At 41.8% G+C, this 288,358-nt stretch overlaps 2 protein-coding genes and 1 long non-coding RNA gene across 4 annotated transcripts; 2 read left to right on the top strand and 1 right to left on the bottom strand.

The window, feature by feature from the left end:
* The first annotated feature begins 112,272 nt into the window (after positions 1-112,272).
* Positions 112,273-131,039, top strand: Btg3 (BTG anti-proliferation factor 3). Of its 2 annotated transcripts, none has more exons than XM_028882128.2 (5): positions 112,273-112,287; positions 116,521-116,699; positions 121,182-121,319; positions 125,507-125,714; positions 130,367-131,039. In XM_028882128.2, the coding sequence occupies exons 2-5, from the start codon at positions 116,527-116,529 to the stop codon at positions 130,604-130,606; spliced, it is 759 nt and encodes a 252-aa protein (XP_028737961.2). In that variant the 5' UTR covers positions 112,273-112,287; positions 116,521-116,526; the 3' UTR covers positions 130,607-131,039. The 2 variants fall into 2 exon arrangements, with proteins under 2 accessions (XP_028737961.2, XP_028737963.1); XM_028882130.2 differs by lacking the exon at positions 112,273-112,287 and adding an exon at positions 113,090-113,170.
* Positions 130,877-187,903, bottom strand: Cxadr (CXADR Ig-like cell adhesion molecule). Its single transcript, XM_028882126.2, is given in 9 exon segments — positions 130,877-131,668; positions 148,978-149,090; positions 149,093-149,160; positions 150,181-150,319; positions 150,812-150,934; positions 151,606-151,761; positions 155,929-156,133; positions 160,272-160,438; positions 187,391-187,903. Coding segments are annotated over 9 exon segments (1,056 nt in total). The 5' UTR covers positions 187,434-187,903; the 3' UTR covers positions 130,877-131,626.
* Positions 187,904-199,532: 11,629 nt separating this feature from the next.
* LOC114701916 lies at positions 199,533-236,316 on the top strand. The gene is made up of 3 exons (XR_003735896.2): positions 199,533-199,619; positions 233,877-233,961; positions 236,131-236,316. It is a non-coding gene; the product is annotated as an uncharacterized LOC114701916 (long non-coding RNA).
* The last annotated feature ends 52,042 nt before the right edge of the window (positions 236,317-288,358 follow it).

Below are 288,358 nucleotides of genomic sequence, written 5' to 3' on the forward strand. Positions count from 1 at the left end.
AAGAAAGAAGAGAGAGAGAAGGGAGGAGGTAGGGAGGTGGGGAAATGAAGGAAAAGGAGAAAGGAGGGATACAGAAAAATGGATTCTTTGCTCCCTGATTGACAGTTTCAATACTGAGGATGAAGTCAGCCACCTGTGTTTTAAGAAGGCTCTCAGGGAATTCTGTTGCTACTGGGAGCCAATGGCTCATGACATCTGAAGCAATTGCTTCTAGTTGTAAATATAGTTCACTAAAAATCATGGTAAGTTTCTCCATCACCCAACCTGTTGATGGGATTACATTCATTTATTTAATCACTCAGAATTACTTTATTATCATTATAATTATTATAAATATTGCTGGGTGAGGCATGAATGCACATGTAGAAGTCAGAGAACAACTTTGTGGAGTCAGTTCTCTCCTTCTACCTTATGGTAGTTTGAATGAGATGCTCCCCCCCCCCCATAGTCTTGGGCATTTGAACACTTGGTTGGTAGTGCTTTCTTTTTTTTTTTTTTAAAGATTTATTTATTTATTATGTATACAGTGTTCTGTTTGTATGTATGTCTGCACACCAGAAGAGGGCACCAGATCTCATTATAGATGGTTGTGAGCCTCCATGTGGTTGCTGGGAATTGAACTCAGGACCTCTGGAAGGGCAGTCAGTGCTCTTAACCTCTAAGCCATCTCTCCTGCCCAGTTTGTAGTGCTTTAAGGGGTGGCTTAGAAGGCATGCCCTTGTTGGAGGAGTATGTCACTGGGGGTGGACTTTAAAATTTCAGATCCACTCGTGAGTCTGTCTGCTCCCTCTGCTTCCAGTTTGTGGTTCAAGACACAGCTCTCAGGCTCCAGCTCTGGCTGCCATGCCTCTGATTCTGCCAGCATGGACTCTTCTCTCTTTGGAACTGTAAACCCAAATAAACTCTTCTATACATGGACTTGGCTGTGGTGTTTTATCACAGCAGTGTAAAAGTAGCCAATGCACACCTTTATGTGGGTCCTAGGAATCAAACTCAGGTCTTCAGGTTTGTGTAGCAGATGGATGCTTTACCCACCGAGTCACATTGATGGCTCTCATTCATAATGACTTTATCCACATGTCAACTGTTTCTACTTCATATGCATCATAGATGAGACAGATGTCAACACGAATACAAAGGTGTGTGTGTGTGTGTGTGTGTGTGTGTGTGTGTGTGTGTGTGTGATATAAAACAAAAGGGTAGAAGAGAAGGAAGAGGTAAACTCATAGACCATGAAGAACTCTGCCAAGAAATCCAAATAAGCACCAGAAAGTATAGTATGGGTATGGCTCAGAGGAAGAATAATATAGCACTCACAAAAGCAGGGTTAGGGAAACAGTGAACACACCCCACAGCTGGAATGTGGGCACATAATAAGAGAAAAAAGGACCTTCTAGACACAGGAAAACTGTAAGAGCCTGAGTCGAAGGAGGGTGTCTATTTCCAAAATAAGCACGGTTGTATTGGGATTTGGATTCTGAGGGTAAGGTTACCCGGAAAATAAATAAAAATAGTATTCTGGAGCTCACTGTGCAAGCAAGAGCCTTAAGTGCAAAACAGAAAGTTCAGGCTTCTCAAAGTGAGCGTGAGAACAGCATTCTGCCCCCTCTAATGAGGGCCCTCCGTCCCCGGCTCTTCAACCCCAGTTCTGCCTTGGATCACAGTTTTACTGTGAGGTTCCAGTGAACAACACTAAGGAATCTGTCATGCTGTCTCCCAAGGAGGAAAACAATAGTCATCCTTCCGTTTCACAGGTCAAGTCACATGGGCAGAAATGAGGGTACAGCCACAAGGACACAGCCACACTGGCCGTTCTTTCTGTGACATAAGATACTTCTTTAAAAATGTATCTCTCTCTCTCTCTCTCTCTCTCTCTCTCTCTCTCTCTCTCTCTCTCTCTCTCTCTCTCTCTCTCTCTCTCTCTCTCCCCATGGTACATGTGGAAGCCAGGGGTTCACTCTGAATGTCTTTCTCCATTACCCTCCACCTTGGTTTGTTTCGTTTAGATGGAATCTCACGAATGACACAGGGGCTGGCCTCGAACTGGCTGTGTATTCTAGAATGACCTGGGCCTTCTGCTCCTGCTGCTTCTGCCACTCAGTACTAAGATTACAGGCAGGTGCCACCACAGTCAGTTTATACCGTGTTGGCGGATGGACTCAAGTCTGCATGCCAGGCAAGTGCTCTACCGTCTGAGCTATATCCACAGCCTTCCAGTTTATGTTCTGAGAAAGGTGATCGCACCTGAATCTGACCTGGAAGTCCATGGGGAGTGTCTCTACTGTCCTGTGGAGTCACAAATGGGTGTGGCACTGTCACGTAGGTGCTGGAACATCTGAACTGCGGTCCTCATGCTGTGCGGCAAGCCCACTACTCACTTCGCCATCTTCCCAACAGCTCCTGCCAAACAACACGGATGCTGCTGCTCGTGCATTGCCTCCTTAGTCCTTCACATCAGGGTCTCTCATGAGTAGGTTTGACGGTATTTTTTCCAGGTTTTTTTTTTTTTTTTTAAGTCAAGAGTAATTTGTAGTTTGGAGAGTTTTTTTTCCGAGCAAGGTGTGTTTAAGTTTCTACTTTTAGACACCAGACTTCCAGCTCCCTTTCTCTCCCTGCCCTCCTCCACTGTGTGTGCCATAGATGGATACTAGGCAGCCTCCCTGAGACATCTACAACAACGTGATGGGTCCTGAGGCAAGAGGAGAGCATCATCTGTTAACTACCTTTCTGACTGCCTCTGCCAGATTCACTACATTCACACTCCTGACTTTCCTAAGGCTGGGCAAAGAAATGTGAACAACGGACCACAGTGAGCAAATTTTTAACAGGCCATTTTAAAAAAAAAAAAAAAATGCATGTGCTCCTGTCATAATCTACCTCTTTTGTTCCTGAGGGCAAAGCCCACCATCTCTGGTTAATTCTGAATTAGCATTTAAGTGACACAAAGTACATTGATGCTTTCAAGGCCTCACTTATAAAAAGCATCACGGAAACATAGCTAGAGAAATGGAAATGAGTGCTACTCCTGTGCACAATGAGTTGACAATGCCCATTCAAACCTAAAGGGCAGTAACATCTAGGCCAAAGGTTACACTTTATCCTCCTAAAATACTCAAATAGGCTAATTGACCCTGTGCCACATTGGTCAATAAAGCATAGTTTGAAATAACATTTTGGAAAATAGAAGCACTTAGGAGAACTTACGGCTCTTGCAGAGGACCACTTGGTGGCTTACAGCCATCTGTCACTCCAGTTCCAGGGGATCTGATGCTTACTTCTGACCCCCATGGGCACCAGCCATGCAAGTGGTACACATACATACATGTTGGCAAAGTACTCACATATAAAATAAAATGAATAAATTTAATAAAAAAATTAAAGAAATAATTAAAACAACTGTGAATGAAGAAACCGGTTAAGCGGGGCTGGAGAAATGACTCAGCAGTTAAGAGTGGATATGGCTCTTGCAGAAGACCCTAGTTCAATTTCCAGCACCCACACTGGGTGACTCAACCACCTGTACCTCCAATTGCACATGGAATAGTATGCCTCTAACCTCTTCCGGCACCTACACTCATGTGCACATTCACACATATACACACATAACTAACTTTTAAAATATTTTTTTAAGGTAATGGGAATTGGTTAAATCAAGAATAGCCACGGAGGACAAAGGAAGAAGTACCTGTGGACTGTTTTGGAAAACTATCATATTCAGTTGGTGACAAACAGAAAGGTACAGGGTGATCGGGTTATTTATTTTGATTTCTCTTCTTTCAAGGAAAATGGCATGGCATTTATAAATAAAAAACAAAAATATAAAAAATATAAAACAAAAATGCAGCATCCATGAAAATGAACCAAGTTGCTCAATAAAAATTCACCAGTCACTCAATAGATGCACAATATTTTTGTAATCAAACCAGTGAAAGTCACTGCACTTGCAAATATGTATGTGTATGTATGTATGTGTATATATATATGTATGTATAATGAATTTATCCAAAGACATCTTCACAGAGTTATTACAAGTTCATAGAGAGGTTCCTTATAAAGTCTTTAAATGTAGGCAGATGTTACAATAGGATGTTTTTACTAAGTTATAGCTGTAGTTGAGTAAAATCCATTGCACACAAATCAAACCAACAGAACCTGAATGAAGAGTCCTGTGGTAATATATGTAAGTTAAAACACAGAGTTGGATTGCCTCACAAAAGCAAAGTTGCATATTCTTTCAATATATTCTTTCATAAATACTACTTGTCTCAGTGAGCTGTGGATTCCTACTGAGCATCTTAGAAGTTGACATTACAGTTGCTAATGGGTGCCTAAAGATAGCCACTGGTCCTCACGGCTGTAGAGCAGAATTATGGGTCTTTATCAGCAACAAAACTAGTCTTGAATGAAAAATCCTGTACAAGAGACATTTGTCCTATGTGGAAATAGAAGATGTAGCTACTTTTGCAGGAAAATGAGCTAATAAGAAGAACTTAAAAACTTGAGTCATTGTCATCAAAATTTAACAATCTGTCCTGAAAAAAAGGTAACACCCAGTGTCACCAAAGTCCATCTTAGTCTTTTTTTTTTTTTTTTTAAGTCAGAAGAACACCCAGAGAACATGTAAGTGTGAGCAAATGACTGCTTGAGAAAAGCTACAATAAACTGGTTGCAGATTTTCTGCCTGCATGCCGGTTGAGTACTATTCATGTAGCAGAAGGCAGGCGTGCTTAAGTAAGAAAGCAGATCTGCCTGCTTCTAGCCACACAGATTCTTCCTGCCAGAGCGTATCAGTCAGAAAAAGGGTTGGCCTTATTTCACAGGAACACCAAAATAACAGTGGCTGAAACAAAAGGACTTTTTTCACTTATAGAAGAGAAATCTAAAGTTAGGTAGCTCAGCTTGACACAATGGTTCCATTGTTCTTTCTAACTAGGAGAAAGGCCCCAAGTGTGGTCCCTGCCCTCCAGGAACACAAACTGAAAACCTGTAAGGAAAGCCAAAAATAAGTGATGTTAACAGGGAAATTTGAAATTTACATTGTAAACAAGTGTCTCTCAAATACACAGCATGTTTCAGTAAATAAGAAAAACATAATGAATGATAAAAATATAAACGGACAGGTCTCAAACAGGAAATGTGAATGGGTCTTGGGTCTTAAATATGTTAACACTGTAAATTGTTCCTTGTAACCCTGTCTTTAATTTTTTTTCTCTTTTCCTGGCATTCAAAATTCAAAAGACAAAGCCACCTAAGTGATTAAGATGTTGACTGGAAAATCATCTACTTCAGGAAATAGAAACAAGGAAAACATTGGCCTAAGGCCTCCTAATCTGCAATCCGGAGTACAGAACACAGAACGTCTTGTGACTCTATCAGGTAACATAAGAATATTTATCAAGAGATGTACACTGTAGGACTACTTGGTTACACTGGTACCCGCTCATCTAAGACTAGAAATATACTTCTCTAAAATTTCTATTATTTGAAGCATTATTTGTGGATGAATAAAATTGAAAACTTTCTAACAAACTTTAAACATGGATGAGGAAGCCATGTGCTGTTAAATAATTATTTTCTAGGTATTTTAGTAAGTGATAGCATCAAAATATCTTTTGAATACTTATACACACAGTTAAGTGTAGCTAGCTCTTCTTCATCAAAGAAGCTTCTCTTGGCAGCAGAGCCCATTACAGAAAACCACAATTGGTCAAAATACAGAGAACAATTAACCCTGGGGTACCCGGCCCCATCCAGTGGATAAATCTACAACACAGCTCCTGCTCCTCAGATACAAGGAGCATTGAAACTGAAGCTGGGGAGGCTGGAAGAGTCAGAGGACCAGGAAGTCTGCTGTAACATTGTGTCTCCAAGAAACAGATAAAGCTAAACCCAGGATACCTCAAATATGATGACTAAACAAGACCAAAACAGTGACACCAACAGACAGGCCAACAGACAAGGGAAATGTCACACAGAGACACAGCCCTAGATAAAGAACTATAGACAAATGACTTCTGAGAGAGGGAGAATTAATTTTCCCTAGGGAAGAGCTCCTTAATTGGTTATCCAATACCAAGTATTCAATCCTGAAATCATATCCTATATAAGCAACCCTTAACAGACTCAGCAGGTTATATTTATATACTTATACACTAACAATAAAGAAAGGGAGGCTATGAATTTGAGAGGAAATTAAGGGGACATTTCTTTCTAAATTACTCCCATGCTCTTCTTACTTCTCTGATGCTGCTTTCCTGTCCAGGCTTGTTTGGGCTTTGCCCTCAGCAAGATGAAAGCCACCACATTCAGTTACAAATGAAGTATAAAGGAGACTTTCATTATAGTAGTAGAGATAGGTATTTATAATAATATCTTTAATCTTTGAAAGTAATAGTTTAAAACTAGCAGGACCCCTGAAGAGTAAGCACATGCAATTTAAGTTTGCTTCAAATTAAAGCTAAAGAAAAAATCCATAACAATCATAAATGCCTAAATTTTTCCTATAATACTTCTATTTTGGCTATTTAAATGGATAGTAGTAGAAGCCCCAAGTTGAAAGCAGTTTCTTGGGATGCTAAGACCTCCAGCATACCAGGAAGTGAATAAGCATTTGACTTAGTTGTCTTGAGTGAGTATTCATCATTTAATAAAGTGGGATATACCCTTTTACTACATGTAACAATGTACACTCTCAGTTTAGTAGTGCTGTGGAATGATCCTTCTATATGCTATGATTATGTATTTCTCCCATTGGTTGATAATAAAGCTGTTTTGGCCTATGGCAAAGCAGGATAAGGTTATGCAGCACAATCAAACTGAGGACTTGGAGAAAGAAGGGCAGAGACAGACTCGAGCCAGCCACCGAAGGAGCAAGACGCCCAAGGAGCAAGATGCTGGAGGACTGGTAAGCCATGGACCATGTGACAAATAGATGAACAGAAATGAATTAATTTAAGTGTAAGAGTTAGTTAGTAATAAGCCTGAGCCACTGGCCAAGCATTTATAATTAATATAAGCCTCTGAGTGATTACTTGGAAGCAGCTGTGAGATGGGGCGGGACAGAGAAACGTTGTTTACACAGTCAGATGGAGTCATGGTGAAGAACTGGTTAAAAAATGTATTTGTTTGTGAGCCTAGCTTTTAACGGCTGAGCCATCTCTCCAGCCCTATCACCAAACTGAGCACCTAAGATCCTTCTTTGTTATTGCTCCCTTGTTGTCTTAGTTACTTTCCTCATTGCTGGAACAAAATTACCTGAGGAAAACTTAAGGGAGCCAGGGTTCAATTGTCTGGCAGTCTGAAGTGACAGTTCATGATAGTGGAAAAATCCTGGCAGCAAAAGGTGGTCACATTGTATCCACAGTCAGGAAGCACAGTGATAGAACTGTGTATTCCTTTGCTGTTCCTTTGCATTCAGGCCAGGGCCCTGTCTGAACTGCTTCTGTCCATATTAGGTGGATCCTTGCCCCTCTACTAACCTAATCAAGAAAACCTCTCAGAGCACACCCACAGGCTTCTTCCCTAGGGGATCTTAGATACTGTCAAGTTGACTATCAGGACTGATCATGACAACTCCACCCCTCTGGATCAGTGAGTTGCCTAAAATCCCCTAAATATATTCTAACCTATCTAAGGGCATCTCTAGCCTGTTGCTGAATGTTTCCCCAAGGTCATGGAATTTGAGACAAAGCATGGGGGAAGTTAGGAAGGAAACAGTAACTTTCTGAAGGCCCCGGTTTCTTTTGTGAAGTTTACAAACTATGTGATAGTGTAACCCTATCTCACAGCCCTAGATGGAGCCTGTGCTAGGGAGACCAGCTCCGTGCTGGCACCAAAACACACCATAAGCCCGCAGAGCAGGACAGAGAGCCCAGAAATAAACCCCTGTACTCATGGGCAATTGATTTGGAACAAAGGCGCCAAGAACACACAATGGGAAAAGGATAGTCTCAACAATAAAGGAGGCTGGGAGGGAAAAAAATGAATGTCTCCGTGTAGAGGACCTTTATCTCCAACCATATGCAAAACTCAAGCCAAACGTGATTAAAGACTTAAATGTCAGCATTGAAAATATAAATTTTACATACAAATCCCCAAAGCACAGGCAATAAAACTCCCAACTAAAAGGCTTAAGTTTTGTTTGTTTCCTTCTTGCTTTATCCCAAACTCCCTCTTTGCCAGCCTCATTTGTCGAAACGGCAGAGTGAAGAGAAATCTGTGAACGCTTTGAAAATGAAAGGATTCCGGGGAAACAGACACAGAGCTTTAGAGAGGACTTTCTGGACCTATCCTCTGAGCAAATTAAAACTGAGCAACTTCCGAGATTGGGGGGCTTTGGGGTTTCTTTCCATCGGGCGGCTCCCTTCTTTCGCTTTATTATCCTTTCCTCACTGAGGTTATTATACATCATTGTCTTGCACTTCCTGCTTTTTCTGTTCTCACTTTTGTTAGCGCCCTGCCCCTCCCCTCCCACTGTCTAATTCTTGTGGTTTGTGGTCTGCTCAGGAAGTAGCAGGGCCGCTCCCCCTGGCATGTTTTTTTAACTATTTTTTTATATTTCTAAGACCGATATATGCTGGGAAAGGCCAACCATCTGAAAAAAATGCAGCCAGGTGACTCCGGGTGGGATTTCAGGGCAACCCTATCTGGTCATTAACCTCAACTATTGAAATTTACAGCCAGTGATAAAATTCATGGCAGACCATCTCCCCATACAATGTGGGGTAAAGACATGATAGATGGGCCAGCAATGATGGCCAGCTCCTGTTTCACCCTTGTTTATGGATTTTGGTTTGGGGGTTTCCTCCAGCTAGAACTAAGCTATCCCATGGGCAAATAGGACTCTACTAGCAACTATGGGTTTTTTGCTTGTTTATCAATAACACCTCTTTTAGTTAGTAAAACCGAATGATTACTGACTGACACAAAGGTTTCAGTCCATTTCAGTGGCTTTTAAATTAGAAAGAAAGCTTGACCTATGGATCAAGATTTCTAGGACTGTAAAATATTCTCTTGTAAGTTTGGAAAGAGAAGATTTATACATAGATGCTTAATAATCCTTTTTATCACCCATTTGTTCTTTTAGGAAATATAATCTTAGTCCTGCTTGCAACCTTTAAGGAAACTACATGTGTTGTTTTAAAAATATAAGCAGCACTGTTACCAGGATCATGAGACACGACAAAATCCAGTACTGGAGCTTTATTAGGGGGAAGTGGAGAGGGGACAGCAGAAAGTGTGTTTCTGGAGGAGACGCACATGCAGGAGAGAGAGAGTGGGGGGAGGGGAGAGCAGAGAGAAGAGAGGGGAGGAGTCTGTGTCCGGCTTTTTTAAGGATTCCCCTGCACATGCGCAGGTGGGCTGAGGGAGTTATGCCACACATGCGCTGATCGTGCGACTGTGCTGCACGCACTTGCGCGACCACGCAGCGCACTGATGACACAAGACGTCAGCCCCTTGCTTAGCTACTGAATTGCTCACATGCTGTCATAATAGCTGGAGTGGCAGAATCCTAACAACATGACCTGTTTTAATATTAGGGAATAAATCCCAGTTCTATCCATGAAAAACTTGGTTGACTTTAATATGCCTACTGACCACTGGCACAGTCCTCATGGTGTTTTTCAAAGATCTATGCAATGTATTTTTATCTCCATTCACAATGTGAAATCCCCAATGTTCTTTAGCATAGATAAGGTCACACTGGTTGTGGTAGTTTGAATGTAATTTATCCCCATAATCTCATAGGGAGTGGCACTATTAGGGAATGCGGGTTTGTTGGAGGAAGTCTGTTACTGTAGGGGCAGACTTTGAGGTTTCCTATGCTCAGGATACTACCAGTGTGTTAGTCAACTTCCTGTTGTCTGTAAGATGTAGGACTCTCAGCTACTACTCCACTATCATGTCTGCCTGCACACTGCCATGTCGCACCATGATGATAATGGACTAAACTTCTGAAAATGTAAGCCACCAGCTCAATTAAATGTTTTCCTTTGTAAGAGTTGCTGTGGTCATGGTGTCCTTTAATGATTCAGCATCACTTACTGTGATGACGTTCTTCTTTTCCAAATCAGTATTCAGTTTCAGGTAAACCTTCTAGTCACCAAAGAGTGGGCCTGCTGGTTAATTTTCAGAAACCTTCTTATTAGAACTGACTCCTATATCTGACTATATTACTAAGCCAGTGTCTTAGGGTTTCTATTGCTGTGAAGAGTCACCATGACTATAGCAATTCTTATAAAGAAAACATTTAATTGGGACTGCTCGCTTATCATTTCTGAAGTTCAATCCACTGTCAACATGATGGGGAGCAGGGCAGTGTACAGGTAGACATGGCACTGGAGTAGTAGCTTAGAGTCCTACATCTGACAGACAACAGGAAGTCAACGGATATACTGGGTGGGATGCTAACCATAGGAAACCTCAAAGCCCACCCCCACAGTGACACACTTCCTCCAACAAGGCCACACCCACTCCACCAAACCTGATATCCTCCTGATAGTGTCACTCCTTATGAGATGATGCGGGCCAATTACATTCAAACTACCACACCCTGTAATAGCACATGTTACAGACATTTCAGCAAGAGCATCAACCAAAAATTTTTACAAAGGCCATGTTGGGTGCATATGATCAAGATACACAGTTTACATGTATGAAATTCTTGATAAATGAATAAAATATGTACTACTAAAACAAACACACATAAAAGGAATCTTGAGGCTGAAGGTGTAACTCAGTGGTTGACTGATTGCTTAGAATACTTAAAGACCTTAGGTTTGATCTCCAACATGAAAGAAAAGGGAGGAAGAAAAGAGAAGAGGGAGGAAGGGAGGAAGGGTCTTATTCTCCTATAACCCCTAATCACCTAACTTATAAAAGTTAGGAAATTGTTTCCACCCTGGTCAGCCTCAGACAGCTACCTATGTAAGCAACACTAGATGGACACATGGAGCTGTGTTTATACATACACTTGTACATATATATCTAACAAGAAGAGGCCATGAATTTGAGAGGGAGTCTGAGCCACACGGGAGGAGTTGAAGGTGGGAGAGGGTGGGATACAAATTATGTAAATATAGTACTCCATGTATGGAATTCTCAAGAAAAATTCAAAAAATATTTCAAAATATTTCTTCTAATTGGGAAGAAGAAGGAGATGAGCAAGAGTGGGGAAAGCAAAGAGGGGGTTATATGGTCAAAAACCATCATATAGATGCACGAAAGTGCCATAATGAAACTATTCATACATAACTAATATACACACTAGTAAACACTTCAACCACCTAGGGCATTAGTGAGCCCCACTTCCAGGTGGGTCAGTGAAGGCATTTCCAGGTAGGATTAACCAAAGAGGGGAGACAGACGTGACTGAAGGGAACACCATCCCATGAATTAGTTCCAGATACATAAGAAAGGAAGAAGGAGATATTTAGTTGACTGCCAACATTCCCACTTATCTGCTTTCTGCTCTACCCAGACACACAGAATAAAGATAGCCTGGATAAGTACTCAAGATTTTGTGGCATTCTGAAAGAGAAGAGAATAATCAGCTCCAGTCTACAAGAATGAAGTGATGTCTCAAGACACTTGGGTTCTCAAGGCAGGCTGTGCACTATAATCACTTAAGGATTTTTTTTTTTAAGCAACGATGTAGTAGCATGCCCATGAAACAATAGATTCAGACACTCTAGGGTGGAGTGCAGGCAACTGTACATGTCAAAAGCTTGCCGGGCTCTTCTAATTGTGTGCCCAGAGATGGGAGCATTGATCTAAATGAAAAAACCTGAAAGTTAACAGATGGGATGTAAATGTACTGGATCCAATGAACTGAGATGCAGGTGGCTTTGAATGTAGTAATTTCATCCTGTGATTAAGAGGCAGAGGAAGAAAGACCTGCATAATCCAAAAAGCAGAGTAAACGTGGGGACACCTGGTGTTTTGTCTGTGGAGGACCAATAGGAGATAGGCTAGAAGAATTTATTTTAATAAATACATGAATAAATAAATTCTTCTAGTCTTGCTTTGCAAGGAATGAAAGTGAGTCTCACAGAAGTAAAATTAACCATGGACTTTGCTTAAAAATAGATGAGTAAACATTTATTAAATCACACTGTTTATTTTTTATTTTTTTCCAAGTTGGTTTTGAAACAAGCAATAGAATATATTTGCTTGAACTACAGGTCACTGTCAATTTTTGCGGTCAAAACTCACACATGAGGGCTGGGAATAGAGCTTAGTAGGTGAGCACTTGTGTAGTGTGAGGCCCTAAATTTGATTCTCAGCACTGAGAGTGGGATTGGGGGGACAGCATCATGGAGGAATACAGGCAATTTTACACAGCTTATTCAAACGCATTCCTATGGTGATATTTTACTTTGTACTAAAATGTTAATTGTATGTTAATAAATAAAGTTGCCTGGGGGTCAGAGCTATTAGAGCCATAGTATAGTGGGTAGCCATTCCAGCTTGGTTCTGGAAGTTCCAACCCCCATTGAGACTCTGGCAACTGTCACGCCTACGAGGCGGGGCGAGGGGAGGCGCCTGGGGACCTGAGAGCTGGATGGGCCAGCGCTCTCTGTGCGCTCTCTCGGTGCCGGGACGCGGGACGGTGAAAGGTGGATTGTGCAGAGCTCCGGAGAACACCGCTGGATTGCAATACACCTTCCCCAGACCCTGGGACCTACCCATTACTTAATTTGTGAGTTACGCCCTTAAATAAATATCCTTTTAACTACGTGGAGTGGCCAAAATAATTTCTCCAACACATAGCAAGAGCATGGCGGTTGTGATGCACTCCTTTAATCTCAATACCATAGAAGACCTGGAAGTCTCTACAGACAGGCAGTGACGAGGCAGTCATGTGTTTGGGTTTACAGTCAATGAGAAGGCAGAACAGAAAGTCTATATAAAGTCAAACAGACAGGAAGTAGCTTTTTTTCAAAGAGGTCTCTTGGTGGAAGAGCTAGCTGCAGCAGGAAGGGTAAGGCTCTTAACTCTGATCTCTTGGCTTTCTTCTTTGCATTGGTTCTGTGTTTATTATTTAACAAGACAGTTGGTTACATTTACACATTCCATCCCATAGTTTCATGGTTCTTACCCACCTGCTGCTTCTGACAATTTTCCACTGGAAGTATAACTGTGTCCTTACCTTTAATTCTCCTAGAATCTTTCTCCAGGCACTAAGTCTAACACCACAATCACCTATATCACTATATCTACTTGTATTTCTTCTTACTTACCTCATATCAGCAAGTATTTCCACTTGATAAAAGGTGTAAACCAAAAAAGCCAAATAAGGTATTTCTCCTGATAAGTGTAGATGGATAAACCTTTTGAAGACTATCAACTATAGCAGAGGGAACTGGCGTTGCCTACTCAGCTTCCAGATTTGAAACAAGAGTAAAACTTACTCCAAAGTAACTGAAGCAAAACCTTTAAACTTCGTGTCTAAGTTCATTAACAACAGTAGGTGGGAAGCGCAACCCTTTCTCCACACAGCTTCCCCTGCAAGACGCTCTGCTTGGCTTGGTCAGCACTATTATGCCAAGAATGTCTCAATTTGATTGTCATCTAATTAACTCAAGGTTATATTCAGTGATATTCACTTTTATCCCACCTTAGAGTCTTGAACAATCTCCACGAGGTCAAACCTGTGTCTAACTTATTCAGACCTTCATCAAGAGTGCCCAGCACAATACACAGTATGAGACACAGATCTATGAATGGTTTTGAAGGAATGGCTATAATTCTAAAAGTAGAAGCTGATGTAGTCATAAACCAAATCATGACTTGTTTTCCAATCCCAGCTTGCTGATAACTGGGTATGTGATACTGGAAAAGTCAGGTAAACGTCTCTGCACTTCCATCCTTTACCTCATTAGTAAAAGGAGCCATGGAATCCCACCACTCGTCACCTCTGTCATTTTAGTGCCATGAAAGAAATACAATCAATCCTGGGCGGGGTCATCTGCACTCTGGCTATTTGCTCTGTGTGCTCATTGCTCCTTTCTATACTTACTCCAGCAGGTACCCGGAAAGATCAGGCAATGCAAGTTACAAAGACTTCTCAGGAGGCCTCCGAAGGTGATTGATTTCCTCTGGCCACATGAGGGTCTGCAACAGTAAGGATCATACAGCTGAAGTCTCAGTGTGCTGAAATTATAATCCTTTGTACACTGTCCAATTTGATTTAGGAATAATTTCTCAAGCCTGTTTCCTATTGTGAATTCCATATTTTCCTCACAATTCAGTAAAAATTCAATTTTCTCTGAAACAATGGAGAAAAACTAAAATTTTCAGTGAAAAGCTGATATTTTCCTCCAAATATATATCTACTCTTCCTTCTGGAAGGATGAAAGAAAACATCTTAACAAGTTCTCAGATATTTGTATTTCCCAAGGAGCTCCATGCTCTTACAGAAGCCTGTTTAGGAGCCAGGAAACAGAACTTGGGGAATTTTAGTTCAAATGTCTCCAAGAACCAGATCTAACTCTGTCTTTGTGGAAAGATTATCATCCATCCATAATTGGCAAATGGTTATGTGTCCCAGGATTCCACTCTGTTCTATGGAAGGTAACTCTAAATACCACAGCTCTCCCCTAACCCCCAAATAATATGTCAACTTCATATTCCTTTTTTGTCAGGTTATAAATTAGATAAAAGGACTATAATCCAGGAGGAAGGGAGAGGGAAAAAAAAAAAAAAACCTGAAAGGAAAGGGCATGACAAACTGATTTTAAGAAGGAAACAACAGCCGGGCAGCAGTGGCACACGCCTTTAATCCTAGCACTCAGGAGGCAGAGAAAGGTAGATCTCTGTGAGTTCAAGGCCAGCCTGGGCTACCAAGTAAGATTCAGGACAGGCTCCAAAACTACATGGAGAAACCTTGTCTCGGAAAAAAAAGAAGGAAACAAGAGCTTGGACTGAAAACACTGACCATGCAGATGACAAAGAGGATGTAGACGCCTTGTTTCATAACGAAGCTTGAACATTTAAGTTGGTGACATGGTTTAGAACATTTACATGACATTTATGGAATAACTGTGGAAACACCAGGAATGTCACTGTCCCAGTCAGTTACTGAGGTATGGCACTACTGTGCAATAGGTTGTCCAAACCTTAGTGGCTTAAAAGGAACGCCATTTTATTACACAGTAGGTCTTGGGGTTGGGACTTCAGAGAGGATTCAGCCAGGTAATGCTTTAGCTCCCTGATGTACTGATTGTACTTAGATAGGGTATTTGTGGCATATAGGCTAAACAAGGGGTCCAGTGTACCTTCCAGATATGTCTGGCATTATGGCAAGGAAGACAGGCAAGCTGAGCTCAGGCAGGACCTCTGTCAACCAAAGAATTTGCACTAGCCAGGGGGTCTCTAATACTTGTACTTTTTTAAAAATGCCTGTTTTATTTCTAAGTTATGTGTATGTCTGTGCACAAGTGCAGGTGCCTGAAGAACCCAGAAGGGGCACTGGATATCCTGGAGCTGAATTTACAGACAGTTGAGAGCCACCACACACTGGTGCTGGGATGCAAACTCACGTCCTCTGTAAGAGCAGAAAGTCTCTCGGGCCCTACTTGCAGTGTTAAAGGGCTTACTTGCAGAAGGCTTTCTAGGAACAAGCACTTTGTTTTTCCCTTAGCTCTTTTGAGAGCCAGTCTTGTATGTAGCCGAGATTGACCTTAAACTCATGATTATCATGACAGCCTTCTAAATGCATGGCCTGATTATAGGTGTGTGCCATGATTCTAAACTTCGTTTCTGTCACTTCTTAATGTCCAAATGATCATCAAGCCACAATTGGTCACTCTTGCTGATCATGTATTTAACATGTATTCAATGTGTGTGTGTGTGTGTGTGTGTGTGTGTGTGTGTGTGTGTGTGTGTGTGTACATGTCAGGGCACCCATGTGAAAGCCAGAGGCAACATGCTTGGCAGGCAGTAAGCACCTTTACCCACTGGGCCATCTTACAAGCCCTCTGGCTATTTCCAATGTTCTGGACCTGGTAAGGTTTTCCCAAGTTATCACTTCATAATGGGGACAAGTTTCTGAGTGGGCATGTCAACATAAAACTCTTGAGACATACCTGCTGACATGTAGAGAAGGCCTGTCAGAGAAAGACTATGGGAAGCACTAGAATCCGTGCCAGTGGAGAAGGACTCGAAGGCAAAGAGGAAGAGGCAGAGTCATCAGAAGACTCAGCTTGTTGTACACCTACTGGAGACACAACACCCCGAGACAAAAGAATACAAACAGAGCAGGACATGGATAATTGGGAATATGTGTGATATCAAAAAACGCCAAGTATTTTCTCCTCTGATTCTGAAAGTGGCAAAATTCCCCTCTAGGACACGGGGCTCTGAAAGATGAACAGACTCTATGAATCAAGAGTTCCAACCTTTAAGGATTTGTTTTAAATAACTTAAGCTTTCTTGCTTAGAAACTCATTAAAAACAACTTCAGTGCGCTCGAGGGAAAAGTTGTCTTTTAACAACTTTTAATGAGCTTTTCCCTCCTACGTGTAGGGAGTATGTATATGCCATCCAGATTGCCCTCCAGAGCAGATTCTTTCTTTCTCCCACCTGCCAGGATTGTTGGTAGCCAGCGACTCCAGGCTAAGTCCCTTCCTGGGACACAGTCTCTCTAAAGAGAGCTGCCTTGTTGGAGGAACAGCCGCTGTCTAATTACTAGTCTCTCTCCTGCAGCCGACTGACACCTCTTTGTTGACTGTACCCCATTCCAGTCCTCCCTCGCTTACCCAAATTGTGGACTTTGCTTCCCAGCAAACTCAACCCCAAGCCTGAGTAGAGCAGTAATGAAGGCAGCGTGGATGATGAAAGGAGTTTCTGTTTGCTTTGGCGGCCTTATGAGTGACAAGGTTAGAGAAAACTGGCCAGGCAAAGGACGTGCCAGTTTTACTGCCCTACTGGGAAGGCCTAGAATAACATAACCACAGGAAATAGCCCGAATGCTTCTTGGAAGCAGAGACTCACTTTCTATTCCATTCCATGCTAGACACAAATAGTTCAGAGACAGCTTCTGGGGTATAAATATGCTTACCCTGGCTGATTTTATGCTTCAACTATTTAACAAAGAGAATCATTGAGTTCACAATGATTTCACCATCTCCTCTGCATCAGTCATGGGAACGCTGTCCTACTCAGAGCTACTTAGTCCTGGAGGTGCACAGAACTCAGAGGCAACAAATTTGACGCGGCCCTATCAGTGTCCTAGGCTTGTGGCACAAAAATAAGAAAAACAAAATAGCGATTAAATAATACAGTGAAAAGAAGTAGTCCAGTGTCGATGTAGCGAATACGGAGAAGATGGATGGCGGAGAACAGAGAACGGAAGCAAGGATGGCGGAGAACAGAGAACAAAAGTGAGGAGTGCATCATCCACCAGATGCGTGACGGCACAGAAAGCAGGAAGAGGTGGGACCTCTGAGGAACACCAAGAGTGGGAGATGATCAAGTGGAAGGAAAGTCAAGAACTGGGAGACGCGTGTCACACAACAGAGAGATGGGAAGGACAGCTGAGCTGCCCAATGGTGAGCCACGCAACAGAGAGTAACCCGCACGGTGACACAGCAGCAAGGGCCACCACAGAGCTGCATGAACACCTGGACAGTCTTGCTGCTCAGCAGCCTGAGTGGACCGCTCAGACCCTCAACACGGTGCTTCCCGAACAACCAGCCAAGCCCCTGTTATTTGGAAGACACAGGGAGATGATGCTATGTTGCCCGGGAAGATGTGGTTTTGTTCATTCCAGGTCACCGTATAAGCCCAAGGCAGAAATCAATCCAGAATGTGTGCAATGGCTGCTGATGTCATCATGAGCAGCCCAGAACAGAAATGACAGGATGCCTGTGATGGCAAAGGAAAACAAAGTCCCTTTCTTCTGAAGGGCTGAATAGTCATTGCATTGGTTCCTTTATTAAGCATCTCCCTTTACCTTGGTAGTGAAGAAATCTCTTGGGAATTGATACCACTGAGAAGTCCACACTGTGTTGGGCTTAGAGGACAAATGGAAATCAGAAACATCTGCAGATACTCCATTCTGGTCCCTAAGATCTAGTTATGGGAGACAAATGTTAGAGTAAAAAATGATCTGTAGGAAATATGGAACTCAGCCATGGTGTCGAGGAGAGTACGAGGCTCCATCTGACACCACAGTAGAACTTGGACAAACTGGCTTAGCTGATATGAGTGTAGACTTTCCTGAGAAGTAAAAACAATTAAGATCTGCTACAACATATTTAAGAGAAGAGGAGGGAATATTGAGGAAAGCCAGGAACATGTGCAAAGACATACGTAAAGAGGAGTTTGTGCACTGACGAACCTTTGTAGTCAATGGGCCAGCAGCCTCCAGCTCACTTGAGCAGGTTAGAAATGCAGATACTCTGGCCTCCTTTGTGCGTCAACAAGATTTCCAAGCAGTCTGGACATACTTAGAAATTTGAAAGGCTGAAAAAAGACTAACTAGGCTGTTACTCCAGATTTACAGCTGGACATATAGGGACAAACCTGCACCCAGACTTTTACTAATCATGTTTACTCGGCTGCATTATACTCTAACAGTATTGAGAAGGCAAGGATTTAAATTTAGGGTGGTGGGATGGAATCTAGCCACAATATTAAAATGTATATTGATGTAAGAATGCTGTGAGGTATGAAATATCCCCAACAGGTTCATGTGTTTGAACACCTGGTCCATTCATACTTTGTTTCTCAGAGACTGTGGAAACTTTGGATGGAGGGTCTATCTGGAGGAAGTGGATCACTTACCATGACTGAGTTCTATATTTCCTACAGACCATTTTTTTCTCTAACATTTGTCTCCCATAACTAGATCTTAGGGACCTGAATGGAGTATCTGCAGATGTTTCTGATTTCCATTTGTCCTCAAAGCCCAACACAGTGTGGGTCCTTAGCTTTATAGCCCAGCTCCGCGTCCAGTACCATCTCTGCTTCTCTGTCCATTGGGAAAGTACCTTCATGTTCCAACAGTCACAGCAGAGATCTGTTCCCACCACCACCATGCCTTCTCTACCACAATGGACTACACTCTCAACTGTAAGTCAAAATTAACCCTTCTTCCTTCAAGTTTCTATCAGGCAATTTTGACACAAAAAAAGGAAAAATTAATTAATATGAGGATTATAGCTGATTTTCAAGAAAAAGACTATTAAAGGGTTTAGGAAATTAGCTCAGTGGGACAGCATTTGTCTAACAAGTGCAAGGCTCTGGGTTCCATCCTCAGCTCTGAGGTGAGGAGTCAGGTAAAGAAGAAGGGGGTAGCTGAAGATAGACAGGTCATCTTCAAACCCTTCAGAGATCTATGGAATCTTAAAATGTTTTAGTAACATAGATTTTTTTTTTTAATGACTATGAGACATGTCTGCTCCTGGCAGCACCAATCTAGTTCAGAGAAGACATGGTCACTGAAGAAAATGCATATGGAGTTAACTTTCCTTGTGGCAAATGTTAGCCACTAGGTAAAAAAGTACTCTTGCATCGACTGCTGACAGTATGCTGTCCAAAATGGACAAACAGGACACAAAACAAAGGACTACCAGTCTTTGCCAAGACAAGTGTGGTTGCAGTTTTGGCAACAGGTGTCCTCTGAGGCCAGGACAATGTGGCACCATTGCTGAAGTGGCCTTTGCAGTCTGGAAAAGGTACAGTGCCCCTTTCTTCAAAGGCAGCTGAACAGACAGTGAACTGATGGCTTCTGGTATGCAGTGGAACAGTAGCTGAAACAGTTATTCTTGAAGGAGTGACTATGCTGATGGAATTTAACCCCTCAATGGTAGACTGGCATTTAATAAAAGAAATGAAACCACCCACAAGCCAAGAAGAATGGGCAGTCAAATTCCAAAAACATCAGCAATTTCCAGAATTTAAAATCCTGAATCATGACAGGACATTGGTGGAATTCAGGTTTATCTGGTACATGGACTACTCTCACCAAATGTGAGGTGGAACGGTAGGCCTTGTGTACATCCTACTTCACAAATGAGTCTAAAGCCTGTAGGCCGAAGATGATGCCCCAACGTTGGAGAGAGACCTCGGGTGACTCTCCAGGCAGCTGGCTATTTCTGTCAACTCACATTTTTCTGCCAGTTGCTTGTTTTCACTTCCTGTTTTACTAGGTAATATTATTTCTTTCTCAAGTCTCTGAGGGAGTTCAAGATTAGATAGTTGTAGTAACAATTTCCCTTGTTAAGAAATTAGAAAAGAAACTCACTAAGGAGTTTTAAAGTGTATAAGTTTAAAAGACATTATAAGATAGTTTTCTGTTGGTAATACAGGATAGGACAGAAAGTGAATTAGGTATATTTTGGACTCACCAAAATAGGATAGATAACGGAATATTCTCTCTGAATTTGTCAAATGCATATGGACTAGACATTGTTGATGTATTTATTGCTTGTATATATTGTATATAGTTATTGTACTTATTGTATATAGTTTTTCTTATATTAGTTATAACTTTTTCATTTTTATTTTTATTAGACAAAAAAAGGGGAAATATGGTGATATTTTATTTGTGCTGAAATGTGGTGATATTGTTTTTGTGCTTTAACATGCCTGGAGATCAGAGGAAATAGCAAGCCATTTTAAGGAAATAAGAAATCAGGCAGCACATGTCCTTAATCCCTTAGCAGGCAGGATCTCTGTGTGTTCAAGGCCACACTAGGGAACAGAGCCAAATGTGGTGACAAACGCATTTAATCCCAGTACTAACCATAGAGGCCTGGAGGTCTGTACAGACAGACAGAAAGTGACAGAACTGTGTGGGAAGAGGAAGTGAGGTAGCTGGGCTAAGAAAGCCAATGAGAGGGCAGAACAGCAAGGCAATAAAGGCATGGGAAGACAGGAAGTAAGTCACATTTGGAAGCTGCTGAGTTGGTGAGGTAAGGTTGGCTGGTGGCTTTCCTTATTTCCCTGATGTAAGGCTTTCACCCCTAAATTTATTTAATAAGATGATTTAGAAATTCATCTACAGAAGGGTACTATAATAAGCTATGCAAGATAATACCAGAGTCTATGCTTCCAAGACGAAGCAGAAAAAAAAAAGAGAGAGAGAGAGAGAGAAATAGGTGAATATATCTGAAAAATATTCAGGAAATAAAGTCAGCGAGACATGGGAATGGTTTGGAATTAGGAATGAGCATGAGGTGTGAAAAAGTATGACTTAACACAATGATTGTTACACACACAATCATGATCTTTTTTGATATTTTTACTATTTATATATACACAACACCAACTCAACTAGCAAACTCTCAATATTCATTAAGCTGAATGGAAAAAATCAAGGATAGTTTTAGGGGTTAGACCATGAGCTAGGCTTTGAGACTTGCATAAATTAAGTTGTACCTCAAAATATATGAATCCTTAGTGCCTGTGAGTATGATCTTATTTGGAAATAAGGGTTTTGTGAATGTACACAAGTTAAAATAAAAGTCATATTGGATTAATGTGGCTATCCCTATAAAGCACAAGAACCCAAGCATGGAAGAGATTTAGAGACAAAAAGATACTAAGATATGTGAGGTTGCAGGCAGAAATGGAAGTGTTCCATCTATTAGTCATTAATGATGAGAATGACTACAACTGCCAGAAGCTCTGAGAAAGGGGCACTGCACTGATTTCCCCCTGAGAGAGGTTCCAGAAGGAAAACACTCCTTTAACACATTGATTTCAAACATCTAGTCTTCAAAACTGCGCTAATAAATTTATGTTGTTTTAAACCAACTGACCTGTGGCATTTTATGACAGTCCTATAAAACTAACAGAGGAATGTCTTTCTGATATCAAAGAAGAAATGTCAATGAGTAATCTTAAATTGGAAGCAATTACTATAATGAAGTTTCTTACTCAGGACCTGCTATCATTAGAATAAACATCCTTGATTGTATTCACTATCTTCTAAGAAAAATGGTTTCCACATGTATTGTTGAGAACATTCTAGGAGGTCTGGGAATACAGCTCAGTGAGTAGACTGTCCATCTGGCACAGGTTTAATCTCCAGCATCGCATAAAGCCAGCTGTGGTAGCGTTCACCTTGTAACTGCTGCATGCTGGAGGTGGAAGATCAAAAGTTCAAGGTTATCCTTGACTACATAGTGAGTTGGAAGCCAGTCTAGACCATATGAAACAACAACAACAACAACTAAAAAAAAAATGCCAAAGAGAAAAAAATCATTCTAGGAAATTCCAAACGTCCCTATGATTGATGACAGTTAAGAAAAGAAAGATACAAAAGAAGAAAAGTAAAAACAACTTATTTTAACTTATTCTCTCTTAAGTACGCTTGTTCTTTGCCAGATGCAGGCATGAATACAGTGCATCCTGTTTACTTTCACCCTACCCTCTTTTATCCTCTTTTATCCTCTTTCTATCCCTGCCATTGCACACTCCTCCCCACAGGTCCCTTTGCTTTGTTCACACCTTCATGTTTTGTTTCATGGTCCACTGATTTTAACCAGCACCATCTGTGTGGTCCCAGGTTTGGAACATCCATTAGAGCTCACTGGTTTGCTCTACAAGCAAGGCAATGACTCGTCCATCTCCCAGAATCCGTTAGTTGCCAGCAGTTCAGCAGAAAAGTTAAGGCTCTCTGAGCCTCTCTTCCATGCATGATTGGCGGTTGGCAGGCCCAGTCTTGTGCAGACCCACAACAGGCAGGCAACCACAGCCGCTATGAGCTCATGTTTGCAATGCTGTGTCATGACCTGAGGACAGCATTGCACAATGCTTCTTCCTGTGTCCCCGCCTGCTCACTTTTTTTTTCTGTTCTTCCTCTCTTTCACAATGCTCCCTGAACCTTAGAGAGGGTTACATAAATGTCTTGATTAAGGCTGAACATTCAACAGTCATCTGTCCTAACTATCTGAGCCATGCAGTCCCCACTGTTCACTGCGAAGAGAAGCTTCTTTGATGAAGGGTAAGAGTAGTATTTCTCTATGGGTAGAAACAATATTTAAACTGCAGTTTGGTAGCATGTCAGTTTACCTAAACAACAGTGCTGACTGCTCTCCCCCTTGAGGCCCATGACCTCTCCAGTACCAGTTTTTCTTTTCTTTTTTTTCTTAAAATTTATTTTACTATTTTATGTGTTTGAGTGTTTAGCCTGTATCTATGTCTGTGCATCATGTGTGTGCCTGTGCCTGTGGAGGTCAGAAGAAAGCATCAAATCCCCTGGGACTAGAGTTATAGATGGTTGTGAGTGCCAGGTGTTTGCTAGGAATTGATTCCAAGTCCTCTTCAATGGCAACAAATACTCTTAACCACTGATTATACAGTTTCCAGCCCATTTATGAATTTTTGACTAGGTTTATGGTTCTAGACATACAATCCCTCATATGAAGCAGAACTCAAATCCACTTTGAGGACAGTTGTACTATTACTGTACCAACAGGTCATCTTGCATGGCAGGTTGACCTTATAGTTCACAGGGTTAGCAGCTGGACAACACCACTGATGCCTTACCTCCCCTAGCAGCCTGCAGAGCACATTCTAGAACTACAGAAGCTAGCCATCAGGGGGAAATCTCCCAGCTCAGTTCCAGCTTGCTTTCTCTACTATATCTTACAACCAAGGTATATGGTTGTCTTCAGCAACAAGGTCTTATCATCTAGTCATGGAGGGTAAGCAAGACCAATGGACATGGCCTGTATTTGTAGGGGGACCTCCAGGTCTTCCCTGACCAGCAACTCACAAGGAGGTTTCCTACATGCAGCCTACATTTTTTTTTATTTGATAAACAATGACTTCTAGGGACAGCATTATCCAACTGTGATGGATAACTCCCTTCTAACTATGTTTTCTAAACTTAGATTTCAATTGGCTTACAAAGTAGTAGATTTTCATAGGGCTTTTTCATAAGTCCATTACTTTAGTTAACTCGCCCTCCCCAACCCGTCACCTCCCTGTCTCCCGCCCTCATAGCTGTTTGAGCCTCCCCATTTCCAATATTCTCCTTCTATCGTTTGTATTACCTGCTCTCCCTGAAGACACCCCTCCATGTACCCTTTCTAGTTTCATGGCTTCTACAGGTGCCCCAAGTTAAACACATAGAACTGAACATCCCAAGAAAAGATACACACTGCCGAACAGAATGTTAACTCCCATTTGTCCACTACTGTCCTTACTGCCTAAGCCACTAGAGTCCTATTTGAAAGTCCTTACCTATCCCTGGGTCTTGAAATGTACTCCCTACTTTTTCTTCTAGCTGTTTCAGAGTTTTGGGTTTTTTGTTGAGGTCTTTGATCCACATAGAGTTGATTATTGTGCTGGATCCATATAATTCTTCTACATATGGATGTCCAGTTTCCCCAGAATCCTTTGTTGAAGAGGTTAGCTTCTCTTCAGTCTGAATTTCTCACGTCTTTGTCAAAAGTTAAGTAGCAATAGTTGTATGTGTTCATATTGAAGTCTTCTACTCTGGTCCATTAGTCTATATGTCTTATGTGCCAGTCTCAAAGTATCCTACCTCCTAATACAAGGTACAGAAATGCTTTTCCTGTGTTTGAAACTGGTGTACAACCTAAGAAGTTAGCCTCAGCAGCTTCTCAGAAATCTCCTAGGGATTCCTTTAATTTGTCATCACTTTCTTCCAAAGCTAAGAAATAGGGAGTAGCTTAGTGGTCAAGAGTACTGGCTGTTTTTACAATTCCCAGCACCCACATGGCAGCTCATAACTGACTATAACTATGGTCCTATGGGATCCCTCTTCTGGTGGGCAGATGTACATGCAGACAAAATACCCATAAACATATAAAAAAAAAAAACCCACTAAGAAATAACTTTGGGGACCTTTCCTGGTATATAAACATTATTGATTGACAAATTCCTATGTGATTCTAAATGCCATCTTCATGGATTGCTGTGGATATTACTCTATATAAATAAAACACTGATGGCCAGTGACCAGGCAGGAAGTAGGTTGCCAGGCAGGAAGTAGGTGGGACAAGGAGAGAGGAGAATTCTGGGAAGCGGAAGGCTGAGGAGGGAGACACTACAGCCACCGCCAGGACAAGCAGCATGTAAAGACTCTGGTAAGCCACCAGCCACGTAGCAAGGTATAGATTTATAAAAATGGGTTAATTTAAGATAAAAGAACAGTTAGCAAGAAGCCTGCCACGGCCATACAGTTTATAAGTGATATAAGCGTCTGAGTGATTATTTTATAAGTGGATTGTGGGACTGCGGGGCTTGGGGAACCTGGAGAGAAGCCCTCCAGCAACACAGGATAGTTTACAAAGTCAATCAGGTATCAGAGATGGAACTGTGGCAACAGGCCTCACTGGTATTATTTCCTTTCCAACACAGCTGTCAGTGTTCTGAGCCCTGAGTTCAGAAATAAAATGAGTGACTAGGAACCTAGACTGCCTAGAAATGAAGATTGCTGATGTCCTTCCACCTTGGGGCTCTGTGAAATAAAGGTAGACTACTCCTTTTGCAGAGCTGGCCAAGAGCAATTATCCTCAGATCATCCAGCAATTATCACCTAAAAGGTGTGGAGTTTAAGGCAAGCATGACAGTGTGAGGGTGTAATCCCAGAACTTGTCCAGCGGAGGAAGAAGAATTGGGTACTCAAGCCTCCACCTGGCTACCTGGTGAGTTAAAAGCCATATGAGATCATGTTTTTAAAAATGTTTTGTTTACAGATAATATCAAATGATGGAGGCTTCTGAAACTCTTGTCCAGATTTGAAAAGCTCATGTCAGATAAAATGTTTCAGTGTTGCTAACAAGTTCCAAGTTAGGCTACCTAACATAGCCACTGTCACCTAATACAACTATATCTGAAGAGTGGTTACTACATGAAACACTACCCAAACTCTCTCTCCTAGATACCACATACCGGCCAAACAACTCCTTTATCTCCCTGCTTCCCAATCAGAGGCAAATCACTGTCCAAGTCTAAGTGATGTCAGACAGAAACATTCCAAGCATCATGCAGAAAGGACTCCTTGAAGTAGACAACTCCAGGTGCTCAAGCAGAAATGATGGAGTCTCTGGCCTCACCTTGCTCTCTTATACTAAATTTTAACTTTTCTCCTGAGTCACTCTGGTTTGTCAATCACTTTACCAAATTTCTGTGCAACATAATTCCCCTCAGCAGCCCAAGACATGCTTCAAGATCTTATTTTCCCCCTTTCCTAGCCAAAGGGGGAAAACAGGATGACTATTTCTCAAAAAGAGTTGTATCAACAACACAAGAGTAAAATAAAGTACCTACACATGAATACATGGCCCCATGTAATTGGACTGTGAATGGCGAGGAGACTGGAGATAACACCTAGCAAGCAGTTATCGCTCATTGGCTAGGGCATGGCACAGGTGATGTAGTACCCTCTTCTTCCCCAAAATGGTCTCTTTATCACCTACTTGCCAATGAAATCATGCTGGCCATGAGTGGACTCATTGAGTCTCTAGTTGTCTAACATGGAAAAATGAGAGGAAGCTTGATCTCAGCTCTGACAAGAAGTGCTCTTGTTAATTAGGGAAGCAGAGAGAAGTTCAAGGAGAATCCAACCTTGGAATTGGACTGGGCAGCCTCCTTACAGGTGTCAGAGCTGTGCAGACAGTCTCCTTCCTTATCTCTAGATCTAGAGCACTAGGGAGCAAGGAGGGCAAATTCCAAGCAGGCTCACACCGGCTTAGCATCAGTGAGAGTGGAAGCCTAGCTACTGAGACGGTATGGGCTTTTCCTTGGGAGATTTTCGAGTAACTGAGTATTCTTTTAGGCTACACAGTGTTAATCCTCTTAACTACTGTGGCTGCAGCCCCTCAGCTCAGCTGAGCTTATTAAGGAGGGGCATGAACCTTTGGGAACTGAGTCCAAAGCTACAATGATCTATCAGCTCACACCTGTCAGAGTGGCCACTCTCAAAACAAAACGAGAAAATAGGTGTTTGTGAGGCAAGTGGGACAGAAGTGTGTGCTATTAGGATTGGAAAATGACACAGCCATTAAGAAAGAGAACGCAAGCAGTCCTCAGCACAATAAAACTAGACTCACTACCCGATCCAGCAATGCCATTTTTGGATATTGACACGGAAGAATTAAAGGAGGGATCTGAGAAGGGTGTCTGGACACGTGCTCCTTTGTCTTATTCACAACAGCAGGAGGTAGAAGGAAAATTTACAAGTGAATGGGGAAAAAAACATGGCACATTTGTGCAATTGAGTATTATTCAACCTTCGGAAAGAAGTAAGTCCTTTCATGTGCTAAAACGTGTACAATACAATGAAAAGGTCAGCCAACTCAGTACCTACTAAACATTTCCAACAGAGAACATTGCTATAACTCAGTGTGTGCAGAGGTGATGGAAACATTTGAAAACTGGTAGTTAGTTCCACAGTGCTGGGATATCTCAAATGCCACAGAATTTGAAAAAAGCATTTCATATTGAATGTTCCTAAATATTTATGGTTTCTTTTCATTTGTGTGTGGTAGTAGCACAACAAACTCGACAGGAATTTGTATTGCTAATTTTGAGTTTCTTAGAATGTAGCTTTTTTTGTTTTCTTTTTTTAAAAAAAAAAGTTCTATAATAGTATGTGTATTTTAAAGATTATTCCAGGCTGGAGAGTCAGTTCGGCTGGTAAAGTGCTTGTCATAAGTGCGACCATAAAGAGCTCAGAGTCTGATCCTCAGAACCCATGCAAAAGCGGCCAGGCATGGTGGCATGCACTTGTGATCCCAGCACTGATGTGGCTGAGTCAAGAAACCCGTGGAGCTTGATGGCCAGCCAGCCTAGCCTAATCAGGGAGTTCCAGGCCAGCAAGAGACTTTGTCTCAGTGTTTACTTGGCCTCTGCAAGTATATACATGTGGATGATGATGCTGACTAATGACACCCAATGTTGACAGAAACACATGTTCACCCATACACCCCTGAACATGCACACATTGTATACATATACACATGCAAACAAATAAAATAAAATTTAATAGAATCCCTTCGGTTCCTTTGCATTTCTTTTGTGGGTTCTCTAGCCCCACCTACTCATACTATGCTGGCATTCCCCAGACCACATTCTTGGCCTACACATGCTGAGCACGGCAACTGCAGCCCTATATGGATTTAACAACCACCTGTAGGATAACAAGTCTCTAACCTGAAACTGAGCTGTATCCCCAAAGCCTCAGGCATGCATATTTAATCGCTTACTCAACATTTCTACCTGAATGTCCATGGGAACTCAAGACTCAGCATCCAGAATAACAGGTGAACTTTCTTTTTTTTTTTCTAATTTTTAAAGCATTTAATTTATTTATGTGTATGCATGTTCTGTCTGCATGTGTGTCTGTGCACCATGTGTGTGTCTGGTGCCTGAGGAGGCAAGAGAGGACAACAGGTACCCTACTGGGGTTACATATGGCTGTGAGATGCCACGTGGGTTCTGGGAATAAAACCTAGGTCCTCTGGAAGGGGAGCCAGTACTCTGAACTGAAGAGACATCTCTCCACTCCGACACCTCACCACCCCGACATAACAACTTTCAAACAATGCTTCCTCTCTTAATATCACCTACTCTACTCAATAGCACCCACCTCTACTCGACAGCACCCACCTCTACTCAACAGCACCCACCTCTACTCAATAGCACCCACCTCTGCTCAATAGCACCCACCTCTACTCAATAACACCCACCTCTACTCAATAGCTTCTGCCTTTACTCAATAGCACCTACCTCTACTCAATAGCACCCACCTCTATTCAATAGCACCCACCTCTACTCAACAGCACCCACCTCTACTCAATAGCACCCACCTCTGCTCAATAGCACCCACCTCTACTCAATAACACCCACCTCTGCTCAATAGCACCTGCCTTTACTCAATAGCACCTACCACTACTCAATAGCACCCACCTCTATTCAATAGCACCCACCTCTACTCAACAGCATCCACCTCTACTCAATAGCACCTACCACTACTCAATAGCACCCACCTCTATTCAATAGCACCCACCTCTACTCAACAGCATCCACCTCTACTCAATAGCACCCACCTCTACTCAATAGCACCTACCACTACTCAATAGTACCTTCATTTACTCAACAGTACCCACCTCTGTTCAACAGCACCCACCTCTACTCAATAGCACCCACCTCTACTCAATAGCACCTACCTCTACCTCTACTCAGTGGCCAAGCCAAAAACCCAAAGACCTTTGAATCTTTGAACTTCCTTTTCTCAGTCTCTCTTTTAAATATATTTAGAAATCACTTCATTATCTATTTTCTATCCCAAGAATAATTTATTTTTCTCATAATTTATTATGACATCAGAGTCTAGACTTCTCAGAGGTTTCTGAATTTGCTCAACAGTGGCAGATAGGTTGCTTAAAACTAAAGAAAAATACCAGTGAGAAAATTAAAGAGTTCTAAAAACAGTATATATGATGACCAAGACATAAAATTATCTGTGTCTAATTTCTTCACTAATTTGTTCTTCAAAAAGTACTTAGTAATTTTCTTAGGATAAAGATTTTTATAATGTTTGTAGCTAAATGGTTTTCTCATTTTGAAATAAGTATGACATTTTCTGAATCAAACAGGACAAAAGATTCAGATGTACAGGATGAACTGAGTCCATTGAAAGCAAAGGTATTTTGAATATAATTTAGATGTTGACCTTTGATAAACACAAAAACAGCATATATAATATCTCCAGAGAGTTTTCAAAACTTCTAAGCAGTTGATATTACATTTATAAACCTCTAGAGGAGAATCTTACTGGCAGCCACTCCCATCATTTTTTATCTTATATAGCATTAAAATACAAAATTATGAAAAGCACCACACAGATACCACCTAATTCTGCTAATTATATCTCTATAATGTTTCTTGTTTTGATATCTCCCTTCCTGCTAAAACTTTCCAATAGCTCTCTGCTACACGTGGTATAAATGTGTACTGCAAATCTCTGGCCACACCCTTTACCATCTGTCCTCTCCATCCTTATTTCTTCAGCTGGGCCCTTCTCTGAATGGCCTTTAGACACATAGCAACTCTTTTGTTCCCTACTCTAACACACTCATCTCCCAAGGCTGTACCATTTGAATATCCCTCTTCCTGGAACCACCTCCTGCTGGTTCCTTTGTCATACCCACTTCTCGAGTCAACATGTCTCTAAGAGCCCTTCCTAACCTCTAACACATCCGGTCCTTACCTACCTCTCTCAAGAAGCACAGCCTCCCAGAACATCACTGTTCTCCTTTCTTTATAGTGCTTAGCACTGTTTGGCTCACTCTATCAATGATTTGCTTACTACTTAGAGAAGAGGACTTTTTATTTCAGAAACATAATTTCCACTTTATTTTGGCCCATAATCCCAATCAAAATTCAAATCTTACAAGAGTGGGGGAGTATATGTATCTTACAGCCAATTTCAATCAGCTCCAAGTGGCACACATACTGGCCTCACTTCCCTGACCTAACCTGCCGATGTTCTTGTATTTCCCACATTTGATCTTAACTGAACTATGGCAATGAACAAAGAGATAAAACTTTTCCCATTCCGAGACAGGACTGGTCCTTCCAATTCCGAGCTGCACTGCACCCCGCACGGCACCCCAGGCTTGTTGGCATACACCTGTACTCCTACTACTCTACAGGTTAAAACAGTGATCAAGAGTTCAACACGACAACGGACTGCATAGCAACCCTCTGTCTAAATAAATAAGTAAAACAAAACTTTAAAATCATATCCTGAGCCTCACACTGGTAGTATGATACTCAGGGGAATACTGAACACTTGTTAGATGCTTTCTAAGGGCTGGGTGAGGTATACTGTTGAACTTGGCATTCTCTGACCTATAAGAGCTCATATCTCTATTAGCAAAGGTTTACAAACAACTCTATCTGTGATAAGCAGATACTTTACAATAGTTTGCGGCAGTTGCGATTTGAGGTCATACAATCTGTTTGTGATACAGAACAACTTGAGCTTATAAGCACAGATTTGAGATAATAAAAAAATACTTGGAAGCAGGTATGAATAAAGTACGCTGTGAACATAAAAGAAGCAATTCATTCTCTTGGTAGGAGCAAGTGAAATATCATGACCAAGCAGTCGTTACCTTGTTAACATCATCATCATTATTATTGAGACAAGTTCTCAAGTGTAATATAGTTAGGCCTAGAACTTGAGGTCCTCCGGCCTCAGCCTCTGAGTGCCGAGATTATAAGCATATACTCATACTCTGGCTAGTCACTTGGATGTTGATTAAATAAAGAACTTTTTCCCAACTTGAGAAAATTTGAGACAGTATTCAAATCAATGAGAAAAAAAATATGAGTAAATTAAAAGTGAGTGATGTCATCAAGAACAGGGAGTTGGAGAACCCACAAAGATAAATAGCTATAGAATCATAATGCTTGGTTTTAATTGCCAACTTGATACAACCTGTAATCACATTGGAAGAGTCTCAATAAGGGATAACCTAAATTGGGTTGGTCTATGGATATGTCCGGGGGCCTTGTCCTAATAAAGCTATTGATGGGGAAAGTCCAGCCCCACTGTGGGTGGCAACATTCCCTAAGCATGGGTCCTTAGCAATATAAGAGTGGAGGAATCCATCTTAGCTCTTCACTGTGGATATGATGTGACCAGCTTTCTCCTGCCACTGTGACTTCACCACTTTGGTGATTATAACTTGGAAATGTTCTCTAAGTTACTTTTTGTCAGGGCCACTTTATCATAGCCAAAGGGGAAAAAAACAAAAGAAACAAGAACAAGAATGATAGATACATAATTGCAGAGAGCTTTGAGTATTATGATAAGGAATGCTGGCTTTACCTCTCCCTCTGATTCACTGGTACCCATATGTGTGTAAACTGGCTACAGAAGAATCCCTTGGAAAGCATGTTTAAAATATCCCAAATGTTCAGATGTGGATAATCTGGTTGAGGGATTTTAGCTCATTTTTGGTTTTGTTTCTTGAAACAAGGTCTCTCTGTGTAGCTCTTTGTGAATCTCATTATATAGACCTGTTCACCTCTATATAGGTTATTATCTAAGGAGTATCCATCTGCTCATGTATTCCCAGCCTACCTCATCCATCTTTAAATTTGAAGGGACAGAGATTAAGTCTCTGTCCTAAACCTATAATCAAGTATGAGAAATTGTTTTCTGACAACGTCATCCCATGAAGACAAAAGGATTCTTTGGACTGACCACCTTGCAGAACCAGAGATGAAACAATGGTCAACCAGACAGCACTAGACTAAGACTAAATAATTATGTACACCTCTTTGCCCATGTCTTGATTTTATCTAAGGCTTCTATCTGTAGAAATAAGGTAGGAAACTCAAGATTTCAAAGACACAGAACTTAAGCTAATCATACACAGACAAGGCTTGAGGTAAAGCAAGCATAGTCAGTAAAGTATTTACCAGGTAAGCATGGCTTGAGTTCAGATCCCCAGCAGCCCAATGTTGACTGAGGTGGAAACAGGTGGCTCCCAGGGGATTACCTGCCAGCTATGCTAGTCAAAATGATGAGCTTCAAGTTTGGTAAGAGGCAGTGGTGGTGTACCTCTTTAGTCCCAGCTCTCAGGAGGCAGAGGCAGGCAGATCTCTGTGAGTTCAGGGCCAGCCTAGTCTACATAATGAGTTTCAGGACAAGCTCCAAAAGCTACAGAGAATCCCTGTCTCGAAAAAGAAACCCTAGGCATTGGAGAGATGGCTCAGTGATTAAGAGTGCTTGTAGAGATTCATAACTGTCAAAGTTCTGGGATAAATTGGCTGTGAATACTGAGCCCTAAGTGTGACATCTTTATCAACAGCCCCTTGCAGACTACATGTAAGAAATGAAAGACTCAGTCAAATAAAATGTTAAATCTGAGAAAATTCCCACATAAACATCCAAGAACTGTGGGATACTATAAAATAACCAAACCTACAAATAATAGGTATAGGGGAAGGAGAAGAAACCCAAGTTAAAGGCACAGAAAATATTTCTGTTTAAATCATACACAGCTGACCATGGTGGCACACACCCTTAATCCCAGCACATGGGAGGCAGAGGCAGATGGATTTCTGTGTTCAGGTCAAACCTGTTCTACAAAGCTAGTTACAGGACAGCCAGGGTTACCCAGGGAAATCCCATCTTGAAAAGCAAAAAAAAAAAGAAGAAGAAGAAGAAGAAGAAGAAGAAGAAGAAGAAGAAGAAGAAGAAGAAGAAGAAGAAAATTTCCCCAATCTAAAGAAAGAAGGAGGTCTCTATCAAGGTACAAGGGGGACACGGAACACCAAATAGGCTGGACTCGAAAAGAAACTCCCCATGACACATAATAATCAAAACACTAAATATACAGAGCAAAGAAAGGATATTAACAGCTGCAAGGGGAAATGACCAAGTCACATATAAAGAAAAGTAAGCCTATAGAATAACACCTGATTTCTCAGAGACTCTGAAAGCCTTAAGGACCTGGTCAGATATTTTACTAACTCTGAGAGACCACAGATGCCAACATGCATTACTATAGTCAGCAAATCACAACTGTCAGGGGAAGAAAAACATTTTACAATAAGAACAAATTTAAACAATTTCTGTCTGCCAGTCTGGGTCTATAGGAAGACACTGGAAAGAAAACTTCAGTCTGAAGAGAAGGTAAACTACACCCAAGAGAACACAAAGAAGAAATAAACCCAAAACAGTTCATCAAGGGGGCAGGAGGGAAATACCACAACAGCAACATAGCATCCATGGTGTGGGAAGATACTTTGCATGCTACCAAAGAGAAAAGTAATCATCAGTGTCACACAGCTACAAACTGAGACCTACAACAGCAACCTGCCTGCAGCATACGCTGGTGCAGTAGTGGTACAATGCTATGGGAGTAGCCAACCACTTTTTGATTGCACTTAAGGTCTACTCCATGACTCCTAATGACATACTACTATACCAGTCAGTCAGGGTTCTGTTCACTCTTCATCAGAGAAGGCCCTTCTTGTAGTAGATGACAGTTCACACAGAGACAACTGAACAATGTGTAAAGAGTAAGACTTTGAAGTACTAAAACCCAATGGGATGGCTTTAGCAAACCCTTCCCTTCAAGGCTCAGGGATCTATGCAGAAGAGGAGGTGGAAAGATTGTAGGAGTCAGAGGTGGTGGGTGACTCCGTGGAAACAGCATCATCAAGGCACAGAACTGATACATATAAGTGATCTATGATATCACATATCACAGAGACTGTGGCAGCATGCCCAAGACCTGCAAAATTCAAACCAGACAAAACTCCAGCACTAAGTAGAGCAGGAAGACACAAATCCCCATTTGAACCAAAAAGCTATATGCAATTGATATCTACTTGGAAAAGGAAGATCAGATTACTCCAATAGAGTATCATTGGGTATATGAACCATATTCCAGGGCAGACCTCATGGCCAGGAGTGCCTGACCAAACACAAAACAGATTCCATGTTTTTGTGTGTGTTTTGTTTTGGTATTTTTTTTCTTATTGGTTTGTTTCATTTAGTTTGTTTTGCTTTTGATCTTCATTTTTTGTTTTGTTTTTGAGACAAAAACACACAAAGTTAGGTGGGTAGGAGGTGAAGAGGATCTGAGAAGATTTGGAGTGGGAAGAATATGATCAAAATAAAGTACATGGATAAATTTAAATAAAAGAATATTGCTAAAAAGATAAAGATGTGAAATTGGATGGGAAATATATTGGGGAAAATGGGGAAGGATGATTTGGAGGAGGAAATTGGGGCATATATGATTATATTTCATTGCATACATGTGTGATATTTAAGAGAATAAATTTTTTAAGAATGTTACAGATTCAGAGACAACTTATCTTGGGTTATTTTTATTCCCCTTAAAAGTTATGCCTTGGCTATCTCTGTGTTTGAGTTAACATCCCCTTTACCTCCAAGTAAAGTATTTTAAGTATATTCTCAGTAGACCACCAGCTTCTACCAATGCAGATGCAAAGTTTATCACCAGGCAGGATCTGAGACCAACAAGAGAGTTTTCTCCACTTCACCCTGAGATCCTCACCAGTGTGTTTGGTAAATGCCATGGTTTATAATTTTCCTTGTTCTGAAACTAATAAAAATCTCCACCTAACTTCAAAATAAAAAAGCTAATCAGGATAGAGAGAACTGCTCTTTTAAGTACAAAATGCAATTAGTTAATAGAAGTCAGAAAGCGCTGGTGTGTAGGCCAATCAAATGATCTGAAATATTTTATTAAATCCAAAAAGTCTTGATATGACACAATAAGTTCCATAAACAAGGCTTTAACTAGAGAGTAGAGTTAGTGTTAGTTATCTTTGCCCCATAGGATAAAGAGGCATAGCTGCCTCCGAGCAGGAATTCTGTTTGGTTTATTAGAGAAAAGAGCCGAGGAAAGGCTGAGGACAGAAGAAGGGACAAGGTCAGAGAAGGATGGGTTAAAATAGGAGATGGAGAAAAGTTAGGTCCCTCAGAATCCATCTTTAATTCTGACATAACCTCTAACATCTCCTTAATTTCCTATTCTTGAACATCTCTTTTTGAGACATTTAAAAAATCTTTTTTATGTAAATTAGCACGTTAATGTTTTTGATACTATTTCATTTGAATCAAAGTAGATTGCCCAGTGTGGCCTTTAGTTCTATTGTCTAGAGCCTCTAGTTCATTCCATCATAAAGTGGGAAGAGAGGAAAACCAAATACTAAAAGCAGAAATTGAAGAAGTTGGAAAGCAGTGTTGCGTACTGGCTTGCTTCCCCTGGATCTTTCAGTTTGTTTCTGTACATACCCCAGAACTACCCCCAGGGGTGTCACTGTGTCCAGTGGGTTGGGACATTCGACATCAATTATTAGTCAAGAAAATGTCCTACAGACTTTTCTTAATTGAGATTTCTGTTTCCCTCTAGCTTTGTGTTAAGTTGACAAAACCAACCAGCATAGTACCAAATGGTTGAGGGGAGGTTCCCCAGTATTCTCTCTTTACTTGGTTTTTCTATTTATCACTTTAGTAGCTTTTTTCTTTCCTGAAAATTGAAACCTTCCATGTTATCTGGTTTGGGTCAGATTTATGTGTTCGTCATGGAAGTAGCTCTTTGGGTCTTGGCCCAAGGTTGGTTTCTCCCACTCATCTTGAGCTTATTCTGCATGCTTACATAAATATGAGGGGGCTTAAGACATGGGATGAGCAGTCCTGATGTGTGACCTCCTGTCTGAGCAATGTTTCCTTCCAAGTCGAGAACTGGCTGTATGGTCTTGGTCTTCTCTGGGAGGTTACTGCTTTTCTGAGGGATGAAGCGCCACCCTTTTGGCCAGTTTCTTTTTTTTTTTTTTTTTTTTTCGAGACAGGGTTTCTCTGTGTAGCTTTGCGCCTTTCTGAACTACTTGTAGCCAGGCTGCTTGAATCACAGAGATCTTCTCCCGATACTATTAAAGGGTCCAAGGAGTTTACATCTTATGACAATCATAACAATAAAAGGTAATGGGAAGGCAGAGAAGAGACAAAAAAAATTATGGAGCTAGATATTAGAAAGAAACAGGCTCGATGTTAACAAATCAGGCTCCACACAGATGCTCTAAAACAAATAAGAAGACATCCAAATAAGAAGACACCCAACAACCGGCTCAGAATAAACCAGCAGACCATTAAACTAGCCCAAGGGGAAGTCCAAGTCCTAGGAAGAACTTATCTGCTGAAGGAAGCAATATGGATTGTTGGGCACTGAGGACCCATGTTGGCACCTGAAACTGATCTGGCTCTCTCCTCTGGTGAAAGTCCTGAGGCCAGCTTGTCAGGGCTGCCAGTGGCCAGAATTTCTCCTAAACACTCTACTAGCTAGAGGAAACAGCAGTGACAACACCAAGGCATCTGGCTTCATAACGCCCGTCATTAGTTGGCTCGGCTGTTTTGCTTCTGTGTCACTGGTCACTTATTTCTCACTCGTACTTGAGGACTGGATACATAGTGGGGCACCATTACCAACTGTTGTCACTGAGAGCAACCCATCTGCAGAGTCAACTCTGAACACCATGATGTTAAACGTCTTTCTCTTGACTTAGAACTGTTTCCCAATCCCAAATACCAAGTGTCTGAACATGTACAAAGCAATCGCTTTCAACCACCTAACATACTGCTATTATTCTGACCCCCTAAGTAATAATTCCTTGAGACGTTACTGTAGAAGAATAAAAGAGTAAATAATTTCTCTCAGAGATGAGCTTCTTTCCAGTTTGTACAGCTACTTTGAAGAACACACTTTTTTTTTAAAGTGGTAGCAAGCAACTAATCATTTTTTTCGCCTGTTTTCCACACGCACATTCCAATTTTGTTTGACAAATGTACTTCTGACTAATTTGAGCATCTGTGCACTGCTTTAATATTTGGCTCAGGAAACAATTTTTTGGTTAAAAATAAGAGTCATGTTTTGGTTTTAGAATATTTATTTTTCCTAAGATTCCGAGAGATGTGCATTGATTTAAAGGAATGGCTTCAAATTCGGCTCCTGGTTGGGCCTTACAGCTCTCATTCCATTCAGAGAAGAACCCCCTAAGAAGAACCACATTAACATATGATACTGCCTAACTGTCATCTCTTGACTCCTTGAAAAACCTCACTATCTCCTTCAGTGTGCTTTGTGAAACTAGGCAGAGCCGATGGAGCCAGTAAGTACGATTTCCCACTCCTAGTTGGACTAACGACAGACTCTAAATTAGAATGCAAACATGGCGTTGTGTATAAAGAACCTGACCCATTTTAAGAATCCACATTGCCTGTGGCCTCTGACCCACAGGCCACGACCATTGGAGACAGCACTGTGGCTCTGGAATCTGAAGCCATGCTTCCATTAATCACAAGTTTGTTCTTCCTGGCTTTCGTCTTTTAAGAAAATAACTGAATGGCTGCCAGTCTCCTTTTCTGTTCCTCAGATACTTTCTGCTGTGGAGAGAACATCCACAATGTGCGCTGTATAATTATCTTCTTCTTTGATGGATTTGCTAGGCTTGTATGTTCAGGAAAGAGCCAAGTGTCCTCCAAAGAGCAGATGAAGAATGGCTTACAAGGAAGAAGAAAGAGCTTGACCTGAGGAAGGGAGTTGCCAGTTCCCTCCTCGGCATTGTGTCTCCTGCCAAGTCACCACTGCTAGGTTACCCGGTGTTTTTCCGTACTCAAGACTGAAAGGGAGTGGTGTTCTTTGTTCAGACAAACCAGGGAGAGGATAAAATAATAAAAGTAAATTTGTAAAGGAGCAACAGATGTGGTCTAATTCACTGTGACCTAGCTGCACTTCTAACAAAGAAAAAAAACCACCTACCCCTGCGTGTAAGAACAAGGCCCGGCAGGAATTCCTAATTGAAAGCCAGCTCCCAAGTAGACAGAATTACTTTATGCCAAACTGCAGAAAAAGGCAGCACAGGTTGGGCCGTGACCTCACCCATCGTTGGTATCTCTCCAGCTGGTACTAAGGCCTGAAAATGGTGGGCATGCTAAACCATCTCTTGTGCTAATCCATCTCTTGTGCTACTCTACATCATCAAGTCCACCTGAACTCAAAGTTCTCAAGGCAATTTTAGAAGAAATGCTGGGTTTGGAATGAAACTAAAATTTGATATCTGCTTTTAAAAAATGCTTTCATTTCAGTAAAATTCTGTGTACTTGGGAGTGAAGCAAAACTAGTTCAACTGCCCCAAGGAAGAAAAGGAAAAGAGATCGCAATTTCAGATCTTGTCTTGAAATGTTTGCTTGTCTCTTGCAAGCCCCTGTGAGTCACACTGTCACAGCTAACTTCTTACTGGAGAGGCTGACACTGGCTCCCAGTCATGAAGACGATAACTGCAACTCGGAAATGTTGCACATTTTACTAGCTCTGGGGCAAATGACTTCAAGAAAGCAGATCCTAGATTAGGACCCACCTCAAAAAAAAAAAAGAACAAACAAAAAACAATTAAGTCTGTCCTTCATCTTTCTGACTCCCAAGTACTAACCCCTGAGCTGGAAGTAGCCTGGGTACTACCAAGACCCAGAAGCACTGGACAGTGCCTGGGTCACAGGTTGCAAAGAAATCGAATGTAGCAAGTCTGCAGTGTGGCCTGGGAAATAGTGCTTTCCAGAGATCTCAATGTCTTTCTGGAATCACACTTGCGAACCATGCACATACTCATAGAAACCTCTCTTCCTTTCATCAAGTAACTAGTTGACTATGGAAAGTCTTAGCTGATTTCTTAAATGAACATATAATGCACCTGTCACTCTATCGCACCTAGGAATCTTTGTCTTTCTTTGAACCATGAAATACAACTTTAAAATAGTCAAAATACCAGTGCTCTTTTAGGAATTGCCCCTGGTATAGGAATTAAATTTAGAGAAAGGGAGCATATTCTTGGGACTAATTTATCACACACAATTGTCTTGTTGGCAAAGTTCTGCCTTTCCAGAGGTCCATGGTTATCTTATCAATGATTAGAGAACCCGGTCCTTCTGATGCTCAGGACAGACCATTATCAAAGACTTCTGGGCTTGATGCACCGTCAGAGCTATACTCTAGATGTGAGTTATGCACATGTTTAAACACGTTCCCTAAAATACCTATTCCCTGCAGCAACTTCAGCTCTTTGCTAAGGACTCTGGTGGACACTTCCTGGGACTGAGATGGTGCTTCCTGTATCACTCTCTTCTCTGGATAGATGAGGTTCTCTACGTTCTATATCAAAGTCTCAAAAATTAGTGTCTCCTCATTCCCTTCTTTGCTGAAGGAGTGTACAGCTGGCTGAAAAGTTTGGTTCAGCAGATGACAGCCAGAAGGCTCAATCCAGTGTGGTATCTGTTTTATTAAATACAGTTTTAATGGAACTCAAGCATGCCATGCCTACTCACAGGCTTGCTTCTGGAACACACATAGTAGCAAAGTTAAGCAGCCAGAGGGATGGTTTCCATCTACCCCACAAAGCCAGAAGTTATGTCCCAGTTGGCTTGCTATGGTTCGAATGTGGTTTGACAACAAGGTTCATATGTTGGGAGCTCGGTGCCTAGTGCAGTAGTGTTGGGAGGTGATAAACCCTAGGCAATGGAGCTGCATGAGAGGTCATTTAGTCATAGGAGCATTTCTCACAGAAAGAATAGGGGCCATACTCACAGAATCTGGTTCTCTTGAAAACAAGGTAGTTAAGCCTGACTCTAAAACACTGCCTAGCTGGTGAAATAATTCCATCTCCACACATACCCCTGCCTTAATGCCATTTACCATTAGGTCCTTGCCAATGGGGTGTCAAAATTGTGACCTTTTTTTCTTCAAAAGTAGCCTAAGTCAGTGTCTTAGTCAGGGTTTCTATTACTGCAATGAAACATCATGACCAAAAAGCAAGTTGGGGAGAAACAGGTTTATTTGGATTACACTTCCACATGTAGCCCATCACTGAAGAAGTCAGGACAGGAACTCAAACAGGGCTGGAACCTGGAGACAGGAGCTGATGCAGAGGCCATGGAAAAGTGCTGTTCACTGGCTTGCTCAGCCTGCTTTGTTATACAACCAAGGACCACCAGCCCAGGGATGGCTGTGCCCTCCCCCATTGATCACTAATTGAGAAAATGCCTTACAGCTGGATCTCATGGAGGCATTTCCTCAATGGAGGCTCCCTCCTCTCTCATGATTCTAGCATTGTGTCAAGATGATACACAAAACTAGCCAGCATAGTCAGGTATTTTGTTATAGCACACAAGATTCAGGAATGCACAACTCTTTACAGAAAATGTTTGTCAACCTTTGGATGAAAAGATATGAATTTATTTTTCTGCTACTAAAAAAGCATCACATATACTTCTACGATCACCCCAAATTTAATATGCTGTGAGAATTTTCCAGTTCGCTTGCTTTTATTTATTTTGATCTTCTGCTTTAGATAACAATATACAAATTCTTGGGAGATTCCGCTGATTATTAGAGAAGCAGAATTAAGACTAAAAATGATGGATGAGTCTGTCAATAGAAGCCAGACTTGAACAATGACAACTCAAGTTGACGTGCCATCTGGGAGGGGAAAAGTTTTACAAAGCCCCACCCACCGGATGAAGAACTACAGACAATCCATGGCTGCTTAGGAAGGGAGAGTTCGTTCTCTCCAGGGACAAGACCCCTGGTTGTCCAGTCCCAAGTTGTCAGTCCTAAATACACATAAATACAAGTAACAGTGTGTGTGTGTGTGTGTGTGTGTGTGTACATGTGTCTCTCTGTGTGTATGTGTTTATGTCTATGTGTGTGTGAGTATATGTATATGTGTGTCTGTGTATGTTTCTGCAAATGTGTGCGTGTGTCTCTGTGTGTGTATGTCTGTGTATGTGTTTATGTCTATGTGTGTCTGTGTGTTTCTGTGAATGTGTATGTGTGTCTCTGTTTGTGTTTGTCTGTGTTTATGTCTGTGTGCCTGTGTGTTTGTGAGTATATGTGTATGTGTCTGTGTGTGTGTGTGTGTGTGTCTATGAATGTTTGTGTGTGTATGTGTGTAAAACAATAATTATTATACAAGAAGAGGTCATGACTGGTAGAGAAAGCAAAAAGGAAGAAGGATGTTGGTGGGGTAGAAATTATGCAAATAAAGTGTACCCCTATCTGAAATATGCTCAATAACAAAGTGAAAATGTCATCATTTAATAAACAAGTCACCTACTTACATGTGTGAGAGAAGAGTGGTGTGGAGATTATTTGACTATGTCAGCTGGTATAATTTCTGTGTAATTCATAATTCTTCAATGTTCTCCCATCTTCTAAGATGAACCTCAATTGCATCCGTCTGAAATTTGCATTGTTGATAACAAAAGGAAACGACTTGTTTTCTTAATGTTCACCAAGACACACTGCTCACTGCTGACAGTGAATGACACACATCTAGAAATTACACATAGATGATACTAATCCAGGAACACAGAATTTTAGAAAAAAAATCACTAGCAACTTTTTGATGAAAATGAGAATTTGTGTGGCCTTGTTTACTAATGAGCAAAATCTGGTTATTCTTTTCAGGTGCCGTAAAAATGAGTAAGGAAACTCTACAGATTTAGTTTTTAGCAACTGCAGAAGAGCAGGCTTGCGCCTCGTCCTTTGGTGTCGGACTGGCAACTCACTGATCTTTAAAGTACCAACACGCCCTCTTGTGGTAAGTCACAGTTACTGTCTGTAGGGACCCATTTTATACGACTCGTTTTACAAGACACCAATTTATCTTACATCTCCTCTGTGTTGGTTTCATATGGAATAGGAGTTAATAAAGTCTGAATGAACTTTCTGGATCAACTTCTAAAATTACCCTGGACAATAATGAAATTTGATTAAGGCTGTTTTACAGCCACCCTGAATTTCTAAGAACAGCATAAAATCTAACATCCATTTTCTCAGTCTCTAGGACCAGGCTTTAATAAATAAAGTATATATCACTTTCTTCCATACTGGGAGTTATTTAAAAAGCTTGTGCTAGCTCTGCTTTCCAACATGAGGATATGAATTCACATAGAAGCATAAACAATTTTGTTCTGGGGCAGAGGAAAATTCTCTAAGTTAAAAAAAAAAAGGGGGGGTGGTGAGAGTGAAGCCTGCTTCCCAGATTCTGGCTGCCTCTTCTCAGAGGAGCTTTGGGTGCCTGCTTTAGCCAGCTGACCGTGTGAACACACTTGACATTGGCCATTATACAGCACAAGAGTCACTTTGTCCCCTCACGTACATCTTGGCACTTGGAATCTACACCGCAGTGATGGTGCTCTGAACACGGCACAGGTCACTTCCCTTTTGTGACCTGTTGTCCCTGCTCTGGGTTTCTACCATCCTCTCTTTCCATAATATCTCCCATAATACGCTTCCTTGCTTGCTTTCTTCTTTCTTTTCTTTGAGTTTTTACCTTGAAGTACCACCACTTAGTAGTGCTGTGGCTCAGAAAATAGTACCCTGAGTTCATTGAGTACTTTGCACTGGAAGCAATTTCCTGTTTTCCCTTGCCCATCTCCGAGGTGGATCACAGAAGCGGCAGTCCCTCCCTCTGGGGCGGTCAGAAGCAGACTCCTCCCCTTCAGCCTGCCTGGGACCCATAAAGGACCCCTGCCCCGTCCCCATGATCTTATTCTATTGAATGGAGGGAAGGCATGCTCCAAAACGGAGCCAGGAAGAACCTGGACAGGCCATGCGGGTTTCCTCCCTGTCTACATGTCCTCTGTAGGATCATTTCTAAGGAGAACTTCACTCTTGAACAGACTCAAGCATAAAAAGCCTTCCTAGGGGCTGGAAAGATTTCTCACGCAGTAAACTGTCTACTGGGCAAGCTCTGAAGACCTCATTCAGATCCCCACTATCTACACAGAAATCCACCTATGGAGCCGGGGAGACGCTGAGTCAGTAACATGTTTGGCAACTATGAGGACTTGAGCTCAGACCCTAGGCGCCCAAACAAAAGCTAGTCACAGTGTTACACAACCGTAACTCTAGCATTGGAGGTTAGAGCAGACAAACAGCCTTGGGGCTTGCTGTCCGGGCCAGCCTAGCCGAATCAGTGACTTCCAGATTCAGTGAGAGACTGTCTCAAAAATAAGATGAAAAGTGATAAAAGAAGACAATTGTCATGGACCTCTGGCCTCCACACATGTATGCATGGGTGAGCATACCTGTGTACACACATGCACACACACATGCACACATATCCACACACCGTACACATACAAGCAAAGTCAGGGATGTGTGACACCTATTTGTAATCCCTGCACTGGGAAGGAGAAAACAGAAGGATCTCTCAGGCTCTCTGGCCAACCAGCCTCACTGAATCACTGAGTCCCAGGTCCCAGTGAGAGAACACATCTCGAAGAATAAGGTGACCAGCTCCTGAGGAAGGACACCCAGGAGCTCCATACAAAGCTGCAATCTGCACACAAACACATACAAAATGCATGTTTTACACACAATGTCTTCTTGAGTCTTTGGATTCTCATTCCTGAAGCCTTCTGTGGCATGTAAAACTGTTCTCATATATTTTATTTTTATGTTTTACCCATGCTAACCCATCTTTGGTTATAGGCTTATTGGCCCTGAAGCTTATGATAAGTGATGATGTTATCATGCCTTTCTGTCCTTACACCAGCCTACATGCAATTTCTTGTACAATTTACTGTCTCTCAGATTTAATTCTTCATCAATAAACAGTTGATATTAATAACATCAACCACCTCTAACTGTTATGAGGATTAAGTACAATAACAAAGCTAAGTATCTAGTATGAGATAGAACAGGCAAATAAAGTTAATAGGTAAAAAAAATCGGTATTATTTCTGGATTTTGTAAATATATTCTCTCAATAGTCCTCTTATCCCTTTTCATTTCTCTGATATGTTTTTGGGTCGGCTTACTGATTTAGTGTGCTTGTTTCGCTTGCTGTGTGGCAATGGATGGAAGATTGTAGCATATAGATTCTTGTTTCAGAATCTTTTTTAAGATTTATTTTTTAACTACTTGTATATTAAATAGTTACACATATAGGGATCAGGCAGAGGGAAAGTAGAGGGAGAGAGTATGGGGGAAGACTATTGGAATTGGAGGGCATTGGGGCAATGTAGAAACCCAGTGCAGTAGAACCTCCCAGGATTCGATGAGGGTGACCCTAGTAAGGACTCCTAGTGGTGGAAGATTCAGAGCCTGAACCAGCCATCCTCTGTAATCAGGCAAGGCTTCCAATGGTGAGACTGGGACACCAACCCAGCCTCAAAACCTTTGATCTACAACCTACCCTGCCTGCAAGATGTGCTGGGGCAATGGTGGCTCAGAACCTGTGGGAGTGGCCAACCAATGGCTGGTCTAACTTGAGGCCACACCATGAGAGGGAGCCCATGCCCTACACTGCCTGGATGGCCAGGAACTAGAGACTGGATAGCCCAGAGACCAAGAGTAGAACCAAGTATAACTGGCCAAAAAAAGTCAATGAAATGATTCCTAATGATATTCTGCTCTACTCATAAATTGGTGCTTAGCCCAATCATCACCAGAGAGGCTTCACCCAGCTACTTATGGGAGCAGATGCAGAGACCCATAGCCAAACATTAGACAGTACTAGGGCACCCTGAGGAAGAGGGGGGAAGAAGGACTGTCGGAGCCAGGGGGGTTAGCACACCAGGAAATTACAGCCCATAGAGTCAACTACGCAGGGCTCACAGGGCTCCAGGAGACTGAAACGACAAACTCAAACCCTGCATGGGTCTGAGCTGGGTCCTCTGCATATATGTTGGGGTTGCTCAGCTTGGGATTTTTGTGGGACTCCTAACAGTGCAAGTCGGGGTGTCTCGGACTCTTTCGCCTGTCCTTGGAACTCTTTTCCTCTTACCAGGTTGCCTTGCCCAGCCTTGATAAGAGGGTTTGTGCCTAGTCTTACTGCACCTTGTCCGGCCCCATTTGGTTGACAACCCTGGGAGACCTACTCTTTTTCTGAAGGAAGAGTGGATCTGGAACAGAAGGGAGATGTGGTGGGAACTCAGAGGAGTGGAGTGAGGGGAGGCTGCGGTCGGGATGTACTGTGCCAGAGAAGAATTTTTAAAAAGACTTATTTTGAACTATTTGTATGTGTATCTGTGTCAGTGAGGGTAGAGGTGTAGGAGTGAAGTGGCCAGAAGAGGGCATTGTATCCCCTTGAACTGGAGTTCATTGTGAGTCACGTGATGTGGGTATAGGAAAGGCATCCTTCAAGAACAGCAGGTTGACTTAACTACCATCTCTGCAGCTCTTTTTCAGAATCTTAAGTGTGAACTGAGTGAGTACTATTTCTTACACAGGCCAACTGTGTTGTACAGCCAATACCTAGAAATGTAAATAGCAGGGTACTTCGGGCTACTCGGGTCTGACACTGGATACCTTTCATTAGAGCTGAAAGGACTTTAGTGTTTTAAAAGTAGGAAGGAGCAACACGTAAAATTTGCTGGTTGCTTTTATAGTGTTTAGAAATTCTTTTCTATTTGACTATAAATTCCCAGTGCAAGTTGGTTTTAGGAGGAAAAGCTCTCCCAGCATCCCTTCCTTTTTTTTTTTTTTTTCTTATTTTCATTTATTTTGTTTTGCAATGCTGGGAGCAAGCCCCACAGTCTTGCCTAGGCTGAGAGCACCCTGTACCTGGGAGCTGCTTCTGCAGCCCTGCCTGCTCAAGCGTGAAGAGTGAACGTCACTGGACAGAAGACATACTGCACCTCCAAGAGTGTTTCCGGGTCCACAGCTTCCTCCGGCGATGGGTGACTTTCTAGGCCGGCTCCTGCTGACCCGGGCTCATTTTAGAGCCCTGGTTGCTTGTTTCCTTAGCGATGCTGTGACGTCACGCCCACGGCTGTGCACTAGGACTTCCGGCTAAACAGGCTTCTTCATTTTCCTCGTACAATTTGTATTTGGAGATGTTTCAATCTCCTCACTAAAGAAAATCCAAAATAACCCAAAATAGGAGGCAGGCGGTGGGGAGAGATGTGGGGAAAGAAACAGGGGTGCTTTTAAATAGGTAATTGAAAATAATACTCAACAGATTTTTAATCGTGTCCTTCCTAGTACTCACAATGTTCCCTGTTTCCTAGGAATAGAAATTCAGAACAGCAGGTATGATCACCATGGTAACCTGAAGAGCACTGGCACATTGAAAATGGAACCAAAGTGAATACATTTACCAGCTGTTTTCCTCAGGTGCTAATTTCCTCCACCAGATCTCCTACCTATCACATGAAGAGCCTTTTTTGTTAACTTTTCAAAATCATTCCGGTTGTCGTGAGACCATGAGTTCAACCCAAGAAGATTAAAAATAAAAACAAACAAAGCATCACACACTGGCAAGCTCTTCTCTCTTTTGTTTGCTTGTGGAAATCACCATGGGCTTTTTTGTCTTTTTTTTTTTTTTTTAACACAACTTAAAAAAAGAAACATGGCCCTGTGTTATTTAGACTTCAGTGGATAATAAATAATACAGCTATCTGTTTATGGACACACACTTCTAAATTATGTTTTAAGATCAGGAACACACTGTCTGTGGCCCACAGTGCTCACTGTAGGTGGGAATGTCATAGGAAATTAGCACTCTGTAGGAAAAACTCTCCTACCCACAAACTACCTTCTCATTCCGCAGATAAGATCAAACACTACGAATTTACATGTTTCTAAATTCAGCCACATAAAGTTCAATGTCACGCAGCTGTTTGGCATCAAAGCAGAACTGTCTGCGGCGTGTGTGTCTGTTCTCAAACACCAGGCAGCTACTTTAGTGGACTTCTTTCTCTCTTTCCGTCCCCCTCTGCCTCCCCGAACCACAGCTAAGGACCTGGACGTTCGATCTGACCTTCAGTCATGCTCTTGGTTAACGGAAGGTCATTCTGCTTCTCTGAAGTGCCTGCTCCTGCTTTTCTTGGTGGTGGTGACACAAGTCTCTGGGCCACGGCAGATGTCTTATAAACTGTAAAGTCCTGAAGGCAGACTGCCTTCCAAGTAATGTATAGCTGGTGAGACAGCTTGCTTCATTCACTGCCTAGTGTCTAAAACAGCTGGAGCTCATGACTCAGGAGGTGACCATTCTCGGACTGCACCTCTGGGAAACTCGGGTGAAGGGTTGAAAACTCTACAGTATTGGAAAGGGACTGGTCATGAGCAGTCTACAAATAGTAAAATCAGAATACGATCAAGTTTCTTATATAAAATGGATGGCTTGGTATTTGATTATAATCTATGCACATCTACCCCTCGTAAGTCAACTCTAAGTTATGATACCTAATACAATAATTTTTTTGTGCATATGTGTGTGTGTGCGCACGCGTGCGTGCGTGTGTGTGTGTGTGTGTGTGTGTGTGTGTGTGTGTGTTGAGATATGAGCTCCCTATGTAGCCCAGGCTGGCTTTGAACTCCCATCTTTCTGCTCAGCTTCACTCACATTGATATGTGTGCACCGCAGGGCCCAAGTTTAGCACCTAAAACAACATATATCCTAAGTAAAGTTGTTATAATGCACTGTTTACAGAATGCTTAAAAAAAAGCCTATATACATTCAGAATCTTTGACCCATAGGTGGATGAATCCATAGATTCAGTGCCCATGGGTGAGAAAGGACAACTATAATTTCTTACCAACCAGATCCTCAGACTGAGCAGAAAACTCCCTAGACAAAGAAGTAGATGAGAAATACCTGTTATTTCTGTAGTTTAAATAACAAGATAGATGCTGTTCATCATATTCTAAATACTTTTGCGTTGTGTTGTACCCCAAAAGTCAGAGATCAACAAAGTACATAGTTCATTACTGAAAAGGAATCAACTAGTGATTAATGAAGACATACAGGTATTCCGGGCAGGTCTACAGGAAAAATACTTATTCTCCAATGAGGAGTCTGATAGTCTTTAAAGAGTGAGCCTCCTGGGAAGCTCTTTTCTCTGAAGTCTCTTCACTCCCTGCCTCCCAGATGCCTACACCCCTCTTAGTGGAAGTGGACTGGGAGTTGGGATGGCCGTTTTCCTAGGCAACTCAATGCCTGTCATCCTTGGGTTCTCCCTTAGGAAAAGAGGCCTAAACATTTCTGAGTCTTCTAATTGAGGTATTTGGAGTAAAGGTGATCTTCCCGGGAACACGACAGGGTAACACATTCCTCCATGGAATCTGATGAAGAAGAGAGTCAGAATAGGAAAATATGGATTCTATTTCAGAAAGAGGGGAGAGGCTGGAGAGAAGACTCAGCAGTTAATGTTTGCTGTCCCTGCCCAGGACTGGAACTCGGTTCCCAGAACTCATATTGGCCACTCACAACCACCTGTAATTCCTACTCTAGAGGATTCAAAGTTTTCTTCTGGCCTCTGCAAGCACCTGCGCACACACTGAAAATGGGAGAGGAAGAGTTTGGAAATCCTCTAACGTAGTGAAAGGATAGATAGAAAGCTTAGAACAATGAGTGACAGACCTGAAGAAGTAAGCCAAAGCCAGCAGGCAGCCGAAGGCAGGGTGTGGTCGCTTGAAAGAGAGGCCTCCCATAATCTTGGACATTTGAAACCTTCGTCCCTACCTGGAGGCTGTTTGGGGGAGGATTAGGAGTGTGGCCTCGCTGGAGGAAGTCTGTCACAGGAGGCTTTGGGGTTTCAAAAAACCCCAGGTCATTTCCAGTCAGCCCTCTCTGCTTCCTGTTCTGTGGTTGAAGATATGACTTCATCCGAAACTGTCAGCTCTTGTTCCAGCTGCCTGCCCCTTCTACCTCTGCTCGGCAATCATGGATTCCAGCCTTCAGGAACTGTAAGCCACAAACAAACCCTCTCTTCTATGAGCTGCTTTGGTCCTGATGTTTTATCACAGGAATAGAAAAGTAACTAATCCAAGGGGAAAGGGAAACAGAAGTTATTTCCTAAGGGAAGCCAAGCAAGAGACAGTCCAGTTCCAGCTGCTGGCTTCACTCCAGCACATGGAGGAGAGGCATGAAGAACCCCATTTTGACACACAGTATGACTTAGCAGCAGCGGCCATATTGAGAGGCAACCTACAGTTAAAAGCTGAGCTATGCTGGAGGCCTGAGAACAAAGAACAAGAGAGGCCCAGAAGACTTCATTTGGCCTGCTACTGCCCCAGGGTGAAGGAAGGCCCTGGGAGGCAATTGTAAAGAACATGAGAGGCAATACTGACCAGCCAAAAGGTGCAGGGTAGCACGAGGTTCCGCTCAGGCAGGGGAGTTCTTAGGGAAATGCTCTGTGATCAGTAGCCAAGAGCAGATGCCATGGACTGATAGTAACCCTGGAGTCATAGCTCCGAGCTTCAGGTCAGTAGGTAGGTCAAGCTCTGGATCACAAGTCTCCCTTCACTGCTGCAGTAGAACACAAAGAGCGAGCTGGATATCCAGTCCCTCCCACGGGGTCATTAACACTCAGGAAGCCATGGGAATTCAAAGGCAGGTGCTTGCACTCGAACAGACCTCAGTGAGTACTGCCCACACTACCCGGGAATCTGGGAGACACTGTCCCCCAGCTCCATCATTTCAGGGATATAATTGCAGGAATCTGTCGGGGGAGGGGAAGAGATCCCTCCCAACACCCACACCACAAGACTAAGCATGGCATGGAGGCCCCTGGTACTCAAAGCGATTCAAGTGAAGACGGTTCTGGCAGGTGTTGGCCATTTGTGGGATGCTGCAACCCAATCGCAGCGTAAAGCACAGTAAAGACGAGGGTTCACCAATACAACTGACCCTCCCCTGCTCGGAGCATCGAACTAAGGTTTTTTGAGGACACCAACACTTCCTTCTTTCTAAGCTCTTTTCTTGCCCTTTCCTTCTTGTTAGTTTGTTTGGACCACCAGGGGTGCCTCTGTTGTCCTCCACGTAGAGAAATAAAATGTCTATCATATGTTTTTATGGTTTTGTCCGTTATTGCCTGTCAGGCATTGACCTAGCTTTTGTTTAAACATTTTTCATCATTGGGTATTATTTTTCCGTAGTTTCCTTTCTACATGTTTACACTGTCCCTTTCTTTTTTCCCTCCCCCCCCCCCCCCGCTTTTAATAGTATTTGGCTTTATTCATTTTCAAAAAATACTCCTGTTATTTTATTTATTTATTTATTTATTTATTTATTTTTTTGGGGGGGTTCAAGACAGGGTTTCTCTGTGCAGTTTTGGTGCCTGTCCTGGAGCTCGCTCTGTGGATGAGGCTGGCCTCGAACTCACAGAGATCTGCCTGCCTCTGCTTCCCAAGTGCTGGGATTAAAGGCGTTATTTTATTTTTGATCACCTCCCACTTAGCTAAATTACTGTTATCATCATTAATATTTGGGGGTTAGGAAGAGAGCGTGGGTGTGTGTCTGTGTTTGTGGAGGTCAGAGGAGAACGTGCTAGAGTTGGCGCTCACCTTTAACCAGGGGCTCTGGGAATTCAGCCACGTCAGCTTTTACCTGCCTAGCCATCCATCACATCGGTCCGTTTACCTAATTTTATTTGTGTACCTTTTATTACAGGGGAATCTTTTCTCCATTTTTTTCCTAATCCCTAGCTCATTTTCCCCTCCACTACCATACTCTCCATCCCTCCCCTCTCTCCTTTCTTCTACGTAATCTTGCCCCTCCTGTTTTCACCTTTATCCTGCTGCCTTTGTGTAAAGTATTTGTTTACTAGTCCCATAGCTACTCTAGATCACTTGTAATAACTTTAGCACATTCTACAATGTTTTTTACAATTTCTGTTTCATGGTCATTGGTGGTGTATTTATAACTGGGTTTTAATTTATTTCAAGTCTAATATGATTTGACGTTGAATATATCCTTTCAAGAAATTCAGACATGAAACCAGGAATAGCAGTAGGTGTTGGAGTTACTGAAATGAATAATTTATGCCCGCAGCGCCAGGGCCTCTGAATTCACCATTCTACCGTGGGTGTGGTAAAAGTATAAACAGACATATAAAAAATCCACAGTGATGCAGCCCTGTAAGCACGTGTGTCTAGATATGGACAATACGTGGCGTTAGCATGGACGGCACCACTCTTCCTAGGAGAGTTTCACGAGTTGGAGGCAGGTACAGGAACACAAAGAAAACATGACCATTGAAAATGTCCTGGGTCACAGCCTTGGCACAGCCATTTCAAAGTGGACCTGTGCTACTTTGCACAATGGGTTCTCATTTTTCCACCCCAGTGTTTAACAGCTATGAAACAGAAAACCCGCGAGATGCCAAGAGCAGAAAGGGCAGGAGGAAAAGGCAGCACAGATCTGAATACAGGCCTAATGCCTAGCACTGTGGTGTATGAATTTGACAAGGCTTCCCTAACAAAGTAATACAGCCTAAGTGGGCTAAACAGCACAAATATATTTCTTCCCATTTGTAGGGGCTACCAGTCCAAGATCCAGGAGTCAAAGTAGTTTCTTGTGGGTGCGCTCTCCCTCCCTCTCTTCCCCCTCCCCCTTCCCCTCTCTCTCTCTCTCCTTCTCTCTCTCCCCTCCCTCCCTTCCTCTCTCTCTCCCCCTTTCTCTCTCTCCCTCCTTCCCTCACCTCTTCCTCTCTTTCTGTGGCTTACAGATGTTCATACTTTTGACCACACACCATAAGTGTCATGACTGACACCCCGTAAACACCTGTGCTAGAGTTTGTATGTTGAATATCTCCCAAAGACCTCTTTTTTTTTTTTTTGAGACAGGGTTTCCCTGTGTAGTTTTGGTGCCTGTCCTAGATCTCGCTCTGTAGACCAGGCTGGCCTCGAACTCACAGAGATCCGCCTGGCTCTGCCTCCCAAGTGCTGGGATTAAAGGCGTGCACCACCACTGCCCGGCAAGACCTGTTTCTTAAAGGTTGGATTCCCCAGATAGTTGTGCTGGGAGTGGTAGAGGTATAGCCCTTTAGAAATGAGGCCTAGTGAGAGGACCTTAGATCACAACAGTTGTGCCTTTGAAGAGGGTTTCTGGACCGTGCCCCCTTTTTATTTCTCTTTTGCTTCCCAGTGGTGAGGTAAGCAGCTTTGCTGTGCTGTCACTGATGCTATCGTGGGCTGCATTACTACCGACCTAAAATGAGGGAGCCCACTAACCACATACTGAAACCTCCAGACTGTGAGCCAAGATAGGCCTTGTTCCTGTGAGAGGATTGTCTCTGTTATAGTGACAAACTCTGAATCTAACAAATTTATAAAAGAAGGAAATAATCAATTCACTTCCTCAGAATTTCACATGACAATGAGACATCAGAAAATAAAAACCCAAAGGCTTGACAATGAGTGGACACAAAGGCTGGATGACGAGTATACACCATCATCTTTGTAGAAATGGGGTTGTACCCTAAGGGAATAGCGATCAACGGTGAGGGAAATGCAGCAAGTTCTATGAGTTCAAATTCTATGAGTTCAGACCTCTTCCTGCCTGCTTTGTGTATCAATCTTGATTCAGACATAGGACAGGACCTCTTCGGGACGTCAAGATCTTTGAAGCAAAGGGTCAAGCTCAGAGAGTGGCATTTCTAGATTTTGTGGCTTGTTTTGATGGAGAAGAGTCCAATTTCTATGACCCACCTCAGCGAGAAGAATTATTATGACTTGCCTTGGAGGGAGAAAGGGAAGCTCCAGAAAGGGTGGGAAAGGATTATAGAGACATTGTTCAAAGACCCTTCCACTCTCCTTCAGTTCAAAGTCCTCTGTATACCAGTACTTGTCTTTGGGGTGGCATGTCCTCAGCCCCGACACTTGTGTACTCTGCTGCTTTCACAAGGTCCTTCCTCTGTGTTTATCTTCTTGCAAGGATGATAATCATACTGACTTGTGCCCTAACCATATGATCTCATCTTACCTCAATCACTCCATGTTGCTATTTGAGTTCTCTAACAGACTCATGTTCTGACAGTATTTTGAGAAGTTATATAAACTTCAGGGACTAGGACCTAGCTGGAAGAACATCAGTGGGGATATGTCTTTGCAGATTATATAGCGTCCTCAATCCCTTCTGTTCTCTTTCTCTCTACTTCCTGACTGCTGTGAGGTGAACAATGTTCCTCACCCATGCACTCCCACTGCCATGATGTTCTTCACAAGTGTGTATTTACAAATGGGATTTAGTGGAAGGACTGAATCTTCTAAAGCTGTGAACTAAAATACCAGTATCCTACCATGTGACCTCACTATCATGTCTGCAAATTGAGACCCACTCTCCTCTTTAGGGGACACTATATGAAGCAATACATGCAAATATTATCCTTTTTATTGTCATTGGCCTTTCTAGGGGACTATATATAGTATTATACATATATAGTATATACATATATTAGTATTGTATATCCTAGCCATTTTAACCTTTGGTTTATGTACCTTATCTACTTCATTTAGTTTCATTAACTATAAATCATTAGCTCCAGCATCATAGTATCCAACTGCCCCTTGCTATTACTGATCCCAAATCCAATGGGAAAATTTATGAAAGCTTACATTCTGCAACTGTTAGAGCAATTAAAAATCTATCTTCCCCTTTCAAGATGGATGGTGCATTCTATCTGTGTGTACCTGCTCTCCCAGTACAGTTCCTATGACAACATCTCTCTGAGATGTTTTTCTGCTCTTTCCAAATGTCAATGGTACTGTGTTTCTTCCTGCTACCAAACAAATAAGCAAAAATGAATCAAGTAAGATCATAACTACAAGGCTGCTTTTCTTTAGCAATGGGTAATCTCAAAATTGGCCCACAATGCTGCATCAAGCATGACAGTAAAACCTTTGAACTGTTTCCTTAAGTGGTATAGAGCCCTGTCTGGGCTCGTCCCATTGGCAGCACAATTAGTGGTAACATATAAAACTGGTTGTTATAATGATTAGGTGCTCATAAGCATCGATGCTGAGACTTAAAACCTTTCCCTTGACATTTCTTTTGGCTTTACTATCTGCTGTAATTTTCATTACCATATTCTAACATGTCAACAATGGGAACCTTCTGTGTACCAACGGACTCTAATTTATGACCAAGGCATGAACTGGCATGTGAAATGTGCTAATGGGATTAACATCCTAAGAACTGACTAGGCAGCTTTCAATATTATTTATTAGAATGTGGATTTCATTTCCAGTGGGTGTGTGTATGCACACAGGTCAGAGGAGGGGGTTGCTGGACTATATGGTATGTAATTTAACAAAAATAAATTACATCTCTCAAAAATGTCAGTATTTGGGGCTGGGGAGATGGCTCAGAAGTTAAGACCACTGACTGCTCTTCCAGAGGTCCTGAGTTCAATTCCCAGCAACCACATGGTGGCTTACAGCCATCTATAATGAGATCTGGTGCCCTCTTCTGGCCTGCAGTCACATATGCTGTGTACATAATAAATAAATTTTAAAAGTCAGTATTTTTAAATAAAAATCAACACAAATTTACTATATAGCTTGTTGGGGGGGGGTTAATTGGGAAAATTAACATAATTTAAGTTATGTAATATGAGAAATTAGGTCTCTGTTTTTGAAGAAGTAACATAAACTAACACTTGCCTGGGTCACCTGTGCAAATGGAAGTTCAACGAATCTGTCCATCATAACACACCTGTCTCTTTAGAGACATCATTTCATGAAGACGCTGTTCCAAGTATCTGGAATATATGATGGTGTGGTGCCTGCTTCCTAGGAGATTACCTAACTGCTTAATGGTGCAGCCTGGGCTATACCATTCCTGCCACTGCCTGGGCGTCACAAGGACAGCTGGTAGGACAGGATTCCAGTGACCAGAGGATTGCAGCGCAGCCCACATCCAATGATATCTGTGGAACTGCAGACTCTGACTCGGCTCTTCAACACACTTGAAAGGAGCAGTGTATCGACCTGATCTGTCCTTTCCCACACACTGCTGGGTGTCTTTATTGAAATGCTTACGGATATTTATGCAAATCTTCACGCTAACTTCCAGGCTCCCCCTCCCCCCCACTGAGTAGAAAGTACATGATTCGCACATGTCCCTTACTCTCCTGTCTCACACTGTCAATATCCTACTGTAAGGAAGTGCATTTATTACAACTGATGAATCTACACTGATCATTCAAAACCCTGGTTTAAAAAGAAAAGTCCCCCCAAATTTAAATTTAAAAACGGAGTAGGCATTCATTTGAGGTTTCAGAACTTGGTACCACCTCATTCTATAAGACAGACTGTTGTGATAAATAGAGAAATGGGGGTTGACTTCATATGCAGGAAAGTACTGAAGAAGGGAGAAGCAAGGAACACAGAAGACTGACTGGTCATGGAAACATCACCTTCTCAATGGCAGGCTTCGTTAGTATGCTAACTCACGTTGACTAGGATCTCCTCTATTTGGAAAAATCATTTTGAAGTTTAGTTTAATTATGTCAAACATTAGTGACAGAATTCTGGTTTGGCCTGGTCTGCTGGTGGATAGGAAGCTCATCCAAAACAATGTTTACTTTAAACTTAAACATCACACACTATCTATAGATTGCATTAGGATTCATTTGACTGATGTACATTCTGGGTATTTTATGACCTCGATCCAAGAGTAATACCAAACAGAATATTCTCTCTGCTTTGCTATAAATACTGCATGCTTTACCTATTCATCTCTTCTTTCCCATACCTCCTGGCAACTCCTGATCTTCCTATTACTTCCTTTACAATTTTACAGAATTGCTGACTGGTGGTGGCATATGCCTTTAATCCCAGCACTTGGGAAGCAGTGGCAGGCGGATCTCTGTGAGTTCAAGGCCAGCCTGGTCTACAGTGAGTTCTAGGACAGGCTCCAAAGCCACACAGAAAAACCCTGTCTCAAAAAAAAAAAAAAAAAAATGAACAGAAATAATATGCAGATAGGTCCCTATTTTTGATGGTTTATCATTTTTAAATTTACAGTGTTCCAAAAAGATTTGTATTCAATAAGGGCAGGATTTTGAATTTTGAATTTTTCTTAGGCTATTAAGCATCAGTACATGCTCTCTAGTCATGGCAGGCAGCTTGTGGACAGTCACACATCATTAAAATAAAACAACTCACATGCTTCAGTGTGCTATGACAATAAATGGTGATATTTTGTAGGTGATAGAGTAAATGTACTTTCAATGTAGGATATTTTCAACTTACAAAGGACTTATTGGGTCCCTAGCCCATCATAAAGCAAGGAGTATTTATATTTAGACTCATATAGGATGAAACATCTTCAAGTTGATTCATTTTGCTTAATAATACACATCTGATTTCTCCATGTCTTTCCATGAATGGATAACTCTTTTTGTTCTGAATAATGTTCCATTGTTTGGACATAACGGCAGTTCGCCTTTCCACTCACTTTACTCTGAGTCTTGTTTATTATGAATAGTGTTTGGAATTATGATGCGGACAAAAGTTTTCGACTCAGGTAAAATCAAAAAGCATGCTGCTGTATGATATGGAAGAAGCCATTCCTTCCAAGGTTGTTGGGCCATTTTCTCCATCCCACCTGCAATGATCGATGGCTCCTGTTGCTCCCCTTTTGTGGTTAGTGTCCTGGGTCTGGGCCATTCTAATAGGTAGCCAGTGGTACCTCAGTGTTTACGTTTGTGTTTCCCTAATGGTATATGAAAATAAACATTTTCAAATAACACATTTGCATGTGTTCTTTGATATGGTGTCTGTTCAACACATTTGCCTTTTTAATTGGATAATATATTTTCTCATTGTTGGTTCTCATAATCATTTGTCTTTTTGATAACAGATCTTTATAAGGTCTATCTTTTGTAAAGATTTCATCATAGCCTGTGGTTTCTCATTTTTATTGACCATATTTATTGGGTTTTTTTTATGTTTGAGTGTTTTTCTCACATGTATTATATGTGCACCATGTGTGCCTGTTGCCTGCAGACACCAACAAAGGGCATCAGATCCATTGATACTAGAGCTGCACATAGTTATGAGCTGCCATGTGGGTACTGGGAACTGAACCCAGGTCCTCTGCAAGAGGACCTATATTCATTAATAACGTAAGAAAACTTGCAGTTGTTTGTGTATTAGAATTATTCATTTATTTGCTCTTATATTTATTAAATGTGTTTTTATTGGATACCTGCTAGTGTGCCAAGAATATAGAATACAGCAAAAGAGATGTGCATTTGCTTCCAATCCACAAGGCCAGAGGTATCATGCCACCTACCTTCTCTAAAATCATTTAACCACAGCCCGACTAGGGCAAAGCAATGGCTATTTCCTCAATGCTCCAGTTTGCTTTCCTGATGATATGATAAAACACTCCAAACTAAAGCAACTTGGGAAGAAAAGGGTTTATTTCAGCTTATACATCCAGGTCATAGTTCACCACTGAGGGAGATCAAATCAGGATGTCAAGCAGGAACAAAAACAGAAGCCCTGGAAGAATACTACTTAATGGCTTGCTCACTGGCTTGTTCCCTGGCCATGCTTTCGTATAGAACCCAGACCAACCTGCCTATGGATGGTGCCTCCTACAGTGGGCTGGCCCCTCCCACATCAATCATCAGTGAAGACAATCCCTCATTTACAAGGCCAACCTGATTTGGGTAATGCCTCAACTGAGATTCCCTCTTCTAGACTGTCAAGTTAACAATAAAAATTAAACCAACCACACTCAAGAGCAGAACTCATTTCAATCTTTTTATTAGACTCTTTTCTGTTAGGAAGACTTTGAGGCTTTTAGCACTGCTATGCAGAACATTCTGGAATAGCTCTCTCATGGTATACGACTATGCACTCTACTGTTCTTCACCTTGGCTATATCCACATAGCCCTATGAAGGAAGACGATTAAAATATTTGAGATTTGCTCAGGAAGAAAAATTTAAAAGACCTAAAGGTACAGAATAATAAAGATTAGGAACCTTTTAGGGAGTAAAATAAAACTTTGTAAAAAGTAAAACAAATTCACTGATTAGTATTTCAAGTTTTCCTGCTTCATGGAGTGATTCCAAACTCCTTGGCATGGCTGCTTAGATATAGCTACACTTCTCTGTTTTTGTTATCCTGCTGCATGCTGCAGACAGTTCTCACTGGGTCTTAAGAGTTAGGTGCTGATTTTTATAGCTGATTTTATATATGATACAAACTTCCACTGTGAGTCTGGCCTAGTGATGTACACCTTTAATCTCAGTACTCAGGAGGCAAACACAAGCTGATCTCTGTGAGTCTGAGGTTAGCTTGGTCCACAGTATGACTCAGATGAGCTAAGGCTACAGAGTGAAAGCCTGTCTCAATAATAATAATAATAATAATAATAATAATAATAATAATAATCAGCTTGCATCATTTCCCTTCATCTCCTTAGAGAAATCCTATTCCCACTTGAGATCCCAAAACATTTTATAAGCAGGTGTGATATAGTGAAGCTGGCATTGTTCCTGGCTGGTGTTTTCACGGAAATACTGTCCAGCCTATGGGCTTGTCAATAAGATTTCTTATTCTTATTTGTCTCTCTTGCTAGTTGAGGGCTTGGCAGATGACAGGAATTCAATAATAACTTTGTGAGTGAATGGAGGCTAAAACATTTTCCCTTTCTGATATCTTGACATCATCTCTCCACCCAGAAGCACTCAATTTACTCCGTGCTCCACCTCCACACAAACCCCAATCCTTTAGACTCCTAGGAACCCAAGCCCTTCTGTCTTTTGATCAGTCATTAGCATGATAAAGTTTTGTTTCTCTCCCAAAGGAGTTCAGCTTTCATTCTCCAGGGCTCTTTCCTGGAGAAAGGCCTTGATATGCAGAGAAAAATACAAGAAGTAGGCTGGGAGAAATGTCTTATTGGGTTAAGGCACTAACTGCCAAGTCTGACGACCTGAGTTCAATCCCTGGACCCACAGGAAGAAGAAAAGAGCAACACTCAAAGTTATCCTCTGATCTACACACACACACACACACACACACACACACACACACACACACACACACGTGGGTGTGTGTACGCACATGTGTGTGTATGTGTAATAAATACAAGAACTTGAAAAGCAAGGATCTGTACAAATTTCCTCAGGTATAGAAACTGAATGAATTACAAAGCAACCAGACAGTAATATGTTTTAATGCACAAGCCTGAAACGGAAGGCCCACGTGGGCTGGTTGTTAAACTCACAGACAGCTCTTTTCAGCTCAGCTGGCATTTTGGAAACAGGAGTGGATAAGGGAATGGCTGACATGTATCACTGCTTAGTGGGTTGCTTTATGGAACACTAGCCAGGAGAGTCGCTCATTGCATGCATACACCTGGAAAACATTCTTTAGTACCTTTCAGAACATTCCGGATGATTCACAACATAAATATACTGAGCACTGGGGCTTGGGGGAATGGACAAAGGTTGAAAACCATTCTTTTTTATGTCAGAGTATCCAACCTCAGACAGAGAACTACTTGACCTAACTTTTGATTCCACAAACAGCTTTGGGGAAATAGTTATTGCTTTGCCCTAGGCTTCCTAGAACAAGAACCAAATGTCCCTAAGGGCACCAAATGATACCACCGCCCCACTGCCAAGCTGGCATCGGCAAAGAGATGGGCTATTTGCAGAGCGTGCCGCCTCTGCTGTGAGTGGGCAGTAAACTACCAGGGAGATGAGTGCTGCCTGCCTGCCTGGAGACAGGGTTGCTAGGTGCCTCTGAAGTAGTGAGACCGAGAGGTGTGCATTATTTCCCCCCACGCTCCTTATTTTACACAGTGACAGTTGCAGCCTGAGAACACAAGTGAGGAACAGTGTCTATCGGTGTGAGGAATAATGGCCACCCAAGTGCCCTATGGGGCAGAAGGAGTGGGATTGAGGCTTTTATCGGAGCGGCAGAAAAAAGTAATGTCATTTGGTTTCACCATAATTGCTCGAGCAGCCTGTGTGAGAACTAATTATGAGTTCATCTGGCTCCAGAGAAACCCCACCTCTTCCCTTCTCTATAATGCTACTAAAATATCAGCATTGCGTCACCATACTCACTCCCATTGGCAGGCTTTCTTAAAGAAATCAGCATAGTCTGTCTCTGAGATCTTTACAGACCCAGGAAGTCACATCTTTCTGTTACAAATAAAAGGTCCCTGGAACTCAATTTACCTGAAAACTCAGTGCTGGATCATTATTATATCATTGAGAATTTGTTGATTTTCAAACACAGGAGTGATGAATTTGCAGAGAATGAAATGAAGCATAAGTTCCATGCTTTATATCATTACAATAGTCTTGTTACTGTTAGGTCCAGGAGGGGTTCTGGATTTCATAAATGCAATGCACATTGATGTCTTGTCTCTTCCTGTCCTTTCCCAGACCTCAGTGTCCTAAAGAGACAGATACTTCTGCCCAGCAAGCCAAATGTATACTTCTCAAAAGGACAGAATTTGCAATGCAAGTCATCAGGATAAGACTGGGATTCCATGACAGTTTTTAGTCCAAATTAAAAATCTATATGAAAATTAGATAAGACTGCTATCATAAGTGAGCTGGCTTATTGTGGTAGAGGGAACATGGATTCAGATCTCACATTCAACCTGGCCTCAAGTCCTGACTCTGATGCTTAATATGCAATATTGATTATAAAATATACAATAGTTGCATGAAGGTTACTTGCCCTCTCTTTCTCAGATTCAACTAGCAAATCAGGAGGAAATAGCCCTTCCTTGCAGGGTTTCTGTAAGGACGAGGAGAGTGTAAAATGCCTACATGGCACTTGCAGAAAGAGACACAAGATAAATGGTGGCATGTGTCATAGATGTGTTCTGCTCTGAGAGTTTCATCTGAGTGCCTCTGCAAGAAACTCTGGGGGGTTGGTTATAAAGAGGTTCACTGCCTGCCTTTCATCTTGTAAGCCATCATAATTTGGTGAAAAGGAGGCGGTGAGGAGTATGGGGAGGGTAGTACTGTCTGAAACAAGCAATCCTGCTCCTCCTGTATAACTTCTAGTTGGGGTAGGAATTCAGGGGGAAGGAAGAACAATGAGATATAGCAATAGCTTAGGCCACTAGAGAGAAAAATAAACACTGATCACAAGTGGGATCTGCCAACTGCTAAGGTTTACCCAGAACTCATATTTAGATTTAACAAACTAATACACCAGAAAGAAGCTTGTCATGTTGTACACTGTTTTCTAATTATTCCTGGAGGGATGAATTCTAAAATAATTGGGGATTGCCATAGGTCAGATCTGAGATGTCCCCCAAAGACATATGTGCTAAAGACTTAGTTCACAACTCACTGCTGTTGGGAGGGGGGTGGAAACTTTAAGGGGCTGCATCTAATAGGCAGTCCTCTAGTCAGTGGGACACAGCATAGGGGAAGATCTTGCCACACATCAATCTCCCCCTTTCCTTCTGGGCTACATCACGAGGTAAGGAGCTCCCTCCATCGTGGATTCTCCACCATGATACGCTACATTGCCACTGGCCCACCCTTCTCCAAGACTGTGCAATGTCCCAAAAAGCCACAGGGCCAACTGATCATGGGCTGAAGCCTCCAAAACTGAGTCAAAATAAAAAATGCTCTCTAAGATGATTGTCTCATGTATTTGTTTAAAAAAAAACAAAGACATCTCCAATAATCCATTTATATCAGCTTAGGAAGCATTATACTACATGAAACTGTTAAGAAATGCTGCAGAATAACCAAGAGATTGAAGGAGCTCAGAGTACTTGGTTGATAGCTCATAATAAATCATATCAAATCCCAGCCTTATTGCAAGGGGAAACACACAGTCTTAGAGAAGGGTAGAGTTGAAGGCTGCAGTTGGATATCAGAACTATGTTTGAAAGCTTCTAAAAGGAAAATATTTCCTAAGATAGATGTCTATATCTGGCCATTAAGATGAGGGACATTTTTATCACTTAGAGCATTGAAAGTTTTATATCCTTTTCAGACCCCCAAAAAAGCAAATAAACTAAAATTTTTAATTAAAAATTAAAACATGAGAGCCTGGTGACAATGAGGTAGAAATGTTCACAGACCATGTTCAAAAGCAAACTCATGACCACAGCTCTGGAAATGAGTCTGAAGTCAGTCTTTCCACATTAAATACACTTTTTTTCTTTTTTCAGGAAGGAGTCCTTCAGGAATCTGCAATGGCAGATTACATGGGAGGCTACATGCACTGAGAAGAGATTTAGACTTAGCACGTGTTAGAATGCATAGAAAAGAAATGAAAAAAGTCCAAGGGTAAATATTCAACCCAAGGAAAACAGAGCTGTGAGTATATTAATAATTGTATTCTATAAGCCTTAGCTATAAATAACAGTATGATCATAATAATAGAGTAGTTCTGCTCTAAGTCAAATTAGGATGCAGTTGTACTAGAAAGAGCACAGAGGGATTCATGAGGTGGGATATGGGTGAGATACAAGGATGAGAAACAAGGATAATCATCCCATTCTGAAGTATGAAGTAAGTGTTAATAAATAATGACTGAGAAAAAATAAAGAGGAAAGAAATAATCATAGTATTTGGAAACACAAAGTTGATGTATCTTAGGGGGAGCATAAAAAGGTTGAAAGGGTTGATTCTAAGTAAAGTGAAATGGATGTAAACAACTAAAGGGATTTCTTATTTAGTACCATTCTATTATTTTATTCTTTAAACTTTGTGTACCTTTAATTTTGATTTTTAAAAATGTTCAATGGAATAAAAGCACGAAAGAAAAACTTGCTGTTGAAATATTGTGTGAGTGACTACTTACAATTTAGAGAAAATTCCCTAGTGTAGCATCAAGTTCCTCCCAGCCCTCAGGTTGTCATCCGACCTCTAAGATTCCCATAGCTCTTCTGTACTGTATCATGACTCCTGCCTCCAAACCCTTCCATTCAGTTTCCCCGTGTCCACCCTCACGATTTACCAGCTTACATTCCTGTTGAGAGACAGGAACCTACCAACTCTGAAAATTTGACATACTTACTTTACAAGTCCAATTATAGCATAAAAACCTTGAGAACTAAAGGTATGTCTTGTGTTTCTTTGAAAGTCTTAACAACTGATTCCAATCTTCTTTGATATTTATTTTTATTTTTAATCATGTGTATATGTTTTGGGAGTGGTGGGTATCTGCTTGTGAGTGCAGGTACAATCAAGAGTTCAAAGAAGGTATCAGATTTCCTGGAGCTGGAGTTACAGGTAGTGGGTGCTGGGAATTGAACTTAGGTCCTCTGCTAGAGCAGAACATACAGTTAACCACTGAGAAATCTCTCCAGGTCCCTAATTTCATCTTACAAGTATGGATATATTCACATATTTCCTTGTGACATCTTATAGAACAAATACAATTATAATACATGGGTCACCATATTTAATACTGACAAGACTCTACAAGATGAGTTTAATAGCCACCATTTTGCACATGGTGGGGAAAAGAGAAAGCAGTGAAAATTCAACCTTAGCTTTGGGTAGAAGAAGTATCACATTTCCTTATCAGTTTAGGCTACCTGATGCAGCAATCAACTAGCAGGAAATTCCACTTCAATAATTTGTGGACTTCCCTTCTCTACTGCCATTTCCTGTTGGGGATATTTGATCACACTGTGAACCCGAATTAGCATTTGTGTTAATTAAATAAAATTAATTATGGGTGAGGAGGCTGAGTTAGCAACTAGTTGACAGAAAGTAGTCATAGAGCATTAGAGGGCATCTGAAAGAGATAGACGAACTAGAAGTAGTAGGGAGAGATTTTAAGTGGTGTGGCTTTTTGTTTGTTTGTTTGTTTGTTTATTTGTTTTGGAGGAGCAGAAGGATGGTTTTTTTTTAGGGAGACACCAGAAAGGAGAGAAGGTTAGCTAGGTGCTCCTCAGCCTTTCTGAGCTAGCAGGTTTTTACCCCAACCCTTGAATCTCAAGTCTTATTTATAAACAGAAAGATAGAGATTTAGTTAAAGCTACCTTTAGTGCTAGGTAGTGAGAGAGCCAGTGGCCCATGGGAATAGAATTCACACCAGGCTGCAGCCTGAGCAGCTGGGTCACTGCAAGAGAAGCAGGCTGGTAACTGAGCAGTCACAGCTGCTGGCTGAATCAGCTGTAGATTAAGGTGCAGCCACTCTGCCGAAGACAAAACAACATTTGGCACTCCAATGCGTGGCATGACCACACAGAGTCACACCAGCCGGCTCTGCCACAGTTGCTGCCTAGGCCTCTCCATGAGACAACACTCACAGCCATTGGCTGGCACTTTCTAGGACTTCAGAAAGCAAGATCACCCTTGGAAATTGTGGGAGGGGCTTGAGCTCATAGCTGACACCACTGAAAAGTTAGCAGATCTAGTGAGAGAGCAGGGAAGTCCTTTCCAAGAAAAACTTGCTATTGAAATATTTCATGAGTGACTACTTATGACTTAGAGAAAACTCCCTAATGTAGCATCAAGTTCCTCCCAGCCCTCAAGTTATCATCTCCTCTAAGATTCCCATAGCTTTCCTGTACTATATCATGACTCCTGCCTCCAAATCCTTCCATTCAGTTCCCCTGTGTTAAATAATATTAAAAAGAACAATTTTTTCATGTTTGGAATGGAAAACATCATAACACAGGGCACTAGGACCGTGTATAGTGCTCCTATGGATGGTCTGAAATGGAAAATTTAAATGAGGGGATAAATGACTTAGCTGGGATTGACAAAATGTCGACTGTAATTACTATCAGTTTGGTGGTTAATATTTCATCCTTAAAATGTGGTTTAATAACTGTGGCAAATATCATAATTTGACTGATGAGATATAAGCCTTAGAAAGATTTACTATTGATAAGATACAAACTTTAGAAAGACTTACTGCTGATAAGATACAAGCCTTTAGAAAGACTCACCAAAGAAAATGAGAAAAATTTGTTAAGATACAAGTTTTGGAAAGATCTACTAATGAAAATAAAAATACTCAAACAGTGGTGTAGAACCTACTACACCACTGCATTATGAAACTGAAGAGGGGCAGCCAAAGGCCATTAAAAAAACCAAAGTTAATTTATCCAGTTACCATACAAGAATGACCACCAGATGATAGGCACCCCAAGGTTATGCAGAAGTTAACTGACATCCTGTAGAAATGCTAGATTGGAGAATATTTGTGGAAGCAGTCATTTCATATGGAATGCGTTCACCCTTTGTGAAGCATATGTTAAATTAATGAACAAGTAGGAGTAAAACTATTCCACAAGACTGGAAAGATTTAACTACAGCAATATTGAAAGTGGTTCTTGTTACAATGGAAAACATGGTTGAGAGAGGAAGCTAGGGTCATAGAACAATGAAGTAGGGCTAGAGATAATGAAATTTCCCAAGACCAGCTTCTCAGTGAGAGCCAATATGCTAATTTGCAAAGACAGTCTATATTTGGTTATCATACCTTGGTTCTATGCTGTACAGCAGCTTGGAATGCTTGGGACAGGGTTGAAGAATCAGGAAAGAGGAATGAGTCATTTACTATAATTATCCAAGCCACAAAAGAAGCCTTCACTGATTTTTTTTTTTTACAAAGATTGACTTCAGCTGTAAATAAAATGATATCAGATCTAGAAGTTCAATAAATATTAATTTAATCTTTGGCTTTTGAAAAGGCTAATTCAGATTGCAAAAGGGTGATCATGCCTTTAAAGGCAAGATCAGCACTCATAGATGAATGGACCTGAAATACAACTGACACTGGATCTTATACCAATGATGATACTTGGATAGAAGAAGTGATTTCTAAAAAACTTTTAAAAAAATTCAAAAGGTCAGATATTTTAATTATGGTAAACAAGGTCATCTGAAAAGGGATTGTAGGCAAGGCATTCCTAGAAACAATGTATTTTCTGGAGGTAATTCACAGAAGGCCCCAGCCTTCTGGAATATGCAGAAGTGTGGCATAGACCAGCATTGGACTAAAGAATGCAGATCAACATAGAACAGGCAAAGTAATCCTTTGCCATCAGGAAACACCTTAGGGGTCCTCTCACAGGCCCCAGTGTCAAATTTGGTTTAATCATTCCCTGACAGCATTGGGGAAACCCCTCCACAGAGCAAATAAAAGACTTAGTGCCTATTGTTAAAAACCATACTGCTCTGGATGACAGAATAGCTTTAGTAGACAAAATTTTTAGGAGAGAAAACTGAACAAGTATTTTAGCAAACTTCTATAAGTGATCAAACACCAAAGCTAAAAATACAAATAAATGGCATTGAAATGGAGGGTTTTATCGACACAGGTCCAGATGTAACAATAATTTTACCAAAATCTTGGCATCCAGGTTGGCCTCTTCATGAGGTAAATGTTCAGCTTCTTGGGATTGTAACCTTATCTCAGGTAAAACAAAGTTCAAGATGGGTCAAGTGTACATGGCCAGAAGGGCAGACAAAAGATTAAAACCATATTTGACTAATATAGCAATGAATTTATGGAGATGAGCAATGGAAAACACAGATTAACATTCCTCTATTCTCATAAACAAACTGCAAACTAATGTATGCTTCTGAGAAAAGTATTAAAATGTATTATCAAGGATGGTCACAGATTGTTCAAGTTGTGTATAACCAGGGCACAATAGCTGTTGGCCTTTCAAAGGTACCAACAGCCCTACCTTTAAAATGCTTAATTGACAAAACTGTGTGGGTGGAACAATGGTCTTTGATGAAGTAAAGAGAATTTTGCCTTGGGGATTACAAATTGCTCCTGAAAATACACAAAGAAGAGATCCTTTTGATTATTTAGGATACAAGATAGGGTTCCAGGAAACTCAACTACAGATATTACAAATCAGGAGAGATCATTTCTGAACTCTCAATTATATTCAAAAATTACTGGGCAATATTAAATAGCTACAGCCTACAACTAGATTAACAACTCAAGAACTAAGTAATTTACTTCAAATCTTATGAGGTGATAAGGACTTAAATAATCCAAGAAAACTATCACCTAAGACTGAGAGAGAATTGGCTTTGGTAGGAAAGATATTACAGGATACACAGGTGGATCACTTAGATCCAGAGCTTAATAATATTTAGTTATTTTGCCTTCTATTCATTCTCCCACAGGAATGCTTATGCAGAGAGAAGATAATATCTTAGAGTGAATATTTTTACTACACAAACAGAGTCACAAATTAAAGACCTATGTAGAAAAGGTTTCTGATTTGATTCTGAGGGAAAAGTGAGACTTTGTCAATTATCAGGAATAGACCCAGCAGAAATTGTAGTACCTTTTACTAATACTGAAAATGCCTCGTTGTGGGCAGTGCTTGTAGTAATTTCTTGGGAGAGATTAGCAACAAATATCCCAAATCAAGAGACTTCAGGTTATAAAAAGAACTAATTGGATTCTCCCTCATATAATAAAGGGAACATCAATTTCTGTAGCCCCTACATTCTGAGCTGAAGCAAATAAATCAGGAAAGGCAGGCTATGTCAGAACAATTAAATAAAGTGGTTCAAATCACTTATGATTCAGTTCAGAAATCAGAATTATATACTATTCTCATGGTATTATTAGATTTTCCAGAACCTCTTAATATACTTACTGACTCTCAATATGCAGAAAGAATTGTTTTACGTATTGAAACTGATGGACTTGTTCCAGATGATTCAGAATTAACTTTGTTATTTATTCAACTACAACAATTTTCAGAAATAGAAACCATCCTTTGTATTGAACACATATCAGATCCCATACAGGTATACCAGGCCTTCTAGCATAAGGCAATAATGAAATTGATCAGCTATTGGTAGAAGATGTGCTAGAAGCTTCAAAATTTCATAAGAAACACCATATTAACAGCAAAGGTCGAAGAAAGATTTTCTATCACTTGGCCACAAGCCAAAGAAATTATAAGGAAAGGTCCTACTTGTTCTTTGTATAACCAAACTCTATTACCTGTAGAAAGTAACACAAAAGGTACTCAAAGGAATGAAATTTGACAAATGGATGTGTTTCATTTTGCAGAGTTTGGAAAATTAAAATATGTGCACCACACCACAGATACATATTCAGGATTTCAATGGGCCACTGCTTTAAGTTCTGAAAAGGCTAATTCTGTTATTACATATTTATTAAAAGTCATGACATTATAGGGAAACCTGTACAAATTAAGGTTGACAATACTCCAGCATATGTCTCTGGTAAATTGAAATAGTTTTTTGCATATTACAACATAAAGCATATTACAGATATACCACACAATTCTATAGGAAAAGCAGTTATATGAAGATCTAATCATGATTTAAAAGATATGCTTAATAAACAGAAAGGTGTAATAAAGACCCCCAGAGATAGATTATACAGTGACTTATTGACTTAAAAATTTTAAATGCTAATGAAAAAAGAACAATAGCTATGGAGAAACATTTAAAAAAATTGCTGAATTAAATCAGCCTATATATTTTAAAGATGTGTTGATCTCAGAATGGAAACCAGAATATGTGTTATGTTGGGGAAGAGGTTTTGCTTTTGTTTTCACAGGAGAAGAAAAGCTAAGAATACCATCAAGGTTGATAAAGATTAGATTCAAATAGGAGAGACCTCTTGATTAGGAAAGGTGATGTTCATCAAACAGCTTAGTCATTCAATCAAAACTAACTTCTAAAACTAACAAATGTCTTTCATTTGATCAAGTATGAAAAAATAATAATAATTAATTCTTATTATTAAAAGATAATATTTTTTCTGTTGCCAAAAAAATATTTTGTCTTAACAAAGATATAACTTAACAAAAAGGAACTCCCCAAAATTAGGGTTGGGGAAGAGATTTGTTTTTGTCTTTCCAGGAGAATAAAAGCATGGAACTAAGGAATCTGAAAACTACTGTACAAATGAGACATCTGAAGAAGAAGGATGAATTTCCAGAGGAAAAAAATGCCCTAAGAAAAAGAGTAAATTTGGTCTAATGGTATAGCTTATTTCCAATAGGACAAAATTTCATAAATCTTCCCAAATATTTGTTTCTGTTGCTCTCTACAAACATAAAAGACAAATGGTATTTTGTGGTCCCAATTCAATTAAAAATCAAAGCTGGCTTTGGAGTTGGAGCATGGTTCTCTCTTTCTCTAAACCCAAGCATGCTTGTTAAAGGAAAATCCAAAATCTCTGTCTCACATCAGAATAGTCACCTGATACGGGACAGAATAAAACCAAAATTAAGGGACTGTTTTATTTTTACCAATCTCATAATCCTTTGGTTTTATTTTGACTTTTTAAAACTTTTCTTAAGGTACTAATATTACCTCTAAATTTATAATATATATATATATATTTGTGTTTTATATATATATTTATATTTAAACTTTCTGTCATGATATTAATGGCATATGACTAATTCTACAAATAGGCTTCAAGTAGCCTATTTGTGATTTGGGGCTTGGGATTAAAGCAGGTAACTAGGAATTAAGTTTTTGTACCCTGGATATACTTAGTAGATTGTGGTCCTTTAACCTTTTTAAGATTTGCTGCATATGACATTTAAAATGTTTCAGTTTTCTGCAGTGAATGGTGAACATTCCTAACAATGGCTTTTGAAGTCTGCAAAAGGATGATGAGACTCCACAACAATAATTCCACCTGGATTGTGGTAATGTCATTAAGCTGGCAAATACCACCCAAAGATCAGCACTGAACTACAAACTGCTCAGGACAATTTCACGGTGATTAGCTGAGATGGTCCAGCCTTACAAACTATTCCAGCCAGGACTTCAGAAGAGCCCTGCACTTTCCCATTACACAGACTGGACAACCAATGTTACAGCTAGTTTTCCCAAGACTTGATTATTATCTCAATTTTCTCAGGATCGCCTAAAGATGCCATCACCCCCAAATAGTAGGAAGTAATTTGAAGAATATGACATCTATATTCCCAAGAATTGGGATGGGTGACTTTTGGTTGTTTGGTGGGTTATAATGTTTGTCATGATTTAGGGGAGTTGATTGTAAATTGTTACTGGTCATGGTAAGGGAAGAAACTAAGCAAGAGAGGTTGGATTCAAGGATCTCTTTCTAAAAAGAAAAAAGCGAATATGTAAAGGATAGGATAAAAGGGTAGATTATTGAATCTACTTTAAACTAAAAAGCAATTATTAGCTGGGTGGTGGTAGCACACATCTTTAATCCCAGCACTCGGGAGGCAGAGCCAGACAGATCTCTGTGAGTTCAAGGCCAGCCCAGTCTACAGAGTGAGATCCAGGACAGCACCAAAGCTACACAGAGAAACCCTGTCTAGAAAAACCAAAAAAAAAAAAAGCAATTATTAATCTCAAATATTTTACATTACTATGGATTTTTGTATATTGATACAAATTTAAAGTTTTTTTTAGAACATAGTCTATACATGTTCTTACTCTTGTTTAAGGTATTTTTGTATATGAGTACAAATTACAAATTTATGGTTATTTTTGTTATAGTGTATATATTTCTACTGTTGTTTAAGGTATTGTACCTATGCAGCTCATTTAAAAATGTGAGTTCCAAGACATCGAGAGCTGTTACACAGAGAAACCTTGTCTTGAAAAACCAAAAAAAAAAAAATTAACCTTGGGCCTGAAGACTGAGTTAGCGACTAGTTGACAGAAAGTAATCATAGAGCATCAGAGGATATCTAGGAGAGATAGAGAGATGCACTGGACACAGTAGGGAAGAATTTTGAGTGGTGTGGCTTTTTTTGTTTGTTTGTTTTGTTTTGGCAGAGTAGAAGGATGGGCTTTGGGGGGGCGGGGAGAATGCCAGCAAAGAAAGAAGGTTAGCTAGTTGTTCCTCAACCTCTCTGAGCTAGCAGGTTTTCACCCCAGCCTTTGAATCACGAGTCTTGTTTGTAAATAGAACGATAGAGATTTAGTTAAAGCTACTTTTAGTGGCAGTGATAGGGCCAATGCCAGCAGGTACACAATTCTCACCAAGCTGCCACCTGAAGGAGTGGGGGGCACTGCAAGAGAAGCAGGCCAGTAACTGCAGTTTCACAGTTGCTAGCTGAAATAGCAGTAGATTAAAGCATAGCCATTGTGCTGAAGTTAAAACAACAATTTCCAGGTGATGAAAAAAAAATCAGGTAATGTTTCTTGCCGTCCAGAATACTTAAATGAAGGTCTGAAGCCCTAACTGATCCCCACTGATCTCCATACTGGTGCTGAGATTAGGCTGTGCCCTGTCCTAAGCTATTCCTTTTGATGTGAAACAGTGGTTTCTCAGACTGTACCTTGTCCTGAGAGACTCTACAAGCAGCTGTTGACTGCATTCTAAGGATGGAGGATGGCTCAGCACCTGGTTGGATAAATGCACAGTGCCACATGTCCAGTACCACACCCACAGCACAGACTGATAATTTATACCTCAGAGTAAAAAGGATACCAGTCGATACATTTCTCAAAGTGAATTGGGACTGTAGGTGCACACTGGCATATTAAAATCTTATTATGGAGACTAGGCTCAGGAACTTATCAGACATACAAATAAAAGGGTGTATCTCTTCACCTGGACCCCATGAAGAGGTGGACTACTGGCACAACAATGGTTTTAACCGCCCCCGAAACTGTCATCTGACCCAGGTGTGTGCATCAATGAACCCTACAGCAGAGAACTCCTGAGCATCCCAGGGCCTTCATCTCAGGTCATTCCCTGCTATTGACAAGGCAACTACTCAACTACTGTCTGCCCTTCCTCCTGTTCACCAGTACACTATCTGCTGTTCACCCAGTCACCTGTTCCTATATCTGGACCTGGTCCTGCCCTTTGCTTTTTCTCACTCTGGCAGCTTAACTCAGCCCCTGCATCCTGGCTCTGCAGCCAGGAACCAGGGTCAAAGTGCCTTGTCCAGCCTCTGCAGCTCATTGTGTTGCTCCTGTCACCAGTACTGAAGCTATTTGCATTTCCATCAGCTTTCCAGCTGCTCGGACCTCTGAAACCTCAACGCTGCCATAGCCTCTTTAACCATCTGTAATCATTCTGCAGTCAATATCTATTGTATATATACATGTAAGATCGATTTACTGTGTCATATGTAGTGTGTGGTCTGAAAATTAATAATTAAGATAGGAATAAAAGAACCAGTGCTCTCCTAGGCCAGGGCCATCAAAGAAGGCAAGAATATCTGGCCCATTGCTGCCACTGAAACCCCTCATGTCAAGTCATTGTTATTCTGACATTGTGGAAAGACACAAATGTATTCCTCCCACGAGAACTGATATCTGACAAGAGAGTGGTGCTTCTGATTATCTTGGAAAAGAGTTGTGGACCCTTTGTCACAGAAGATCTCCACACCATAGCCACTAGAGTCCTTGTAGCAATCTATTACCAAGTGAGAATTAATAGGCAGGACCTCCACTGCCCTCTTTAGAACCTGCCCCAACCCTCTTCTTTCTTGTTTAAGGAACTGTCACCTGTAGTCATTTCTGCTAGCATGTCTCAGCACCTGCCAAAAGATCTCGTCTTCTCCTCCATTCTCTGGTTGATATGAAAGAGTCACCACGAAGATTCTAATCTCTCAAAACAAAATAAAGCAAAAATAGAAAAAGGCTGTTCTATGGCAACATCTGCTTTCTCTTTAGCAGCCCAAAACCCCTGGGGCAAAAGAACACAATGGTTTGGCTACTTTCTTGGAAGGGGAAGGGGAAAAACACCATTTAGCAGTGAAAACAAAGCACAGATCTGTACTACAGAGCAGGGGGAAAGAGAGCGCTGAAGTGTTTGGGGGAAGGCGAGAAATTAATCAAAGTGTATGAAGTATAATTAAGAGGAATAAACTTTGAAATCTATGACATAGTGAGGTAAATACAATCAATAACAAATAATAATGTATGCCATATTTCAAAATACTTGATAAACTTCAAATGTATCACTACAAAAAATGCCAAAAAAGTAAAGGGATATGCTAATTAGCTAACCATTTGTGCATTGTATACAAACACAGACATCACATCACTTCCCTAAATACATAATTATAGCATTAACTATAAATATTAGTACTTATATACTCCAATGTAAGTGTACATGTACATTAAAAGCATAAGCATGGACAAGTAGATATTTACATATAAAGTTATATTCATGAAACAATTGAAAGTGCTGTGAAAAATGAAATTTTTGTTATAAGAGAGTTTTTATTAAAAGAACCTGCTGCATCCTCTAGTCCAGTACCATTACCTTTGAACTGCATTCCAAACCCAGGGAAAAAACATGTTTATAAAACTGCAAAGGTCAAGGGCAGTAATGGAAATTGATTTTACATGCTCAGCAAAGTGTTTTTAAAACCATGGAACAGTACAAGGGAAAAAGAAATCTATTTAATTACTCAACAGTCTTCTGTTGTCCATTACAAGGGCTCCACAATTGTCTACTCCCCTGAATCAACTTAACATAAATCCTCCCATTAAAGAAGTACTTCTTAGAAACTGCATGGAGTGAACCCTGTGAAGAGGTGAGAACTCCAGAGAATGAGCTCAGACAGAAGAGGATGACTCCTGTACCAGGATTCCTACACTGTTTCCTTTAAATGTTTTTCTTCAGTCAGACATTTTCACTTGACGTTCCTGCCTGCTACCTGAATACCAGGCCCTTTGAACTTGCATTTTTCTCCCTTTGTTTTCTCTTTGATGAGATAATGGAGAAAAAAAATCAATAGCCTCTGCTTCAGGAGCAATTAGGGTCTATATTTCACCTTATTCTGTTTTGATTTTTATCTATCATGTTCAACACTAAATTTTTCTATATCTTAAAAAAATTCATGAGGAAATAAGATTTTACTGTTAAGAACTTAGAACATTATGAATTCTTACCATTTTAGAAGGCATGTAAGCATATAAATTAGTTTTAAGGAACTGTGGTTGTGAATGACTAGTTGGCTATACAAATGTCTTGTACCAGGTCAATATGCAAAACAGTCCCTAAGGATAACAGTATTAGAACTATAGCAAGTCAGACAGCAAGTCTTACAGATCACTATATTCATTCAATCATTAGTCAATTAATTCCATTTCATTAAATTTTCTGAAGTGCATAGTCAGGCACTGTGTATATGAATTTTAATCATCTTTCCAAATCAGCCACAATTAATTAATCATGCACTAATTGTAATATATAGTACCTAGAAGGACAGTAACATGGAAACCATGACAAATGTCTCTTCCTGCAGCTATTAGTTTGAATGACATCACAGTTCAGAGTGATTGATAGCACTCAAAGACTGGACTTGATAATAACTGTCAGAGCAAAGTAAGTCTTCACCTATGCTAATACTGCCTCTGTTGCTTATCTCAGCCGGAGTATAGCTTTTCTGACTCTTTGCCCTGCAACCCATTGAAATGACATCTACTTCCTGTTAGTCATCCTGAGCCTGAGAGCTACCATTATTTTTCTAGAGGACAGTTCACAGCCATTTTTGTTGAAACACACTTGAAACTTTATACTGATCTTGTGAAACTCATTAGCCAGCCCTGTCAATTGCTCATGACTTCCAGGAAAGCTCTGAACTTCTAGGTTACTTTTATTCTTCCATATGAAGCTGAAAAATGGTTTGCCAAAAGACAGCAGGCCATGTCCTAATCCCAGAAGTCTCTGCCACCTTCATATACGTGATTAGATGAGGCTCTTAAACTGAGTTGACTCCTTGTAGCTGGAGTTTTCCTGCCTGGCCCATGGTCAGAACAAATCTGTCTCACCCGCCAGTCCCGCAGCTGCTCAGACCCAATTGAGTAAACACACAGAGACTTATATTGCTTACAAACTGTATGGCCATGGCAGGCTTCTTGCTAATTCTTCTTATATCTTAAATTAACCCATTTCTATTAATCTATAAGTTGCCACGTAGCTCGTGGCTTACCAGTACCTTACATCTCACTTTTCATGGCAGTGGCTGGCAGCATCTCTCTGCCTCAGCCTTCCACTTCCCAGAATTCGCCTCTCTCCTTGTCCCGCCTATACTTCCTGCTGGCTACTGGCCAATCAGTGTTTTATTTATTAACCAATCAGAACAACACATTTAACATACAGAACATCCCACAGTACTTCCCCTTTTCTTTTTTTTCAAAATGAAAGGATTTAACTTTAACATAGTAAAATTACATATAACAAAACAATTATCAAGCAAGAATTACAGTTATAATATCTAGTCTATTTATAATATCTAGTCTGGCAAAATTAAAGAAGATATCCTATCTATCCTATATTTGTGAGTCTAAGGTTTCATATCTAACTTATCTTTTATCATAACTAAGGAAAATTATAACTATCTAGTCTACTACATCAAAGGCCCCAGAAGGATATATTATCTGAGCAATTCTAAGAAAACAATGCCCCTTCTCCCTAAGGTTTCATATTTTTCAGGGTTATGGATGATGGTTGGAGGTGGAAGAAAATATTAAACTCAGTATTCTCCTTAAGAAAAGAAAAAGTGTCTCAAAAAAAAGAGAAAAGAAGAAATGGAATGGATAGGTATAAGATATTATGGTAGATTATTGTATATACTAGTAAACAAATTTAGTAAAATAGCAGCCTTAGATAATTTGCACTGTTATGGATTCTTATATGTTGATACAAACTAAACTATTTTTATATTCCTGTTTAAGATAATTTGTATATTGATACAAATACAAAACTATATTTGCTATAATGTACATATATTTCTACTCTTATTTGAAATATTTTTATATTGATACAAATGTAAACATACAGTAAAGTCATACTGTATGTATGTTCTACTTCTGTTTAGGATATTCTGTATATTGATATATATTTAAGATTATTGTCATATTGCATATCACACTATACATTCCTACCTCTGTTATAAATATCTTGTGTATTGTCACAATTTTGAAGTCATCATCCTTTACCATACATTTGCTTATAGACTGTTTACCTTGTTTACATGAAGCCTTAGTCCTTAGGTTATTTAGGTAGATAAGACTTATAGATTTATAGTCACCTATGCTTGTCATCTCTATAGTTATGTTAGTTAGGTTATCCAGATTTACAGATACATAGGTCAGATGGACATGTCATCTTCAAACACTTCACAGACCTAGAGAATATGGCATTGAAATAACTTAGAATTCTGTTGATGTGAGACACAATTGCTCCTGACAGCACCAATTTGATCCTGAGAGAACGTTAGGCTTCTAAGACATTTCCATTTGGAAGTTTGTCTTCTTGGCACAAAATGGCCTATTGGACAAAGCCCTTGCCTCAACTGCTGACAATATGAGTGCTGTCCTTCTGGACAAGCAGGACACAAGGATAAGTGACTTCTGAACTCTGCCAAGACAGGGTAAGATGATCTTTCAGATTTCCTGCTTCTGAAAATGGTCTGTCAGATAATCTAGGCCTGTAGCCAATTTGAATGCACCAACAATGCTGAGAAATATTAGGTGACTGTCCAGGCTGCCAGCTGTCTCTGTCTACTCTTGCAAGATTCCTGAAAGTTGCTTGCATCCATCTTCCATTTCTCAGGTACCATTATATTCCTTCTCAGGTCTTTGATGGGATTGAAGACTAGCAGTTATAGTTACAACTTGTGTATATATATAATATCTTAGATAGAACATATTAAGTATTAGATTCAGGTTCTTTAGGATAGGACACCTTTTGGAATGATCTTTGTAACATGCCATTTACCTATGCTCTAGACTTCTCTGGATTTTAGTATGTGTTTCTTGCTTGATACTGTTTGCATTGGTTGTAGTTCCATCTTATCTACGTCATTATCCCTCATTACTCCAAGACAATATTTGATAACCATTCCTTTGTATATAGTCTTGTATTAGGTTAGAACCTTCTTATTTAGACAAAAGGGGAGATGTAGTGGGTAGCCATTCCAGCTTTGATCTGGAAGTTCCAACCCCCATTGAGGCTTCAGTAACTGTCACGCCTACAAGGTGGGGCCAAGGGAGGACCCTGAAGACCCGAGATCTGGATGAGCCAGCATGCTTGGTTCCTGGACCCTGGACACTGGAGGTAGACTGAGCAGAGTTCTCCAGACAACACCGCTGGACTGTACTATACCTTTCCCAGACCCTGTTACCTATCCCTTCACTTGTGAGTTACCCCACAAAATAAACCTCCCTTTTAAATACATGGAGTTGCCTTAATAATTTCACCAGTATCTCCTAGATTAACTGGGTACACCCTAATGTAGGCACATGTGTCCTCATAAGAAAAAGGCAAAGAGAGATCCAACACGTGGAGATGACAGCATGAAGAGAGAATGAAAGGAGACGGGAACGTGGTGCCCTTGATGACTGGAGAAATGTGACCACAAGCGCTGAAACACTGGCAGCTACCAGTGGCTGAAAGCAGCTTCCTAATCCTGTGACCCTTAATACACTTCCTCATGTTGTGATGACACCCAACCCTAAAACTATTTGCATTGCTACTTTGTAACTGTAATGTTGCTACTGTTATGAGTCCTAATGTAAATATCTGTGTTTTCTGATGGTCTTGGGTGACCGCGGTGAAAGGGTCATTTGAACCCCAAAGGGATTGGGACCCAGAGGTTAAGAACCACTGCTCTAGAGGGAGCATGGTCATATTGACATCGTGACTGCAGCTCACCGAGACTAACCCTTTACTTCTGGCCTCCAAATTCCAAAACCATTACACGATAAATTGTCAAATCACATTGAGAGCACAACCCATGTCATAAACCTTAAACCTGTTTTGTTTTATCTTGTAGCATTGGAGCTCAAGAATTTATCTAGAATTGAAGGTGGACAATAGGGACGCATAGGGGTGGGGTAGGGGTGGGGAGGACATAGTGCAGAAGGTGAAGTCAGGAAAGTGTTAAAGTCATAAATCAATGGCTGGGAGCAGGAAGGAATGAGGCTGTAAACATAACAAGGTCAGAGCATACAAGGTTTCTAAGGCTCATCGAGGCAAAAGAAAAAAATCTGTAAGGTCAATGAAAGTCATGTGACTCTGCCCAGGAAAAAGCATGAGGAGACATAAGGGCAACACTGAAGAGCAGGGGTCATTAAGAAAATCTTAGGAACTGGCAATAGAACTAAGAAAGCAAGAAACTAGAAAACATGAGGTTGAGATAAGCAAATGAGAATGGAGGCATATGTTTGCGGAAATGGAGAAAGTTCACAGATGACGACTTCTGGGATGTGGTTATGAGAGGTAAGCATCAAAGTGGTTGTCTGAGTGGAGGCAATCAAAAATCACAGTGGGTATGGAAAACCTGAAGTGATCCAACATGGTGGTGTGCATTAGAAGACCAAGATGTCAAACTGACCAAAGACTTAAATATAAAAATAAACACATTTTAAAAAATGGAACTACTAGAAGAAACAAACATTTAAAAAAGAATTATCCTGCCAGGCAATGGTGGTGCATGCCTTTAATCCCAGCACTTAGGAGGCAGAGCCAGGTGGATCTGTGTGAGTTCAAGGCCAGCCTAGTCTACAGAGCAAGATCCAGGATAGGCACCAAAACTACATGGAGAAACCCTGTCTCGAAAAACAAAAAGGAGAAGAGGAGGAGGAGGAGGAAACAAAAAAGTTATATATGAATGTTCATACATACTTATGTATATTCATATGCTTTATGTACATAAAATATCTCTGGAAGGATATGTAATGAGTGGCAATGAGTTGCTTCCAGAGATGGGGGATGGAGAACAAGGAGACACACAGCAGAGACATGTGTCATTTAATGTTCTTTTTGATGAGGAACCATAGGTCTTAGTTCTTTGTGATTTGTGGAAATGACCAGGGTAGTGCGTCTTAGATTTGGTTACCGTAGAAAACAAAGAAACAGGAATTGGGGTAATGTTCAAGATTTGAAAGTGACTTGGGTTTAATCTCCAGAAGTGAAAAAAATTAAAAGTGATGGTGAGGGTCTAAAAGACTATCACTTCCTGACCTAGAAACACAGATGAAGAAGACTGTGGAGCTTCTTTAGAGAAAACCATCTGAACATCAAGGACAGGATCATGGTGAACACCACGAAGAGCGTGGTGGTCTGAATAAGAATGGCCCCACAGAAGGGAATGCTTGGTCCCCAGTTGGTGGAACTGTTTTGGGAAGGATTAGAGGTGTAGCTTTTTTTTTTTTTTTTTTTTTTTTTTTTGGTTTTTCAAGACAGGGTTTCTCTGTGTAGCTTTGTGCCTTTCCTGGAACTCACTTTGTAGACCAGGCTGGCCTCGAACTCACAGAGATTCGCCTGCCTCTGCCTCCCGAGTGCTGGGATTAAAGGCGTGCGCCGCCGCCGCCGCCGCGCCGCCGCCGCCGCCGCCGCCGCCGCCGCCACCACTACTCGGCGAGGGTATAGCTTTTTGGAGGACATATGTCACTGGGAGGAGTTTTAAGGCTTTCAAAGATGGAGATTAAATTATAGACAGTAGGTAGAACAAATAAACAGAGTCAGAGCAATGTCAACAGCTGTAAAAATTCAATAGGGAAAATAAAAGACACAAGATAGTATCTAACTTAACAAGGTGGCACTTCCAAGGGAAGGATTGTTTTAGGATGCCCTGGTTTTTACTGAAGGTGGGAGAGGAAGTAGCCAGAGAAGAAGAGAGGGCAGATAGAATACATAACGGAGACCTGAGGAAGTGAAGTCCCCAAACAAGCAAACTAGAGTTGGAAGCTAGGCATGTTGGCTCCTACATGTAACCCAGCACTGGGAAGCTGAGGTAAGAGGAGCGCTAAACATTTGAAGCCAGCCCCGGGATGCAAAGGGCGTTCCAGGCCTGCCTAGGCTACAGAGAAGACCTTGTCTCAAACACAACAACAAAAACAGACTGGAGTGAAATAACCAAGCAGATTTCAAGCAAAGAAGAAGCTAGGAGACAAGTTGCATTGACTTTAAGTGGCTGGAATTATGGAGGCTGAAGAACAGGGTAAAGTGAACATGGAAAAGATTTATGACAGCTTTTCTAGGTGTAGTGACAGGGAACAAAGAGAGTGAAATAAGGATGAGCTTGCAGCTTAGGTGATGTGAGTGTGGAATCACACCAGTTGCCGCCGTTAAATGCCTTTCCAAGCATTGCAGAGCAGCGTATAAATGAAGTGGAAGCCTATGCCTGGGTTTATGAACGCTGAATGAAAAAAATGAAATAGGAGGAGGTCATGACAACTCCTAAAGTATGGAAACGACTTTTATTATAGATATAAGGGAGAAAGCAGGCAGAGGGAAGAGTCCAGTTTGAACATGGCTGTAAGAAAACCAGATCGAGAGGAGCCCAAGTGAGGAGCCATGGACAAAGAGAGGCAGCCCCGGCCAGGAGACCAGCATAGCCAAAATGGCTGAGTTATATGGGGATCAGTGTGAGTGAAGGTAAGCAGCCAGCCCCTGGGAGGGAAAGGTTTAGGGTAGGGACAGGGTGTGGCGTGCTAGGGGGAGTCACAGGTACTGAGTGAGACTTGCCCTGGGTTGAGACCTAACACAGGTATTGAAAGAGGAACATCTGGATGCATAAGAAGCTCACGCTGGTCATGTTTTGATGTCTTTGTTCTTGAAGTGAATAACCTGGTGAAGACAGGAGAGCAGACAGAATCATTGTCCAAGCAGCATGACGCAGACCACGAGCAACCGACTGAGAGCTGGGAGACCCACCTCCTACCGCCACTATTTGCATTGCCGGCTTTAGGCAATCTCCCTTAACCGCTTCATCTTTAGAACCAAAATGCTGAGATAAAGCGGTTTACAACTGTGATTGCAATGAGACTACTGAGGACGTTGGGAGAATAGTAGAAGATTATTCCTTGTCCCCATTTTAGAACAATCAAGTTGGGGAATGTGGTCTTGATATATACATATACATATAGCTTACATGATATCATATTATATCATATGCTTGATATATATGATACATACATAACAAGTTGTTATACATGGTATGTATAACACGTAGTTCCAGGGGAGTTACCTGAAAGTGTGTGTGTGTGTGTGTGTGTGTGTGTGTGTGTGTGTGTGTGTGTGTGTAGCTGCCTTGTATTTCTATCAGTCATCTGCTTAATCTTCCTGGCTACCTGTCTGTTGTTGTTTGTTAAGTAACAGAAATACAAAGGACATTTAAAGACAGAACCAATAAAAAATCATATGCTTTAGCATGTGAAGGTCAATTTCAGAGAAAAAAAAACCTATTAACAACAAAAACTTTAATTCAGGGTGCCACAGATTCTTGTCTGAGATGGAGAAGAAAGAAGAGTTCTAGAGGAGATTAAGTTTCCTTTGGAAGCCAGGTGGTGGTGGTGGCGGCGGCGGCGGCGGCGGCGGCGCAGAGCAGCAGCAGCTTTAATCCTAGCACTCAGGAGGCAGAGCCAGGAGGATCTCTGTGAGTTCGAGGCCAGCCTGGTTTACAGAGCGAGTTCCAGGACAGGCTCCAAAGCTACACAGAGAAGCCCTGTCTCAAAAACAAAAAAAACAAACAAGCAAACAAAACACAACAAAGTTTCCTTGGAGATGACGCTATCCATGATGGTTTGAGTGAGAAATTCCCCCTCTAGGCTCAGGTATTTGAATACTTGGTCTCTCGCTGTTGGTGAAGAAGTACATCCCTAGGAGTAGGCCTCCAGTGTTTGGAGCCCTGCCCTGCCTTGTGAACTCTCTGCTTCCTGCGTGGACTTGAAAAGTGATCTCTCGGCTCCTTCCTCAGCCACCCGCTGCCATGCCTGCTCTGCCATTAGAGACTCCCCCTCTAGAACTATACAAATTCTTTTTTCTAGAAGCTGCTCTTGGTTATGTTACTTTATCAAGTAACCGGAAAGTAACAGATACATTGCCCCATTAGAATCCCATAGAATACATTCAAAGGTTTAAAGATACAAAGATCCCCTGGTCAAACAAACAGGTCTTTTCTCCTTAGAATGCTTATTTGGAGATTTGGACGAAATCGTCAAAAACCGAGAGAAGGGGTAAAAACTAGAGATTAAAAGCATTGAGAGAAAACGGCCAAAGGCAGACCTTCAAGCCCTGCTCCTCAAACTCATGTGCCTGGAGAATCACTGACCACGTTATGGAACTGCAGATCCTGATATTCTGTAAGGTAAGCCTGAGATTCCGTGTTTCTCGGAGGCGCTGAGGTCACAGCACTCCTGCTGGTCCGAGGCCACTGCTTAGGTGGTGTCCTTCCTCTGGTCCGTGGCAGGGGCCCAGTTCCCACCTGCTACCCTCCCTTCCCACCATCCCCAGCCCAGCTGAACCCGTTAACCTCCAGCTGTCTGTTATTTCACACTAACCCTCCATTTTTTAACTGGGGCTGTGAGACTGTAGCTTCCACACAGCTTTTCACATCCCGTTCTTCTGCCTGGTATCTCCCTTTCCCCTCCTAGTCTCCCTACTCCTATGCCCCCTCCTTCTTCAGAGAGTTCCACCTCTCTGCTTCCATTTTAACTCACATCTACCACTGTCCTCTCCCTGACCACGCCCCTTTTCCCAAAGGCCCCTTGCTGGTTTCCTGGCTTCCACTTGTGCTTCAAGTTCAACACCCCAAACAAGCAAACAAACAAGCATTGAAGCTAGCATCTGCAAATGAGCGAGGACCTGGGCTTGGCTCCCTAGAACTGAGTTATCCAGCTCTTTTCAGGCTTTGATTCTTGCTTATTGGGCTCTGCTGTTTCCTGGCTGTTCTGGTTGTCCACTTCCTTCTCCAGTCTCCCTCACCCAGAACCAGGCAAAATGCCTGCTTCAAAAAACCCCAGTTGTTGTCTAGAGCTCAGTTTTATAGGCCACCTTCCTATGTATCTCATCATTTAACCCTTACAGAAAACTATGAGCACAGAATTATTCATATCCTCATTTTACAAATAAAATGAGACCCTAATAAGTACTTATATGATATGATCAATACCAATAGCTAACCGTAGCAGGCTTTCTTGGACATCCAGTCCCCAAATCATGACACAGAGACTTATTATTAATTACGAATACTTGGCCTAAACTTAGACTTGTTTCTAGCTAGCTTTTTGTTTGTTTGTTTGTTTTTAACTTAAATTAACTCATTTCTATTAATCTATGCGCTGCCCTGAGGCTTGTTTACCTCATCTATGTACTGTTCATCTTGCTTTTCTGCTTCCTCCATGTCTGGATGGCTGGCCCCCAGCTGGCCACCCACTGGCTGGCAGGCTGGCTCCCCTTTTCTCCCTGCCCCGCCTATCCCTCCTCTGCCTAGCTATTGGCCATTCAGTTTTTTATTAGACCATTCCAGTGCCTTAGGCAGGCAAGGTAAAAGAGTAACACATCTTTAATATAGTTAAACAAATGCAGCATAAACAAAAGCAGCACATCTTTACATAGTTACACAAATGCAGTATCAACAAATGTAACACATCTTTATGTAAACAATTATTCTGCAACACAAACAAATGCAACACATCTTTATGTAGTTAAACAAATATTCTATTCCACAACAGCTAACTCCTTGGACTTGTCTTGTACAGCTTTATTTTCGTAAAGCACAGATAGTCTCCTCTTAACAAAACAAAAAGTTATCTTCTAATTACCTACTGAATGATGCAACCTGCCTTTCCAGTTCTAACTCCCCCACATCCTATTCTACATTACTCATCATCACCAGAATGTACCAGTGCTTTCCCAACTCTCATTTTATTCATACTTTTCTCACCACCTACAATGTCTTCTTCCCATTATTATCATTCAAAAAGACTGTATCTATCATTCAAAGACTGATGAATGCCCTGACATCTATGAAGTTCTTTGCTGATCAACTATGACACACTTAATTAATACATCCTTTCTTTTTGCCAAATCATTTACAACACAGTAAATAAAAGTATTGCTTATGAAATCTAAAGGCCTGAGTGTTCCATCCATGTATCGTGGGCTTCAGTCCCTGTCATTTAATGGAAGCTATAACAGTTTCTAACACATGAGCTTATGATGAAACACCATGCAAGCAGCAGAATGGAATGGGAGAGGATTCTAAAGCTGTGGATTTTCATTTCACAGGAAGAAATAAGAAAAAATAATGGTGAAGTATAACATGTTAGCTAATAAGTTATTTAAAGGCTCTCTGAGAAGTGAAGAATGATCCAGGTCCAGTCTGTTTAATACACTGAAGAAATAAGGGGACAAGTTTGCACAAAGAGCTAGAAGACTTAAGGAAGCTGCCATGATTCCATAGGTTTCACAGCAAAAAAAAGGCAGAAAAGAATGAGAAAAAATTAGAGACACCAGGTACTGAATTAAGTATGAATCAAAAAAGTCTGAATGAATTTGAATTTTAATGGGAGTACTGAAATATTTTAAACAAGCGACCAATGTGGTTTATTTTTTTTTATTTATTTTTTTTCTTTTTTCTGGCATGATAGTCTAGCACTTGGGAGGCTCTGCCATACAGATCTCAAGTATGACACCAGCTGAACTACACAGTGACACTGTTCCAAAAAGGAATAATAAAAAGAACAATGAGAAGAAAGAAAAATAAAGGCAGGAGACACACTGGTGTTTGTATAAATGAAATAACTATGTTCCAACATCAGCAGTTAAGCACGCAAGTAAATTATATGCCAAATGTGCCAAAACCAAGACAATGCTGCCCACATGCTCTTCTTCCAATAAGACATTAGCATTCTCTCATTGATTGCCGGGGTCGAAGTCTGTGACTTGCAGAGAGATGATGATTATAGCACTAGTGATAACATGTATGTTCCCAAATTCATTCAATGTCTTGTGAGGAAGCCAAGCAGCTACAGTGAGGAACCACATGGAGGTTTCCCAGCCACTGTCCCAGTAGAGGCTCTGCCTAGTAGACAAAATGAACCCTTCCATATTTAAGAAAGACTTTAAGTGATTCTCGCCTTCACCCTGAACCACTTTAGCCATGGCAGAGGAGGCTGCTGATCTCTGCCCAAATGCAGACTTACAGGCAAATTAAATGTTGTTACATTATTGTAAGTTACTACATTTGGGGTGCTTTGCTGCATGGCATTGGATAAATGAAACAGTAAATACTAGTCTGCTAATCACTAGCACAACAGACTCTCTCCTTTTCCTTTCAGTGTCCAACTTCCTTTGGAATAGCAAAACTCCAAGTTACAAGAATATATTCCTCGATAGATTGCAGCTAGCAGTTGGCATATGAATTGTTTCTGGCTAACGAAATACAAACGCATATTTATTGTTCAAGGCTTCCAGGAAAGCTATCTATTAAAAAAAATCATATAACAACAAAAAATAAAAGAAGGAAAAGAAAGGAAGAAAGGGAAGGAAGGAAGGGAGGGAGGGAGGGAGGAAGGAAGAGAAAGAAAGGAAGGAAGGAAGGAAGGAAGGAAGGAAGGAAGGAAGGAAGGAAGGAAGGAAGGAAGGAAGGAAGGAAGGTAGGTTTGTCTGGTAGTAACCTTCTGCTCCACTTACCTTATCTTACTAACCACACATAGGTGAGTCTGGAACCATCTTGCATGCATGAACATAAAGATCTGCCTTCATGAGTATGCAACCTGTGAAGTCACATGGGACCCTGTAATGGGGCTTGTCTGCTGTCACGATCTTAGAATTGTTTTTCATTATTATTACATTTAGTGTGTGTGTGTGTGTGTGTGTGTGTGTGTGTGTGTGTGTGTGTGTGTGTGTGTAGATCAGAGAACAACCTGTGGAAGTCAGTTCTCTCCTTCTTCTATGTAGACCTCGGGGATCAAGCTCAATCATCAGGCTTGGTGGCATGCTCTTTTACCTGCTGAACTATCTTTCTTTCCAGGCTGTAGGAGTTCCTAATGATTAAACAAAGGATCCTCTTTTTTGTTTATCACTGGGTACCACAAACTTACTTTGCTTTCTTCCTTGCTCCATTCCTCCTCTCTTCCTTTCTTTCTTGAGATAAAAACTGAACTCAGAGACTCACATGCAATGCAAACATGTGACCACTGAGCCATGTCTCCAGCCCTAAATAACTATTTTTTTTTAAAGTCTGTGTGGAAGAAATTAAAGATACCCTTCTTTGGCACATAGCCTTGCTTTCCTAGATTATACATAACTATTATTGATGTTATGTTTGTTTGATACAATAATCATCTGTGGAGGAGCTGAGACATCTCTTTCTGATCTGCGCTCTCCGTGGAGCTTCAACAGGGATTACAATCATGTCAGTCTACTGATACAGAGAGGACTTTGCCTCAAGAATTCACCATCTGCCAGGAGCCTGTGAAACATCAGGAACAATTCATTCATCAAAGTGACATGGCTAACACAGCCTTGAGAGAGAGTGGATGACGGGCATTAGTCAATCAGCGTTGGGGAAGTGTAACTGCTGAACAAATAACTGTCCCTTCAAGTATGTCATCAGTCCAAGGAGAAGTACTCCTCCAGCTTTTACGTCTCTTCATAGCTGGTTTAGAAAACCAAGCCTACACATGCTTTCTTTCCCCAAATTCAAGGACAGTATTAGTACTTGTTCATTATTTGTTTTCTTCTGAATCCATGATTCAGTTAGTATAGCCATACGCATGGATATGGTAAACACCTCAGTGATTATAATAAGATTATTATAAGATTATAATAATATTATAACAAGATTATTTAATATTATTATGATAATGATTATAAGAAGAAATAATAAAATGTATAGGAAGATCGCAGACTTCAGGGGAAACAGTTATTCTATATGATGCTTTGAAGTAGATACATGTCATCATACATTTGCCAAAAGCCATGCAACACACAATACCAAGAATGAACTCTAATGTAAACTGTAGACATCCAGTGATGATGATTTGTCAATGTAGATTCTCTATTTGTAATAAAAATAATATCCTGGGGTAGGATGTCAAGGGGAAGATTTAGCACGAGAGGGGAACATATGAGAGCTGCGTATTTTCTGCTCGTTTGTTCTGTGCATCCAAAACTTCTCTAAAAATAGCCTATTTAAAAAAGTACAAAAATCTAACTAAAATAAAAGTAGGAAAAGATACATCTACAACCATGTGTTCCCTTTAAGTGTACTTACAAGATATGTTTCTCTTGCTAGATCTGACTGTGTGATATTTTATTTCTTGATCATAGTCAGACTACTTGCTATTTTGCTAGTGATCTAATAAGGATGCTAGTAGGCAGGGGTTTTAATTGATTGCCTCCTCAAACGATCTAGCTGAATGAGTTTGTGGCTTCATGACACCTCTGAACCTCAGTTTCCACATTTCTAACGAGAATTATTATAGCCCTTCCTTGTGTCATGAGGCTATTTTGAGGAGAAATGAGTAATGTGAAATGCTTTGTTCACATCTTGTGCTGAATAAACATTAATACAAGAGACAGCTGCTGATTCTGGGTACTCATAATCCATTCCCTCCAGGTTTGGCAATCAGATCTCTAGTTCTCTTTAGGGAAGTAATATCCTTGCCAGTCACTCACACCATATGGTTTAGTTGGCCCTGGCCCCATCCTAACTTCTTGTGGCACTCTGGACACAGTCCTGACCTGTCACACTTCCAAGGTCATAGCAACTTACTTCAGGATCTGCAAGGTGATCCAAGTTAGGCCAAAGAAAATCAGCAAGACTTTTGCTTAGACTTCCAAGACAGAAGTAGATACCCCTTTCTAGGGGAGTTAACAGCTAAGAATATGTAAAGAATAAAGCTACTGTTGCTATCACAAAAGCAGAATTTATCTATCATAGTTAGCTTTTTGTTGCGATGATAAACACCATGACCAAAAGCAACTTGGGGAAGGAAAGGGTTTATTTTGCTCACACTTCCTGCTAACAGTCCTTTACCAAAGGAAATCAGGGCAGGAACTCAAGCAAGGCAATAACCTGGAGGCCATGTAGGAATGCTGTTGACTGACTTGCTCAGCCTGCTTTCTTGTATCACCCAGGACTATCAGCCCAGGGGTGGCACCACCCACAGTGAGCAGGCCCTTCCATATCAATCATCAATCAGGAAAATGCATCACATGCTTGCCCACGGGCTAATCTGGTAGGGACATTTTCTCATTTAAGGTTTCCTCTCCAAAATGACTCTAGCTTATGTCAAGTTGACACGAAAACTAGCCAGTACACACAATCAAAGGACAATGCTAGGCAAAAGGAGAAGAAGAGAGTCTGGGAAAGAGAAACTGGCCCTAATGGCATCACCTCAGTCCCTATGGCTGAATTTCAGTTACAGGAGCAAATAAGCCTTTATCTTTGAGGCAGTGTAGTTGAGATTCCTATTCAAAGAAGAATTCTAACTGACTCGGTTATTAAAATTGATAGAAATATCATTTTAACTTCCATCAAAATAGAAGAACTGGACCAGTGAGATGGCTCAGTGGATAAAGGTATTTGCTGTCATGCCTGATAACCTAAATTCAATTCCCTGTGACCCACATAGTGTGAGAACCAACACCCCCAAGTTGTTATTTGACCCCAACAGAGGTATTCTGGCATACAAATACCTGTGTACGCTTCCTCCTTTGTGTAAGCATGTATGTGTATGCTTGTGTGTGAACACAGATACAATAAGAACATGTAAAAAAACCCACAATTAATCAAATTTTAGAAATTAACAGACATATATTTAATTATCCATAACAATACCAATCAGACAGTTAGCTTTTCAGTCTCAGAGAAACAGAGATATAGTTAAACTACTTTGACCTCAGAAGACACAAATATGAAAATCTGCTATAGATAGCAAATGCCAAAAGGCTGAATTCAACCTAACTCTTACATATCAATAACAATTCTCCAGTGAAACAGATATAATATGAAATAAATATACACATATATGCATGCATACATACATACATAGCAACAATTGGCTCATAGGATTATAAAAGCTGAAAAAAAAATCCCATCATCTGCAAGCTGGGGAACCAAGAAACCCAAAATCTGAGTCTGAAGACTGAGTCTGAAGGCTGAGAACCAGCTGAACTGATTATGTAAATTCCAGCACAAAAGAAGAGATAAGATGTTCCAGCTCAAGCAGCCAGGCAGAACAAGGAGGATTGGGAGGTGAATTTTTCCTTCCTTTGCTCTTTGTTCTGTTTGAGCCCTCAACAGATTAGATGCTCACCCACACTCAAAAGACCATTCTACTGCACTCAGTTCATCGATTCACATGCTAATCTCATCCATAAAGAGATACACCCTCAAATAATATTTAATCTGGGTACCCTGTGGCCCAATTAAATTGACACAAAATTATCCTTCCCGGATATCCATGCTAACCATCTCTAGTCAACATTTTAAAGGAAGTTCTAATGTTATAATAAGATGAGAGAAAGAAATTATAAGCAAACACATTGGGAAAGAAGACATAAATCTCTCTTTATGCATAGAAAGCATGATTATCCATGTTAAAATACTAGAGACTTGCAACTGTGATATTAGCATTAAAAGTGAGTTTAGTTAAGTAGCAGTCTATTAAGTTATATAAAAGACTTATCATTGGACTACGGGTATAACACTTACCTAGCATGCATGAAGTCATGGGCTACCACCACCACCACCCCCCCACACACACACACACACAGAGAGAGAGAGGGGGGGGGATTCTAAATGTTAGCAACGAATAATAAGAAATTGAAAAGAAAAACTAAGATTTATATTGGCATTAAAAATATGAAATGTAACACAGAAGACAGGTAACACTGAGAACTACAAAATATTGCTCAGAAATTTAAACAGAAAACACATATCCAACCTTCCCATGTTTAAAGATTACATGTTGTTAAGATGCCATTTCTCTGCAATTTTATCTACAGGTTTACAATTTCCCAATAAAAAACCCAGCAGGCTACTTTACAGAAGTGACAAGCTGATTTGAAAATGTGAAAAAGATCTAAAATAGAGAAAACTATTAAAGGAAATAAATGGACAAAGGCGGAGGGAAGGTGTGTGTGTGTGTGTGTGTGTGTGTGTGTGTGTGTGTATGGTTTTTCTTTTTTTGGGGGGGGAGGGCACCAATCAGCTCCCAAATCGTGCCACAGTGACTTACTATTAAATCTGAATGCTCCACCCAGCTTAAGCTCTTTTCTTGCTACTTCTTGTAACTTAGCCTGTTTCTCTTCATCTATGTGTTGCCTTGGGGCTTTTGACCTTTCTTACTTTGTATATTGTATTTCAGTGCTTCTCTGTCTGTCTCTCTGGTGTCTGCCTGGCTTCTTGCCCCGGGGGTGTCGCTACTTCTCTCCTGCTTCTCTCTTCTTTTGAGCCTAGATCTCTCCTCCTATTTATTCTCTCTGCCTGCCAGCCCCGCCTATCCTTTCTCTGCCTAGCTACTGGCGGTCAGCTTTTTATTAAACCAATCAGGTGCCTTAGGCAGGCAAGGTGAAACAGATGCAACACATCTTTACATAATTAAACACACGTCCTTACATCATTAAACAAATGCAGCATAAACAAAAGTAACACACTTCTACACAATATGCTACAGAAAAGTAATATTCTGCAGCATAAACAAATTTAACACATCTTTACCCAGTTAAAATAATATTTTACAATGTGTGTGTCTGTGTATAATTGTGTTTGTATAAAGCATCTTCCTAGAAAGTAATTTCAAGCAGTAGTTTTAGAGAATGAAGTAAATATATTTATTAAAATAATATATTATTAAAGTAAACTTTGTACTAAAAACCTTTTGGTTTGGAATACTTTTAAAGTAAGTTAGAAGTTTTCATGAACTTGAGAAATGCCTGGTTGACTTTCTTTTTGGAGACAGTTCCTTGGAGCCTGCAGCTCACCCCTACACAGTCCTTGTCTCTTTCTTTCCCTCTCCAAACCGCCCCCCCCCACTCACAGAGTCTCCCAACACAGTAAAGGCACCAAAAGCCCGGTTCCACATTCTTGGCAACTATTGCAACTTCCTCCCCTGATGCCACCAGCTGCCCAATTCTTCATCTACGTACTCAGCTTCTGACCATACGTGGGCACAAATCCAGCCTGTGGCAGACGCATCATCACCCCTCACCTACAATCTATAGAACCTCCCTACGTTAGCTTGGGTGCGACCTCTCTGGCCTCAATCTCTGAGACCAGTGAACCTGCCCAGGAGTTGCTTTGCTTTCAATAGACCTGCTGTTATACTTTTTCAGTTTGGCTTGATCTGGCTTACTGCATCAGTGGAGAAAATTATTGGGGGATGGGGGGGGCAGAAACCCTATTAGAGCCTAAGTGAGAATGAAATGGGGTCAAGTGAAATTAGTAGTAATATACATGATGGACAGGAAAAAATACAATTTGTAATAAGTAAATGAATACAGTGGTAATTAGCAAATTTATGGATAAATACAAGGGAAATATCCTATTTTTTTAATATCTTGCAAATATTTGATAGTTCTAATTGTGTTTTAATAGCATAAAGAATAACTAGCTTAACACCTTTTAATAGAGGCTCTTGCAATGAACACTTGCAAGTAAAGATATATGGGCAAAAAAAAAAAAAGTAGAGGCTCCAGAAAAATAGCTTGAGCTAAAAATCTGCTGGTATAAATTGCAGTACTGGATCTGTTAATAACCAGGCAGCTAACTTTGAACAAGTGACTTCATCCCTCTATATTTTAGCATTGGTATTTTCAAAATAAGATTACTGGATGGCTGTTTTAAAGTTTCTTTGTTTGTTTTGTTTTTTTTCTTCTCATAGGCATGTATGTGCAGATTCACATTTGTGGGTGCAGCTGCAACTGAAGACCTGCGGCTGATGTGGATGAGCTTCCTCTGTCATGTTCCACTCTATTCTTTTTGAAGTAGATTCGTTCTACCTCCCAAGACTAGAAATACAGGCAAGCCTCCTTCCGCACACAGCGTATCATGTGGGCTGTAGAGATCCAAAGTCCAGCTCTCCTGCTTTCAGGACAACGGCTTCCACTGCTGAGCCATCTCACCGGCCCCATTTGCAACTATCTGCCACAGGTTCTGTTTATCACTATGTCAGCATAATGAGACTTTAGCCGCCATTGATTCCATGTCTTCATGTCTCTAAAATCCAATGTACGTGTACTAATTCGAGAACAATACCACAAGATTATTGTGTCTGTATCCAGGGAACTGGTGTTCTGAAATGCTTTTGGTTTTCACCATCAGAGACCGGTAGAAAAGGAATTTAGCCGGGAGGTGGTGGCACGTGCCTTTAATCCCAACACTCGGGAGGCAGAGCCAGGCGGATCTCTGTGAGTTCGAGGCCAGCCTGGTCTCCAAAGCGAATTCCAGGAAAGGCGCAAAGCTACACAGAGAAACCCTGTCTCGAAAAAAAAAAAAAAAAGAAAGAAAGAAAGAAAAGGAATTTAACAGTCTCTAGCATTAGTTATGGAGTCTCCTGGTTTTTTTCATCTGTCTCCTACATACAATCTTTGTTATCTCATATACATGGAACACCTGCATTATTATCTCTGTTGATTTTCAGAAAACTTTAGGACAATGAAAGATATATAAGTAAAGTGGAAAATGGTCTATGATCTAAAAAGAAATAACTAACTCAAATTCCAAGTGTTCTTTCTCTAATAACAACAGCAATAACTCCTTCCCTTGCTTTCACAAGCCTCATTCTGTACTTAATGGGAGAGCTACTGAGTTTATAATGCGTGTAATCCAAAAAGAGTCCTGTGTAATATGTTTCTTAGTGCATAATCCAAAATCTAGAACATAAGCCACATGAACCATCTTGCAATCTTGGAAAACAGCTTTGCTTTGTAGAGCTGCTGTTATCCTCTTTACCCAAGGCAAGTCTCAGGTCAGCTCTGAAGAGCAAGCTCCCAGGTTCATGACCTTGGTAGGCTTTCTTTCTTTCTTTGTTATTCTAGAACATTTTGTTAGTGTAAACGATTTGTTAATCTTTACCACTTAGTCCACATAAAACCATTTGTTGTTATTTGGTTTTGGTTTTTGGTTTTTTTAGACAGGGTTACTTTGTGCAGCTGTTCCTGGAACTTTCTCGGTAGACCAGGCTGGCCTCCAACTCACAGAGATTTGCCTGCCTCTGCCTCCTGAGTGCTGGGATTAAAGTTGTACACCATCACTACCCAGCCAAATGAAACCATTTTAAGGTGTATGCCTCATGTAGTTGGGGGGAGGTAAAAATCAAATAAAATGCCACAAAATTACCTTAGCATACTGTGGTAGTTTAAATGCCATTGGTCCCCAGAACCTCACAAGGAGTGGCACTATTAGAAGGTGTGGCTTTGTTGGAGTGGGTCTGGCCTTGAGATATGAAGTGTGTCACTAGGGGGGTGAGCTTTGAGGTTTCCTATGCTCAGGATACTTCCCAGTGTCTCAGTGGACTTCGTGTTGTGTGAAAGATAATAGGACTCTCAGATACCTCTCCAGTACCACGTCTACATGCCCTACCATGGTTAAAATTTTTACTAAATCTTTGAAACTGTGAATGAGCCACCCTAAGTAAGTGTTTCCTTTATAAGAGTTGTTGTAGTGCCAGGCAGTGTTGGCACACACCTTTAATCCCAGCACTCGAGAGGTAGAGGCAGGTGGATCTCTGTGAGTTTGAGGCCAGCCTGGGTTACAGAATGAGTTCCAGGAAAGGCTCCAAAGCTACATAGAGGAACCCTGTCTCAAAAAACCAGAGAGAGAGAGAGAGTTGTCATGGTGTCTCTTCACAGCAATATAAATCCTAACTAAGAAACATGCCTTTTAAAAAGTTAAAACCGGGGGGAGAACAAGGGAATCCGTGGCTGATATGTAGAACTGAATGGTATTGTAAAATAAAATAAAAGGAAAAAATAAAAAATAAAATAAAAAGTTAAAACCAGCCGGGCGGTGGTGGTGCACGCCTTTCATCCCAGCACTTGGGAGGCAGAGGCAGGTGGATCTCTGTGAATTCGAGGCCAGCCTGGTCTCCAAAGCGAGTCCCAGGAAAGGTGCAAAGCTACCCAGAGAAACCCTGTCTTGAAAAACCAAAAAAAAAAAAAAAAAAAAAAAGTTAAAACCACATAATCCTTGAGGCTGTCCAGACTATACGCTGACCCAGAATCTGAACTCCCTCCTGCAAATCCTTTAGAACCCATAGACTCATAATTTGAAAAATCTATCTCCTTTAGTCTTTCTGTGATCATTGTTTTACCTTTTTTTAAGACAAGGCTTCACGTATCCCGGGCTGGCTTCAAATTCGCTATACAGTTGACCTTGAGCTGCAGCCTCCACCTGCAAACGCTGGCATTACAGGCACGCACCACCCTGCTCGCCTCTGTCTTCGGTACATGTCAGGCTCCAATGACCGGCAAAACTGCCAGCTTGGTTTTCGAATCTCAAAGGCTGCCCTTGGGAACATGCGACCAGCTTGTTCCCAGTCATTTCAGTAGAGCCTCCCTATCAATATGCAACTCTGTTACTGTGAGTGTCACCCTTATCTGTTCTTTTAATAGCTCTTCCTCTCCTTGATCTTTCCAAAGAGAACGTTAACCCACATTGTATTCTCGGAAGTTCTCCACTGAGCGCCTAGTCGTTGCTTTTCACATATATAATCCAGTTCCAGTCTTCACTACCTAGAAATGCCTTCAGACTCCTGGAGAAGGGTGTGAGTTTGGCTGACCTCAGACCTACTCTGAATCTTTCCGTTTGTAGCAATCAAACCAGAAGTAGATGAGTGAGTTAGCAAGTCCAAATTCTCACACGCACACACCTCTTTCACTCTCTGCTGGAGCCTGCAGAATGCAGGCATTTTTAAACCGCGTGAAATGTCTCATCCTCTTCAGTGCCCCGGGGAGCAGGTATAACTAGTGTACCACACTCAAGGGAGCTGAGCAGGAAGGGCAAAGATCCACAACTTACAGCAGATCGTAGATGCCACGGATGTAGAAGGATGTACACAGTGACAAGTGGTAGAAATGTGGAAACTAAAAACTGACATGAAGAGAATAGAAAGTGGAAATCATTAACTCTGCCCCGGCAACTTGAGTAGGTTTCGGTGAGAATGAATAGTTGATATGTTTGAGGGGCTGTTAGAGTCTGCACTCATCACTACTGTACAAGAAATTGACAAAGGGGTCCTGAAAATGTTTTAATATGTTTAGAATTCATAAAACTGTTTCATTTAAAAAGATTACAGAGTTGGTATCTGTGAGTGCTACCGTACACTTAGGTAAAAACAACCAGCAGCCTGGCTGAACTTTTATTGGACACTGAAATATTTGGCTCCAAATGAACTCATGCACTGAGCCACAAAAAGCAAAGAGGCATAAAAAGCAGCAGAGAGAAAGGGCTGGAGAGAGCAAGGCATTTTCAGTTCAACTTTTTAATTTTGTGTTCTAACCCTGTAAAAGCAACAAGTTACAAAACTATGTTGTTCTAAACTGCTTACCACCATTGGGCTTGACATAATTCTACAATAAAGGCATAGTCTATCTGAATGAAAAATGAGGACCTGATTGCTCCTAAGTATGGTTGAGGAGAAGGCTTATTGTAGACACTAGGCAGAGCATAGCCAGAGACATCTGCAAGAGTCCAGACTGAACATGGCCAGCAGACTGAGAGAAGAGAGAGGTGGCGAGAGAGAGAGGAGAGAGGGAGAGAGAGAGAGAGAGAGAGAGAGAGAGAGAGAGAGAGAGAGAGGAGGAGAGAGAGGAGAGGAGAGAGAGAGAGAAGAGAGAGAGAGAGAGAGAGAAGAGGGCAAGCATGAGAGATCGAGGAGCAGAGCCAGCCAGGAGCCAAGGGAGTGCGTGGGAAACAGGAAAACATGCCACCCAAATGACTGAGCTATATAGAAAAGAGAAGCTGTGGGAAGGGAAGCTGTGGGCTAGCCCCTGGGTTGGAGAGGTTTAGGGTGAGGGGCACGGTGAGAAGTGCTGGATGCCACAGGTACTCAGTGAGACTCGTCCCGGGTTGCTTTGAGACCTAACGCTACCCTTTTCTAAAGATGAATATCTAAGTTGTATGTTCAGGCTACAGAACCTCCAGGGCTAATGAACCAGTGTTAGTGGGTAAAACATTTTACTCTTGATATTCAATTTTCCTAGTCATTTAGGACTGACTTTCCAGCAAGCATCTCAGAGTTGCGACACTTGGCATGTCTGTCAAGGCTGAAAAAATTACATCTCAGAGCATGACACTTGAGCAAGTGGCAAACTTCAAATCAGGAGAAATTAAAGGCCTTAAATTAGCTGTCTTAAAGACAAGGCTTCTGTAACCTCTTTCTTCTCCTCTGACAGAGAGGGGCATTTGTGAAATTCTCTTTCTACATGAAGACCTGCCCAAAAGCACAAGATTGCCTTCATTGTTCTTCCCTGAGATTCTACTAAGCAGAAAAGATTAAACTCGTATCACAGCAAGGAAGAATGGGAATGTCACCACACCCACACAAACTTTGTCACAAGTTAATTAAAGTCCTTCAGACCATTCAGTTCTGAGATCCCGAATGAGTGTTCTTCAATGGGCCCACTGAAATCCTCTGACAATCATTACTACCCGCCATGTGCAGATACTTCCCTCACATTATACCACCACCTTCACAAATTTCATTCATTTCTTGGCCTGAGTTTCAGGTAGACAGGGATGTACTCACTACCCTCCCCACCCCCTTCCTTCATTCTCTTGTCTATATGCTGCATTTCAAATTCTGCCCTTCCCTTCCCTTTTGCACAAAGTAGCACTGATCTGGAAAGGATCTCTAATTTTCATGCACCAATGGAACGCTCTGATTCAAAGCCGAATATCACACCCAGAACTTGAGATATCTTAAATGAGACCAGCTCCAACTTCCTCAGCAAAGTTAGCAATAGTATGAGAATAGGGAGGTAAGCTTATCTCTAAAGACTTCAGTCAGGATACTCAAATGCTATATAGGACCTTGTATTATCCCATTAATAAGGTATGTAAAGGAGTTTTTGAAGCACTTGGGGCTATTTTAATGATCTGCATACATGTATATACCAAAATGGTATTAACAAAATATTTTTATTTTTTACATATACCTAAATAATAAAACAAAAACTTAAATAATAATTTAATAATAATAATAGCCGGGCGGTGGTGGTGCATGCCTTTAATCCCAGCACTCGGGAGGCAGAGGCAGGCGGATCTCTGTGAGTTCAAGGTCAGCCTGGGCTACCAAGTGAGTTCCAGGAAAGGCGCAAAGCTACCCAGAGAAACCCTGTCTCGAAAAACCAAATAATAGTATAGTAATAATAATAATAATAATAATAATAATAATAAACAGTTTTGTTCTTAGGACTCCTGGTAAATCTGAATCTTAGAAATTTTCATTTGAGTGTATTCTCCATTAGAATCAGATCCAATATATTTTGATCAATCTTGATTTCTTCCTAGACTCTCACTCTTCACTGTGGCAATATTCTACCTTCAAATGCCCATTTACTTCCCATGCAGAAGAATTTAGAGACATCCTGGGTATTCTCACAATGGTCAGAGACATAATATCCATTAAGAAAATGACACATCCCAGTGTTTTACTAAAAATACTGCTTTTCTTGTGACTATATTAACTTTACCTTTCTCCACAAGCTGACTTAATGATTCTGCCATTTCTATTTTCATAACATTCTTTAAGTAACTGTGCTGGTGCACGGATGAGGAAAGAAACCTAAGATATTCTAAATGTAATGACAAGGAGCTGGGATGTGGAAGAAAGAAGAGTTTGAAAGGTGCATCACTAACAAGCTCTAGATTTTTAAAACTTTGGTTTCTAATCTTGAGTGGATGTTGAAACTTGAACTCAAATGCTAATGCAATGCTGTAGCTGACATTCTAAACTGCTCACAGGGCCAAGCAGTCCAAAGCCAACAGTGCCATCCCTTTGTAGATTGTCCTTCTGTCCCCAACTGTTCTCCTCTGATGAGCCCACCTTCTAGTCAACAGGAAAGTGTAAGTTCACTATAACTAAGTTGTTGTTTCCTGCTCAAGTTTTCATTTAAAAATGTTCTGCCTTCCCAAATCCTTTAGTACTGCTAGCAGTTCTGGGAACTTGTCCCAGGACTCTTCTTTCCTTGTCCTGGACAATCTCTCTAATGTCTCAACACACATCTCTTGATCTCAGGAGTTGGGTTTAACATCATTAAAATTATGCATTACTGTTTTACTTTTCTGTTTATCTTAGTAAATTATAAACTCCTTAAAGACAAAAACTGTGATGACTAAATGCATGTCTACACTTGGCTGGGTTCTCAGACAGCTAGTCAAATGTTATTATCCGTATTCCTGTAAGGGTGGTTTGGGCTTAACATTTGAATCTATAGGTAACAAAGCTCAAAGTTGTGGGTATGGCTCATCTAGTCAGCAGAAGCCTGAAGAAGAGTACTGCCCTTCATCTGACTGAAAGAATCCTTCCTTTCAGACTGTCTCTAAACTGGGACATTTGATGTTTCCAAACATCAGGTTTTCCAGGCATCAGATCTTTGCAATAGCAACAGGACAGAGAACCACCATGGGTTTTCCTGTGTGCCAAGTCTTTGGATACAAACAAGATCCATCCCAGTGGCTGCCCTGGAACTCAATTTCCTGGCTCATCCTGAAGCTGTTCTAGCTGAACAGCTAGATTTTTTGAAATTAGTGATTTGTCCATATGTCTATGCATCTTACCGGTTCCATGTCTCTGCAGCACCCTGACAAAAAATGAAGCAATTCTAAGAACCCAGTATTTGGCACAATGTCTTATAACTGAAGTTTTTCTGTGTCCTGCCCAGTCCACAGCTGCTCAGACCCAAATAAACACACAGAGGCTTGTATTATTTACAAACTACATGGCCATGGCTCAAGCCTTTTGCCAGCTAGCTTTTATATCTTAAATTAGCCCATAACCATTAATCTATGTATCGCCACATGTTCCATGAGTCCTGAGTCCCATTACATGTTGCTCCTTGGGCAGCTCACTGGTGTCTCCCCTCTCCTTTTTCCTGTCTCTCTCTTTGAATTTCACGCCTGCCTCTAAGCTGCCTTGCCATATACATTTCCCCATCAATGTCTAACAAAAGCAGATACTTCTTCAAGGTATAGTAAATAAGTTGGTATTTTTGAACAATATCCTTACAATCTCCTGATATAAATTTGATTTTTTTTGTTCATTAAAACAGGAAGAAAGCTACTGACAAAGTTTAGAAAAGTCAAGTTATACACTGATGTGAGAAAAGTGAATTATTTGCTTTTTAAAAATGCAACTAGAAAATTACTTTTCTACAAGGAAGAGGAAGCCATGGAGCTAGGCTAGAACTTAAGCGTTTTACATATTTTATTGATCCAAATTTAGAATTGGCTCCCACACCACCCTTTCATCAGTCTGGGTCTTCTTTTTGTGTTCACAGACCGTGACGCCTGTTCCTCCCGTCCCCTGTCATCTTTCTCCCATTTCAGCTTGTCCTGTAGCAACTGCAAGTTAATGTGCTTAATGTGTTCCTTTCATGCTGCCCCAAAGGTTTCAGTGACTCTCTGGGGTCCCCACCTTTACTTTGATACCTGAGTCACAGTTTGATCACCATCTATTTTTCAGGCTCGTCTTTCATCCATCTCTCAAGTCCTCCAGCCTTCCTACTCTGTGGGTTAACAGATAACTGACGCACACAGAACTAAACTTACCTAAGTTTCCGAACACCTCTCCCCGCTCCCTCTCATCGAGGTCAATTATCTCAAGCACTAAGGAAGGAAGATGGAGACCTGGATTCCAGCATTCTCCCATAGCATTGTGATTTGTGACAAGGGCAATTTTGTCGATTGATAGCCTTGAAACTCCATGCCCTTGTCTATTTGATAACGAAGAAAGACAAAGTAGTTCCAGTTAAAGGAAAGGATATTCGCTTTTTGGAGTGACTTTCATTATTAGTACAACAAACAGTTCTTGTGTTCTTCTGAGCAGTAAACATCTGTTTCTCATCTCCACCATCCAAGGATCTGATCCAGTGGTCAGGTTGGGGACCAGACAGCTTACTTGCTGGGCTATCTTGCCGGCCCTATAATAGCTCCTTAAACTTAGGCCTCTATACAAGTGCCAAAAAAAAAAAAAAAAAAAAAAAAAAAAAAAAAAAAAATCTCAGACTTTGCAAAGTGTAACCTGAGATATTTGCCAGAAAAAATATATGATTCCCAAATCTCCATCCCTTTCCAACCCTGATTCAGTAATTAGTAACCTATGTTATAATAAGTAACTCCCTCCCTGACCCATGGTTCTGATTCAGGTGGTCCATCAACCACACTCTAAAATGAAAACTGCTCCATCTATATACAGCACATATTTTTCATATTTATACAGACTCTCAATTTAATTTTTTAACTACATGTTTCAGTCTGAGGGATAGTAATAATTGCGTCGACCAAGATCCAAGATAGCAAATGAGTCACGAGAGGCGGGTAACTGTAAAACAGACAGCCATATTATCAGAAATAATGGGAAGGACAGGAGACAATGCTGAAGACACAAAGCCCACAGGACAAGGTGCTGTCTGATGTGTCAGCCACAAGAACAAAAGGTATTGACTGAGACCTGTGACAGTGACGACAAGCTGGTTCGTCACAAGCGGCTGCTGAGCCCAGTTCAGACACAGACATTCACACAACCCTTCGGGTTCTCAATCCTTTCATTCTTTGTTCCAAGGAAAAGCCTGGGTAGGAAACACAAAGCCAATGTCCCAAGGAATGGAGTGAAGCAGAAAGTGGAGTAACTTTGAGGGGCTATTCTCGGGCTCTCGTTATCTGTAGTCTTGGGGTACTCTGTTCTAATCTCTGAGGAAACACTGTAAAAGTATCAAGCATTGGCAAGCATGCTCATTCCTGACTTTGAAAGCAGGGAAAAGATGGAACCTTCTGAAACCTGCAGACTTGATCTTTAGTTCAGCCAGGATTTTAGCACATTGTACTAACACCTTTGTGGCTGTTGTGACAAGAGCCTCAAGTTAACATAAGCACACCAAGGACAATATTGTCAGGCAGCTTGTTTGTTTGTTATGGACCAGGAGATTCTTATAAAGCTTGCTAGTGATGCCTTTAATAGGCATTTCACAAACTAATGATAGTCTTGTGAATAAGAAGTCTTTCAAGTGATTCTCTGAGGTCAATTCCAAGTTAGTTGCCTCATTTTTGTCAGAAATAATTAGTAATTGTGGTCTCTGGGGCTTTTTTCTGTTATTGGTAACTCACATTCACTTAACAAATACTTATGGTGCATTTTACCAGTTATCAGGGCCTGCTCTAGGTAGTAGGAATCCAAAAGCGAATAAATTACAGTCTCTGCTCTCAAGGTACTTAGTAATGAGAGACAGATAAGAAGACAAAATGCAGTCAAGGAAAGACAAAATTAAAGTGAATGAACTGGAGAGTGCTTCCCTCAAAGACAAGACAGAGAGCAGAGTGTGATGATACCTGAGCAGAGACTTGGCGGTATGAAGGAACTGGTTGTGTAATTATCCGAGGGACAGAATATTTCAGGTAGTGAGACCCTGAGCATGCGGGTCAGAAGTAGAAATCTGCTTAGCTAAGAGACTGTCTATCACAGCAGAAGTTTAATTCCCCAAATACGTTCGTTGAGTACATCATTTTGGTTTTCATTGCTGCAACAAAAATACCGGAGACTGTATTACTTCATAAAGAAACACCTTTCTTTAGCTTACAGTTCTGAGAAGGCAAGGGGCCACAGATGACGGCAATTTGCTTGAAGTAGTTCTGAGTAATGCGTGGCATCACCTAACAAGAAACAAAAGGGGCACAGGAGTGTGTGTGTGTGTGTGTGTGTGTGTGTGTGTGTGTGTGTGTGTCCATCCACGCACTCTCTTCTTACAAAAGAGCCAGCATTCAATCAAGGGGCCCCATTCTGAAAAACGTACCTATTCCTAATCACTACCCAAAGGCCCCATTTACAAATACTGGAGTTGGATTACATTTTTACCCTTTTGTTGGTTTGTTTAATACGGGGTCTCACTATCCCTGTCTGGCTTGGAACTTATTGTGTTGCTGGCTGGCCTTGAACTCACAAAGATCTTCCTGTCTTTGCCTCCCAAATGCTAGCTGGGATTAAAGGTATGGGCTAACACACCCAGCTCATTTCACCTTTTTAATTCCTCCTAGTGGAGATTACATTTCAACACATGAACCTGAAGGGACACATTCAACTCTTACCTGAATCTCAGTAAGGCACTACTTCTTGGAACATAGGAATTTGTTGTATTACATGGCTAAAGAACCTTGGAGATAAAATTGTTTCAAACCTCGAGATAAGAGATAATCGCAGATTATCCAGAGCGACCCAATCTATTCACATGAAACCTTACAAACCGACTCTCTGACTGCAGCAAGAATTATTCAACACAAAAGGAAATCAGAGATTATGAGAATGATACCCTTGTTGCTGACTTGGAAACAGAGGGGCCCACCAGTAAAGACTTAGGAGAACCCTCTAGGAGGTAGGGACAGCCTCTAGGCAGCAGCCAGGAAGGAAACAGGAACCTTACTTGTATAAATTTCAGACTGAATTTTGCTGACAACCAGAGAAAATGCCTAAGCCAAGTTCAACTTCCAGCCCAGAACTGCCTGACAATTAGATGCATGTTGTTTTAAGCTGCCCAGCCAGGGGCAATCTGTGATCGTTTGTTATGGCAGCAAAGTCATACAGATACTAGACTGAAATGAGGGAGGAGCATGGTAGAGACCAGGGGAGAGAATTGGGGGCGTGGGGCAGGGTGCAAGGACAAATGAGGAGGAAGGTAAGACTGGGGCTTTGTGGACCACTATAAAGCTTCTATCTTTTATCGGAGGGAAAGGTGGAGTCAATGGGTGTTGGGAGCAGAAACACGGTATACTTACACTTACATTATACAGAGACCGTTTTGAACGACCCTGTGTAGAATCCAGTTAGACAGCCGGCACCACAGTTCATGAAAACTCATAATGGAGAGGGTATTAAGTTGAAGCATATTAAATCTGCGCTTAAGTGGGTCCAGAGTTGAAAACAAAATGATGAGTTAAGAGATACAATTGATGGGCGGCTTACGGGGTGCTGGAAAAAGAGAGGACTCCCTGTTGGCACCAAGATCTTGGGCCTGAGCCATGGGTAGAAGAGTTACACTGAGGTAAAAAAAAGAATGCCGGGGAGCAAGTCTAGTGCAAGCTGGGGGACAGAGACAGACACAGGTTCATCTTGGGACATGTTGTGTATGAAATGCCTGTCAGACAGCCAGGAGGAGGAGGACATTCGGCTGCTAGATATAGAGTCTGGATTTCAGAGGATTAGCTGGAGCTGGAGTTACCAGTGGAGTTCTCTCAACGTCATGAGGTGAGCAGTTCAGAGAAACTGGCTCCTCCCAGCTGACTCTTCAGGAACGCCTTCTATAGAGCATAACTTTTTTTTTTTTTTTTTTTGCCAACTTAGCACTACAAATGAGACAGAGAGAGAGAGAGAGAGAGAGAGAGAGAGAGAGAGAGAGAGAGAGAGAGCATTTTGCTATGTAGCCCTAAAGTTGACTTCAGATTTATAATCCTCATGCCTTCTAATTGTTGAGTTTACAGATACATGTTATCATGCTCAGCTTCAACAAAACAGAGTATTATTATTATAATATTTATTATTTCTTCCTGTGTGTGCATGTGTGCACACACACAGGCCATAATCCATATGTGGAGGTCAGAAATTGGTTCTTTCCTTCACCATGTGGGTTCTAGGGACCAAATCCAGGTCATCAGACTTAACAGCATGCATTGGTCCAAAAGAAAACACATTTTAAGTTATTTATATATTTATTGAATTAATTTCTTTAAAATAATAAAATTAAACAAAGTCTTACTTACTTATAGGTCTTGCAATTAAGATTACAATGTTGAACAAGCACACAAGGTCCAAAGCCACATTAAAAATCTAGTAAATTGTATTCCCCTAACTGCTACCACCCTGAGACCTTCTAACGCCTCAGTACACAGTTTTATGCAACATTTATGTTGACCATCTGAAAAGAAATATTTTTATTCATTTCAGCTCCTCGGTGTTATAGGAATCCAGTTTTTATGTGTGTACCATTACAAACAAAAACCAAATGAACGAAATGACCCACCTGACCCTGAGTTCTACTATTTCTTTCCTTGCACCCTGCCCCACTGTATCACTGCTAGCTTATTACCTTCACTGACATCCTTCTGGAAAAAAAAAAATCTGTGAGCACTTTAGAGTAGGCTGAAAACACCGACAGCAGACCTCTGTTATATATTCCCTTTCCATCGCCGGTAGAAATAAAGTACACACACATACACGGCAGGAGTAGAAACACTCCCACAACTTAAGAGAAAACACAGTCCTGCCACAATTACCTCCTGGAGCACTCCTCTAAGCACACCATTAGAAAATATTTTTGCCAACCACATCACAAACAATTATTAATGTGCTAACTTTAGTCCATGCTTTAAGCTCCTGCTGGATCAGGGGTGGGGTGGGAACATGCTCATTATGGGAACGGCTCATTGGCTCATCTGCTGACACAGCACCTTTGGAAAGCCTCCCCATAATCATTCTAATTAGGCCATCAAGTGTCAGGACTTGCTGTGTGAATTTCATTAATTCTAGCCATCTCTGTGGTGGAACTGATGTTGCCTGCATTAAAGGCGTGACTCTCTGCCTGGGAAGCAATTTCCTTATGTTTATGACCTCTGCTGGCTACCTGCTGGTGCTGAGGAAGGCTTGCAAAGATGTCCTTACACATCTGTAAAACTTCCTTTCAGCTGGGAGCCCAATCCCATCTAGACACTTTGATATACCTATATCTTGCCCTTAATTAATAATCCCACCTGTGAAATGTGGAGTGTTGTAGAGGGAATCCGGTTAAATTCCCAGTCCGTTGGTGTTCAATCATGCCAGGATTTAAAAAAAAAAAAAGTGTGTGTGGGGGGGGGGGAATGTCGACCCCTCTCTCCTCTCTTTTTAAGCTGTCACATACAAATGGCAAGAGGCACCGCCTCCTTTGTGCCATATAGCCCAAGGTCATGGGTGGAGCAAATACCACTACAGAGTGTTTATATGTATCTCTGCTGCTTTGGCAAGATCTCAGAGACTGAGTAATATTAAAAAAAAAATAGAATTTATTTTTCTCAGTCCTATATACAGAACAGCTTAAGATCAAGATATTAGCAGGAAACGCTGTCTGGTGAGGGCTCTTTTGCATCCAATATGGCACCTTAGGAAGGCTGTGCCCTCACTCCGGAAGACAAAAGAGTAATGAAGACAAACTCCACTAAGTCATTGTACAAGGGTATCTGCGGTGATCTGAAGTTGCAGCGGGGAGCCCGGCCACTCCTATGGTACAGTCTCTACAAGGCGGACTGACTGGTAGGAGTTCCTGATTGCAGAAAGCAGATCCAGAGCCAAACTATCTTACCCTATCTTCAGTCCCATAATAGTCTTGCATTGCCCATCTTTGTCTGCCCTCGATCTTCGGACAAGCCTTATTTGTTAGAGCATATACAAAATATCACCACTCTTTTTCTCAAACACTAGTCTCTGACCGAGATCCTTTCATCTACCCAGTGAAACTTTTTAGAATGTATTAAATTAACAATGCCTAGCATCCACCGATCCAAAAGCTAAGGATGCCTTCAGATAGCATCTGAGACTTACAGTTGAGAGTTCTCACTTTGATGAAACTTACCTACTAATGTTTCCAGTAAAGTATTTGGAAAAATATATTGATTTATGACTTCTTATTCTTTAACTATAAAAATTCATGAACTTGTTTCTACATGGAAACACATTATTTGGGACAATCGTGTCTGTATTATAGAATAATACTGTTCTATTGCTATGAAGAGACATCGTGACCAACACAACCCTTATTTTAAAAAAAGCATTTAAATAGGGGCTTGCCTACAGTTTTAGAGGAATTAATTAGTTCATGGTCATCATGGCAGGAAACAGACAGGCATGGCATTGGAGCAGCAGCTGAGAGCTTTACATCCTGATCCGTAGGCAGCCGACAGAAAGAGACAGACTGAACTTGACATGGGCTTTTGAAACCTCAAAGCCCACTCCCAGGGACACACTTTCTCCAGCAAAGCCACATCTACTTCTTCCGGGTCATATTTCTTAATCCTCCCAAACAGTTCTACTAACTGGTGACCATGCACTCAAATATATGAGCCTACGGGGGCCATTCTCATTCCAGCCACCACAAGCTGGATCCATGTTTTCCATCAGCACCGCTCTCATTTAGAAAGCGAGCCTTCTCAGTAGCCTAATCACCTGTGAAAGGCCCTTACGCCTCAATAACTATCACTCTGGCAACCCTGAAGTTTGGAGGGGACACACTGAAACCATACCAGCATGCTTCTACCTTGAAGAGATAATGACCCATTTATGAGTTCAACTTTTGTTCTTAACAGCTGCACTGTCCTCAGTGCTTTAGCAAATATTTGGTTATAGAGAAGATGGCTTCTGAAATCAGCCAACCCAATAATCTTCCTTCCCCTACTTCTAACGTGGTCGTTTCAATAACAAATGCCACCCCACTTCACTCCCGCCTCATTCTCGGGCACTTGACCACTTGGCTCCCAGTGGAAAGCACAGTTTGAGGGGCTTAGGAGGTGTGAACTTGCCGGAGGAAGTATGTTACCAGGCCACACTTGGAGATCTTCAGTCCTCACCCTACTCTGTTTGCTCTCTCTGCCTCATGTGTGGGTCAAGACATGAACCCTCACCTTTCTATAACTGATGTCATGCCCGACTCTTATCCCTCCAGAACTGTAAGCCAAATAAACTCTTCCTTCTGTAAGTTGCCTTGGTCGTGGTGTTTTATCACAGTGACAGACAATTAACTAATATACCTACCTACCCTCACTTCCACAAAACTGCCTAAAAAGATCAAATTGAAATCATGGAAGGGATTTGTTTTCCCTGTGTATGTGTGACTGTGTAGTGGGAAGAGGCATGAGTGTGTATCCGTGTGCCTGAGGAGACCAGCAGACAATTTTGGCTGTCAATCTCAGGTACGATGCACCTTGTCCTTTGAAACAGGGTCTCTCCTTGTCCTGGAACTGGCCAAGAGGGGAGGCTGGCTGGCCAGTGAGCCCGGGAACTCGGCCTGCCTGACTCCACAGCACTGGGGTTACAATTGTACTGTCACATGGAGCTTTGCTTTTTTCTTTTCTTTTTTAACCTAGCTTCCAGATGCAGAACTTGGGTGTACCAAGTGAACAGAACACTTTACAGATGAGGTCTGTTTTTCTAATGAATGTGTGCTAATGTGGCTCATTCAAAAACTTACGTTTTTAATCTTACTTATCATGGATCAGCATGTCTTTGAGGAAACATTACTAGTTAGCAGTTGTTTTGGTAACTGATTTTATGCATCACTTTGCTGATATAGTGCTCAGTTTTTGTAACACAAATCTTAATTGGTCTCTCCAGAATCCTCAGCCTTAAAGGAAGAGAGAAGTCTTGCCTCTATGAATTCTCAGACTGAATAGCTCTCTCTAGTCCTTAGCCAAAAGGGGGCCCAAACTTCTGTCTCCTCCCGACTTATATCACTTCCTTTCTCAACCTTCCTAGTGCTGGGATTAAAGGCATGTACTCCCAAGTACTGTGATTGAAGGTGTGTGCCATCACTGCCTGGCTCTGTTCTTCTTCTAGACTGGATTAATTCCATGTAGACCAGGGTGGCCTTGAACTCACAGAGATTTACCTGCCTTTGCCTAAGTGCTAGCATTAAAGGTGTGTGCCACCACTGCTTGGCCTCTATGGCTGGCTCTGCCCTCGATCTTCGACAAGCCTTATTTGTTAGAGCATATACAAAATATCACCACTCTTTTTCTCAAACACTAGTCTAGATGTCGGCATGAAGGGTATTTTGTAAATGTGATTTAACATTCTTAATCAGTTGCCTTAAGTGAAGGAAGTTGCCCTCAATGATAGATCTGAGCCTCAATCCGTTGAAGGCCCAAAAAGCAAAAATTGAAGTTTCTCAAATAAGAAAGTTTGCCTTAAAGACCTTAACATAGAAATCTTAGAAATAAGTTTAGGGTAGCCGGGCGTGGTGGCGCACGCCTTTAATCCCAGCACTCGGGAGGCAGAGCCAGGCGGATCTCTGTGAGTTCGAGGCCAGCCTGGGCTACAGAGTGAGCTCCAGGAAAGGCGCAAAGCTACGCAGAGAAACCCTGTCTCGGAAAAAAAAAAAAAAAAAAAAGAAATAAGTTTAGGGCTCAAGTGATAATTTCAATTATTGATGAGTTTCTAGACTGATGGCCTTATAGATTTTGAATTTTCCATCTCCTATAACAGTACAAACCAATTATTAAAACTCCTCTCTCTCTCTCTCTCTCTCTCTCTCTCTCTCTCTCTCTCTCTCTCTGTGTGTGTGTGTGTGTGTGTGTGTGTGTGTGTTTGTGTGTATACATAGATATGTACATTTAGGCAGTACTCACTAATAAAACTGAGCTTCTTTCTTGAATGGGAAAACAGGTGAGTGCTGACAGAGAAGGTTAACAGTAAGACAACCTCCTCTTCTGTCAAAAAGGGGAGATTCACATCAGGCACTTCCAAGACGAAGCTCTGCCTGAGTCCAGTATATCTGGCCCACCTAGGCAGTATACTTACCTACTTCACATACTCTTAAATTTATCAATAAAGTATCTGAGAAGTTTGATCCAAATATCTTCTTCTCAAAAAAGCAGGTTAGGACCTGGCTGAGACAGTCAAGTGGGTTTAAACAGTGAATAAAACTCAAAAAAAAAAAAAAAAAAAAATGAGATTGGTATGCCAAGTCTATTCTTCATTCACCCTGTGACTGTGTGACTCATGGAAGTCAGCTTTGCTGCATGATAAATGGAGAAAATAAGGATTATAATTTTTCTTTATGCTTGTATTTTTTTAAATTATCAGTTTATTAATATTTAGAAAATCCAAGAGCAAAGGAAGCAGATTTAGTTTAACTTAGGGAAATGGCTAAATCCTGGAAAATCTTGATGAGGTGATGCTATAGTTTGGATGTTCAGCCTCCCCAGAAGTACATGAACTAATGTCATGTTCTAGGTGGGACCTACAGGGAAGACCTTGGGACATTGCAGTCATGTCCCTAACTGTGATTGTGGGACCCTGGCTTCTTCTTTTGCTTCCCAGCCATGAGGTGAGCAGTCTTCTTGGGAAGTTGCTATTTAGCACACTTTTCAGGGGGCTAGAGCAGTGGAATCACCTGGTCTTGGACAAGCAGCTCTGAGACTTTGAACCAAAATGAAGCTTTTCTCCTTGGAAGTTAATTTTCTTGGGTATTTCATCACAATGATGGAACACTGGCTGCCACAAACATATTATTTTTAGACTTAAAAATTCTTAGATACCCTTATTTAATCTCCAGTGATTCCCTAGGGCTATGTTGGTACTACAAAATACAGCAGAAAACTATTTTCAATATAAAAGAGATGGATGCATATTCAGATTCAAACTAAACATGCAGATTGAGGAGACTGCACCCGAAACAGATGTAACTCTTTTTAAAATTTAACTTTATTTTATGTATAGGATGAGTGTGTTGCACTATGTGTGTGCAATGCACTATGTGTGTGCAATGCTCCTGGGGACCAAAGAGGGCATCTGAATCCCTGGAACTGGAGTGACAGAGCTTGTGAGCTGTCGCACATGTGTTAGGAATTGAACCCAGGGCCTGTGGAAGAGCAGTTACAAGCTCTTAACCTCTGGGCCATCTCTCCAGCCTCAAGACTGTTCTGATATCAATGCAGAACTTCCCTGGGCTCAAAGAAACAAAAGGTTGTCTCGTTTAAACAAAACTTAAACAGAGTTAAAGCACTACTGTTACTTAGTGAAAATGAGATTTTGAAAAGTTATTCACAGATTTGCTTAACCATGGTTTCTTATTCAGAAATCACATACAGCTTTCAAAAATCACACACAAACCAAAGTATGTATGTGATTATTTAGCCTCAGCTCTATCAGGGTGGTTCATTTGAAAAAAGAAACCACTTGCACTGAAACACATGGTAGTAACTAAGAACGATTTTAGTGAACATTTTGTGTTGGCTGTGAAAGAGAAACATTAGCATGTAATTGTTCACACCAGCCATGTTTCCTTCTTAGTTCATGCAGCTATAACATAAAACCAAAGGCTGAGCAGATTAAAAAAAAATAGAGATTATTTTCTCACAGTTCTGGAGGGTGGGACATCAAGATCCCCGTGTCTGGTGAGGGTTCGATTCCTGGTTTGCTGTCTGTCTTCGGCTAGCGTCCTCTAGCAAAGAAGAAAAAGCCATCATCTCTCCACTGTCCCTTCTAGCAGGGCACACATACCATTCCTAGGAAGGCTATGCTCAAAATCCAGTCACATCCTGAAGACCTCGCCTCCAAATACCATCCTTACATTGCTGAGTTATTCTAAGTAACAGTTGGTGGTGGCAACACAAATATCCACTCCACAGCAATCCCCCTTGCACACTTCCTGCAGAGGATGGTCTCATTTGGCCAGAACAATTTCATTTAAACTATATATACTGCTATCAGAGACCAGAGGTGTCTGATCCCCTGGAGCTGGAGTTACTGGTCCAAATGTGGGTCCTGGGAATCAAACTTGGATCCTCTGTAAGAGCAGCACATGCTCTTAACGGCTGAGCCATCTCTCAGGAACTTTTATTTGTCGACTTTAGGAACTGGGAGTGTTTCTGAAGTACACAGAGCTTAAAATTAAAAATAAAAAATTTTTAAAAAGGCAAGATTTAATGTCTCTGCATGTATGTCTATGCACGATGTATGTACCTGGTGCCTGAGGTGGTCAGGACAGGACATGGAATCACCTGGAACTAGAGTTACAGAGGGTTGTTAGCAGCCATGTGGGTGATGAGAATTCAACCCCAGTCTTCTTTAAGAACAGCATGTGCTCTCAATCACTAAGCTATCTCGACATGGGCAAGTTTTGAAAAGCACAAAGGGAGCTACCATGTGGGCGAAAAGTGAGTGAGAGAAAACAGAAGTGTTTCAGATATGTTTAATACCACTGAATGTGTGAGGCTTCAAGTGTTTGCCTTTTGTTTGGGTTTAAACGAATATGGCACTTTTGTCTGAACCACGTGGGCAACAGATGAATAAGTTTATACAGGGATTCTAGCCAGGCATGGTGGCAAAAGTCTTTAATCCCAGCACTCAGGAGGCAAAGGCAAGCAGATCTGTGAGTCTGAGGCCAGGCTGGTCTACAAAGCCAGATCCAGGGCTGTTATACTGGAGAGAGAGAGGAGGGAGGAGGAGAGAGGAGAGAGAGGGAGGGAGGGAGGGAGGGGGGAGGGAGAGGAGGGAAGGGGAGGAGAGGAGAGAGAGAGGGAGGGAAGGAGGGAGGGAAATGAATGAGAGAGATTACAGAGAACATTAATAACAAGAAAGATTTAGAAATTTCTTGACAATTAAAAATGTTTGTAACTACCCATTTTATGAAACTGTAGAGTTAAAGGCCTATATCAGTAAAATAATCTCAAGGTGATTACTAGTTTTCAATGAAAACACTCTTAGAGCATCTCCTGGACTGGCCCAAGGACTACTTATAACAGCCCCCTCTTTCAACTGAGAAGTAGCCTAGGTTCTACAACCGTAGTAATGCTTCTCATCAAATAAAACACATATTACACTAGTTTTATAACAGTTTGAGGGTTGTAGATTACTGGCAAAAATGATCATTTTTAAGTTGCCCAAGGCTATAATCACCAACATCAATAATAAACAGTTTAGCCATAGAATGAGGCTAACACATGTTACCAGGCCTAGTAAACACTAAGAAATCTGGTCAAGATAAAGCTTTAACAATTAGTTCTTAAATTTGCATTTTTTTTAGTCTTCTTTTAATGAGCTTCTTGCGTTTTTCTGGGCCCCTTAGACTTATCCACTGCTTTCACCACACGAACACCTTGTTGCCTGTTCAGCCTCAGGGATGGAAAGAAATTGTTCCCCTTTCTTATGTGTTTAGTCAAGGCTTAAGCTTTATTCCTGGGAAGTCCTTGAGTTAAAGTGCCTCAGAAATAGAAAGTCTGGCCACTCGAGGAGCGCTTCGTCCATTGGGCCATCCCTGGGGCCGCCCCTTAAATCACTGCCCAGCAGAGAAAAAAAAAATGCAAAAAAAAAAAAAAACCTCAACAGGAGGCTACCAGGCTCAGATGGAGACACCCCCTGGGCCAGCAAAGTGCTCAGGTAAGAGTTATCTCTCACAAGCATCTTTCTCACGCACAGGGGGTTGGGGAGGGAGCAGCCAGTGACTTCAGGGCCCGGAAGGACGGGGAGAGTCGGCGCCAGGCTGCCCTCGGTGCTTGCCCTCGAAGCCAGGTGGCGATCTGGACGGAACCTGCCCTCGGGCAGCCGGGAGGCGGGGTCGCACTAGGGGAGGGAGACTCGCGTGAGGAGGAGGAGGAGGAGGAGGGACTGAAGAACCCACAGGCTGCATCCCGCCGGCCCCATCGCGGGAGGGCAAGGCCCTCGGGGGCGGGCGGGGGAGGGAGGGCGCTCCCGCGCGAAGCGCCGCAGCCTCGTGCGAGCCTCGCCGTCGGAACCCAGGCCGGGAGCGCGCGCAGCCTCGGGCCGGCGCCGGGCACGCGCACGGGCTGGGAGGCGCGGGGAGGGCGGGGGCGGGGGGGGGGCGGGTCCAGGCGGAGCTCCCCGCCCCCGAGCCCGCGTATTGGTCGCGCGCAGCGCCGGGCCCCGCCCACTCCCCCTCCGCCCCTCCCTTCTTCCGGGGGCCCCCCGCGCCCCTCCGCGCCGCCGCGTCGGGACCGCGCTCGCTCGCAGGCTCGCTCATTCGCTCGCTGGCTCGCTCGCTGGCTGGCTGGCTGGGCCGCGCGCTCCGTCGCCCGCCAGTCTGGTCGGCGCGCGCTCGGCGGCGGCGGCGGCGGCGGCCCGACGACGCAGCCACAGCAGCAGCCAGCAGCATCGGTAGCAGCGGCGGCGGCAGCGGCGCTCGCCGGACGACGGGACTCGCTCGTGGCTCGCACTCGCGCTCGGCTCCCCCGGCCACGGGACGCGGTCGCAGCCGGCGAGGGTGCAGGGTGCAGCCCCCTTCCCCCCCACCGGAGCGGCGGCGGTGAGGAGAGCGGGCCCGGCCGCCGGGCGGCCGGCCGAGGGAGACGCTGGTGGCGGAGAAGGGAGCGCGGGCCTGGCATGGAAGCGGGCGGGGGCGCGGGATGGGGCGGGCGGGCGGGCGCGGGGAGGAGGAGGACGCGGCGGGCCCGGGCATCGGGGCGCAGGGAGGTCGGGACGCGCCCGCCGCCACGTCGAAAGCGGAGCGGCCGAGGGGATGCGCGGCGCGGCGGCAGCAGCGGCGCAGCGGGTCCTGGAGGGGAGGGCGACGCCTCCTCTCGGGCGCGTGCCACGTCGCCTGCCGCCGCCGCCGGGGAGGCGACGCGGGCGTCGGGCGGGCGGGCGGGCGAGCGCGGGCAGGGGCGAGCCGGCTTGCACAGGTTGGACGCGGCGCGCAGGCCGTCCCCTCCGAGTGTTTTTTTTTTTTTTTGTGTGTGTGTGTGTATGTGTGGGGGTCCGGGGGTGGGGTGGGGGGTCCCCCACCCGTGCCGGGATCCAGCATCTGGATCCCGCTGGCCACCACCGCCCCCGGGCGGTCAGGGGGCCCGGCTCGCCGCCGACCACGCTTGCCGCCCCCCTCCACCTTGGCAGCGTCCACCTGGGAGAAGGGATTTGTTTCTAGAAATTGCGACTCGTTTTTTTTTCTCTCTCTCTCTCTCTCTCTCTCTCGTTCGCGGGTGGGTGGGGGGGTGTGCGTGGGGGTGGGGGGAAACTACAAAGTTCTAAACTCCTAGAAGGCCGGGCTCGTGGAACAAAGTAGAACTTGAGGAGCAGCTTCCGCCGCGGTGACGACGTCCCGGGATGACGTCACCAAGCGGTGTTGAAAATGGGAGCTTTGGGCTTGGGTGGGTGGGGGGAGAGTGTGGGTGGCACTAGACGCTTCAGGTCTGATGGGTCCCTCCCGTGGTGGCTCGCCCACCCACCCCCCTTCCCGGCTTTAGACCTCCCTCCCTCGTTTTGCCTTTGGGTGCTCCTGGAACACGGATAGAAGGGGGGGGGTTAATTTTCCAGTCATCATTCCTTCAAACCGAAAAATAAATAAGTCCGTATGACTCATCTTCTGTTACAAACCAAAAGCAACCACTAAGTGGTTCTTTCCTTCCTTTTTTATTTTTATTTTTTGATACGAAATGGAGCAAACAAAAGCACATCCCCAAACTCTTGTTATGTGGCACATACTGGCCGAATTGATGAATGAGAATGCTCTAGGAATCAGTCAGTCCTTTTCTTTCCTGTAAGTCTTTCTTTTTGTTGGGGGAGTGGAGTTCCTGTCGTTCCACCAAGCAACTTTCTTGCCCAAAGTGTGTATTCAGTGCCGGTGGGTTTTCTGTTCCGTCATAGGTGCTACACATGAAGTGTAAACGAAGCTTCATGAAGTGGGGACGTACCTCACATTTTTCAGGGGAAGAGAGGTTGTACAGCGGTTGTAGTAGACTGAAGTTCTGTGTGCCCACACACACCGTTCTGTGAGGATTCCATCCACCAGTCGGTGATAGCAGTAGGTGAATTTGGCCTTCGGAGAGTCCAAGAGGAAGGTTTGGGCATCTTATCTTCCCATGCCAGGACACAGCTCAGATAACTATATAGAATTTGTTTCACAGTGAGGTCGCTTGTTTGCATTTGCATTAGACAAGAAACTTAAAAGAGCAGTTTGAGAAAAGAAAGCTGAAAGGACCAGGTGCTCCTGAGTTTTTGTCGTTGTTTTTGATTTGTTAGAACCGGCTGTTGTGAAGCTAGTTCGCAGTTATAATCAATACAGTAGGGCCTGTCATTGGCGCCCAGAAAGATGACGTTACTTAGGAAATGCTGCATCTGAAGATCTCCAAGTTACTTTCATCTGCCAAATGAATGAGCTCATCTCAAAGCATATATGTATTCAAAACAACCCCAGAACAGCCTTTGTGGATTAATCAATGACAAATCAGATTTTCTATTTTAAGAGTCCTTAATGCAGCTCCAAAACGTGACTGATTATTTAATTTTTTGAGTGATCCTGAATTTATGTTCTGTTGACTATGTTTTAATACTCACTGTGTTGTCTAAGCTTTTTAGGAAAAAAAAAATGTGTATATATATATTCCTGAAAGAGTATGTATAAAACACTCAGTGCAGGGAAAAAAACAAAACTTTTAATGTGTAACAGCTTTATTGAAGTATAATTCATATATACAACTCATCCATTTGAAATAAACAAGTCAGCGTTGTAAAGCCAGGACAGTACCCAGTTTTAGAATACTTTTATCACAGCAGAAAATTAACCTTGGACCTACTAGAAGCTTTCCTCCTGGTCCTCCACGCCTCCTGCCTCTAGGCCACTCAGTCTGATTACTCTCTGTGTAGACTTACCTGTTCTGGACATTAAAATGAGGGGAATCTCAATATGTGGTATTGTGTGCTTCTGCTTTGCCTTTTCATGGTATGTGTATGGGTCTCCCATCTTGTACCACATGTTAAGACTTCATCCCTTGTAATTGCCAGTTCCATTGTTCGTGTATACTATACTTTGTTCATCATTTGGTGGGTATTTGGAATGTTTCTACTTTGTAGCTGGTATGAATAGTGCTGTCATGGACATATCTGTACATGTTTTTTGTGGGGGCATATGTTTTTTGTTTTCTTGGGCTTCTAGCTAGTAAAATTACTGGAAATGTCATAGCTGTTTAACCTTTAGAGAGAACTACAAATCTCCAAAATGAAGCTATAGTACTAAATTTTAATGATTTTTTTTCTTTACTTTTTATGTGTATGGGTGTTTTGCCTGCATGTATGTATGGCCACCATATGTGTGCCTGGTACCCTGGAAGGTTAAAAGCTCCCCACCCCCCACTGGAGTTACAGATTGTTATTAACTACCATGCAAATCCTCTGCAAAGTAGCAAGTGATCTTAACTGTTGAGCCATCTCTCCAGCCCTGAGTACTAGATTTTCAAATGGACTCTTCTGTTTTCTGTTTCAAATCATCTCACCGAATTTGTAATTTGAGTTAGAGTTTGACTTATGTAGTAAAACTGGTGTAATATTTATTACACTGATTCTTTTGGGGTGTTGCTTGGTTTTATTTTAGTCATCAGAAGCAATGTGATGTGTTCTTCACTGAACTACTGCTTAAAACTAAGTAGTAAGAATCCCAGTAGTATTTCCTAAGAGGTCTCTGAGTATGAAAAAACATTAGTGATTATTACTGGACATGTATACAAGGTAAAATTGAAAGGTGAGGGGAGAGCTGTAAGGGGGCATATTGTACAGAACTTTATTTTCGTGCGTGCGTGCGTGCGTGCGTGCGTGCGTGAGGTTTTTGTTGTTGCTGCTGTTTGGATTTGTGTTTTGTTTTTAAGAACACTTTGTTCTTTACAGGGAAAAATGAAGAACGAAATTGCTGCTGTTGTCTTCTTTTTCACGAGGCTGGTTCGAAAACATGACAAGTTGAAAAAAGAAGCAGTTGAGAGGTTTGCTGAGAAATTGACTCAAATACTTCAGGAGAAATATAAAAATCACTGGTATCCAGAAAAACCATCAAAAGGACAAGCCTACAGGTAAAGAGTTAGATTGGATGGTTGAATTGGACTAAGTGAAGATCAATTTGTGTAATGGCTACAAGGCCAGGAGACTAAAGGTATAGAACATTGTGCCTATTATGATTTTATCTGCAAAATACAAAACTCTGGGGTGTTGTGGTATTTTCTTGTTCATTTTAAAGTACAAGGGTTTGCTGATGGATCCTATTGCTTAGTCTTGGGAGGCCAGAGCTCTAGATTCGTCAGTTTGTTTTTGTGCATACTCTGGCTCCTATTCAAGTACACTTTGCTGTTATCATGGGTACTTAGGGTTTTTCACAAATCTAAAGGATTCTTAATCTCTTCTAAATGAGCATGATAATTAAGAGTGAGGGAAATTAGTTGCATTGTATCTAAAGGTAAAGTACATGCTGTATGTTCTTTTGAAGAAGGCAGTGGTGGCACACCCCTTTAATCCTGGCACTCAGGAGGCAGAAGCAGGCAGATCTCTGAGTTTGAGGCCATCCTGGTCTCCAGAACAAGTTCAAGGACAGCCAGGGTTACACAGAGAAACCCTGTCTGGAAAAACCAAAAAGGAAAGAAAAAGGAAAATAAGATAATCAGACAGAGCCAGACATAGTGGCACACGCCTCTAATCTTAGCACTCCAGAGTCAGAAGCTGGTGGGATTTCTGTGATTTCAAGGCTAGTCTGGTTTACATAGTCCCAGGACACCTAAGGCTATATCGAAAGACCCTGTCTCAATACACAAACAGAAGAAGATAATTAGCATAACATGTTTTTGACCTTTCCGATGATGATCTCATTTATATTCTCTCCTTTGTGTCACAAGCCAGTTGAAGGTACCTCACCTGTGTACTTCAGGTGATAAATACTGGCTTGGGGATTTTATGAATGACACCAGGTTTTCGTGAGCTCATGTCCACCATAGTCTCGGCACTAGGAAAGAAGACAGTATCTACTTGGAACTGCCTTATATTCTGATTGTAAGTTACATGTACAGCTAGAAGAGCAGACTTTTCTTTAAGCTGCACAAGAAAAACATGCCCCGGCATGCTCACTTTGGTACAGATGTATCTACTGAGAAGCCAAATAAGTCATTTCCTAAAACTTGCTGTCATACCATAATGGGATTGTGGACACGGCTCAGAATTTAAAGTGCAACACTGGTTAGCTGGTGACAGACAACTGCAGAAAGACTCTTATTTGTTCACGTTTGTTGTCCCTACCGTTGGTCCCACAGACCAGTACTTAGGAGGTCGTCTATAAGAAGGTCTTCTTGTTAGCACTTAAAGTACAGAGCTATTTGAGAGATCCAGGACTGAAGTGACAGCTACAGATCTTAGTGTTTGTTGTTTCGTACTGGCTTAAAGCCAGCTGGGGTGTGATAGTCTGATGACAGAGTAAGCCGGCGTAGTTTCTGTACTGTTTCTTCATTTTTACCCAAGTTTCCTAGTAAGTTGGTCAATTATGAATACAAGTAGGCATGTAGCTAGTAAGTTAAAAATGTTTTTTTCTACATTTTATACAAATGAGATATTTGTAGAGGACAGTTTGGCAATATAAGACCTGTAAAAATATTTATATTCTGAACATTAATTCTCAGAATTTAATCTGGAAACATAATCAGGAATGTAGACAAATATAGATGAATACAAAAGTCTCTTACATATTTTAATTGCCAAAAAATTTAAAAGAACCATCAGCATTAAGTAAATAATATACTATTTTCATGTAACTTTTATAATCTTGCATATAAAGAACAGTTAATAGAAAAGTAGTCCCAGTATGTAGGGTAAAAAAAAATGGCATAAAAATATATAATGTACCTAAATTGGTTAAAACAAACTTTGCATTGTATCTGATTTTAAAGCTTAGCTTCTTTATCACTCTCATGATTACAATGTATAAACATGAAGAGCTCCACCGTCTCAACTGCTTTGTACTTGGTGCATGGAACTTGAAGAACCTGTGTAACATTAGAATCCAAAGGATGGGTCCATCTAATAAAAAAGATGATGCAACATCTTATAGACCATAAAATAATTTTTTACTCTGAATTTGTTATTTTTAGTAGTGCAATTAAGAAATGATAAGGGGGAGTTGAGCGGTGATAACACACACCTTTAATCCCAGCATTTAGGAGGCAGAGGCAGGCAAATCTCTGAGTTAGAGGCCAGCCTGGGCTACAGATTGAGTTCCAGGACAGCCCTGGCTGTAACACAGAAAAACGCTTTCAGTAAATAAATGAATGGAAAAGTTTGCCAGGTGGTGGTAGTGCACACCTTTAATCCCAGCATTTGGGAGGCAGAGGCAGGCAAATCTCTGAGTTAGAGGCCAGCCTGATCTACAGAGTGAGATCCAGGACCGGGCTGTAACACAGAGAAACCCTATCTTGAAAAACAAAAGAAAACAACAACAAAAAAAGAAATGATAGGGAACTGTGGTTGAGCTTTGAGAGAGGGTTTTTGTAGGCTGTAAATCATACACACTAGGCAAGCACACTATTTCTAAGCTATACATGAACTTTGGAGTTGTTAGCCAGTATTTGAAGTCTAGATTCACTGGTGTGTGATATTGGACAAGTTCCTTAAATGCCTGCCTCCTTTTTTCCCTTACAAGGTTAAAATAATAGCTAGGTCATGAAATTACAAAACAAAAAAAGTTAATAGGAAGCTGTCTATTGCATAGTATGTGATCAAAAAGAATTACTATATTCTAGAAATATGTATTCTAGAAATAGTTGTCTTATGAGAACTTTTTTTAGTGAAGATTAAAATCAGCTAATGAAACAGCTAAACTTTAAAAACTAAATATCACAGCCTTTAATCCCAGTACTCAAGAGGCAGAGGCAGGCAGATCTTTTTGAGTTCAAGGCCAGCCTTATCTACAAAGCAAGTTCCAGGACAGCCAGGGCTACACAGGAAAACCCTGTCTCCAGGGAAAAAAAACTAAGTATCACATTGGTACTACACCAGTAATTGAAACACTGGTTGAGTGGTCTTTGTTAGTTACAGAATTTATCGCTCTTATTATTGGGTGCTTGGAATTGAGCCCAGTAACAGAAACTCAAGCAATTGCTGTACTACGGAGCTATATCCACTTCATCCTAAAAGCAGATTATAATGGATGGTCATTGTCAGTTCATTTGTATGTCCATATTCCAGATCCTCAGTTGTGGTAGAGAAGTGAAACACTTTATCTAAGCTTTTACCCAGTAGATAAATTCCAGGAGTAGTACTAATGCCAGATTGTCTTGGTTGAGTCTTGATTGAAAGCAATAAAATACATTTCATATTTTCTCTCTCTTTTTTTTTTTTTTTCTTTTTTTTCCGAGGAGCTGAGAACCAAACCCAGGGCCTTGCTAGGCAAGCACTCTACCAATGAGCTAAATCCCCAAACCCATATTTCATATTTTCTGTTGTAGCTCCTGTTTTTCCTCTTAAGCAGAATGCATGTTTTAAGGTACATTTTTGTATTCATGATATTATTTAGTCACTTGGCAAAAAACTTAAATTTTTTTTCTAGTACAGTACAAGGAGGCAACAGGTTAGGTGATGATAGGGTGCTGCCTACACTGCTAGCTATATTTTCTGCATTCCATTGGTGAACGTGGCATTTTTTAGGTTAAAATGTAACAGGCTTTATTAATCTTCAATTTTCACTAACTTATTTTAGCAACTTAGATAAAAGGAAGTCCTGTGTAATACAAGTTACATCAAATAAAGTAATAGATGTTTTAGGATTATTAATAAGTATGTGATATGCATGGTTCTATTGTCCTTGAATAATTACGTTTGAGACAATTATAGATGAAGTAAAAGCTGTCTCCCTTAGGATTTCACGTTTTTACCTGGAATGTAAAATAGTAGCAATAAAACTTGTCACAAAAAAGTTCCAATAATATTTGAGGCACTGGTTGGAGTGTTTTATTAGTTCCAGATTTTATCAGCTTAGTCTGCAAAACTTTGTAATGTCAGGGCTGGGGATATAGCTCAGTTGGTTGAGTACTTACCTAACATGAAGCTTAGGGTTTGATCTCCTGCACTGTAATAAAGCGGGTGTGAGGGTTTCTACCTCTAATCCCAGCATTTGAGAGGCAGAAGTGAGAGTATATCACAAGTTCCAATAACATTCAACTCCATAGCAAGTTTGAGGTCAGCCTGGGATACATGAGACTCTTGGCGTCCCCCCTCCCCCCAAACTGTTAAGAGTTCTAAGTTCTAACCATTTTGGTCTCTGCTCATTTGATGTCTATGCACTGTTTAGTGGTCTCTGATAACTTGGACTGGTGCTTGCTCTGGGCTCACACAGGTACTTTCTTCTGTTTTCACCAGGCTGGGCAGCCTTCATGTTGCCTCTCTTGCCTGAAGTTCACTCTTAAGAATCTCCCAGGTTCTCCATCAGGGAATTTTATCATTCACTTTCTCATATATTGAATAAGAGAAGATTTATGATGAGATTCAATTCTAGCTATTAATCTAATTCTGTTTTGTTGTAGATGCATTCGTGTCAATAAGTTTCAGAGAGTTGATCCAGATGTCCTGAAAGCCTGTGAGAAGAGCTGCATTTTGTACAGTGACCTGGGCTTGCCCAAAGAGCTCACACTCTGGGTGGATCCATGTGAGGTGTGCTGTCGGTGAGTCTTCATGTTTAGCAGCAGAACCAATTTTACCAAACCTCCTCCTGTGTGTCCTGTCTTACTTCTCTACAGCCAGGAGCTGGCAGCCTGGCTTTCTCAGAAGAACTTTATGAAATTACCCTCTGAAGGTGGTGGGAATCTATTTTATATACCATGAAGAACTCAGAGGTTTTCCTGGCACCTTGCCAAGGATTTTACTAACACCAAGAGGTGTAGACCTAAGGCACCTATCACTGTTGCACTCATGTGACTGGCACACCCCTTTCTTCAAGTTGGGAGAAGCTGATTCTAAACAATGTAGGACAGTGATCTGTAGTTGGGCTCCATCGCTGCCTCGTTTCTGTTTTCAGATGCCTTAGTAACATTCTAAAGATTGTATTCCCATAATAGAAATTACTTCTGTCATCTCAAACAACTGTAGAAGGCTGGTAGATGTGAAATCTACTTCAACTTTTAATAAAAACATTATGTAAAGTAGGCACTTGGTGAAGTTTTCAGAAGTTAAAGCAACATTCTTTAGGGAGTTCAAAGGGTAATAAGAGAGAAGAAATTGTAAGCAAATTACAGCATAGTATCATTTGTGCCATTAGAAACTTCACAAAATACAGTGTTAAGCGGCACAAAGCGAGGAAGACTGCTGAGTGGGTGTTACTTGAGCTGCTATGTGAAGGGTGGATTGCGGGTAACTAGGTGACAGGGCAGGGAAGCTGGTTTTCTCCAGGAAGAAGCAGCAGGATTCAACTAGTAGCATGAACTCCCATGGTTTTCCTATGATGGTGCCCATGGGGACTTTCTCTTTATTTTGAAAGTACAATTCTGTTGGCCTCTCCATTGATTATAGTGAAGTTGCTTTTTGATATGAATCTAGCTATATACATAGCGATGGTCACAGCCTTTAACCTCATCTGTAATGAAGATAAGTAATACTAAAAAAATGCATGTGTATCCTAAGTTTTATCAGCAAAACCCCAGTGACTACTGGATATAAGGGTATTGTCTTGGAAAACTGGGGAGGTTACAGGTTCATGAAAGCAGAGCTTTTTCAGCATTGTTTTGTTTGTGGAAAAAGGAAGACTAAGCTTTGTCAAGTTTTGATCAGAGACAGTCAAGACAGTTTTAGATTGTGGGATTGAGTAAGAACTTCAGTGTTATTTGGGTTACTTTGGAGACTTTACCCACTGAAATCCTGCTAAAGACCCGAGTTTACACGAAATAAAGAACCATCACAGTGTCACTGAGATGGACAGCCAATCCCTCCTAATCTTGAGTCATTACTGACAACCGCTTAAAGTTGTATCAGCAATAACCTTATCAGATTTATTCCAAGCCTGGTTGTGGTGGCACATGCCTTTAATCTCAGCACTTGGGAGGCAGAGGCAGGCGGATCTCTGTGAGTTCAAAGTCAGCCTGGTCTTCAGAGCGAGTTCCAGGACAGACCCTAAAGCTACACAGAGAACCCTGTCTCCCAAAAAAAAAAAAATTATTCCTAATATCAGATGTTACAAACTTTACAGTCTTTGTGTGTAACTGGCATAAACCCCATTGTTTGAACTTTCATTTGCTTGTGTTATTTCCTTCAGTTTCTTTCCATAAAGACCTATACATATTTCTTACACAGGATACATTGTGTATGGGCTTTGCCTGAATGTATGTCTATGCACTGTGTGTATGCTGGTACCTGAGAAAACCAGAATAGGGCAATGGAACTTTGGAACTGGAGTTACTGATAGTTGTAAGGCTCTATATTGTTGCTGGGAATTGAACCCAGGTCCTCTGGAAAAGCAACAACCTGCTAAGCCCTCTCTTCAGCCCTTACATTTCACTCTCTACTCTGCCCCCGTACCTCCCATATACTACTGGATATACTGCTCCCATCCCCCACCACACACACAAGGTCTCTTTGTGTAGCCCTGGCTGTCTTGGTTCTCCCTCTGTAGACCAGGCTGGCCTCAAACTCACAGAGGTCCAAGTGCTGGGGTTAAAGGCAAAGGTATGTGCCACCATGCCCAGCTAGGTAGTTCATCCTTAATAATGCCAGATAATAAAAACCTACTCTTGTTTTATCATATTAGTTTATTTTCAGTACCTCCACCATGCTGGAATTAAAAGCATGAGCCACCATGCCTGGTATGTAGTCGCTTTTTTTAAACAGCTAATACAAATTAGCTTAATATTGTAGTGTATACACCCTGATAACAGAACCCTTCCAAAGAACATAACAATATGATCTTTGTAAGTTAATAGAGAACACTGAGATAAGGAAATGTGTTTTTGAACCCAAACTGGAAAAATGTTCTGAAAATTAGAACTGTGCTGATGTAGTAGATATATAATTGAAATATATCTGTCTTCAAAAACAGTAACTTGGGGCTGAAGGAATAGTTAATAGCATGTACTACTTTTCTAGAGGACTCATTTAGTTCCTAGCACACATGTAAGGTAGCTCAGAACCAACTTAAGCTCCAGAGGATGTGATGCTTCTAGCATTCAAGGGGACCAGCACTCTCTTTGAACATACCCACAAACGTATACATAATTAAAATTAAAAATAAGAAATAATGCATTGGTATACTTGAGGCCAAAGTGCTATAACAAAAATTGAGATGTGTTTAGAGAGAGCATTCTTCCTTGTCATAGAATAACATGGAACTTAGTAGGTTATCACTTGGTGAAATATTTGAAGATACATAATAAAATAGATTTTTTTTTCCCTATGAAGAGAATCTAAGAATAGCTGGCAACTTTATCTGTTCAGTATTATTTTACAACTTTAATGTCTACAATCTTTTTCTGTTAAGGAGCATTAGATAAGTATCGATTTGTTTCATAGTAACTAAGTTAGCCTTGATATTTTAGCAATACAGCATTGAGATGGAAAGTTTAAAAGTTGTCCATTACTAATTCTTATAAGGAGTTAACTGTATATTCTTAATGTTACAGTAATGTAGCCAGTAGTTTCATTTAGTAGGAAGCCCTCATTCCAAAATACTACATAAACAAAGATGTGCAGTTTAATTGGTTATCAGAGAGAGCAGAGTTAGTTAATACAACAGGTCCTTCAGTTATTATATGCATGCCTTTGTAGTAGATTTCTGTTTCTACAGAGGCAGTAATTTATTCTCTGCCTTTCTGGTTTCCCTGAATTTTAACTCTACTAGTGGGGAAAAAAATGAAGATGTGCTTCAATTTCACATTTTAAGTAAATGTGAAATTATATATACTACATGTATTCTGTGTTATGAGTAACTCACCCAAACTGCTAGGCATTTTAAATTCAGAATTGCTGGATTAAGCTGGAGAGATGGCCCAGAAGTACTACTGCTTCCTCATCCTCATAGGAAACTAAGGCCCAAAGAGATTTGGTGGGTGCAATTGGTCACACTAGCTTCAAGGCTCATGATTTTTCTGTCTCTGCTTACAAAGTGCTAGGATCAGTGGCCTCTTAAAAAGTTTTTTAAAGGTGATCAGTTGTTCTGTAAATTTCAATAACATAATATAATTCAAGCAAATCTCCTTTATTATCTTCATCATTTTCCCTTTAATTATAGTAATTGTCAGAAATCTTTTGTCTGTATGTAAATTTAAAAAACACAGGCCCTAGCAGGATGGTGATGACATACATCTTTATTCCCAGCAATCAAATCTCAGCATTCAGGAGGTAGAGGCAGGTCGATCTCTGTGAGTTCAAGGCCAGCCTAGTCTACAAAATGAGTTCCAGGACAGCCAGGATTGTTACACAGAGAAACCCTGTCTCGAAAAACAAAAAATAACATCTCCCTACCCACTCTTCCAAAAACCCACAGGCCCTGTCAAAGTAAATATAGGAAATTTCCAGTTGATTTTGGACAGTGGCCATTTAGAAATAGATTAGAAAAAAATCTTGCTGTAATAAATTGTCGTTGATACATACAAAACATAATAAAAAGATAGATCCCTTGTGATGTTTCAGACACTTTTTGTTTGATGTCAGTAGAGAAGAATATAGCCACTTTTATTTATACTTCAATAGACGAGCTATAAGAAAATTACAACCTACTTGTGCTTTGAATATTAAATGTGCACAGTCTAGTTCTGGAATGGTTCCTTTATTGCTGTGGAACAGTGGCATGACCAGACCTGTTTAATTATTTTTACAAACGTTTCTTGCTTTTTATATGATTTGTAAGTTTTTTATGTATACCTAGGTATGGAGAGAAAAACAATGCATTCATCGTTGCCAGCTTTGAAAATGAGGATGAGAACAAGGATGAGATTTCCAAGAAAGTTAGCAGGGCTCTTGATAAGGTGACTTCTGATTATCATTCAGGATCCTCCTCTTCAGATGAAGAAACAAGCAAGGAAGTGGAAGTGAAACCGAGTTCAGTGACTGCAACACCAAGCCCTGTGTACCAGGTGACCATGGGACACTTCCTGTTACTGGACATTAGCAGGTTACAGCTACTCCAGCTAGCCATGCTATACTTGCCAGGGATTCTGTTGAGTATTCTGAATCTCAGCTTTTCCCTTTTATACACACACACACACACACACACACACACACACACACACACACACGAAGCTGCTTCTCTGAGCTTTTCCCTTTTACACACACACACACACACACACACACACACACACACACACACACACAGAGGAAGCTGCTTCTCTGAGCTGCAAATTGGCATTCTGAGTCAGTTTATCAAAAGTACTCCCCTCCTCTGGGGCTGGAGATGGCTCACAGGTTAAGAGCACTGGCAGTTCTTCCAGAGGTCTGTGTTCAATTCCCAGCAGCCACGTGGTGGCTCACAGCCATCTATAATGAGAGAGATCTGGTGCCCTCTTCTGGCGTGTAATGCAGACAGAACACTGCATACATAATAAATAAATCATTTAAAAAAAAAGTACTCCACTCCTCAGTAACTAAAATAAGTATATTTTTAAAAGAAATATGCTGTCCTCCAAAAGAGAATTCATAATAAATACTCCTGGTTATATTAAAAAGTCCTTTTATTTAAAAAAAATCACCAGTAACTTTTTATATTTTAATATTTCATTTATATATTTAGGTTAATTGTCTTATTCCCTTTTTCCATCATTAAAGATAAATTTTATTTACTGAATTATATTTTGGTTAGTTTTTTATGTAAAAACGAAAAGAAAGTCATCCTTACTGCTCTACCCATGGAAGCATCATATAGCAAATGCATTTACATTACAGATTCATTTACTTTATATCTATATATTTAAAAAATGTTTAATTACTTTCTAGAATTTTGACTAGCAATAGTCTTTTAACAAAAGGAAAACAAGTATTTTCAGTCAGACATTTATATAGATGTTTTAAGGAGCTTTATTCTCTATATGTACTTCTTTATATTTTTAGTATATTTTAAAATGTACCTTCATTTATTAGTCTAAATTAGATGTAACTTAACAGTGTTAGCATAATACAAAAACTTTTACCTAATAAGAGTCTTTTGAGTATGAAAAACTAAACTTTCAAATTCATATGATATAATGAATATTTCCTGATTGAAATGTAATTTCTTCCTCTCGTTTAATTGTCTTTCCTTGGATTGAAAGGAAGGATAAAAAGGATTATCACGTATTGGAAGTATATGTCTATACTTTAACACAGGCTTCCTTTCTACAAAACTTTTCTTTTAGGGAAAGGTTTCACTGTGTTAGCTGTAAATGGGCTGGAACCAACTACATAGACCAGACTAATCTAGACTTATCTGCCTCTCTGCCCGCTGGGTGCTAGGATTAAAGAATGTGCCACCACATTCATTCAGCAAAACTGTTTTTAGAAAATAATTTATTACAACTATAAAAAAAAAAGAACTTGCAAATACAAACAGTAAAATATTTAACAGTGCCAGGTGGTGGTGGCACAGGCCTTTAATCCCAGCACTTGGGAGGCAGAGGCAGGAGGATCTTTGAGTTCGAGGCCAGCCTCATCTACAGAGTAAGATCCAGGGCAGCCAAGACTGTTACACAGAGAAACCCTGTCTTGAAAACAAACAACAGTATAAAATAACAGTAATTTCTTCCCTCCAGTGTCCTGTCCTGTGCCCTTCCATGGGGTGCTCACCACCAGGCTTTGCTGTGGTTACTCTCCTTTGCTTTTGTTTTGTTTGTGGCTGCCTTTCAGATCATTTTTCAAATCATAAATATTTAGGGCCTTTTTCTCTCAGTATGTTGCATTATATATTACAAATTACCTTTATTTCCTGGAAATCATCCAAATGTGATTTTATTTTTACTCAATCAAGCAAAAAATATAAGTCCCAAAGTAAACTGATTGCTGTTAAGTCTTTGTGAGGAAATTGACCTTTAAGTGTAAAACCAAGTGACATTTATCTTTCCCTATTACAAAAGCCTATTAGAATAATAGGAAGATGTTAATAGATAGTAATGGAAAGAAATTAAGGTATCTTACATGCTTTTTTTTGGAAAACATTTCTCTTTAGCATTCCACTCCTCAACAAAACATTTCACAGGACAAACAATACTCCTGTCTAAGCCCTCTAAGCCCTTGTGTAGAAGTTGATACAGTTCTACTTTAACCTCCGGACTATTTATCTTGACTCTGAGATTAGCGGGTTGTTTGGTAATTGGAGTAGTATTTTAAGGTATATTCTGGAAACAAGTCCTTAACACGTGGGTGTAATGAGATTTTGATTATTCATTTTCTAGTTGTTTTCTAAAGGGGGAGTATCTAATAAAGACACTAACATTCATAGTTCCTGGCAGGGGAAGGTGTTTGTTCTATAGTGTTTCTAGAAATTACTCTTAGAGTCAGCTCTCAGTCTTTCCCCAAAATGATCTATGGACTCAATCAAAATCCTAAAGTTACTAACACGTTGATTCTAGATTTTTAAGAAAATAAAATTTGAGGGATGACATGAATATAAAACTATTCTATGTATCAAGATTGCTAATAGTTTAAGGATATACCCTTGGAACAAAATAGAAATTCCAGAATAAGCTCACTTTTATACATATACCCCACTCACCGCTCTCACACTGGGCTGCCAGAGCAATTAGAGGGAAAGTCTTTGAATGGGTTCTAAAACAAGGATGGGAAAGGCCAAAAATAGAACTAAGTGCTGCCTTGTTGTTATTTGTTTTTTTACTCCCAAATAAATCACACATGGAGATTTATGCTTAACTATGAATGCCCAGCCTTAGCTTAGCTTAGTTTCTAGCCAGCTTTCATGAACTTATCCCATCTATCTTCTGCCTCTGGGCTTTCCCCGTTCTCTTACTTCTGTAAGTCTTACTCTTACTCTGTGGCTTGCTGTATAGCTGGGTGGCTGGCCTCTGGAGTCCTCCTTCTCTGGCTACTTCTTCCTCTCTTCACTCCTTCACCTCTCCTCCTCCTCCCAAAATTTTTCTCCTATACTGTCTGCCAGCCCCGCCTATCCTTTCTCCTGCTTTGCTATGGGCCAGTTCTTTATTAGACCATCAGGTGTTTTAGACAGGCACAGTAACAGCTTCATAGAGTTAAACAAATACAACATAAATAAAAGTAACACACCTTAAAATAATATTCCCCAACACTGCTTAATAGTCATGCACCAAAAAATGGATTTAAGATAATCATAGCTCTCTCTATATAAGAAAGCTAAATTTTTTATGTTTTATATATGAAGAAATATGGAGAATTATCATGAAAATGTCTTCCAAGAGTCACAAAAAAGCATAAAAAAATTGATTTTTATCAAAACTAAACATTTTTAGTAAGTAACCAGAAGAAAACATTAGAAAACAAATGATCAGATCACAGAAAGTATATTCTTGTTACACACATGTGTTAATAAGGATTTGTTTTCAGAATATAGTTTTATAAAAAAAAAAAAAACCCTCCAAAAGAATTAATAGGCCTGTTGAAACAGTAGGAGGATCACAAGTTCACAGCCAGCTTGGGCAGGTGAGAGCCTGTCTCAGAATAAAAACTGGAAAAGAGAACTGGGGATACAGCAGTAGTACAGCACTCACCTCCTATGCACAAGACCTGAGGGTCTATCCTCAGCATTGCAACAATAACAATAATAGCAGTAATAATAGCAATAAAAGACAAATGACCTAATTAAGAAATAAGTAGAAGTTATAAATACTGAGCAAGAATTGCATGAATGCCAGAAAGCACATGAAAATGTGTTGTCTCGCATTTGTTCTCAATGAAACACAAAACACAATGAAAGCAGCTGGATCTCATAAGGCGTATAAACTGACATTTCTCCTTCTGCTCTACTTGTCAGCATTGTACTCCTTCCTAAGCACTACTAAGAAAATGTAAAAACTGCAGGGGGGTTTAGATGTGCACAGAGGTACAAATACAGAATCTTTTCAAATATGCACAAAATTGGTTCATGCCATTTGTACCATTTGAATTAGATGCTCTACAGAATTTTAACTATTAAAGAACATCTCACATTTAGAGGGACAGATTAGAATCAAAATCTGAAATTCATACGGTATAATGTTCTAAGCAAAGAAGTTGAAAACTGCTGATAAGAATTTAAGCAATGTGAACTTGATGTCCCCTGCCTGACTTAGAGTATACTCTAAGATTCTTGGGCCCAAGTACTAATAAACAAGCTACAGCAGAATGATCTGAAAAGTGTTGTCGAAATACTTGGCCTCTGTCCCTAAGATTTCATTATTTTGTAGTAGACCTTGGACTGGGGCATGAAAATCTGTGCCTCAAAGTTCCATGAGTGACTCCTTGCTTATCTACTGTTAAAAAAAAAAAAAAAAAAAAAAAAAAAAAACCTATTGTGTTCTTAGGAGTTGCCATTCATTCTGTGTTTGCATCTTTGATGCTTGAAGATTTTTAATTTAGGTTTTTCTTCATTCAGAAAATCATGTGACCTATTATTAATAAGGTGTGGTTTTTCTTTCTTCACATATTTAAACCTAACCAAAGGGATGTCCCTGAGTCCTATTCCTAGATGAGTGATAGTTTGTGTTTTGTTAGCAGCCTGAAACTTAGTCTTTACTGAAAACGTGGATTATTTTTTCCTTTGAATTTACTCGATGCTTTTTCTTTGCTACAGATTTCAGAACTGATATTCCCACCTCTTCCTATGTGGCACCCATTGCCCAGAAAAAAGCCAGGAATGTACCGAGGGAATGGCCATCAGTCTCACTATCCACCTCCTGTGCCATTTGGTTATCCCAACCCAGGAAGGAAGAATAAAGCCTACCGTCCGATTCCAGTGACCTGGGTACCTCCTCCTGGAATGCACTGTGACCGGAATCACTGGATTAATCCTCACATGTTAGCACCTCACTAGTTCCTTTTGATTGTGGTGATGTCATGTTGAAAGAAAGGAAGAATATACCTTAAGATATACTAAAAGTTCATACTGGTAGTGAAGTTAGATGGACCAAACCATCAAACTTATTTTTATAGAAAAGTTACTGAGAATAATCTTTCTTAAAAAAGTATATATATGCACTTTAGATACATTGAAATAGTTTGAGAAACTTTATTAAAGTTAGTCAAGTGCCTGAGTTTTTACTATTGGACTTAAGTATTTATATATTGTGCATTGACTCTGTTGGATACAAAAACACTGTAGGAGTGGGCGATGTGTTCTAGCACCTTTGAGCATTTACTTTATGGAGAGTATGTAAGTTATTTATACACAGGAAATCTATTTTATGTCATTATTTAGAAGAATTGCGTGAAATCATGTAGTTGCAAATAAAAAGTAGTTTGAGGCATGACAATGTGTGGTTTTGTTCTGTACATAAGAAAAGGAGAAGGCAGAAGAGATACTTAGGAAAGAAAATAATCTAAAATGTTTCTTTAAAAAAACAATTTTTATTGAACATATGTTCCCCAAAGGCCACATATCAAAATATACATGTAAAAAAACTATATTTACTGGCAGTAGCTAGTTGAAAATATAAATATAATAAAATAACTATCAAAGTCAAATACATGGGACCTTTGTCACCAGGATTTTGGCCCATAATAACTTTATAGGACATCTGACTTACATGCCTTATACCATTAGAGAAAGCAGAAATGTTCTGGTAGCCATTCTTAACCACTGTGTAAACTAGGTATGGTGGCAAGCACCTGTAATCCCACAATTTGAGAGGTTGAGGCAGAAGGAGCAGGACGTCAGGGCTTATTTAGCTACACATCAAATTTGATGCCAGCCTGGGCGAGATAAGACCTAATCTCAAAAACTAAACACAAGGTGGGGGAATGTGTTGTGCTTTTCCCCCAAAAGCATTAGTCTTTACTCGAGTTCTAAAGTAAAAAGGTATGGTACTGCAGATTCTTCAGTAGTCCTTCGTATTTATACCACTGTAATCCCATCGGTCTGGTAAGTGTACTTGAACTACAGAGAAAAAAAAGAAGAAAAACCATCTATGAGTTTGGGAATTCTAAAGATAAACTTAACAAAACTAAGATCAGCAATACTTTGACCATCACTCTGACCTTTAAATTTTTACTCTGAAATTATTCAACGTAACCAAGAGTGACCACAAACAACTTCCTAGTAACTGATTAAAAGGCTTTGACTATTCCAAACATTCCTGTTGTCAGGCCCCTTTATTTCATTTAGTTGGTTTTGGTTTTTTTGAGATACGGTCCCGACTTAGCTCTAGCTGTCTTGGAACTCACTGTGTAGACTAGGCTTGCCTGAAATCTACATATCCGCCTGCCTCTGCTTCCTGAGTGTTGGGATTAAAGATGTTTGCCACCATGCCCAGCTCTGTTGCCAACTTCTTAAATTACTATTTAAGTACAGAAAATAGAATGAAGTTAAAACCCAGTGGTGTGAAATAGGAAGTCGTTTTTTTTTTTTTTTTTTTTTTTTTTTTTTTTTTTTTTTTTTTTTTTCGAGACATTTTCTGTGTACTTTGCGCTTTCTGAGTCACTTGTAAGCTGCTCGAATCACAGAGATCGCTGTCTGCTCGAGTGCTGATAAAGCGTGCGCAAAGTAGGAAGTCGTTTTAATACTGCAGTTTACTGTTTGCAACTTCATCCGGAACCATATTTTAATCAGCAGGGATTCCTAGTTTTAATGTCATTGCGTTCTGACTTTTAAGCCATAACAATTTTAGCATATTTCTAAATCACAATATCAGCTTTACCCCTGAATATTTTCCTGCTGGTAATGGCATCACAAGGAAGATTAGTTTTAAAATGAGGAGGCAAAATAAAAGAAACGGTGTATTTTGAACTAGGAGCCTTGTTAGTTTCCCTGGCTTGTCTCCCAATTGCTGATCTCAAATGATATCCCCTAGTGCTGGGACTTCAGGCATGTATCACCATGCCCCACTGAAAAATAAGCTTAACTGCTAAGGCCATTGTGCTGTTGTGAGTACTGGAGGCTTTTATGGAGATAATGACAGATTTATGGGCAGTTCGAAAGTTTAGAATAGTTCTGTAAGGAAAGACAGCATTTGTTCTGTTAGTTTGCTTATATTGCAGGTATATACACTTGTTGGGAAATTTGAAGTATAATAGCCACTCAGGACGAGAAGCATTAATATTATCACTCACCAAGTTGAACTCTGCACAGTACTGCAAAATATAAATCTATAGTCAGCCAGATGGCTCAGTGGGTAAAGGCCCTTGCCACTAAGCCAGGTGACATGTCTCTAGGACCCACATGGTGGTAGGAGAGAGCCAACTCCGACAAGTCTTTTGACTTCACATGAATGCTGTGGCACTTGTGCGTGCATGTGCATACCCAGAACACATAAATATGATAGACATGAATCCTTAACTAGCTCTGGCAACTATGAGATGATGCTTGGGGAAAGCCAATATTTAGACTGATTTGTTTATATTTTATGTGAATGGGTCTTTTGTCTGCAAGAATGTCTGTGCCTGTGCGCCATCCCTGGGAAAACCACAAGAGGGCATCAGATCCTCTGAAACGAGTTAACAAATGGTTCTTAACCTCCCTGTGCATGTTCTAGAAATCAAACCTGGGTTCTCTGCAGGAGCAGCAAGTGCTGTTAACCACTAAGCCATCTCCCCAGCCCTGGGAAAGCTGATTGTTAATTCATCTGCATTTTAGATAGTTTTTTGTATAAGACGATGACCTTTATTCACTACTCTACCTTGCTTTAGAGTTTAAGTTCATCTAATAGTAAAGCTTTCAACAGTAAAGCTTTCCCAGTCTGTAACTATTGAAAACAGATCACTCAGCAGTTGGCTCTTAAGTTCTGGTAGGCATGGGGTACTCGTTAGTGCAAACTAAGACCAAGTCAATGTTTCCCTTCCAGGATTGGACTGAATGAAGACTGGCAGCAACTGCATCATTTCAGCTTCAAAGCTTTACTAGTTTCAAGCATGAGTTGCTTGTGAATGAATAATGATAGATAATTGGTTTTAATTTCCCATTTTGTATTTGTAGGTATAACAGCAAAGCTCTAAATTTTAGAGGTTAAAGTTGGACATGGATGTGTGAAAAATATAAGTTCTTTGGTAAGTTCTATATCATTAATGAAGTGCTTAAGTACTTTCTTGGGGTGTTTTGTTTTCTTTTGTTTTTGGGACAGGTTTTCTCTATGTAACCTTGGAGTTTGACCTGTAGAGCAGGCAGGCCTTGAACTCAGAGATCTGCCTGACTGCCTCCTGAGTGCTGGGATTAAAGGCATGTGCTGCCACCACTACCACCACTTAGCTGTGTACATTATAATTTTAATCTAAGATAGAGCATTTATGTTGACTTCTAAGACGTCAGCTTTGTGATCATTTGTTTAATTCTCATAATCATCTCAAGATTTGTGCCATTTTTATTTCAGTTAAATAAGGACTCAGAGAAGTGAAAGATGTCCAGGATGACAGCAAGTTAATTAACTTAAGCCTCAACTTAAAAACAAAAAGGACTTAAGGCTTGTGCTCCATGGTGCCTCAACACACATACAGTTTGTTACCTACATAAAGTCTATGGACTCTTGGAACTTGTGAGGTCAGGTATTGGACCAAGACTTGACAGAGAAATCTTAGGCAGAGATTATGTTAAATGAAATTTAATACAAGACATTAGAATTTCTGTATTAACCATGAAGTCTTAATTCCTTGTTACAAACTGTTCATTTGTATCTGAGGAGGGGAACTAAAAAACGTGACAGCAGTTTTGTTTGAACTATAAATCAAACTTAAATAGCAGTATGGCCAAAAGGACAAGAAAACTACTGGCCAGGGAGAAAGATCACACATAAGAGAAATAATAGTAGCAATGCCCAAGATGAGCAGTCTTCTGCCTTTTTCTTAATTATCAATTTTTGGGTAACTTAATCTGGAACAAAATGTTAACATTAGTTTTGCCAAATTTTTCCCATATATTCTCTGGAATTAGACTCCGGTTAGTGAAACATTTACATGAATGCTCCTGTGTAAAATGTGTACACTCTAAACACTGCAGAAATTGCTACCTACTTCCCAGTGTATAAAAAGGCCATCTTCAATGTAGGACCAAAATAAAAACATTTAATAGTTATCAAAAGCATGAGAACTTATAGCAGATGTCACTCTTATTAGTGTAGTTTGATGTTTATTGCATAAAAACAATTTATACAAAAATCTTGTTTCTACCTTAAAAATGGAATAGCTACAGAAAGAACTTTCATAAAGTTATGAACTTAGGAATTTTGTAGGACTTGAAAACACCATTTGGATTTACACACATCAGTAGAGATCATAAAATGTAAACTAGTGGGATGTATGATGAAAAGCATCTGTAGCACTTCTGTAGTGCTGAGGCCAGTAAGTGTATCAGCTTCACTAGTAACTACGTTTGAAAGATTTATTTAGGCAGTCAGGATTAATAATCCCCATTACTGTGTAAACACTGTGTCCATGCATTGGAATATCCCCTAGTACCCTGCAAATAAATATAGCTGATATATCAGCTAAAAAATAAATATGATTTAAAAGGTAATATCCCTTGTTATTGAGAACATGTGGATAAGTAGAGATGTAAAGAAATATAACCTTTTGTAAGGCAGTTACAGTTTTGAACTATAGATCTTTTCACCTAGCAATTGTACTTTGAGAAATGTATCTACAAAAGTACTTAAATAGAGGTACTATCATTTATGTAAAAGTGTTCGGTGTAATGTATTTTGGGTAACAAAAAAGCCAGCCACAGTCAATGAGCAATTAACTAAAGTTTAAAACATGTATTCTAGGGCTGGAGAGATGGCTCAGTGGTTAAGAACACTGGCTGTTCTTCCAGAGGTCCTGAGTTCAATTCCCAGCAACCACATGGTGCCTCACAACCATCTGTAATGAGATCTGGTGCCCTCTTCTGTTCTGCAGGGATACATGCAGACATTACACTGAATATATAATAAATAAATATATATAATATATATATTTAAAAAAATGTATTCTAGGTAATATGGAAAATGCTTTGTGGCTATGGGAAAAAAGAGATGAGTTTATAATGGCATAAAACATTAGAGGTGAAAACATAAAAATATCCTGTCTACAATGGTGTCTGTATTGTCTGAAAAAAAAACAGTTTTGACAGTATATTCAGAGGAAGGAGAAAGAGCTAAGTACAGACCATTTTATTTTTCTACTCTGCTTATTTCTTTGGATTTTTCTGGTGAGCATTATTTCTCTAATTTTTTTAACTAGCTTGCTTTTTTAATTAATTTTATTTTTAAGGGCTAATGTAATATGATAATATGATAAAACAAAAACTAACACGGAGTTGGACAAGATAAAGAGAAGGAAAGAGAGAGACCGAAAGGAAGAGTCAGAGACCCACTCTTTGGCACACTCAGAAATCCCATAAAACATTGAACTGGAAGCCACAATTCCATAATTCTTTAACTGGAGGGGTCAAAACAATTTGTTAAAACACTTAAGTCCACTGGATTCATTTTTAGCTAATACTCGTAGAAAATAGAGTATTTCTATTTAATTCAACAGAATTCTCTGTTGAAATGTACAGTAATGAAGGACTATAATCCATGCATGCCGTGCAGCAGCATGGAGCCAGTGAGAGAGTGATCCCAGTCTACTGAAGAGAAGACATGTCCACAGTGTTATGAGAGAGCTGGCTGAGAGTACATATAAAAGGTAATGAGAATAGACTGTGCCTTAGAGGGCTTTGTGTCCTTGGTTCTTGATACAGGGTCTGAACTGAGAATGACCTTGAACTCCCAATTCCCTTGCCTCTACCTACCCAGAGTGCTGGGATTATAAGCATAAACCACCAGGCCTGGCTTAGAATTTGTTTATTATAAAATGAGATGACAGATATAAGACACTGGTACCTGGCAAGTATTAATACTTAGTATGTTTACATGAGGTATCTGGAAGGTGGAAAGTCAGTATAGAAGGCAGGACTAAAGGTACCTGCTTATTAGCTGTCCAGAGTAGCACATACATGAAGTCTCAGCACTTGGGTGGCTAAGGCAGGAAAACTGCAAGTTTAAGGCCAGTCTGGATGACATAGTTTAAAGCCAGCCTACACGATAAGAGTAAGCTCTTATCTCAAAAAAAAAAGGAAAGCAAAAAAAGTGAAAAATATAACTAGCCTAGTAATCAAGATTACTGCTATGGTAGTTCATGTGTATGTACACATATAGTAAAGACTTTTACCTAACCTATTAGGAATTAAGTGTTTTCCATTCCATGGTAAACCTGTGTGTCCTAATAATGTCTACTTACAGAAGAGAAAAGTGAGTATTTAAGCTGCCCAGGGCACTATAACTATAGAACTTTAAACTCAGACGTTGTAACTCTAGGACACATGCTTTTAAGAGCTGGGTGACGGAAGTTTACACAGTCTTAAACTGTTAATGCTATGTGATTTTTTTTTAATAGGAGACGAGGTATGTATTATTCTGATAATTTCAATGAAAATAAAACACCTATAAAAGTTGTTGGCCACAAGAGGGCATCAGATACTCTTTTAGTGTCAAAGCTAAAAGTTGGATTCCAAGTAATATCCCCTTGATATGAGAAGTTAGTGGTTATAACCTGAAGCAACACTTCCTATAGGAATGGAAAATTTTAGGTGTTCCATAGTTGTGTACAATATACATGCCTTTATTGTTGTTTTTATGTTTATCGAAGTAGTACCCATTCAATAAAATATATGTACAAAAGGAGGATAAATTGAAACCCCTCCATCCCTTTTGCAGATAGAGCCGCTGCTGAAATTTTAGAGGATGGATGGGGGCGTTTTTCCTTCTATATACATGTGTTTTAGTTTTCATATTCAAACTGCTGTTATGTATGTTCAGTTGGTTGAGTGAGTCTTTGTCCTTCGACGTTAAGCTGCAGATCTCTTGGAAATGTCACATCAGGTATCTCAATATGTACTTTACAGTGCTGGTGGTGATAGGAGTATTCCCTTCAAGGTCCAGAATTTATCTCCTGACTGCCAGCTTTCACTGTATTGTAAAGAAAGCAGTAAAGTTCAACAAAACAGTCAAATGTGGGCTGTTCGTGAAACTGAAAACATTGTTTTTACATATTATAGATCAACAACTAGACACATCTTTCACAGAAGTAAAAGTAGAGTCATCTGGGGGATTTGCCTAGCATGTGTGAGGCCCTGGGTTTGAGCTCCTGCTTGGGCAGAGCAGGGAGTGGGGGAGGGGCCCTTTAAATTTTTTAACCAGCATGGTGGTTTATACCTGTAAACCCACCACTCAGGAAGCTGAGGCATGAGGGTCGACCCAAGTTTGAAGCCAGCCTGGGCTACATAGTAGGTTCCAGGCCAACCTGAGTTACAAAATGAAGGCCTTTCTCAAACTTTTTTCTAATTTTTTAGCTTTATCTAAAATGACTGAAACATGAAAAATAAATTAGTCTGTCATCTGAAATGTTAGTAAATGAAACCGAGTCCAGGTTTGTATGGTTAACTGTAACCTGATTCTGTCTGCTGTATGTGCATAAGAAGCAGAGAGATGCCTGATGAAGTGGCACATAACTAGTCTCAGAGACCAGGAGACAGAATTTGAGGTCAGCACAGGTTACACAGTGAGACCTTGCCTCCAAAACAACAAAGAGCTAATCTAGACAAAAACAAACACAAGTTTCTTACATTAGTGTGACATTTTGATAACCAAAATAATTCTTTGGCAAATAATTTTGATCATAGCACTTTTGATCATAGTGCTTGATATACTGAAAGACATTACTGTTAACATACCGGACATAGCAGGGGATTTGCTACATCCTGTAAATGCATTTCCTATGTCAACCATAGCTTAGCAACACAGCACATCATCCCGTATCAGTCTGTGGCCATGTGGCTGCCTGGTAGCTACAGCCTGCTATACCACTGCCCAGCATTGCCAGGAATACGGTGCCCTATTTCACAGTCCAGGAACACATTGAAATTAAAAGTGTGATTCTGCTGAATATACCAGCATACAGAAGGGGGGCGGGGGAATCCAAGTTAGGGGCTGCATGTAACTTTCATTTGGGGGATGTTGCTCAGAGGTACAAAGCTTGCCTAGCATGGTATTATGCAGATTGAGCAAGTATTCTGCCCTAGCCTCAGAGTCAGATTTTTACTTTTTTCTACTATCACCATATTTAATGTAGCCTATGTGCACAACTTACCTAAAATATGGAAACAATTCATTCCAAACGTTTAGCTCTTGTCCAGCACACCCTGTACTGGGACCATCAAGACAAGACTCTAGAATACCTATTGATAACAGTGTTCAAAACCACCAACAGAAGGTGGCCTTCCTGGCTGCTGTTGCCAAGAGAAACTGGGAGAGGTGCAAGAGAGCCCCATACTAACTTCACTTCCTGTCAGTTTCCCTCAGTGCCAAGAAGCCAAGATTTCTAGAAAAAGACTAGACCAAGAATCAAGAGACATACTTTGTTTCATAAGGCCTTGTGAAATCAAAACCTTTCTGGGTCTTGCCTTTTTCATATGTATACAATGGTGAATGAAATAACGGGATATTATATAGTAATATTTCTGATAACAGATTTAATTCAATTTACCTTTATCAGGCTTAAAAAGAACTACCCATAAAACCCCAAACTTCTATCAGAGTTTCTTCCCCAAACATGTTCCCTGCTTTGCCATTATGGGAGCAAGTACTTCCAACTTCCAGATTTGCAAATCTTCAGTAGTCAAATGTGAAGAGATCAAGAGCCACCTGGGTTTGCAAAACAGTATCCAGATGAATACAGGATGAGGCAGTACACACATCAAGCACCCCGCACTAGTGCTTTCCTCCCATAGAAGACTCATTATACTGCTGTACAGCCAAGGTAAGACAGGAGGCTGACGGTGCAGCTCCAGTAAAACTTGTCTCTATTAGCAAGCTCTAGTTTGTGGGCCTAACGGATCCTCATGTAGCACGGTTAAAAAATTCTCCGTGAGGTGAGGTAGGTATGAGCAGCCCTGTTTCTGCTCCAGAACTCACTGCAGGGTACTTCAACATGGTCTCAAAGAAGCCAAAAGGAATTCCATGAGACAACGGACATAGTACTAAGGGCTCATAAGCCTTTAAGCAAACTGTAAAGGAGCCGTGTTTCTAGTTTGTCAATGTTTAGTGATTAATCATGGACACAGGCGGCCCCTGGTGTCCGGGGTTGCGGGGTCAAGTCGCTGGTGGCTTCGACATACTGATGGGCTTCAAGGGTTGCTTTAGTACTGAAGTGCATGGTTTACAGAAGTGCATGGTTTACAGAAGTAATAAATGTGTGTTGGAGAAAATGTCAAACTACCGCCTCAAAACGATCTCTTCACGTTTGATGTCATTCCTGCAACTGTTGTAGACATTTACAGTTTGTAAGATTTAACATTTTAAAGTCTATTGGCATTCCTTTTTTTTTTTTTGTAAAGTTTGAATTGCTATTTAACTTTTTTTTCACTTAAGTATGGCATATTGCTTACCTATATAACATTGTAAGAAATGCCCGTCAAACTCAAACATAGCTACTACACAGTACATGCTAGCATTTTTATTGACAGGGAAAGACTTCATCTCCTCTTGGTTAACTTGAATTTTGATTTGTGTAATGTTGTTTCTCTGAATGGAAATATTGCTCTACTTTTCACATTAAAATCCTGCTGCGTGTTAGAAGATTCTCAACTTTACAGCAGTCTACAAGTTGCAGTTACTGGTTTGATTCCTCCCTTCTCCCAATGCTTCATGTAAATGTTTTTACTGTTGACAGTTCTGGGACTGTGTGATAGGGACACTGTCCTACTTAACATTAAAAGAACACAGTGCCAGTGGCCAAAATTTATCTTGGAATAGTGTGTAACAGCTAACCTACTCTGTCACCTAATCATTTTCTTTTCAAGGGCAAAATAATTCATTCTTTCACCTAGTTTGTGCTGATTCCATAAAACTGCTCAAGGTAGAAATTGCAGCAACTTGAGGAACCTAAAGATAAATTGAGAAACACTGTTTCATCTCAAAACACATACAGCAGTGGCTTACTATGAAGAAAATTGGGGCAGTTGTAAATTACCTACATCTAGACTACAGGGAATCTGTTCTCTCGACATTTTGATGTAAAGGTGTATTCAGCTCTGAGAAGTGTGATGTCTGTTTTTTATTTTCTTCCCTATTGTTTGCACTGGATCCTAAATACAGATTCGGTCATACACACACTCACACATACACACACACTCTCATTTCCCTGCTTCCTATTAGACTGTAGGACCTACAGGTTTGCTCCCTCATCTTCATTTAAGTGTGATCACCAACACACACATGCTCTTAAATCCCAACCTTTTGTCTCCAATCCAGCATTCTCATGCTCCAGATAAACTTAGGGGTTTCAACATTGCCAGTTCCCTATTCAAGTAAATGCCTGCATCCAACGTGTTCAAAACACAATTCTATAACCTCACTTCCAACATTGACAAGTCAAGGCTGTAACTGCTACCTTTTCCCCTCTATATAGTCTGCCATGGTTATATGCTGCCAACTTTTTATCTATAATAGTATTGATTTTATGTTTTGGTCCCAGTATATAACTCAGTTACCAGTTACCATTTTACCTAAATTAAAAAACAAACAAAAACTCTTCATGGGCTTTATCCCTATAACAGCTGTATCTCAACACATTCAAATGTTAGTCTTCGGTTTTCTGTCCCACTTCACTTTTCCACTCAGTTGCTCCAACCTAAAACCTAGTCCTTCCTCCCTTGTGACCAATCCTGGCACTGCTAACTTTTAAAGATTAAACAGGATGCACTTTAAAACATAAATTAGTACCTGTGTATGTATAGAATATTCCTGGAAGGGAACAAACTGATCATACATTCCATTATATACTTAGGCTTTTCATTTGGTTCTTTTTTTTTTTTTTTTTTTTTTTTTTTTTTTTTTTTCGAGACAGTTTCTTGTTAGCTTTGCGCTTTCTGAGTCACTTTAGCCAGCTGCTCGAACTCACAGAGATCCGCCTGCCTCTGCCTCCCGAGTGCTGGAATTAAAGGCGTGCGCCACCAACGCCCGGCCTCATTTGGTTCTTTGAATAACCTATTCATAAACTAATAGAATTTAAAGTGCAGCTTTTTGACAAACTGAGAATAGAAACAAACACTGGTGAGGGTGTGCCTTGTATTTTCACACTGTCTCCTGCATACCACCTTTTCAAGTACTAAGAAATATAAAGAAAACTATTCAGACCCAGTTATCCTTAATGTAAAAACTTTTAATTCTGCTTCCCCGAAAGAAAAATTCATTCTATCTTATCAGCAAGATTCATAAAGACAAATTAATTTGCAGTTCATCTACTTTTCACTTGATGAGCACATAAGTTTAAACAGTATTACCATTTCATATTTTTTTTAATGATATTAGACTCTGGAGAAAGGATGAGGCAAGTGAGGTATCACTTTTTGTTTATATTAAATCAAAGTCAGGTGGTGGTGTTGCACACCTTTTATCAGTGCACTCAGGAGGCAGAAGCAAGCAGATCTCTGAGTTCAAGGCCAGCCTGGTCTATGGAGAGCTCCAGGACAGACAGAGCTACAAGGAGAAATCCTGTCTTAAAGCAAACACAAAAACAAATCACTGTAAACAGAAAATCCTCTAGGCAGATATTCTGGATCAATTTTGACGGTTTTTTAGGGCCCTCCTTTTCAGTTTGCAATCATCACTATAATGAGTTGAAATGTCCCTACCACTCCAAATTCTTATGAGGAAACTTAACCCTTAAGGTATGAGTTGGGAGCTGGTTGAAAATACACAGCAGTTACTTCAGATGAGGTCTTTGGTAGGTGTAAATGCAGTATGATTGATGTCCCAGAATAAAAAGGACGATGGTGATACATGCAAATAATCTCAGCATTCAGGAGGCAGGGGCAGGCGAATCTCAGTATTAAGGCCAGCCTGGTCTACAGAGCTAGTTCCAGGACAGCCAGAGCTACATACAGAGAAACGCTGTCTTGAAAAACAAATGAAAAAAAAATTAAAAAAAAAAAAGAAAAAAAGAAAAAAAGGAAATATGGACAGAGACAGGTATTTACAGAAGAAAGAATGTGAAGAGAGTCAGGGAGAAAAGACCCATGGACAAGCCAAGGATGGCTGCCTGGAACCATCCATCTCACAGCTTGCAGAGGGAGCCATCCCTGCCACCATGTTGACTGGCCCTTAAGTCTTAAGCCTCATCATTTGTGGTAGTTTGCTATGGAAGGAAGCCCAAGCAACAGGTACAAGTACACACTGAGAAATCACTTGTAAATAACTACTTTCAGAAGACCAGTCATTTAAAGACTTGAAAGACAACTGACATGGTACTATAATGTATTTTGAAAATTAAAGTCTAAGAAGTGTGTTTCAGGTATCTTAGCAGGTCTCCCTAGATTTTTATACCAAAAAGTAATAGGATATCAAAACTAGTTAACATGCTACCTAGACTATATCTCAGGTCTTCATTAGCTCTTTAAATCAACCAGGGAGAGGATTTCTTTGCTGTTCTCGTAAGACAGCACCTTTCTTTTCTATACAAATGCTTATCAATGTTAAAAAGGCACTGAAGTAACTTCACTTCCACTTCAGAAACACCAGCAAAATTAATTAAACCTGAGCTTGGTTTCTGGGCCCAACATGATCTTTTGACTGACTGTCATTATTGCATTTTGAAATTATATTCAGTTATGCCCTTAGATAATAGACCTTTTTTGTAATTTAGAAATAAGTTTCTTTACATTCACTGTTTAGTCAGTTTGGCTTTTACTCAATTAGCCAGGAATATCATATGATCTTTAGAATTATTAAGATTAAAATATGGTCTACATTAAAGGCATTCAATTATGCACCATAGTTTCACTTGACATTTTATTTTATATGGACTTTGAAATTCTGTGCATCCCAAATATCAAAGATGAATACAAAGATTTTCATCATGCCAACTCTCTTTAAAACCTGACATCTCATGAAGTAGGTAACTATCATCACTTTAAGGTCCGTGAAACTGTAGTTAAGTGAAGCAAACAGTAATCCTATGCTCCTCATGTTAGTTAGCCCCACTAGAAAATTTCACATTTAGTATAAGCCGCTGCTTCTCTAGTGGACCTGATTAGCCTTCTTCCCTAGGGGGTGCAGGGTCAACGACAATGTTGAAAGACACTTCACTGTAACAACAGTGGAGGTGGAGGCCAGGGTACTTCTGACATCTGAGTAGGTGCCACTACTATCCTATAATGGGAACAGTCGCCTACAGGGAACTGTCTAGCCCAAAATGCTGATGGTGTTGAGGCTGAGAAAACCTAGCAAATAAAGCAAACTATTCCTCAACATATAACTGTACAGAAACTTCAATGCCCCGTTTTCTTGAAATCAACCTTTCAAGCCTGTAAAAATAGCTTTAAGCCATGAGATGATTGTTGCTGTGATCTGAATGTTTATGCTTTCCTGAAATTCCTACATTGAACTCTCTTACTGGTAATGTGATAGGAAGTGAGAGTTTGGAAAGTGACAGTCGTGGGGCTCCACCCTCTTGATTGGAATGAATGTCCTTATGAAAGGCACGAATGAGCTCCTCTGCTCCATTCCACCTTGGGAAGACGCAACAAAACAAGCCCTCCTCAGACTCTCCTGGTGGTATGGTGTGGGCTTCCCAGCCTCCAGATCTGTGAGCAGAGTTTGTTTGTAAATGACTGGTATAAGAGATGCTTTTAATGCAGCAGGAAGGGACCAAAACATGTCTGTGTTTAGCATGTATTTATACACACTTTTAATTCATCTGAAAAACATGGGTTTATTTCTACAATTATGGGATTCCAGAAGCTTCAACTTCAACATTGTATATTAGCAAACAAATACATATCTGGAGTGGCATGTATGTATGGTTGATTAATATATGATGATAGCAATCTTTAGTCTTGTTCAAGGGATATGAGGGTGGAAGAGGCTGAAAGCAGGAAGGAAAGCATACTGAAGCTTTAGTAGATGTCTGTGGAAGCAAAATAAAGCCACAACACAAGGCAGAGAACTACTTTCTTCATTTTATTTCAAAAGTACACAAGGTCACAAACTAAGAGCAAGTTTCTGCTTTTAAACAAAATTGTTCTTACAAACTTTAAAATCTGCATCACTGGATATGTAAGCCAGAAATTTGAAATACAAAATCTGAAAATGACACTACCCATACTCCACTTTGCAAATGTGGGGTGTCAGATTAGTATTCTTAGTACCACTGTATTTATTGCCAAAATTCACAATTAGGGACAAGAACAAGTCAATCAGTGAATTGTGGTCCTTCCAACACCTTTGTCATTAAACAAATGAGCAGAAACCACAGAGCTGGTCTTTGCCAGAGCCTTTGGTGTCTAACTAACACCCAGCCCTGCTGATGGTGTCTGGATTCTAAACTACAAACTCGGACCTATGAAATATATTTTGTAAGCTTGATCTTAGAGCTTAGGGTCAAATTCTGGAAGGTAAATGGTCGGCCTTCCAAAAGGAGAAATAACCACAATTCACCAAGTTATGTATTATTCCTTTCTATAATATTTTCAAATGCAGTCTTGCTCAAATATTTTAGTGTCAAAGTAGGCAAAGAAGAAATTCTATTGCAGAACATGTTGCCTTTATTGCTGGAATATCCAGAGGCAATTGAAATATTAAAACTTGCCCAGAACATTTATACTACGAAACACAAGGATGTTATAAAGATATATGTACATATATAATATACAATGTCACAAACCACTTAAAATTGTGCCAGCATTTTTCTACACACTACTCTGCAAGTGACACATTTAAAGCATTCAACACATAAAAAATCAACTTTCTTTTCACACTGAAATAAGGCAGCTGAGAGCACTCTAAACACGGGTGAAACAAAATTTAGGGAAAAAACGAAAACCTATGAACATTCACATAGCTTCAAATTTACATGCTGTGTACACAGAGCCAGTAGTTATTTGTAATAAGTCACACATTAAAGAATAGCCAACTCCATGCAGTGAGTTCTTTTTAATCAAAAACGTTTACTTGCCTCTTCACTTAAATTCTAAATTCCCAGAGCTCAATCTGAAATTCATGTCTTAAAAGAATTCAGATTCAAACCTCAGTCTTTGCTCTTTCGAGACAAAACACTGTACCACTGAGTTCAACCCCCAAGTGTTAGGTCTCTCGGTGTAGCTCAGGCTTGTTTTGAACTGGCTACTGGCCTCAAATCTAAGATCTTCCTGCACTCCTAGAGTTCTGGGATCAAAGATGTGTATAATCACAGGCATTTCCATAATCTATATGGATCTTGCCCCCCCAAACACACCCAGTCTGTGTTTCCATTCTAATAAATCCTTGGCAGATAACTCAAATTTAAGGAAAGGTTTATCTATATAAGTAGTCAGGGAACTCAATACAAGACTGAGCAGCAGCAACAGCAACAGCAGCAGGGAGGGCTTTCTAACAGGAAAATATCAGTCAGATTATCAATAACAATACTCATAAATTTCTGTATTCCAAGCACAGACTACGTAATCCAGTGTCATCTCTCCAGATTACCCCAAGTAACATTAGAATATGGTTCTAAGTCTCTCAAGTATGAAGTGGAATCAAAAGGGGCTGCTGTGAAGACACAGTGTGGCACTGGCTGTCACTGGCGCTCTAGTTAGAATGCACTAATAAAGTTATTGAACTGTTGACCACTACAAGTGTTAATTCTAGAACAAATACTTGCTCCCTGGTTCAGTTACAATCATCAGTGAGAATTGTGTGGGAAACTATTAGTACTTGTCTGAGCTTTGGGTAAACTGAAACTTACAATGAGAATAACTACATACCAAAGCCTAAAATTTAACTGTATCTCTAATTCTATATCCTATTGGTCTTTTTTTTTTTTCCTTCCAGTTTTTAGTTGTTTTGTTTTGTTTTTTAAACAAGCTTGTCTTTCAGATCTGGACTGAAAACTTACTCAGATACTCTAGGTTTGTTTGCCTTTAAATAAATACGAAATGTGAGGAAAGGAAAAAGTTACACACATCTACTTTCTATAGTAATTTCTACCTAGCATAATCTTCATTATGTAAAAAATCATTAAAATTTACAATCTAATTTATTCTTGTTATATCTTATAAAAATGCCAAACATCTGACAAACATGGCTATGGTTCTAAATCAGAAACACAAAGAGTACAGGGCATGTGATTTTTTTCTTTTGTTTTTTTTAATCTTTATAAACAATGGTATCACTCAAGTGACATCAAAAAAAAAAAAAAGGGCAGAGGAGAAGAGGCAAGCTTGAGACTGTAAGGGTAGAGAGGAGTCACAGTGATGTGCTTCTGGAAACAGTACCTTCACCTCTAAGCACCTTCCAGGTAGGTGATAGCCAGCTCATAGGCACCAGAAAGTCATAGTAGAAATCAAATTACCCAAAAAGGCACAGATGAAAACATCAACACAAATATCAAAAGTAAGTTTATGTGAGATTTAAACCTACTTTACAAAATGCTTCCAAATATGTAAAACTGTACACGAATCCATTACATGGACATTCATCTTAAATTCACCATTAAAATGTATACACAATACTCTGCCTAATTGTAAATGCATGCCAACATTAATTGATAATGTAGCATTTACCAGTGCAGCACCTGAAGAGATTAACAGAAAACGATTCCCTAGGGGAAAGGTTTTGGAGTTAACGACATCTTTTATTACAGACCGCATCTACTATAAGGAAACTGCTGGCTCATTATATTCTACACACACTCCCTCACAATCTTAAGGGAAATACAATAAATTCACTTTCTTCTACAAAAAACTATATTTAATACATTTGGCAGATAGGAGTATTCCCTTTACTCCTTTTTAAATTTCTTTTAAGAGTAAGTCACTTTCAGAAAACTAAAAATCAAACTTGATTTGTGAGAACTATAGAGAGGCAAGTTTGGCCACAGGACAGCAAGCACATTGCCCAAGTCTGGAATTCAGGGCTGGTGGAAGACACTTAACTTGCCTCAAGTAGATTTGTTCACTGAGTCTTGGGAGAAAAATAACCTCCAGGAACTGTCCTCCCGATAGTAAGCCTAGATTACATATTCCTACAACATAAAATGTGCAGTACAGCCTGCCACAAAACAAAATACAAATTTAAAAATCAATAAATTGAGAATTCTCATCTATAACTGCCAGATAATAAATTAACACTTTTGTTGTCCATTTTTCCTTTTTTTCATTGCAAAAACATCACCTAAAGTGGAAGGCTAGTGTTTAGTTGTAGACGGACAAATCCTAAATCCTCAGTCTGTCTAGAGTTTTGCAGATGTCCACAGGCCCTGAGGCACCAGACACACTCAAGGGTTTCATCTCTGTGTAGCAGAAGCAAATCCTTCTGCTGAATCTCCAATGTTGTTCTTTTCCATAGCACATAAAAGGTTACTACTTCCTGTTGCCTCTGCAGTCTATCAGTTAGATATTTACACTGTTCTACAGCCAGTACAGTAACACAGACTTGTAATCCCAGCGTTCAGGAAGTTGAAGCAGAAGGATCATGATTTGAGGCCAGCCTAGGTTACATACTAAGACTCTATCTCAGAAGAAAACACAAAAAGAAGAAATCATTTCATAATGTTTATGAATGACTTAGAAATGAAACTAGTCATTTCTAAAACACTGTAGTGTTTCCTACTCTTAGAGATATCCCAAATACACTTAGAATTCTCAGAGAGATTATACAAACAAATTCAAACATTAAGTCATTTTTCCATGGATGTTTCTTAAATTTAGGGGATACTATTGTTCATAAGACAGACAACCTAAAAATGATGTTAGAAACCACAAAGTACCTTTTTCAGATGATTCAAGTATCAATTTGGTATGTATATATAAAAATTTACAAATTTCTTCACTTATGACATCATATTCAAAGTGCCATATCTTTTTTAATACCAGATGCCCATCGAAATCAACTTGTTAAGAAAACTCATCTTCTCCAGATGGTCAATGCCATTACTATTAAGTCTTTACTGTTTCACTATAATCAAGAAATCTGTGGAGCATGTTTCTTGGTTTCTTATTAACGTCTTTGTGTGTGTGTGCGCGCGCGCATTGGGGCTGCTGTTAAAATTTAGACTAGAATAAGTTTGATATATAAAGAGAAGAAACAAACCATGGAAAGCAGAAAAAGGAGATGTAGAGTTCTAGACTATAGACCCATCCTTGCTTTGTGCTGGAATCATCACAGGAACCGCTCCCATTCGACTAAGATTAGGGGCAGCTACCTTAGCGGGTGCCAGAGTTGGACTCTGAGGAGCGCGTTCAAAGTCTTCACTGGGGACTTGGTTGTACTGAGTCTTGGAATACCCTTCCATGTTGGAAGGGGACATGGACCCAGGGAGGAGTGGTTGCTGCCAATGTAGCTCCTGGCAGTGGATGTCCGACTCTTTGGAGGCGGCACATCTTCCCTGCAAAACAAAGTCCCCAACACATTGTAGTTTCTAAAAACCTACAATTAAGTAAGCTACACATCATGGGTAGGCACAAAAATACAAACATTGAGCACAGCAAGCCCTAACATCATTAATTATGTATGTACCTGCCCCAAATTATTATCTTGGTCAAAGCACAAAAATCAATTACTGAACTGTGGTTTTTGCACCAATGCATATGGTTTTGTCTAATGAGGGCGGAATCTCAAAGTTTCATATATTAGCATCAATGATGATCTAGTTAGCCATAGCATTAATAGTTAATAAAGCACTAACACATATACATAAATTTCTATCCCCAAAGGAAAGAAAGAATTCCTTTTACCTGGGAAAGTCCTCTAAGACTTTAGAAACCATATATTTCTGTTTTCAAAACCTAAGAATTCATAGCTCAGAATTTTCATCAAGCACTGAATAGACTATAAGCCTGAATAACTTTGGGTGTATGTTAATAAAATAAAATAAATCTCCAACTTCCAGACCCAACAGCAATTTCCAGGTGGTTCATCTACTTACATCATCTGTTATTTTTTTAAAGTATAATCCTAGTTAAAACCTACCAGTTTAGAATATTTAAGAAAATAAGCCATGTGTGGTAGTGTGTGCCTGTGACTCCACAATTAGGAGATGGGAGCACAAGGATTATGAATTCAAGGTCAGTTTGGGCAACTTGGTGAGACAGTCCCGAGGAGAAAAACAATTGCATTTCCAGTTCCACAAACTACCACTGTCACTAATGACAAGCAAGTCTTTTCCCGTGAAAGGCCAGGTGTTCCTGAGACAACCATTTTGTGTGATTCTCAAAATAGGCTAAGAAAATGTGAATAGTGGTTGGACGGATGCACTTGAACATGAACGCTTGGAAATGATTTGAGGGGAGGGACCCAAGTCTGTACGCAGTTTTCATAGTATTGCTCATTTGAGTACTTCGAGAACTGCCATTTACAAACGTAATCGTTTCTTATATGCCTGTCCGATCTATTTCCACTTGATTACCTGATATCATGATGAACTTCCTTTTCATACTTCTCTTCTCTGCGCTTTCTGTGACAGCAAAAGAGGATGGCCCCGATGAACACGAGAGCAAGCAGCGTTCCTATGATAGCCCCTGCAATCGTGCCGGCTCGATTTGAAGCTACAAGAAGATTTCAACCGAATTAGTAGGAGGAAGAAAACCCAGAACACATGGCTTAGCACTGAAAGGATGGCATGTATAGGTAGACTCATTTCATTGCATATATTAACTTTTAAAAGACGGATCAGCAAGGCTTTTGTCTAGGAAGAAAAATGTGTAAAAATACTGTTTTTGAATGTTGTATCACCAGAATTTAAAAGCGGATGAAATCTGAGTCAAAGCCATCTTGATTGGCACACCAAAGTGTTATGAGCTTCTCGTTCTTTAATGGCTAAATAGTGTACCAAAGCTGATTTGACAACTTTTAGCTACTAAAATGATGGTCTCGTTGATTAAGTGTAGTGTCTTTTCCTCTGCGTGAAATAGAGGGGCCAGTAAACACCCACAGTGTTCAAATCCAAGTGAGCATCCTTGCCTTCAATACACCCTCGCTGACTAAACTGAACGAGGCGATGAGAGAGAGGAGCCAAGTGGATGAAATCAGTCACTTACGAGGGACAACGTCCAGACGTAGCATACACTGGTCAGAGCCCACTCTGTTTTGGACTGTGCAACTGTATGTCCCAGAATACTCAGAACTGGCATTTTTCACAGATATAACAGGTGAAGTCATTTCTATGGAAGAAGTGGGGGGAGGGGAGCAAATTTATTTTTACAGAATGTAAAATGTAGTACTTTCCATTTTTAATAACGCTAATAAACCTTATAGAAGTCTGACAAAGCTATGCAAAGAGAGACAACGCTGGGCGCAAGCACACTGCCAGAGGCAGACCCACATCTCCAGATTCATGCAACGAGTCTGCGGGCCCGACAAGCAAGCTGACGGTTACCACAAGCCCTCAGCCACAGCCTCAGCTAAAGCAAGGTGGTTGGTCCACCGCAGAGCAGCTATATTATCAGATGCATGATTACATTTAGCCAATGTGTAACTTTTTAGCTCATGTTACTTCACATAGGTTGTTTGGTTTAAACGTACACAGGTAAATTACTGTATCCGTGACTCCACTTGGATACTTTTGCCACTAATTTGTGACCTTGAACATTTCTCCACATTAAAAAAAGATGTGCCAAAGTAACTAATTACAATATCCTAAAGGTGAAATCTTTCTAGAAATATTTCTTCTTTGAGGGCACTTGTTGTGATTATAAAATACTGAATAACTTTCATAGTGATTTGGATCGTTCTACATAGACCAGGGAATTTAAAATGTAACACACACATACAAACTCTACTAGGTTTAAATCCAACAGGGGCCCACGGGTACCATTTTGGGCCGGAGCAGTACCTGCTAACCACGGAGTAGGCATTTTCTGGGAGTCTGACAATTTTTGCCATTCATACCGCAGTGGAAGGGAACCTTCTTTTGGTTCACATTTTAGTTTGAAGTCATTTCCAATCTCTTCCGATCCATCCACGAAACATCTTGTACCTGAAGGCTTAACTGTACAAAAAGGAAACAAATTACAGCTTTATCTAAGAGAACAGAATGCGATTTTCTAGTGGATTCCTTAAGCACAAAGTACGATGCACAGCCACTGACTCCTTTACCAGCCACTGCGGGGCTCAGGATGGACAAGGGCACAGAGAATGGTATGTTGTCAACACCAGTTTAGGCAGCTTTAGCAAACACAAACAGGTAATGAGCTCAGGCAAGCAGCCACTGCATAAAATTTGGCGACATCTCAGATGCAGCTCAGCTCTGTGCACGGCCATTCCATAGGCGCATGTCAAAAAAGCAGGGAGATGAGGCTGGATGATGATGCTCCCGGAAGCTAGCCTCCACTCCTTACCTATTCTGTGTCCTTGAAATGCAGCCATCTGTGAGTACGTGCCAAGTCATATCTCTCTAGGTGTCGTGACTGGACAATCGGGGCACTTATTAATAACGCGGATAACTGGGACAATCCACTTTAGTGCAGCGCAGACCATTTAACATTAGGTATTTACATGAATTCAAATCCATTCAGACAGCAGAGTCATAAAAAGTAAATTGGAGGTTATCTTTCAGACCTCTGAGCAATGGTCTAGAGTGACAACTAATCTCATTACCTGCAACTTACCCCAACTCTGGCCTAACACCGAGGCATTGCAACGGTTCTGCATCTCATTGAGGCATGGCATTTATGAAGTGAAATTAATATATGTTAGTCAAATGGGTTTAAACAAATGAAGTAAAATTAATATACATTAGTCAAATGGGTTTAACAAATGAAACAAAAATACATGTTAGTCAAATGAATTTAACAAATGTGTCTGTATTAGTCATTGTTTAGTTTTCTAGTATGTAACTGGTTTCAAGGCTCTATAGGTATAAAAATAGGAGGATTTTCACCTGTTTTACATGAAATGACTTAGTTTTGCACATAACCTACCCCTGTTAAAGACTTTAAATTACCTATAGATTGCTTGAAATACTTATTACAATGTAAATGATACTTAATTGTTATAATGATTATGACTGGAGAAAAATCATTAAAGTCTGCACATTCCATGAACATAAATGTTTCCAATTATTTTTTGATTCATGGTTGGTTCAGTGTGAGGATGTGAAACCCAAGGATACAAAAGGCTGACAGTACACCCACTAAGTGGTACTCATAGCTGCAGACAGCCTTCCTTCAAAATCTGGCCAGCTGGCTGGCTAGTTAGATTTCTATCATATAACATAGGTCTTCCTCCTGGAATCATGACTCTAATGAATATTACATACTTTTTTGGTCTTTTATTCCATAAGCTGTTTTTTTGTTTTTTGTTTTTTTTAGAATAAACCATGTGTGTATGAGTAATTGTCTTCGTTAAATGCTGATTACTATTCCACTGCATCAGTATAACACAACTGTGACTTCCCATTCAGCTACTGATGAACTCTATAGTTTGGGAACAGACAACTATAAAGCTTGCTTAGACAAGTTCATCAGGAACAAGTGTGCAGTCTATAAAATCAGAATGCACAGCCAAGGAAGTATGGACCGCTACTACACAAGAGGCAAAAACCTGTAAAGGATTTGGCAATATTCTCCAGAAAGCAGACACCAGCTCTCGGACAGCTATTTCTGAGAAAAGGGTAGGAGAGTTGGAGAGTAAACATGGAGTGGGTACTGTCAGGCTGGAGGGCCCATTAATAATTAGTGTCCTGGTGAAGGGGGATAATGCAGGGTCGGTCTGGGAGCAATGCTGGCCAAACAGTAAGCCGTTATTTTCATTTTGCTCTAAGGCCTTGGGAAAAACAATGTTTGCTTTGAAGTCTGTAGTTGGCTTGACCATCTGTCTTCCCAGTCTGATAAATGCCAGAGCTGTTGATTTCCCCCCCAAGTCTAAGTTGATTCTCATGCTTTCAGTCATACATGAGTTTTCCTTGTTTCACCATTAGGAATAAAAGTGGGTACTGGGACACTCACACACACTAAATGTCAAGGGCCATTCCTGCTACTACCACAAGTGTACTGAGCCACAATGCCATCACTGCTGTTCCACCCACAGAAAGATACTCTGAGAATAGCTACACAAATCCCATTGCTTCCCAATGAACCTTTCCCAAATTTTGATAGCAAGCTGTCAATCACATTGTGAATAATATGAATAGCAGTATGAGATGCTCTACAATTTATCTGAACTCGGTAATTCCAGGCTAGTGCTGAAAGAAGGTATATGCAGAGTTACACAGCACCCGCTGATCAGGATCTGAGTAAGAGTTCAGACCGCTGGCTTAAAGAAACTGTCGCCAGCTTATGCAACTTACAAGCATAAAGGCCAGTCCATGTTTACATGACATAAACATAACTAGCATTTCCAATGACACCACATTCCCTTCTCTGGAACCTTCTTCAGGTTCCCTTTCACATCATAGGAAACACTTTTAACTGGAGCCGTTTTGAGATGGAGTGTCTTTAAGATCAGGACCCCTTGGGTGCTAAATCAGTGAGGTGGCCAGCAACTAAGACAACTTCAGCAGTTGCCATTGGGATACAATCAACGGCCCCTGGTCCCTGTCTGCTCACACAGGCATGCTTTAGCAGAGGCCCTGTCCGGAAACACTTACTCATCCTACCCTAAACTAAAACCACGTTGTAGAGTTTGACAAGAGGTAACTCTCTTATTTAATTATTCCCAAGATTATCTTAAATAATTCCAGGAATCCGCATTTCCTACAAAAAGTGGATCTCCCTGAACATAAGACTTTGAGTCACAAGGCAGGGAAATTACTACCGTAACAGCTGTTTTTTACTTATAGAAGTCAGCACACATTGTGTGTACAGTCTACCACAAGGAAAGTTTCAGAGATATATTTGAGTTACAGCCTTTCAGAGCCTCCCAAGTTGAAGAGATTAATTGTACACATTATTTCAGATTTTAAAGATGAATAAATAACCTCTGTAGTCTTTGGACCTCTGTAGCTTACTAAGAAGTTGACACATCTCTTTTGTAGCTATCCAAAGGGAGTTATAGGCATCCCAGCATTTATCTAATTCCCTCGCCTGAGGAATAGAAACAGTTATAGCAAGGAGGTAAATAACCCCTCAGTCCTTATTTCAACTCCTACAGTACATCTCCTCCAAATGAAACATTCCAGTGATTTGGGGCTGGACAGATGGCTCAGTGGATACGAGTACTTATTAAAGCTCTTACAGAAGACCCAAGTTTGACTCCCAGCACCCACATCTGACAGTTCCTAACTGCATATGACTCCAACTTTTATGTTTCTGGCCTGCATGGGCACTAGTACACACATACATACCCCCCACAGACATCTACAAACACATAACTTAAAACAAATCTTTAAAAATACAAATAAATAAATACTCTGAGGAATTAATCATTTATCCTTATGAAAGTAAAGGCTAAAACACAAACCATTTTAAAGCTGAATGAGGCCTTAGACTTAATGATAATTAAATCTTTGTTTCAAACTGATGGGCTGAAGCTAAAGGAAATGACAAGTTTGAATTAATTCTCAGGGAAATTTCTGAAGAGAAAAAGCAAACAACAACAAAAAACTTACACCAGTTAAGGTTAACTCCTGGTTCAGTCTGGTTTTGGTTTGTTTTCCGATGCTATAACCAAACACCTGAAGCTGAAGCTAGATCACTATTTTGAAAGGAAATTTGTCTTAGAATTCTGGAGGTCCAAGAACATGATGTCAACTGTATCTGCCTGGTTTCCAGTGAGGACCTCATGGCTGAAGCAAAACTGGCATTTGACCCCTGAAGGGGTCAACGAAGCTAATCAACTGTATCAGCCTGCTTTCAGGGTAACAGATATAGCAGCATTGGAACTACATCAATCCCTTCAGGAGAATGGAGGCTCCTTGACCTAATTACCTAAAACATCCACCCATTTCCTACACAAGCCTCAATGAGTTTTGGTCACAACACACTCAAATCATAGCAGAGTTTTACTTCCATTACCTAAGACCCTTTCACTGATTTTCACAGGTAGGCGGGCCTCTTCCTTTCTCCATTCAAAAAAAATATCTGGATTAACTCTGTTTTCTGCTGTCCCGGGTTTCATGAGAAACCAGCTGTGTCTGCCATGAATGCTGATACTATACGCTGTAGCCACTTTCCCTGTAACCACGGAACCCCCTTCGACACAAGGAATGGTACCTTACCAAGAACTGTCAGCAGGATTTTCTTATTCGCCACCCCAGGAGCTTTCTTCACTTTGCACTGGTAGGTGCCAATATCTGATAACTGCAGATTCGTTACATTTATAGACGCGTCACCAGACTGGACATCACTGTTCGTAAAATGTACTCGTCCTTTCAGATCCGGATAGTAGTTATCATAAATTTTGTCTCCAGAATACAAAATAATCTAAAACAAAGGCAAGAGAAAACGAGGAGATTAAAAAAAAAAAAAAAAAAACTACCTCATTTCATAAAGGTCCGTATTTCCCAGGAAGATCCCTTGTTCTTGTCAAACTCAAACAAGAGGGTCATGGCTGGGATGTGACTGGATGATTTTCTTATATGAACAGTATGGGGGAAAATAACATACAAGAATACCCTTTTCCCCCCAATGTTAATGTAAAATACGAAAACCGAAAAATGCTGTATTATGAAACAACAGCTGTCTAATCATGCACAGGATGAGAAAGCAGAAGAATGGAATGGGCTGAGTTGTGGCCTCATTCTCCACTTCACATGGGGAAATCAAAGTGGAGTTTGATAACATAATATGCCCTATAGTAACTGGAAGAAATAAACAAACAAAACCCACCCACAAACACAACCATAATCTACACAAACTTCCTGTCTAAGGTGTTCATTATGCACAGTACAACTGAAAAATGTCTCCCAAGGATATCTTTTTTCTGAGCTTTTCTGTTTGGTGCTTCTAACATGTCCACCCCACCCTGAGTCCACAGAAACACGTTTGTATGTATGTTAACTGCCCGTCACCAGGTCACACTCAAGATCAGTTTGCTGAGTAAACATACAGAGCAGCTGAAGGAGCCAGCACTGGTCTGGACACACTGGCCATTACCTTATTCCTGTCTTGCCACCCCAACTCGTCAACATCCATCAACACTCCTGTGTCCACAAACAAGACACTCTGGCTTCCTCACTATTAAACTCCTCACTCACGCTGTGAAAAGCTATAGTTGAGTTCAAACAATCTACTTCAAGAGCACATTTTGACACATGCATCTCACTCTTCTTTTTTGAAGCACCGAACAGATGTGTTCCCACTGTGTGTGACTTTGTAAACCAGCTTAGTGCTTTCCTATGACAACTGGCTAAGCCATGGGACACCTAGCATTTACCAGGCGATTCTCCATGTCTTCACTGATTTCTTGCAATGTGGTAAGGATGGTGCAATTGTTCCCTTGTAACACTTACACCAAGAAAGTCCTGGCTCTTGTCACATCAATTGATGCAACCTAGCCAAGCAATGAGCCGGGCTATTTTCATCAGGCACACTATGTGACTGATGTTTCTATGTTACTTCCAAGCTGACAAAATATTTATGCATGCAGTATTTCATTAAACTCTTCTAAGAGGTGGTTAGGACATAAGTCCCTAGCAGACACACGGGTTTACAGAACATGGGAGACAGGGAAGGCCAGCACAAGGCTAATAAAAGCACAGGTGTCAGAACTGCACAAGTCTGGGTTCAAATCCCAACTACTAGATGTATGACATTGGACTTGCTCCTTCCCACCTCTGGGCCTGTTTCCTCACTTTCATAAGCATAACCATGCGCATCCTAGAGTCATTTTAAAGGTTAAGTAAGTCTATATACTCATGTGCTGCATACAGATGTTTCCTGTCAACCCTGGGGTGTGCATGTGCAATAATGGGTCCACCAGACTACTTCATTTATAGCTTAAATAAGTCTATATAGTCATGTGCTGCATACAGATGATTCTGTCAACCCCGGGGTGTGCATGTATGACAGTCATCTTATGTCTGTGCAGGTACATTCTCTGCTGTTCAAATGACTGTCAAAGTCATTCGATGATATTCTCAGAAGACATCCTTCATGCTGAAGCATGCATGGCTGCCTAACTAGAGCACACGGACCCTGACCAGGATGTGGCAGGCACATAGTAAAGTGTCTCACGGGGATAAGACTAGACATGTCTCCAGCCCGGTCTTCCAACTCCATGTCCTTAGGTACCATCTGCTCCATGAACTCTATTCAAGTGGGAGTTCAGCGATAGCTAAAACACTATGGAAGCATTTCCGTACCTGTCAGCTTCCTTTTCATCTGATTTGACTGTGCGTTAAATGTAAGGCCAGGTTTTTAACCCAGAAATGATCACTCCAGACCAAGGGCCCGGCGTCATGCTTGTCTCACAACTGTGTGCTTTGTCCTTCGCTTGCAAGATTTGGGACCCTCCTTCCATGAACAGACAGGCTATAAGCTCAGGGCACACTGTGTCTGCTGGTCTCTCCAGACACCTGGTCACAGACTTCAGGGTCTCAAGTAACTCAGAAGGACCAAAGACTCATGCTCTCCTGTGTTAACCACGGGCTCAGAATCCTGAGCAGGATGAGGGAAGAGAGTGCCGGACCTCCATTAGAAACCTGTGTTCATGTGTGGCCTGGGGAGGCGTCTCCATACAGGTAAGGTGACCTGCTGACGTCCCACACAACCTAAGTCAGAAGCTCATTTATTAGTAAAAGGGGGACCTGTAGGGTCCTGGCCCCCCCGTTGTGGGTAACTGTTGCCTTGCTTGCTGACCTTGACCTTGATATCCTCCCTATGCTAATTCCCTGCTGGGTTCCACCCTCCTGAATGCTTAAGGAAAGATCCTTGTCTGTGTATCCTGCATAATGGGCGTTAACAGCTTAGATGCAAGATTGTAAAACATGGCAGCGACCGGGGTTCTCCCATTGTGCTGTAAGCCTGTATTTAAGACCTCCTCCCTCCTTCAATAAACGGCTCTGGGGGAGGGAGGGGAAGGTATAAACCACCATATATAGTTTTATGTGGTACTAAGGCAAGCACTCTTCCAACTGAGCTATATACTAACTGTCTCCTTTAACAATTGCTTGAATTATCAGTGTAAGTTTTTTTTCTTCTTTGATTAAACATACTCCTAAATAAAAAAAAAGAAAAGAAATGTGTTCAGAATGCAGACATCTTCACGGGGAGAGAAGCAGGGAAGTAAGAGTGGAGAAGGCCACAGGGTGACCGGGATGATGAGAGTAAATGAGACAACGCTGTCGTTGGCTTTTCGTTTTTGTTGTTTTGGGGTTTTTTGTTTTGTTTTTTTTTTTTTTGCTTAGGAAACAGATAGTTCTGGTTACAGAATCAGGGCAGAAGTAAATCCACAGCCCATGTCACTGACAACTACGGAAGCTTCTTCTTTATCTCCTACACAAATGTGTGGATTTATCAAAAATAACTCATTTCTGGACTGCACTAATTTAATCATTAAGTGGAAGAATTTCATTTTCAGTTATGAAATGACCCCTTCTCTCTTATTTGGACAATACGTAAGATTGTAAGTTTTCTGAAGGGGCCATATTATGTAGCTCAGGCTGTCTTCCGCCTCAGCCTCCTGTGTGTGGGAACGACGGGTGTGGACCACCATGCTCATCTCTTACAAACACTTGTATCACCATTCCCCTGTGAAATCCTGAACTTACTCTCTTACCTCTGGTCTAGTGTTTTTCAAATGAAGTATGTCAATCGAAGTTAACAGATAGCATTCTAAATAAAGTGACTACTAAGCGCGTGAGTAAATATGTTACCGGGGGTTGTGCTGTTGTGTGCCACGCCCACCCCTTATGATCATTTTGTGTGCTAGGAAAAGGGCTCTAGGGCAAGGAACCCATCACCAAGAATGAGAACCCGAGTTCAACCCCTGGAATTCACATGGTGGAAGGAAATAGCTTCCCAAAGCTGCCTCTAACCTCCACCGGCTCACCACCATGGCAGCATTCATTCACATGTGCAGAGGCGCACAAATAAATAAAAGGTAAGACAAGAGAAGATTTCATTCCCTTCTTAAGTAATTCATCATACGGGCTATTTAGCTTGAGGAAATATGGCAGATAGGCTCTTGCAATAATACTGTACACTTTTCTTACAATATACTACTGTATCTTCATCTTCTTTAACGAAACTGACTTACCCACTGTCCCTCACACTGTGTACACTCCTGACTGCCTGCTCCCGACACCCTCTATCCCCTGCTCTGGCCCCTCACAGCCATACCCAGGCTTTCAGAAATTTCCATTGGTCCTTGCCTGAAGTAGCCTTTCACATACTTCATTCATTACATGTGCAGTATATCCTGCGTGTGTCAACACACAGCCTGACTGTGTTCCTCACTTCCACCACACCTGAGCAGATGGGGGCTTTTTCCTCCCCCCTACACCCAGTCTGTTGAAGACACACCGGACATCGGCATTGATGTGTGCAGTGACCAGCACTGATCACACTCACCACTTGATCCACACTCACATGTGCAGTGACCAGCACTGATCACACTCACCACTTGATCCACCTTCTGGTTATCAGAGGGGGACAGCAGCCACTCGATGTCCAGTGGTCCATCGTCTCCGGTATCCAGTGTGAACTGGCATGGTAGATAAGCAGTTTCCCCTTTCGCTTTCTCGATACTCTGGTCAGGAGTAGTGATGCGCAAACCTCTGGTGACATCTGCAGAAAGAAACACATACATGGGACTAAGCTTCTGCTACTGTTCTGGCACATGACGCTGTGGCCATTCATGAGAGCAGAGTGATATGGGAGAGAGAGAGAAAGGGAAAGAGAGAGAGAAACTGGGCAGTGGTGGCACATGGCTTTAATCCCAGCACTTGGGAGGCAGAGGCAAGCAGATCTCTGTGAGTTCAAGGCCAGCCTGGTCTACAGAGCGAGTTCCAGGACAGTCAGGACCAATACACAGAGAAACCCTGTCTTGAAAAAACAAAACAAGCATAACAAATAAATAAATAAATAAATAAATAAATAAATAAATAAATAAATTTTTAAAAAGCTAATATTGGTGTTTAGATCAAGATCCAAGGTATGAATAGTCTGGTCATTAGCTTGATTTATAACAAATTCAATTATAAATGAATCATCCAATAAAAATCTTTTAAAATCATCTACAACATAAAAGTCTCCACAGAACTACTTGTCATTTCTACCAGTTTCTCTGTGATGCCTTTTTGTGTATTCGTTTGAAACCAGCGGCCCCAACTCACAGAGATCCGCCTGCTCTGCCTCCCGAGTGCTGGGATTATTGTGAAACACGGCCCCATTCATTAAGCCACGCCGGACTGGAATTCACTTTGAACTCTAGACAATCCTCTCACCTCAGTGTCCTAAGTGTCCTATTTTACAGGCATGAGCCACTACTCCTGGCTCTAATGGATTTCCTAAGCAGGGACTCAAACATCTCGTTGCTCAGGACACTAAGTTTCACCATTTTGGGCTAAGAAGCAGCTTTACCACTTGGATGTTCAGTGTTGGGTGGATTCTGAATGGTACCCAGGGCCTGCCTCCCCCTCTCCCCATCCTCTCTGTTCATGCCTTCATCTTGCACCTATCAATAACACACTGAGCAAAATGAGGAGTCAATCCCAAGACCCCATTCTCCACAGTGACTATTTGATGATGTTTCTCCAATAATGTATGGCATTATCCTTTCTACCAGGTGAGATTAATCTTAATACACCATCAGAAACAATATAATGTTGGTAAAGTTGAAGCTCCAAGAGCAGGAACTAAAAGTCACCATCCTAAGCTTTTAACAGTAGTATTTAAGGGCATTACTCACACTGAAAAAAGAATGAGTGCAAATCCTTTGCGTTCTTCTCTTAAATCACACCAGTGACAAGAATGCACTGGGTTAAGACCCAGGGCCAGGCCTCCAGATTCCTTGCTAAATCCCTTCTCGCCTTCTTGAGCACTCTTACCATTGTGCAAACAATCCACATGAGGTGTGTGACCAGCAGCTGTGACTGCCCAAGATGCAACCACAGCAGACCACCCACAACCCCTGTCTAGACCAGCTTCTACAGCACCCTGAGTGAGCCCAGAGCTTCCTTTCTCATCCTAGCCTATCCTGACACCCAAGGGACCGTGGACACATGACTTCTGTGTTACGTCTCTAAAGCTGGGGTTGGTTTTTCACCCAGCAGCGGTTGATCGACCATCTAAACCTACTGACTGAGACCAAGCAACAGCTTAGCATCGTCCAGAAAGCATGCTGGCCTTCTGTTTATTTCATGCTTACACATGTATTTAATTACAATACGGTTTGACACTGATGTGTGGCATCTCCGGAGTCCCTGCTGAAGAGATATTGGAACTCTGGGATCCTTTTTATAATATCTGATAAGTTTAACCCTATGCCTCCCTCATTTTCAAAAACTGCATTCTACTAGCTCTCCACCCTCCAGTGAGGTGTCTGTTCTTCCTTCTAGGAATACTCATGGTAGTCACCTGTGTATATCCATCACATTGCCTCAGTGCTCATGTGCTTTTTTTCTTGCCAATGCTACCCTGCCTGCATTTTGACCTTTGAAGGTAGCAATCCTGATTTACCATTACATGATTAGCTTCCTCAGGGACAGTGAACTTCTAAGTACCTCTGTCTCTTAAAATAGCACCTTATTAATTGCTCGAAGAATTTGAGATGGAATTATATTCTGATCAATTTTAGAGATGGCAGGGAAATATGAAAACTTGCCAGAAGGAACTTCTCCATTTCAAGTGGTCTACCTTGTATTGCCCTTTGCTGGTGGACAAGGTGCACAGGCTATATGCAGATACTACCTCATTTTACATGTGCACTAAGTGAGTACCTACAAGTGGGTCCCCCAGATACCAGGAGATGCTATTCCACTTAAGATATTTTAAGCAGTTTCATAAATGACTTTCGGTATTTCTCTTTTGGAATGTGTTTGCTCCTCAATGTGTTGTACTAAAAATGAACTGAAATCTCACGATCCTCACAAAAGAGTTCTTGAGTTTCCTAGCAACACTGAGAGCTCTCTCTGAAGAGGCATCCTTTTTCTTCAAGTGCTGAAGTATGCAACAGTCAAAATTGTATAAAACAAAAGACAGATATACTTAGTCTCACGTAGGAACTCTGTAAACTGCTAATATTTCAGTAAGCTAAGTGATAAATTAACTCACAAATTACTCACAGGTTCAGAGTTTGAAAACTAAATCAAATATCAAACCTTATAATTTTATTTAAATTGCTTTTCAGGATTTAATGAAATAAATGGCATAAAAATCCAAGCTCCAAGTCCTTGCAGAGGCCAGTAATGAGTCCTCAGAACAGGAGTATATAAACAAACAGAGTGATGCCCATCCCACATGGACACTAATTGGAATAACATCTTCCAGCCCTTCTGCTTGCTTTTCTTATCTCCAATTTCTAAATCCTTGGGTCTTTGAAGACTCTCTGTTGCCCAGTCTAACTGAACATCAAAGCGATGTGATGTCATCAAAGAGTATTTTTCAGCCCTTGATGTCGCCTCCTCCTAAGCCCTTAGGAGGTCCGATTCTACAAAGAACGGCACCAGGACAGCAATGGACGGAGCTGGTGCGCCAAGGGGAGGCAGTGCTCTGAATGGATGACACACACTGTCCCAGCGGACATCACCCTGTCAGCGTGGGCAAGCTGCAGCGAGCTCTGCCTGTCAATCACGCAAAGGCAGAAAATGCTGAGGAAATTTAAGGTTTCCTTTGTTTTTTATAAAAAGTAAAGATAAGACTTTTAAATTATGTTGAGTAAGGAAGCTCTTAGAGAAAAGTGTGTTTTTGGGGTCTTTGTTTTTTTTTAAAAAAAAAAAAAGTGGGAAAGCTCTTTACTATAAATATTTCAAGTTGGAAGCCATCACTTTGCAAAAACCACAGAAGCAAAAGCTTCAAATAGGAAAATTAAAAGGAGAAAGAGTATATTATCTGGTGCCACAAAATCTATGCGGTGTCACAAAATCTCAGGGAACGTGAGTTACAGAGGGAAACATGGTGGCTTTCTACTAGAGTATGCTGTAATGCACCACCTTACCCAAGGGATCAAAGCCACTTTCACTAGACCACAGTGGAAAGCGTGTGCCTGCCTCCTGATTCAAAATATAGCTGTCCTGGACATAATGCATACCAAGTTAAAAATGTACAAGCTGACCATGAAGACAGAGAAACCTGCAAAGTACATTTGCAAGGCCCGGCATGGGGGTGCTCACCTTGAATCCCAGTATTTGGGAGGCAAGCTCTGTGAGTCTGAGGCCAGCCTGGTCTACATAGAAGTTCCAGGCCACCAAGGCTACATAGTGAGACCTTATCTCGCAAACGAAAACAAAATAAAAAGTATATTTAGAAAAGAAGTCAATGGAAAAGGTGATGCTCTGTTTGATTACAGCCACATGACTTTCTACAAAAGGAACAATTTAACCCAGTAAAAAAAGACGATTATAGAGGAGAGAGGGATGGAGGGGCGCAGGGGTTTCTTGGAGCTGCCAAGCTCTTCTTCCTGATGTTGCGATGGCAGAGACACTTCTTTTGTCTGTAGCTGATAAACAGAACTTATGGTAACACACCTTTAATCCCAGCTCTAGGGAGACAGAGCCAGACGGATCTCCGTGAGTTTGAGCCATCCTGGTCTGCAAAGTGAGTTCCAGTACAGTCAAGGCTGCTACAGGGAACCCCTGTGTGTGTGTCTGGCGGGGAGGGGAGTGGAACATAGGCATCCTTTAGTCAGGGGATGCTGAAAGCAGTGAAGACCGTACTGTGTAAAATAAGGCCAAGGTTGCAGGAGGAGAGCTGACCCCATCCTTCACAGGGAAGCTGACCCTGTCCCTCTGCCAGGGGCAGAGTAGTAGTATCGGTGGTGGCTTGGGTGCAGGAGAGCTGGCCCTGACCCTTGCCTGAGGGGGGCTGTTCCAGTGGAGGCCCAGACTGACCAACTCAACTAACACCCAGGCCCACATCCAGGGTTTTGAGTTAGCACTCCCCAACATCTACCCCGTCAATGACCTGCTGGAGCTTGTGAAGTGACCGATCCGACAGAATGATAGTCACAGGATCTCCATGACTTGGGCAGGATATCTGAGAGGAGTTTCAGTGAGGGTCCAGTATGTGATGGTGCACCAGAAGCCAGAGGCCTCGAACCAGACCAATAACACACTGCAACGAACATTTCCAAGTAAAGCCATTTGGGCAAAAAGGTATGCTGTGTGACACTTGGCTCCCAATGCCACAACAATTGAATATGTGATGGAAAGGCGGGCAAGGAGAATCGAACTGATATGTAGATATACACACATGCATTTATATATACACATATATTTTTATTTTATTTTATTTTATTTATTTATTTACTTTTGTTTGTTTGTTTTTTCAAGACAGGGTTTCTCTGTGTAGTTTTGCGCCTTTCCTGGAACTCGCTTTGGAGACCAGGCTGGCCTCAAACTCACAGAGATCCGCCTGCCTCTGCCTCCCAAGTGCTGGGATTAAAGGCGTGCGCCACCACCGCCCGGCTAATTTTTTTATTTTTTAATTTTATTTTGTGGGAGAGGCTACAAGGGTTTAGGGCAGAGATGGAAGGACTAGGAAATGAGTGGTATTGGGGTGCATGCTGTGAGATTCCCAAAGAATCAATTAATAAAAATTACGTTTTAAAAAAAAAAGCCCAAGGTATAAGAGAATTCCTTGTACTTTGTATTCAATTTTGCTTTGTATTTCCAACAGTTCTTAAACTGTAATCTATTTTTAAATGTACATTTGTAATTAAAGAACTACAGAAATATAAATTAAAGCAATGTGACATTGTATTCCACATACAACATTGGCAGTGTTTAAAAAACAATTGCCACGCATAAAGGTTCACACCTAGAATCCCAGCATTTGGAAGCTCAGAGAGTTTGAGGCTAGCCTAGGCTTCATGCCAAGTTCAGGGAGAGCCTGAGCTACGCAGGGAGATTCAGTCTCAAAACCCAAGAGCCGGAACTGTGCTCAATGGTAGGGCAACGGCGGTGCCCATCATGCGCAAAGCTCTGCGCTTGATTCCCAGCAACCACAAGAAACAAAACCAAAAAGGGTTTTAGTAAAAAGCCAAGACTAATGAAACATTAAAAACTGCGAGGAAGTGAAAGTGAAGCACTACCTCCTTTATCTTGGAAACAACAGGAGAGCTGGGAAACGGGTTTGTGCGGGGTTTTTTTAGGAACTGTGGCTAAACTCCTATAGTGAAGATTTCAGTGTGCAAGGACATGATCGACCAAGGACGTTATTCCCTGAAGTACTACAAAGCAAGAAAACATCTGAAAGCAATCGCATTGCCCAAAAAAAAATGAGCAGGAAAGTTGGGTAATAAACCCAAGATCATCTACCAAGATAAAGATCTACAGCAAATACACCAGGTGGAAGCAGTCTCCTCCAACAACAAAGAGAAACCTAACCAGATTTGGTTTGAGGTGGTAAAACTGAATCTCACTCACATTAATTAATTAAAGATTGCCCTTTGGATTCCATTTCATTTACCCAATCATTTAGTCAAATCCGATCGTTCAAAAAGAACATGGCTTTAAGTACACAATGTATAAAAACAGGACACTCATACTAAATGCTTGGAGAACGAGGCTACTGAATGCTCCCACAATTTGAGTATAAACATGCTGTTTTGTGACGTTGGAAATACAGCCTTTGAGGCAAGGATCTGAGCTGAGCACTGGAGGAAGAGTCATCTTGATTCTCCGTCTTGTGCAGGCAGAGATGAGAAGATACCTGCCCCCAAGCCAAGGGAGGCTCCTCGGCATAAAGCAAAATGGCTGCCTCCCTGGCCCTGGCTCTCTTAGTTGCAGATCTGTGAGAAAACAAGTTTCTTCACTTAAGCCATCCTCTTCGGTATCCTGTTATGGCAGCCGGGAGAAACGAATACAGGCTGAGTGCCTCAGAAAGATCCACGGAAGAGGCGAGCTGTTTATTACAACAAAAAATCTCAAGTATGATCTGAACATATTGAGAACTCACAAGCCAAATCAACGCATCATCAGGACCATCTAAAGATGGTCCTTCCAGATAAGCATGAAATAATTTATGTCCACAAAGACACAGAGGAACTTGAATAAGTTTATTTAATTATACTTTATTAATTTCCTATAAGTCAGGCATCATTCAGAGCTGTGAATTATCTGATTTATCCCTTATAAATTCTGCAGAATAGACACAACGGGCACTGACACCACACTGTTTCTCACAGGAAATCGGGTTGATACCAAATAATATTGCCACTTAATTAACGCTAGTGTATGATGTAGAGGGCCACAACAGAAGGCAATAGGAGCCCTGGTAGAAGGAAAAAGGATGAAATAAAGCCCAAGGATTCAGGAACAGGAAACAAAAACACTGCTTGAGATACCTTTGTACATACAACAGTTTTAAATGAGTAAGGTACAAGTCACCAGTGGCTTTAAAAGATGGGCTAGACAACCATTTCTGATGCGACTCACTTCTGCAGTATAGTACATCCTCTACCAAGCACTTAGACTCTAGGATTCTTCCTCTGCTCCCCTCTTTATTTGGTCACTTCTTCTAAAGACCATCTCTTATACCCATATATGGACTGAACTAGGAGGTGTCTGTTCAGGTTGAACCAGGTGTACTCTGGTTTGATGAGAATACCACCATGAGCATTTATCACACTGTCTCAGGCTGGGGCCTTGCCACTCTCTACCCTCAGTGACCATTTCACTTCTCACTTTTAAAGCCATGGGCCACGAAAATCATTGACCATCACTGGTCTTTAAGCACAGCCGATTTCCAGGCACTCAGACAGAAGTCAGCAGCGAATGACATTGTGTGTCACTGAAGAGACACAAGAAATGTTTGGAAGTGTATGTGTCTTCTGCTTTTGCCTATACCGCCAAATGAAGTCTGACCACTGGTGGCTCATGTGGACATTTAAAAGACCAAGTCGTGTAGAATTCGAGCAGTGGCTCATCGGGTCTCTTCTTTATCTGGGTGTTAAGAGGGGCTATCTGTTGAAATCCGCAACTACATAACGTATTTTGCAGTCTAATTAATCAAGAAAGCACTTGGTGCAGCAGAATAAAACATCAATTTTGGATGTCTAGAGATAAGCAGATCATAAATCTGAGGTACTGAGAGGAGGAGGAGGAGGAGAGCTCACTGGCACAAAGTATGCTTGAATTAGAGAAGGGGAACGGAGGGTCAACTACAGAAGAAAGGTGGTACATTTCAAAACAAGGGGGACAAGTAACAAGATAAGTGCATTGGAAGGGGGTGCGAATGAGTCCACTCTCTACTAAAGATGGAAGACATCAGGGAAACTTCCTGGTCTAGGGTCCCCAGAAGGAATACACAGACAAACTCCCTAATCTGCTGTCCCTAGAAAAATAACCCAGAAGATACAAAGGGTGGACTGAGGTGCAGAACACACCATGTTAGTTCACTTTCCTACCTCCTACGAGAGTGCATCTAACCTGTCACCTCCTCCCTCAAGCATCCCTGATCCCCACAGGCAGTGAGTGTCAGCTGCTGTCTCCTCCTCTTATCCAGTTCCTTCATTCTAGGTAATTGTTTGTCCTTCCCTGAAGCACATATTTTCACGTACTTACCCATGCCCCGGAGCCACATCACCAGAGGATACGTCCTAAATCTCCCTCAGTCTTCTCTGGACATAGCACGTACTTAAAGCTGCTACACTGGCAGTGGGGAGGGGGATTTGAACCGAGGTAGGTGAAATAAAGAGGGATCAGGATGAAAGTGGGGACCATCAGACCTTCCTGGAAAAGCACAAGGCTGCGGAATTGGGAAAACCGTGAGGACACAGAGAAAGGACCAGTACGAGCAAGCCGGGTCATATGCTTAGACACAGAACACTTGTTATTTTAAGGAAATGTTAGCAAACCTGGAAAGAAACGAACATGTGTTTACTTTACATACAACTATTTAACACGAGAGACGGTATTGAGAAAACTTTTATGGGAAGTTATTCTGGAAGAGATGAGGAAAAGTTGCTTGTCTTTGGGGTGTCCCAGGAAATAAAGCAAAAGGAAAGTAAGCACTCAGGCAGGTCTCACTCCAAAATCTAGTCATTTTCAAAATATTACCACAAGAGCAAAACATCTGGGGTTGGGCGGTTCTTGTTTTTTGTCTCATATCACCTGGGCTGGCCTGGAACTCACCCACACCGCCGAGAGTGACCTTATGATCTTAAACTCCAGCGTCTCCCGCCTCCACCTCCTAAGAACTGGGACTACAGGCGTGCCCCATCACACCCCATTAATGCTGTGCTGGGGATTGAACCCAGGGCACTGCACATGCTAGATAAACATCCTACCAACTCTACACTCCCAGCCCTTGCTCTGGACTTTCACAATTCCCTCTGTCGTCCATGCTGGTCATGGACTCAGGGAAATCTCGCAAAATTGAAATTTTGTTTAAAAAATAAATAAATGTTTCTTAGCTTTCAAACATCTCCCATGTTTATTTAGTTTCTTGGGAATGACTCTAATGTCAACTGTTATAAAGAATTCACTTAGGAGCCTGCTTTTAGAGAAATGTCAACCATGTCCTGAAGGTGGTTGCTTTGTATTTTTGCTTTTTTTTTTTTTTTTGGAGACAGGGTTTCGTCGTGTAACAGCCTGGTTGTCCTGGAACTCACTTGTAGATCATACTGGCCATGAACTCACAGAAATCCACCTGCCGCTGCCTCCATAAATGAATGAATGAATGAATGAATGAATGAATAAAATAATGGGGTGTGCCACTCCAGGCATGGTTGCTGTTTTATTGTTTTGTTTTTTTTTTTTTGGTTTTTCAAGACAGGTAGGTTTCATCTGTCAGTAGAATCTCTCACCGAGTGTTAGGTGTCTACACCGTCATCCATACAGTTAAAAAACACAGTAAAAGAGAAGACACAGCAGCCCCATCGACTGGAGACAAACTAACCCTTCCTCTGCACCCATCCTCGCCACGGCCACCTTGCCGAAACAAAAGGCCAACGGGGCTGATAAAAAGAGACGAGGTCAAACTAAGGGCCCTTCCCCAAAAGACCTGGAGGGTCGTCTGCTGCACCTCCCAGCGCCCAGGCGTCAGAAGGTCCCTGCAAGGATGGAAGAGGAGATGCCTGGAGAAGATGATGGGAGCAATAATGATACAGAATGTGGAGATGCCAAGACGGCCAGGCACAGAAAGCCGCCGGTGCCGCTGTGAAATGCATGCATTACAGTTGTGTGCGTCCTAAGACAGAACAGCTGGAAATACTGTTTTTAAATCAAGTTCTGTAACAATCACCAACTCTGTTTTACTTTTCTTTGGCAGCACACAGACACCGTTCCTTGTTCTTCGGGAGGAAGTAACATATGTTACTAACAGAATGCCTCCCATGCCAGACAATTTGATAACGTTCTTAGCTCCCAGGCCTCGGAAGCTGGCTCACCTAGCCACCTTGGCACAGAATGCCTCTTCCAGTGTGGGAGAACTCAAAAGAGTGGTTTTATGTCCTCCTTTCTTCCTCCACCATCAACACAGCCTTAACTCCCTTAAAATCAGAAACCTGCTCGGACCTGAACGGGTTTGCGCAATGTCAGGCCAGCTGCGCTCGCCCTGCAGTGATCCCGCTGAGATATCCCTCAGCAGGGCGGCAGTCCCCTTTTCTAGAAGATCGTGGATCTTCAGATTGATAACTCTGGCATTTTCGTTTCACTTCCCGAAAGTCGGGGTCTGTTTTTTTCAAAAACTATTACACAATGTGCTTATGTGAAAGGTCAGCCATCACCCGAAACTTCCCTTTCAGAGCATCCTGTGGAGACGTCGCTGGATTTTACAGCGACTTTAAAGACAACGAGAAGAAGCCTCTCTGGCCTAACTTCAAGAAGGAAATTAAACCAACCAGCAACCCACATATTAAAGTGACTAATAAGGACAAGCAGAATTTTGTAGTTTAGTCACCAATACTACGGAGTTGCTACTGGTGGAGAAATCACAGAGAAGTCAGGCCTGTGCCAAAACAAAGCTGTGATCTATGCTCTTGGGATCGATTCCTTCCTGTTTCACCAACCTGTGCCAACCGTCTTGCCAGGAAGTTCCTCTGGGATTAGTAATGCTTAGAAAGTCACCTGACTGACCCGGCTTTTCTACCAGAGAAGAAAGGAAGGGGGTGGGGACTGGGCTGGGCTGGGCTAGGCTGGGCGCAGTGGGGCACACACATGCAGTCCCGGCACACACACATGCAATCCCGGCACACACATGCAGTCCCAGCACACACATGCAGTCCCAGCACACACATGCAGTCCCGGCACACACATGCAGACCCAGCACACACATGCAGTCCCAGCACACACATGCAACCTCTGAACTTCAGAGGCCGAGACTCGAGCATCAGGAGTTTGAGGTCAGCCTGGGCCGTACCAGGAATTTCAGGTCACACCAAGCTGAACAGAGACCTGTCCTGAGGAAGAGGAGGGAGGGAAGGAGATGAGGTAGATCGGCAGGGGAGTGGTTAAATGTGTTAATATAATTACTTCAATTGGTCCTTTGTATGTTGCTGTGGGGGAGAAGAAATCACTCATAGGGAAGTAGAAATTATGAGAGTGGGGGTTGCTATATTTTAGTTGTTCAATTATCACTTCTATCTGCTGAGATAAGAAAGTTAATAGATAAATTTGCAACAATAAGAACTAGCACAAGGGTACTTGGCATTTTATCAACAGCAGGGGTTGACACCCCACACCAAGGAGAATTGAATTACCCAGTACCCAGGAAATATGGTGGGATGAAAACCACCATCTTTTGCAAGGGAAGGTGACTTTTCGAGACAGGGTCTCACTGTGTAGCTCAAATTGACCTCGAACTTGAGACCCTCCTACCTTAGACCCTGGGTGCCAAGACTGTAGCTGTACACCACAAAACCCAGCTCAAAAGCATCATCTTAATAAACAGGAAGAGGACCCGTTAAATGCTTTGCACTTTTCAAAATGCTCTATAGTAGAGGTTCTCAACCTGGGGGTCAAGCGACCCTTTCACAGGGGTCGCCTAAGACCATCTGCATATCAGATATTTGCATTACGATTCATAACAGTAGCAAAATTACAGTTATGAAGCAGCTGTGAAAATAATGTTATAGCTGGGGATCACCACAACATGAGGAACTGTATTATTAAAGCACTGTAGCATTAGGAAGGTTGAGAACCACTGATCTAGAGGTGAACTCTGAATTCTCACTAACAACTCCACGACAGAGATATTCATGGTATCTCCATCTGACAAAGCATCGGAGGCATTGAGACGTAGCTTAACTTCGAATGCAGCAAAATACAAATCAATGTGGTTGCCTTCATCTCAGCCACAGTCAACCCGTATGGAGGAGGGGACTGAACAGGGATCCTCTACTACAACCAAAATGCCTAGTCCATCATCAGAAACCCTCTTGATCTGCAAGGTGGGGGAGGGGTTGAAATATGCGCGGACCCTCTTCTATACTAAGCTTCTTTTTTAATTGATACTTTATTTTTAATTGTGTGCATGCATACATGTGAGTGATGTGAGTGTGTGTGTGGGTTTGTACATGAGAGTGACTGATGTTGAGTATGGGTTTGTATACCTGACTGTAGTACCCACAAAGGCCAGAAGAGGGTATCGCATACCTGGAGCTGGAGTTACAGGTAGTCATGAGCCACACAGACATGGATACTGGGACCTGAACTTGAGTCCTCTGCAACAGCAGCGCCCGTTTTTAACTGTTGAGTCATCTCCCCAACCCCTACACTAAACTTCCAAGCAGGACTTCAGGCAGAGTACAGTGGTTCAGAGTCCAGGTGGATTGTTCTTTTTAGCAGACAAATAAATAAGAGGACTGGTAGTCTGTTGTCAAATTTGGTCTACACATACACACACATACACACAGAGCTGTGTCTGGGTCACTTCGGACAAGTCGCCTCTCTGGGTCTCAGGCATAAAGGCGTTGAACTAAATTATCTATTTCAGTATTAAATGTGCTCTAAGTGTAGTCCATCATCGACCAAAAAGACGCCTGCCATCATCCCTTTCTCCCTCCTGCCATCAGCATGACAAGAGCTTAGCAGCTCAGACTCTACCTCTCGACAACCTGAATCACGGAAGCAACTTACCACAGTTAGGGCTGCAAGGTCAGATCTGAGTTCAAACTCAAAGTCAGCTTGTAAAATTGCCTGTAAGCAATTTATAGTCTCATGGTGACTAGATGTTTTCACATTTAAGATGAAAATAAATAGTAACAATGCCATGTAGGCACAGTGGTATATTCCTAAATCCCAGCACTCAGGAGGCTGAGGCAGGAGGATCACCATATATCTGAGACTGGCCTAGTCTATATTTGTGAGTTCAAGGCCAACCTGGGCTGTGCAGTGAGACCTGTGTTGGAAAATGGACTAATAAATTGTAATAATGCCTACATCACTATAGGATCAAATAAAATAATGCACACACAAGGCTAGACCAGGGTCTGAAGAGTTGGCTCAGTGGTTAAGAACACATATTGTTGTGGAATATTAGTTGAAGATGTATTACATGTGTTTATGCTGTAGGCATTTATTCAATGATGCAAAGATGTGTTGCATTCTTTTATGTTGCATTTGTTTAACTCTGTGAAGCTGTGTGACTTTGCCTGTTTGAAACACCTGATTGGTCTAATAAAGGGCTGAATGGCCAATAGGTAGGCAGGAGAGAGAACTAGGCAGGGCTGACATGCAGAAAGAGAAGGAGAAATCTAGGAAGGGAAGATGGAGGAATGAGAAAAGGAGGAGGAGAGGAAGATATCAGGGGCCAGCCACCCAGCTACACAGCATGCCACAGAGTAGGAAGTGAAGAAAGGTATAGAGAACAGAGGAAGATAAAAGCCCAGAGGGAAAAGATAAGTGGGATCATTTAAGAAAAGCTGGCTATAAACAAGCCAAGCTAAGGCCGGGTATCCGTAAGTAGGAATAAGTCTCCATGTGATTTGTTTGGGAGCTGGGTGGTGGGCCCCCCAAAGAGTAAAGAATAAAAACAACCAACAACACACATACTGTTCTTCCAGAGGCCCAGAGTTCCATTCCCAGCATATTTGTCAGGCAGCTTAGAACTGCCTGGAACTTTACCTCCAGGTATCCAATGCTTCCAAACTCTCAGGCACATACACTCACACACAGACACACAGAAAAAATATTCAAAGGACAAGCTCCAACACAAACCGGTGTTCTCTCTTCAATAAACAGAGGGCAGTAGACAATGCACTGTCATCTTAAAAGCCCATGTCAGGTGAGAATTATAGGTGCTTAGTTAGCAAAGGACTTGTCTAGCAGGCAGGAAACCCTGGGTTAGATCTCCACCATGCCATAAACTGGACATGGTGGTGCATGCATATAAGTCTTAGTCAGGGTTTCTATTGCTGCAATGAAACACCATGACCAAAAGGCAAATTAGGGAGGAAAGATTCTACTTGGCTTTCGCTTCCACAGCACTATTCATCACTGAAGAGAGTCAGGACAGGAACTCAAACAGAGAAGGGACCTGGAGGCAGGAGCTGAGCAGAGGCCATGGAAGAGTGCTGCTTACTGGCTTGCTCCACATGGCTTGCTCAGTCTGCCTTCTTGTACAACACAGGACCACTAGCCTAGGGATGGCCCCACCCACATCCATCACTAATTAAGAAAATGCTTTACAGCCCTATCTTACAGAGGCATTCTCTCAATGCTCCCTCCTTTCAGATAACTCTAGTTTGTGTGTCAAGTTGAGATAATACTAGCCAGCACAGTATATAACAAATGAATGGACCAAACCCATCCCTCCTATTAGGATACAGACCCCTCTGGGTCTTTTATCTATAACACTTAGTACTAGGGTTTTCCAAACAGAAAGAACTCAACATTTATTAGGAAAAGGAGCAACACTAAAATGTATCCACTGGTTTTGATGATCACTAGGTCCACTCCAGCTTAGCTCTGTGGATGTAGACTGGGATACATCTGACGAGAATGCCTAGAGGGTCCAAGGAGAAATGGAAGTGACCATGATTTTGAGGAACGGGGCCTCCGAGAAGAGGACAAAAACAGTAGACAGATTGAGATGCTGTCCAAGTAAAGGTTGTTTGAAATGAGAAATGTTGAGCATGCTTGTCAGTCAACAGGAAAGACAGGAAAGTAGAGTAAAAAGGGAAGCATGCCATAGAACGCTCAGACTTAAGGATGAAATCCTCAGAGAAACAAAACCCTGGAAACACATAAGACACCCGAAAGACTGGAAATTTACACAGTACTACTACAGCTAAGTTTACACCGGGGTGCAAGAAATTAAAGAAGAAAACATCTCCCTCCCAGAACGGTGGCTCCATTTCTACCCCCCGAAGCCCACCGCAACACCTCAGCAAAAAATACACATTCTTTCCTTCAAACCTCCGCAGGAACTGAGATTGCTTGTAACAAATATTTAATAGAGAATTTAGAATCCAGGAATACGGAAAACGTAAATAACCATGGGAAGAAAGGCAGGCCAGGAGCACGCAGATGTAAGCAGGGCTGAACTGGATTGAGACCCTCCCTCTCGCAATCCCTCACAAAGACCCTCTCTTGAAAGGCTGCATTGATGTTTCGCCTCTGACCACTGACTGCAGCCCTTTCTTATCGAAGCAGGACACTGTCTTCCCGTTGGTCACCACTACACAGCTGCTAATTTCAAACGTGTCTGACAAAACAAATGCAATGCACTGTGGGTAAAAGTAGAATGGTTGCCATGGTGAATATTTTTTTATCACCTTCATGAAATGCTATGTATATCGCTCCATTTTAGGAAACCTCCTTGCCTCCTTGCTCATAAAAATCTCAGCCCACTTCTCTTCCTTTTTCATTAACATAAGCCTGGAAAGAAGCTACTTGGCAAAAACAGTAAAGAAAACATTGGAATGAAATAAGAAACTTAACAAATGGACATACTAAAATCAGTATATAGTGTTTCTTTCATCTTATTTAAAAAAAAATAGCAAATCGGTACAGAATCGGTCACTTACATTCTGTGATACGCATGTCTAAACTGGTATAGTTTTATCTGCTTTAATCATGGTATAAAAGTCTTCCCAATGTCCCAAAGTGAATTCAAACTCCCCCTCCTCCATTACTAGGGTCACTGTATCCTGTTTATTTGGCACTTCTCCACAAATGCATTTATTTTCCTCCATGGGCAAGTTTCAGGCAGTAATTTTTGTGTACATATTTTATTTTTTCTGTCTTCCATGTAAAATGTGTAATGTTCATAATCATCAAATAAGGGGTGCTGACATATTTTTGTATGCATGTAACAATTGCTGACGATTAAAAGAAACTGAATAAGAAACAAGAGACTTTATTTAGCTCACTGCCAAGAGAAAATACTATGTGACACGCATAATTATATGAAAGGTAAAACCACAAGAACAATCCAAAGCCATACTCCGCTAATTTTGATGACACAGTGCTTTGTGCATTTTCAAAGCAGGTGTTCATCCTAGGGCTGACTACAGAAGTATCACTTTGCATTCTAGTTCTATGCTGGCCAGTATGGTAACTGCCAGCTACTTCTGGACAAGTGCCTAATGCAAGCTGAAATATGAGCTATAAATAGAGACACTAAGCAAATTTTGTTTAATTGATCATATATGAAATGTGTTTTATATAAATCAGATTAAAAGTTACTCTCAACTTCCCCTTATCTTTTTAGATATGGCTGAAAGAAAATTTCTAATAGCATATGTAATATGCATTCCCATTTCCATTGCACAGCACTGACGGAAATCATGGCCACAGTGAACTGGATGAAAGCTTTGATTCCAATAACTTCAAATGATAGATGTCCTTCTTATCCCAAAGCTATTAAGAGACTAGATTCAAATAAAATTGTTTTTCAAAAACAAGGAACCCTGAGCGGTGGCACATTCCTGCAGGCACAGAATTCCAGAGGCTGTGATTGGCTGGTTGCAGGAAGATCAACTCCAACCTGGTCTACACACTGAGACCACATCAAAGAACAGAACAGAAACAGGGTATATTCACTTCTCTATCCCAGACTCAATGCAGTCTAGATTGTTTTGTTTTGTTTGTTTTCTGTTTTGCTTTTTTCAAGACGGGATTTCTCTGTGTAACAGCCCTGGCTGTCCTGGAACTCACTCTGTAGACCAGGCTGGCCTCAGAGATCCACCTGCCTCTGCCTCTGAGTGCTGGGATTAAAGGCGGGCACCACCACTGCCGCCCGGCTCTAGGCTGGTTTGAACTGATCACGTCTGCAGCGAACAAGTACAGTCTCCTCACTCCTTACTACAACACCCCCCTCCCCCGGCACAAAACAAGGTGAAAGTTTATGTCTAGCCCACTTGAAAACACGGGGACTTCCTGGTTTTCAAATTCAAAACATTCTTTTCTGTAAGTCTGAAGACACTGGTGATGGTCTTCACTCTAAGGACTTGGCAAAGACAGGACTCATGGCATTTGGCTCCCAGCTTCTGGATATCCCTTAGCAGTCCTTGACAGAGGGTCATCTGTGAGTCAAGGCATCTATCTGTTCTTCAGGAAACCTGGAAAGCTCCCAGGAAAGCACACTTGTGTCTTCAGAAGGTGCAACAGTATCCACGTGTCTCTTTCCTTCTTGTAGTGTAAACATCTTTCATGTCAGGGAAATGGACTTGTTCCCAAAGACATCTGTATTTCCTCATTATGTGCATGTTAGTTCACTTAACTGTGCCAAACCCTTTTCTCAAACACTGAGGAACACACACTGAACCCTGACACTGATAACAATAAACTCCCCCCAAACAGACCGCCATGGTTAAAGAACACACACTGAACCCTGACACTGATAACAATAACCCCCCCCCAACAGACCGCCATGGTTAAAGAACACACACTGAACCCAGACACTGATAACAATAAAGCCCCCAAACAGACCGCCATGGTTAAAGAACACACACTGAACCCTGACAGTGATAACAATAAACCCCCCAAACAGACCACCATGGTTTCCCTTCCTTCCATTCCTGCAAGGGAGCAGGAAGCAGTCTTCTCCAAGCACCCTCTCAATTATAACCAAGTGCAAACACTGCTGACTCCAGTCGAGCCCTTTAAGGACTGCGCTCTAACCTAGCCAACCCCTTATTCCAAATCACAATGGCTAAGAGTGAAAGGAGGAAGGTTCCAGAACCAAGCCGGAAAACATCGGAGATACAATGTTACCTTCTTGGCCTCCTCCACAGTTACCTTCTCCCCCTTCATCATCCGCTGTTACTCAATGGAAAACCAGTTTAACTTTGTTCTCCATTAGCCAGGAGTCAGTAATGGGCTAGAAAAAGTAAATCTGCAGAAAACAGGAGTAACAGAGTCCGGGAAGAACCATGAGGCTGGTTCCAGCTTCCTGAAGAAATCGTATCACTGTGCCAAGGGGAGCACCCACACTCCTCAGTTCCTCCATCTGTAATTTCAACCCAATTTAGAAATTACGAAGAAAAGAAAGAGAAGTTGGAAAGCTTCCTCCTCTTTATTCCCTAGTCTCTAGGAAATGATCTAACTCCAGAGACACCATGGTAGATTTCTGTGATCCCATCACTCAGGAGAGGTGAGACCTAACAAGACACTGTGAATAAGGAAATAGAAAACACCTTTCGTACATGTGTATACATGTGTGTACAGGTACACGTGTATGCAGATATATATGTATGTGGAGGTCAAAGGACAATCAGGCACCATCCACCGTGGCTTTTTTGAGACAGTCTCTTGGCCTGGGAGCTCACCATGGAGGCTAGGCCAGCCAAGGAGCGGCCGATATTCCTGTCCTAGTGCTGTGATTCTAAGGACATGCCACTACATCCAGCTGTTTATGAGTTCTGGGGACTCATGATTGCATTCCAAGCACTTTTACTGACTGTGTTCTCTCTCTCTCTCTCTCTCTCTCTCCAGCTTCAAGAAGAAAATCTACATCTAAAAACCAATCTAACCATCATTTCAGAGCCGTGGTTCTCAATCTCCCTAGTGCTGTGACTCTTTAGTACAGTGATGATCCATCCCCAACCATAAAATCATTTCATTGCTACTTCATAACTGTAATTTTGCTATTATTATGAACAGTAATGTGCATATCTGATAATGCAGGCTATCTGATATGCAACCCCAAAGGGGTCTGGACCCACAAGTTGAGAACCACTGTTTTAGACTATTGGATTTCTTTTCCTAAGGAGTGAGTGTAAGTTAAGACGAAAACCAAGAAGCCAAGGAAGGTTCTAAGTTCGCTCTGGTTAGCTGCTACTTATTTGCCGGTTATTATTTCAGCGTTCACATCCATGACTTTCTGACCACTGAACGAACACAGTCGACAGCCCCAGCTTAAGTCTTTCCTTTATTTACTCACAAAAATATCAGTTCTCACCTGATAATGGCTTGTGTGTGGACTGGGGAAACGTGGCAGCCAGTGGAGGAAAAGAACAGACGAGACACAGAATCCCAAAGCTTGAGCTGCAGTAGAAACTGACTCCTTCCATTCCTGACCACCCAGGCAGAGCTGACCCAGAGCTGGCCAGGTGGGAGACCCGGCCCGGCCTCCCTCAGCTCTTCCACCCACCACCTCTGACCTTCAAACACTCTTTCTACTCTAGGTCCTTCCCAAGTGTCTTGCAGACCTTCCGGCACATGGCCAGTGAATGTGCACAGTTCCGATGTCAGCTGGCGAGGGCATAAACAGTACCTTATCTCATGAAAGAATCAGTCTGGCGAGGAAAAAAAAAAAAAAACAGTCATAATAAGGTGTGCCTGGTGTTAGAGGGATCGGCCTGGAGCACAGGGAAAAGTTCACCTAAGCAAGGCCAGCTGTGAAGGTATTTCACCAAGTTTAACAGATACTCTGTGGTTAGGACCTGAACAGCTCAGGGCTGGAGGGATGCGAGCAGATGAGAGAGCAGAGTCAAATCCCCACACTTCCGCCAGAGATTTCTGGTGACTGAAAAGGAATTTAATGTCAGGAGGAATACAGATCGGGGAAGGGTGAAGTCTGAGTGGGGCTGGTGAGTGAGTGGTGTGATAGGGTAAAGGCCGTGAGAGACGAGAAATAGACCAGAGGCTGTCAGCGTAGGCATGCGAGCCGAGACCACACATCCCGGGAAACCTGCATGTACGGCCCAAGTGGGAAACCGAGGACAGCCCGTCAAGATTAGCAAGACAGAAAAGAGACTGATTATCAGGGTGGAAAGTAAGCAACAGCCCAAGAGGGGAAGACTGTTTAACAGGGTTTATTTTTAATTTTCTAGGTATGGCTATTTTGCATATATAGGCACCAGGAGCACGCAGTGCCATGGAGGCTAGAACAGGGTGGTCGATCCTAGAATTACAGATGATTGTGAGCCACCACATAAATGCTGGGAATTGAACCTGGGTCCTCTAGAAGAGCTGCCACTGAGGCTGGGTGGTGGTGGTGATGCACGTCTTTAATCCCAACACTCGGGAGGCAGAGACAGGTGGATCTCTATGAGTTGGAAGCCAGCCTGGTCTGCAGAGGGAGTTCCAGGAAAGGCGCAAAGCTACAGAGAAACCCTGTCTCAAAAAACAAAAAAGAGCAGCCACTGCTCTTAACCACTGAGCCATCTCTCCAGTCCCAATAAAGCTATTTCTGCTGCAAGGTTTAAGAGGCAAGGTGTGATGTGGCCACAGCAGTAACTTTGGTGTATACAACAACTGCAGCTTCACAGAAGCATGTGACATGAAAAGAGGTGACAGAGTCAGTAATCGCAGGCAGCTGCTGCAAAAAAATTGGTTAAGACAGGAAAAGAGTGAGGAAGGGTCTAGAAAAACGGGGTTGAAAGCATACAGAGGCGTAAGCTCATCACCGATGAGGTCCAGAAGTAAGAGATGAGACAGAAGTGTGTCATCCCCCAAGCAACCAAAGGGCTCAGGAGTTCATCTGCAGGAGGAACAATATTCAAGATGTTTAGATCTGGAGAGAGAAAAAGCAAAATCCGCTGGCTTCTTTCTGTTTTGGAATTAGGGCTAAAAGGGGCAATGTGCACAGTCCAGTTTCTCTTCTCCACTAACGGGACACCCAGGCGACCTATTAAAATCCAGTTTTTCTCTCACCACTACAGACACCGTCCTTGTGGGATCCATTGACCCCAATTTCACAACCGTTGGCCTGGGCAATGGGACTGGCCTCATTTCTCCATCCATCTCTAGGACAACCTCACCGTCTAGCTCCCCCTCCCCTGTCCTTATCACGCCTTGATGCTTCCATGTTCTCATCTTGGGCTGCTTATTATGGGATGACGTTTCTGCCACCTCCTTTTTCACCTTACCTTTTTATTTGCAGTTAGTGTCTCTCATTAGCAATCCTCAATTCAGGTTTGCTGATCTTTGCCTCTCCTGGGATTAGTCCTTTGTAAAAATCTCCCTACTGGCTTGTTTGTTTGTTTTTAATTTGTTTGTTTGTTACTTCCTGTCTTTTTAAGATCCTAGTCAAGGGCTGGAGAGACGGCTCCACAGGTACTTGCTCTTGAGGAGGACCTGGGTTCTGGAAACAGAACCCACACAGTGCCACACAATAAGTAACTACAGTTCCAGGGTACCTGGCACTCCCTTTTGGGTACCCCAGATTACCAGGTATGGAGGGGGCACACACACACATAATTTACAGGCAAAATACTTATACACATAAACAATGAAGTTTTTAAAAAACAAACAAGTTGCCCGGCAGTGCCCGGTGGTGGTGGTGGTGGTGGTGGTGGCGGCGGCGGCGGCGGCGGCGGCGGCGGCGGCGGCGGCGGCAGCGCACGCCTTTAATCCCAGCACTTGGGAGGCAGAGGCAGGCGGATCTCTGAGTTTGAGGCCAGCCTGGTCTACAAAGCAAGTCCCAGCACAACCAAGGATGTTACACAAAGAAACTCTGTCTCAAAAAAGCACACACACACACACACACACACACACACACACACACACACACACTTACACTTTTCTTTATTCTCCCCCTAGACTGTGATACCACCACAAAAATCACGCCAGAAATTGCACTGCTTCTCTCCAAGTTCTTCTGCCTTTCGTACAAGGAATCGGACAGAAGGTTTCACTACCACATCTCCCAAAAACGCTTGCCAGACCCAAGGGGAAGCTCAACATGGCCGCAATGTGTCTGCAGGGGGCATTCCTGCTCCAATAAGGCCAGACGCTGGCGCTGGCAGAACTACCTGCCTCCAGAAGGACTGCATCGCTACCATTCGAGAACTTTCACAACTCCACCAGCCGCTCAGGATCATGGGTGGGCAGGGCTGACTCGACCAACCTATAATTTTCTGCCAAGCTCTCAAAACAGCCTTTACATCTCTGTCCACTAACCATGGTCAGCAGTGACATCATATGGCACTTGTTAACAACAACAACAACAACAAAAAAAAACCTCAGGCCCCACCCTCGGCCATCTTAATGACTCATGTACAATAAAGGTTTCAACAGTATTTGTCACATATTTTATATCTCAACCCCCAAGACACGCCATATATCCTTCATTGCAAATCCCCACATCTTTGTTGATACCTTTTACAATTTGCCATATCATACACTATTGTAGAAGCACCTAGCACTGAGCACAGTATATAGTAAGCCATAAATACTTGAATGAATAGACCCTTTGATCTATTAATTAATGGAAAGTTTACTTAGCAACGTGGAAAAGTCTAAGGTATGCAAATGAAAACTGACTGTCATGTCAGTGGTAACTCAAGTGGGGGCGGTAGCTTATGTCGATAATCCCAGCACTTGGGGGGGATGGGGGCTGAGACAGAAAGACTGCCGTGAGTTCAAAGCCAGCCTGGGCTACAGAGCACATTTCAGGTTAACCTGCTCTAGCAACAGAAAGGGACTTCAGAAAGAATGAAAGAAAAATCGAGATGGGAGTCGGGGGCAAGGAAAAGAAAGGGAAGTGGAAATGGAGGGAAGGAGAGAAGAGGGAAATAGTAGTTCAGAATGCAAAGGGAGCTGAGTTGGAATGCATCTTCACGTTGTGTCAACCAGCTGAAGGTTACAGTGACAGATTTGAGGTCGCCCGCATTCGGGACACCATGGGAAAGCTGACGCGGAAAGCAGCGAAGGATAAGTCGGGTGGCTGGGAAGCATCCAACCGAGGTTTGGGGGATTTCAAAGACACAAACCCAGCAGAGGCTGGACCAGAACAGTGAGATGGCAGTGTGGAGGCTCACTCCTAGAATCCCCTAATCCCAGCTTTCAGGAAGTTGAGGCAAGAGGGTGACTGCCAAGCAGCCTGCCTACCTAACAGTCCAAGTTACCTAAGGAGAGCGAGCCAGAGATCAATAGGAGGAGGAGGAGGGAGCACAAGAGGGAGGAGGGAGCATGGAAGGGAGGACACACCAGTGTGCCCTGGCATGACTCCATCAAGCCATGTAATAGACAATTACCTCATACTTACTTTTTGTGGTAAGAACAGTTAAAATCTACTCAGCCATTTTCAAGACTATGTTATTAACTATGGTCAGCGGGCTCAAATACATCTCCTAAACTTATTCCTCTGATCCACTGGAAATAACACATCCTCTGATCAACATCTTACCAATCTCTTCCTCAGTACACCTATTCTGCACACACAAAGCAACTGAGGTGTACCTGACTGTGGCTTAGCCACCCATCAAATGCCTAGTAAGTGACTGGAAATCGGGGTGTTTTAAGTTTTACTCACATTGGTACAGTGAAAACCAGCAGTACCCCGTTACTGAGCAAACTTTCTGAAATGCTGGCACTAAGGCCAAGCCAGTCAAGTTTCCATCACAGATGAGGAGGGACTCGGGGAGGCCTCCTCACCCATAGCTGAGGATGCTTTGGCAGCTGAAGGCCACCGGAGTAGAGAGTCAGTTATCTTCAAGAAATTGACCTTGATAGGTTGTCAATACTCCAGTGCATGGTTCTCACGTGGACATGCTCTAGTGCATGTCTCTCCATCCCTGCACATGTGGACATGCTCCAGTGCATGGTTCTCCATCCCTGCACATGGACATGATCCAATGCATGGTTCTCCATCCCTGCACATGGACATGCTCCAGTGCATGGTTCTCCATCCCTGCACATGGACATGCTCCAATGCATGGGTCTCCCTCCCTGCACATGTGGACATGCTCCAGAGCATGGCTCACACCCATGCACACATGGCCAGCACGGAGTGGACTCACTGAACTGAAATTGGGAGGACATGGCGGGGGAAGGGAGTCATCTGGGAAGATTAGAAGGAGGTTGATAAGACCAAATGCATCCATCATATACATGTGTATGAAACCCTCAAAGAATTAGCTGTTTTAGGTTTGGGTGGTTTTGTTTGTTTTGTTTACTGTTTCATTTTGTTTTTGTTCTCTCTATATATCCCAGGCTGTCCTTGAACTCACAGAGATCCTCCTGCCTCTGCCTCCAGACTGCTGGGATTAAAGGTGTGTGCCACTACACCCAGCTGAGGTTTTTTTAAAGACAAGAAATACTGGTGCTGGCTGGACTTCATAGTTCCCATCTGTAATCTCACTACGTGGGAAGTGGAGCAGAAGAATCAGGAATTCAAAGCCCATCCCTGGTTAGGGGCCAGCCTGGACTACATGAAACTCTCCGAAAACAAAACTACTTCAGGTACATGAGGTACATTCAGGCACAATATTTTCCTCCAACAGTGTTTCCTAAGCCCAGAAAAAACACTGGACTCCTTACAGTGACTCAAAAGCACTCAACCAAAATCATGAAATTAAAAGGCTAGTCATAAAAGCCTTCAATATTTGACCCATGGTCAGACCGACAGCAGGTTCCTCCTAAGTGACGGGTGACCCGTGTTGGAACTGAGGATATCAATTAGAGGTAATCAAAGAGAAAAGAGGTAGTTTCAAAGGTATAATCTCACAGTGACAGCAGAAGGAAGCGCACAGCTGTGACTGTTGCACAGTAATTTACACAACCACTCCATGCCTCAGTTTCTCTACCCATACAATAGAAACGACTATAATACATACCCTCCAGTGCTGCTTGAGAGATTAAAGGAATGTGTATACAGCCCGAGAGTCAGGCGTGGAGCCGTTCTCCTGTAAATCTAGCAAGTAGGAGGCAGATAGAGGCTGAGGCAGGGCTGCCTCGAAATTTGCTGTCTGCACGTGTGAGTTCCAGACAAGCCTTGGACTACAGACTAAATTTACTGTCTACACATGTGAGTTCCAGGCAAGTCTTGGACCCTAAAAGACAGTAGCCATTAGAAAAGTAGCACTTATGGCTGTGAATGTATGTAGCTCAGTTGGTAGAATGTTTGAGCCCTAAGTACCTAATCCTTGCACTGAAAAAAAGGCAGGAAAATCAAGTGTTCAAGGTTATCCTCGAACACAATAAGTTGGAGACCAGATCTGGTTGCTGAGGGGGTGGGAGTGGGGGAGGGGGGCATGCTTAATAACTGTTTAATCAGTAGTTTAATCTTACTACTACAGCTCCAGCTCTGCTACTGCTCCTAATCATGACTTGGGACTACATAGGCAATAAATAGACTTGCAGAGTCCCATCAGCATCCAGGACAACACAAAACTCTTTAAAACTTGCAAAGGCCAGGCAGGGCTGGACTGGACTGGAGAGATGGGTCAGCGGTTAGGAGCCCTGATTGCTTGATCTTCTAGAGGACCTGGGTTCAATTCCCAGCACCCACATGGCAGCTCACACCTGTCTATAACTCCAGTTCCAGGGCTTCTGACACCCTCACACAGGCATACATGCAGGCAAAACACCAACGAACATTAAATAAAAATCAATTATTTAAAAAAAAAAAAAAACTTGGGAAGGCAATGTCTATAGCACTGCAGAATCCAATAAGTAAAGCTCATTTTGCAAATATGAGTCCATTGTGTTAGCAATGAACCAGACTTCTCACCTCTTTATCTAAGAGCCAATACTCAGAGCCATGAATCAATTAGTTTCTGAGGTGTTTGGGATTTTGGGTTGGGGGGGTATTTTTTTTGGGAGGGGGAGTTGGCTGGGGAACTCCTGAGCTCTTAAGCCCAAAAACTGGAGTGAAAATAGTTGTCCTGTTTAGATGAAAACATCTGTCCTTTAATGATACGTCCACTACGCCCTAACACCCACTGTATGAACTGAATGGCTAAGCATACTAAAATAGCCTTAGTAGGAAGAATGACTATAAAAGAGGTATTTCAGAAAAAAAAGAAAATACCCCATTCCTTTACCAAAAAAAGTAAAACTAAAAAAGGAAGGTGGTCAGTCTCCTACAGTTTCTGCTTTGGACGTGGTACCACTAAACAGTATGTATGTCCTCCAGGAAAAACAACCTCACGTACTCAACCCGAGTTTGTCTTACAAACAAAGGTGGGATACACTAAGTAGACTGGTTCAATGACCCTTCATGTTTTCCAGGAGATTTACTTTCGAAAATTTCAGCCAAGCCTAAAAAAAGATCTGTATCAAAAAAGGTGGAGGTGGAGCAACAGCTTCAGATCCACAGATTAGACGTGTTAATAGAATGGTGATCCCATGAGTAATGTTCACAGCTGTGGCATCCAACAATGGAATTAACATTTCAACAGGAAGCAGAGAGCCATCCCAATAGACCGAGCTGCCACCGACCCAGCCTCCTCCCCAGCTCCGGAGACCCTCACCAAAATCATCCTTGGTGACCACACTGTGTGTGCGCGCGCGCGTGCCTCCTAGAGTTGAACGTGTGAATCCTTTTTATGATCCATTTGGTTTTAAAAATTCTACCAAATGCTTAGTATATATATTCAATGAGATCAACTAGTTAAAACACACTTAGGAAAAGCAATTTCTTAATGTCAAAATGTTTGTGCGTCCTGGGGTCCAGGCATTTTTCTAAATGCCTTTTTCTCGTCTCCCGGAAAGAGGTTCGGCAGCTGATAGATGTTAATAAGCGATTCCTAACGCCACACAACTCACCACCTGAACGTCGTCTTTAAAAAAAATGAATCAACTCATTACAAACCCGAGGTAACTCCTTCCCAACACCGGCTTCACACCGTCGGCTTCCTAATACCCGGTCTAGGGGTTGCTCGGTCGAGCTAGCCTGTTCTTTGAGACCAAAATCCACCCGGCTAGCGCAGCTTGGGTGCTCCGTTCCTAGAGGTAGCCAGGACGATTGACACCGAACGGCTCAGTCTTCTCTCAATAATGGCGTTTGTAATTCAGCCTCCCCGCCTGGACTACCCGATACCTAAAAAACTCGAGCAGCCGGGAGCTTGGAAATCGGGGAATGCTGGCGGACCCAACACCGGGGCCGAGGCGGGAAACAAAACAAGGGCGGATAAAGCAAAGTGGGTCCCCCAGGGTAAGCTGCCCTGGAGGCGCGCCCCGCACGCCGCTCCAGGAGCCACCGCCACCGCTGCGGTGCGATCTGGTCCCGGCTCCGCTGCCGCCCAGACGCCCCACGCCCCTTGCGCGGCTCCCCGGGCAGATGCACTCTCCCGGGTGGCGCGCGTGGCCGGCCCAGACCACCCCACCGGTGCATGGGTGCCCACCCGCCACCACCGCAGCAGCGCCCCAAATTGAGCCGCCCCCTCCCCCCACGCCCCATTGTTCCCGGGAGGCCGCGGGCTGCAAGCGCCCAGGACCGGGGACAGAGGGATGCCCCACTCACCCGCAACCCCGCACAGGAGCACGAAGCACAGTAGGAGCGCCATGGAGGCGGCCCGGTCGTAGCTGGCAGGTGAACGCTCTTAGGCGGGGACCTCGGTTTTTCCAGAGCCCGGTACACTCCCGACTAGCTCCCGGCGGTGGCAGCAGCGAAGGCACCTCTGCGCCCCGCCCCAGCTCGGCAGGTGAACGCGTCACTTCCGGCAGCAGTCCGGAGCCCCTTTGGCTAGAGCCCACAGTGTTGGCGCCCTGGCGTTACCATGGAGACTGGGCGCAGTGCGCGTCCCCCTCTAGGGAACCTTCCATTTCCAGCAGTCTTGCACCCTACACCTGCTTGCACTGGGAGCCACCTCCAGCTCCTCCACCCCCACCCCGCGCGCAGCCTTCTTGCCTTGATTAAATCGCTGCTTTGTGAACTGGGAACCAGCCTGCCAGTCTCACCGCTGTAACTGCAGTCACGCCCTCCCCCGGGGCCGGCTCCAGGCCAGAATTGCTCCCTCTCCCTAGACACCGAGCTAGGCTCCTACCCTCCACCCGCCAGCAGCCGCTGGATTCCAGGGTCAGGAGTGCGGGCCTCCCGCCCCCGGTGTGCCCTTGAGCAATCCGACAGCTCCGCGAATCTGTCGCCTCCTTTTTGAATGCATAGATAGGTTGCTGCAGAACGGCTTAGGAAAGGCTTTTCTTCCGCTCCTGTATACACTGGAACCATAAAATGCGGCTCCAGATTTAACAAATACTTTGGGCTTTTCTCCTCCTTGTGTTTATGAGTCACCTCAGCCCTGAAATTAGCCCACAAAGACAAGAGAGCTTTAAAAGTGAGGCTGGCTGGGAATGGCTAAATGCGTTAGGTAGGGTGAACGAACTGGAGTGGCCCTTTGGGAATTTGGGATTTCAAGAGTCTGCAGTCCTGCCCGTGGCTCTCGCATGCTGTTGTCCTCAGGCTTGTCCTTGCTGCTTGCTCCTGGTTGCTCTTCCCAGATAATGTTTATTTTTAACTATAGAGATGTGGAATTTCACAAGAGCTCCATATCAGGAGATAGAAAATAGAAGCAACCAGTTCGATGGCTAAGAGCTGGGGGTCTGGGTGCAAAAGTCATGCCTAGAAAAAAAAAATGCTTGGCACCCCGCAGAGCACATCGGAAGAGCTCATCCAGTAGCAGCTAATAAAGGAGTATCGGGAATGGCTTATTGTTTATTGAACCAAAAAGTAAAACAGGCTGGTGTGATGGTTTGAATGAGAATAGTCCCCATAGGTTCATATATTGAAATGCTTAGTCACCAGGGAATAGCACTATTGGCAAGGATTAGAAGGATTAGGAGCTGCAGCCTTTTGGAGTAGGTGTGGCTTTGTTGGCGGAAGTGTGCCATTGGGGGCTGGCTTTGAGGTTTCAAAAAGCCTATGCTAGATATTCATATTCTCCCTCTCCTCCCTCTCCCTCTCCCCTCCTCTCTCCCTCTCCTTATAAATCAGGCTGTCGCTCTCTGCTACTTCAGCATCAAACCTGCCTGCGGCCATGCTCCCTGCTGTGATGGTAATGAACTAAACCTCTGAAACTGTAGGCAAGCCCCCAATTAAATGCTTTCTTTTCTATGTGATAACTTGGTCATAGAACCATAATTAAGATAGAAATATAACCAGACGTAAGTCTAAAAAAGCTCCTACAGGAGGGGAAAAAGTGTAGTCCGGGAGGGGGTATGCTACCCAGCTAAAACGCTTAAGAAGTGTGCTAATTCATTCAAGCAGAAGTCTGGAGAATGCTTGTGGGAATGGTTTTTAAGGGTGTAAGATAATGGTGAAAGGAATTTAAAACTGGATCAGGCTGAGTTTATTGATGTGGGCCCTCTGAATGGGGGTGCTAGGTTTAATATGGAAGCATGCACCGTTCACAAAGGTGTCAAAAGTCTGAACAGTTGGCTGAAGCATTTGTCAAAAGATGGAGATGCCTGATATCCCATGGCTCAGGGAAGTTCCAATGCTAGAGTGGGTACACTGAGTAAAGCCTAATCCTCCACCATGGGAAGGTCCAGAAGATATGCCTGTCAGTAATCCTGTAAAACGTAACATTGTGAGAGAAGCACCAGCACATTTGAAGAGCTGTGTTGTTGTGTTTTTCCCTGTGCCAGACCTTAGGGTTGAGACACTGCTGCTCAGTTGGATGAATTAAATGCAGTGGGTTTAATTGGGCACCCAAAGAAGCAGGGACCAGGTGGCAGCACCCACTCTCCAAAGGCAAGGTGATTGTAGTTATCATCATAGGAAGCAGAGACAAAGCAGCGTCTAAAAATGACCTGACCTGTAATGGTCAGCACAGGCAAAGTGAATTCTATGGAGGCCTGACTCATATGGACCTTTGATACTGACTAATCAATCATGGTGTTTCCAGGCATGGAACAGATAAGAAGCCTACTGGAAATTTGGGATCGTGGCAAAACGGAATATAACCCAGTGAACCAATTTCCAGACTTGAGCCAGTTTGCAGACCCAGAACCCCTTTTGTGAAGGGATGGTCAGGTTCCCCTTAGGAAGGACCTTGATAAAATTTTACTGATAGCCTTCCTGTAGTCCTTCCCCAGAGGGACCTATGGCCTTTTACAAGGATAACTATACACTGGGGAAAAAACAATCAGACTTTCTGGGGTCTTTTGGACACTGGTTCTGAATTGGTGACAATTCCAAGATATTCAAAAAAACAAGCAAACAAACAAGCAAAAAACACTGTGGCCTTCTACTTAAAGTAAGGGCTTGGGAAGGTCAGGTGACTAATGGAGTTTTGGCTGAAGTCTTAATCATAGTAGGTCCAGTGGGTCCTCAAACTCATCTGGCAGTTATTCCTCCAGCCCCAGAATATATAATTGGGATAAATATACTTAGATGTCAGAATTCCAGCATAGGTTCCCTGCCCAGTGGAGTGAGGCTGTTATGGTTGGAAAAGGTAAATGGAAACCCTTAGAGTTGCCTCTTCCAGGGAAAATAGTGAATCAAAAACAGCATCACATCCCTGGAGAAATTGCAGAAATTAGTGTCACCATCAAGGACTTGAAAGATGCAGGGGTAATGCTTCCCACCGCATCTTCTTTTAACATTCCTAACTGGTCAGTGCAGAAGACAGTGTATTGGCTGAATGGTTAGGGACATGGAAAGAGCATTATTGGGAACTTGTTGAGAAAAACATCTAGGTAAGAATTATGAAGACAGATCCCTCCAAATGGATGAAAGATGTGAAGATACTTGTGTTCCATGTTAAAGGCTCATCAAAAGATGACTTCAGCTGAGGGGGGTTTCAATAATCAAGTAGATAGAATAACCCATTCTGTGGACAGTCAGCCTCCTTGCCCAGCCATTCCTGTCATTGTCCAATGGACACATGAACAATCTGGTCATGGTGGCAGAGATGGGGTTTATGCATGGGCACAACAGCATGGACTTCCACTCACCAAGGCTGACCTTGCTACAGCTGCTGCTGAGTGTCAGATCTGCCACCAGCAGAGACCAACACTGAGTGCCAGATATGGTACCATTCCCTGGGGTGACCAGCCAGCAAACTGGGTGGGGGGGGCAGGTTGACTACATTGGACCACTTCCTCCATGGAAAGGATAACATTTTGTTCTTATTGGAGTAGGCACTTACTCTGGTTATTTGCCTTTCCTGCATGTAACGGATCTGCCAAAACCACCATCCATGGACTTAACAGAATGCCTTATTCTCTGATCATAGAACCCACTCATCTTACCTTGATCCCCACCCTCCTGAAGCAGCTGGCGTGAGAGAAAGATGAAGTGGCCTTTGAAGATACAGTTACAACTTCATGAGGTGATAGCAATCTTTAGGGCTGGGTCAGGGTTCGCCAGAAGGCAATATATGCTTTGAATCACTGTCCAAACCATGTATGGTATGGTTTTGCCCATAGCCGAGATCTGTGGGTCCAGGAATCGAGAGGTAGAAAATGGAATAGTTCCACCCTAGTGACCCACTAGGGAAATTTCTGTTTGTCTTTCAATGACCTTAAGTTCTGCTGGTCTAGAAGTTTTGGCTCCGGAATGGAGAGTGATCCTGCCAGGAGCCGCAACAAACATTCCATTGAACTAGAAGTTCAGCGTTCCCTCTGGCCACTTTGGGCTTCTGATGCCCATAAGCCAGTAGGCTAAGGAAGGAGTAACAGTGTTAGGAGGGGTGGTTGATCCAGATGACCAAGGGGAAATTGGATTACTTCTCTACAACGGAGGTGAGAAAGGTTATGTCTGGAGTGCAGGAGATGCTTTAGGATGTCTCTTTGTGCCACTATGTCCTGCGACTAAACTCAAGGGAAACCACAATAACCTAATCCAGGCAGGATGACAAAGGGCACAAACCCTGTCAGGAGTGAAGGGATCGGTCACTCCTCCAGGAAAAGTGCCAGGGAGGAAATACAGAACCGGTAGTAGAGGAAAACAGTTATAAATATTATACAGCTAAGGCTGTATAATCGGTTGTCGAAACAAGGATTATAGTTGACATGAGTGTTTTGTCATATTTTGTTAATATGTTTGTATAGATATTTGTGTTTTCTTTCCATGATTTACTCATCATGTAATATGACTTCAATTAAGAGATATTAGTGGTTATCATATTTAAGTTTGAGATGATAAAAGAATGTCTCTCAAGGCACATTGCCACATATCCTAAGTTTATAATGCATTTGCAATTGTATATGTGATAGTCATATCATGTTAGTTGTAATTGTGACATGGTTATTATTTACATTTGGAAATTAAGCACAAAATGAGGAGATATAATTGTGTGTTAAGTTGACAAGAGGTAGACTTGTGATAGCTATTCTTGGTTGTTAGCTTGACTATATCTGGAATTAACTAAAATCCAAATGACTGGACACATCTATGAGAGATGTTTTTCTTTTTTTGTTTAAGAAATTTTTTATTCATTTTACATACCAATCACAGATCCCCCTCCCATCCCTTCTCCCATTCCCCCACAGCCTCCCCCGCCCATCCCCTTCTATGACCTGCTATGGGGAGTCAGCAAAGCCTGGTACATTCAGTTGAGGCAGGACCAAGCCTTTCCCCGCTGCATCAAGGCTGAGCAAGGTGTCCCACCATAGGTAATGGGCTCTAAAAAGCCAGCTCACGCACCAGGAATAGATCCAGATCCCACTGCCAGGAAGCCCTTCAAACAGACCAAGCTACACAACTGTCTTCCTTATGCAGAGGGCCTAGTTCCGTCCCCTGCAGGTTCCACAGCTGTCGGTCTATAGTTCGTGCATTCCCATGAGCTTACTTCAGTTCTCTCTGTAGATTTCCCCATCATGATCTTGATGCCTTTTACTCATAGAATCCCTCTTTCCCTCTCTTCACTGGACTCCTGGAGCTTGGCCTGGTGCTTGGCTGTGGATCTCTGCATCTGCTTGCATCAGTTACTGATGAAGGCTCTAATCTGATTACTGAGGAAGGCCAGTTCAAGAACCCTCTCCACTATTGCTAGTAGTCTAAGCTAGGGTCAAGGGATGTTTTTCTTAATTAAATCATTTTAAGTGGTGTAAGTGGAAGTTTCTGTCCCACCAGCAACTCCCAATACCCAGCAGCCACTTCGCAAATAATTGACTCAGAGGCTTAATATTACTTATAAAAGCTCAGCCAGTAGCTCAGGCTTATTACTAACTAGCTCGTATACTTAAATTAACCCATAATTCTTATCTATGTTTAGGCACATAGCTCGGTATCTTTTCTCAGTGTGGCATTCTCATATTGTGTCCTCTGCATCTGGCTGGAGACTCCCTCTTCCCAGCATTCTTAGTTTGGTCACCCTGCCTATACTTCCTGCTGGCTACTGGCCAATCAGCATTTTATTAAACCAATTCGAATGACAAATCTTTACTGTATAGAAGAGGATTCTTCCACAGCAAAGTGGGAAGACCCAATTTTTTAAACAAAATAAGTTATAATAAGATAAAAGAAAAACCATCACATCAAAGTTGGATGAGGCAAAGCAACAGATGGAAAAGAGCCCAAGAGAAGGCACAAGATCAGAGACCTACTTGTTCACACACTGAAAGCTGTACACACAAACTGAAATCTATAATAAATATACAGAGGACCAAAGGCAGACCTGTGCATTATGCTTCAGTCTCTGTGAGTTCGTATCAGCTTTGCTCAGTTTATTTAAAAGGCCTTGTTCTCCCGGTATCCTCCATCACCTTTGATTCTTACATTCTTTCCTCCTCCTCTTCTGTGCGGTTCCTTGAGCTCTGATGGGAGGGATTTGATGGAGACACCCCATTTAGAGCTGACTGTTCCAAAGAGGAAGACCCACTTCTAATCCTGATCTTTGAAGAGGAAAGATATACTTTTAATCTAGATCTTTTGAGGTGGATCTGAGTGACACCTTATGCTGGAAGCCTAAATATAGGACACTCTGTCTTTGCCTGCTTGCCCTCACTTTCACTGCCAAGTCCTTTGGCATTAGAGCCTACTTCTTGGGGATTCCAGCATATACTTTTGTAAAATTTTATTTATTTTTATTTAATGTGCATTGGTGTTTTGTCATGGGTGTTGGGCCCCCTGAAATTGGAATTACAGTTATGAGCTGCCATGTGGGTGCTGGGAATTGAACCTGGGTTCTCTGGAAGAACAGTCAGTGCTCCTAACCACTAAGCCATCTCTCTAGCCCCCCAGCATATACTTAAGACCAGATGACACATCCAACCTCATGGACTGAATAACTACTGGATTCTTGGACCTTCTGTTGCTAGATAGCCATTGTTGGACTAGCTGGATCACAGCCTGTAAGCTATCCTAATTAATCTGTGTGTGCGTTTGTGTATAGATTCATTCTATATGTTCTGTTCCTGTAGACGACCAAAAATGCCCCACAGCAGTTCAGTCCAGTGCATTGCAAGCCAACTCCCTGTTAAAATTATGTGGAAAACTTTTTAAAAACATGTACCAAAGCTAAAGGAGTGGTTTGCTCACCCCTGTAAGCCCCAAACTCAAGAGGCTATAGCAAGGAGGGTTGCTGAAAATTGAAAGCTAACCTGGGCTACATAGTAAGTACCCCTTCAGATAGGGATACCCAGAAATACCATCTCAAAAACAAAACAAGCTATCATGTCTAAAGGTGTGGTGGTTTGAATAAAAATGACCTCCATAGATTCATAGGGAATGGCACTTGTAGGAGGTGTGGCCTTGTTGGAGTAGGCGGAGCCTTGTTGGAGGAAGTATGTCAATAGAGGGTTGGACTTTGAGGTTTCAGAAGCTCAAGCCAGGCCTAGTGGCTCACTGTCTCTTCCTGCTTCCTGTGGACCCAGTTGTAGAACTCTTAGCTACCTCTCTAGCACCATGTCTACCTGTGTGCCACTATGCTTTCCACCATGACCATAATAGACTGACCTGTAAGCTAGCCTCAATTAAATGTTTTCCTTTATAAGAGTTGCCATGGTTATGGTGTCTCTTCACAGCAATAAAAACCCTAAGACAAAAGGGTACTCCATTTCTCCTTACAAGGGTGGGCCCACTCACTAGGTCCAAAATTGAGTCTAGGCTTAGCTCAAGCTGAACTATAAAAAGGATTTCTGGCAGTTAGATAAAAGCCAGCATTCCTCAGGAACTTGTGAACTGGCTTCCAGCCTGCTAAAAGCAATCATTTTCCATGCCTCTGACAGGAGAGACAGGTACCTGTGTACCTATGAGCATATCAAAGCCCATGCTGGCTTCCAGGCTCCTCCAGCCATACTTACGATTACTTGTTATAATCTCAAAGCCCACACTGGCATCTTGGTCCTTCTCTCCTCCTCCTCCATCCTAAACTCCCAGGCGGCTTCAGTTCCCAGGCTTGCTCCTAGCTGCTCATCCACTTTATAACCCTCATGATTTTTCCACACACCCCCCCCACTGCCCCAGTCCTGGCCAAGTCCAGTCTGCTGCTGCGTCTCTCTGGACTCTTCCAGATGTGTCTGGATGTTCTCTCTCTCTTATCCACAATAAAAACCTTTCTCCCAAAGGGGAGTGGCCATTGAGGTGGCTTCTTTACTGCACTCTCGATCACAATAACAAACACACAAAACGGAAGGAGTCAGTAGGGAGGTGGCTTAGGCGATGCCTCGAGCAACATAAACTCCATGCTGTGTGAAACAGTGACTTTCAAGCTGTGCCTCCCCCACGGCGATACCTTTTACACAGCAGTCGATTCTGAGTGCAAATGCAGAGGCTAAATGATCTCACATCTTGTTGGTCCGTGTAGACAGCGTCACTGTCTAGCACTAAGAATGAGGCACAGACGGATAAATAACTTAGGCATGCAAGTCAAAACTACCTGCAAAATTCTCAAAGAAAACTAGGAACATTTAGGAATGTGGGAGTATTAAAATCGTGATGTAAAAAACCAAGCCCAAGAACATATTAAACACGCAAGACCCACTTGACGGTGCAATACCTCTACTTGACCCCATAAAAACAAGGACAACAAATGAAGATGGTGACAATCTCACTGACGCACCTGGATGTGTGTCAAGCAATTGACAAGTACGGAACTCTTGGTCTCAGCTCAGCATGACCCCACTGCTTGGTGTGGCTGTGCTGGCTAGTTTTATGTCAACTTGACATAATGCTCAAGTCTTCGTAGAGGCGGGAACCTCAATTGAGAAAACGCCTCCATAAGATGGGCTGCAGGCAAGCCTGTGTGGCATTCCTCCAGTTAGTGATTGATGAGGAAGGGCCCAGTCCATTGTGGATGGGCCACCCCTGGCCTGGTGGTCCTGGGTTCTGTGAGAAAGCAGGTTGAGCAAACCAGGGGGAGCAAGCCAGTAAGCAGCATTCTTCCATGACCTCTGCATCAGTTCCTGCCTCCAGGCTCCTCCTGTTTGAGGTCCTGTTCTGACTTACTTCAGTGATGAACAGTGATTTGGACATGCAAACCAAATAAATCCTTTCCTCCCCAAGTTGCTTTGCTCATAGTGTTTTCACAAGCAACATTAACTCTAACTAGGACAGTTTCCCAGGGAAATCCCAAGCATCTGGAGTAAGTCCTGCACTTCCTTCGAGTAGCCCTGAGCCTGTGAAGCCCAGCTGAGCTTTGTGATTGGTTTCTGCATGCTGCAGCTCTCTGCCTCTGCCTCTAGTAGTTCTCATTGAACTTTTACCCTTTTTAATCATTATGTAATGGTGTGATGTGGTGTGATTTGGGGTGTGTGTGTGTGTGTGTGTGTGTGTGTGTGTGTGTGTGTAGATCAATGTATGCTATAAGAGTTAAATGTTAGTAATTAACTTTGGGTTAAAATAACCTGTGGTTGCTCACAGCTAGCAAGAGAATTCAGTACTAAATTGCGGTCAACAAAATTGATGTAACTTGTGAACTTACTCAATAAATTCTGACATTGTGGAGCTACAAATGTGCCCATTTATGTTCCAGATGTGGTTTATTCACAGTGTGTGTGTGGGGGGTGGTGAACAGAAACGGGGAACAGAGGGGGGAGGGCGAGGGGCGAGGGGGGGGAAGGGAGTTCTGTAACAGTTTCCTTGAGACTAAAACATTCCGTCCTGAAGGAATTTAACTAAGGTAAACAACTGAAAATAGCTCAGGAAGTCTCTGAAACTGACCAGATTCACTAGGCCCCTCCCTTTCAGAGTAAACAATAAAAGCAGAGAGTTCTCCTCAGACAGAAGAAAGCTGAGCTACGAAGAGCTCTCTCTGAAGAGCCCAGCTGCCAAGAAGGCTCAACCAAGCTGAGCTGCAGCCTCTCAGGGGAACAAGCTGCAGACTCTGAGACCAGACCAGCTGCCTTGAAGAAGCAGAAACCAGCCAAAGCTGCCTGGAAGATGTTTAGAGCAACTGAGTAACCAGGAAAGAACATGCAACCTGCTGACCTGCCTGCAGGCTGTGCAGTGCGCTCCAGGTTCCCGGCTTTGTGAGCTGTCACCCACTCTGAGGTGGGCTTTGGCGATGTAGCTGTCTCTGAGTCGTTTCTGCTACTGTAAGTAACTGGCCCATATTCCTATAAGTAGCCCTAATAAAAACCCATTGGTTTAGCAAACTGCATTTTGATGGTATCTATACTTTGATCTGTTATCAGTTCTCGATCTGGAGTGAGTAGATTTGTGTGTTGCATCTCCCAGGAAATATTTTTGTCTCTCCAAAGGGGTGTGTCTCCAAAGCCAACAATAATTCTAATTAAACCTGAATAGAACCTAAATAGAATTTGAATAGAACCCTAGCTTACCTAAAGAGTCCAAGTGTAGAGTTGAGACAGTGTGAATAACACCTACAGACTACCTATTAACTGAGGAAACAGGACTTCCACAGCATAGTTGCAGATAGATAGTACTTGACTTTGAAATTTTCACTCACTTATATTTTATGAAATTAAGCCACTGAGAGTAATATTGAGGTTGGTTGGATCCATTTCACAGCTGTGGGAACCTTTCTTCATCTTGACCCTTATGGTAATTGAGGTGGCTAATTTTATGTCAACTTGACACAGGCTAGAGTCATCTGAGAGAAGGGAACCCCAATTGAGAAAATGCCTCAATAAGATTGGGCTGTAGACAAGCCTGTAGGGTTTTTTTTTATTTAGTAACTGATGGGGGAAGGCCTAGCCCATTGTAGGTAGTGCCATTCCCGGACTGGTGGGCCTGGGTTCTACAAGAAAGCAGGCTGAGCAAGCCATGGGGAGCAAGCCAGTAAGCAGCACTCTTCCATGGCCTCTTTGTCAGCTCCTGCCTCCAGGTTCCTGCTGCATTTGAGTTCCTGTCCTTTATTCCTTCAGTGATGAACGATGATTTGGAAGCTTAAGCCAAATAAACCCTTTTCTCCCCAGCTGCTTTGGTCCTTGTGGTTCATCATACCAACTCTGACCCTAACTAAGCAAGTAGCACATATTTGTTACAATGTTGTTGTCTTGCCCATCTCCTGCTGTGGAAATCAAACCCCCTTTTTGTTTCTTACTGGAGAAAAACTTAGAATTTAATTAATTTAATTCAAAGGGATACTTGTTTATTTGAGTCTTTCCTGGCACTTTTTTCTTATAGTCCTTATGTTTTAACTATGGGGATGGGTGTTTGCATACCTATTAATTATGTCCCTTGCTCTGAATATTTCTAGAAATTAAGAAAGGCACGTTGTTCGTCTCTAGCATCTATCTCCACTGAGTACATGGTAGGTTCACTAGCATTTAAATGGAACCTTTTCTATGTTGTGTTAAATCATTTACATATTCAAACAAATCATTGCACTTTGATACATCTTTGAGAATGTATGCTTTAAAGGTTGTGAACCTCAGTGTGGCTCCTGGAAACAAAGTAGGTCCACTGGATAATCAGCCAGTGCTCTTAACTGCTGAGCCATCTTGCCAGGGCCTAGAAATTTTTTAATGTGAATTTTACCCATGTGGAGGTTCAGGTGTATAATCCCAGCACAAAGGAGGTGGAGGTAGATGAATAAAGAGTTCAAGGTCATCCTCAGCTACATAGCAAGTTCAAAGCCACCCTTGTACTACATGAGAGCTTGTCTCAAACAAACCCCCTCTCAAAATAGATTTTATGAAGTCAGTGTTGTATGCTTCTCAATATTATAGAATACAAATTTTGAGGGCATTTTTTTTTTTAACAATTATAGCCTATATATTATTAAGCATAGAGCAGTTTATCTTATTTATGGAATTATTGTTCTTCAAAAAGGTTTATGAAGTCACTTTTAGACTTTGGATTGTGACTAAGTTTTTCACATAAACAGTAAATAAGATTTTGCAGGTAAGTGAAACCTGCTAATGACACCTTAAACTGCCTGTCTGCTTAGAAATTATGCCTCCTGGAAACTGTAGTGTAATAATCTCATTAATTCTGGAATGTGCAATTTACTCATTGTCTGGCATACTCAAACCAAACAAGCAAATAATGCCCAACCATTATATGGGTTCCTCTTTCATTGAACGCAGCTCTGTATTGTATAGCCTCTAAACCTGCAGAAAGATGATAGAGGCCCATAGAGAAGGTAGCAATTAGACAGACGTAAATCACTCTGTGGTTAATAAACCATCTATCCTTCCACGAATTTCTCAGTGTAATGATGTGTCAACACACCCATGGGTGATTAAAACTGTACAGCCAAGTTTCACTTATGCTTAGGAGTTAACGCATTTCCATCTTTATCCTTTCAGATCTGAGAGCCTAAAGAGACACATTCTACCACACATGACTGCTGACTCCCATGTTTTCTGGAAAATGCTGATATTGCTCTTAGGAAATCAAGGTTTGTCACTAGTGTGTTGTATTTACATTACCAGCACATTTGTTTGATACATAAATGTCATATAAAGGCTACCTATTTAAGTCTAAGCAACATATATATAATATAAATATGTATATTAACATATATTGTACATATATTATACATAAACCATTTTAGTACTGAGCATTTCGCCTTAGCCAGGAAGAATCTGTTTCTTTCAATTGCTTCCTTTTCTTCCTTCAGATCTTCGAGTATTTCACACTATTGTTTTCTTCCTCCAGTTTCTGGTGCTTCACAGTTTTCAGCTCAAAGGGAAAACAGAGTGACAGGGCAAAAGAGTGTACTGAAGTCACGTAGCTCGGCATGGCACCACACCTCTGTAATAACATCAGCACTCTGGAAGCTAAGCAAGGTGGATTGCCAACACCAGCAAGTCAGTCTCAGGCCAGTCCGAGATACTCAGGGAAAAAGGGAAGTTTTGGGGGAGGACCCCGTGATAATTACCATTTTGGTTTATGCCTGAAATAGTCACTGCAAGTATTGAATGGTTGGTCTCTGATTTTAGATAGGTGGTGTAAACTTTAGGAGGGGGGACACCCACAAGAAGAAACAGGTGAATGGAGGAGTGCCTGTGAGGGACGGACATGATTCCCAGCATCTCTCTGCTCCCTCTCCATCATGAGGTTAGTGGCTTCTGTGTCACGGTTCCATAGCTGTGATGTCTTACCCAACCACAGCCCTAGAAGCACACATAGTCAAACACTATGAACTGAAATATCGGAACCTGTAAGTTAAAAATACATCTCCCACTTTTAAGTTGTTCATGTCAACATTCTGTTAAAAGACGACGGGCTAATCTTCAGTCTCCAGTGTAAATACACTGGGGCCCAAGCCCTGGAAATAATGGTGAGAAACAGACTGGGTAGATCATACTTTGTACCTGTATATGATTTTTTATTGAATTCCCCTTTATTCAGTACACCATCCATCCTAACACTTGGCTTGATGTCCCTTAACCCACAGACCCTCCTTCCTCTCACCCGCCCTGCTGAGGATAGAATCCTGCATGCTAAAGGTGCTCTATACCTGAGCTATAATTCAGTCCCATTGGCTGTAATTTTAATGTTTTTTAGGAGTAGAGATAAATGCATATATTCTATCCTCTACCTTCTTTCACAAGTCTGCCATCAACTCACGGGAAATATTCCTAAGAATTTGTACAAACTCAAAATAACATGAACACCTTTATATTTCTCCCAAATAATAATAACAACAACAACCTTAGGTTATTTTACTTTTTAATATAACGAACATTTTTTCTGTTCACCTTGTAAATGATACATGGCTGTGTGTTAAATGCAGTCAATATTCAGTTAGGTTTGTCAATGTGTCTCTGTTTACTATTTCTTCTTGCGTCTCAAATCACTTCTAAGATCAGATTCTGTAATATCGAGATCAGTTTCCTTTGTTAGGGATTATGTCTTTCGCAAACTCCTGCACTAAAGATCTCTTTAAAGTCAACATTGGCTGCTTGTGGTGGCACACGTGGGTAGGATTCCTGAAGGAGGCAGAGGCAGGAGGATCACAAGTTCGAGGCAGCTGGGTACACATGGGGGCGGTGGTGGCACACACCTTTAATCCAGCACTCAGGAGCAGAGCTAGGCGATCTCTGTGAGTTCGAGCCGCCTGGGCTACAAGTGAGTTCCAGGAAAGGTGCAAAGCTACACAGAGAAACCCTGACTCGAAAAAACAAAAAACAAAACAAAACAAAAAAAAATAATAAAGTCAACATTGTTTAAATTGGTCTAAAAGTGTATGTTATGTCTGACTGCTGGGAAAACTTCAACAATCAAATTCTTACTTTTCTACAGGCCTCGAATTTTATTCTATTAACTAAATGTATAGTACATTTTCCCTGTGTAGTCCCATGAACTTTGGGGAGGGACAACTAGCCCATATCAAAATTGTAGCATGGGTTTTCATTTAAGTTATATTTTTCTTTATAGATGTAGATATTGAATTCTTGTTTCACATTTACATTGGTTGCTTCTTATTTTACTCACTTGATTATTGTTACACAAATTAATAGTGCATCTTGTACTGTCCTAGCTTTAGCAACCATAGAAAAGAAAGATGTATTTAATGCCGTGCTAGTAAAGTCATGTCTAATTAAACCAAGCAATAGCACCCAACAGTTCACTACATATACCAATTATGTCTTCTCTAAAAAAAAAAAAAAGAAAACATAGTAAATATGTCTATAAACAGCAAACACCCACATACACACATATATAATGCATTCACACATTATCTGAAATAATTGCATGCCAAATCAATTGTGCATCTCACTTTTGTGTGTTTGTGCAGATGATTCTTGCTTTTTTTTTTCTTCATATATTTTATACTTTTTAGTATTTTTAACTCATTTGGGGAACTTAGTATTACTTAAAGGGCTTAAGTGTGTTTTTTTTTCCTTTATCATTCAATGACGGTAAATATGCACAACCCAGATTTTACTGTTGCAAGTATACAATTCAGTGTCATGAGAATGAACACTTGGTAAATGGAAATTCTGTACCTACTAAACAGACAATGCCACCTCTCCCCTACTTCAGCCCCACTGTCCATCATTCTCCTTCTTTTTAAACACATCCTCTCTCACCTTTATAGCCTTTTGTTTTTAACCTATTCGGTCAACTAGTGCTGCCCACAAAACGTGCTGTGAGACAGACACTGGAGCAGAGTCATCCACCCTGAAGAAAAGGGGCTACCCCCTCCCCCAACAGCCATTAACTACCAGTAGCTCTCGTCTAAGGGTGGGGCCACAAGGTTTCCTCCCCAGACCCCCAAAGGTGTATTTTAGCTCCCTCTTTAAGAAGTGACACAGTTCACCACCACAGGGAGAGGCAAGGAGCATGAGGCAGCTGGTCACATTATATTGACAGTCAAGAGGCAGAGAGAGGTAACAGCTGGTGCTCAGCTTGCTCTCTCCTTTTATCCGCTCTGGGACCCAAGCCCACAGTGTGGTGCTGTCCATGTTCAAGGTGGGTCTTCCTTTCCTGCTCAGTCAAATTTGGTGGAAACACCATCATAGGTATGCCCTGAAGTGTGATTCCATGGTAAATCTAAATTCCATTAAGTTGATAACGAAGACTAATAGGGAATTGACAGCTAGAATCTATAGAAAGCTCAAAAATTAAACAACACACAGATAGACAGACAGACAAACAGACACACACACAACCAGTCAACCATGGTACACATACCTCAGACACTCCTTAAGAAATACAAATGGCCAGCAAAAAACAAACTTAATGATATTTTTGTGGAGTTCTTATTTCATTTTGCTTTGTTTTGGCTTTTGTGTGTGTGTGTGTGTGTGTGTGTGTGTGTGTGTGTGTGTGTTACTGTTCTTTTTCTTGTTTTGATTTTAATTTTTGTGGAGGTTTCTTCAGAGTTTTTTTTTATGTCTGTGTATGTGTTTTGTTTATTTTTATGTGTGTTTGTTTGTTTGCTTTGAAAGGGAGAAAGAGAATATAAAGTTGGACTGGTAGGGAGGTGTATATATATTAGTTAGTTTTATGTTGCCTTGAAACAAGCTAGAGTCATCAGAAAGGAGGAAGTCTCAACTGAGAAAATGCCTCTATAAGATTCGGCTGTAGGCAAGACTGTAGGACATTTTCTTAATTAGTGATTGACTGGGTAGGGCCCATCCCATTGTGGATGGTGCTATTCCTGGGCTGGTGGTCCTGGGTTCTATGAGAAATCAGGTTGAGCAAGCCACGAGGAGCAAGCCAGTAAGCAACACTCCTCCTTGACCTCTGTGTCAGCTCCTGCCTCTAGGTTCCTGCCCTGTTTGAGTTCCAGTCCTGACTTCCTTTGATAATGATTTGTGATGTGGAAGTGTAAGCTGAATAAACCCTTTCCTCCCCAAATTCCTTTGGTCATAGTGTTTCATCACAGCAATAGTAACCCCAACTGATACAGAAGGTGGAGGGGACCTGGGAGGAAATGAAGGGACGGGAAAAATGTGATCAACATATATTGTATGAAAAACATTTTTTTCAATTAAAAAATGGTGAATAAATAGTTGAAAAAATATTAGACATCTTTAGCCTTTTAAATGCAATTTAAAACTCTTTGAGATTTCACCTGACAGAGTCAGGATGACTAACATGATATGTACTGGTATGATCATGTTCATGATAGGCAAGCTCTCTGCCTCTAGCTACTTACTCAGCCCACATGAGCATTTCCATCTTCTTGTTTAGGAGAAAAGGATTTCGATAGTCAACTTTATAAAGAAGACTGAAAGAATTGCAGTGCAGTGGCTAGTGTGTGACGTGTACACTCCTAGGGCATTTTTGAGACTAGATGATTTCATGTTTGCCTGGTGCTTTGAGCATACTAGATCAAAGATGGTTTGCTTATTCAGCATTAAACATATTTAATTTATACCTGCCTATAAAGTTAAGCACTGTTGTAGTATACACATGCTCATCTACATTTTACTGGTTTCTTTTTGGCTGTAGACAGCCATCTGTCTGATAGATAATAACAATGCTCACATTTATAGACAGTAAAGCATCTTTCATCCAAGGAGTTAAAAGAACTCAACAATTATGAGTCATTGTCCTTTACATTATCTGGATGAAAATGGAGGTGGTGCTCAGTACTGACCAGGCACGTCAGGAGTCAGAGATGTAGGGCACAGCAAGTTCCTGTCTTTGGTTGTGTGGCAGCCAAAAGCACACCTTCCCTCTCTGCAAAGGTCTCCAGTGGTTTCAGCTGCGTTTATGATAGAGGTGATACTTCGCAACTCTTACAAGTGCGGTGTTCCCTCCCTCTCCAAAATCCGTGGACCATTACAACCGCATCCACTATGGGTACTTAACCTTCTGGGTGCTGGTGATGTCATCACCTGTCACATTGTGGATCCATTGTTTCCTCCTAAAGAGACAAAGACAAGTATCCTAGTTAATTCAGATTCTACCATGCGAGTTTTAGTGCATAGCTAATGAAGTACAGATTGTGCTAAAGAATCCAGGGTTCAGTGGGATGAATTAGCATTGTGGGAAGTGTTTGAGGAACTTCCAGTAGGGCACATCACCACAGCTGCAGTTCACAACTGGATATATGAATATTTGTTTGTTTAGTGTCTGTTGATATCTATCTCCTCCAACTGTAGGATCCATGAGTCTAGGGGATATGTCTGATGTCTCTTACTGCTGAAGCCTCAGTGTCCCTTTAGTGCTTGGCTCTAAATATGAGCTCAAAACAGAATATTAAAAGAATCCGTTTTGATTTTTAGCAAAGTCGTCTTTGGAAATTTAAGTCTACACCTTGAAACTCCAACTTTAAACTATAATCGAAATGCAATTATTCCAATTTATTGTGCTGATATATTTGAATAAGACAACATTATAGCATTGGATAGGAAAGCATATACCGTTATATGCTTTAACAATGTGTTTTAAACAATTTAAAATCTAGTAAAATAAAATGAGACAAATTAGGAAAGTAATAAGCAGAGGAGCTTGGAAACCCAATTGAATCCACAGTCTGTCTCTAGTCACTCAGTCCCTGGGGAGAAGGGACTCATGGTAGATTTTTCTGGGGCACCTAAGAGATGTAGTCGAGCTGTCTGCTCCCTGGGCTTACTGAAGAAACTTGCAGAGGGTTGCTGTCAGCGAAGCCTCAGGTGTGCTCAAGTGTGACAGAGGGCAAGAATCCCTTTGCTTTTTAAGTCAGCCTCTTTGGTTTAGTACAAAGGACTATCCAAGGCGCACTGCTTCTTCTTTCCTTCAGAACAGGGGCGCCTATCGTAACTCTCTCCGCATTTTGGAAAGAGCATCCCAGAGAGTGCCAGGGCGGTAACTGGAGAGAGAGGGAAGGAGCCAAAGAACAGAGGTCAATGAAGAAATTATTGCCAAGGTCCCAGTAAAAGCTGGTGCCATTGTGGCAGAGAATGGAGTTTGGAGAGGTATTTTGGAGGAGGCACTAGAAAAATTTGAGCCCCGCTGAATGAAGACAACAGGGTGTGTGTGTGTGGGAGGGGGACAGGAAACAATGGGAGCTGTCTCGGGTTTCTAGGTTTGGGCAACTTGTGGATAAAGATGTTGTTAGCTGAAGAGGGAGGGGCAAGAAGAGCCGGTTTAGTGGAGTGCAAATGTTAGGTTTTCAGTGCCTGGGGGACATCCAAGTGCAGATACCAGAAGAGCCAGACTGGCTGGAGATCCAGGCTTAGGAACCTAGATTGCACGCCTTTGAGGAATTACTTTGTATTTTGTATTGGTGGTAAAGGTGGTAAATCTCAACATATCCCATGGCAACCATGCAGCAAATGTGGTCACCTTCCCCGGAGGCCCACAAACACCACTTAGCCTATATTTTTCCTGATAGAATATAATACAATGTCACTTATCAGACTGTTTCTTTTCTCTGGGGACTTGCATAAACTAGGCCAACTCCAATAAAGCATCTTTTCTTGCTCCAACAGAGGACTGGTAGCAAACAGGCTGCTTTCTTCTCTTCTTAGTAACAACGGAGCAGACCCTGTCCTGTGAAACTAGCATCGTTTATGGTTTTAGAAAGAACTGGTTGACTGCATTTTCAGCTCAAAAGGTGTAGGGAAGATGGACAAGTATTTCATGGAGGAAAGCGATGGAGCATGGACAGATGCTGTTGGTAATAGAGTGGAAGTTTGGAGTGAAGGGACAGTGATGGGGAATAAAAGAGTGATTAGTAAGACCGATGAATGAGCAGGATGGGAAAGCATAGGAACCACATATCCCAGGCAGTTCTGGAGACCTTAGTAGTGAGTTTGGGAAGATATCAACCATGCATTATGCTAATCAGCAACAAAGAGGAGAGAGGCAGTGTAGAGAGACACCCAGAGCACTAGTTACTCAGAAAGAAATCTCTTCTTAAGACATTAGGGGATTCTCTGGCTATCATGGCCATCCATAAGAATGCTTGTTTGATTTAGGGTTGCTCATAATAATAATTCATAAAACAATCTCTGAAGAACTAGGTACCATATAAACTTCTGGCAAAGTCTTTCTGTAGAGTTGATCTTACCTGTCTCTAGTTAAGCATTGTTTATTCTGAAGTCCTCAAAGCCAGGGGTACTAGTGCATTTATATGGTCACTGTTCTTCAGGACACTGAAACAGGAGGATAGTTTGTGTTCAGAGGCTCAAGGCAAACTTTAGCAACTCAGAGAAACCCCCATTAAAAACAAAATGTTAGAAAGACTTGGACGTCTCTTATCAGTAAAAGGCACTAGTGATTGTCCAACATGGCCTCGCTTTTGTTCTTTGTGGTTTCTACTTTCTGTGTTTTCCTACTGTAAATGGACATTTCCTGTTGTTTGTTTTTTGGCAGCTCCTCTTCTCTTCCCTCCTCCCAGATTTCTCCTTCTATTTAGCCTCTCTGTCTACCAGCCCCTATTGGCCATTCAGTTCTTTATTAGACCATCAAGTGTTTCAGACAGGCACAGTAACACAGCTTCACAGAGTTAAACAAATGCAACATAAACAAAAGTAACACACCTTCAAATAAAATTCTACAACAATTTCCTGTCCTGACCGCCAGGTCCCAAAGAACTGACTAAGAGGCTGAATATGTATTATAAATTCTCGGCCAATAAACAGCTCAGGTGTGTTACTAGCTAACTCTTACATTTAAATTAACCCATACTTCTATGTATGCTTTGTCTCGTGATTCATGGCTGGTTACCTCATTTTCTACACACCTTGCTTGCCCAGCAGCTGGCCAGCACCTACCCCCACTCTCTTGACTCCACCCTTTTCCCACCCATGATTCTCTCTGTGTCAGACTGTCTCACTCAATCTCTTCTTGCCCTGCTCTAGGCCAATCTATTTTTTTTTTTATTAACAATGAGCGTAATCCACAGCACCCTAGAAATGAGGAAGCAATGTACAGACTGTCACTGAAGAGAGATTAATACTATTCTGTTGGGTCAGTGAATCAAACTTCAAATTTGACTGAAGGTATTGGGTGGTGAGTGTGGGAATAGTAACGTAAAATCAAGGACAGCTTTAAAGTAGGAACTCTGAAAAAATGAGAAAGTACATTTAACATATTTAATTGTGTTAACTGAAGATGTTTAGGAGGTTGTAGTTTATAGCATTTTTGTGTTTATTCAAGTAGAAATTAAACATTCTGACTTGGGTACTTGGCAATGCATTCCAGGCATATTCTGAACTCTTACCATGATAGCCATTTTCCAGAGCGTGTCTTGTAGATGTGTTAAGCCACCTCTTAAAAAAAAACTACTTAGTATAATATTACATATTTTTTATTTGCTTGATTAAGGGCAGAAATGGACCTTGGGCAAATAGTACTGGCATATTCCACATTGCTCTCAGCACATAGCTATAGTGATATTTTATTTGTACTGAAATGTGATTTGTATGTTAATAAATAAAGTTTCCCGGGGATCAGAGCTATTAGCAAGCCATAGCAAAAGCTGGGCGGTGGTGGTGCACGCCTTTAATACCAGCACTTGGTAGGCAAAGCTAGGTAGATCTCTGTGTGTTCAAGGATACAGCCAGCATTGGAGACACACGCCTTTAATTTCAATACCAACCATAGAAGACCTGGAGGTCTGTACAGACAGGCAGTGACGTGGCGATCATGTGGTTGGGTTTACAACCAATGAGAAGGCAGAACAGAGAGTCTTTATAAAGACAGACACACAGGAAATAGGTCTCTTTCGGAGAGGTAGGACCACTGCGAGAGGAAGGGTAAGGTTTTTAGCTCTTAGCTCTGACCTCTTGGCTTTCTTCTTTGCATTGGTTCTGTGTTTCTTGTTGAATAAGATGGTTACTTCTACACATAGCTGATGATCCAGACATTCTTCTTGCATAGATGCTCTATCATGCAGTAAAACGGCTTAATGGTCAGGATAAAAGTCAAATTGACAAATATTGGCAACCCTAATAGAAACTCAGATGATAACTCAAAATGGGTAATTAGGTTTTGCCCACAGAACTGCAAAAACCATCTGTCAAATAACATGCATCCAGTTTCCAGAGCCTGGCTCATTTAACAGTAACCAATGTTCCTATTAATGCCTTAAGAAAAATCTGATCATGGAGGTGAGAAAGAAGGAAGACTGTCCAAACAAAACCAACCAGGCAACAAAAACAAGCTATCCAAAGTAGGTCAGGGTCTTCGATAAAACAAGAGCAGTTAAATATTTAATCACCTATGGTAGATTACAGGTTAGCTTACTTTTCATCATTCATTCATTTTTTTCTCCAATGCACAGGCAACTGAGCATCTCTATGTAACTGTGCTGAGCACAAAAGGCTAAATTATCAGCATGAGTAATGTAATTCTCTATAAGCTACCACCACCTCTAATGTTCTATGGATGGTGGAGAGTTGGAATACAAAGTAGGGTCTGGTTTACCCTCCAAGAAGGCACCAATGAAACACAAAAATGGATCCGTCCAAAGACAGATATATAACTGGGCCCATTTGGCAGACATTCTGATTTAAATATTTGGTGGTCTGAGTATAGATGAGCCAACTAATAACAAGAATGGATTATCTATAATAGAACCAATGGAATAGTGATCTGACTTCAGCTGAGTTCTCCCAGAAACTCACCCTCGGGTCCAGACAGGTAAGTTAGAAGGTGATCTCAGGAAATACAAGGAGGGAGAAGGGGGAGTGGAGTGGCCATGGAAAATTACCCAGTAGATGGCATGTTATAGTAAGCAGGTTGACTGTGTGGTCGGTCCCACTAGGAGACACCAGAATACTATAGAATTGGCTTGGAGTTGTCCAATCTCAGGGCTGAGTCATCGGGATATTAGTTTGCTAACGCTTTTCTGTCACTGAGTGAAGGCTGTTCTCACCTGCCCCTGAGGAGACCAACACTCCTGCAGCTGGAGAAGGCCCTCAAGCAGTCAGCCAGTAATTCTTACCGTGGGAAAAAAGAATAATAAACAGTGAGTGGATAGGAACCAGGTGTCTATCATTCCTGCTTTGCGATTCTTTAAGGACTTTTTTTGTTTTGTTTTGGTGGTTATCAGTCACTTTTAGAATTTGGTCAAAGTTGTGTATTTTCTCATTACAAAAAAAAATAAATAAGTATATATGTGCTTGATTTGCATTCAATTTACTTGGACTTGTATGTGAAATACCAAAGAGTTACTACCTTTGGGAATGTATACATACATTTTACCTCATCTCTGTGTGTTGCCAGATGAATACAGGGTGGGTGGGGACAGCTAGGAAGTTATCAATCTTGGTCAGGCTTCCAAGAGAAAGTATCATGAGATGTGTGTGGATGGCAGCATCTTCTTGTTATATGGAGCCACCATGGTCTTGATGGAGGGAGGATAGTGATCTTTATAAGACTCAGATGCAGGAAGGAGAGAAAGCCGAGGGTGGCAGATAGTGTTGTTAAGGTCTCAAAGGAGTTAGGAATCAGGAAAGAAGATGAGTTTTCACAGAATCATAGCAAGTACTCCTCAAACTGCTTTTTGTTGCTTGGGGAAAGTCAAACAAGGAACAGCTTGGGGGTTCTAAAATGACCACAAATGCTAATGGGTAAACTGATCACAGCAAGTGTAATTAGTTACTCCTTCCTGACCTAAACCTGACCAAAAAACCCAAAAATCAAAAAAAAAAAAAAAAAAAAAAAAAAAAAAAACCAGAAAACTCATAGTAGTAAATGCAGTAACTGTTTCCAATCTCAGACACCAACCCTGAGTTTTTTAACTGGCTGCCATTAAAAATCTACAATGGGAAGTGGTAAGTCACTTTTTCGTTGGCTCGTCCGAGGTGGTTGGAGCATGGTTCATATCCCGGGCAGAGCGTAGTTCTCACCACCTCCTCAATAAGAGCCTTAGCAAATGCTTGAGGCACCTGCTCCTCTGCTCTCCCTGCTCAGTGATACTTTTCACTTCTAGTTTGTTAAAAGCTCTTGATTCCTTTTCTCTGGTCTCTGTGCCATTCTTTGGGAAGGTCTTCTAGGAGAGGCATCCCCAAACTTAGGCCCTCATCTGAGGACAAGGGTGATTTTCCAATTCTCTCTCCACTAACAGTGTAACCAAGACACCATTGTAAAAATGGGGAATGGGGGGCGGGTAGGAAGGAGAGAGTCCTAGAGGCAAGATTATCTTTCTTAAATTAGGTGAAGTATAAACTTCAATTTGATGCTAGTAAAACCACCTAATATTCCTGCAAGATATCATGCTGACAATCTATTTCACTTTATATTTAGTTTCTTAAGTAGGTAATATGATCCTATGACTCCAACTTCAGTAGATATAAAATGATATGACAGTTGTTTTTCCCCCTAATTCTTGTCAGACATCTAGACTTCCTCCTTCCTGCTATCAGTTTCTCCAATGGTTGTATGGATGACTGCAAGAAGAGGGTTTGAAACAGTATCCACAATTGCTACTATGTTACAGAGACATTGAAAAACAGAACATAAAATGATTAAGTGCAGTTCAGCACTCCTGCCCCTGGAGTGAGGTTTACCAGTTAGATTTCTGGGTTAGCACAGCCTGTGTCTGACATGACAGGCAGATGTTCTTCCTTTGTGCTGGTGGAGGAGGTATTCACTGCATATCTCCTGTGTCTGGATTGTGACGTAGAGAACCCAGTGATCTACTTACAGAGTTTTCAGTTGAAAGATACTCAGGCAGGCCAGCTAGGCAGCAGTCAGTCTTCATTACCAGCTAGACTCTCTCTTCAACAAGTTTGAGACAGGGTAGATACCATAAAACAAGGCTTAAAGATGCGAGAATGCTGGTTTTGTTTTCTAAGTAGACTTGCTGTACCAAAGAAGAATTTTGATGGTAAAGTGTGTGATCTGTATGGTTCTCATATGATACCCGAGTTACCAGATGGGAAAATGGGAAATACAAACTGTGATTTGTGGGCCAAAGTTATAATTTTGGACATGGGGTATATGGAGTATTTCAGAACATTGAACTAGAAAATGATAGGTATTATTCCTACTTTTTTATTTGTTTAAATAAGAAAATAAACTATGGCAAAGAAAAAAAACAAGAATAAGTAGGAAAATTTTCCATATACCGGTTTTTGGTAAACTGGCAGTGTTTGTGGATCCTCTTCAACTGCTTTTAAGAAGCCCAATTTCCTCCAAGTCTTAACACCAATTCCTTAAAGATGACCTGATGTCCAAGGTGTTTTAGCCTTTGGTTTAGAATATATAAGTAGTGTGTGTGAGTGGCAAATTTGATCTCTACTAGCCCTTAGTCATTTGAAGAGAGATGTACACACAGGAATGACAGGGGCGATAGTGTGCCCATGTGGTAGTTCAGGTCCTTCAAGGAGTTGATGTCATGGAAACAATCTAAGTATTCATTAACCGACAAATGATATGGGACATATACACAACAACTTATTTCACTATGAAGACGAATGAAATACCATCATTTGTGGCAATGGGGATGTATCTAGAGATCATTTTATGTTAAATGAAATAAGCCAGGCATAGCAAGACAAAAACATTATGATCTCGCTCATAAGTGGCATCTGGAAAAATTGATCTCATAGACTCTGAGAGCAACTGGGTTGTTAGCAGAGGCCAGGGAGGGAGGGAGGTAGAGAGGGAGGGGGAGAGAGAGAGAGATCCAGGCAGCAGTATTGATCAGTGGGTCACTGTTATGTAGCAGTGAGAAAGGGCAAAGGTCTGGTTTCTTGTTGCAGGATAAAGTGACTATAGAGAACAATAACGTACTGTACTTTTCCAGAAGCCAGAAGAACATATTTAGAAAGTTTTCACTACAAGTAAGTCATTAGTTTGTTGACACAGATATGGATAGAAATGTTATACACAGCATACATCTATGAAAAGATTACATGCCACCCCATGACCCTGTACAATTTTATGTCTTTATGTGCCAGTTAAAATATATTTTATTAAAAAGTAAAATAAAAAAATAGAAAAGAGAACTTGCTGTTAACTCAAAACATAAGCAGAGTGCTTTCTTGGGGAGAATGCTCGTGAGGGAGAAAGGAGAGGGAGCAGAGTAAGCTGAGAGCAAGGAGGAGAAAGGGGCAAGCTTCGACTGCCATGCAGGGCCTGGGCTGTTAGCTCAGCGGGAGAGTGCTTGCCTGGCAAGCAGAACTCCCTCGGTCCAGTCCTCAGCTTCCAGGATGAGAACAAAATTACAAAAAACACCCCCACCCCACAAAACAAACCATCTAGGCTGCAGTGCAGACAGGAGGGCCCCAGGATTCCTGGCATACCTAGATATTGGAAAGAAACGAGGAATTCAGAGAGTTATCCAAGAGCTCTTGGTTACCAGGGTGACAAGTGGTCCTTTTAATAGGGATGGACCATAAGAGGTTTATTTGAGTTAGCGTTCTTTTCACTGTGACCAAAGGCCTGGCAGGGAATTAATTTTGGATCATGAATCCATGGGGTTCAAGGATTTATTTTGGAGCATGGATTCAGAGGGATCAATCCATGCCCTGGTGCTGTGTACTTGAGTGGAAAGTCATAGTGGTAGGAGTATGTGGTGGAGTGTGTTGTTCTTTACTTCTTGGTGAAAAGGAGATAGAGTCATAAGGTCATGGTCTCTGTGGCCTATTTCCTCCACCAAAGCCACACTTCCTACCATTCACCACTTCCCAGTAATCCCTTCATACTCAGAATCATCAGAGGATTAATCCAATCACCCAGTCAGAGCCTCGTCATCAGAAACATACTCAGGGGTGTGTTTTGCTAATCCTCTGGGTATTTTCAATCCAATCAAGTTGACAATCAGAATTAACCTTTACGAGATACCATTGATTACTGAGACCTCAGTGTTCCCAGAGAGGGAAGTAGTCACTGCAGTGATGACAAGGGACATTGTGATAATGTGTGGCCCTCAGTTAGAAGACCATGAGGAACATCAAAAACAATACTATACTGATTTGTGGACAATGATTGGAATTACTTCCTGTTTACTACTTTGAAAAATACTGCTGAGTCCAGTTTCTGTGATTAATAACTTCAGTTCCAGAATTGACTATCTACCACAAGAGGAGTAGAGGGGCAAATAATAGTTGATGTCTATGGATTTGGTGATGCCAATATAACGTGCAGTCTACATGCTTCTAAGATACCCGGAGCTGGTGGAAAGATACATGGATATATAGAAATCACAGTGCTCCATAGATGTTCCTTTACCATTGTTAACATGGCTACATTTGCCCCTCAAATTTTGTTTGGGTAATGTGGGGAAAACAGCTTCCCTGCCTTCATTTTTATGCTTCTAATACCTTGTCAATTTGAATGGTTACCATTAATTGGTTGGTTTTTCAAGTCTTTCTGGATTGGTTGGATAAAGTACCTGACTGGTGTATTTAGTTTAGTGAATCCTTCTCTGTGTGGCTTTAAATCACCATGGGCTATTTTCTCTTGTCTTCTCATTAATAAACCGGAGAATCTGAGACGTAGGGAAGAGGCAAGATTTATTATCAGTTTTTCTGTCTTTGTGACAAAATGTCTTGAAGAGTAATTTAAAGGGTTAAAGATTTATGTTGGTTCAGTTACAGAGGTTTTTGCCCGTGGTTGGCTGGCTTCATTGCTGTGGACCTGTGGTGAGGCAGATCATGATACCAAAGAAGGACAGAGAGGGGCCCAGGACAAGATATAGATCTCAAGAAAATATACCCTGAGACTCACTTTTGCCAGTGAGACCCCACTCCGAAAGTTTTCCAGTACCTCCGAAAAATGCCAAGAGATTTTGAATTCACTAATGAAGTAATCCATTGATCAGGTCAGACCCCACATTATTCAATCAGTTCTCAATGATTGGATTCACCACCTGGAAATCAAATCCTCAACACATTACCTTTGGGGGGAACACTCAAATCCACACCATAACACAAGCAATCAGATCTTGTTATTCACATGGCAAATGGTGCTGAGGTTGGAGTTGGGGAACTAAGAACCTATTCAGAGATGCATGCTTTTGCTAAAATTTGTTGGCAGTTTGAAAAACTATTTCATTAGTACATTTTATAACAGCATACATACAGGAATTAAAGAGTTAAAAAAGCAAAGTAATACCAGGTGGTGGTGGCTCACTCCTTTAATCACAGCCCTTGGGAGGCAGAGGCAGGCAGATCTCTGAGTTCAAGGCCAGCCTGGGCTACAGAGTGAGTTCCAGGAAAGGCTCCAAATCGACACAGAGAAACCTTGCCTCAAACAAAAACAAAAACAAAAAAAGCAAAGTAATAGCAATCAGAAGGTAGCATTGTAGTTCAGTGGTACCATGTTTACCATTGATCCACAAGACTGTAAAAATATTACACATAATAATCAAAAGAATGTATAGGGTCAGGGATACAGCTCAGATGTTAAAATGCTGCTCTGGGTTCAGTCCCCAGCACATCATAAAACGGCATGGTGACTCATAGCTGTAATCCCAGCAATCAGGAAATGTTGGCAGGAGGGTCAGAAGAGAGTCAACCCCTTCCAGCTCACCTGGAAACACCTGCACTTTCGAATCTACCTCAAAGTTTATTTTAAACATTTTTTTTTTTACATTTGCTTTATTTATTTTGTGTATGTGTATGTGGTTTATGTATCCCCCAGGGCTTGTGTAGAAGTCAGAAGACAATTTATGGGAATTGGTTCTTCTACCATGTGAGTTCTGGGGTTCAAGTTCAAGTTCAAGTCGTAGGCTTGGTGGCAAGTGCCTACCCACTGAGCCATCTGACTGGACCTTACTTCACAGTTTAGAGGGCTTGATGCCAACAGAGCTAATAATAGCCATGTCTGGACAATTACTCTGGATATAGACACTGAACACTGGAACTCTACTCAATGGCTTCTCATAGTGCTGTTTACAGAACTGCACAAAAGAAGCCATCACTGTGCTTCACACAGATGAAAAACCATCACAAAAACTGCAGTAAAAGACAGGGTACCTTTGTCTTTGTAATGTGTATGCTGGCACGGAATGGTCTGTGACTTTAAATGCTCCTGTCCTCCCCCTGGGGCTAACATTCAGAGCTGGGAAATAGCTCCCAAGATCAATCTCCTGGAAACAAAAAGGTCCTGTGACCAAATGTGAAGATCTGAGGGCACTCTGCTGCCAGTAGCAGAAAATGCCCGGCCCTGATTGTGGGGCAGGGATGCCCAGGTCAGAGACAGGCCAGGTGATTTAACCTTTCCCCTCCCATAGCACGAATACAGGGAATTCTTCACTGATGAAAGTGCTGGTTTCAATGATTTTAATGTAATTTTTAAAAAGGCAATTATTTCGTTTTTGAAACAGGGTCTCATTATGTAGTCCTGGCCGGCCTGGAACTTGCTATGAGAACATGCTGGTCTTGAACTCACGGAGATTTGCCCAGCTTGGCCTTTGCCTCTGCCTCTGTTTCCCAAGTCCTGAGATTAAAGGATCAAGCTACTGGCCAAAAAATATTTATTTGTTTGTTTGTTTATTTGTGTGTGTGTGTGTGTGTGTGTGTGTGTGTTACATACGCTTCCATGCACCTGTGCCATCGCCTTACTATGGAGGCCAGGGAACAGCTTCTGAGAGTTATTTCTCTCTTTCTACCATGTGGGTCCCAGAGAAGGAACTTAGTTCCTCAGGCTTAGAGGCATGTGCTGTTGCCTAAGCCATCTTACTGGCCCTTCTTGTTGTTTTTTGCTTTTAACATTTGCTAATGGAAGTGGAGAGAGAGCACGGAGAATAGTTTCTCTCCTTCTTCCCTGTGAGTTCTGGGCTCTTTACTGACTTAGAGGTCCTTCTTTTTTTTTCTAGTTGGTGGCCCCTCCACTTTCCTGCATGCCTTCCTGTTCTCAGTTGTGAGTAACTCTGCGGCGTTCAAGAACCCGTGGAGCCTAGCAAGGTGGCACAAGCCCGCAGTCCTACCTGAATGGAAGGGCGATGTGCGAGGGTCACTTGAGCCCAAAAGTTTGAGACTGGCTTGACCAGCCTAGCAAAATCCCTTCGAAACACAAAACAGAAGGCGCCATGTGCTCTCTGCATGTGTGCATTCATGAATACACACGTTAAAGAAATAAGTGCCATGCACATTTGAATAACAGCTGCTACTCACAGGTGTGCGTGCTTACATCTGGCTATACCGAAATGAGATGACTTTCTCATGTTGGCAGCTAGATGAACATTAAGTGTTAGGTTTATGCTTGTTTCAGGAGCCAATCAGCAACGGTTAAATTGTCGAGAAGTTCAAATTCAGCATTCAGGAAAAGTATTCTGGAGTGGGGAGATTGTTTAGCCCGTAAGTGCTTACCAATGAGTTTGAGCTGAGCGTGATCCCAGACCCCACAGAAAAAGACAATTCTGCTGCTGTGACCTTAGCATTCCAGCCCTGGGGAGGTGGAGACAAGTGGGATCTGGGGAATTGCCAGCCAGCTTAGCCTAGAATATAAGCCTAAGGCCTAGTGAAAGATCCTGCCTCAAAAAAACAAGTTGAGAGCAGTTTTGACACCCAGGGTTGACCTCTGACCTTCTAATGCACCCCACTCCCCACACATATACACAAACACATAAATAATAAATAAATAAATTTTCATTGTAAGTTGTGATTTTTTTTTCTCATTTGTATTTTGCCTTTTAATTTTTAAAAAGTTTTGAATAATTTAAAACAAAAATAAGAATTTAAAATTTCTTTTATCTCTACTTTAAGGAAAGTGGTCATCAAATTTTATAGGCTTTCATTGTCAAATTTGTTTATGTTAAATTTGATTATACTTTGCTTAATCCTGAGATTTTTACTGACAAGATAAATTACAAGAAAATCTTCATTATGACAACTGTCTGATAGTTGCTGATTTGTTGCTGTGAGGAGACACCATGACCAAGGTAACTTATGGAAGAAAGCATTAAGTGGGGGCTTGCTTAGAGTTTCAGAGGGTGAGTCTATGGCCATTATGACTAAGATTGTGGACATAGGCAGACATGGCATTGGAGTAGTAGCTAAGAGCTTACATCTGATCTGCAAGATGGAAAGAGAGAGAGAGAGGGAGAGGAGAAAGACAGGGACAGAGAGAGAGAAAGACTGAGACTTGGACTTGGCATGGGTTTTTTTAAACCTCAAAGACTGCCGCCAGTGATACAATCAGGTCACAACCCCCAATCCTTCCCAAACAGTTCCACTAACTGGGAATCAAGTGTTCAAGTGTATGAGCCTGTGGGGACCTTCCAATGTTCTCATTTAAACCACCACAACAACATTGGGGCTTTGCCACAGTGGGGATGTGACAATGGCTTGATACACATAATGTCATTTGCAATGAATGAAGTCTCTATGTTATTAATGATCTAAAGACCAGTGAGGGTAGAAGTGTGTCTGAGTGGTCCAAGGTGCTCAACAAGAATGAGGATACCCCACTATTTATCCTTCTTGCTTCCTTTTTTCTTCTATGCAAAAGGGAAAATGTCACAAGATAGTGATGTGATTATCTGTTTAATCTTAAATCCTCCTAGCTTTGCCTTCATTAATCAGTTCTTTCATATCAATGCATTCTAAGAGTTTGGTTTGCCAAAAATATCCTGTCCGGTCTCCTCTTTCCAAAGTGAATATCATAGCAAAGGTTGGAAAGGAAGTTGACTGGGCCAAATCCAGACATCAGCTTCAGGAGGCATATGTGAGGCATGAACAACAGGAAGTGGCTTCTCTAATGCACAGGTCATTTTGTGCTGTGTCATTTTCCTTAGCTCTCTCTAGACCCATCATAACCCACAGCTCCATAAATCTGTCCACAGCACTCCTGACAAGAGAGTGGTTTACAAGGGATTTGTGGGAAATAGGTAAGGTATATGCAGAGGCTAATAAATAACTCAGGCAGTCATTGTGTAGCTAGCCGACCCCGACCTCTGTTTTTGTGTTGGCACCGCGGACTTAATGCATGTTTTTTTCCCTTTTAACTCTTTACACAGAACTTACTGTTACTCTTCATTTTAGAGAAAAACCAGAGTTAGTGCTTTCGGTGTTCTCTCTGATTGTTTCAACTCACTTGTTGTTGTGCAAACAATAAATGCATATGTAAAAGTGAACTAGATCAAATTGATCGTGGGAAATATTTCTTACTCACCCAGGAAGATTTTGAAAGACTGTCTGGATTCCCCATGGATCAAATGATTGGGTCTAGGGAAGTATTAACTTGTGGCACCTTTTTCCCAGAGGCTTACCCTACCCCTGGGTTTCTTAAGGGAAACGTACATAGAATCGAAGAAAGTACAAAATTAAAGTGAGAAGATTCAGCTGCTATCATAAAAATATAGCTCAGCAGCAATCTTTCCAGCTCCAGTATTGCTCTTTCTTAATCTGTTTTATTTCACTTAGTATGACTTCTAGTTATATTCATTTCCTGCAAATCTAACAATTTCATTTTTATATCTGACTGCATAAAATTGCATTGTATGTACTACATGTCTTTATCCATTTGTCATTTGATGGACAAGTAGACTGGATTCATTTCCTATCCACCATGTCAATTGTATCATTATACTGGCTTAGAGCCCCTTGGATTTATGCCCAGAGTAGGATACCTGGGTCATATGGTTGTTTCCTACATCCTGGTTTAAGTTTTTTTGAAACACCTCCATACCGGTTTCCATACTGGCTGTACCAGTTCACATTCCTATCGGCAGTGAATAAGAAAACTTCTCTTGTTTAATTTCTAATGAGATCTTTGCAGCTTAGCTGAAATAAATTAAAACCCTTCTAGAAAACAATTTAGGGACTTAGTGCTCCTACAGCATTCTTAACTTTGTTATTTACATTATTATTATGTATGCATTGTCTGGCCTTTAAGGCTTGTTTCCTTCTCTGTGTTAAAATTTACAAAGCCCCAAGTAAATAAAATTTACATAGCAACTTAGGGCCCTCTTTCCAACTGAAAAGAGTCAGTTTTTATAACCAAACTGCCTTTTTGAATGCTTTTTAAAAATTGATGTATGTTTTATTTGGCTGGTTTCCTTAACACGTTCAGTAGTCTTGTTAATGAACCTTGCCATGCCTAACATTTTTCACCTAAGAAAATATCTGTATTTATTTTTTAATAGCATCTCATCTGACTGTATTATTCCTGGGTCACAATATATATTATTTTTGGATCATATTCTATGTCTCTTTTGGATGACTGTTTTATTTATCTATGGGGTGAAACAAATTACTGGAAATATCACCCACTTAATCCAACAAGCCTTTATTGTTCTACATAGTTCCTAAGAATCAGGAATCTGGGAGTGACTCGGCTTCATAATCTTGCCAAGGTCTTCCTTCATGTTGGATTCCAGCTGCAGGACCGGGCTGTAGTCATCCCGCAGTTTACAGGGCCACAGGATGTCCTCCAGATGCTCACTCATGTGTGGAACTGTGAGCACAAGTCTTAAGTTTCTTCTTCTCTCGTTGGCCTGGCATGGCCACTGGCTTACCCCCATGGAATGATCCAAAGGTGAATCACTGGGGTTCAAAAGTCCACGCCAGGCCCAGTCTCTGGCTTTCTGGTAAAGATGACACCTGCATCCTGATCCTCCTGCTTCAACCTTTAGGGTATCTGGAAATATAGTGGTTTGGCACTAGAACTGGCTTCTAATTACATTAATTTTTTTTTTTTTTTTTTTTTTTTCGAGACAGGTTTCTCTGTGTAGCTTTGCGCCTTTCTTGAGCTCACTTGTAGCCAGCTGGCTCGAACTCACAGAGATCGGCCAGGCTCTGCTTCCCGAGTGCTGGGATTAAAGGCGTGCGCCACCAACGCCCGGCTAATTACATTAATTTTAAAAATCATTTTCTTTCTGTTTTAATTACGATTACTTCTGTCTTAGTTACCATTCGATTGCTGTCAAGAGACACCAAGATCAAGGCAATTTACTAAAAGTATTTGTGCTAGCTAGATTTCAACATCACACAAACTACAGTCATCTGAGAGGAGGAAACCTCCGTTGAGAAAATGCCTCCATAAGATCAGGCTGTTGGCAAGCCTGTAGAGTGACAGAAGAGGACCCAGCCCCCTGAGGGTGGTGCCATCCCTGGGATGGTGGTCCTGAATTCTATAAGAAAGCAGGCTGAGCAAGCTATGTAGAGCAAGCCAGTAAGCAGCTCCCCTCCACCACCTCTGCATCAACTCTCGACTCCAGGTTCCTGCCCTGTTTGAGTTCCTGCCCTCACTGCTCTTGATGATGAACTGTTACATGGAACTGTGAGTGAAGTAAACTCATTCCTCCCCAAGTTGCTTTGGTCATGGTGTTTCATCACAGTAATAGTAACCCTGAAGAAGACAGCATTTAATTAGGGGCTTGCTTACAGTTTCAGAGGGTGGGTCTGAGATCATTATGTCCAGGAGCATGTGGCAGGCAGGCAGGGTGCTGGAGCAGTTCCTAAGCGCTTTTATCCCAATCCACAAGTTGGAGGCAGAGAAAGCCAGATACTGGGCCTGGCATGGACTTTTGAACCCCAGTGGGACAGCTCCTCCAACAAGATCATACTTTCTAATACTTCCCCAAACAGTCCCACCAAGTAGGGACTAGGGACCAAACATCCAAATACATGAGTCTATGGGGTCGTTCAAACCACCACAACCTCTTTCAGTAAGACAGAGCTTTCTCATTTGGTTTTGGTTTTGGTTTCAAGACAGGGTCTTTCTCTGTAACAGCCCTGGCTGTCCTGGAACTTGATTTGTAGGCCAGGCTAGCCTCACTCACAGAGATCTGCCTGCCTCTGCCTCCTGAATGCTGGAATTAAAAGCACATGCTGCCACTGCCTAGCCAATGATACAGCTTTTTAAAGCTGCTTTTAAATTTCTTTCTCTGTCTCTCTCTGTCTCTGTCTCTGTCTCTCTCCTCTTTGTGTGTGTGTGTGTGTGTGCATTCCCACGTGTCCATATGCATATACATGTGTACCATATGTGGTCAGAGGGCAACCTTTGGGCATTGGTTCTCTCCTTTCCACTATATGGGTTACAGAGGTCAAACTCAGGTCATTAGGCTTGGTGGCAAGCACCTTTACCCACTGAACCATCTTACCAGCTTAGAAAAAATTCGGATTTTGTTTTGTTTTTATTTTGTTTGTTTATTTGAGACAGGGTTTCTCTGTCTAACAACCCTGGCTGTCTTGGAACTTAATCACAGAGATCCACCTGCCTCTGCCTCTCAGTGCTGGGATTAAAGGCATGTGTCACCATGCCTGGCTAAGATTTTTTTTTTTAACACGTGTTTATTATGTCCTTGTCTTCTGCCTCAATCTCATTACCCTCCTGCTTCTGTTTCCTATGTTCTGGGATTGTAGGTATGCGCCACTATGTTCTATTTCGTTTTTTTGTATAAGTCGTGGCCCTTATATAATCTAGCAAGATTTTGTCAGAAAAACCAAATTGAGAAAATGTACAATATCAATAAGTAATTCTTTCTCTGTTTCAATTCTCCCAGGTCTGAGACAACACAAATAAGTATTTTCTTTGCCAGGAATGGTATCACACACCTGCAATCCCAACAATAAGGAGGCAGAGGTAGGAGTATTTGTTCAGATCCATTCTTGGATCCATACTAAATTCAGGACCACCATGGGCTGCATGAGACCTGGTCCAAAAAAAAATTTAAATAAATAAATAAAAAGAAGTAGTTTTATTTCCTTTATCCTGTGAACATGATCAGGGACACATGCACGTGTATACACACACACACACACCTTTCACTGCAGTAAGCATCTTTGTTCACATACTTATATTGTATAATGTATATGTGTTAGTAGACTAAATCCCTAGGAAGAAAAATTCATGAACTTCTAAAGATGTGTTGGCAATGACATTTCCATTGTAGAATATTATTATTATTATTATTATTTTGGGTTTTCAAGACATGGTTTCTCTGTTTAGCTTTGTGCCTTTCCTGGAACTTATTTGGTAGCCCAGGCTGGCCTCAAACTCACAGAGATCTGCCTGGCTCTGCCTCCCAAGTGCTGGGATTAAAGGCATGCACCACTACTGCCCGGCCTGTAGAATATTATTTTAATGAGGCAAAGATATGTTACATTTGTTTATGCTGCAGAATATTACTTTAACTATGTGAAGATGTGTTATTTTTGTTTATATTACTTTTGTTTAATTATGTAAAGATGTGTTGCATTTGTTTCACCTTGCCTGCCTAAGGCACCTGATTGGTCTAATAAAGAGCTGACTGGCCAATAGCTGGGCAGGAGAAAGAATAGGTGGGACTGCCAGGCAGAGAGAATAAAGAGAAGGAGAAATCTAGGCTCGAAAAGGAGAAGAAAGGAAGAGGAGAGAAGGAGGAGAGAACAAGGGAGACACCAGAGACAAGAAACAAAGGCAGATGCCAGCCAGCCTTAGAGAAGCAGTGAAAGTAAGATATATGGAAGTCAGAGAGGTAATAAGCCCCAATGCAAAAAGGAGATAAATGTGAGAGAGAAATGTGAGAGAGACCAGTTCCTTCTTTACCCCCCCCCACCAGGGTACTCTTGAGCAGGAAGGAATGAGAAGTATGTAGATAGAAATATAGAGGAGAGAGACAGTTAGAAACACAGGATAACTCAGAAGGGCCTGGGTCAAAGGAATTCCCAGGGGTGTAGCAAAAGACCTCCCCCCAGCACAGCCAAGTGCAGACCATCCCAAATACCTGGTGACCACTCATGTGGTCAAGCCATCCCCTAATGCAGCCCTGCTGTGTAAAGCAAGCTCAGATCTCACTAGGAAGCTTTTATGGACTTTCACAGAAACAGGTTAAATTATAAGAGCTAGCCAGAAAAGTGCCTAAGCTAGAATGAGCATTCAAAACTAGTAGTAAATCTCTGTGTGATTTGGGAGCTGGTTGGTGTCCTAAAAGAAAAAGCATTTCAGGCACTGTTTTGAAAGATGTGCTTTACTCTGCCTGTGCTTTGAGACTAAGAAACTTAGATTTTAGTTGTCTGACACTTTTGAGGCCCTCCTTAACAATGTGCAAAATTCCCTGTAAATTATAGCGTTTGTTTCTTTCTTTTTCTGAGACAGTCTTACTATGTAGCCCAGGCTATCTTTAGACATACAGTTCTCCTTCTGCAGACTAAGTGTTTAGCTTAGTTTCTAATGTCATGTCCAGTTCTCTGATTAATTTTAATTGATACTTGAAAGCAAAGATTATTTTTTATCAGAATTATGTAATTAATAAAGTGGGTAAATGTCCTAAACACTTAGATACTGAAGTTCTGTTTGGTTCAAGTGTATGGGTCTCTGATGAAGACTTTTTCAAGTATTGCAATATCTGCCCTTAATTTTTTTTCTGTGTTATTATAAGTTATAAAGATAGGGGCCAACAACTATAGATTAAAACCTGGAAAAGTAACTTATTGCATAAACTGCTCAGAGTATCTTCTACTCTGTCCTTCTTGCCAATGATACCAAGATCACTAATTTGCTTAGTTCATAAGCACTTATCCAATAAACGTTCACCAAGAAATTAGCATGTATTATTCATCCAATTATGACCACAGCTTTCTGAGATAAGGGCTATTAAAATTCTTATTTGATCTGTATGTGAGACTATGTCAGGAGTAATATACCTAGAGAAAGATGAGGTTGGAATTTGAACCACTGCATCTGACTTCATAGATCAGTTAAAGAACATTGCCCTCCCCATCAGACACTGTTTGTGGAACATCACAACTGCATGCTCAGGAGGAAATGTTTTCAATCAACACTGACTGCATGGTTATTACTTTGCATATTGGAAGTGACCAATCATATCTGATAATAACTACAGTGAGAATTATTTTCAGTCTTTCCCAGAATGACTTTGAAGGAAAACAAAACAAAACAACAAAATAAGAAACAAATGAGAAGAATAGAGTTCCCAATGAGTAGAAGGAACAGGTCTGTGGAAGTGCAGATGTATAGTTTTGTGCATAGTTATATCTTAGACCTGTGTGATGGTTAGTGTTAACTGGATCTGGAATCACCAAGGAAACGGCCTCACAGGCAGGTTGTGGGAAGTTATCTAGGTTTGATATGATTGTTGTCAGAAGATCCATCCTAATTGTGGGCAGAGCCATCCCCTAGGCAAGAGATCCATGATATATAAAACAGAGAAAGCAAGCTGAGCAGCAGCATGCATTCATTGTTCTACTTTCCAATTATAGGTGTGATAGCCCCAGCATTTTCAGCCCCCACTGCCCTGAATTCCCTGCCATGATTGGTTATATTCTTGAACTGTGAGCCTTCTCCCCTTAAGTTGCTTCGGTCAGAGTATTTTTATCACAGCCACAGGAAACAAAACTGAGACTATGCGGCTTCTCTAGTATAAATATGTACACACGCACAGTTCCGGATACACACGAAACCCAAGGCACTGACATTTTACATGACCTTGAGGGCGTGGACGATCAGCAGTGGCTCAGAGAGGACCTTGGAAAACCTGTACCTACCGGTTAGATAAATAGCTCTCTCTCTATTTGCTCTTTTCACTGCTCGGTTCAGACTCCTTTGAAACTCACCAGTCTTCATCCCAGGTTGTGCCCCAAAGCTTCACACCATGCTGAGAAACTCCTGGTGTAGGGCTGTTAGCTAAAAAAATGATAGGAGACCATTGTTTAGATCTAAACTACACTTTTTATTTATAAAACCACCTTCCTGGGGTTGGGGAGATTGCTCAGCTGCTAAAGTGCTCACCTTGAAAGTGTGAAGACCCAAGTTTAATTCCCAGAACCCACATAGAGAGCTGGGCTATTGACCCCCAACCAGTATAGAAGCACCAAGTGCTTCTTTTTATGGATGTTTCTATTCCCAAACTTTGCCAGCTTTGTGTTTACCAGCCCCTAGATCCAAACCAAGGAATGCTTTTCTTTCCTAAATTTTCATTATAAAAATACTTCTGTCTACCCTTGTTGCTGGTACTTGTGGAAAACACCCCAGATCGCCTATTGCTATAACATGGCTTTCCTACAGGAAGTCCCTCCTTCTCAGTCCCGGTCCATTGGCCAGGTATTGACCTGCTCATCTGTAATAGAAACTCTGTTTTCTTGACCAGCAGTTTTCCTTGAATGGGTCTCTATTGCTACAGTAACACAACCATTCCTACCATCCATGTCATCTCCCCAAGGTGGAATCTGAGAGACTAGGAGTTAGATTGACTCCTTGGTAGACAGACAGCCAGGGAGGGGACCATGGCTAGGTAACACAGGTAGCAAATTTCCAAGATGTCCGACTTCTTCCTTCCTCTTCTAACTTGAGACAAAAGCCTGACTGCTTAAAACAGAGGCCTTGTTGGCTTTTGTCTCCCACCATCAGAGCCTTGCTGATGGACTGGCTCTACAAGTTCGAGGTGGAATTAGGGTATGTTGCACAGCAGTTCTGGGCCCACCAACCATTCTGTCTTTCTTCAAACGGACCAACCCCAAATAGGGAGGAAAACTCTCAGAAACGTTAAAATCCCCAAGCCCTGGAGAAGAGACAGGGTCTTCCACTTTCCAGGTACCCCCTCTACTTTGCAGAGGGATCTTTTTCTCTGCATGCCAGTTGCGTGCGCAGGCGCGTGCGTGCGTGCGTGCGTGCGTGCGTGCGTGCGTGCGTGCGTGCGTGCGTGCGTGTGTGTGTGTGTGTGTGTGTGTGTGTGTGTGTTTCCTCATCCGCAACCAACACCCGTCTTCCACTGCTGAGTCTCTCTGCTAGCGTTCGGGATTTCTCTGTTGCTCCCTGTTGGGCGTCAGAATTTTCCTGCCTTTTGATTCTTTAGCTGGCAGAAAAAACAAACCCAATCGAGACCCTTAGTCGGTGTCATGCCCGTTTGGAAAGTCCTCTGTTGTCCTTCCGGCAGCTGTTGGTAACTCCCAGTCTGTTTTCTAAATGGAGATATTTTGCAGCCATCTTTCTGATAGGAGGTATTTTTAATGAGAAAGGAAACGGATGCTGTTCCTACCACTGGCATCGAGTGGTGCCTTTCTGTTCCAAGTTCCTTAGAATATCCTGCCTGGGCCCGGGGTTCCTACTGCAACCCACGGAGTTCTGTTGCTTTAAGTCATCGGTCCAAGACTTGCTAACTGGTCTTAAACCTTGCTCGGCTTCTCTCTGCTGTCCAGTCTCATGTTTCATTCCCAAGCCTCCCGCTGTTCTACCTCCTCTTTCTACCTTCGAAGATCGTGGATTAGGTAACGTTAAAGGTATTTGTGCTCTGTCTTGCTACTCTGTGCTTAAGAAAAACAAATATTTTTTGTAATGTAATAGGTTAGGTAAGATCCTTTGTAAAAAAACAAACAAACAAAAAAAAAAAAAGACAGCCACAACAGAATAAAGGCATAGTTGGTATTTCTCGTGTCATGATATGTATGCTGCAAACGCATTGAGTTTGAAAGTTCAGCCAGTGGTTAGCGAAGGGTTAATCACAAGTGTAAGCAGATTGGGAGTTTGGAAACATAGGAATGTAGCAGAGATTATCTGTAAGTCAGTACAAAGATTTCATATCCTGCCCCTAATCCTGAAAATATTGGAGACCTCCTGGGGGCCTCTGGACTTGGCTACTCTGTCTTCACCTAAAGTGGTTTTGACTTTCACTCTAGTGAGGCTGCAGCACTCTCCAAGGCCAGAGCTTGCTATTTGATAGGACTATTTGCATTTCAAAGCTAATCAGTATTGAATAATGGGCTGGTAAAAGAAGAGTAAGAGGGTTATTGTGTGGGTTTTATTATTGTGTAAACTTGGGAATACAAGCTGAGCGGGCTCTGGGAGCGCACTCAAATTCCAGCTGATAAGAAAGTGGCTTATGTAAAAGGCCTTTTAATGAGTGAGTTACTCATTACTTCCCCCACAGTGAGAGCCTGGCACGGATCACATGACTGCTGGGCTTCATAAGGAAGTGAAAACAAAAAGTGAAGAGAAAACTATTACTCATACTCCACTCTTAAGTAAAAGCACTCCTTAAATCTGTAGCCTTGACTCTCTTGTGGCTTTTGAAGCCCTTTACTAGTTTGAGTTAATAAACGATTATGTTTCATTTTTCCAGCTCGGCCTGAACACTTATAACTCTAGTTCAATTGCACCTCACAAGTTCAAATCAGCAAAGAAAAAGGAAAAATATTGACGCTGGCTCTCATCCTAGAGCTGATTCCATTAGTGTGGGGTATGCCCTCATAAACAATATTTTCTGTTAGTTCCCACTTGGTGTGCTGAGGTTGCTTGGGACCTCTAGATGGCTCAGTGGGTAAAGACACTTTCCTACAAGCCTGAGGATTGGAGATCCTGGGACTGAAACGGACTCACCCGTGGAGAGAACTGACTCCAGCAGGTTGTCCTCTGACTTCCACACACACCCCATGCTGTGACCAACACACACACGTGCACGATATTTTTCCTCACAAAAAGACCTCTAAAAAAGACCTGATCAATGTTCCTATTGTCTGCAATAAGGTCTCACTGTGAGGGTCAGGCTTGCTTAGAACTTTCTATACAGTCCAAGCCGACTCCTGTATTTCCCTCTCCAGTGCATTCATCACCACTCCTGGGTGTTGGAGAAATATTATTTTAAGAGGTGTTACATTTGTTTATGCTGTAGAACATTTCTTTAATGATGCAAAGATGTGTTGCATTCTTTTATGTTGCATTTGTTTAACTCTGTGAAGCTCATTACTGTGCCTGTCTAAGACACCTGATGGTCTAATAAAGAGCTGAACGGCTGCCAATAGCAAAGCAGGAGAAAAGATGGGCGGGGCTGACAGGCAGAGAGGATAAATACAGGAGAAATCTGGGAAGCAAGGAGGAGGAGGAGGGGGCAAGGGGCCAGCCACCCAGCTACACAGCCAGCAGTGGAGTAAGACAGAAAGATATACAGAAGGAAGAAAAAGGTAAAAGCCCAAAGACAAAAGGTAGATGGGATAAATTTAAAGTTAAGAAAAGCTGGTAAGAAACAAGCCAAGCTAAGGCTGGGCATTTATAAAAAATAATAAGTCTCTGTATAATTATTTGGGAGCTGGATGGCAGGCCCCCAAAAGAGAAAAAAACAAAACAAAACAAAAACAGACAACATTTTGGCATTCCAACGTGGGACTAGAGTAAAAGAAAATCCACCTGGCATGTCCTAAAGTTTAACTGAACACAGCTATTGGTTAAAAAAGAAAATAGATCATATATAAAAATCTGTCTACTTAATGTAGATGTCAATATAATCTGTATGCACAAAATGCACCGCTAGCTATTAAAATATGAATAGTAGCCGGGCGGTGGTGGCGCACGCCTAATCCAGCACGGAGGCAGAGCAGGCGGATCTCTGTGAGTCGAGGCCAGCTGGCTACCAAGTGAGCTCAAGGAAAGCGCAAAGCTACGCAGAGAAACCCTGTCTCAAAAATCAAAAAAAAAAAAAAATATGAATAGTAAAAAAATATTTTCTACATATGTAAGCATGCTTTGGGCATACCTTGGAAACCACTATTCCACAGAGAATATCAGTTCCTTGGCATGGAATGCAAGTTTCTGTTCTGGCACAGTCTCTCTCTCTCTTGCTATTATATTTCCCTGCTGGTTTTAGATTGTCAGTATTGCTTTGTGTGTGTTTGTGTGCATGCTTGACAATGCATGTGTGTGAGTAGGCCGGAGGACAACCCTGGGTGTTGTTCATTGCCTGACTTATTTTGGGAATTAAGATCTCTCTCTGGACTGGAACTTGCCAAGTAGCCCGGACTGGCCAGCCAGTGAGCAGGGGGATCTGTCTTTTCCCACCTTTCCAACACCGGGATTACAAGATTGTGCCACCACACACATTTTTTTTTTTAATAGAATCTGGACATTAGTAGAATTGAAGTCTTCATGCTTACAAGAACACTGTTGTCTGAGTTGACTTGCTTCAACCCTGCTGCTGTTTGCTCAACATGTATGTCTCTATTAGCCAGTTTGCTGTTACTCAAGTGAAATACTTGATGCGTGGTATATATGAAGTAAAGAGAAATTTAGTTAGCTCACAGTTACAGAAGTTCAAGTTCAACATGGGTGATCCTGTCCCTGGATAGGTGAATACACTGTGTGACAATGGTTGGACATCATGATAGAAGGAACAGTCACGTCTCAAGCCATGGGTAGAAAGAGAGATTGTGTCCTACAATCTCTGGGGCACTTAACAGGAACTAGAGCTGGTTAAGCTTTTAGGCTTTTGATCAGCAGTTCAGCTGAAATCCATTTGGATGAAGACTCAGAAGCTTCCAGTCTGAAGAAACAGGATCAGCTGAGGAATTGGTGAGTCAAAGAAGTTGTGGCTTGTTCTGCTTCTCTGATCTTCCAGCGTTCACCGTAATACCTGGCTTCAGGTTTGATTTTATTAATAAGATCTTTTAAGATTCGTGCTACACCTTTTAGCATCACCCTGGGGCCTTAACATGCAAGCCTTTGGGGGAAAAACTCCCCACATCTAAACCATAACAAAGCACCACCCCTCTCTGTTGCTATTACCTCTTTGTTTTTGTTGTTTAATCAGTGCTGTATTCCCAACTGTCTTGAGTCCATATTCTGAAATGGGGATTGTGTAAGACAGCTTCTACGTAACCCCTACTTTGGGGTTACACTGTATCTTCCCCTCCATCCATTAAGGAGTCATCAAGTGGGGGCAATTCTTGGGTAAGGGAAATCCTGGAGCACCGTCACCCCCAGTGGCCAGCGATTGTGGGAATAAATGCTTGAATGTCAAGTGGGACCTGGGATGCTCACCACTGCTTGTGGCGATTAACCAGCTCACTCAAAGGTGTCATTGTTCATCAGACTAGTTTTTACTTTCTTTTTTCCAAGTTTCTACACTTCACTTACATGATTTAAGTATAAAAATAATAGTTAGGACAGTGTAGTCATTTTTCTACGTTTTACTCGATTTAAAATTCAGTTCTTTATTTTGAAGTGATTTGTTCCAAATTAAATTAAAAATTCCTTTTTTTTCCTCCAGCATTGGGAAAATATAATATCAGATTAATAGGTTGTTTTCTTAGCAACTATATCGAGGTGTGATTCCTGCAGAAACAGATTTTAAATAAACTTGCTGCTTCTTAGCACTCAGGCTCATTATGCTGAAAAGTTACTATGAACTTCATTTTGGGTTCGAGTGCTCACTATGTAGCCCTACCTAGCTGGTCTAGAACTTGGTGTGTAGATTTAGCTGGCCTTGACCTCACAAGAATATTTCCACCTCTGCCTCCTGAGTGCTGAGATTAAAGGTTTATACTAGTATGCCCAGTCTGTGAGCATTTTTGTAAGGATTAATTGCATGATCAAAAAGTACATACATCACCAATAATATAGGAAATCGTAAATGCTTCATTTTGCTTCACTAGATAAGAAAGATGAAATGAGATCCTTGTTCTGAAGGAACTGAAAAGTATTTGATAGAACACTAAATAACGAAAAAATACAAATAATCATATTTTGTTTGCTTGTTGTGTGTGTGTGTGTGTGTGTGTGTGTGTGTGTGTGTCTGTCGTGCATGTGCGCACACAGAAACAGGTATGTGGTATGTGGTATGTGTGGAATGCGTCAATCTTTTGTTGTTCCACAGATAACATCTCCCTCTTTTGGAGACAGTGTATTCCAGTGGCTTGAACCTTATCTAGTAGGCTAGGTTGGCCAGTTAGCCCTAGGCATCACCCCTGTCTCTGCCTCCCCAGTGCTGGGATTACAAGCATGTGCTACCAACACCCGACACACACACACACACACACACACACACACACACACACATATGTGTGTGTGTGTGTGTGTGTGTGTGTGTGTGTGTAATTTAAATAAATGCTGAGTGTATACATTTCACAGCTAGAGAAGAAAAGGGAAGGATCCCAGCTGGTGGACAAGCTTGAGAGACGAACCAGATGATGGAACAGAAGACAGGTGGAAGGTCAGCGAGGCTGATGTGAGGAAGTGAAACTCCTCATACAGGAACAGGGGTCAAGAAGGCAAGCAGAAGATGACAGCAGATGTCAGGTTCAAGGGAGAGTTATTCAAACCTCAGATAGGACAAGTCAGGTTGCGTCATGCAGAGCCCTTAAGGAAATGTGACTCTGAGTAGTCAACTCCCAGGACTCAAGCTTGAATTCCTCAACCAGTCCTCCTCTTGCAAAATGTCAAACTCCTTCTCCCTTAGTCTCCCTGTTTTCTCATTCCTCCAACATGCACAAACGCACTGCTAATTCCCAAGTTAGAATTGATCTTCCCATGTTCTCAACGAACTCCGTTTAACCCATGGTCGTAACATCGGTTAATTTGTCTCTTGATTATCTTCTTTGTGTTCTTTGTTATTCTCAGGTTGTATGCCTATAGAGAGTGGACAGAGCTTTGCCTCCACCCTCTGTCTGGACTCAGGGATAGAGTAGTATCCGTGAGGGTTACTTAAAATAGTTTTTTCTCAGGGTGAGATATTGAGGATTCTGAATGTTGTTCCCTCCCACAAACTGACAATACACATTATAATAGGTACAACATAAAACGCTGCTTAATAGCTAGAGAAGGCAGGTTTATATATATTTCTCTGCTTGAAGAATCCGTCTTACTTGAACTGCAGCATATTTTTGATCCAACAGGTGGAAATAATTCTGTCACATCCTAGAAATGTTTGTCAAGGTGCAAGTTTACAGCAAGTGACTTACTAGGAAAAAAATTGTATTAAAAAGGAAAGTGTATCTTTTTAGAAATGATAATATGTAGACATCTTGGGAAGAAACTTTTCTAGCACTCCTGCTTTAAGTATATTAAAGAAAAAAATTCTGTTATCCTTGCTTGATTTAAAACAGCAGGAATGATCAGAATGCTCAAACTTGACTGTTTCGTATTGCAAAGCTAATATTGTCTGCTTCAGTTGAGTCATGTACAGAGTTGGACTTTGGCACTTTGGTTGATAAATGCTATCAACGTTTACGAGACCGAAACTTTACACGAGGCATTTTTTTTTTATTGCTTAGGTCATAGTTGGTTTTGAATCTATACCTGTTCTGTGCTTACACCATCTATACATGGGGGTGAGGGGTGAGGAAGTCTCTGGACACCAAGAATACTACTCAATGAAGGCCAAGAAAAGCATAAGTCTGGGCTATTCATGTATGAATGAATAATAGGTATGAATGAGTAACAAATGCACCATAGTCTTGTTTTGAGAACTATTTCTTAATCACTCCTGGAAGGCCAGGAATAGAGGACTACATCATACATGACTTTCTAGCTCCTTTGGTAAATAAACAACTTCGGGGATTCCCTGTACCTCTTCCCTTAGCAAATAAGTCCAGGTAGTATTGTACTGAGAATGCTGTTCTCACCAGCTGGGGACCGTGATGTCCTTGTCTGCTACAGAAGATATTCATTCAGCTGGGGAATGCTGCTCAATGGTAGATGGCTCGCCTACTGTGTGTAAAACCGTAGATTCGGCACCCTCCCACACACATAAATAAATGGTAAACATAAATAAATTCATTTGAAACAATGGGACTTACTCAGTTGAAGAAAAGAATGAATGAATGAAAGGGCCAAGGCAGAAAAATTTGACAAAAGGTAGTTTTGAAATTGGGAGCTTATTGTGATATTAGTTTGAAAATTGTGACCTAGGAAGAAGCATCATTGTACAATATGAGCCAACCCAGTGACTTAAGATGTGCTCTCCCAGGCAAACCAGTCAAGGGTGGGCAATTTTGTAACAGATAGAATGGCTAGCTTGCTGTGCTTCGGGGTAGGGGTGCCTGTGGCAGATTGAGGATGAATATCAAGTTAGAATGTTCTTTTTTTGTTTGCTTTTTTTGAGACAGGGTTTCTTTGTGTATCTTTGCTGTCCTGGAACTCATTCTGTAGACCAGGCTGGCCTAAAACTCAAAAAGATCTGCCTGCCTCTGTCTCCCAAGTGCTGGGATTAAAGGCATGTGCCACCACACCCAGCTTAGAATATTATTTCTGGTTGACAACAATTAATATATTTCAAAATGTGGAATGGGTCAGAGCAGCTCTTAACCTGTAGGCTGCAACCATCAGAAAACATATATTTCCAGTGGTCTTAGGAACCCCCAACCATAAATTTATTTTCATTGCTGCTTTATAACTGTAGTTTTGCTACTGAGCCATGTCTCAGTTTCTAAAACCATTGGGGATATGTGTTTTCTGAGGGTTGTGACCCACAGGTTGAGGACCTCTAGAATAGAACTCTGAATGTTGCTAACACAAAGAAATAATAGAGGGATAGATAAACAAATTTACCCTGCTTTGAACATTATACCTTGTATGTATTGAAATGTTGCATGGTACTTCACAAACTTGCACAATTCGTCTGTGTTGATTAAAAGTATTTTTTTTTTTTTTTTTTTTTTTTTAGAAAAGAAAGTCATTTCTGAATATTGGCGCTCTCCTCTGTCACATGCTTTCCTAATCCCAGGCACAGGAGCTGTCCTGCGGTTTGTGTAAGAAGTGTTAGTACGTCATATTAGCTGTTTTAATACATGTGAGAGCTGTTTTGTAAGGGTTTGCTTGCCAGCAGCTGAGGCTGAGGAGGTCCACGGCTTCCAGCCAGATTCCAGCGTGATGTAGGAATAAGGACTAGACAGCAGAGTGCCCGGGCTTTCAGACTGGAACAGACAGGATGAAGATGTAAGCCCCGTCCTGCTTTGAGTAGTAATTTAGCATAGGTATTGATTTAGGAAGATCTAAAAGGTATACAATTAATGCCAAGGCAAATGAGGGGTCTCTCGCAGGGAGCAGATGATGACAGATTATGGACTGCACTTACTTCCTTATCATTACATATTTTTTAATACCTAGCTGCTAAAATGGTAGCTAAAAAGAAAATGTCCTGGTGTAATTTTGACAGCAGGCGATCTCTTCCCATGGCTGAATTTTTAACCATATTCCGGAAACTTGTATTTCTAAGCAAAAGAATTTCATGTGAAGCTGCAAAGCATGGTGAGGTTAATTCTTCAGTTTATGGGTCGAAGAATACTAGAGCTGGAGAACTGTTTATTTCTTTGTCGATTCGTGGTATTTATATTTGGCGCCTGGTCCCATGGATTCAGGCAGGTGGTTTCTTCAGGATAATACAGATGTAAAATCCCCCTGTCCTACCGACTCCCATTTAGAACCCAGAACTAAGAAAGATCCCTCCAATCTCTGTATAGGAATTGATGTCATGAGGTTCTGGCAGTGAGCCAGTCTATGAATCAGAGACACTTAGGCCCTCACCATTTATTTAATTTAAGACACGATTATAATAAACTTGGTTATCAGGGTTTATCTAGCCCCCAGGAGGCCAGAGGAGCCCAGAGCTGTATGCACATTTACTTGGCATTAGCAGTTCCCCAAGAGATTTTCATGTGCATTATTCATTGCTCAGAGCAGTGATTGCACAAAGAAGTGACCACCAGTTACCTGACAGTCCCAAGAAGACAGAGGAATTGTAAATCGTGGGCACATAAACCACAAGAGCACCCTGGAAGGTAGCCACGGTGAGAGGGACCAAGAAGCATGGGTCTCAGTTCCTACAGTAAATCATTTTTATTTTGGCGTGGAGTTACCATTATGACGATAGCCAGTTAAATTTGTGCATGTGTATTTCTCTGTGCAGAGGTTTCAACTGGTTCTAAACTAGAACCAGAGTCCTGAGACCTGCGTTTGCAAGGCACATGCTTCGGTAATACAATATGAGGCTGGCAAGATGAGTCAGTAGGTTAAAGTACTTGCTGCTAAGCCTGGTGCGTGAGTTTAACCTCCAGGGCCCACATGGTGGAGGGGGAAAAGCTCCCTGAAATTGTCATCTGACTCCCCCCACATATCATGACAGCTCCCCTCAAACATACACATATAAGATAAATGTTAAAATGTTTTTACAAATATGATAAAATACAGTGATGGAATATTTCTTTAAAAAACCTTAACATGTGTGTGTGTGTGTGTGTGTGTGTGTGTGTGTGTGTGTGTGTGTGTAGGGGTGCTTATGTGTCTGCAGGTGCACATATGTGTGTGTGCACACAAATGTGTGGAGGCCAGAGGATACGCTCAGGTGTCATTCTGGTGGACATCATCTATCTACTTCTAGACAGGGTCTCTTACTGGCCTGGAACTCACTGTTAGGCTAGAGAGACTGGTCACTGAGCTCCAGAGATCCCCCTGTCTCATTGGCCAAGTTCTAGAATTACAGGTGTTTGCCACCATGTCTGGCACTTTTATGTGGGCTCCAGAATCAAACGTGGTCCTTATGCATGCATAGCAAACACGTGATAGACTGAGCTACGTTTCTACCCCTGACTTCTGCCAACTTCTGATTTCCAACTGTGAAAATCTGCATGAAAACTGTTTATATGTCATTCATAAATTTCATGCCATTAGGTGTCTGTCATAATTATACTATCTAACAAAAGAAACTGAAGGAATGGGGGTTTTATTTTGGGGTCACAGTTTGAAGGTCCCATCCACCATGGCAGGAAGAGCACAGCGGAAGGAACATGAAGCAGCTGGTCACATTTTGTCCAAAGACAGAAGGAGGAGGAGGAGGAAGAGAAGAGGAAGAGACAGAAAGAGGGAGTGGGGGGAAGAGGGGGCAAAGGCTCAGCTCAGCTCATGTTCTCTTTCTTCTTCAGTCTAGGACCCTCTGGAATGGTGTCAACTACATTTAGAATCATGGGTCTTCCCACTGCAATGAACCCAATCTTCAAACTGCCTCATGAACATGCCCAAGATTTATTTCCATGCTGATTCTAAATCCCATCAAACTGACAATCAGTATTAGCCATCACAATGTCCTTCATCCAAAATACCAAACATGTCTATGAAGAAACTGAGATGAATTCTTTCTTAGATTAGTTGTGTTTGTCTCATGAAAGAGCTATAGACCTACATACTGGAAGTCATTTGAAAATAAAGGTTAAAACCTACATGTGATGTATGTAACTTCTTTATTCCTAACAGTCTTGCTGTACATTGCATGTTTATCTCCTACCCCTCAAATTTCACATTTCTGCATTGAAATACTCACCCCCCTGCCCAGGTACATTGCTGACTGGGAGGCTGGACATTGGAGGGTGATTAGGACATGAAAACAGAGTCCCTGTGAAGACATCAGTACTTCATAAGGCTCAGAGAAGTATCATGTTGTTGTATGTTTGTGTGGCTCTCCCCTTTGAACTGAAGCATCCCTTTGTGGAGAGAATGCAGCGTCTCAGAGAAGCTAAGGAGGCTTAGGAGACTCAGAAAGCTCAGCGATCCCAAGGCTTGGGAGGCTCTTCCCTGAGATCGTAAATGCAGCAAACAGTTGCTAAGCAAAGAGGACTCATCAGCAAAGCTACCTGAGAGTTGGTCAGGGATGTCTAGGGATGCAGCTTTTAGTGAGTCATCCATGTACGGTGGGCCTTTCCGTGATGCAGCTGCCTTGGTACCCATGCTGCATAAACCCCAGTAAAGGGCCTTTCCGTGATGCAGCTGCCTTGGTACCCATGCTGCATAATCCCAGGAAACTCACTAGTTCATCAAGCTTGACTTGGGTGGAGGCATTTCTTTGGTCTGCCATCAGTGTTCTGGGAGGTCAGAGAAACACTTGCAGGAGTCCTGTATCTTTATGCCACATGGATCCAGGCAATTGAATTCAGGTCCTCGGGCTTGGCCATAGGCTTTACTTGCCTGCTGGGCCATTTTGCTAGTCCAAAAAGACCTTACTTTTTGAGTCTTATTTTCCTGCTTAAGATATCTAAATTTTAGTGTTAATGCTAGTTTAGAGAACAGGGTAAGGAGCAAGAGTACGTCTGACTTCACTATTGTCTCTGGACTACGGTCATATTTGATTTCATTTTAAAATATTTTTGTTGGTGGCACGGGGGTGGGGTGGGGTGGGATGGTGGGTGGTGGGGTGGGGGGTTAAGTGCAGGGCCCCAGGCATGCTAAACATGTGCTCTACAGAGGTGCTACCTGCAGCCTCACGGACACATTTTAAAGGAGTTTTCTTGTGTATGTGTGCATAAAAACAGGAAACTGAGAAAACTACTTCAACATTAATCTGAGTTGCAAAATGGCATTGTTTGTTACATGATCGTGCTCCCAAACTGGGTTATAGTTCCTATGTGTGCAAAGGCTAATCAATATTCTAAAAAGTTGGGAAATAATGTAAAGTGATTACTAGATGAAACTAAATTGCAAGTAATAATGCAAGACCTTTTCTTTCCTCCATGAAACAGTATACATAATTCGCTACTTCGGATGGTTTAACTTAACAGCTCTCAACTTGACTGTGGGTCACAAGAGATATACAGTCAGCAGAAATCATACTTCGAACTTGGAGTTTTGACCTTTGCTTAGGCTAGCCAGATGCAGGAAGCTTCTCTAGTGCTATGATGGACAGGCACAGGGAGCCGCATGATCAAAAGAAACAATATTTGCTAAGTCAAGGGTAGTAAACACATTTACATTTCCTACATATTATGAATTACTCAGGATGAAACTCCCACTGTACGTTGAGGATTATCTGGTTTTCCTTCCTTATTTCTCTCTCTCTTTTTTTAAACTCTTGGAAGTTAAAACCTGCCTGGGAATAGATTTGGCATGAAGAAAAGATGTGAGAAATTTAAACTGTTACTGAGAAACAGAATAACATATTTCCCCTCCCCCTTGTTCTTTCTGCCAGCAAACAGTCATTGACTCTAAGGTGACCTTCCTCATTGTCATCCCTACTTTCATTTTGGAAACGGCCTAAATTTACAAAATAAATCTTTGAGAAATATCTGACCCTTTGCGCCAATGTAATTTTGTTCTCGGTACCTTTGGACCTAGGAGCCCTTTTTCATAAACAGTTCCTCAGGGGACAGAAAGGCTTGGAGCGGTGTGAAGAAAAGCATGGAAGACTCACACAGAGAGGAAGGGAAAAGTCTGTATGGCTGACAGAAACTCCAGCTCTCCTGATGCAGAAATGCCCTCGGGTGTAGATACCCAGTCAGCTCCACGCGCGTTTATTCAGCCTTGCTATTTCCTCCTCCGATGTCTCCATTGCTTTCTGCCTCATGTACAGTGGATACTTCTTTCCTGTCACATTTCTTCCCTTCACACCCACACGAACTGCCTCCACACACAGCTTTTGCTTGCTTTACCTTTTCACTTCAGCTACTCTGTTCATCTGGCCATCTGAGGAAAGCACTTGTCCCAAGGCTCTGGATGTCCCCGTCGTCACCCTTTCTATTGTCAATCAAAACAGATCATCAGGTATTGTCGGGTCTATTGGATGACCTCACCTTGTAGACACAATTTGTTTTTAGTCGAGTGTAGCTGACAGAAAGAAGATAACACTACTGCCTGTTGAGTGGTTCTTCATGGCCATTCAGGGGACTTTCTCTCTCATGGTTAACTCATTGGCCAATGAGGCAGGGGAGCGGGAGTAACTGTTCTCTTCTGGGTGCATGGTGGAAGCATCTGAGGAACTGTAGAAAATTATTTGGTCCAAATAGAGAGTTAAATGAGATGCCCTTCATGAAAGGGAACACAAATACCCAAAGGAACAGGGTGATGGAGGCTGGAGGAGGGATAGCCGGGAAGACGTGCTGTCCTCAGAGACCTGCAAGTTCAGTATGGGGTGCCAAAGACAGAGAGGTCAGATGGGGACATACATTGGGAAGGCCCCCATTTAAACTTTTCTCATTGAATTTTCTTTCTCCCTAGAGATGAATGCTATTGCTTAACTTCTGTTCTTTTATAAGGACCTTATTAATCAACTGTTTTCAGGAATTTATACTACAGGGAGATGTTAACTTGCGGCATCCTTAGAACAAATTCCTAGTCTGATGAAACTTGTTCACTTGAAACAGTTTCAAGAATTCTTTTTATTTATTTGTTTGTTTGTTGGTTTAATATTTTGGTTTTTCGAGACAGGGTTTCTCTGTGTAGTTTTGGTGCCTGTCCTGGATCTTACTCTGTAGACCAGGCTCGCCTCGAACTCACAGAGATCTGCCTCCCAAGTGCTGAGATTAAAGGTGTGTGCCTCCTTTAGAATTCTTATTCAAGGACTGGAGAGATGGCTAAGAGCATTTGTTGCTTTTGCAGAGGACCTGGGTTTGGTTCCTCCATTCCAGGGGATCTGATACCTTCTTCTGCCCTCCTCTGGTACCAGGCACACACATGGTGCCTATACACACTTGTAGGCAAAGCACTCATCCACACAAAATAAGATTAAAAGACAACTAAAAAAAAAAAAAAAACTCATTCATGTTTTTGAACCCAATATCACTGTGTTAGAGTTTGACTTTTATTTCTTGCAGGGCTGTGGATTGAACCAAAGGCCTTGCTGACGTTAGTCAAATGACTTGGAGCTACATCTGCTGCCTTTAAACTTGAATTATCTCCAATTACGATTTCTTATTTCCTATTTTAATGGTATTTGGATAACTCATTTTTCACACACACACACACACACACACACACACACTCACACACTCACTCACTTTCAGCCTGTAGCGAGTGACTGTCAATCATGGTGCATGATGATATCTGCCTTCTCTGTATCTCGGTAATTTTCTGTGTTTTTTTCTCCTCCTCTTCTTCCTTCTCCTTCTATTCTTCTGCTGCTGTTAGAAAAAGAAGTATGAAATTTTCTGTCATTCATTAGACTCGTACTGATTTTTAGCTCCCCTATAATTTATAGGAAAATTATAAAATGAGTATAACATAACTTACTTTATTTTTAATTTTTAATCAAAGCATTTCAAACTATTTTGCGTCATTTTCTGTTTTAAAAATTTTGACTTCCTAGACGATAGTAATATAAGGAACTATGAGGGCAAAGAAGATATACTGACCAATAAAATGTTAAAAACAACATAAAGGGGATTGCCTTGCTAATGATTATAACTTGTTAAAATGTTCACTCGTGTTAAGTGCCAGATATGGTGGTTTACATGGTGTAATCCTGACTCTTTGCAGCTAAAGCAGAATTGTGGGTTTGTACTCAGCTATAGACAGAGTCTGTCTAAAAAAATAACAGTTCAGTAAATAGATGTGTATAACACGGAAGTTAGTGTCTTATAGACTAGTCTGATGAAATTAATGGTGCATATGCATGTCTAAGCATGTTTTGTTTTTCTGAGACAGGATTTCTTTGTGTAGCCCTGGCTGTCCTGGAACTCGCACTATAGACCAGGCTGTCCTCGAACTCACAGAGATGTGCCTGCCTCTGCCTCCCAGTGCTGGGATTAAAGGCATGGGCCACCACTGCCCAGCAACAATCTAGAGCTCTTGATAAGGGATTTAACATAGAACGATGTGCTCTGACCAGAGAAAAGTTGACATGGCATTCAGAGTCTTGCCAGACTGCCAGAGCTGGTATGATTTTCTGAAAGGTGTATTCAAGACATGTTAATAAGATTGCCGAAAACAGGGAGGAGAGAGAATTTCCGGTAGCTGGATGGCCCTTTGTTTGGCTGAAGATCCAGGCTCCTCTGAGATAATGAGATGGAGAGAAGAGTTGTGTTGTTTCCAAACTCTTCCCCCTGCCAGCACCAGATAGAGCTGAGTGAATGAGAACAGACATGTCCAAGAGGGATTTTCCTGAGGTGTGTTTTGTAAAACCTGCTTTCCACCTTCACTGTGGAAACCCCTGCAATGTTTATGTTCTCATCAAGGTTTTGCGCAAGAACATTCTGGAAAGCATCAAAGATAGACTGAGTTCCCGTATCCTGGTAGTCACAGACAAGGGACAAACAAACCCAAAGCCAGCTGTGCACCTGTGTTCACCTCTACTCCTTCACACTAAGGCACATTGGAAATATGTGTTATTTTGGGAAAAAATCCTTGCTTACTTTTGACCAAAGTTCTAGTGACTTACATGAAAGAGAGGCGTCCCAATTCCAGTCTAGGTAAATCTAAAAGGGAAGGGCAAAGACAATTCAAGAACACAGACCAAGGATACAGGTATTAGCAATGTAACAGGCATGAAGGGGGGGAGCAAGATATTTACAAATGGCCACCTCTCAGCCTGAAAACAGCACCTTTCCTCGATTTGTAAATCTCTGGATGATAGCAAAAGCATGAGAAAAACACTCTTATTATTTGATAGTGGGGAGTAAACATGTAGTACTAGAAGAGGCAAGGCAGAGTCTTATTTATGTAAAAATCAAAATAAGTATTGCCATTGCCCTAAAAATCACAATTTGAGAGTTTAAAAAAACTAATCAGGTATTTGTATAACAAATGTATCAGGAAGAATATTTATTGTGGAATGGCTTAGGATGACAAAGGCTGGAACAAGCTCAGAGTCAAACATGAGGTAGAGGCTAAATGGTTGTGTAACCACATTAAAGAGCATGGTGCATTGCCCATAATGCTATGATAGGTACTTGTTTCCTGAGATGGACAGGTTCTTAGGATCTGTTGTTTTAAAAATACAATCTATTTAACACTATGTATTTCTGACACTGTTTTCCTACGATTTCTCTGTATATTTGCAGAGGCACAGAGCACATGAATCACATAGGCCTGTTTCTTACTAGTAATTTTGGATTCGGTACATATATATGTGTGTATACAACTCTGGTTCTCCCTTCCCCCCAGGGTCATTGGCCACTGGTCCACTGGACCACTGGTCCACTGGTCCATGAGGGCGAAGGAACAGAAGCAGAGGGCAGGGTTCAGATGGTCATGAGCATGATGGAAAGAACTTCCAGGAGTCAGCTTCAGAGAGACAGCTCATTTCACTGTTCCAGGGGTGAGGTATATAAGGGTTCTTAGGGTTGGGCCGGAAGGGCTGATTGGTTGTAACACAGCACCTAATTACCATCTGGGTGGGAAGGAAGACGAAGTCTTATGTGCCAAGTCATACAGTATTTGCAGGAAGCTCACTGCAGGGTCATCCTCCAAGTAAGATCAGGCATCTGAGCGAAGAGACACTCTCCAAAAAGTTAGAGAAGAGGAAGCCCCACTGGGAAAGGGAGTCCTCCATTTTGCACCGAGCTCCGAGAGCTATCAGGACATGGGTGACTGTGATCTTAGTAGCAGGGATCTCCAACATCTCTCCCTATTCTATTTTATAGTGGAGAGGTATCATCATAGGCTGCGAGAGCCTTATAACCTGTATCGGAGGGCTCGAGGGTCTGATAGTGGACCATATCCTGGTTGGTGGTAATTCCAGTAATGGTGGTAGACTGTTGGTGGAGAAGTTGTATAAGGAAGGGAGCAAGCATCAGAATAAAACACAGCATAATTAGGGGCTAACAAGGAGTAGGAGCCAAGAGGACAAGGGGTTATTGAACCAACTTAATTGTCCTATGGGTTGGAATCTCAAGAACAGGTCTTTAACAAGTTTGTTTTTTTTTTTGTTTTTTTTTTTTTTTTGAGGGTTTTAACATTGGTCTCAACAACATTTGATTCATTTACATACAAGCAGCATTCTTCTCCCAATACTATGCCAAGTCCCCCATGTTCAGCAGTTATTAAATCTAGGAAACCTCTAGTTTGTAGTACAACTCCCGCTAGGAAGGTTATCTGTTGTTGAAGAGACTCAAGGCTGTTTGTGGCTATGACTAGTAGCCAGGCAAGTTCCTCAAGTTCAGAGGCAGACCTGCGGGATCGTCATTACAGGGGTGCAAACGCCTGTAAAGGAGGAGTTAACTCAAGGGCTAATGGCTCCTTGACACCAGAGAAAGGCAGGGCAGCTAGCACAGATTGTTTTAGTGACAGTGATGTTGGAAAAGCACCTGGGATGGGATTGAGATGAGAGCCCCGCAAGGCAGAGGGGGAGGAAGGAGTCAAAAAGTAAGGTCAGGGGGAGGTCATGGTGTAAAGAGCAACAGAAGCAACTATTTGGGAAGATTTAAATTTTATCCTGTTGGAAATGTGCTATACCATTAAGCCAATTTTACTGTTTTTCTTAGGACACTTTTCTGAGGATAATTCGTCCTTCTTCTTCTTCATATGTTGTTTCTTTTTGTTCTTTTGGGAGGCCTGCCACCCAGCTTCCAAATAAATCATACGTGAAGTCTTATTATTACTTATGAATGCCTGGCCTCAGCTTGGCTTGTTTCTTGCCAGATTTTCTTAACTTTAGTCCATCTGCTTTTTGCCTTTGGGCTTTTACCTTTCTCTATTTCTGTATACCTTTCATCATTTCTTACTCTGTGGCTTGCTATATAGCTGAGTGGCTGGCCCCTGAAGTCCTCATTTCCTCGTTCTCTTGTTCCTTCTTTTTCTCCCAGATTTCTTCTTCTATTTATTCTCTCTGCCTGCCAGCCCCTCCTGTCCTTTCTTCTGCCTCACTATTGGCCATTCAGCTTTTTATTAGACCAATCAGGTGTTTTAGACAGGCAAAGTAACACAGCTTCACAGAGTTAAACAAATGCAACATAAAAGAATGCAACACATCTTTGCATCATTAAACAAATGTTCTACAGCATAAATAAATGTAACACATCTTAAAATAATATTCTACTTTTTCCTCTTTTGTCTAAATAAAAAAAAGATTTTAACTTTAACACAGTAAAACTATACACAACAAAAACAATTATCAAGTAAGAATTATATTTACAGTATTCAGTCCATTTGTAGTTAGCATATTCAGAGAAAATAAATAATGCATTATCTATCCTATCATAGTGAATCCAAAATTTTACACCTAATTTACTTTCTGTCATAACTAAGGAAAGCTACAACTATAACTATCTAGTCTTCAACTCCACCAAAGACTCCAGAAGGATATAATATTACCTAACAGAGACATCTTGCTGCCTTGACAGTCACCCAAAGTTCCTCTGAAATGTTGAGGCATTCATCTTCGGCCTACAGTTCCAGAATATCTGGCAAACTCTTCTGTGAGGCAGGAATTTTGAAGGACTGTTCTACCTTGTTTTGGCAAAGTTCAACAGTCTTTCCCTGTGTGTCCTGCATGTCTAGTCTGCACAGCACATTGTCATCAGTCAAAGGCAAGAGCAGTTTCTTTGCCCAGTGCCTAACTTTGCCACAATGAAAGCAAACTTTTCAATGCCCATCATCTTCTCTGAAGTAAATTGTTGCTGCTGAGAGCAGATGTGTTTCATTGTCATGAAAAGCTTTATAAGTTAACAAAACATTTTTAAATGCCATGTTCTGTGGGTCTTTGACATATTTGAAGATTATCTAAAATATATCTCTATATGATCTTGAAAACATACTTAACATATCTAAAAATTTGATTGTTATAGATGACTAACCACTGACCCATGTTTCTTGATTATTTTAAATAGTTCATTTAGCTTTCAAAAGCTAGAATTTTACCTTACATTTGTAAATGAACTGCATAGATAAGTACCTTAAACAAGAGTACAAACACACACACACACACACACACACATATATAAAATATGTTGTAATAAAAATAACTTTAAATTTGTATCGATATACAAAAATGCTTTAAACAAGAGTAGAAAAATATATACAGCATGATATAATAAAAATGACCTTAAATTTGTATCAATATACAAAAGTCCATACCAATACAAAATATTTGAGATTAATAGTTGTTTTTTAGTTTAAAGTAGATTAAATAATCTACCCTTTTATCACTCATAAATTCCCCTAAATGATAACAAACATTCATAACCAACCAAATAACCAAAAGCCTCTCTGCTGTAGGATGGTCTTTCTGTACGCTGTGAATATGTGTTGTTACTATGGTTAATAAAGAAGCTGTTTTGGCCTATGGTAAGGCAGAATGAGAGCCAGCTGGGAAATCCAAGAGAGATACAGGGAAAGAGGACAGAGTCAGGCAGACCTGATTCAGCTGCTGAAGGAAGAACGAGATGCCAGCAGACTAGTAACGCCATGACCACATGGCAATATGTAGATTAATAGAAATGAGTTAATTTAAGATGAAAGAGCTAGCTAGCAAGAAGCTTGAGCCATAGACCAAACAGTTTGTATTTAATATTAAGCCTCTAAATGATTATTTACAAGTGGCAGGCAGGACACAGAAAAGCTTCCGGCTACACCTCCCATACCCCTCTTGGGAATGAGGATGTTTTGTTCTCCAAACTGCTTCCCACTGTCTGTGGATGAAGTATTTTAGGGTCCCAGAGAGAAAATTTGAGATAACGGCCAAGTCCTGGGAAGACCAGCTATAATTGTTGTTGATAGTTATCACCTGTCAAGATTCAGGAGATCCTCCTTGATCAGACCTGATCCATATTAACCTGGAACGAATCCATAGCCTCTTGTTTCCTGTAGAAACAAAACTCCAAAACATTTTTGATTTCCGTTTGACAAATATATATATTTTTTTACTTCTTTTTTTAAAGTTAAGGCATTCCTAAAGTGTCTAGATGGGTTCAATGTGGCCATCCAGTTCACAACCCCATGTCTCTCAACAGCTATTATTTGCTTTTCAACATCCAAAAAATTCAAAATCAACACAATACTACATAGGATTCAGACTCCCTATGTATTTCTCATCTTACATGGCTTTTTTATTCTTTCTTTTCGCTGACTCTTTAAAGACTTTACCATTTCTAGACTATTTGTTTCTTTCTATAACCATCCATTCCTCTTTTTCTTTCTTTCTTAAGCCTACACACATTGCAAAACACAGGGGAACCTGTTTAGAGGCTGTTTTTTCTTTTTCATCTGGACCTCTTTTTTTTTTTTAATTTTATTTATTTTATTTTACAATACCATTCAGTTCTACATATCAGCCACGGGTTCCCCTATTCTCCCCCTCCCACCCCTCCCCTTGCCCCCAACCCACCCCCATTCCCACCTCCTCCAGGGCAAATCCTCCCCCGAGGACTGCGATCAACCTGGTAGACTCAGTCCAGGCAGGTCCACTCCTTTCCTCCCAGACTGAGCCAAGTGTCCCTGCATAAGCTCCAGGTTTCAAATAGCCAACTCATGCAATGAGCACAGGACTTGGTCCCACTGCCTAGTTGCCTCCCAAACTGATCAAGCCAATCAACTGTCACACCTATTCAGAGGGCCTGATCCAGCTGGGGGCTCCTCAGCCTTTGGTTCATAGTTCATGTGTTTCCATTCATTTGGCTATTTTTTTTCAATAATTGAGTAAAACTGAAATTTATTATAAGCCACAGTTGTCCTAGGGACCTCCATGCTATATATATAGCCTTCATGGTTCTATGGGTTGTTGTCTGATTGTTCTTTATTTTATATCTAGAATCCACTTATGAGTGTGGTGGGCAAGCTCCCATTGTGAGCAGAAGGCCTTGAATTGGGAGCTAGTAGAAATGATCATTTAGTTATTATATCAATGATGCAAGAGCCAACAGTAGTTAACAGAAAACAGAAGGGCCAAAGCCCCCCCCCCGTGCCCCCCCCCCCCCCCCGTGATAGATAACATCTCTTTATTTTGTATAAAGCAGGCCAAGTGTCCTATCATATTGTCGAAGTATTAGTTAATGAATCTGCCTGTTGATAAATCCAAGCCCATTTTTTTTTCTTCTGGTATGCCAGTTGGTGTGATAGGTGACCATTTTGTCCCCCTATGTCAGGAAGTCTCCTTCTGACGTAACGTTTAGCCTGTTCTAGGGCCGGGGAGGATGCACTCTCTTCTGCAGCTGTTTCTAGCTGACATGGGGCGTCAGTGGCCAGGGCCCAGGAAGGCTGAAGGGCTAGTCAAAGGCCAGGCATTTATCAGAAGCCTCTGATTAGCTGACCCAGGAGAAGGGACGGGGAGCAATTATGGCGGCTGGACTGGTTTCAGCAAGTCCAGAGCTCAGCAGCTTGAAGTTTGCAGGAGCTCCCCGGAGAGTGTGTCTGTGAGCCAAGTGGAAATCTGCTGAGCTGTTGACTAGGGACGGAAGTTACAATTCAGGAACTTAAGAAAAACCTTAAATTTAGAACCTTTTCATTGGACCTGTATGTACAAGTTTAGAAGGTAGAACTGTGGAGAATTAACGATGATTTTTTTTCTTTCACTTTAAGTGCTCTGTTCTTTAAAGGAGATAGGACTAACTTAGGAGATGATGATGATGATGATGATAAAGAAAACATGACTCATCTGACCCTTGAGGGCTGTAGTAGTTTAATATTTCCTGAAAAAATACGGAAGTTTATGATCTCATTTCACTGTCCATAACTTGAAACCTTTCATAGCCCTGTGGTGGTGGTGGCGGCGGCGGCGGCGGCGGCGGCGGCGGCGGCGGCGGCGCACGCCTTTAATCCCAGCACTCGGGAGGCAGTGCCAGGCGGATCTCTGTGAGTTCAAGGCCAGCCTGGTCTCCAAAGCGAGTTTCAGGAAAGGTGCAAAGCTACACAGAGAAACCCTGTCTTGAAAAACCAAAAGAAAAGAAAAAAAAAGAAAAGAAAAAGAAAAAAGAAACCTTTCATATTTAAGATGTGGCAATTGCCTTCTCCGAAACCCTCAGGGAACTGCGTCTTTCCTTGTAGCTTTTGGAAAGAAAAGCTGTGGAGAAGCTAGGTCCACGCCTCCCTGAGAGCCCCAGGTGTGTTTACAAGTACGAACCTCGCTGTTTTGGCATCTGTTCTGACAAAGCCTCCGAAGGCAATTTCAGTGTGTGATTCTGAGAAGTCTATGCAGGAGTGAAGGAAGGCAGCTTGGGAAGGCTGCCGGGACTGTGTGCACATCAACACACTCAGACAAAGTGCTGACACCAGGCCAGCACCACCACGTCAGATGGAGTCCAGACACAGACATACTCAGATCCCTTTCCTTATATTTTCTACATGTGTGACAAGCTGGCTAATGCTTCACATTTTTATTTTGTGTGCATGTGTGTGTGTGTGGGGGGGGGCATGCATGCCATAACATGGGTGTGGAGATCAGAGGACAGGTTATGGGAATCGGTTCTTTGCTTCTACCATGTGAGTGTCAGGGACTGAACTCAGATTGTCAGACTTGGGGGCAGGCACCTTTACCCATTGGACTATCTCACCAGCCTGAGGGACTCTTATATTTGAACCTAAGTGAAGTTTAACTCTTTAAAATACCTTTCAGTGTGGCTGCCTCTCAAGAAAGGAACAAATAATCTCTTAGTTTTAGGGACCGAGAAACACAGAGTATGTACATGAGTCACATAGACCAGAAATTTGCTGTGTTAGGGAATCGTGTGTGTGTGTGTGTGTGTGTGTGTGTGTGTGTGTGTGTGTGTGTGCGCGCATTGTGCATGCTCATGTGTGTGGGGGCCAGAGGAAACCTTGTGCATTGTTTCTTAGGTCCTATACACCTTGGTTTTTTTTTTTGTTGTTGTTGTTGTTTGGTTTTGTTTTTGTTTTTTTGAGTTAGGCTGTCTCTCTGGCCTGGAGCTCCTGTCCAGCAAGGCTGGCTGGCCCATGCATGCATCTGCTTATCTTTGCCTCCCTAACCATCACAAGATTATAGACACAAGCTGCCAAGCCCAGATGTTCTTCCTCTGGGCTCTGGAGATTGAACTTAGATCCTCGTGTTTGCAAGTAATTACAAGGATGGACTTTCCCAACTAAGCTATCTTCTTCGCCTTATAGAAACATCTTTTAAATAACAAAGAGTTAGGGCTAGTCCAGAAAGAGAACCAGTTGAGTTTTAAATGGAGGATAGAGAACGGAGGACAGGAGCAGACTGGGGATACATCCTATCAGTATGGGAGTCTGTCGATAGATGTCCTTTCACTGGGTGGTTGAGTTACACTGCGAAGTAACATAACCTGCGGGAGCCGTCTGTTGATGAGGATGTGCCTGTATGTGCAGGCAGTGACTGGAGAAAGACCTGTTGGCTCCCACACAGCCTCCTTTGCTCAGACAGTTTTGGTAGCCGTGACCCTAACCTGCCAATGAAGTTTGCCTACTTGGTGGATTCAATAGTTAATTATACAGCCAGTCATTACTGTAAAAAGAAGTGTTAAGGCAGCCAGCCAGCCGCTTGAATAGGTGAAATAGATCAAGAAATTTACCAAAATGCTTGTTTACTATGTTCTGAGCTGTTGGGCAGATAGAAGTGGGGGATGGTAGCATTCATTGTTTATGCTTTTCTTGCCTCCTGCCAAAAAATGCTGGTTATCACAAATGGCCTAATATTTTACTTTTTTTTTTTTTTTTTTGCAAGCTTGACATTACTTATCATCTACATACTCTTCATTTCCGGTAGAGGAAGGAAGGGATAGAACTGAGCGATAAAGTAGACAATGAGAGGGGATTCGTGGGCGGTAGGATTTTCCTCTGCTGCCTCTTTCGCTGCCTGCGTGCTGTTTAGAAAATAGCAGAATGTGACGCTTAACTGGGGCACAGGCCTCATCACTCAGCACTTCTCCAAACACAGCCCATGGCCAGCATCCCTGTGGCAGCCAGGAAAAGGTGCTAGAGGATTTGCTGAGACAAAGAGGCCGACCACACTGACTTTCAGCTGGTTCTCATCTTGCTTGTATTTGGAAGACTGAGTTTTAATTTGATCCTGGAGCTTCACAGATTCCACAGTGATTGTGTGTGTGTGTGTGTGTGTGTGTGTGTGTGTGTGTGTGTGTGTTTCCTATTTGTGTGCCCAAGGAGATCAGCAGTTAACTGTAGGAACCACCCGGGGTATTTTTTGAGATAGGGTCTCCCATCAGGACTTGGGGCTTTCTCATTCAGGTAGATTCACTGGCCAGTCAGCTCCAGGGATTCTCCTGTCCGTCTTCCCAGCACTGGGATTACAAGCATGCACTGCTACCAAATGTGGGTGCTGGGGGATCAAACCCAGGTCCTTACACTTGCACAGCAGGTCCTTTACAGGCAAAACCAACCCACCGGCGCCTCCACAGTAACTCTGATTCTCTACCACCAATGAATACAACTCCGTTATGATTTGCCAAAGGGTGACTATGGAAAACTAGTAGCTCTGAAAAACTATTTTAAAAAAAAGTAGTCCACAAAAGAGACATGGGGCCCCTAACCAGGAAGCCATATGGCTCCAGAGTAAAAAGAAGTAAAAATAGGAAAGCAGTTAAGTGTAGCAGAGAAAACATGAGCACCTGAAACACATCCATGTAAATAGAGTATTAGAAACCACTAGGTTTCTCAAATTCAGAGTGACGAACATGTAGCCCATCTTTTGCTGGAGACATTAGAATCTGTCCTGATCTTTTCGACACGGCATCAGAAGGCAGAATCAGAAGCTGAGATGCTGTGCTTCTCTACATGGCACTCGTGAAGTTACATCCTGTATAGAACAGCAAAATCCAAACAGCTCATGCCCAGAGAACTAACCATCTACCAGTGAGCCTTGCCTGAAAGGTGGTCACCAGTGTTCTGGGGTCGGACTTGGCTTTCCCATCTGGTGACAACCATCATGTGGACCCACTTTTATTCCCCTTTGAAGACAAGAAGGATTACAGCAATGTAAGAATTTTCCTGCAGTTGTCCACTTGATCTCAAAAATGAAATATTTCAAATTGCCGAGTTAAGCAATACTGTCCAACTTAAACAAAACCCCAAACAATTAAGAGGAGGGCTAGGGAGTAATTTATTATGATACTTTTGACAAGTAATCAGAAGTTATTTTCTTGGATTAAACCAAAGTTGGGGTTTTGCCAAAGAATAAGAAGAAAATCCATTCTTTTGTAAATATTTGCTTTGCCATCTGTGGCCAGGAAGCTCTGCCTTGGCGGGATACATAGTGTTCAGTTTTCAACCAACTCGTGTTATGGTTGGCGATACTTTGAGACAAATCATTTAACCTACCTGACATTCAGGCGGATAAAAACACACCTTCTGCAGGTAGAGAATGCATGACAGATTTTGAAAACAGTTCCAATCTCTACCCCATATAAAAATAAAATATCGTGTTAGTTTTTCTTACAGTGATTAAAGTAAGTATTTTGGATTTGTTTGGCTATATAAAATAGATTGTTGAAATAAATCTATTGTTGCATGAATCCTAAATGGTCTTAAAATAAAAACCTGGAGCCAGATATCAGGGAGCAAGCCACAGCTACCACCTCTTACCTCACCAACTCCTTAGCCTCACAGAGCCTCTGCAAGAGAGCGAATTCCTGTTTCCTCCCGCCTTATATTCCTTTCTCTGCCTAGCCATATCACTTCCTGTCTCAACCTTTCTAGTGCTGGGATTAAAAGTGTGTGCCACCACTGCTTGGCTCTGTTGCTAATTCTGTGGCTGGCTCTGTCCTCCAATCTCCAGGCAAGGTTTATTTCTTCGATTACAAATATCACCACAATCTATTTGTTATTACTTTCTCAAATAGAATCATTATAAAATCTATAATTTTAGACTTTGTAGTATTTTGTATTTCCTTTCTCTTTCTTTTTAAAAACTGGATCTTGCTAAGTAGCCCTGTATCTTAGATAGGGTTTCTACTGCTGTGAAGAGACACTATGACCACAGAAACTCTTATAAAGGAAAACATTTCATTGGGGTGGCTTACAGTTTCGGGGGTTCAGTCTGTTTTCATCATGGTGGGTGTTTGGTGCTGAAAAAGTAGTTGAGAGTCCTATATCTTGCAGGCAACAGGAAGTGGCCTGCTTCACTGGATAAGCTTCACCCCATAAGCTCATAGGGAGTGGCACTATTAGGAGGTGTGACGTTGTTGGAATAGGCATGGTCTTATGGAGACTAATTACATTCAAACTGCCATACCCTGACTAGCCTGGAACTCATAGAGATCTGCCTGCCTCTGCCTCTTTAGTGTTGGAAATGAAGTTTTGTACCTTCATATTCAGCAAATATTTTGTATTTCTGTATCACAACAGCATTCAGGTTGTCAGGGAAGATCTGAGTCCTCATAGTCTTATGTGTCTTGTGGTTTTAGACATGTGTACAGAGCATATGATTTCTATGTGTGAAGCCCTGGGTTCCATGTCCAGCAGCAAAACAATAGACACACCATGTTGTCTTCTGTTAAAAACTTCTAATTTTGAATTGGCATAAAAACTAACATGTGGACCATGGAATGAAATTGAAGACCCTGACATTAATTCGCACATCTATGAACACCTAATTTTTGACAAAGAAGCCAAAACTTTACAATGGAAAAAAGAAAGCATCTTCAACAAATGATGCTGGCATAACTGGATATCAACATGTAGAAGAATGCAAATAGATCTATCACCATGCACAAAACTCAAATCCAAGTGGATCAAAGACCTCAACATAAATCCAGTAACACTGAACCTCATAGAAGAGAAAGTAGGAAGTAGCATAGAATGCACTGGCACAGGATACCACTTCCTAAATATAACACCAGTAGCACAGACACTGAGAGCAACAATTAATAAATGAGGCCTCCTGAAACTGAAAAGCTTTTGAAGGCAAAGGATATGATAAATAAGACAAAGTGACAGCCTACAGAATGGGAAAAGATCTTCATCAACCCTACATCTGACAGAGGGCTGATCTCCAAAATATACAAAGAACTCCAGAAATTAGACAGCAAAATACCAAACAATCCAATTTAAAAATGGGATACAGAACTAAACAGAGAATTCTCAACAGAAGAATCTCCAATGGCCGAAATACATTTAAGGAATTGCTCAATATCCTTAGTCATCAGGGAAATGCAAATCAAAATGACTCTGAGATAACATATTTGCAAGAATGGCTAAGATAAAAAAAAACCCACTGATGATAGCTTATGTTGGAGAGGATGTGGAGCAAGGGGAACACTCCTCCACTGTTGGGAGTGTAAACTTGTACAGCCACTATGGAAATCAGTATGGCAACTTCTTAGAAAATTGAGACTCAATCTGCCTCAAGACCCAATGATACCACTCTTGGGCATAAACCCAAGGGATGCACAATCACACCACAAGGACACTTGCTCAACTATGTTCATAGCAGCATTGTTTGTAATATCCAGAACCAGGAAACAACCTAGATGCCCCTCAACCAAAGAATGGATAAAGAAAATGTGGTACATATACACAATAGAATATTACTCAGCTATAAAAAAACAATGACATCATGAAATTTGCAGACAAATGGATGGAACTAGAAAATATCCCGAGTGAGGTAAACCAGACTCAGAAAGACAAACATGGTATGTACTCATTCATAAGTGGATACTAGATTTAAAGCAGAGGGTAATCAGACTACAACCCACAGCTCCAGAGAAGCTAGGAAACAAGGGAGACCCTAAGAGGGACACATGGGTCACCTTGGTAGGGGAAATAGATGAGATCTCCTGAGTAAACTGGGGGTGAGGGGAGCAATTGAGAGGAGGGGATGGGGGATGAGAACATGAGGGATCAGGATGATTGACCTGGGAGAGGGACAAAGTGGGAGATCAATGAGAGAAATATCTTATAGAGGGAGACATTATAGGGATAGGGAGAAATCTGATGCTAGGGAAATTCCCAGGAATCCACAAGGACAACACGAGATTAGACTACTAGCAACAGTGGAGAGGGTACCTGAACTGGCCTACCCTGGTAATCAGATTGGTGAACACCCCAACTGTCATCATAGAGCCTTAATCTAGTAACTGATGGGAACAGATGTAGAGATCTATAATCAAGCACCAGGCCAAGCTCTGGGAGTCCAGTCGAAGAGAGGGAAGAGGGATTATATGAGCAAGGGGGTCAAGATCGTGATGGGGAAATCTACAGAGACAACTGAACCAAGCTCGTAGGAATTCACTAACTTTAGATCGACAGCTGTGGAACCTGCATGGGCTGAACTAGGCCATCTGCATATGGGAGACAGTTGTGTAGCTTGGTCTGTTTGAGGAGCCCATGGCAGTCAGATCAGGATTCATCCCTGGTGCATGAGCTGGCTTTCTGGAGCCCATTACCTGTGGTGGGACACCTTGCTCATCCTGATAAAGCAGGGAGGGGCTTGGTCCTGCCTCAGCTGAAGGTACCAGGCTTTGCTGACTCCCCATGGGAGGCCTTACCCTTTTGAAGGAAGGGGTGTGGGGGTGGGTCTGGAGGAGGCTGGGGGAAAGTAGGAGGAGGGATGAGAGGAAGATCTGTGGTTGGTATATAAAATGAATAAAAAAAAACATTTTAAAAGTTCACTTTGGGAAGCAGGGGATGAATATGAGAAAAGTATAGACATATATGAAATTGTCATAATGAAGTCCATTATGTATAATTAGCACATAAACATAATAAAAAAAGACAACCCTCTCAAATAAAGTAGTTTCTAAAAGAGTGAGTTTTGTGACATTTTCATAGTGACCCACTGTACTTTTCTTGTATTCACTCTATTACCCTCCTTTGTCTTCAGCTCTTTCTAATTAGAGATAGAACCCTGTGGTGGCTTGAAAGAAAGTGGCCCCCAGTGGGAGTTGAGTGGCACTATTAGGAGGTGTGGCCTTGTGGAGTAGGTGTGGTCTTGTTGGAGGAAGTGTGTCTACTGTGGAGGAGGGCTTTGAGGTCTCATACATGCTCAGTCCAGCCCAGTAAGACAGACTGCCTTCTGTTGCCTGCAAGATGTAGGGCTCTCAGCTACTTCTCCAGCACTGCGTCTGCCGCCATGTTCCGCCATGATGATAACGGACTGTGAAAGTTTTCCTTACCCCGATAGTAGGTTTCTCTGCCTGCACAGTAAGCCAGATCAAGCCAAATTAAAAAGTAAAAGATGAGGTTTATTGGGCAAGTCACTCCTGGGTGACCCTTCCTGCCCCTAGAGGTGAGGCAGGGAAAGGGAGCAGCAGAGAAATCATGTGGCTCTTCTGAAGGAGGGGACTTAAATACCCTGCAGGTACTTGAGCAGCTCGTAGCTTCATGGGAGGAGCTGCTGCTGCTGCTGTTGCTGCTGCTGCTTCAGAACTGGACTTTTGGCATTTTGTTTGTTTGTTTTCTGGGAGAACAGGGTTCGGAGAGAAAGAGAAGTGGAGATGAGCGAGAGGATCCAGGTGCACAGACTGGACCTCTGAAACATAAGCTACCCCAATGAAATGGTTTCCTGTATAAGAGTTGCCATGGTCATGGTGTCTCTTCACATCCATAGAAACCCCAAGACTCTTTCAAAGGCAAACAGTTAATCAAATTATTAAGGAATAAAGGCTGGGGAAAAAAACAAACAAACCCACAACCACAACTAACGTTTGCTAAGGTTAATGTAGGTTTAGAGCTGATAGGTATAGAGCTAAGAAACTCTGGTAGGAATGTGCATTGGGATCCCCCATCCAGCCTGTGATTACCTATATATAGTTAACCTTGAACTAAAATACTCCAGAAATTAATCATAGAACTTTTAATTTGTTTATTTTTATTTTTAAACAAGCTTTCATATAGACGAGATAGGCCTTGAACTCACTTGAAAGACAAGGATGGCCTTGAACTTCCCATGTTCTCACTTCCTAAGTGCTAGGATTCCAGGTGTGCAACACCATACCAGGTTAAAACATAGAAGGCTAAAACATTTATTTATTTATTTTAAAAACTGTCTCCAAAAAAGTAATTTTAGAGTGGACAAATTCTTCCCTGATGAGGTCCTAGCTAAGAAAGAAACACAACTAAAATAAAATCTCCTCTTGCTGTTATCATCATCGGAGCAACAAATTAAAGTCTTGTATGGAGTGAGAGAATAAACAGAAAAAGCGCAAAACTCAACCATCAGCGACCCAGACCAGGAAAGAATGCTCAGCGGGGAGACGGAGCAGCTCTGGGGTAGAACAGTGAACGCTCAGCAGGCTGGAGGCCGGCAAATCCCCAGAGTCACAGCAGCCTCGGCCAATCTGGACCGAGGGCTAGGGGGAAGGGTTGAGCTGGCTGCAGGGATCAAAGAGGAACGGGGGAAACAGGCCGGGCACTGTCTGCTCTCTGAGCAAAGATAATAGCATCCTCTCTGGGGGTGAGAATGAACACACAGAGCAAGGTTTAAAAACACAATGAGCTCAGAGCTGGTCGGATCCCTTTATTCCGTACCTCAAACTCATCAGGCCTGTCCTCAATTCCGAATCGCTCTGGATTGAATTACAGGGTGAGAGAAATAAAAGGGCAACCCGTAGAGTGTTTTTCAGGGCTCCCGGGTTGCCACAACTTCATGTGAAGGAATCAATTTCGTGGGCTGAGATTTGCATTTAAAATACGGAAAAAAAAAAAAAAGCAAGAAGGAAGGAAGGAAGAAAGAAGGAAGGAAGGAAGGAAGAAGGAAGGAAGAAGGAAGGAAAGAAGGAAGGAAGGAAGGAAAGTGACATGCATAGGGTGGGGATAAGCATTACCAGTGAAATCTTGCTTGTGTATTTGTTACCTGTGGGCATCAGTTAAACTGCTGTAGAATGAAAATTGATGTTCTCTATGGTTTCCGTCCTAGGAGACAAGGCTGCTCTCTGGGAAGTTAACGCTGTCTGTCAGAAACTATTAGTGACCTCCCTCGAAGGGCCCCTAATTAAAGAGAAGGGTTGTGGGAGGGAGGGAGAGAGGGAGGGAGGGAGGGAGGGGGGAGGGAGGGAGGGAGAGAGAGAGAGAGAGAGAGAGAGAGAGAGAGAGAGAGAGAGAGAGAGAGAGAGAGAGAGAGAGAGAGAGAGAGAATATGAGAATTATGCAGCATGCTTCAGCAAGGCCACTATTCATTAGTGACAGGGAAGTCTGCAAGGACAGCAAGGGGGGGCGGAGGGGGGAGCAGATCTGTCCTGTCAGCTCACCTTCCTTGGTTTTTCTCTTACAGTTCAGTCCAATTAGGCTTAGAATTCGTTTTCCCTTGTAAATGGAAAAAGGACCAGGCAGAGGGCAGAAACAGCATTAAAGATTCTGGCCAAAAGTGAGAGACCACTTTTCCCATCCACCGTAGTTAACCACTGTCGGGGCTGGGCGACCTGGCTATTGTTTCTGCGTCTCAAGGAGCTGAGAATAAAATTGGAAGTCGCTAGGCTAGATACAGAGAGATGTCAACAGTAGATGGCTTTATGTTTTGCAAAGGCGGGGGTGGGGGGGCGGAAGGAGGGGAGGAGTGTTTCCTTAAGGAAATTCTAATGAGGTGTGCCAATGGAAGGCAAATCTCTCCCCTGCTCCAAACACAGGAGAAATTATCTAAGAGTTTACTATGGTGTGGCCACTGAAAAGATAGCGTTTAAAAAACAAGTGAGCTTACTTATCACCCCAAGAAATCAAAGTGAACCCTTGGAAACCTAAGCCTTAGGAAATCCCGCTGCTCAGATAACGTGACCAGGGCGACAGTACTATTGCTTTCACGCAGCCTGGCTTAACCTCGAGAGAAACCTTTCCTCGGAGTTCAGCTCCAAGAGGCAGGCATTCTGCGCAGCACAGTACGGGAGAGGACTTGCCAACCCGGTGCCGGGCCAGCTCGACAACGAGCTGAATCAGCACATTATCGTGGGGGAGGCTGGGCGCTTTCTACCCCATCTCCGGGACACCGGTCAGGGAGAGAAAAGCTCCTGGAAGCCTGGCTGCCGATGCCAGTGTTGCCTCTATCTAATTAATCTCTCAGGAGTTCAGTTTCTCCAGAGGAGGAAATGTATGCCACCTTCCCGGCCTCTGAGTTGCTGCAACAAAGCAGTGTGCAAGCATGTCTTGCCTCGGCAGGGCATTCATTGCTGCTGAAGGATCTCCGTTTCTGAATGTTGGTCCTTTGCTCCCCTGGTTCGCCTGGTGGAATGACCTGGGGACTTGCCGTCTTATTTAGACATTGATGACCCCCCCAACCCCCACCCTTTCCTTTTTGAGGCAGTTTCATATAGCACAAGTCAGCCTCAGAGTTGCTCTGTAGCCAAGGATGACCTTGCATTTTCATTCTTCTGCCTCCATCTCTCAGGTGCTAGGATTATAGGGAGGCACCAGACATCAAGTGTTCATACTGGAGATCAAACCCAGGGCTTCATACACATGGAGTCAATCAAGCTAAGAAAGTGGGTGAATTACACCCTCAGCTCCCCTACTCCTAATTTTTCTTTAATAGTATTTGTGTATTGCCTGCATGTATGTCTGTGTGAGGATGTTGAGTCCCCTGGCTCTAGAGTTTAAAGACAGTTGTGAGCTGCCATGTGGGTGCTGGGAATTGAACCCAGGTCCTCTGGAAGGGCAGCCTATGCTCTTTACCACTAAAGCCATCTCTCCCCAGCCCCTCCTCCTCCTCCTCCTCCTCCTTCTTTTTTTTTTTTTTTTTTTTGAGTCAGGTCTCACTACATAGCCCTGGCTGGCCTTGAACACAGAGATTGTTAACCTGCCTCTGCCTCCAAAGTGCTGTGATTAAAGGCATAGGCCATTTCACCCAGCACCTCAGACTCCTAATTCTTAACTTCCAAAAATGAGTCTTTTATGGCAGTGTGTTGGTTAGTTTTTGCCACACTGGACACAAACTAGAGGGAAGAGGGAAGTGAAATTGAGGAATTGCCTACACCAGACTGGCCTGTAGGCAAATCAGTGCGGGCCATTTTCCTGACTAAGGGTCGATGTGGGAGAGCTTAGCTCACTGTGGGTAGTGTCACCCCTAGGCAGGGGTTCCTGGGTTGTACAAGAAGGCAAGCTGAGCAGGCTTCGGAGAGCAATCCAGTACACAGCCTCTCCTCTGTGTTTCTTCTGGAATTTCTACCCTTACTTCCCTCGATTATGGTGATATAGTAAATGGAAGCCAAATAACCCCCTTGCTCCCCCTAGGAGGTGCTTGTGGTCAGCATTTTATCACAAAGCAGACACCAAACTAGAACGGATGTGCGCTACGGTTTTCCAGAGAGCTGAGCATTAAAGGCGGTGTTGGGAATCAGTCCACCCACTATTTTCTTGCGCTCATACTGTATCACTTGCTTCATTCATGTCTTCAATGTCCCCCTTCTTCTCACGCTCCCTCTCTCCTTCTTCCCCCCATCCCTTCTCTTTCTTTCCTCCTTCCTCCCACATTTCTGAATGTCTACCAGATGCTAGGCTTTTCTTTAGCACAGCCCCTTTCTCCAGAGCTCATTTGATGGAGATAAATATAAAAATTAAAGCCAGTTGTTATTAGAAGGGTTGTACAAAAGAGGTGCACAGAGCCAGGACTTAGCAGGGGCAGGAGGGGCTTTTGGGAGCGGTCAGGGGTGAGCATTTCAGGGTGTGTGGGAGTCAGCCACACATGAAGAAGGCAGCAAGAACCCTGCAGAGTGAGGGCCGCAGAAGCAGGAGTGGAATGAGAAAAGTGATGATGGACAAGGGACAGACTGAGACAGCGTGGTCCTTCTGCCATGCCTCTTTCTGAAGGTCTGCTCTTTATAAGGATCAACAATACGTTTTCATAGTTATTGAAAATTATTTTTATTGTTGTGTGCTTACGTTGTGGTGTATCATGTGTGTATGAATATGGGCACATATGTGCCACGGTGTTTGTGAAGAGGTCGCTGCATGGCTTTCAGGAATCAGTTCTTTCCTGCTACTGTGGGTTCCAGGGACTCAAATCAGGTCCCCACACTTGCACAGCAAATGCTTTTACTCACTGAGCCTGTTGCTGGCCCTTTTCTTGGGGTTTTAACAGCAGAATGACATTTGTAGTTTTATTTTTTCTTATGCAGTACACCAACATAAAAAGAAATTTAATTATCATGTATTTGTTTTGGGTTAAAAGTGGAAACATGGGGCTGGAGAGATGGCTCAGAGGTTAAGAGCACGGCTTACTCTTCCAAAGGTCCTGAGTTCAATTCCCAGCAACCACATGGTGGCTTACAACCATCTGTAATGAGATCTGGCACCCCCTTCAGGCCTGCAGGGATAGGTGCAGACAGAACACTGTATACATAATAAATAAATAAATCTTTTTAAAAAAAAAAGAGTGGAAACATGACATGTTTGTTTTAGATGAAAGTTGTCTTATATCATCAGCAGGATCTTTTTTTTGGTTTTTGTTTTTTTGAGACAGGGTTTCTGTGTGTGGCTCTGGCTGTCCTGGAACTCACTCTGTATGTAGACCACACTGGCCTCGAACTCATGGAGATCCACCTGCCTCTACCTCATGAGTGCTGAAACTAAAGGTGTGCTCTACCACGGCTACCTAGGCAAGCAGCAGGATCTGAATTCTTTTCTTTCTGAGTTTTGTTTGTTACCATAACAAGATTATTTTGATTTATACAGACATGTGATCTCAAATGGCAAATTTTAAAGCAGATTGTCTTTTCATGATCTTGAAATTTAAGGTAGTTGTTTTACAAGAAGAGATGAAAGAAAAACTCTTGTCCTTAGTTCTATACAGGAAGGAAGTTATAATTTGACTTAGAATGATAGGACCAGTAGCCAAAACACAGCATCTTTAATATTCAGAAGAAAAAAGTTTATTTGGAGCAGTTGGTGTTTCAGGTACTTAATGTAGCACTATAAGAAGCCTCCTAATTGGCTCATTAATGTCAAACAGCGTCCTTTTCCTGACTGCCGCCTGTGGTCTGCTTGGATAAAAGGTAGGTGGTTCACTTAAGAAATCCTTCACTTTTGAAATTCATGCGATCATTCAGCCTGTGCTTTGGAATTCTGCCGTGTCATCATTTTCGATTTCTTGACTCAGCTACAGATGTGTCTAGGCCAGTGTCATAGTGCATTCGGCAAGACTGAACTAGTTCACAGAGATGCAGGTGTTCTTTCGGATTGCCACACGCGATGAGCTGAGTCAGGCCACCATGCTTCTCCCTCAGTCATAACTGGATGAAATATATTTGTTTAATGAATGTTAATGACATGTTAGAGAACAAAATGTTACTGTTTTCTGTCACTGGGACTTTATCATTCATTTATTCATTTGCTTATTTATCTGGTGGGCTGTGTTCTTCCTCGGTTTTGAAGGAAAATGACTATGAGTTTGTAAGGGTGCCGTAACAAGCCCTTGGTTTTGAAGGTAAATGTCTTGTTAGGTTGTAAGGCTGTTGTGACAAAGTACAATGGCCTGCGGGGGCTAAGTAACAAAATGTCTCCTACAGCTCTGGAGGCTGTGAATCCAGGATCAAGGTACAAGCAGAATCCTTGTCTTCTAAGGTCTCTTTCCTCAGACTGGTGATGCTTTTCTCTTTGTGCTGGAACCCATGCAGACTCTGTATCAGACTGAATTAGAATCCACCTTATACCCTATCCTAACATAATCCCCTCTTTAATGAATTTCCCTTAATGGTGTACACAGGCCTAGATCCTGGGAGTTAGAGCATCAATAAGGATTTGAGAGGAAGACACAACTCAGTCCATAACAATGGTTAATATTTTGCTACAATTTGTCTATGTTTCTCTATTTATCTATCAATTTAGTGTTGATCATAATAAATTTAAACTTTCTTCATAGGTTAATTTTTATTTGTATTTTGTTGTGACTTTTTCTTATGAGAAAAAGATGGAGACATATTCTTCTGAGAGATGCCATGGATAATGTAATATTTCTCAGCTTTTTTTTAAACTAATGACATAAAAGCATGTGATATATCACCAAAAATGAAGGGCTCACTATGAACCCTTTAATGGAATACAGAAAACATAAAAATGCACATTTATTTGTTTTAAAGGTGAGATTTAGTATGTAAGACCACTTACTTCCATTAACCTAAAGTAACTATCATACTTGGTGGCAAAGATAATGGGAAATGTAATCTATCACCCCACGCCAGGGGAATGCTAAAACAGGGTTTTACTGTCGAAAGAAAGGATGAATAATGAATATTGAATATTGTTGTATGTCTTAGTTTGGGATCCTGAAAAATCTGAGCTTGTGGCAAGAATTTGAATCTAGGGAGTTTATCTACATTTGCCTAATGACTTGATATTGATTTTAGGTAGCAGAAGTGAAAGGATGGGGAGAGAAGGTAAATAAAGAGTGTGCTACCCTGGGTCTGGAGAGATGGCTCAGCAGTTAAGAGAACTGCCTGTTTTTCTAGAGGACCCAGATCCAATTCTCAGCACCCACATGCAGGCTCATGACTATATGTAACTCCAACTCCAGGGATTCTAACACCCTTTTCTGGCCTTTGCATGCCCCTGACACCAACAAGCATGTGGTACAGGGACATATGTGCAAACAAAACACCCATACACATAGAATCAATCAATCAATCAATTTTTTTTTAAATGTGTAAATGTGTGTGCTACTCATCTGGAAGCCGCAAATGGGCATCAGATTCCTTTGAGGTCATCTGTAGAAACACATAGAAGGCACTTTAGAATCACCCACTGGAGGACGAGAAAGCTGGGCAATTATCCACTGATGTCTTAATTATTGTCCTATTTCGTGAAGAGAGACATCATGACCAAGGCAACTCTTATAGATGAAAGCATTTAGTTGGGAGCTTGGTTAGAATTTTGAAGGCTATTCCATTATAATCATGGTGGGAAATAAACAGGCATGGTGCTGGAGCAGAAGCCAAGAGCTTTACATCCTGATCTACGGGCAGTAGGCAGAGTGAGAGAGACTTGCCTCGGAGTGGGCTTTTGAAATCTCCAAGTCCACACCTAGTGACACACCTTCTCCAACAAGACCACAGCTCCTAATCCTTCCCCAAGAGTTCCACTAACTGGTGACTAAGCATTCAAATACATGTCACCAGGGGGGCCATTGTCATTCAAGCCATAACAACTGACTTCCATCTCAATTATTTAGCTCTCCCACTCAGGCTGTATAAGCTCCTATGTTGTTGGTGAATACCCAAGAGACACCACAGCCTTTACTGGAGATGGACAATTGCCATTCGTAGGTAATCATCCATATTACTAACACTAAAACTAGATGGGTTAAAGGCCTATGGCATGGGGCATATAAGGCATTTCCTACTGTTAGAAGTTACCTGCTGTGGTAAGATGAACAAAATGTGGTTTGTGTCCCAGGACTGGGTGGTGATCAGGAGGATGTTGATGAAATACTTAAGGCAGAGTCTGGCATGAGCCTGACAGCTCAGTCAATATTAATTCTACTTTCCTGTGCTACCCCCAGTCTTAGTTAGCATTAGTGCTGCTGTGTAGAAACACCATGACCAAAGCAAGTTGGGGAGGAAAGGGTTTATTTGGCTTCTAATTCCATCATTGAAGGAAGTCAGGACAGGAACTCAACAGGGCAGGAACCCTGAGGTAGGAGCTGATGTAGAGGCCATGGAGGTGTGTTGCTTATTGTCTTGCTTCCCCTAACTTGCCTCCCTTTCTTTCCTTCCTTTCTTCCTTCTTCCTTCCTTCCTTCCTTCCTTCCTTCCTTCCTTCCTTCCTTTCCTTCCTTCTTTCCGTTCTTCCTTCCATCCTTCCTTCTGTCCTTTCTTCCTTTTTTCCATTCTTCCTTCCTTCCTTCTGTCCTTCCCTTCCTTCCTTCCTTCCTTCCTTCCTTCCTTCCTTCCTTCCTTCCTTCCTTCCTTCCCTCCTTCCTTCCTCCCTTTCTTCCTCCCTCCCTCCCTCCCTCCCTCCCTTCCTTCTTTCCTTCCTTCCTTTCTAAATGCATTTATTTATGTATGAGTGCTCTATTTGCATGTATGTCTTCATGACAGAAGATCCTGTTACAGATAGTTGTGAGCCACCTTGTGGTTGCTGGAAATTGAACTCAGGACTTCTGGATCAGCAACCAGTGCTCTTAACCTCTGAGCCATCACTCTAGTCCCAGCCTGCTTTCTTATAGAACCCAGGACCACCAGCCCAGGGATTGCACTACCCACATTGGGATGGGCTCTCCCCCATTGATCGGTAATTAAGAAAATGCCTTTCAGGTTGCCACAACTCCATCTTATGGAGGCACTTTTTAAATTGAGGTTCCCCTCTTTTAAGATGACTTTAACTTTTATCAAGTTGACATAAAACTATCTAGCACATCTCCTTGTCATTTTAATGCATGGTGTTATCATCTTAACAATATGTTTATTTTGTTATGATCTTTGCTGAGTTCTTCCAAATCATAGATGATACTTGCATATTATAATTTGTTTATTGAGTATGAAATATCAATTTCAGTTTTGTAACCAGTAAATGGCCGTTACAGAAGCAAAGGTTAAGTATGTTACAGATAACCAGAAAGAAGGTCTCAATCTATAGTGAGGTAGTGCTCTTTGACGCTTCTGTCATAACCAAAGCCAAATGTATGTTCCTTAATATCATGTATACTTTAATACCTATACCACACCTGTAGCTTATTTAGCTAGATATTGTGGGCAAAAATTTGCTAATGAAAAATATATGCCAGAACCTCATGATGTTTCTAGATGCATTAATTAATGAAATAAGAAGAACCATACCATTTTTCTCATGAACCTCCTAGTGTGCCTATATGGGAAAAGCATAGTCCCTAGCAATATCAATTTTTTTGGTCTATGTACTGGCTGGTTTTATGTGTCAACTTGACAAAAGCTAGAGTCATCAGAGGAAGGAGCCTTGGTTAAGGAAATGCTTCCATGAGATCCAACTCTAAGGAGTTTTCTCATTTAGTGATCAATCAGGGGAATGCCCACCCAGCCCATGGAGGGTAGTGCCATCCCTGGGCTGCTAGTCCTGGGTTCTAAAAGAAGGTGGGCTGAGCAAGCCAGGGGAAGCAAGTCAGGGGAAGCAAGCCAGTAAGCAGCTCTCCTCCATGGCTTCTGCATCAGCTCCTGCTTCCAAGATCCTGCTCTGTTTGAGTTCCTGTCCTGACTTCCTTCAGTGATGAGCAGCAATGTTGAAGTGTAAGCCAAATAAACCATTTCCTCCCTAACTTGCTTTTTGGTCATGGTGTTTTGTTGCAACAATAGAAACCCTAACTAAGACAGTCTATATGATTGGGATTGATTCACCACAAGAGAAAGATGATAAGAGTTGTAAAAACTTCATGTCACTATCTGTGGGAGCCCACAAAAGCTTCCTAGTGAGATCTGAGCTTGCTTTACACAGCAGGGCTGCATGAGGGGATGGCTTGACCACATGCATGGTCACCAGGTGCCTGGGATGGTCTGTACTTGGCTGTGCTATGGGGAGGCCTTTTGCTCTATCCCTTGGCATTCCTTTAAAAGCCCTTTAGTAGAGACAGAAGGGGCTGGCGAGTTTTGACCTAGGCCCTCCCGAGGCTATCCTGTGTTTCTAACTGTCTCTCTCCACTATATTTCTATCTAAATCTCTTATCTCTCACTCCTCAAGAGTCCCTAGGGTAAATAAATGTAGGAGCTGGTCTGCCACAACTGTCAAGCTAGTGTACACTGTGCTGCTCTGGTCATGCATGGCATTTGAGGTGATTCCAGCTTCTGGAAATTGTGAACATAGTTGCTATGTGTCAGAGTACGAGTGTAATTACAAAAGAAGAACAAGGTGTCTTCACAGTGAAGATGTGATTAAGCTTAGTATTACTAATAATGGGACAATTCAGTATCCTGAGCCTCCACATGGGTTGCGCTGAAAAGGACACAATGTTATTTCTGTCCTGTTCTTGCCCAAATGCACAGCCTGTCTAAAAGCATGAGGAAATGATCAGACAAACCCAAGGCAGGGCATTCTATTTAACAAGTGACCGCTACTCTATAAATAGGAAAATGCCAAGAAAGACAGAGAATAGGGAAATGTTCCAGACTGGAAAAAAACCAAAACCCAAAAAACTGAAACTATGTGGCACCCAAAGGCAGCGTGAACTTAGATGGAATAGACACTGTTACCCAGGGCAGGAAGAAGAAAATGCTATTTGGAAAGCAGTCTCGTATAAGTGCTAATCTTCAGGATTTTGAGAAATGTGATGATGTAAGAGAAAGGTAATGTGCTTTTATTTTTAGAAAGTACATGCTGCAGTGTTTAGGGAGACTTGTAAATTATTTTCAAGTGATTCAAAAGAAAGGAAGGGAGGATGGAACCATAAAAAAAAAAAATGGTCCAGTTTCGCGTAGGAAGAGTTAATCCCTGTAATTTTTTGTAGGTTTACAACTTTCAAAACAAAATGGAAGAAGAAACAACGTTCTATAGAAATAATTGCAGTTGCAAACATCTTAAGATTAACTGAAACATTTTAAAGGTAACATTGAAAATTGTTAGTTTGCCAACAAAAATTTGCAAAGGCAGTCTTTAAATCATGCAGCCATTGGAAGAGCACCTGAAATTTACTTTTAGAGAGATTTACAAATAAGATTCTGATTAAAATACATGAATCTACAAGTAAATATTATGTTTTGTTATATTTTATGGTTGAGAAAATGAAATTCAATTTCTAAAATATTTCTTTAGAATGTGTAATAAATATATCCTTTCTAGGACAAATTTTACTTTAAAAAATAGCTTTTTTTGTGTGTGTGTGTATGTGTGTGTGTGGGTTGTTTCTTCATGTAGCCTTGGCTGTCCTGGAACTCACTCTGTGGACCAGGCTGGCTTCGCACTCAGAGATTTGCTGGTCTATACATCTCGAGTACTGGGATTAGAGGCACATGCCACCACTGCCTGGAAAAGTAATTTTTGAATAGAAATGTTTTATAGGTTTACAAGTATTATAAACTAATTTTCCTATATACACATTTCTGCATGCATGTCAACACATATGTATAAATTGCACACATTTACCCACATATGGGTACACAATATCTCTCTACATTTGTGTATGTGTGTGTGTGTGTGTGTGTGTGTGTGTGTTTTAATATAAATTTGGATTGTAAAAGGAGACAAAGTCGCAAAAAAAAAAGATGTTACTGAAAGAAGTTCCCTTTCCTCTACATACCTGAAACTGAACTTTTCTTAAGTGATACCTTCAAAGCATTAGCTGGACCTTTGTGTAACTAGGGTTGTTACTACTATGAGTAATCACTCATCAAATATACTTGTTCCATATGTTCACAAGGAAACACCCTACAAAAAACGTCTTATCTCTTTTAAGTCATTTTCCTGGACTCTGGAGAAATCATATATGCAAATATTAATTTTAAATATATCTTTTTGTGTCTTATTCTTTCTCATTATTTCTCTTATCACTCATGTTTGACAATGCATGGGAGAGGAGTGATTAAAAAAAGACTGAAAATAGATTGACACACAATCCAGGTCCCCACTGACCATACAGAGCTGGGCAGACCCTGAAAGAGTGTAGAAGCAGAGTGGGAAGAATTTAAACCAACAGGATCCTAACCACAAAGCCATGATCACTCCATTCCTATGAACAAGACCCTAACCTTGAAGCCATGATCACTCTATTCCTATGTACAAGACCCTAACCTTGAAGTCGTGATCACTCTATTCCTATGAACAAGACCCTAACCTTGAAGCGGTGATCACTCTATTCCTACGTACCTGTTCCCAACATAGCTAGCAATAGGTAGCCCTGAGTGGGAAGAGAAGTAATGTCTGAGCCCAGATAAAGGATGAAAAAAACTGGTTTGTTTCCTAAGGTCATGTCAGTAAAGGGTATGCCACACCCAGCCAGTGTGATCCTAATATGATAGACGGGTATATAAGTCTTCTAACAGGGGAGGGTCCCGTCAGTAGGTGGACGAGAAAGTCTGGAGGCTGCGCATCTGTTCAGGTGATTGCTAGGACCTAAGCATGCAGTGTTACAGGCTGGAAGTAAGGTGGGGTCAGTGCAGAGGAGGCAAGAAGGGCATCAGAGAGATAGAGTAGGATGTGGGACAGAAAGGGAGGCAATGGGAAAGGGCAAAAGGAAGAGAGTGGAAGGAGAAGGAATAGCTGAGAAAGGAGGATGTGTAGCTGAATTTCTTTCTTTCTTTTTTTTTTTTTTTGGTTTTTTCGAGACAGGGTTTCTCTGTGTAGCTTTGCGCCTTTCCTGGAGCTCACTTGGTAGCCCAGGCTGGCCTCAAACTCAGAGAGATCTGCCTGGCTCTGCTTCCCGAGTGCTGGGATTAAAGGCGTGCACCACCACGCCCGGCTGTAGCTGAATTTCTAAGTGGTCTTATTAAATAAAAATCAAGGAGCCAAATAGAGGGGTGAAAGCCTTAGAGATCAGGGAAATAGTGAGAGCCACCAACCTTACCTTTCCAGCTCTACAGCTACCAAAAAGGGGCTACTTCCTGTCTAACATGCGCCTTTATTGCCTTGCTGTTCTGCCCTCTCATTGGCTACCTTAGTCCAGCCACCTCACTTCCTTGTTACTGCCTGTCTGTACAGACCTCCAGGTCTCTATGGTTGGTACTGGGATTAAAGGCATGTGTCACCACGCTTAGTTGCTCCTTAGTGTTCCTTGAACACAGAGACCCTGCCTGCCACATGATCGGATTAAGGGCATGTGCTACCACTGTCTGACTTTTGTGTCTACCTTAAAACGGCGTGCTATCTTCTTTGATCGCCAGGCAAACTTTATTTATAACATACAAATAAAATACCACCACACTTCAGCACAAATAAAATATCACCACAAGGATGGGTCTGAGGGAGAACGGATACAACTTGCTCTCACACGATTGTGTCTTTACAATGATTCAAGTGACATGGGAATTAAAATATCAGTTAAGTCTGTTCCTTGACAATTTCATACAGGTGTATAATGCAGTCTGGTTGCTCTCTCTCCTACCCTCTCTTCCACATGGACCGTTAGAATCAGAAAGCATCACTGGATCAGCAAGGGAGGGCCAGGAGGGTGACATACTGGATGGTGACTCAGATTTTTTGATAAAATATAAAGTTAGGAGGACACCAGAGTCAAATCTTGACTTGGAGCACAAGGCGGGCATTAGAGTTTGGTTGTTAATGTTTCAATTTATTTTCGAGACTCCTTGCTTCACTAAAACACCAGGCAGAACTACTGAGAGATTTAAATACGGTTATAAATAAATACATTTTACTGGGAATCTGTCAAATCTAATGCCTTTCTGAAAATATTATATGCTGGTATTTGGTTTTAAAAGCATCAAGAAGAAAGGACATCATTATTTTTTAAAAAGTCTTTCTTTTCCCTCCCTCCCTCCCTCCCTCCCTTCTCTCCCTCCCTCCCTCCCTCCCTCCCCTCCTTCCTTCCTTTCTTCCTTTCTGAGATATGTTCTCATTATGAAGCACTGGCTGGCCTAGTACTTGCTGTATAGACCAGACCTTCAAACATGCAGAGATCCACCTGCCTCTGCCTCCTAGTGCTGGGATTAAAGGAATGTGTGGGTTGGGGATTTAGCTCAGGGGTAGAGCACTTGCCTAGCAAGCTGGGTTCGATCCTCAGCTTCAAAAAAAAAAAAAAAAAAAAAGGTATGTGCTATCACCACACTGGCAAGTAGTTTATTTCTTATTAAAGCAATGAAATTCTTATTTATAATTTGAAAACACTAGAATAATCTATTTTATGTTATATTTATTTGTTTATTTAAGACAGGATCGTTCTTTGTAGACCTGATATACTGGAGCTTGCTACGTAGATTAGGCTGGTTTCAAACTCACAGAGGTCCCCCTGCCTCTGTCTCCTAAGTGCTGGGATTAAAGATGTGCACCACCATGCCTAGCCAAACATTTATATTTGCATTCAGTAGACACTGCTATTTCAAAGTTTCCCAAACTCTTTTTGGGTTATTGTGATATTAATGCTTTAATGATTTTTTTCCCTACCACATTCCTAGGGAATACAAGAGAAACAGAATAATTACAGACAGCTGGTTGATAGATAGATATACACTTTCTAAGGAAGAAAGAGAGTAATGACTTGTATGAGGTCATCATTCTGTCCCTAAACATGGCATTGTGTTTTGGAAATGTCATTAAACGAATTTGTTCTTTCCAGACTTGGATATTTTTCTTGGCTTCCTTCCGTTCCTAGTTCTCCACAGGATAATTTACCAAACTCTCCTGCCTCAAACACACACATCCATGTGTCTGTCCACAGTGATATGCCATCTTCCTAGACAATGGGCCCAAAGCTCCCTGTAGATGGCAAGGATATTTGCTGGCTCTGTCCTTGGCCTTTGGGGCTTCCAGCGTTTGCCTAAACCTTTCTTCTGGGCTTTCCCCTCCCGGTCTCTCCCAGCTGTTTGACTTTGTTACAGAAATTCCAGTCACACCCTGGACATCCATCACATGAGTGGGAGGCTACAGCTCAGCTAGTACTCTGACTTCACTCAAAAATTATTCTTCTCTGAGAAAGGACAGTGGAGGCTTCTTATGAGCAATGCATGCCTGTGGTGAATAATACATTTATATTTTCATGCAACAGACACTGATACTTCAGAGATTCCCAAACTCCTTTTGGGTCATGGTGACATTGATGTCTTAATGATTTTTTTTTCCTGCCAATTCCCGGGAAATAAAAGAACAACAAGGACAATTACCTCCTCCCCCCTAAAATTGAAAACAAAATAAAAACGAGTATAAATAACCCCCCAAACCAAATGGTCCATTTTATGATTTCCAAGAACATGAAATATATACATAAATATATATAAGCATTATACACTCGCGCGCGCACACACACACACACACACACACACACACACTTTCATAATAAGGTCACTATTTGTAAGCAAATAAATGCAATCAGGGACAGCTATCATACTTAGCTTCATCTTGAGTAAATCGATGATATTGGGTGTGTGTGCCTGTAGGGCACTGCCCACTGTCACCTGTACTCCAGTCTCGGACCAGACACTGCCGCTGTCACTTCCCATTCCACAATGAGTTCTCATTTGGTGCCTTTCATCGCTGTAGCAACTGCTGAACACACAGTTTCACAGAGGAAATCGTTTTACAGAAGGGAGTGTAGCATGAGCCCATGAGACTGAAGACATCTCTAGGGAGGAGACTGAGTGTTTGCAGAGGCTGCTGTGTTGTCCTCGACTTTTTAAGACATCCATCGCATCTCTTAAGTTCTCTGTGTGCCAACTGCAGTGCTCAAGGAAGGAAGATAGAAGAGACATACCCATGCGAGAATCATTGCTATACTGTGGCATAGAGGAAGGAGCTCAGCTAGGCATTCTATGATATAGGGTCCTGAAGTCAAGACACAGTGGATAGAGTGCCTTTTGTTGTTGTTAGCATTTGAATTCTGTTCTTGTATTTGGAAAATCTGAACCATAAGATCCTGAAGTCAAGACACAGTGGATAGAGTGCCTTTTGTGTTGTTAGCATTTGAATTCTATTCTTGTATCTGGGAACTCTGAACCATATGATTCTTTATGGAATGTAGAGCTAACTTTCACTGTATAGTCTACATAGATATATCCTATTTTCCAACTCTCTTGAACCTAAGGTCTGGACTCAAGGCTTAGGTGTGTCCTTTGATTCTCAAATTAGGAGTCAAAAGCAAGGCAGAAGCATCATGTTAGCAACATGAGGGGAACTGGGCGGTGGCGGTGCACGCCTTTAATCCCAGCACTCAGGGGGCAGAAGCAGGCGGATCGCTGAGTTTGAGGTCATCCTGGTCTATAGAGCAAGCTCTAGGATGGCTAGGGCTACACAGAGAAACCCTGTCTCAGAAAAAGGAAAAAAAAAAAAAGAGCATGGGGAGATCCCTCTGGTGAGGAATGCTGGCATGCTTTCTGCTTGGGTAAGCGTGGTCTATTGCCGGTGCTGTAGCACTGGAGGTCTGATAGGCATTCTCATCGACAGACTCAATGGCTAGATTTGGCTATGGTTTTGGTGGTGTTGTCTCTTCCCTCCTTTAAAAATATCTATTGCTATTGTGCATGTGTTGTGTGCATACATAGGTCAGAAGGTAACTCAGTGTAGTTGGTTCTCTCCTTCCTTTTTATGGGGTCTAGAACTATAACTTGGGTTAAGTGGAGTGTTTTACATGCTTGCACTGGCCCTCCCTCCCTTTGTAATGCTCATCCTGAATGTGATTCTCAGAGTCTTCCTGAGATGAGAACAAAATGTGTCCTTATAAGTTTGTGTCTGTTTAACTCAATACATGTTATCTTAAAAATAGCCACCCCTCACTTTTAATTAGTTTGAGAATTTTGTAGAGTGTATTTTCATAATATCCATCCCTTCCTCAATTCCTCCCAAATATGTTTTCACCCCACCCACCTAACACTGTGTTCTCTCTCTCTCTCTCTCTCTCTCTCTCTCTCTCTCTCTCTCTCTCTCTCTCTCCCACAAAGTGCACTTATGCTCTCCAAATACTCTAGGATGTATGACCTTCCATTGGATCATGGCTGACCTACCAGGGGCCACAGCCCTAAAGAAAACTGACTCTCTCTGAGCGATTATCAGCTGCCAATAGCTCTTCAGCTAGGGTGGGCCTTAATGTCCATATCTCTTCTCCAAGCTGGGATTTTGTCTGGCTTGATCTTGCCCGGGTCTTTTGTGTGCTGTCACAACCACTGTGAGTCCTTATGCAGCTGCTCTGCTATGTCTAGAATACGCTCTTTCCTGGTAGCCATCCACTGCCTCTGGCTCCTACATCTTTTCACCAGCTCTTCTACACTAATCTTGAACGTTGATAGGAGGGCTATGATACATCATTTAGGGAAGAGCATTCCACAGTCTCCTATTTTCTGCATGTTTATCATTGTTGGTCTTTGATTAATTGCCATCTACTGCAAGAAGAAGCTTCTCTAATGAGGATTGAGAGATGCATTCATCTATGGATATAATGATGAGTCACTACGATGGTTTTAATACTATGCCTATCTGTCAGAGTAATAGTTTAAGTTTTCCACTGGAGCCTATAACCTATCTAGCCACAGGTTCTTAGCTTCGATAACCATGCCAGGTATGCATTTCAATGTGTGGAATAGTCCTTAAGTCCGATCAGAAAGTCGTTGGTTACTCCCATATTCATGCCACTATTATACTGGTGGGTATTCCTTGCCAGGCTGGTTGTTATTATAGTTCACAGCTCGGTAAAACTGATGATTACTTTTTTTTCTTGGATAGCATGCACAGCACCGTCTAGCACTATGAAAGTTAGTCAGCAGGTATTGAAGTTATGGGTCAGTACCAGTCTGATCTCTCAACATTATATGATTCAAGTGTTTGGTGTCTTCAGCAATAATGTCTTACCATCAAGTTCTAGAGGGTAACCAAAAGCGTTGCAATAGCCTGTGATATTTGGGGAGTGTATGGGACCTTCCTGATCAACAGCTTTAAAAAAAGGCACCCCCATTACTGGTACTTGTCTCTTATTTGTTACCTGTGGTCTCTATTAAGGGCATAGTTGCCTTATTATGGGATAACTCCATTTAAAATATTTTATATACATGTGTATGTATATATTTTAGGAAGCTTTTATAGTAGTAGATTTCCATATGATTTTTCAAAATGTCTTTACTCTTAGTCCTCCATTTCCATAGCCCCTCATCTCCCATGCCCTCCCAGCCCCCCACCTCATTTAGCATTCCTGTTCCATTGTCTTCCTTTAACTCTTTTTTTCATACCACTGCATTCTGTCTCTACTCCCTTGAAATGTGCCCTCATGGATATGAATTTTCTGACTGCTATGGGTACTGACAATGGAACACATACTTATCTAAAGATTCAACTTAATACCCCCACCCCCAAATCATAGAAAATATGTGACCCTTGCTTTTCTGGTCCTGTTTACCCCACTGTGGGTGATTTTATTCCTAGACCCATCTGTTTACCTGTGAGTTTCATGATTTACTTTTTTTTAGCTGCTGAATAATATTTAATTGCATAAATTTGCCACATTTTCATTATTTACTCATCAGTTGATGAATATCTAGGCTGTTGCTATTTCTTGGCTGTTGTGAATAGAGCAGTAATAAACATGGATGAGTAGGTATCTCTCTAGTAGAATATACAGCCCTTTGGGTATATGCCCAAAAGTCATATAGCTGGGTCATGTATTATCTTAGTCACTCTTCTATTGCTGTGAAGAGACACCATAACCATGGCAAATCTTATAAAAGAAAGCATTTAATTCAGGGCTTACTCACAATTTTGGAGAGTCAGTCCTTTATCATTATGGTTGGGGGCATGGCATGGAACAGTATCTGAGAGCTATATACTGATCGTAAAGCTGAGAGAGAGACAGAGAGACAGAGATGGAGAGACAGAGACAGGGAGAGACAGAAAGAGAGAGACAGAGGAGAGAGTGTATTTCTGGCATGGGTTTTTGAAACCTCAAAGCCCACCTCTAGTGACAGACTTACTCCAACAAGGTCATTCTTACCTATTCCACAAAGCCACACCTCCTAATCCTTTCAAACAGTTCCACTCCCTGGTGACTAAGCATTCAAATATATGAGCCTATGGGGGCCGTTCTTAATCACACTACCACATGTATTATATTTATTTCTAGCTTATTAAAGAAACTCTACATGGATTTCCACATTGGCTGTTCTAATTTGTACTCACACCAGCATTTTTTTTTAATTCTTAGCCATGTCATTCGAGTGGGGTAAGAGGAAATCTTAAAGAAGTTTTATTTGCATTTCCGTGATAGGTAAGGGTATTAAACCTTTTTTTTCTTTTTTTGACAGGGTCTCAAGATGTAGCTTTGGCTGCTTTTCTGGCCTAGAGCTTGCTATGTAAAGCAGGCAGGCTGGCCTCAAACTCACAGAGATCCCCCTGTCTCTGCCTCTTAAGTGCTGGGATTAAAGGTGTGCGCCACCATGTCTGGTACGTACGTATTGAACATTTCAAAAAACATTTCTCATCCATTTGTATTTCATCTTTTGTGAAATTTGTTCATTTTCATGTCTCATTTTAAAAAAATAGCGTGCTTTCCTGATGTTTAGGTTTTTAAAAATTATTTATATATTCTGGATACTAACCTATCAGATGTAGAGCTGATAAATGTATTCTCTCATTCTCTCAAGGCTTCTTGACTTGAATGATGGCATCCTTTGCGGTATAGAAGCTTTTTAATGTTATGTGGCTTGTTTATTAATTTTGAGCTTAATGTCTGTGCTACTGGGGTTCTGCTCAGAAAGTCTTTTCCTGTGCCAGTGAGTTCAAACAGTCTCTGTTTCCTCCTCTGTCTGCTCAGGGTATCAGGTTTTACTTACGTTGAGGTGTTTGATCCATTTGGAGTTGAGATTTGTACAGGGTGAGAGATAAAGATTTAACTTTATTCTTCTACATGCAGCTATCCAGCCACTGGAGGGTCCTGGTCAGATATCTGGGCATCAGGATTATGTGTGGTGGCTGGAGAGTCTCTAGTAGGGAGCAGTTGGGATCTGATAAGTACCACAGGAGTTTATCTAAACTGACATGGAGGAGGTGGTTGTTTCTGGCAAGCAAGTGACCTGAATGGAGAGAGGCTGGGAAGGGAGAGCAGGTAGCCTATCTCATGGTCCACTCCATGTGTGGTGTCTAGAGAGTCCTTGGTAGGGAGCGGCCTTGGATCAGGTGAGTCACAAAGGCTTTAAATGGTACACAAAAAGGAATGTTGCTCAAAGATCTCTGCTGTGGGATGGTCTGTATGTCAAATTGCTCTGATTGGTCAATAAATAAAACACTGATTGGCCAGTGGCCAGGCAGGAAGTAGGTGGGACAAGGAGAGAGGAGGATTCTGGGAAGCGGAAGGCTGAGGGAGAGAGACACTGCAGCCACCGCCAGGACAAGCAGCATGTGAAGATGCCGGTAAGCCACCAGCCACGTGGCAAGGTATAGGTTTATGGAAATGGATTAATTTAAGCTATAAGAACAGTTAGCAAGAAGCCTGCCACGGCCATACAGTTTGTATGCAATATAAGTCTCTGTGTTTACTTGGTTTACTCTGTGTTTAGAGTCTGAGCGGCTGTGGGACTGGCGGGTGACAAAGATTTGTCCTGACTGTGGGCAAGGCCGGAAAACTCTAGCTACAGATCTCCAATATCTGAAGTGTGACAAGGTTATTAGGCAGCAAGCATCCCTCACTGACTTTGTCATAATGAACAAGTATCCAAAATGGCCTTCTGAAATCTCTACGTAGTAAATAATAAGTAGAGACTGAGTGCTCACAGACTGATAAAGTCACATAATAGAAGGACTGGCTAATGTGGACAGATTTGAGAAAAGGAAAAAAACAAACTTAGGAATTTAGCACAGGAAGCACCATACACCCTAATCATACCCTAGTGTGCGAGTCTCAAAAAGACACACTTTAATTAGGGAAGGTTGTGAAGTGCATGTCATTAGGGACAATGCTAAGAAAATGAGCAGACCCTGGGGCTGGCAGCATGGCCAGTTGGTAGGGTACTTTTCTTGAGTGTATAGACCCTGGGTTGGCTCTCTAGCACTGCACTATACTGGTTGTGGTAGAGCAGATGGTGGAGATAAGAGGATCAAAGGGAGTTTGAAGTTAGCACGGGCTACATGAGACCTGTTTCACAAGAGGCTGGAGGGTTAGAGAGACGACTCAGATAGTAAAGGCTAAGGCTCACAATGTAGCTGGAGTGTTCCTGTGTCCACCTGGCTCCCGCAGGTAGTATATTACTTATAAACGGTATGGCTGTGGTAGGCTTCTTGCTATCTAGTTCTTATATCTTAAATTAACCCATTTCTACTAATCTATAAGATGCCGTGTGGCTTGTGGCTTACTGGTACTTTTACATCTTGTTTCCTCTGTGTCTGTCTGGCGACTCCTGACTCAGCCTTCCTGTTCCCCGAATTCTCCTCTCTCTTTTGTCCCGCCTATACTTCCTGCCTGGCTATTGGCCAATCAGCACTTTATTTATTAACCAATCAAAGCAACACATTCACAGCATACAGAGCGATATCCACAGCATCACACTCCAAAGTGAGGGATGGAGGAAGAGAGAGAGAGAGAGAGATTGAGAGAGAGAGAGAGAGATTGATTACAGACCTCAATACACCATACACTAATGCATTTGCATATAGTACATTACTAATTACTAATGTAATTGGGACCTGGCCAAGAGTATAGTAAGTAGAAGCCAAGTTTGAGATCTAGGCCTATGATAAAATAGGGTTTAGGTAGAATATCCAAATAGGCAAATAGGGGAAATATATAGATGAATAATTGCAGACATCTTCAAATTTGTATTTCTAAGCAACTGACATACCATAAGGCAATCTATAAGAGTGTTAAAAACGCAAACATTTGGGACTGGAGAGATGGCTCAGTGGTTAAGAGCTCTTTTTGCTCTTGCAGAGGACTCAAGTTCAGTTCCCAGCACCCATGCTGGGTAGCTCACAACTGTCTGCATGTATGTACCTCCAACTCCAGAGGATCTGATGACCTTTTTTGACCTCCAAGGGCACTCTTACATACATGTTCATAGTCACACACACACACACACACACACACACACACACACACACACACACACACACACACACCTAAACAAAAAAAGAAATTTAAAAAAGTGGAAACAACATTTCTAGTGTAGAAAGCTGAGGGAAAGGAACGCAGGCAACTGTCCACCTTCAACCGCAATCGACATGCTTGAGGACCAGGTGGGACTCCCCGAGAAGTGGAAGGAAACTGTAGCAGGAAGTGGAACCCTAAGAACACAGCTAAGAGCACAGAAGCAAGAGGCATGGTGGACAGAATGCTTTGCTGCAAAACATGTAAGGCAAAAGGAATTCCTCAAGCTGCAGAAGTGCTCAGGGAGTCACTGCCCAGCAGACACGCGACTTTGCCTGCTTCGTTAGGAGACACTAGTACTTCATGAAATAAACTGAATGCATATTTCTGAAATCCTCACGTTGTTTGGCTTACCTGAGATGAAGCAATTTCAGATGTGGTCTGCTTTATCCTTTATCAGTCAAGTCGTGACATCATACATGCACGCTGTTGTTGGGTCCCTGTGGGTTCATGGAAATTCCAGCTCTCAGAAAAGAAATTTGATGGAGTATTTGGCACAAGAACCTCTCCAAATTCATTATAATTTTTATTGCTTGCTGAAAAATAGTTGCTAATCTCAGCCATGTTCTTAAAGGCACACAAACGCCTCTATTGTGAAACACTGTTGGGTCTCAAAAATCAGTTTGGAAACAATTGCCCAAGTTGTTTTGATGGTGTTCCAGGGTTCTAATCTACCCACCCATCTTGCTGACCTATATATGTCTCTTGTTTTTAAAAGTCACGTCTACTTGCTGCAACTCTGAATGGGCTTAGGAAAAGGAGGTTTCCACCTGTAAGGAAACACCTTGTTCAACACCAGGAGAGACAATGTTTTACAACGTTCAAGTCACGGCTTTCTGAATTTGAGTCAATATTTAATGACTGGACTCATTTTTTTTTCCTTCTAAAATGCTTAACTGCAGACAGAGAAACCAAAAGGCTATTTATGAGTCCCTAGAAGCTAGAGGAAGTAATTTGATTGATGTCTATCGAGGCCATGAGTCAACCTGGACCTTGTATCTTTTTTCTAGGTACATGACATGAAAAGTATGAGAGAATCATTTTTTTTTAAACTGAGAGAAGTTTCATTCTTTCTTTTATTTTTTCTCTTTTCTTTTGCAAACTTTTTTTTTTAATTTTATAATTAGTTTAATTTTACATATCAGCCACAGATTTTCCTGTCCTCCCACCTCCCCCCTTCCCCAATCCACTCCCCCATTCCCACCTCCTCCAAGGCAAGGTCTCCCCTAGGGATTCAGCTCAGCCTGGTAGATTCAGTTGAGGCAGGTCCAGTCCCCTCCTCCCTTCACCTAGGCTGAGTAAAGTGTTCCAGCATAGGCCCTAGGTTCCAAAAAGCCAGCTCATGCACCAAGGATAGGTCCTGGTCCCACTGCCTGGGGGCCTCCTAAATAGTTCAAGCTAATCAACTGTCTCACTTATCCAGAGGGCCTGGTCCAGGTCCATGGGGGCTCCTCAGCTATTGGTTCATAGTTCATGTGTTTCCACTCATTTGGCTATTTGTCCCTGTGCTTTTCTCAATCATGGTCTCAATAGCTCTTGCTCATACAATCCCTCCTCTTTCTCGATAATTGGACTCCTGGAGCTGCACCTGGGGCCTGGCCGTGGATCTCTGTGTCTGCTTCCATCAGTCACTGAATGAGAGTTCTATCATGACAGTTAGGGTGTTTGGCCATCCGATCACCAGAGAAGGTCAGCTCAGGCTTGAGAGAATCATTCTTATTCGTCTACTAAATGGCTGGCTCTTCAGAGCCTTTCCCTCTCCTAACTTGCATTTCCAGTATTATCTCCTAGCATCTCCTCCCACATCCTACGCAGTTGTCCAGTGCAGGTCTATATGAAAGTTATTTTGTGACATTGAAAACAGCTATGAACAAAACACCACGGTGTAGGGTGGCCTGTTTTTACGATGAGCACTGATTTAGTCCTGTGAGATCTAACTCACTGTATCTTGTCTTATGTTTTTTGAGACAAGGTCTCACTATGTTTCCCTGGCTAATCTGTAACTCATTATATAGACCAAATGGCCTTCAACTCACAGAGATGTGCATACCTCCGCCTCCTTGAGTGTTGTGATTAATACATGCACTAGTGTGCCCATCTGCAACTCACTTTATGCAGAAAACATTGATCACAGGAGTGGAGCCTGATGACCAGTTATCTCCCAACAGGTCCTACCTCTTAAAGTTTCCCCAACCTTGTCATCACCAGGTTGGGAACCTAGCTTACAAGATCATGCACGCCACGGAGACAAGCCAGACCCAAAGGACAGCAATCATTGAATGAAGTTGATTTGGATTGGTTTAGTAAATGAATGCTTTTGAGTTACGACCCAGGAAGGTTATATTCAGGATGGAGGCACAGAGAGGTCTCTATCCTTGGTTAAATTATAAGTGAGAAAGCTGGACTGTGTCATCATACAGATTTAGAAGCTTTACCCCTCCCCCTTAACTCTAACAGTTACATGCTATCCAGTTTGGGAATGCGGGGAGTAAAAACTTCACATTGACTATTTCTTTTTCACGTGAGCTAAAGCAGAATCTCATGCCACTTTCTCATAAAAGAATGCATGATTTAGAAATAAGAAGGCCAGCAGGAGTAGGCCAACATTAGAAGGGAGTTCTGTGTTCTCAGAACTATGTTGTGGGAGTAACCAGTTCAACATTCTCTCAGATGTAGGACAGCATTTAAGATTTCTTTATCTTATAAAGAAAGGTAAAAAAAAAATGTTTCATTAGCAGCGAAATGAAGTAAACACAATGATTAATTTTCTGGTGCTGTAGTTTTATATGTGAGTCGCACCATTGAAACAATTGCACAAGAAGGCCATTCTTTTCAAAACAAGACAGCCAATGATTTTGGCTTCCAGGGAAACTTCCCAGACATCTAAAAAGTTTATATTCAAATTATAATTTTGAAATCAGCTTTAATACTTGTCTATTATCGTGCTGACCTGCTTTATTTTACTTCATGGAGCCACCACAAATGAGCAGGGCAATTCATTCACAAAGATGTACTTTAGTACTTATCATTTGAAAATACCAAGTTAAGAAATTGTAAAATGCTGGACTTTTCTTTTTAAAACCTCTACTATCTGGCTGCTGTTGTCTATGGAAGTTTGGCTAAGTGTATTCATATAGAGAGTTTTATCTGTCATGAGTAGTTGACAGCCATCAAAACAGAAAGAAGTAATTCCATAGAGTAAATTATAAATTTAAATGTGTTTCTCTCAAAGAGAAAGTAGTCTATCCAGCAAACATAGATACAGTTTAATTTTCAGATATTAGAACTAAGACAAGGAAAAGAATTACTAGAAGTTCTTGTACTCCAATTAGAAGAGATAAATACAGAAACACACAGTCACAAAACAATGGGAGACACATCTGAAAGGATGTAGTTAGAGCAGGGGGGAAGGATGGAGATGCTGCTTGGGCTGTTTGGGGTGGCCTTAGAGAAAGGGATATTTGATGTCCTAAAAGAATAGCAGGGAGTCACATGATGGAAAAATAGAGGGAGGGATTCCTGGTAGAATAAAAAGAACCTTTGGTAGCACAGAGTTACAGAGACATGATCATGGAAGTCAGGAATGCATTTGAAATGTGGACAACAAGGCTGGTGGTGTGGTTGGCTCTGCCTGCTCATGAATAGTCTATCTGAAGTTTGCAGGTGCTGGGAAATTGTCCTCTGTGTAGGAGGTACCATTTGTTTTTAAGCAGGGCAGATAAAGCCTTGTGTTTGTATCACCATTGGTTAATCCGACACCCAACCTGTCCTCTCTCTGCCTGCCACAAGAGTTTGTAAGGACTCTGAAATCCTAACCCACTCTCCCTGTCTTGTGGTACTAAGGGTGGAAACCAGGGCCATGGACATTCTAGGCAAGCACTCTATACCAAACTATAAACTTAACCCTTAGAATTTCCAACTTCTAGACTTGAGCACAATTCTTGGTTTCCATTTCCAAGGTGTAGGACATAGGGACTAATTCTGTTGCAGATGTTCATCTGCATCTCGGATGTAGGCTAGGGAGACTCTGTGTAGCCTTATTGGAAACAGCCTAAGGACTGTCCTGGAGCCTGAGCAAGGGATCTGTAACATTGCTACAGTTTTATAAGACAAAATGAAGTATGCTTGTAGCCCTTAGCTCCCTTTTCATTTGAGAGGTTCTGTCCTTTGCAATATGGGAACTGAGTAGTGTATTGAGCAGTACCAAAGGAAACTTGATTCCTTAAGAGAGAGGCCAAAATGTGTTTACTTGGAGACTTGAAGTCATTGGTGGTTCCTCATTCATCACCTACTGCATTAGCAGCAGGAGTCAAGGACATCTTGTCGTCACAAATGAATGCAACTGGGAAGTTATAGAGTCTTGATTGCCACTCTCCCATTCTCCTATTAAGACACAATGGTGTAACACGTGTCAAGTTGATCTCAGCTTAAGAGTTGGATGTGCCTCATCTAAAGTAAGGGCTCATCTAAAGTAAGGGCTATGTATGTTGTTTATTTATTTTGCTAGTGATTGGCCCGTAAGTTGGAATATCACTCAGTTGCCGTCAATGAGATACAAGGAGTGATTTCATGGGAACAGTTTGGGGAATTCTCCTTTTGAAAGTGCTAGATTTGAAGCCACTCTATCTCATGCAGCGTATAAACAGAGAACATATAGCTCTGTTCCCTCTAGAAGTTGTTTTCAGACTCCAAAGTTGAGTTAACTTGAAGCTCTGGGCTGAGTGTAAAGGCAGAAATGACTAAGATATGGCATAATGATACAATTTGATGTTGAGTCTCTTAGTCTCATTCTTGAAAATCACCTTACTTCCAGATCCAGTTGTGATAATGAAAATGTTTCTTTAAAGCATATTGGGTTAAATATTCCATGCTTCACTTCTACGTGTGTGTGTGTGTGTGTGTGTGTGACAAAAGCCTACTTTTTGACTCCTTCTATGTGACCCTCCTACAATTCCTCCTATTATCTTCTTGGTCCCAAGATCAGTGATTCATATTCATTTAGGAAATTGATATATAATGTATTGGACAGAAGTCAAATATAGTCAAATTCTGCTGTCACTAGGGTGATTTCGATGTTTTCAGGAAATCATGTGACATCCTTTATGTGAAGTTCAGTGGAGTCTACACTAATGATCTTGAAGTTTGCTCCTCTCACTCATTTCCCAAACCGCTTTCTCATAAAACCCACTTCTGCATTTTTATGGTCACAGAGTCCCGTCCCTGGCGCATCTGTTGCTCGTTCCACTTCCTTCCTGAGGAAAGCCAATGGCCTTGCTTCTCGTGCCTTCCTAGTGGTGTTCTCTCGGATTTTCATTAGTTCAGTTGGTTCCCATTTCACTTCTCTCCTGAACTAGAAAGAACCTGTGTTGTGACCTCCCTGCACCCTGCCCTGTCGATCTTGTCAAGCCCTTCCTCTGCCTCTGGCATTCTCCTCTCCCAGTTTTTAGCTTTTTGCAGCCGGGTACAACAGGGAGGGTTTTGCTGGAGGAAAGGCACACAGCGAAATGGAGTCTGCTAAGCTTGCTGTGTGCAGCTCATCTGGACTCAAGTGCCATTTACCCTTCTCTATGTATTTTAGTATTTTCACATGGTGGGGACCCTTAAAAATATAGCCCGTTCTTCAGACCTCTATTTATTCCCTCACTCTTAGCCATTGGTCCTGGTTTATTGTTTCACATAGAAAAGAGAAGTCATCAACATAACCCATACTACCTGTTTCCATTCCCACACTTTCTGCTTATTTTGCCTTCTGAGGTCTTTTGTTTCTGTAATTAAATGAATGTGTGTGTGTGTGTGTGTGTGTGTGTGTGTGTGTGTGTGTGCACTTGCTTGACATGGCACGCATGTAGAAGTCGAGGACAATGTCTTAGGGTCTTAACTCATGGTATTAGGCTTGGTGTCAAGTGCCTTGACACATGGAGTCACCTCAATGATCTTTCCATGTACTTCATCTTTCTTGCATTTTGCTTCTGTCTCAAAGAAGCATAGTGCAGGAATACCCTTCCTGCTCCTTCCCTGGATGTTTCTGATCTTGTAGTTTTTTTCATCTCTCATGCTTTAACCAATGATTAGTCCTATCTGTGTCCATATCTACAGACACGGCTTTCCTTGTTCTGTTCTCACAGAGTCACCAAACTTTTCACCTATCCTGGCAGATCCAGTGGAAGACATCTCCTGAGATACTGCCTCATCAAAACAGGGACACACTTCCACTCACCAGCATATGGCCAGGGAAGTAGCTGAGCTTTTGAAGGGTTAGCATTCAGCCGTCTGTGGAGAACTCCAGCGACTTGCCTGCCCACTGACCTTTTCTTCCTTCTTCTCCTGGCTTCGACTAAAGCTTCTGGTAAGTACGCAGAGCCCTTCAAGGGGAGCAGAGTTTCTGCATAGCTCTGTCTGCCTGGTGAGTGTAAATCATTTATTGCAAAACTGCTTTTGTAGTGATCGTCAGCACACGGGAATCTTGTTAAAAGGGTAATTAAAAGTTTCAGGAATCAATGGAAGATTGCAGGAAAAGTTTGACAACAGGACGAGAATCAGAGCAGCTCCAGAGGGTCAGAAGGGTGACCACATGCAGACAGCTGGCGGGTGGGAAGAGGCTGTGGCTTCACTACAGACACCATCATGATAACTGTGATGGTGAATCTATTCTTCATTTCCTTCAAATTCGAAATCCCAGGCCAGTGCATCTGGCTTGTATTGGGCAGTGTCAGGATAGGAGCTAAGATGATCTAGCAGGTCTGTCAAGACAGGAGTTAAGATGCCCTGAGCTCGGATGGCAAGGCGTGGTTTTCTTCACGTTCCATACTAGGAGGGGGATGCTACTTCCAAGGAAAGACAACTCTAGTGACTTTCCAACATGCATACACATCGTTTCCCCCACACATTCATTTATAAGAGATTTCCCCACTTAATATATACACACACACACACACACACACACACACACACACACACACACACACACTTTTAAAAAGTTCCTGACTAACCTGGCTAGCTTTAACTTTTTCAATTAGTTTTTGCTTGTTTTACTGGAAAAGGGAAATGCTACAATTTTCATTATAACTACATTTTAAAATGGTGGCATCCATTGCCTCTGCAAATGATTCCAAGCAAAATGACAGCTATCAGGGTAAGTAAGTGACTGACTGTTTACTTTAAAATATATTATTATACCTCTCATCCAGTTTCCAACTGTTCACTTCCATTTCTTTCACCAGGTCTTTTTTGCATAGAACAAGAGGCACAGGTAGGGAATTCAAGGTTGAAGTGTGAACATCACCTCTATTAAACCCTAGTTAGCCGGAATTAGAAAGATTACATATAGCTGGGTGTGGTGGTGCACACCTTTAATCCCAGCACTTGGAAGCAGAGGCAAGTGGAGCTCTGTGAGTTCAAGGCCAACCTGGTCTACATAAACGAGTTCCTGGAAATCCAGAGCTACAAAGAAGCCCTGTCTCAAAAAAACAAACTAGACCAAACAAAAAAATTCCATATGTATAAATAAAGAGGAACCAGGCCATCAACACTTGAACCCAGATCCCTAAGATACTGTTTAAAGACACTATTTATTTTTATTTTATTTGTATGAATATTCCATGCATGTATGTTTGTGCACCACGTGTGTTTCTGGTGCCCACGGAGGGCCAGGGAGGGTTATCAGATCTCCTGGAATTACAGACAGTCAGGAGCATTCATGTAGCTTGGAACCAAACCTGCGTCTTCTGTAAGAGCAGTCAGTGCTCTTCACCACCCAGCCATTTCTCCAGCCCCTAATACACTCTTGAAAGGAAATTCTGGGGCCAGCCAATGGCTCAGCAGGTAACGGTACTTGCCAGGAAGCCTCATGGTCCAAGTTCAATTCCATATAACGGAAGGAGAGAGCTGATTCCCACAAACTGTCCTCTGACCTCAGCTGGTTCACCGTGACGCATGCACACTTGCATGTGCACACAAGTACACACTAACTAAAATATAATAAAATAAATGTGTAGAAAAGGCAGAACATTCTAAATAGTATAATTTTGGTGTGGTGATCATGCCAAGAGCACATGGAGTTACAAAGACGTTTCCCCAGTCATGAACATTCCTGCCTGCCTGATCCTCCTCTGTGTCTAGCAAGGGCGTGGGAGCCCCAGGGAACATTGTTGGAACTACTTATTTTCTTCACATGCTGTCATTATCATTACATCACAGGGGGCTTGGGTAGACATTTGTTTACCTCTGCTACAGTCTGGCAACTTCATGTCCAAAATCTTTAATTAAAGGCCACATTTCTCTAGCCGGTCCTGACTCTAGGGCAGGAATCACACAATGCCCACTTGTTGAGATTTCCTCCATCCTCTCAGCTCTTACAGTCACCAGTGACAGGAGACACATCCACATGCTTTACAATAGAAATGTTCAGCAGTCTTCAGGGAGGGGTGGGGGAAGTCACTTAGTATACAACCCAGCACTGTCAGACAGACCCCAGTGGGGGAGGAAATGTAGGGAATAGTGTTCCACACCATTTCATAAATATTCAAAGTTTCATTCATAAAACTAGCACACATGTACTTTCTATTAACCAGGATTCGATGGTTCTGTATATCATTTTATGTTTATTTGTTTGCACTGCTGTGTTTGCTCTTTCCAGTTTGTGGGCTGGTGACACGCAGAATTGCATTGTGGTCTGTCTCTTTCTTTAACATCATCCCAGTGTTTGCTTTTGAGGCCCTGAACCAATGCAAGCCATTGTGAAAGTGGTCCAACAGATCAGCGACGTCATCATGGAAAACGGTCAGCTGCTTCCTGCCAGCCTTTGCAGTACGTGCCATAGCGAAATCTCTCTGTTACCGTTTCTTCTGTACGTGTGCACCCATGTGTGCATGCCCGCGTGCACTCACATGGGTCTCTGCAGAGGCCAGAGGCCAGTCTTGGTCTCTTCCTCAGTTGCTCTTCATCTTAATTTGTGAGAGAAGATTTCTCTCCCTGAACCTGGAGCTCACCCGTTCTGTAGACTGCTCTGCTAGCAAGCTTTTAGGGACCTTCCTATCTCTGCTTCTTTAGTGGTGACATTATAGGTGATATGCCAGCTTTATATTGGATGCTGAGATTCAAACTCAGGTTCTCACACTTGTGTGGTAAACACTTTCTCCACTGAACCACCTCTCTGTGCTCTTCCCACACCAACTTCCTGCTTCTGTTAGCATCTTGGTTGTAGAATTTAATGTGTATATATAGGGATATACATAGAAATGTTCATAATAGGAATGCACATAGATAGAAACACATGCATAGAAATTTTTATAAAACAAAATTACAGAGCATAATTGATGATCAATGAGCAAGGTCCCTGTCCCCAAGTATTTCCTCTTCAATAGAAATCCATATTACCATGAGAAAGAAACCTTTCTATAACTTTTATGGGAACAATTTGCATGGGTTCATAGTTGTTTGCTTTTTTTTATAGTTGATGTGTCTTTATAGTAATCTGAGATTGCATCACCCAAATGCAGTTTTGTCTTTATTTGTTTACTATTTGTATATGGAAGCAGGCATTGTACCTGATAGTGTATATCGGTCACTCTCTTGGAATTTATTCATACACACATTCATGTATTTATTTTATTTAAATTTTTGAAAATGTCACACATGAGTGCTGTATTTACATCGTTTATGCCTGTCTCCCTTCACTTCAGCCCCTCGGTGTCCTCCCCACTTCCTCTCAGATTCATGACTTCTTCTTTAGTTATTGTTTTACACACACACACACACACACACACCACACACACACACACACACACACACGGAGAGAGATGGGGAAGAAGACCATTTCTCCTGCTCTCAGCATTCTATAAAACTTATCTTGATCAAACCTACCCCCTATTCTCTGCTTCAACTACCCCCCCAGGATCTCCCATCACATCTCTTTTCCAGCTTCATATTCTTCTTTTGATTTAATTAATTAAACTGAATGCATTTAATTAATGTGTGTATAGGTGTGAAGTCATCCAATGGGGCCTGGGGAACCCACCAATGGTCACTCCTTCAAAGAAAAGGCAACTCCCCAGAAGCCACCAACAGCCTGTAGCTTCTCAGCTGGGGTGAAGCCTCTGGAGCTCCTCCCCACTTCATGCTGGAATTATTATTATTTTTTTTAAACTGGCTTCTTCTTAGGCAGGCCTTGTATAGATAACCACAGCTGCTTTGAATTCATGTGCAAGAGCCATGCCATGACCAAAGGACAGCATTCACAGCATCCCCCCATCCTCTACCTCTTACATTCTTTCCGTCTCTTCTTCCTTGATGTCCCCTTAGCCTGGTAGGATGGCCTGGGGAGTGGTTTGGTATAGACATCCAGTCTAAAGCTGAGCGCTCGCTCACAGTTGCTTATTACCACTGCCTACTGCAGCGAGAGGAGAGGCTTCTGTGACCAAGGCCAGGAAGAGCACAAGTCTACACAATTCATGACATGCAGGCTACTTGCAGGACAATACTTTGTAGAGAGCTTTGTGGTTCCTAGAATATAAATGTAAAAAAAAATCACATCTTAACTTTCTTCTAAAATCACATCTTAATTTTCTTCTTTTTCAATCCTGATATTCCAACAGTCTGGATAAGTAGCTTATTCAGAGTTTCCTGGCTTAGAGATTTTATTAATGGCCTAAATTTTAATAAAAAAAAGCACATTTTTTTCTTGTGTTTTATACTGGGTGGTTTCACGTTTCAATTTGACACAAGCTGGAGTCATCAGAGGAAGGAGCCTCACTTGAGGAAATGCCTCCTTGAGATCCAGCTGGAAGGCATTTTCTCATTTAGTGATCAGTGTGGGAGGGCCCAGCTCATGGTGGGTAGTGCCATCCCTGGGCTGCTGGTCCTGGGTTCTGACAGAAGGTGGGCTGAGCAAGCCAGCAAAGCAAGCCAGTCAGCAGCTCCTGCCCAAGGCTTCTGCA

This window comes from Peromyscus leucopus, chromosome 12 (genome assembly GCF_004664715.2).
Source record: "Peromyscus leucopus breed LL Stock chromosome 12, UCI_PerLeu_2.1, whole genome shotgun sequence".
Classification (NCBI taxonomy): Eukaryota; Metazoa; Chordata; class Mammalia; order Rodentia; family Cricetidae; genus Peromyscus; species Peromyscus leucopus.

Coding starts and splice junctions, on each gene's coding strand:
- Btg3 (XM_028882128.2), top strand. CDS start 116,527: ATGAAGAACGAAATTGCTGCTGTTGTCTTCTTTTTCACGAGGCTGGTT. Junction 116,700..121,181: donor TCAAAAGGACAAGCCTACAG/GTAAAGAGTTAG, acceptor GTTTTGTTGTAG/ATGCATTCGTGTCAATAAGT. Junction 125,715..130,366: donor CACCAAGCCCTGTGTACCAG/GTGACCATGGGA, acceptor TCTTTGCTACAG/ATTTCAGAACTGATATTCCC.